Source organism: Delphinus delphis, chromosome 15 (assembly GCF_949987515.2).
Source record: "Delphinus delphis chromosome 15, mDelDel1.2, whole genome shotgun sequence".
NCBI lineage: Eukaryota > Metazoa > Chordata > Mammalia > Artiodactyla > Delphinidae > Delphinus > Delphinus delphis.
The window spans coordinates 24,985,932-25,266,884 of NC_082697.1; the positions used below are offsets into that span (position 1 = coordinate 24,985,932).

Here is a 280,953-nt window from a genome sequence, read left to right on the forward strand (position 1 = left end):
TCTGTACTCCCCTCCCTGACCGCATTTGCCATGTGCCTGTCAACCCGGAGGCCAAATGCAGGTCAGCAGGTGTCAGAGAGAAAACAAGAAAAAGAAAGAAAAGCGGCTCGCTCCACCATGGCCAGCCTCAAACGTGCTGGTGAGGCTGGAGGTGATGAGAACAATGAGGGCCTCTGACGGGGAGGCCCCGGCCCTTTGCTCTTCATTCACCTTATCTCCTGACTTCTAAGACGCCATCCAAGATGAGGCACAGCGTTATCTTGAGCCCCTAAGAAAGAAAAGAGCTGCCGACTAAAAATGGACATGCCACTGATTGTGTGATGCCCTCCAATTTCAGAGATGTTAAATATGAAAAAAAAAGTCTGAGAGAGGACTTCCCTGGCGGTCCAGTGGTTAAGACTCTGTGCTTCCATTGCAGGGGGCACGGGTTCGATCCCTGGTCGGGGAACTAAGATTCCTGAATGCTGCATGGTGCAGCCAAAAACATTAACTAACTAAAAAAAAAAGTCTGAGGATCAGTGGAATATGGGATTGTCTCATCTACCCACTTCATTGCCCTCCAAATGTATTTTTCTTCTTGTCTTTGAACCTAATAGAGTTTGGGAGGCAGTGCAGGGATTGCTGCTTGAAAACTCTCCTGCAGCCTAACAAGAATTTTTTTCTTTTCTCTTTTGGAAAGATCAGGAGGAGATGTAGGCAAGCTGCCCCAGTGATTCATCTTTCATTCTTAGTAACAGCTGACGTTTATTGAGGCCTCTCTATGTGCCAGCTACTGCCCTAAGCACTGTAATAACTCAGTTAATGTCCCAACAACCCTGTCAGGTAAACACTGTTATCATTATTATTACCATTCCCATTTTACAGATGAAAAAACAGAGCCCCTGTGCTCTAAGGGCTCCCCCCCCACTCACTTCCATGCTGGTCAGGGCAGGCATAGCCACTGTGTCTGGTTTTCTCCCCTCTCCTTGGAAAAGCACAGTCTCTCCGCAGAGGCTGGAGTGATGGAGAGAAGGGAAGAGGCACTGGGCGAGCCTTGGAGAGGAGAGGGGTCCCCAGAGTGTGAGCTCATGGAATAATGGGGGCTCGAGGGAAAGGAGGCTCGCCTATCAACCAGAGGCCTACCCACTTCCATTGACCTTGGACCTTCTGGCCCACCCCCACTGAACATATGGACCAGCTAATGGCTGAGGACTTGGCCAAGGCCACACAGCCACACAGCTGCTGGCTGGCACTAAGCCCTGTGAACACCCAGTTTCCCTACTCTGCCACGTCCATATCTTCTCTTTAGCTACCCACAAAGCAGAGGAGCTGTGCTCCTGCTGTAATGATGTCACTAATAGTAGTTAACGTTTATTGGCCGCTTACTCTGTTCCAGGCACAGGCATCAGGGATTGCAAACCCAGGTACCCACAATGGCAGGGCAAGTAAGGTCACCAAGTGAGGCAAGCCAGGCAGGGACGCTCGTGGCCTGGAGGGTCAAGGCTCTGGCTAAATGGGGGACAGCAACTGCTCAGCACCCTGATGGCCTGCCTGGTATTGCCAGATATTACTGGGTTTTTGTTAAAACCAGATATTTGAATTTTTATATAGCATTTCCCAATTAAAAATTTTTAAACTAATTCATAATTCAGGAAAAACATAATCTGGGTAAATTAAATCATACCTGTGGGCCAGTTTGCAAACTCTACTTGTCTTGTTTTCTCATTTAACCCTGACACCCATTCTGTCAAGGAGCCTTTGCCCCTTGTTCTATGGATGAGGCAAGCAAAGGTCTTCAGTGGGGTAAATCACTTACCCATCTGGCCAAGCCACATGGTTGGGGTCTGCCTGACTCCCAAGGCTTGCTCCCATGTTAGACGGCCTCCCGAATGGGTAAGAGGCCTGTGTTCAGACACAGCCAGAACTGGCACAGTGACAGACACAGCCAGAACTGGCACAGTGACAGTTTACTCCAGGGACAGTAAACCGTCAGTCAAACAATTCAGTATAGTGACAAGGGATCATTCAAGATGAATGTAACGTTGCAGACATAAAACTCCCCACCTCCTTCTGCCAGAACTCAACAATGGATGCCTCTGTGCCCCTTAATAAAATTAAGTCACAACAGAATCATTTCTCCTTATCATAATGGGATGTTCATGTTTGGAGATTTTTTTTTAAGCTATGAATGTACGTTTAGGGGAGGTGGTGTATGTGGAATAAATAGCTTTGAACTATTCGTGTCGCTTGTCAAACTTCTTAATGAGCATATTGTGCAGATAGATACATAGAAATAATTCTGACTCTCCCACTGGACTGTGAGCTCCAGGTGTCAGAGATGAGTGTTTTGCTTCCAACTGTCTCCCTAGCACCTGGCACAATATCTGACACATAGTATGTGCTCAGTAAATATCTGTGGATTGAATGAGTGAGGCTCAAAGGAAGGGAATTGACTTGCCCAAGGTCACACAGACTCGGATTCCAGTTTACATCCACCTGATTTAGAAGCCCATGCTATCACTCCTCTACCATCCTGCCTCTTGGAAAGATGTGTTCAGGTGGAGGATTGTGGGCCCAGGAGCTTCCACTCCTTTGGACTCCTCTGGAGTAAGGAGCTGGTGATGGAGGTGAGCACCTATTAATTAAGCCACTATCCACCATAATACGTTTTGGAAACCACACATTATAATCTTGACAGCCCTGAGCCTGGTTCTGGGGTATTTACAGAGGGTGGTGAGTATGAAGGGCAGGCCCTGGGTTTTACAGTGGGAGACTGTTCAATTCTGCTGTGTGACCTTGAGTTGCAAGTGCCCCTCTCTGAGCCTCCATCCTGCACCATGTGCATAAACAAGCTTCACTTATGAGAGTATCAGGTTGAAAGAAAATCATCAGTGGAAGTGGCTGCCCAGTAATTATGGATTTTTTGGAAGCTTACCAGCCTGAGAACTGTTGAGAACAGCCTTATCAGGATCTGTCGGGCTTGGGGCCAAGAGGCTCTATCTATCAGGCCTTTGCCGTTTTCAAGTGGGTATTAATAGATACAGAAGGCCCGTATCTCTTCCTGGATTTCACATTGGGAATTCTGCTCTTCACTCCTTTCTGCTGCAGCAGGACAGGAGGGATTGTGGGAAGGAGGGCACCTGCTTCTACCTGGGAGGTTGTGTACTTGAATACTTTGGGCAGGGCAGGGCTTTGAAAAACCCCTGGCTTTTGCCTCACGGAGCCTGAATAATAGCTCTCTCATCCGCTAGGTAAGCTCATGCCTTTTAGGTCTCAAGTTTCCTCAGTATAAAATGGGGCAGTAGTATCTGTCTTCCTTCTCCAGCAACCAGTACAGTGCTTGGTACATAACAGGTGCCCGAGAAATGTTTGTTGAATGACTATTGGGCATGAGAGGGCTTTACAGAGTGAATGTTACTGTTGTTGAGACCCTTTGGGAATGTGTGAAGGAAGGAAATTCCCTTTGGAGTGGGAATGTTGCTGGCTTCTCTCACCCTCTCGTCAGGATCTGGCTTGGCTATTTAGAATGAGACCTACCATTCTTATGGGAGCTTCTCTAACTAGGGAGAAAGGAGGGGAACAGGCCAGGCCCAGGGCTGGGAATCCATGTTGGCCAGATTCTATCACTGGCTGGCTTCACTTCTGAATGGGCCTCAGTTTTCCCTTCTGTACCATAAGTGAGAGGCTTATTTAGTCTCTCTGGTCCCCTCTAGTGCTGACATAGTCTGGGATTTGCGATGAGTAATTTCACAAACTGCTTAGGAAACTCCTGATGCGTTCCTAAGCCACCTCATAGTTTATGAAACACCTATACTTTTCATCCACATGGCAACCCTGGAAGGCGCCAGGGCAATAAGCACCCCCCCTTTTTTTTTTTTTAAATAAATTTATTTATTTCTTTTTGGCTGTGGGTCTTCGTTGCTGTGCGCAGGCTTTCTCTAGTTGCGGCCAGTGGGGGCTACTCTTTGTTGCCGTGCGCGGGCTTCTCATTGTGGTGGCTTCCCTCGTTGCGGAGCACAGGCTCTAGGTGTGCGGGCTTCAATAGTTGTGGCATGTGGGTTCAGTAGTTGTGGCTCGCGGGCTCTAGAGCACAGGATCAGTAGTTGTGGCACACAGGCTTCATTGCTCCGCAGCATGTGGGATCTTCCCAGACCAGGGCTCGAACCCGTGTCCCCTGCATTGGCAGGCAGATTCTTAACCACTGCGCCACCAGGGAAGCCCAATAAGCCCATTTTACAGATGAGGAAACTGAGGCTAAGAAGTGTCCACAGGGGCTGTAATTCGAGGCTGCCCCATACATTTTGGTTATACAGGAATACCAATTTGTTGTCAAATATGAACGTGCATAAAAATTACCTGGAATGAGGGTGGGGGGGGTGCATGTGAAAATGAGGATTCCTAGGCACTTAGATTCTAAGTTGGCAGGGCTGGGGTGGGCCCATAGTTAACAAGCACCCAGGTGATTCTGAAACCGGGGGCCTAAGGGCTACTCTTGGAGAACCAGGGCCTTCTCATTGCATTCCAGGTAGCCTCTAGCATCAGTCTCTATTTCTTTAATAACCCTTCTCAGCACCTGCTGTGGACCAGGCCAGTGCTGGGAAGAGGCCCTAATGCAGCTCCCAGTCTGATAGGGGAGGCAGAGAGAGAAATGCATTGTGCACTCAGTGCTAGAACAGAGGCTAGGCTGGGCAATGGAGGAAGTGAGCTAGCTCCAACTGCGGAGGGCTCCCTGGAAGAAGGGGTCTTTATGCCGGGCCTAGGGATCTCATTCTTGATTGCGTCTTAGCTACTTTTTTTTCTCTTTTGATGGGTCATCCCAACCAGATGGCAGGCAAGTTCATAGAAATCATCAAACCTTTCACATCTCTGCCCTCAGTGCTGGCACAAAGCCTGGCACAGAGGAGAGGACAATATTGGTCAAATCAGCTGAACTGAGCAATGAGAAATGGCTGATGGAGAGGTCCCAGGGCCTCTGGATTAAATGCATTTTCATGCTCAGCACACTCACCTTCTCCCTTTGTTAGATCTAACATGGAATTACTTTATTTATTTATTATTATTTAATTAATTTTTTTTTTTTATTTTTGGCTGCATTGGGTCTTCATTGCTGCGCGCGTGCTTTCTCTAGTTGCCCGATCAGGGGCTACTCTTCATTGCGGTGCGCGGGCTTCTCATGGTGGTGGCTTCTCCTGTTGTGGAGCACGGGCTCTAGGCGCGCAGGCTCAGTAGTTGTGGCTGGAGGGCTCAGTTGTTGTGGCTCGTGGGCTCTAGAGCACAGACTCAGTCGTTGTGGCCCACGGGCTTAGCTGCTCCACGGCATGTGGGATCTTCCTGGACCAGGGCTCGAACCCGTGTGCCCTGCATTGGCAGGCGGATTCTTAACACTGCGCCACCAGGGAAGCCCCCTGAAATTACTTTAATAGTGGAAATTCCACATCATATTGTAAACATTTGTTACCTCTCTATTTCCCTCCTCCCCTTTTCACTAAACTGTGAGTTCCTTAGGGCCAGGAGTCAAGAATGGGGCACAGAGCAGGCTCTCAAAACGTTTGTTGAATGAATGAGTGAATGAATCAGTTTAAGCAGAAGCTGTGCATAGGGTGTTGAAGAGATTCCAGCTACAGGAGGGCTTGTAGAAAAGCCCCAAGCTGCACTGAGTCAGACATCCCTCCCCATCTTCTGCTTGGACTCTGGGTGAGAGGGATAGGGTGGGTGCAGAATTTTAAAGTGAATGGCATTGGTGGGGCAAGTTGAGGAAGGGAGATGTGGCTGGGGTTTTGGAGGTGAGAACCCAGAAAAGAGGAGGGGCAGTTTCTAGAGATCTGACCTGAGTGTGTTGGGGCCACAGGTGGGGGGTTCTGGGGGTCACGTGGGGTCAGCTGACGGTGACATATGCAGAACGGACATTCTATCTCCACTTAGAGGCATCAGCAGGATGGGGTACGTCGGGGAACGGTTGGCTGCCCCCTTCTTCGGACAGGGGTCATCCCCTCTGGGGGCGGGGAGTGCGAACGCGCCTGGCACCGCCCCGACAAAGCCTGCGCGCGCCCCGTCCTGCGATTGGCCGGACCGCCTCGCGCCGCCGCCCCGTCCCGCCCTCCGCCGCAGGTCCGGCGCGCTGCAGCCAATAGGTGCCGTCGCCGTCGCCTGCGTCACAGTCCGGACAGCCAATGGTGGCAGCGCTCGGCGGCTCGTGGCTCTTTCGCGGCAAAAAGGATTTGGCGCGTAAAAGTGGCCGGGACTTTGCAGGCAGCGGCTGCCGGGGGCGGAGCGGGATCCGGAGCGGGATCGAGTCCTCGCCTCGGCCTGCCGCCATGGGCCCGCGCCGCCGCCGCCGACTGCCACCCGGGCCGCGCGGGCCGTGAGCGCCATGGCCGTGGCCGGGGCCCCCACGGGTGGCCCTTGCGCGCCGGCGCTGGAGGCCCTCCTCGGGGCCGGCGCGCTGCGGCTGCTCGACTCCTCGCAGATCGTCATCATCTCCACGGCGCAGGACGCCAGCGCCCCGCCGGCCCCTGCCGGCCCCGCCGCGCCCGCCGCCGGGCCCCGCGACCCCGACCTGCTGCTCTTCGCCACGCCGCAGGCGCCCCGGCCCACACCCAGCGCGCCGCGCCCCGCGCTCGGCCGCCCGCCGGTACGGACACCAGGGACACTGGGCCGACTGCGCTACCTGGACCCCCGCGCAGACCCTGGCGGGGCGCGGTGTTTGGCCCGGCGGCAGCTGGGACGGGGGAGGGTGGGCTGACGCGCCCGGGCTGGGCGGTGCCGAGCCTGGGTTGGTCCTCCGGGCCCCGCCCCGGGGTGCAGGGTGACCTCGGGCCAGTCCTTGTTTGCTGCTCTGTGCTCTGGGCCTCAGCTTCCTCGCCAGAGACGCTCAAGGGTCAGACTCAGTGATAATAATTGCCCCACGTGTATTCAGCTATCGCTGACTGCATGCCAGGTCTCTGGCAGACTTCAAGGCAGCTAAAACTCACATCCGTGCTGTGAGCTCGGTGTTGTCACTGTGCCCATCTGAACTGTGTCCAGAGAGGGGAAGTGACTTGCCCCCTGGTCACAAGGCTGCAAGTGAGATTTGAACTGAGGCCTGCTGGCTTCAGACCAGAATGTGTGGCTGGGTGGTGGGCATGGCTGCTTAGGGAGGTCAAGGGGGGCGTTCTGGCTCCAGACCGTGGAAGAGCCGCTGAGGAGACCCTCCTTCCTGCCTCGATGCTGGGACTGCCAGGTGCAGGCCTGGCCCTCCGGGCCTCTGGGGACAGGCCGCCTAGCTGGGAGGCCTTCTCTGCAGGGGCGGGGTGGCTGGGCCAGCTGCTGATCCCCTCCCTTTGCCTGTCCTTCCATCTGCCATCCTCCACCCTCCCAGACCCTGGTTGCCATGGAACCTCATTAATCAGGCAGGCAGACCCCTGGGCCCCAGTGGAAGTACTGGGTGGGTTGGGCCTCTGGGAGCTGGAGAGGAGGCCCCCGGTGCCAGGAGAGAGTAAATGCCCCAGGGAGATGCCTTGATAAAGTGCTCCCTGAGCAGCAAGAGGCTCAAGACAGTTCAGACTAGGGGGCCCAAAAGAAGCGGCTGAATTACAGGGGGAGAAGGGAGTGGAGCCCTGGAGCTTGGCCCTGTGGGCTCCAGGACAGGGTGTGGAGACCAGTTTGACTGGCACAACCTGTGGGTGAAGGTGAGGCATGGATGGGCAGGATGGGGTCTCCGCATAGGGCTTGGAGCAAGTTGTGGGAGGAGGCAGGGCCCAGGGCAAGGTGGTGGAAGCTGCCCAACTGCTCATGGCCTGGGTGGCAGCTGGTCCCTGAGGCATCCCGGCAAGGTTCCCCCAACCCCCTTGGCCCCTTGCCCAGTGTGGCCTTCCTTCCGGAATCACCGAGATGCTAATAATAACAATAGCAGGCACCATTGTTTTGAGACTGTATTGTGTATTAGGCGTTGTGCCAAACACTTTACCCAATTAACTCTTTTAACCCTTTCAACAACCTTCCCCTTTTACAGGTAGGGAAGCTGAGGCGTAGAGATGTTAGAACATTCCCTAGTAAGTCAGCTAGTGAGTGCTGGGACCAATCCAGATTTCCTGAGTGGTTAACTGCTGGGATGCCTTGCATACTGGAGATGCTAATAGAGGTTGAAGGAAGCCCAGGGTCCCTTCCTCCTAATGAGTGAGACGGATGGAAGTTGCACCAGGGGTGGGCCACCTGACTCGTCTCCTGTACCCCAGCAACCTGTCCCTGTGGGTACCAGCTTGGAGCCTGGACAAGTAGCCTCCAGTTTAGCTGATTGACAGGTACCTAGCAGGCCCAGGGCTGTGGGTCCTGCCCTTGGGGAACTGAGCTTCAGGCTCGGAGGGACAGCCAGGGACTGGGCTGAGGACGTATGCCCTCTCCTCCATCCCCAGTGGTGTCAGGGGCAGCCTCATTGGGCCTGAGCATTCCATTCATTCAACAGTTGTTAGTGAGCACCTATGAGGTTCTAGGCACAGGCAAGTAAGGAGCCTCTGCCCTCACAGTACTTAAGGGCCAGTAGGTGTTTTCTTCCGTGGGCAGGGGTGAGGGCTGGTGCAGTCTTGGAGCTGAAGTTCAGAAACATAGGCCCAGCTTTTGCCATCCAACACCCCCTAACATTGTACCTGTGGGTAGCCACTGGCCATCTGAGCTGTGGCCTCCACTGACCCCCTGCTCTAGCATTTGTTTGGGGCAGTCCTTGAAACAAGTGACAGGCTCAGCTTCTGCACGAGTGAGCATTCATTGAGTACCTCCTGCATACAAGTCTCTGCAATTCAGCCATTCCTCCTGGCCCTTCCTGTCCACCTCTACCCTGTTGTCATGGCTGCTAAAAAACAAACTAAATATAATACTCATTTACTATAGAAAAAGAGTTAAAAGGCTAGAAAGTTGAGGGGGACAAGATCCCAGCCCCATCCATTTTTCCTTTTTTCTCCTCCTGAGCCTGCTTTTGTTTTTAAGGCGGTTATGACAACTTTCTTTTTCTAAAGTTTTAGAAATTGACGTTTTTCCTTTATGTCCGTGTTCAGCAGCACATCATCCGCACTTTAGAGATAAGGCAACATGGCCCGTATGTTCCTCCCTCCCGTACAGAGGTCACCCCTGAAATGGATTCTGTAGTAATAGAAACTGAACCAGAGAAAATGGTTTCATGAGCTGTCAATATGTCTTTGGGAGGCTTCTGTATCAGCCTGCCTCAGTCCGTCTTGACAGCAGCGTGGTATTCCAGAGGCTGGATGAACCAGTTTTTGTGTCTCCTCCCATGGATAGGTGTTTGAGTCATCCAGATTTTTTCACCAATGTTTTGTTTGTCTTCACCCCTGCCTTTTGGGTCCCTGTGCCTGCATCTCTAGAGAGCAGCAGCAGAAATGGGCATCCATCTGCTTGAGCCCTTGTTTTAGAGTGTGGCATTGATCTGCCTTCAGGGTGGGCACCCCTATGGGGAGCAGGAAGGAGGCAAGGGGTGCGGTTGGCTGGAGCATACTAGGGTTCAGGCCCTAGGGGCAAGGCTGGAGAGGGGGTACATTCTGGTTCGGCTTTAGGGGGCCTGGCCTCCGGACTAGCCTCTGCCCAGCCCACTAAGGTTTAGATCCTGACTCCACCTCTCACTATGTGACCTCTCCGAGGTGCAGGCTCCTCAGGAAGTGGAAGTCCTCAGAGCACCTGCTGCAAGATGGTTGGAGGGTTTGATGATCGCACGCAGGAAAGCAGTTACCTAGTGGTGCTCGGTACACAGGAAGCACTCAGCGCGTGTTAGCTCTTCTAGCCGCGGATCCCTGAGGGAATCCATGAGTGTGTGCGTGAGAGGGAGTGTCAGCATGTGGGCTGGTTCATTCAGCAAACGTTTGTTGATGCCCAGACCCTGTGTACAGAGACTATTCAGACCCAGTGCCCGCCTCTGAGGGGCTCCCTGGCTTCTGGGTGAGACAAACGCATCTGCAGAAATTTGTAGCGAGAGACCATGTGGGGAAAGGTTGGGTTTGAGGCAGTTCTGAGGGAGAAGAGCCTCAGTTTCTCTTGTGGGATCGGAAAGGCTTAGGTTATGGGTAAGGTGCCTGCCCACAGAGCGGGAAGCGGTGGTGTGAATTAGGAGGGAGGGAGGCAAGGGCAAACCAGGGAGGGGACCAGCATGAGCTAAGGCTTGGAGACACAGGTTTGTGAAGAAAGATGTCTCAGCAGAAGTTCTTGTGGAGAATTGGTGGCAGATGAGGATACTAAGGTGGAGGGGGACAGATGGAGGCAGGGAGGCCAATGGGAAGACAGCTGGTCCAGGTGGGAGGCGCTGGTGGCTGTGGGGACAGGATTTCTTGGCAGCCGGTTGTGATGGGGGCAGCAGGTGGGGCTGAACCAGGTTCTAGCTCAGGAAACCCTGTGGGGAGGGGAGGGGAGGGTACATCAGGATGCAGTGGAGATGCCTGTGAGACCTCCAGGACAATCTCCATCCTCGAGTGGTGTAACTAAATCAGAGGGCATCTGGGCAGGACTCCTGGCTCTGCCACTTCCTGCCTGTATGACCGTGAGCTTCTCTGGGCTTCAGTTGTTTCATCTGTAAAATGGGGCCATTACTGTGCTGCCATATTCACAGACAGAGACCAGAGAGAGGCAGTGACTTACTCAGAGGACCTGTTTCCTAGTGGCTTGAAATGACAAACATTTATTATCACACAGTTTCTGGGGGTGAGGAATTCAGGGGTTACTCAGCTGGGTGCTTCTGGCTCAGGGCCTCTTCTGAGCTTGCTGCCAAAATGTTGGCCCGGCTGCAGTCGTTGGAAGGCATGACTAGGGTTGGAGGATTTGCTTCTGAGCTTACCTGTGTTGCTGTTGTGGGGGAGACTTCAGTTCCTTGCCACTTGGGCCTGTCCTTAGGGCTGCTTGAGTGCCTGCATGACATGGCAGCTGGCTCCCACCGAGAGTGAATGATCCAATAAAGAGAGCAAGGAGGAAGCTCCAGTGCCTGTATGATCCAGTCTCAGAAGTGACACACACCCACCATATTCTGTTCATTCGAAACAAGTTACCAGATCTGGCCCATATTTAAGGGGAGGTGAATTAGGCTCCATCTTTTGAAAGGAGGAGTATCAAAACATTTGCAAACTACCGCATGCCCCCAAGAAGGTGGTGGTGGAACTGGGGCTTGGACTTCTGCCTTCCAGTTGAGTGTTCTGTCCTATGGGGTAGGATTGTGTCCCCTGGGACCTCCCCCTCACTCACACATTTGGGCATCCTGGGAGAGAGACTGAGGCAGGGGGCGGCTTGGGAACACCAGGCCCTCAGCCAGGTCTCTTGTGGCCCCACTCTCCTGGTTACTGGGCATCCTCCCGTTGTTTTTGCCGTAGGTGAAGCGGAGGCTGGACTTGGAAACTGACCATCAGTACCTGGCCGAGAGCAGTGGGCCAGCTCGGGGCAGAGGCCGCCACCCAGGAAAAGGTACCCCCCGAGCTTGGGCTAGGGCAGACCTCCTGGTTGGACCCAGGTTGGGGGGTGTGGGCAGACAAACATGCTTGCAGACTAAGCTCTGATCTGTTAGGCCTGGGCCTGAGCCAGGCCTCTGGGAGCCCCAAGGGGCAGCTGGAGTGGCCGCCTGGCATGGCTTCCCCAAGCCCTGGGGTGTGGGGAGTTCCCCAGCCGGAAGAGGAATACTGTGGTTGGCAGGCTGCCACAGGGCCTCCCTGCTTGGCCTCACCAAGGGGAAGGAGCCATCTGCCCCCCAGCCCCATTCCCCAGAGCCTGGCTGGGGCTGGGGGGTGGGGGTGGTGCTGAGGGACCCTACCCTGCCTGGCCCCCAGGTGTGAAATCCCCAGGGGAGAAGTCACGCTATGAAACATCGCTGAATCTGACTACCAAGCGCTTCCTGGAGTTGCTGAGCCGCTCGGCCGATGGTGTCGTCGACCTGAACTGGGCAGCTGAGGTGCTGAAGGTGCAGAAGCGGCGCATCTATGACATCACCAACGTCCTTGAGGGCATCCAGCTCATCGCCAAGAAGTCCAAGAACCACATCCAGTGGCTGTAGGTACCAGCCAAACAGGAGGGTGGGTGGAGGCCCGGGGCCAGGCCAGCCCGGAGGAGCTGATAGCGATACCCACTGTGGCTGCCCGGATTACCATCTTACTGCTGGGCAAACCGAGGTTTAGAGAGGAAAGTTGGCTTCCCTGAGGTGATAGATGCAGGCAAGAACACAAATCTTACCTGTGTAGCTCAGTGTAACTTTACATATTTCTTCACCTGGGTGACCACCATCTCGATAAGAATAAGGAACATTTCCAGCACCCCAGAAAGTTCCCTTGTGCCCCTCCCAGACAGTCTACTCCTCATACCACCAGGTGACCACTGTTCTGGCTTCTGTTGCCATTGATGAGATTGTTTAACACAGCTGTTTTATTCTTGTTAATTCTTATTTTATTTTTCCCTTCTCACCTCTTTCCCCGGTCATCCTACTCCCCTCTCTGACACATTTGTGTTCTCAGTTTTCGGTAGATATTCCACTCTACATCATTTTTTTCTTTTCAATATGTCTTAGAAATGCTTCCATGTCTGCATCTAATGCATTCTTGTCCTTTAACACAACTGCATAGTATTCCACGGCATGTCTGTCCTCATTCACTTACCCAGCCCCCTATGAGGGACACATGGGTGTTCACAGACATTCAGGCCCGACGTTGAACCCGGCCAGTCTGCCTTGGAGCCCAGCTTCAGCCCTCTGCTGTTTCCCAGCTGAGGAACCAGGCCAAGAGGAGCAAGGGCTCGCCTGGGTCTTACAGAACAGAGGCAGCAGCAGACTGTTCTGCTGAGGGTCACGCCTCCTGGGAAGAGGGGCCGGGAGCTACTAACCCTCCCTTTGCCTCCCGGCAGAGGCAGCCATGCAGCAGTGGGGATCGGTGGGCGGCTTGAAGGATTGACCCAGGACCTCCAGCAACTGCAGGAAAGCGAGCGGCAGCTGGACCACCTGATCCATATGTGCACCACTCAGCTGCGTCTGCTTTCCGAGGATGCTGACAGCCAGCGATATCCTTGAACTGCCTGGAGGGTGACCGTGGCCCCATGCAAGTGGGAATAGAGAGGCTACCCTGGGCCCTGGATTCAGGAGAGGGTTCTGGCTTTGGATACCAGTCCTGGCCCAGCCTTTAGTCACTGTGTGACACTGGACAAGTTACTCTCTGAGTCTCAGCTTCATCTGTAAAAGGGGAAAATAATCCTATTCCAAAGTTGCACAGAATGAAACAAGAAAAGCTAGGATACCAATAACAAACATTTATTTAATACAATGATTCGGTACCTGGTTGTAGCTTCAAGGTTAGAGATATAAGTTTTTGTCTTTTATTTACAAAAATAGAAACTTTATTTTAAAATAAGCTTTTTTTTTTTTAAGTGAATACCCAAATTACGTTTATACATTTTGGAGATAACTACTAATTGACACCAAGGTCATGGGTCAGAGTAAATTCTCAGTACCAAGCCTGTATTTGTGTAATTTATAGGAAATTATTGCAGGCAGCCATTATTACCTTAAGATCTGATGGGTAGAGAGTGGTCTCGTACAGATGTGGGAACTGAGGCTCAGGGGCATGAGATAGGATTGAGTGCCAGCTATGTGCCAGGCCCTGGAGTGGGAGATGCAGAGGACAGGAGTGACTCAGTGGGTATGGGCTCTGCCTTATGAGCTGTCTGGGTGGGTGGCCCCCAAAGGCCAAAGGTCATGTGGTCCTTGACTCCACCAACCCTGGCCTACGTGACCTGCCAGGACCTTCGTAGCATTGCGGACCCTGCAGAACAGATGGTTATGGTGATCAAGGCCCCCCCCGAGACCCAGCTTCAAGCCGTGGACTCCTCAGAGGTGAGACCTGGGAGTCTAGACTGGAACAGGACAGGCTGGGCTGGGCTGGTAGTTAGCTGAGCCTCAGTTTACTCTGCCTGCTACCTTTACCCAGACCTTTCAGATCTCCCTTAAGAGCAAACAAGGCCCCATCGATGTTTTCCTGTGCCCTGAGGAGAGTGCGGGCGGGATCAGCCCCGGGAAGACCCCGTCCCAGGGTGCAGCTTCTGGGGAGGAGGACAGGGCAGCTGACCCTGCCACCACAGTGCCACCACCACCATCATCTCCCCCCTCATCCCCTGCCTCGGATCCCAGTCAGTCCCTGCTAAGCCTGGAGCAAGGTGGGTGAAGGGTGGGTGGGCAGGGCGGGGTGGGGCCCCCCTCTCCCGGGTGGGTGGGCAGGTGTGACAGCCCCTCTGCCCTCCCCGCCGGGGTGTCCCCGGCCTGTGATGCTCCCCCGTCTCCCCAGAACCTCTGCTTTCCCGGATGGGCAGCCTGCGGGCCCCCATGGAAGAGGACCGCCTGTCCCCACTGGTGGCGGCTGACTCGCTCCTGGAGCACGTGCGGGAGGACTTCGCCGGCCTCCTCCCCGAGGAGTTCATCAGCCTGTCCCCCCCGCACGAGGCCCTCGACTACCACTTCGGCCTTGAGGAGGGCGAGGGCATCAGAGACCTCTTCGACTGTGACTTTGGGGACCTCACTCCCCTGGATTTCTGACGGGGCTTAGGGGGACCAGGGCCTCCTGGGATGCCCACCCTGTCTCTGTAGCCCTGGAGCCCCCTGCCCCTGGCCGTCCTCCTAGTCCAATTGGAAACGTTTAATTTATACCCCTCTCCCCTACCTCCAGAAGCTTCTAGCTCTGGAGTCTGGCTACTGCCAGGAGGCTGAGCAAGCCAGGAAGGGAAGGATTCTGTTTGTGGTGTGTATGTGCATGCACCCAACACCCGACACGTGTGTACACGGGGTGAGTGGTGTGTGAGCATGTGTGTGTGCATGTACCGGGGAATGAAGGTGAACACATCTGTGTGTGCACTGAAAACACGCCCCAGTGTGTCCACGTGTGTGTGCATGAGCCCATGTGTGCGCATGGCGGGGGCTCTAACTGCACTTTTGGTCTCCTTGCTCCAGGGGCCCCGCGAGGCCCAGGGTGGCCACCTGCCCCCAGAATCCTGCGTGCTGACCAGGCCGGGTGGCGAGGCCTTGGCCTGCTCGTTTGCAGGACCGCGAGAGCACTTCTGTCGTCTTAAAGGTTTTTCTGATCGAAGCTTTAATGGAGCGTTATTTATTTATCAAGGCCTTTTTGGCAAGCTTGGGGCATCAGCAAAGGGTAGGAGGGATGCGGGGCTGATGCCGCAACTCCCTTACCCCTGAGCGAGGGCAGGGGTCCCTGAGCTGTTCTTTGCCCCACTCTGAAGGAGCTGAGGCCTGAATGGTTTATTTATTGGGAAAGTGAGGGAGGGAGACAGACTGACTGACTGACAGCCATGGGTGGATCGAGGGGGTGGTCTCTTCCCACGGGGTCACTGCAGGGCCCCAGCTGCCCCCAGGATGGATGTGAGATGGGAGAGGTGAGTGGGGGACCTTCACTGACAGGGTGGGCGGGAGGGGTGGGGTGAAGGGCCTCCCCCCCAGCCCAGACCACAGGGGCCCCTCCTGTGGCATTTGAAGTGCCCCTTCCACCCCACTTCTTGCTCTGCCCCACCCTCCAATCTGCACTTTGATTTGCCTTCCTAACAGCTCTGTTCCCTCTGCTTTGGTTTTAATAAATATTTTGACGATGTCTGGGCCCGGTTTGGGGACTATGTACTGGGAGCAAATGTGAGGGTGGGAGAGGTCAAGGTTGCTGGGAAAATGCCCATTCTCTACTTCCCTCTCCCTGTCCCTGCCTGGCTTCATTTTATTTGAGCCTCACCACCCCAAGAAAGGTAGGCTTCATCACTTTTACCCTAATTTAAAAACTGGTCCGATAAAGTAATAAATGAACTCCCTTCCTTTTTCCAGCCCCAGGGGAGCCACTCTGATCAGTTTGCTATGCTCCTTCCAGATGTTTCTGGACATTTGTAAACATGCAACAGATAATTACAACAGGCTGATTCCGTGTCAGGTTGTGGGGACACACGTTCCCTCCCCTCATGGAGCTCTCAGGACCTGCTGGAGGAGACTCAAACAAATGAGAGGATCAGGGAGGGCTTCCTGGAAAAGGTGGTGCTTGACCTAAAGCTGTAGGATAGAAGAAATTAACTGAGGAGGAAGAGGAAGAACACACCAAGCAGGAGAGGGCCACGTGGGCAAAGGGCCCTTAGGACCTGAGAGAAACCAGTGTGGCTGGAATCCTGAGGTGAGGGCCAAGGTGTAGAGACGTTCAGTCTTGGGCTTTATTCGGGGGACAAGGACCCTGGTGAGTCTGAGAGAGGAGTGACACACCCTGTTTTATATTTTAAAAGCTCCCTCTGGCAGCTGTGTGGAGGATGGGTTGAAGAGGGGGCCAGAACAGAAGAGCCAGGGGGAAGAGAAGCCCAAGTAGAGCTTCGGAGTGGAAGGGAGGGTGACTGGGAGACGGTCCACACGGACCTATTTAGGAAACCCTTAGGTGGGCTTTCCCTGAGCCAGTCCCTATTTTAAGCCTTTCACTGTCAGTCAGCCCCCAAAACAGCCGTACGATGTGTCTACCCTTACTCCCATTTTGCAGAAGATACAGACGCGCACAGGCGAAGCCACTTGCGGGTTTTGTCCACCAGGTGGCGCGCTTGTGCTCCTTCCGTTTGCTGTGTTGACCCTATAACGGTGCGGGACCTGCCCTCGGTGGGCAAGCGCAGCCCCTCCCGTTCTGTTCCTGGCTGTGTAGTACTCCACGCTGGCCGTCATTCGCTCAGCCCTTACCCGGTGCAAATGACCCCTTGGGTGGCTCCTTACTCCGTAGTGGCCGCTTCTCCCCGGGAGGTGGGGAGTCGCAGAGGTGAACGGTGTTGTTGGAATTCATTGCGCGGCTCTTGCCGCCCTAAAGGCTGGAGTTTGCTCCCCTTTTCCAGACGGGGAAGCTGAGCGCCTGGAGAGGGGCTGGCGTAGGGCCGAGCTCTCAGACTGGCCAGTGCAGGGGCCGGGCTGGGAGGGGGCCTCGGCGGCCCTCCGGGCGGGGGCGGGGGCGGAGCCTTGGGGGGCGGGGCCCTCAGCCTCCGCGCCGGCGCCGATCGTCGGGCGCCCCCCCTTCCTGTGCCCCGAAGTCCGCGGCGGTGGCGTCCAGAGCCCGCAGCCGCATAGAGCCGGAGCCAAACGGGTGGCGGCGCCATGGCGTGCGCGGGGCTGCTCACTGTGTGCCTGATCCGGCCGCCTGCGCCGGAGCCCCCGCGACCCCCCGCGCCCGCGCCGGCAGCCGGATCCGCAGGACACGCGCTCTTCCAAGACGTGAGTGGGAAGCGGGCCTGGGGCGCCGGCGCTGTGGCCCTGGGGGTGGTGTCTCTCGCGGTGTCTCTCCAGGTCTCTGTCGTATCTCTCCCTGTGTCTCCCTGGACTCTGTCTCTCACTGCCCCCGTCTCTGCGGCTCTCTCACTCTGCTTTTCCCTGTCTCTATGCCCGTCTCTCTTCCTCCAGGTCTGTTGGGGACCCTGCCGCTGCCTCTGGGTCTCTGCCTCCGCCTCTGGGTCTCTGCCTCTCTCACTATCTCTCTCTGACCCTGCTGTCTCTGTTTCCGTGTGTCTCCCTTATCTTTATCTCTCAGCCTTTGTGTCCCATTCTGTCTCTCATTCTTTCTCTCTTTATCTCTCCTTGTCTCTGGTTCAGTGTCACTGTCCCTCCTGCCCCCCAACCCGAAACAACCCCATGTATGTGTCTGGCTGCGGGGGGGGCGCTGTCAACCCTTGATCACAGGAGCAGTCACAGTGCCCCTCTATGGCAGCCCGGGTCCAGGCTGACCCAGGCAGGGGGGCCTGGAAGAGGAAGCAGTCCCCTGACTCCTGACCTGGTGCTGACCCAGAGTCCCTTAGATCCAACCCAAGGATCCCACAGTTGGTCGGGGCTGCCCACAGTCACTCTCTGTGGTCTGTACACCCTCTCCTGACTGGCAGGTGGCCCTGCAGCCCCTATGGACACCAGCGTGGAGCAGCCTGGCCCGACCTCGGTCACTGCCCTGAGCCCCTTCCCCACCTTTCACCCCAGCCCTCAGTCCGTCCTGTGCCTCTCATGCCCCCACTCCCAGAGGTCCCTGCCAGTGGGAAAGGCTGTACTCCTGCCCCCTCCCCACTGTCCCTAGTGACTCAGCACTTGGCCACAGTCCTCCCAGCTGGAAGGGACCTGACCCTCCCACTTCCCAGATGGAAAAACCAAGGCCTGGAGGGTTAGGGATATGTCTGAGATCACACATGGAGGCAGGGGCACACTAGGGTGTGGCCCTAGGTGTCCTCATTCTCGGCTTAGCACCCCTCCCCCACTCTCACCCCCGTGTGTCTCCAGGCTGCTGGGCTGCTGTGTGGACCCCGAGCCAGTGGCAGACCTTCTCTGAGTCAGGCTTCTGGCTAGGGATTACATTCATCCCTGCGCCTCACTGACCCAAGAAAACAGTCAGAGGGAAGAGGTATTCAGGACCTGGAGCTGATAGGGGCTCTATGTCCAGGCTTTGGCCTGCCCCTCCTTGCCAGGCCTGCTGATGTCCTATTTGCTGGGCTGCTTTGGGTGACCTGGGAGTCTCTGGTCCCTAGGGGAGACAGGGACCAAGTCTTGACTCTGCTCCGTTCTTGTTGCCTCTGTTGCCCTTCCTGTCTGCTTCTCCATGAATACAGTCTGTCCACCCTTGCACGTACACACACACACACACGCACGCACGCATGCACACAGGCCTGCCCAAGACCCTCATACTGAGTTGGCCTCATAGGAAGCCCCAGCCCTGGAAGGGTTAACCCTGGGCTGCTCCCCTGTGTGCTAGTGGGAAAACAGTCACCCACAAAGAAAGGACTAGCCACTACCTGCATGTCAGGGTCTTCAACAAGTTCACAGAGACACAGCCCGGAGTGGGCAGAGTCTGGGACAGACCATAGCCACACAGCAGAGTTGGGGTTCAGGTCTGGGATGGGTGCCCAGGATACTCAGGCCGCATCTTGGCCCATCTTCCCACCTTCCTCAAGCTGGGACCGTTCGAGGGCTGATGCATCAGACAGAACTTGGGACTGACTCTGGGTGTGGGAGGTGAAGGTGCAGAGAGCTGGCTTGGAGCACCCCCCACGAGGTCAGGCCCGCAGAAGTGAGCAAGCAGTGGGGCCCATTGTGTGCTCTTCCTGTGCTCACCTTGCTGGAAAAGCTCCTGCAGGGCCGAGCTGGGCAGGGAGCTGGGACCATGCTGGGCAGGAGGAAGGGAGACGCAGGGGGCAGGCCAGCCACCTGGGGCTCTGTTGAGTTGGGTGGGAGCCACTTGCCTCCCAGCTCACAGCTCCCATCCATGCCCTTTTGTTCTTTAGGTTTTCCGCAGAGCAGACAAGAATGGTGAGTGTGGTTTCCCCTGGGTCCCACAGTGGGGGCATGGGTGACGGACATCAGGGAGGCTCAGGGGAGGGTTGGGGGTTTGGGGGCACAGTCTAGAATGGAGAAAAATCTTGAGAGGACCCAAATCAGCAGAATGAACCCAGGTGTCCTTCTCGGAGGAAGTGTTGTTTTGAATCAAGTTTGGCAGGATGGAGAGTGGAGGAAATGTAACTTAGCCAGAGGCTGGAGGTGGGGGCTTATTTTCATGCAGTGCCCTGGCACACTGGGGGGTACTTCTCGTATATGACCTTATGTTGTCCTCACAACTGCAAGCTAGGTGAGAATTCTTCACCCCATTTCACAGACAAAGGAGCAGGGGCCCAGAGAGGTAAAGCAGGCTGCCTGAGGTGGTGGGCCTTGAGCCCAGGTCTAATGTGATGCTTGGCCCCAGGCTCCCTGTGTGAGGGGCTTGGAAGGGTGTGGTCATGGAGATGAGGCCCTGTGGGGGATTTTATCTTAGATTTTTAGAGTGCTCAGTAACTTTCCACATTACCAACCATCTGGACACAGGGAGGGCTTGGGCAGGATAAAGCTAGGCCCAGGGAATCAGCTCCTCCTGCCCTGGGTCCTGGGCAGTCTCAGACTCTGGTCTGGCAAAACCTTGAAAGCTAAAGCAGGAGCCATTAGGGGACCCTGCAGGCAGGTTGCTGCGCATAGATGACTCAGAGCAGCCCACGGTACCTTGATTGGCCAGTGGAGGGTCTGAGCTGAGACAGCCCGTCAGCCTTGACCTCACTTTCATCTGGGGGCTTCAGACCTGTTTATGTTTCAGCCTCCTTGAGAGAGGATTGTGTCCCCACCCCTTGCCCCTTCTCCCTGGGTCTCTTCAAATTGGTGGAGACCATTTGTTCCAACCGGTTCATCAGGGCACATGGTCTCATTTGGATCCTGGCATCTTGTCTGGGGAAGTTCAGACCCTCCCCCAGCTCCACTCTCCCCACCCCATCTGCTTAGAGACCTCGCAGGTGACGCTCTCGGCCTCTGCTACATGTGCCCTGCGGATGGGGAGGGCTTTCCCTCCTGAGCCAGCCTGCTGCTACTTACAGGGGCTCCACTCTTAGGAAGATCTTATCTGACTCCCTGTGGCTTCTCTGTGAAGGGCCTGGGTCCAGAGCACAGAGGTCCCCTCCACCCTGGAGCCACACTGGCCAGCATGTGGGGCAGAGACCCAGCCCCGAGTCCTCCAAGTGACATGATCTGACTGTGACCCAGGCTGTTGTTCATTTGTTTCTTCATTTGGCAAACATTGAGTCCGTACCCAGTGCCACATGTGTACTGCCCTGTCCCTTGGGTGCCTGCAAAGTGGGCCCTGTTGCCTTAAATGGGCACCTCTGGGGGCCCCAGCCCTTTTGTCCCCAATGGCCAGGCCTCCCATCAGCTCAGAATCCCATTCCACTTGGCTGGGTGTTTGTGAGATGCTGCAAAGCCTTCAGTGGGCCTGGATCTTGTGGCAGGGGTTCAGCCAGGGTCAGGGATACTGACTTGGCTCTCTGTCCACCCACCCTGCCCAGATGATGGTAAGCTCTCATTTGAAGAATTCCAGAATTACTTTGCCGATGGGGTTCTCAGCCCCGGGGAGCTGCGAGAGCTGTTCAGCAGTATTGATGGGCATCCCGCTGAGTGAGTACTCAAGGGGGATGTGTGCACCGCATGTAGATGTGAGGCCAGGCTGTCCCAACCCCACTGTGTCTCCTGCTGCTTTGGTTCCTTATGGAGGATGAGGGGGGCAGAGGGAGAGGGGTGCCAGGGCTCAGTGCCAACTTTACCCACCCACCTACCCCCTCCCTGGCTCCAGCCTTGCTCATCACACTGCTTCCAGCTGGGACCCCAAAATAGCCAGGCCTGAGTCACCACCTATGGTTCAGCCCACAGGTGTCCCCTCTTCCAACTCCTGCTTCCTGCAGGGACCAGAGGATGCCTGGGGACAGCTGGCCCCCGCCTGCTTCCACCCATGGATGCAGGTGCTTCCACATCTCTAGGCCTTAGTGCGAGTTTGCTTGCCTTCTCTCCTGCTTCCTCACACGGGTGCACACACATGCACAGCTATCCCTCCCTCTTACTCCCCTTCCCGCCATCTCCTTAGAATAAATCCTAGGCTCCCATGTCCTCCCATGTCCTCAGGCTTGGGCTGGACCCTTTTTCTGCAGTGCTACCACCTAACCACCACCAGATACTCCAGTCAGATTTCTTCTCCTTCAAGGCCTAACTTAGGCAGCCCCTCCTCCAGGAAGCCCTCCCTGACCTACCAAGTAATACTCCATGCCTTCTCTGCATTTCCGCAGACCTGGGACCTGGCTCCCCCTTCCCAGCTCTAACCACTCCTCTCTGGCCTGTGTTCATATCTGCCTCCCCGGCCTGAAACCCCTTTGGAGGCAGAGAGTGGGACTGAAATTTTGCCCTCAGGGAGTGTTTGGCGGGCTGATAGTACCCGTGTTCCCCCTCTCTGTCCACTGAGCAACTTAACCTGGGGTGGAGTCAGAAGTTGCCTCCTTGTCGGCCTGAGCTGGGCAGGAAGAGGAGAGGAACATTGGCTTCAAAGTCCCAGTTTACCAGGCCCAAGTCAGCGGGTCTGAAGGGCGCCTTCTCTTTTCCCTGTAGCAATTTGGAAACGGAGAAACTGTGTGGTGAGTAGGCCCATGGGAGCTCTTGTCTCCCGGGACCCCTGGGCAGGTGGGTGTGATGAGAGGCTGTTGCTGGTGTCCCATGGAACAGGATCGGCTGGGCTCAGGGTATGAGGCCTGGTTGGCTGCTGGGGAATTCCAGCTTGTAAATGGGGGCGTGGGGGTCCGGGAACCTTTGAGCACCTCCTCTGCCCTCAGACTACTTCTCTGAACACCTGGGCGTCTATCGGCCTGTGCTGGCTGCACTGGAGTCGCTGAACTGTGCAGTGCTCACTGCCATGGACACCACCAAGCTGGTGAGTAGAGGGGCTGATGGTAGGTGGCCCAAAATGAGGGCACGGGGTGTCTGCTGTGCTGTGGCAGCCTCCACCACTGGGCTCAGGGCTGTGGAGCTAGAGGCCTGGGTTCTAATCCAGGCTCCCACTTTCTGGCTGTGCATCTTTACCTCTCTGGGCCTCAGTTTCCTCATCTGTAAACTGGGCATTATAATAGAACCTACCTCCAGACATTTGTTGTGACAATTAAACGAGAATGAAGGCAGGGATTTTTGTCTGTCTTGTTCTCTACTCTATTCCCAGCACCGAGACCTCTGCCTGGCACGCAGTAGCCACGTCACACCTGGAGCTGCTGCTGCTACTGCTTTTATTATTGACCAGACCTAACTGTTGTGGGGTATGAAGGCCAGCTCCCAGCAGGGATGGGCTGTGGGGGAGGGCACGCTCACACACATCCAGACGCTCGTACTGGTGTGTGGAGCTTGGTTGGGGGGCAGCCTAAGGACATGCGTGAGTAGGCAGGCGTGTGTGCACCCATGTGTTGCTGTCTGTGTATGGACACGTGCGCACAAGCATAAACAGTGCTCATGGCCCGGGCTCCAGGCCCTTGGATGGTATTTTAAAAACACCAAAAGGCACCCCTCCCTCTGTGTTCTTTTTAAGAAATGTCTCCACCTAAGGGGGTGAGGAAGGAACAGTGAGCAGGCCTGGGATTGTGCCTGACCTCACTTTGAGGCTCTCAGCAAGTTGATGATCATCTGAGGACAGGGCTTCCCCTTCTGGTTGCTTTCACATGGGATTTAGTAGTTTTTCAAACAGTTATCCCTTGGGGCCTGGCATGGGATGGGAATCCAAATGGTATATGATGAGGGGTTGGTATGTTATGATGACTTCCATATCTGTGGCCTGGACACAGGTGGGGGCATCGCCTTCCTTGTTGCCATGGAAACAGGGCCCTGGGGGTGGGCCCCTAGACTGGCATTCTCTGAACTGGCACTGGTTAGTGGGGATTCAAACTGCAGGTCAAAGTAAGGGCCCCAGGGGTCCTGACCACCTCCTCCTGGCCCAGAAAGGGGTAGAGGGTGACCCATCACCACACGACTCTGCCAGCTCCAATCACTGAGCCTTTTATCTGGCACTCAATGCCTCTGATAGAGCTGCAGCTCAGCCTGCCAGGTGTCTGCCTCTGCACCCCACCCCCCAGTCCAACATGAGTCAGTTGAACACTTCATGCACCAGCCTGGAGCCACATTCCTGGTACATGGCCCGGGTCATCCAGTGGCATTGGAAGGAACGCAATGAGGCCACCATGGAGCCGCCTGTCCACACTGCTGTGCCACGCCCGGGTTTGGCCACCAGGCGAGGCTGCAGTGCCCCATAACCATGCCGCCGGCACTGGGCTTCCAGCTCCATCTCCAGGCGCTCAGTGAAGCCAGGGAAAAGCGTGGAGCCACCGGCCACCACCACGGTGTTGGCCAGCCGTGTCCGTAGTGTTGTGGGCATCCTCTGCAGTGCCCGGAAGGCCAGGGTGGGCAGTCCCGGCTCAGCCTGGCCTAGCAGACCCGGCTGGAAGATAGGTTCCGGGCAGCGGAAGCGCTCACTGCTGAGGCAGACAGAGCACCCATTGCCTAAGTAGAAACTGACAGGACGGTGGCGGGCAGGGTTACGGAGGTCACCCTCGAAGTCCAGCGACACATAGCAGCAGCGCTTCTTGAGCTGTGTGATGACCTTGCGGGGCAGGGCATGCAGTCGTTGATCGGGGCAGGCTGCCACCAGCAGGTCCCGCAGGTAACGCGACAGAGTACTGCCTGCCACGTCCAGCCGGAAGGTGGCCTCGTGCCACGAGTGACCCGCATAGATGGGTGTGGCGTGGCACACGCCAGCGCCCGCCTCCAAGGCCAGCCCGCTGAACGCGCCGACAGAGCAGAGCGCCAGCAACGCGGTGCTGGCTATGTGGCACGCGGGCACTGCCAGGGCCTCGAACAGCAGCTCGGCCACCCTCTCGCGGCCCGCGGGCGGAGCCGACGGCGAGTCGCTCACCAGCACCGGCCACTGCTCTGGGCACACCCGCAGGCCGCCCACCAGCAGGCGCTCCCACAGCCCCTCCAGCGCCTCCCAGTCCACCACCACGCCGTGCTTGATGGGGTGCGCCCGCGCCACGCCGCCCGCCAGCTCACAGCCGGGCAGCACGGGCCAGTCCCAGCTGGGCACCAGGCTGGAGCTCTTCAGTACCAGGCGCGGCTGCTCCTCGCCCGCGAAGCCCGCCTTGGTGAAGCCCGAGCCCTGGTCCACCACCACCGCGACGCGGCCCAGCGAGGGCAGCCGGCGGACCCGGCGGCTCCCGGACAGCGACGCCACCTTCGGGCCGGCCACGCCCTTCAGCCCAAAGCTCCGCCCCCGGCGTGAGAACCCCGCCTCAGCTGGACTTGATGGTGGCCCGCCTTTCAGCTCTTGGCTCTGCTTCGTGGGCCTACGGCCCCGCCTTTCTGCGCTAGAGAACTATCGCTCTCATTACTTGGGCTCCGCCCTCTGGTCCTGAAGTCCCACTCTTCTGGCCGGAGTGGAGGTCTCTTTTCAGCTCTTGGCTCCGCCCCTGGGCCTGAGGCCCGACCTTTGGTTCGTCAGTCTCCGCCCTAACTGGGCTCTGGCTCAGTCCCTCTTGGTCCTCCTCTGGCTCAAGGCCCCACCCCCTCTCTGAGGACTCGCCTGGGTGGTGCGGCTCCGCCCCCTAAGTAAGCGCTTGCTGAGGTGGACGATGAGAGGGCCGCTTTAAGAGATTGAGAAGCGTCCAGGAGCAGCTCTGAGAATGAAGGGGTCTTGCGGCAATGTTTTCCAGACATATATCCCCCTTGGGGACCCAGGAGTCCACTTCTCAACTGGGCTTGACCCAAGTATTGTAGCTCCTGGTCGTGGAGTTTGGAGGGGGTGGTCAGAGAAGGAAGGAAAAGAACTTGGACTCATTGTGACCTCAGTTCTCAGCACCTGCCGCGCTTTCGCAGCCTCTACCCTGATGAAAACATCTCAGACCCATCCTCTCTCCTGGGACAGGGTCAAGGGCAGTGATTTTGACATCCAGGGGTCTGGCCTCAGCCGCTCAGCCCAACCAATTTGATTCCTTCCCCAAACCACTTCGGATTATCTGATGTGCTCTGGCCAAATGTGCGGCCCCTTCCCTCTCAACGCTGAAGAGAAAGCTCTTAATCATGGCTCTCCAGCCACCCTGAAGATCTGTGTGCTTAGCCTTCAAGGGCCCAGGGATCCTACCTTCAGGGGCTTACAAACATGGACTTGAGTTTGAGACTCAGTTCTGAGGCTGACTCACTGTGCACTGAGCAAGTCCTAATCTCTCTCTGGGCTCAGTTACTTCCTCCGAAAGGCGGTCGTCCTCACACACAGGAAATAGTCCACCTCTTGTCTCTGCAGAGTCTCTTTATTCTCTTTAGGACCATTCTGGATGCAAGTTGAAGACCCATTCCGGTGAGCTTAAGCTAAAATACGGACTTTTATCACAAGGGTCTTGTATGTCTTATGGATACCAAGGCAAGGGTGAAATCAGGTTTTAGGAAAAAACTGGAATCAGGGCCTGACTGTCGGCCTGTGGGGGACCCAAGATGTGTACTGGCTCTGCGTTCTGGTTATATTCTTCTCAAGACTGGCTTCAGCCTGTGCACGTTCCTGTAGAAAACATAGTCTCCTACAGCTCCTAAATTACAGACCTAGGGAAGGGGCTGAGAGGACCAGCTTGGGCCAATTGCTTATGCCAGGAGGTGTGGCCACATTGAGGAACGTGGTTACCCTGATTGTAACCATGTGGATGGTAGGAAAGGGTCAGTTCTCACAAAGCAGCAGGGGAGATGCTATGGATAGTACAGCCTCCAGCCTGATGCAGGTGATGTGGTGGTGACACTGACAAAAGTGTATCTTCAGCAGAAGCTGTGCCTGTGGTTTTAGTGAACTGGGACCTTCACCCCTGATGCATCTGCCCCCAAAGGGGGCATTCTGATGTTGGTCTCCAGTGGAATGCAGGCTGCAGGTTTGGCAGGGCTGGAGGGGATAGGGTCCGGAGCTGGGTTTGGGACCCAGGAGAGAGAGAAGCAGCTGGGTCCCGCCCACAGAAAGCATGCAGGGCCTCTTGTGGGTGAATTAGGGAGGTGAACCTCGAATTGAAGACCACAAGTGGCAATATGGCCAGAGCAGGGGTGAGGGTGGAAGTCACTAAGAAGCCCTAGAGGCGAAGACCAAGGCTGGGGGTCTGGACCTGTACATCCCAGTAATAAGTTTGGGCGTTTCCCTGTGCACAGCGGAGAACCAGTGTGAGCTTGAGTGGGAGCGTGAACTGCCCTACAGACCAGTGGTTTGGAAGAAGCCTTTGGTTGCAGTGTGGGGAAGAGGATGGGACAGGGTAATTTGGGAGACAAGTCACTGAGGTGCCTTGAGGGTTACCAAGCAGAGTGGGTTAGGAGTGAGGGGTCAGAGGACCAGGGACCCCAGCCTCTCCTCCTGGGTGCTCTCACAGGCAGAACGTTGAGTCTAAGCCTCAAACTATGCTGACCGTGAGACCGTCACAGTTCTTCCCCAAGGTGGTGGCTTTTTGCCTGGGACCTTCCCTCAGCTTAAGAAGGACCTGTGAGTGCTGGAGGCTCTTGGAGCTGCCTGGCCTCTGCTGGAAGCAGGCCCCTCCTCCTAGCGTGGCCAAGCCTGGGTTTGCCAAAGCTCTCTTCCATTGGGCCTGCAGAGCCGTCAGGATCTGACCCGGGCCTGGAGCTGGAGGGGAGAGGAGCAGCCTCCCTCCACTGTGGCACGGTGACACCCCCCCCCCCCGCCCCGCCAGCCCGGAATAGGGGTTCTGACTCTTGGGTCACAAGAAAGGAGGAAGCAAAAACCGCCTTGGCTCCAGGCCATGGCTGTGGCTCTGCCTTCAATACGCCTGTTCTCCCCTGTCTCGCTCAGGGCCTCAGTTTCCCCCACCCCAACTCTACGCCCCGATGCCTCAGACAGGGAGGGCTACAGGCGCCAGGGTTGCTATGCGCTCTTTATTGGTATGGACTGGGGTCCAGAGGTCCGGGCCAGGCACTCAGTGCCGCGGGCGAGGGCAGCGGCGCCGCTTGCTCGGCTGCTCCTAGGCAGGGTAGGCGTAGCGGCCTGCCTTGCTCTCCGTCAGGAGACGGGCGACAAGCCGCCGCCAGCCCTGCGCGGCCTTGGCCCCGCCCCCCACGCCGGGCCCCCCCGCGGGCCCGCCCGCCACGCGGCGCTCCTCCTGCTGCAGCCGTGCGTCCAGCAGCCGCAGCAGCAGCTTGACTAGGATCGTCTTCGTTTCGCGCCCACGCGCGCTCTCGCGCCGCTCAGCGCCGTCGCCCGCACCTTGCAACGTGGGCGCCGCCGCCTGGGAGCCCAAGGGGGCGCCCGCCGCGTCCTCACCCGGCCGCCCGGGCCGCGCGCCGGGGCCCGCCGTCGCCTCGGCTAGCTGCTGCCGCTTATCCAGGCGGAAAAGCAGCACGATCTTGGTCTGGGGGTGGGGCAGGGGCGTGAGGGGAAAGAGCACCCCCCCACCTTCCTATCGGGGACCCTCACCCACCCGGGTTCTATCTCCCAGGACCCTGCCCCCTCTACGTTTCCGGGACTCCTGCCATCCTCCCAGCCCGGGCAGGGGGAGGTGGGGGAGGCAGGCACCCTGCCCCCCTCGCCCGGGATCCTGCCTCGCCCCTGGAAACCCTCACCCCCGCCCCTGCCAGGCTGACCTCCTGAGACCTCACTCCGGTCACGTTTATGAAATACGCTGCCTGCCCTCCCAGCCTCGATGCTGAGACCCTCACCCACCCCGGCCCCGGTCCAGGGCCTCTGCCCACTTGAGGAGGGGGAATGGAAAGGGGGCATAAGGGAACTCCCTGTGCCCATAGCCCCAGTGGCACCAGCTAGGGCTGATTCGCCATGCCAGGACCTCCACCCATCTGTCCACCGTTGGGAGAATCCCCTCCTGCTCCCCCTCCTAGGCTCTCAAGTCTCATCCACCTGGTTTCTGGAATACCTGCTCTCCCTTCCGGGTTATTAGGACCCCATCCACACCCACGAGGGTTCCTGGGATCCTCATCCTCAGAAGGGGTTCTCTAACCCCTTCCATGCCCCACAAGGCCTAGAGTCTCAGCATCCCCTCCTGTCCACCTGTCCAGGTCCCCTGAACTCCATCTGCCCCTTGCCCCCCTGGGACTCACACTCGGCTTCTTCCACTTGAGGTGGTTGAAGAACTGCTGTTTCCGCCAGGCCTTGTCCATGTCAGGTGGCCTCTTCTTGCGGGCCTGCTTGGGCACTTTGGTCCTCTTCTGGGACCTGTTGTTTCCCATGGCAGGGCTGGTCACCACTGGGGGGGCCCGGCCCATGCTGCCTCTGCCCTGCCCTGCCCTCTCTCTGGCTGGGGGTCCCTGCCCAGGCTCTGTCCCAGAGAGGCCACATTGTGACCTCATGGGTCAACCTTACCAGCTCCGGGCTCCGAGCTGCTCCTCCCAGAACACACGGGCCAAGCTCGGCTCCATTTACTCTGTCTGTGACTTCTGGCCTTGGTTTCTCAGCTGTAAAACTGGGCTAATGACCATAAGTGAGGCGATGCTTGTAAGGTGCTTAGTGGTGAGGAGAGGAATTTCTGTGACCTGGGTTTGAATTCTGACTCTGCCTCTAACTAGTTGTGTGACCTTGGCCAAGGTAATCAACTTCTGTAGGCTTCAGTCTTTTCATATGCAAAATGGGGTCAATTATGTTTCCTGTAAATTATTACGAGGATTAAATGAAACTCTGCTTAGAAACAGGGCCTGACGCAGAATGGGTGCTTGTGTCAGCCAGGTTCTTTGGTTGTAAACAACAGAAACTGATCAGTCATCTTAAGCACCAGCAAGGGAATTTATTGGAAGGATTTTGGGAAGCTCAAAGAACGGCCAGGAAGTCTAGAGATCAGACTTGGAGAAACCCTGGCCTGTCTGAGAATGAGAGGTCCCAGCCCCACCTCTGTCCCTGCCCATCTGACGGCTGAATTGAGGCAGGTTATGGGCAGAAGACGAAGCCCTTGATGTAGGGTGCCTCTGGAGCCCCTTGTGGAGGGGCCACCACAGCTCCCCAGGACTCCCACCCTGTACTGTGTGTGTAGGTGGAGTGGGCACGTTTCTTGTTAGAATTATGTTTGACAATGAAAACAATGGCAGTTCTTTATTGAGAACTTATGTGCCAGGTACTAGGCTGAGCCCTAGGTAGGCGATAACTCACTGGAGCCTCTCAACAGCTCAGCGAGATGGCTATTACCATCCCTGTTTTATAGGTGAGGAAACTGAGGCACAAGGAGATGAAGGTAGCTGGGGAGTCTCTGAGCGTTCCAGGTGGGCAGCACAGGGCCTGGCACATGGTGGTCCTCCCTGTCTCTGCCTGCCTTGGCAAGGGCTGGGGGGAAATGGCAGTGTAGACGGGGATCAGTGCTGGTGTGTGTGTGTGAGGCCAGCGACCTGCTGTCTTGTATCTGCAGCTCCTAGTAAGAGGTGCTCAGTAAATGTTTGTTGCATGGATGAGTGAATGAATGAATGGATGAATGAATGAATACTAAGCCTGTGAGTTTGGGGCCAGCTGGTGAGTATGGCACCATATCACACTGTCATTTTGCCTCGTGGGTCAAAATTGCCCTGCCCCACCCGACCCAGCCCAGTCTAGCTGTGCCTGCGGCCTCACTGGCTGAAGGTGGGAGCCCCACCAGGGAAAGGGCCTTGAGGGCCAGACAATGGCAGATGCTTCTCTGTGAGCTGGCCTCATACCTCCCAGTAAGACAGGCCAGGCCCAGACAAGGAGGGGGTCCAGGGTCTGCTCCCCACCGAGTCCCAGTGCCTTTCTGCTTATGCCAGGTCTGCATGTCCTCTGCTCTTTAGGCTGCCACTGTTGCTCTGGTGAGCAGGGGGTGGGGCGCAGGGGGCAGCTCCCCATTCAGAAGTACATGCTTGGAGCCAGGAGATGCTGACCACGCCCCCTCTGCCCCCAGGAGTATGAGCGGGCCTCCAAGGTGGACCAGTTTGTGACACGCTTCCTATTGCGGGAGACGGTGAGCCAGCTCCAAGCCCTGCAGAGCTCGCTGGAGGGGGCGTCAGATACCCTGGAGGCCCAGGCCCACGGCCCACGGTGTGTGAGGAGCTCTGCCCACCTGCGGGTCCGGTTCATGAATGCCCCTTATCTCCATGTGTCAAGGCCCTCAGCTTTTATCATGTTCCATGTTCTAGCATCCTGGAGCCCAAATTCTTGTTCTTAGGCAGGGAGGCCAAGAGGGGTGAGCAGGGGTGGCTGGCTTTGAGGCTGGGCCTCAGTGTCCCGGGAAGCCTGTCTTAGCCACCCAGGCCCGTGCTGGGGCCCCAGAGCTTGGCCCCGTGAGTCTGGGAGCAGTGGGCTGACCCTCCACTCCCCTCAGGTCAGATGAAGAGAGGGTGGAGGTGCAGAGCAGGCCCCGAGGCAGCCGGCGGGCAGGGCGCAGGGCCCTGCGGAGTGTCAGTCGGTCACCCACCTGGTCTCCTGGCTCCTCTGACACAGGTGGGTGTGCCTGCGGTGGGATGGGAGGGCACGGCATCCCCCAGGGCCCCAGTGTTTGCTCCTCCACTTTCCCTCAATTCATCCCAAGAAGCCCCCAGCCTGAGGGGGCCCGTGCCTGACCCCCAGGGCAGAGCTCAGAGGCTGAGATGCACTGGCGGCTCCAGATCAACCGTCTCCAGGAGCTCATCGACCAGCTGGAATGCAAGGTGAGTGGCCGTGTGGCCAGTGCCCCGTGCCTGTGGACCTTTTGGGAATCCACCCAAGCCAGGCACACGCCAGGGACCTGGCCCACGCTCTGCGTCCCTCACAGGCCCCCCGGCTGGAACCCCTGCACGAAGAGGAGTTTACCAAGGGGCCCAACTCGGTGAGTGTGTGAGAGGGGCAGGCAGCTGGGTGTGGGAGTTCGGGAGGAGATCATGAAGTGAGGAGGTTCACGGCCAGCTGCCCCCAGCCTCTGTCTTGTACATATGCCCCCTTCTCCAGGCTTGACCCAGCCCTTGTCCCCTGGGCCTGGCAGGCAGGTGCTGGGTTCTGGCCCTTTGCTCTGTGACCCTGCGGAACTCTGTCCTTCCATGGGCGTCAGTGTCCCTTGTCTACAGTTCTGAAAGCTGGGTCTGGAGCAGTGTGGGCAGAGGCTAACGCGGGCAGGAGGAAGGGGTGCCACACAGCAGGAGAGTGGGGCAGTGGCTGGATCGAGGCAGCAACCTTGGTGATGGGAAGAGGGGATGGAGTCAGGGAAGCTGGGGGCCAGGCTGGGGCAGGAGCCCGACCTCAGGGCTGGCTGGGTCTGGTGCAGGACAAGAAGGGTGGGGTCGTCCTGGAGGCCACAGCAGTCCCTCACCCCATGCCCTGCCCTACCGCACCCCAGCTGACCAGGCTGCCTCTCTTACCAGCACATCCTCGTGGCCCAAAGGCAGGTGCAGGTGGCAGAGGAAGCCCTGCAGGACTTCCACCATGCCCTGTGCTGCTACGTGGACTTCACAGGGGCCCAGAGCCATTGCCTGCAGTGAGTCCTCAGCCGGGTGGTGGGCCGGCCAAGGTCGGGGTGGGGGGTGAGCACGAGGAATGCTGGGACTGAGCGTCCCAGGCCAGGGCTCTCGTTAGACACCCCTGGCTAGGTGGGCAGAGGTGGTGGCAGCCCAGGCCTGGCCTGGCCGTCTCTTTGGCCCTGCAGTGTGTCTGCCCAGAAGATGCTGGACAGTGCCTCCTTCACCCTGTACGAGTTCTGGCAGGATGAGGCCTCCTGGAGAAGGTATGAGTGGTGGTCTAACAGCTAATGTTTATTGAGTATGTGCCCTGGAGTGAGTCAAGCCTGGGTTCAAATCATCCTCTCCTATTCACTGGCTGTGTGACCTCAGGAGAGTTACCCCTCTGAGTCCCAGTGGCCTCCTTTTCAAAATGGGAGTGATCATAGTTCCATCCTCTTATCACCTAAATGAGATGACATGTAAAGAACTGAACACAGTGCCAGGTACAAGGTAGGTGCACAATGAATACACACCTTTACCACTGTGCCACACCCTATGGCATAGGACCTATGCCACACGCCATGTGTGTTATTTCATGTAATCCTCCCAGTATCCCAGTGAAGTGGACACTATTGTCCCCATTTCACAGAGGAGAAAACTGAGGCTCAGAGCCACTACGAGGAAGGACTCAGATCTGAAACCAGGCAGCAGGACTGGGTGGGAGTGGGGAGCTTTTAACCATGTGGTCCTGATCCTTGGGGACCAGCTCCAGCCTTGGTCCACCTGCGGCCCTCCCCAGGCACCAGCAGTCCGCCTGCAGTAAGGCCTTCCAGCGCATCCTCATTGACCACCTGCAGGCTCCAGACACCCTCACCACTGTGTTCTTCCCAGGTGGGCTTCAGCTCCAACCCTCTCCACAGCCTTGGGAGCTGGGGGGAAGGGCAGTGGGCACCTGATGGCCTCTGACTCCCCACCTCTGACCCTCAGCATCCTGGTGGATTATGAATAATAACTGAGCCTGACCTGCATAAGCCAAGGACCCTGGAGCCCTGCCTGCCTCCTTCTGGAGCTTCTGGACTGGTCAGCTCAGCTCAAGACCAAGGATGCTGCCACCTCCTATACCTGGGGCCTGGCTCTCAGAGGCCTCCCCTCCCAGAGCCAGCTGGCGGAGAATCTCTCAGCCCGGGGATCAGAGACTGGGCTGCTTGCTGTGTATTTCTTTCTTTAACAGTGTATTTTATTGCTCATAGCTTTGGCCTCTGAGGCACTCTGGCATCTGTCTAGCTCAGGAGCCTGGATTCTGGTCCCCTCTGCCCCTGCCTTGCTGTGTGATCCAGGGCAGGTCCCTTCCCTCTCTGAGTGGGCCTTGGGCTGTCTGGCTACCTAGTGGGTGCCTGCTTTCTTCTTGCTATCTCGGGGCCAGGCTTCTGCTCTTCCCCAACCAGCAGCAGAACCAGGGCTGATGCTCAGGGACTGTCCATACCCCCGAACCTCGACCCCCGAGGCTGGGCTGGATCAGTCTGCAGTCTGCAAGGACCTGGGTGTCCCCATCACCCTCCTGGGCTGGCAGGCTCCTGACTCTTTCAGCACCTGCGGCTGCACCAGAGCCCTCTGCAGGATCCTGGGTTGGTTTGCATGTCATTTGCATATCATTTGCATGCTCATGCCCACCCATACTAAGGGCACTATGGGAAGCCCCAAGGTGACCTTGCTAAGTAGCAATAATTTGGCTCCAGAGTCACCTGCTGCCCCCAGATACCTCTGAACCCCAGCCCAGGACCCCAGCCCAGAGGCAATAAAGGCAGTAGTCACCTCTGGCATCGTGTCCTCTCTCTCCCTTGGCAAGAAGGCCAGGCCCCCATTCCTGCTGATAGTGGGAACTTAATCACGGCCAATCCAGGTTTCCTCAATTCAGGACCCTCTCACCCCACAAACCCTGGTTCTAGGGTCGTTCCTGGGAAAGGAGAATGGACATGGGCTCTGCCTTAATCCATCCCAAATCCTGGGGGTTCTAGCTTCACCCCCCCTTCGTTTGGCAACAGGGTGTGGCATGGAGCTGGGGACAGGCCACAGAGCCCTCTCAGGGTCCCAAATAGCATGGCCGATCCCTGTGAGAAGACCTGTCCCCAGACAGAACCTCCCCCGCCCTTCCGGGCTGGATTTGTCACCACCCCTACCACCTGACAGAGCCATAGGGCAGTTCCAGGAGAACAATGGCTGAGTCGGTGCTGCCAGCTACTGGTGGAGCCTCCTGTGAGCCATCCTGGCGGAAGGGACTTGGGGCATGGAGGGAGGTGACCAACACGGAGGGAGGCGAGAGGTGGCTACACAGGATGCGGGCTCTAAAGGGGAGGCACGTGGCACAAGAGCAGAGGCTGGCCTCTGACCTCGTCTGGAGGGTGTTGGGGTCAGGAGTTTTTAGGCAGAAGAAATGCACAGGTTCAGGCTCTGAGCGGGAGGAGAGCTTGCCTCAGAACTGAAGGAAGCCCAGAGGCGGGCTGAGGCCAAGGCGGGGAGGCAGCAGGGCCTCAAAGGCACTTGGTCTTGAGGAAGCTGTGGTAGGTTTTAAGGGGTGACTGGCCCGTGGGCTGAGTGACATTTCCCCAATGTGCTTGACTGCCCTGGTGGCGCCAGGTCGTGGCTGGGCCCTGAGGCTTGGCCAGGAAGGCAGCTCAGGGTAGATGTCCTAGTTTGGGAGGTTTCTCCCCAGTGACCCCTGTAGGAGTTCAGACTTGGCAGGGACAGACAGGGCTGCTCCCACTGGCCTAGCCACCCAGGCCAGAGAACCAGCACGGGGGTCCCTGGGGGCTCCTCGGCCAGCATTGCACCAGGCTGCACCCCACTTCCTAGACTCCCGGCAGTTCCTAGAAAGTGCTGCCGGCACCTGAGTTTCTCAGGTCTGGGCAGCTGGAGGAGGTGTCAGTATGTCTTTGCTAGAGAAGAAGGCCATCCAGGAGGAAATAATCCTGCTTTCTGTCCTGTGTTCTAATTCCTTCCGTTCTGTTTCCTTTATGAAAACAGTACCAACAGCAAACCCTCAAAACTAAAAAACTTCCCGTTGCCTTCTTTGAACAAAGATGCTGAAATTCTTAAGCTCAAGCTGACACATCTTTGTTTTTTTTGCGGTACGCGGGCCTCTCACTGTTGTGGCCTCTCCCGTTGCGGAGCACAGGCTCCGGACGCGCGGGCTCAGCGGCCATGGCTCACGGGCCCAGCCGCTCCACGGCATGTGGGATCTTCCCAGACCGGGGCACGAACCCATGTCCCCTGCATCGGCAGGTGGACTCTCAACCACTGCCGCCACCAGGGAAGCCCAAGCTGACACCTCTTAAGTGGGTGCCACCCTTTGCCTGTCTCATCTCACCCTGCAAGGGTGTTCTGAAAGTTAACAGTTTTTTGTTATTTGTTTTTTTTTAAGATGGGCTGCATCTTCCCTTCCTTGCTGAAAGCTTGGAGGTGCCAGGGAGGGTCCTGCATGTGGAGGGGAGAGTGTCAGTCCTACAGAGTTGGGGAAGGCCTCTTGGAGATGGTGATGTTAGGTTTGAGCTGTGAAAGAATAGTGTAGCAGTCTCCAGACAGATGTGAGGGGCAGACAAGCAGGGAGAATGTTGCAGACAAAGGGAGCAGAAGGAGGAACTGCAGAGTCTAAGGGATTGGAGGTGAGTGGGGAGGCCAGGCCAGAGGGAGTTCGAATGATGTCTTGCAGGTAATGGGGAGGCGGGGGGTTGCCAGACAGGGGAGTGCTGTGGGCAGGTGTGGAGCTGGACTGCAGACAGGAGCCTGGAGTTACAGCTACAGGGAGAACAAAGTTCTGAGCTGGGGCTATGGGGGTACTGAGGGCCCCAGGTCTTTAGGTGTGTCTACCTATCTCTCGCAAGCCCACATTCATTTCCATGCTGATATCCCCCCAGGCTCCCAGGTCTTGGCCACCATCATCTCTGGCCTGAAAGACTATGGCAGCCTCTTCACTGGGCTTCCCTTCTGTACTCCACCCCGCAACAGTCCATTCCCCATAAAGGAACAGAAAGAAGGGGTTTTCAAAACATCACATGGTGACCATACTCCTCTGGCTAAGACCCTTCAATGGCACCCCCCTACCTTTAGCACCAAGGTCAAGTTTGATTTCTTGACTTGGCATTCAAGGCCCTTAGCAATCAATACCCACTCACATTATGTGCAGCCTCATCCCCCTAAAACAATCCAGCTGAGCTGGGCTATTTGCAACCTCAGTCCCTAGGTTTGCAACACCCCTTTAGAACTTTGTTCCCTCGCATCCCCTACCCCATCCACTCTAGAATTGCCTCCTTAGGACTTCCCTGGTGGCACAGTGGTTAAGAATCTGCCTGCCAATGCTGGGGACATGGGTTCGAGCCCTGGTCAGGGAAGATCCCACGTGCCGCGGGGCAACTAAGCCCGTGTGCCGTAACTACTGAGCCTGCACTCTAGAACCTGCGAGCCACAACTACTGACCATGTGCCTAGAGCCCATGCTCCTCAACAAGAGAAGCCACCGCAATGAGAAGCCTGCGCACTGCAACTAAGAGTAGCCCCTGCTCGCCACAACTAGAGGAAGCCCGCATGCAGCAATGAAGATCCGACGCAGCCAAAAATAAATAAATCCAAAAAAAAAAAAAAAAACAAGAAAACAACCACTGGGCACCTGCTTTGTGGCAGGTGCCGGGGATGGCAAAATGTCCAGGGCTGGTGACAGCACCCAGGTCAAGGACAGGCAGAGTACTGAAGCTGGGAGATCCTGACTCCTTCTGCCAGCTGCCACCTCTACCCCTTCACCCATTCCCTGCACCTGCCTCCTCGCCTTCCTCCCACCTGTGCTGGTGACTCACCTGCATACATCAAAACCTGTCCTAGGGACTGGGTCAGTGCCAGGCCAGGTGCTGGAGAGACAGCAACAGTCTAGGTGGCTGCCACTGCCCTCCAGCTCTCAGAGAGAAATATGCACACCAAATCCCCTTAACACAGACCCTGATGGGTCGAAACAAAAGGCCTTCAAGAAGTTATTCTCAGGAATTCCCTGGCGGTCTGGTGGTTAGGACTCTGCGCTCCCACTGCAGGGGGCATGGGTTCGGTCCCTGGTCGGGGAGCTAAGGTCCCTCATACCACGCCGTGTGGCCAAAAAAAAAAAAAAGTTAAAACAAATACTACTTGAGGAAGGCATCAGGTTCCCAGCGGGATGCTGGGACAAAGGTGAGTCCTCAAGGACATCACATATTGGCAGAGAGAAAGAAAAGCAGGTTGTGACAGCAGCCTCTGTTTACAGGGGCTTCCTGGGTGCTAAGCCCTATGCTAAGGGTGACTCCCAGATGATCACATTTCACCTCAGAACAGCCCAGTGGTGTAGGCACCATTAGCATCCCCAATTTACACATGAAGAACCAGAAGCTCAGCAAGCAAGTGCTTGCTCTGAATCACACAACTGGATCTACTGCTGTCTGGTACCAAGAGCTACTTGCCGTCAAACGTGAACATCGCTGAGTAAAATTTCAGGCATCCTCTGGTAATGGAAACGCTGGAGGACGGTGGCAGCTTTAACAAAGGAGGGAGTGAGGCCAAGCCCTGGGGCTGCAGGATGGCAGACAGGGCAGCAAGAAGAGCCATGGAAGCACAGCACGAGGTGGAGGGTGGATCTGATGTGGGCTTTTCAGAGCTCAGCCCTTGGAAGGTAGGTGGTGCGGGTGCTGAGTACTCATCATTTCTGCAACTCCCTAGGAGGCACCCAGAGAAAGTCAGTTGAATTCATGGGGCAGATAGGCAGCCTCAGAAAAGGCTGGTGCAAAGGGGAAGGCAAAAGGTGCTGGGTGTGCACTCTGGATGGGAATCTGGCTTGTGGATGGAGGCAGCAGAGGTAGCAGGTCTGATTCTGTCCACAAGAGGGCGCCTGGCACCAGGCAATGAAGCCGCCCTGGAGAATGGGGGGTGGTTTGTTGCTGGTTCCCCGATGGTCTTGGGAGAGTGGATGTGGAGGACGGGATACATCCAACTCACTGCCTTGAAATTCCAGCAGCAGAAACAAGCACAGACGGGCAGGATGAGTTCAGATCGATGCATGTATCATTCTGAGACTGTATCATCTCAGGCCAATTATTTCCCTTTATACTGAGTCAGTAAGTTTTTTGACTGCCTTCTTGGTAAAATTTGAAAGGGCTCTTCCCTCGAAAACTGCCTTCCAAAAGGAACAACTCTTTTTTTTTTCATCTCCTTCTCATACAGTAATGCTTCACTCATTTTGATTCATCTAATCTGCCATTCAATAGTGCACTATTTCAATGATTGTAATTTCCAGAATTCTATCTTCAAATCTGCCTTAGTCTCTTACTTTTTGCTAATTTTTTCCCAGCACTTTTAGAGGTTTCATAGTTATTTTATATTCTGTGTCTGATAATAACAGTATTGAAGTCCCAGGGGTCTAAATCAAATTTTTTTTCCTGTTCGGGAAGCATTTTATTATTGCTCCAAGTTTAAGAATTTTCACTGACAGAAAAGCAACACTTAGAAAATCTGCATTGCTTTGCTCAGCTTCTGAACCTTGGTTTTTGAAGACGTATTTCTCTCCAGTACGGACAATCATTCCACCCATGATTAATGGCTCAATCTTAACTTCCAGTTTCAACACTTGGCCTTTACTTAGAAAGCTCTTCAGGGCCGTTTTTAATTCAGCAAGAGTGGCTTCATCTAAAGGAAGTACAGTGGTGACTGCAAGGTATTTCTCCACTCTGGACACTCATCATAGTAGAAAAGTCAGAACTATGGCTCCAGGGGTATTGTTCAAGCGACCATTTTCAGCAAGCAAATTGATCCAACCGGATGTGAGGGGAGAAAACCTTTTTTTTTTTTGGCTGTGCCGTGTATGGCTTTGGAGATCTGAGTTCCCCGACCAGGGATCGAACCCAGTTCCTTGGCAGTGAAAGCGTGGAGTTCTAACCACTGAACCGCCAGGGAAGTCCTGAGAAAACCTCTCTTTTGCTGTCATGTCATTTAGGCTTTTCACCTCAATGTAACACTTTACATAGGGATTCATAATGGAAGCAGCCATTTCAGGTTCCTTCAAGATTTGCGCTACTCTCAACAATTCTTTTGCTACTTGCTCCAGTTTATTCTGTTTAGATGCAGCAGAATAAAGAGCTGTGGCATAGCGACCTTTGATACCATATATCTGAACACAGGTTTGATGGTGGCCTCACAGGCTTGATGAATGGCCTGAGCACAGATCTGCTGAAGCATCGCACCTGCCGGGAGAGCCTGGGCACTGCTGGGGCAGCCTCTTCTCCTGGGCGGCTGTGGGTCAAACCTGAGTTGATGAGAGCTGAGTTAATTTTTTGTTCCTGCTGACTGTTGCTCATAGTGGCTCATTTGCTTGGACATGAACTTTAGCAACTATCTTGGACAATTTATACTTGGTTGATATGTAATAATATGATTATAATATTTTTCTCTGGAGGATTTGCATTTTTGCTTCTGCCAGATACCAGGAGATACGAGCCTGGAATCATCTTAATTTCTCAGTCCAGGGATTCTTTGACCTCTGGAGTAATGAGAATCTGAACCTCAGCTCCAGGAGACAGCAGACATAAAGTAGTCTCTGGTCAGGTTTTCTCTTTCTTCCAGCAGGGCCAGAGAGATGTTCTCTGCTCAGTTCCCTTTGCAGACAGGTCAATTTTCCCTGCTTGCCTTTTCACTGAGGCCAAAGCCAGTGCCCTGGCTTTATGGAGAGGTCCCCGTTTTGTTTCTCTATTTTGTACAGGCTCAAAGCTTAGTGCCACAGGTCCCCCTAGAGGCAGTTAATCCCTCCAGCTCTTGACTTCTTGGAATTTCTTTTGCCCCCAAACAGCAGTTTTCCTCTACTGTACCCAACCACCTTTGTGGTTTCGGCTTACTCTTTTTTTTGTCCCTTGGGGATTTCCTAAACTTTCTCATCTGTGACCTCAGCAAAAAAAGTCAATTCATTAGAATTTATCTGGCATCCAGGTGTTTTATGATAATGGCAAAATTTTCAGCCTATTTATATAGCAAATTTAACATGGTATTTTACTATATTATCCCAAGTCCCTGGGATCATTTTTCCAGGGCTAAGGCAGACTGTGGATTGTTGACTTGTCTACCAAATGTGCTTTTGTGCTAGACTGACAGTCACGAGGCTTGAGATCCTGTAATTGCTGAGTGGTGGACTGCAGCACTGGGCAGCTGTTGAGAAAAACTGGCAGTCGGCACCATCTGCACGAAACAGCTAAACCCACACCTTGCCTTCTAGGGCCAAGGCCAAGGTCATCCTCCTCCCTACCCTAAGATCTAGTAACCAACCCTTCCCTTTGCATTTTGGGGGCCTGTGAAGCAGATGGTGCCAACAAGCCTCTGGCGCAAGGCTGCTCAGAAGTAGTTCTAGGGCCAGAGATGGGCATTCGGGTGACAGGAGTGAGGCTGGGGCCAGGTCCTTGGGAAGTGAGGCCTCAGGTCACTGGTTAGGAAACTGGACTGATAACCCAAGACTTCATATGTACAGGTACACACAGGTGTGCCTGCAGCAACCTGTGTTACGTCACAGCCGGTCAGACCACCTCAGAGCCATGCAAGTACTACTTAGGTCCTGTCGGAGGAACAGCAAGCTGGGGGGCTTTCAGGGAAAGCAGTTTGAACACAGGTTTCAAGGATCCAAGAAATGTTCAGTTCTAGAAATCCCACTTTGGAAAATTATCCCAAAGAAATAAATCATGCTAAGGAAGATGTTCACTTCAGTATGTTAGGGAAAATTTGAAAGCAATCCAACTGCCCAACAGGAGGTGAACAGTTAAATTATGGCCTTGAGAGAATTCCCTGGCCGTCCAGTGGTTAGGACTCCGGGATTTCACTGCTGAGGGCCCGGGTTCAATCCCTGGTTGGGGAACTAAGATCCCACAAGCTGCATGGCACAGCAAAACAAACAACAGAAAATTATGGCCTTGATTAAATCACACAATCATTAAGCAAATAAATGAGAAGGCAACAGTGAGCTTATGATTTAGCCTCAGTATAAAAAGGAAATGAATGAATATTCCCAAGTCCAGGTATGTTAAAAACGTTTAAGGAAATAACATAAGAGTTATTAGAAAAAAGTACCTACAGATCCACTACTCTATTTTTCAAACTTTCTGTGGTTGTATTTTCCTCATTAAAAGATCACTTAATGGTGAAGAGCTAACAAGGATTTGGGAGTTATCTGTAGCTGTTGTTGGCACTTGACTTCCCAGAGGTCCAGAAGCTGGAACCGCCTTCTTAGCAGTACCTCCTGCGTTCATTCCGCTGGGTGCTCTCAAGCCATAGCAAGAACCAGTGGAGCCCCACCCCATCTCTGAAGATCGAGGAACAAGGCAGAGGGGACGCAGAAGCCTGCCGGCAGGACGTCTTACAGAACTACACGCACCATCTTCCCTCCTAGTCCCATTCCAGCTTGAGTCAGAAAAGGAATATAGCCTTTTTATTGACTACTTTAAGTAGAACAAACTAAATACATATTTAACAGTTTTGGTTCATTTATACAGTACATTAAATAAGTTATGCACAGAGTTAAGTAACAAAAGTTCCTATCAGAGTAGAATGACAAAGCACAGAAAAACCGAATCTACCGCACCCCGTGGGTGGTTTCACATTCATCATCCCCCTTAGAAAACCACGCTTGGAAGCTTAGTTTTTGATTTATTTACATTATTGGCTTTCTTTTATGGACGGAGCTTTTGTAGCCTCATCAGGAACTTCGAAAGCCTCTTAGCCAAACGGCACTTTCAGCCATTCGCCTAATGCTTATTGCTGCTTCTCTCTTGCCAACTCCAATGCCGGGACGGCGCTGTCCCTGCCAGCTGCCAGCTGCGCATGTCCTATTTGGTATAAGGATCAATGAGTGTACACTGGGCAGCTGTGGGTCTAACCAGATGGGGTAGCAGGGGAAGCTCCACCTCTGGGGCTGTGGAGGCAAAGGGTGGATGCAAGGTCCGCCCTCAGGCCTCAACCTTCTCCTGGCTCACGATGGAAAAGGTCGCCTGCACCATCATCTTTGGAATTGAGCATGTCAATGCACGTGGGCAAAGAGGCAGGTAGTCAACATTTTGGTTTCACAATAACTACAGAGTTGGAAGGGCCCTATTCAACAGCTCACCCTGTACAACACCCCACTCCACCCCAGGCAGGACTCCTTCCTGACAGCTGGCCAGCTGGCCCATGCTGGAACAGTCCAGGTCTCTCTAGCTTTTCTTACATTTGGTTCAAACCTGCCACCACCTAGTTCTTTGTAAATAGCTTAAAAAAAAAAAAAAAACTAAGAAACTTGGCTTGGTCTATTGACCTGGGAGCCTGGAAACCAGTGCTGAAGAAAGCCTCCAAGATGAGTTCTATTTTAAATGATTTACTCAATCCATAATCCCATCTACAATTTCCAAGACAAACAGCCACCTGGTCATCATTTATGCTTTCATCCCGAAGAACTCACGACCACACAATTCCAATTGTGTTGTTGAAACTTCAAGCCCACTTGCTATCTTCTGGAACTACCCATAACAAGGTCTACCCTTTGCAAGCAGGTGACAGCACTGGGGATCAATCTGACTTTGGGACAAGGCTGTACAAAGTAAAGTGTAGATTTGCTGTCTAGAAGCTGAAGATGCTCATGTTGACACCAAGAAGTGAGGAGCTCCTGGTGGACCAACTGGCCCAGATGTACAAAGGTCATCCACACTGCAGAGGGCCCACTGCAGCCGATGCCAGGCATGGACCCATGCTGGGGAGATGGGTCTTGTTTCCAGTCTTAGATCCACTGAGAGACATACCTGACTCGGCACTGTCTAAGAGAAGATGCACTTGCTGTGACCTCAGGGTCGCATGACTGTGCCTGAGCAGATCTGCTTGAGCCCCATCGCGGGGGCTGCAAGGATGCTCCCAAGTGGGGTGCTCACAGCTCAGGAGGAGGGCTGCCTATTCCTGAGCAGGTAGAACTAACCTGAGTCTGTTCTCACCACTGGATGGAGTCAGGCCTGGTGCAGGCAGTGTGGGCCCAAAGGATGATTGAAATTCTGGGGATCCAGCCCTCAAGCTTCCCTCAGAACATTTAAAGACAGCTCCCATGTTGGCCACTTCTGGTCTTCTCTGGCTCCTGCAACCTCTCCTCACCGGGGAGAGGACAATGATGTCCCATCACGTGTCACATCTGCTTTTGGTTTCCAGGATAATATTGAAGAGCCTATGACTACCCTGACAATACCTTCAGTACCACCACTATGTCTTTTTTTGTCCCCTCAAACTATAAAGGTTGATCCTCTAAGCAGTCTATTATTTTAAATCTAATTAAATGAAAGGGGGAAGCCTGAATCTGCACCCTCAACCTGGCAGCTGGAGTGGTTATCAGCAGACACAGGAAACCAAGTGGGGAACCTGGACTCACCCCTGCCCTCCAGTCCCCTCACCCCATCCCAAAATAGTGTCCCTTCTCCTCCTAACCAGAGAGCTGGAGAATTTCAGAAGAGCGGGAGGTGGAGAAAGGGACTGTTTACATTTAAATAGGAAGTCTTGGACAGATGCCCTAGCAACCTATGTGTGAAACTGACCAAAATTAATACAGCAAAAGGCCTGAGATCTGAACTGTAGTGTGGAACACTGCCTTTCAGCTTGGCCTCTGGGTAGCACATGAGCAAAGCCGTTTAGAATAGCATTACAAAACTTCTGAAAATTAAGCTGTCACTGGAACCACACTCCACAAAAGTCAGCTAGGACCTACCTGCACACGAATCCTACACCTTACCTGTAGAGCTTGACATCGAGCCCTGACGAACAGTATTCGGTTGGTTTTGGCTCTTTATTCCAACCCGAAAAAACCTGAGCTACCCTGGCTAGTCCTGTGGCCACTGAAGGCTTAAAGAACATGCCTAGGTGTTCATCCAACTTGCCAATGAAAAAGGGAGCTGAGGACAGACCCAGCGGACACCACGAGACACCCTCTTGCTGCAACAGGTTTACAGGCTCAGCAACCTCCTCTCAGGGGACATCCTATGTCTCAGGGAAATGTAGGCAACTCCTGTCTGGGGTTCTGATTTCATCTCTGTTAGTCAGGACACCCCAACTGCTACAGCTTAAGGAGTTCCACAATAAAGTAACTATTCTGTTATTCTTTCTCTGGGGATGTCTTACTTTATGTAGCAGAAATCCAGGTATTCTAAAGGTGCCTTGTTCTGAGTTTCTTTTAAGACAGAAAATCCTTGGGTAAGGTAAATTAGGGACTTAAAGTTCTTAAAGTAAGATACACCTATATGTAAGGACAACGTTACCTATGCTGATACCTTACTGAGAGCTTTCAATTCACTCTGGCCAATGCACAGAAATTGGCCATCTAAAGCTGAGCTTTCCAGGGCCAGCGGGACCTTGCCGCAAGAGGGCGCTGAAGGCTTGGAGGTGGAGTGGGGGAGGGTCAAAGTCCTTGGGCTCCCAATAAAACTTGAATGACAGGGAAGAACGTGTGTGGCAGTTCCTAACGTTTTAAGGGGACTATAGGTGATGTCATGTTCGGAGAGCTAGGTAAGCAGCTGGAAAACTCCCTGAAGACAGGAAGAAAAATTGGTCAGGCTCTCTCAAATGGTTGTCACAATTCACAGAACTTTTCTTAGCTCAAAGAGAGCAGGTACCAACAAAACAAGAGAAGGGAAACAGATTGTATGCCCAATAATAAATTGATATAGGACATAATGACAAGGTTTGAAGAATTCCTTCAGGTCCAAAAGGGTTGCTCAGAAGTGACCAGGCCTTGATTGGTGAGGCAAGTCGTAGCCACACCACATCGCATCCTGTGGGTCAACTACGGCTTCAGAGGTGCCAAATAGAGACCACGGGAAGAGAAGATCCACGCAGGGACCTGGACATGCGTGGTCTGAGATAAAAGGACACAGAACAAGACAACTGTGCAAAGAGCCAAGTGGTGACAAAACGTTCTGCATTTCCAATAGATGATCCATTCAATAATGTGATATTAGTTTGGCAAACATGCTCAGAGGGAACAGACTATCCACAATTGAGTCTCATTTTCCCTCAGACCAATCCATGCGCTGAAAACTATTTTCTGCATAAGCAAAATCAAATAAGAGAAAAAAAAAATGGGTCCCAAACTAAAATAGCCAGCCAGGTTAGAAAATCTTGTCCAAAATGATCTGTGATGCTTGGTGAAGTTTTATTTTTTATTATGGGTGCTTTTTACTGAAATGGTGACTTCTTTCCTGTGGTTTCTGAGAATCTTAAGTCTGAACAGCAGGGTCGAGGAGGGAGTCCTGAGTGCTGCTTTTGGCCTGCCCAAGTCCCCACGGGACCAATCAGTGGCACCTGCTGAGGGTGGGCTCAAGGAGCTGTTAGGGGCAAGGGGAACTCCCTTTGGGAGAGAGGCCTCCTCCCGGCTTGCTATCAGTCTCCAGGCCTCTGCCATGGGAGGACGATGGAGTAGGGGACAGCACATGGGGTGAGCTGCCTCCAGCCTGGCAGGGTTCATTCGACAGTCTGCTGCCTCACGAGGCAGGGAGGGGAGCTGGCGGGCTACACAGAAAAGTGGCCGGCCATCCCAGCTTCAGCTGGGAGAGGAACAAACCAGGAAGCCATGGAGGAGGCAGCTGCAGCCAGCTGCCTGTGTGCACATGACTTCCCCCAAGGACACAGACGGGGAACTGGGGCAAGTGTGTGGAGAGGCTGGGGAGCAGTGTTTGCCGGGGCTTGAAGTCTTCCTGCCTCCACTTCTCTTGATGATGACCCGACAGCTACTTGCACTGGTTCAAGCAGCCAACCTCCTGTGCAGAGTCTGTCGTGCTGTGAGGTCATCAGGGGGAAGCGAGTCTGGGGCTCAGAGTCCGCTGGTGTCGATGGCTGTCACAGAGGCAGGTGTTGAGGAGCGCGAGGTGGTTGCCGAGGTCTTGTCCAGGGCTGGACTTGGCACACTGCAGTCGGCGGACCGGGCTGAGGAGCCCCTCCCTCCAGGAAGCAGTGGCCGGCTCTGGCTGTGAGGACTCTGGCCGTGCAGGTTCTGGCCACAGAGGCGGTGGTGGCGCTCCCAATCCTTATGCTGGCAGAAAGAGCCGCAGTATCGTGCGATATTGCAGCCACTGCAGGTCTCACTGGCTTTGCGGCCACAGTTCCAGCAGTTCTGCAAGACACAGGCATCCGTTAGCTGCTAGGGTCCTGGGGGGCAGGCTTGTCATAACTTGTCACCTGCACTGTAAAACAGCAGGTGGGGCTGTATGGGGAGAGAGTGGACTTTGGAGCCACGCGCACCTGTGCTTGCCCTGCCTCTACTGTTATCTGTGTTCTGAGTTTCCTTCATCTGTACAACAGGAAAACTACCTATCCTGGGCTGATGGGACAGTGAGATGAGGGGTATGTGAAGACATTGTAGGGCAGCTGGAAGTCCTGCTAAAGGCATCAATTCATTGTTTTGACTCACATTTTAATCCTCAACGGCCAAACCAAATTCTGTCCCAGGGTTCCCCCATTATAGCTATCTATTCCAAGACCACACAGGTGCTTAGACAGTTTTCTTCCTTGCCCTTCCCAATGAAGAAATGACCTTTGTTGTGTTCACTGACAACACCTGATCTTTAAAAAAGTCACCTGCCAGAGGACCTGGGTGAGTGACCAGGAGGGTGGGAAGCTGTGCTACTCTCTCTGTGCTCATTCTCCTTTCAGTGATGCATCTCCATCAGAGGTGGGCTGAGGATCATGGGAATCTTTCTGGCTTGTCTGTAGGAGCCCCCTGCAATACCTTAGAACCTAAGGCCCTGAGGTCTACATCAGGGAGTTTTCCTACTATTCTTTGCACTTTCCTAGAGGAAAGCTCCCAGCACCTGCCCCTTGGTACTTTCCTCCCTGTAGGCTCCTGTGAGGACTTCACTAGTGACACATGAGTGTTCTGCACTTGAGGTCTCCATGACCCACTTATAAGAGAAAAGCCTTATGGCATTGGTCAGGTGAAGCTATCAGGAAAACAAGGCTTTCTTCTTAGGTGTCAGGAAGGACTTGATCAGTCAGCCAGCTGCCCTCTCCCCTGCAAGTTCTCCAGAATGGCAGAAGCCAATCACGAGGCCTGGCCTGACACTCAGAGAAGACAGATACTGTTCCCAATGAAATCAGAACACTTGCGCAAGTGCAAAACAACTGATAAGGGCCAAGAAGGACCTGAGGCCACCTTGCCCACCTCTTGCATTGTACAGGTGGGACACTGAGGGCCAGCAGGCAGGGACTTGTCTGAGGTTATAAAATGATCACGTGGTTATGCAAAGCCTGGAACCCAGACCGCCTGGCTCCACTATACCCAATGTACAAGTTTAGTTTCAAAAAGCCTTAGAAAGGGACTGCAGATTCCCTTCTAACACAACAGGCTTCTCAGGAAATACACTCTAAGGACTGCCCCAACCTTGCCAACACCAACACTGGAGGACCAAGACGGGACAGAAGTAATTCTGAGGATCATTAAAGATCCCCAAGCAAACTGCATTCCAGAGAATTTCATACTTTGGAGCCTAATAGGCTGACTCCAAACAATGCTTTGGTAGAACATTATTGCTTGTGGGGAAGAACTCAGTTGCCTTCATGGGGCTGCTGTGGAAACATTGGCCTCTACTCCCTCTGTCCAAGTCTGCAAGAACATCTCAAACTGGGGCACAGTATTAAACCAATGGTGCTTTCACCTTGGCCACCGTTACATTTAAAATATTTATTACATGATTGATGGGATACAATAAAACAAGATTAACAGCCTCCCACAGAGGTGGGATCATAGAAATGCAGGAACAATGTGGTTAGGGTCAGAGAAGCCAGGGTGAAAAGGACACTTTACATTCCCTGTCTCTGTGGCTTTTCCCTGATTTCACCAAAAGCCTTTTTGCCAAGAAACATGACAAAACATTATTGTGGTAGTCACCCTTCAAAACATTATTGTGGTAGTCACCCTTCAAATCAGCATTTGTCAAAGCTGGAGCAATGCATGTGGCCAAAAAGGGCTTTGTAATTAATGGGTAAGGTTATGAACCTTCTGAGTTACTGGCCAAGGAAGTCAGAGATGGGATTCCAGAATACTCAAAGTGGCCCAGGGAACACCTGTATCAGAATGACCCGGGGCTTGTCAAAATCCTTGGGACCCATCCCAGAGCTCCCTGACCTTATTTCAAACCTGGCCTAAAGGAGAAATGATTCCTATCTTATGGTCAACTGCTAGCCCATTATGTTCGCCAGGAAATCCAGGCTGGGGACAGAAGGGGACCTCTCACTTCATCCCTCTACCTGAGGCATTCCAGGGGAGATGCTTCAGTCTGGCCTCAAAGGAGGCAGCTGTTCTGCAAGAGCAAGAGCTGCCACAGCTTACACACCTATGTCGTAAACAACATAACAAAATCCCTTCTGTCTAAACAGCGCATTGCAGTTTAAAAACACTTCCACAGGGGCTTCCCTGGTGGCGCAGTGGTTGAGAATCCGCCTGCCAGTGCAGGGGACACAGGTTCGATCCCTGGACCAGGAAGATCCCACATGTCGCAGAGCAACTGGGCCCGTGCACCACAACTACTGAGCCTGTGCTCTGGAGCCCACGAGCCACAACTACTGAGCCCGCGTGCCGCAACTACTATAGCCTGCGTGCCTACAGCCTGTGCTCCGCAACGAGAGAAGCCACCGCAATGAGAAGCCCATGCACTGCAACAAAGAGTAGCCCCTGCTCGCCGCAACTAGAGAAAGCGCACGCAGCAACGAAGACCCAACACAGCCAAAAATAAATAAATAAAATAAATAAATTGATTAAAAAAAAAAACAAAACCACTTCCACAACCATGATCTAATTATATCTTCCTAAAAAGTGTAAGACCAGCAGGACAGGGGCTGCTACACACCCACTATACAGAGAAGGAGACTGACTCCTGAAGGGTATGCTGCCAGTGTGAGGGGAACTGGGTGGGACTAGCACTTAGGGCTCCTGGGCTCCTTCCGCTATACCAAACCACCTCTCACAGGATGGATGAAAAACTCCAGGGATACCTCTAGATGTCAAGTAGAACTTTCTGAATGAAATGGAAGGAAATCAGCTCTCCTGGTCCAACACAAAATTACTCAGAGCTTAGGTCCTGCTATCCTGCCCCTGTTTTGGAAGGAAGTTTGCTGGGATGGATGCTGGTGTGTGCCTCACCTGTAAGCCTCTTTGTGCACTGCTTAAAATTCTAGCTCCTTTAAAGCACAATGCTATAAATGGAGAGCTGGGATTCAAACCATGCAATCCAGATCCAGAACTCATACTCTTAGCCAAAATGTTACATTCTTTCTTCGGAGAAACACATAGTTAAAGATAAACATAGATATAAAAGTAGATAAATATGGACAAATATAGGTATTGATACGGATGGCTATAGATAAGGAATTAAATACACAACAGAAAAAAGTAGGAGGGGAGAAGGAAAAGGGGAGAGTTAAAGGAAATATTTTCTCACAATTCAGTTGCGAGTGCTACAATAAGGACTTTTTCCACATCCTCTGTGAATGGCAACATGATACTTAGGCATTTTCATCTTCACATTGCCATGCTTAACACTGTAACACTGAAAAAGATCATTTAAAGAGGATGAGAAAATAAAATTTCTGTCATTTAAAAAACAAACCGGGCTTCCCTGGTGGCGCAGTGGTTGAGAGTCCGCCTGCCGATGCAGGGGACATGGGTTCGTGCCCCGGTCCGGGAAGATCCCATATGCCGCGGAGCAGCTGCACCCGTGAGCCACGGCCGCTGAGCCTGCGCGTCAGGAGCCTGTGCTCCACAACGGGAGAGGCCACAACAGTGAGAGGCCCACGTACCGCAAAAAAAACAAAACAAAACAAAAAAAACCAACAAAAAAATCTCAGTTCTTTATAACTTCAAGAGAATATCCCAAAGACTAGATGGGCTCTATCTACTTACAGAAACAGGCTTGTTTCAGGACTTAAAGTTTGTCTTAAAGCTGAAAAGTGACTAAAATGAAAGTTACAGAAAAAGCTCATTACATTCGAAAGGACTGTTATGTTTTTGTCACATGCCTTTTCTTTTCAGTTTGCTGTCCTCATTATGGTACAAGAGTGTCCTGTATAGAAGCATCACCACATCCTGGGGCCGTAGGCAGTCAGGCAGGCCTGCCCGATCTGTCACTTCAATCCATGAAAGGACTATCCTTTCTGTAAACAGATCTGATGCTACAGGACCCTGCATCTCCTTTCTACTCTGGCTTCAGCGATGTGGGATTACGTCAAATTCCCTGAGCCCCAGTCTCCTCATTTGTAAAACTGGACTCCAACAACACCCACACCTCACAGGGTCACTGTGAGGACCACAAAGATCACATACACACTTCGCTCTGTACCTGGCACACAGCAGGCCCACTCAGGCAGTGGTGGTCCTCGTGGTCACGCAAGTCCGCAAACTGTCTTTAGGGTGAGTTTTCAAAACTTAAACCAATATAATGAGCCAATATACAAGAATATAATAATTGAGAAACAAACCTCTCTGGTACTGAATAAAAATCATAATCATCTAGCTCAAGAGCGGACTGTTGGCCCTTACTACCCAGCACTTGAGAGGGAAGCAGTGGGCTTGGTCACTCCAGCCGCCCCAGCCCCAGCCCGCAGCCCAATAGTGCTCTGACCTCCGTCGACTCTTCTTGCTCATTTATGACGAGAAAGGCGTCCTCTGCGGCCTGCCGTTTGACATCCGCTATTGTCTGCTCCATCCGAGCTCTCTCGGTAGCAATCACTTCAAAGGCTTTTTGCTCTGCCTCAGCAACGGCTTTCTGTACTTCTGACATGGCCTGAATTTTCACCTTATTCACAGCTTCTTCTAGAAGAAAGTGACAGTAAAATCAACTGGCCGAGAAATCTTTCCCCTCCCACTCCACATCATTTCTAAGAAGGGACAGAGGTGAAATCTGACGACTTTTCTAAAAATACACAGGGTTGAACTTATGACAGCATTCACTTTTATTCTTATCCTCACTTGTCCATTCATGCTAGGGGCTGGGGAGACCTCGGTGACTAGGATGTATCTATATTCTCACAACTGTGATCAAGTATAAAGGTGGCTGAGGTGCCAAGATACATGTCAGTATAAGAGACAACAGTTTCAAGGGGAAAAGTGGTCAGCTCTATAAGTGGCAGAGGAGGATCAGGAATATGTGTCTTGGTTGAGATGGTAGGTGGAAATGAATTTTTAGAAAGTCTTGCATTCCCCGCTAAGGAATTTGCCCTTTCTTCTAAAGCAAATGTGAAACCCTAAAGGGTTCTATGCACGGAGAAAAGACTGAAGACAGAGATACCAACTGAGAGGTTGGGGCAATAATCTGGCTGATAAAAAGAGACTCTGAATTTAGGCAGAAGCAAGTGGCACAGAAAAGACGATGAGATAGAATGAGCTGGTACATCTAAGGGTCTGGAGGTGGAGGTAAAGGCGAAGAATGGAACTGCTACGCAATGAAACAGACAGTAAGCAAAATGCTGATGTGAAGGCAAGTGAGAATGTTGAGGTGCATCCAGGTACAAATGACCAGGAGGCAGTTAGGTATGTGAGACTGAACTCAGTAGAGAAATGTTGCCTGAAGATACAGTTCTGGGCTGCTAGGTGCCCTGGGCCTCCAAAGCCCTGTCCAGTTGCCATCACCCCACTTGATTCCTGATCAGTTCCTCCCAGCACCACTGCCCTGCTTGGTTTCATAGGATGTACACTCCAAATGACATATGCTATGCATTTGAGCTTCAGTCCTAAGTCCCAGTGTGAATGACCTCCCTTCTGAGTCCACAAAACTGGACAACTCAGAAGCCTCAGGAAACTCCCTTACTGCTTGGCTCTTGCACATGGCCTAGGCTCAAAAGAGGTCTAGACACAGTGTTGCCATCCTAGAACTTTCCATCATATCGCTCCAGCCAAGAAAAGCAAGTTTTCACCCTAAAGGTCAAGGATGATGCTGAGCTGATCAGACACTGACTCCACTACTTTACTCTTGGTGTCCACGCAGGTCCACTGTGGCCCACCACAGCTACCTTTCATAGACCTCTTTTAATTTCCCAGGTAGCTGTTGAGTGTCTCTTATTGAGCCAACATAAAAATGCTCCTAAGTGTATTTTACCTTCTCAGTTTAAAGATGAATCAGTAAGAATCATAGTTTGGAAATCTACCTTGCTGAAGGTCATCTAAGGTCACAGATGGCACTGTCACAGAACAAGCACTCAAATTTAGCTGGCCCACGCCAAAGGTAGGCTCTTAACCATAGTTAACCAAAGGTTACCTCTCAAGTAGAAAATCACTAGTTATCCAAGAGATCTTGCGCATGGTAATTTTTCACTCTACCTTTACAATTACTAACTTCGTTTCCCACAATTCTACTTCTTGGTAGTATAATATACACATCCCCATTTCCAACTGCAGAGATTTTTCCGAGGCGCTATGTAGTTTTCCAAATTATTTTTAATGGTAAGATAATATTCTGTTGTGGTGCCACACTATAAAATTCATATAACCATTCATGGATATGTGGGCATTTCCTGGGCTGCCTCTCCCTTGCTCCAAGAATACACTAAAAACAGTGTCTTTTTACATACTGCTGCTTTTTTAACAATTTGCATGCCTAAATCTGGATCATTCCCTTTTATTATTATTTTTTAAATTTATTTTTATTTGTTTGGCCGTGCCGTGTGGCATGCAGGATCTTAGTTCCCCAACCCAGGATCAAACCCGTGCCCCCGCTGCAGCAGAAGCTTAATTTAACCACTGGACCACGAAGGAAGTCCCTGGATCATTCCCTTTTAAGATTCAAAAGCATGCCAGTGAAAAATGATTTCAAAATTTCCATGTGTTCATGGTTGGTAACACTTAATAATTTCATATATAAATCTCTGATGAATTATTTAGTGTCATTAACAGGGTCCTCTAAAATTTTGTCAGTAATTAGGTGTTAAAGACTTTGGGGGATAATTGGTCAGGGTTGCATTACCTTGTACTTTCCTGATTGTCAGTGAGAATAAACATTTTGCAATATGGTTAATTTGTTTTTCTCATGAGGTGTGTGTTCCTATTTTTTGTCCATCTGTTTATATTATGGTCTTGATATCAACTGGTATTAACTTTTTTGTAGAAATAAATTTTATCTTAGGAAGAAAACCAAAAACTGTATATTGGACTACAAAAATTTCACTGAGAAAGGGAGGCAAGAAGGAAAAGAAGGCTAGTATTGGATAAGGTAATATCAGGGATATGAGGTTAGTGTAATCCCCTGTCTTAACAAGCAGTTCCTACCCTCCCTTATTCTTGTAGAAAATGACACCTACCAAGAACAGTCGTGATGCAGCTAAAGACAGTGAAGATGAAAGGAAGAGCAGAATAAATCAAATGTGGGAGCGTGAGAACACAGTGACGGGAACAGGCAGAAACGAATTAAGCTATACACCCAGAAGCAGGGCATATAAATAGGGAAGGAAGAGTCGGTTACTTAACACCTCCCAGTAGAAGGGGGTGATAAGGACTTGGATGGATTGTAGGGAGTCATTCCAAATTCTTAATCAGCAAGTAACATGACAGGCAGTCCAGAAGGTGGGACAAGCTGAAGGGGGAGAGGCAGGAGCCTAGAGCTTTTGAAGAGGAAGTTGTGAGAAAACCACCTTTCCCCCAAATATGTGCTCTACACTCATATAAATTAGTGAGTACATGTGACCTATAAGCAGACAGACATACCAGTTTTTTTCCAAAACTCCACAGGTACATATCCTGTTCCTGGCCTACTGCTGAATTCCCGCTGAGAATCTACAGAAGAGAGAGAAACAATGTAGGGTCAGAAGCTGTCTATAATTGACATGTTTTACTGTTGTGAAAAACTTATCAGATCTCTCATTCACCATGTAGAAAGATTCAAACATATACATTCATTTACTGGAAAAAATGTTCTGACAAGGAATAAAATCAGATTATAAACAGTACACTTAATTTTTAGATGCTCAACATTGCTAATCATCAGAGAAATGCAAACCAAAACCAGAATATCACCTCAAACCTGTCAGAATGGCTGTCATCAAAAAGACTATAAATAACAAACATTGGTGAGGGTGTGGAGAAAAGGAAGCCCTCGTACACTGTTGGAGGGAATGTAAATTGGTGCAAACATTGTAGGAAACAGTATGGCAGTTCCTCGATAAACTAAAAACAGAGCTACCATATGATCCAGCTATTCTACACCTGGGTATATATCTGAAGAAAACGAATACTCTAAATTGAAAAGATACATGCACCCCAATGTTCATAGCAGCAGTATTTACAATAGCCAAGATATGGAAGTAAACTAAGTGTCCATCAACATACAAATGGATAAAGATGTGGTACATACACACACAGGAATACTACTCAACCATAAAAAAGGATGAAATTTTGCCATTTGCAACAATGTGGACGGACCTGGATGGTACTGTGCTTAGTGAAATAAGTCAGACAAAGAAAGACAAATGCTGTATGTTATCACTTATATGTGGAATCTAAAAAATAAAACAAACTAGTCAATATAACCAAAAAGAAACAGACTCACAGATATAAAGAACAAACTAATGGTTACCAGTAGGGATAGGGAAGGCGGGGAGGGGCAAAATAGGAGTAGGGGATTAAAAAGTACAAACTATTATGTATAAAATAAATAAACTACAAGGATGTATTATCCAACACAGGGAATACAGCCAATATTTTATAATAACTATAAATGGAGGGCTTCCCTGGTGGTGCAGTGGTTGAGAGTCCGCCTGCTGATGCAGGGGACACGGATTCATGCCCCGGTCCGGGAAGATCCCACATGCCGCGGAGCGGCTAGGCCCGTGAGCCATGGCCGCTGAGCCTGCGTGTCCGGAGCCTGTGCTCCGCAACGGGAGAGGCCACAACAGTGAGAGGCCCGTGTAATGCAAGAAAAAACAAACAAAAACACAAGTAGTTTTTGGAGTGGTTTTGGTCCACACTGAGTAGCTCACTTGTTTAGGATATTATGATTTCCTTCTACAATGCATGCAACAAATGTACTAAAAGAGAAATAAACAACGAAATAAAAATACTAAATATGTATAATACGCATAAAGAAAGACACTGAAAGATACTGTTTAAGTCAGACAGATTGACAGTGCCCTGAGAAACCGGAGAGGAGGAAACCCTAGGATCCATGAAGAGGTAAACCTGTAGTGACAATATAATTTATCATCCCAATTGTCCTCATTTTCGAGAGTAAGAGAGGTGCTGGTAATAGTTATGACAGGACGATAGTCATAGTCACCCTAGCTAAACCCTCAATGCAAAGCAATGTTTCTAAACAACACCAGCAAGACCTGTAGTCCTGGTTGGAGAAGAGTCGATTCAGGACCACGCTCACGCTGCACTCTACACCCTCTCACTTGCAGAGCTTTGATGCAAGGTTCGTGATTTGGGTGGTGAACTTCGGGTAAGTTTCTGTGAGCTGTGACAGGGAGTATTTGTGAAGGTTCAGATGGTGAGAGATACCTGAGAATTAGCTTGAGATTCCTTTTAAAAGAATTGTACTACAAGTATTTGACGTCCTGCTGTGCTGGATATTCCACACAATGTTGCTAATCTATGGTTGGCTCAAGAGGCACCTCTGTGGGTAGGGTGGGGGAGAGGAATCCCTTAGTTACCAATGTCTCTGCCTCAATTTTTTTGGTAGTCTTTTTGAGACTAATGGCTGTCTTCTGTGGAACATGCTAGGCTTGCCATAAGAGGAGTCATTCTCCCTGGGGAAAACTGGGAGCTTGAAGTGGGTGGGTGGGGAAAGAATCTGATCACAGATGGCCCCTCATTTAGCCATGCCTTTGGATAGGGTGCCTTTTCAGTTACTAGGTCAATGTGAGGGAACATTTTTGGGGGAATAGCTGTGGTGTCCTGGATGTATCCTGGATTGAGAGCTCAACAATTGTTCATATCTCTGCTGCTTCAGGGTGGGAAAAGGCAGGAAGGCACAATCCAGCTTGGTACAGTAAAACTTTTCATTTTTTTGTCCAGGCAGAGGTTAATAAATGGTAATTTTCTAGATAGGGAATGGGGAAAAGGGGATGGAAGCTGAGGTGAAGCTTTTTAGGGCTACTGTGAGGAATGAATGTGATGTACATGAGAGCCCCAAGCACATTCAGCCAGGCTGAATTTAACATCCAAACATTCTTTGATAATCACTCAGCACTTATATACAGTATAGAGTTGAAAACGGAATAAAATGACAAACATTCTCATTCTATGTGGGGAAGACAGTATTTCTTGAACATGCCAAATACTGAGTCCTTGACATATTTTTTATAATTACCAAGGTCTTTCTAATTCCACAATATAGTACCATCTTCCTTTTAAAGTAAAATATTAAAAGTCTCAAAATAAAAAATAACAACAACAAAAAAGATATATAAAAAGCCTCCCTTGGGCTTCCCTGGTGGCGCAGTGGTTGAGTCTGCCTGCCGATGCAGGGGACACAGGTTCGTGCCCCGGTCCGGGAAGATCCCACATGCTGCGGAGCAGCTGGGCCCGTGAGCCAGGGCCGCTGAGCCTGCGCGTCCGGAGCGCTCCGCAACGTGAGAGGCCTGCGTACCGCAAAAAAAAAAAAAAAAAAGCCTCCCTTGTCAACTGAAGTGATTCTCCCCTTACCATTGCTGAGAGAATCTGCGCTCCCAGGACTGTGCTGCCTGGAGACCAACTCACTCCCTGTTTTCCTCATCTCTGTGTTTTCATTGTATCGTCTTTTCCAGTAGTTGAGTTCTTCACGATCTGATTCCTGACAGCGCCTCAGGACTGCCATGGAGCGCCTTGTTTTCTCTACCATTTCCATAATGCAGTTCAGGGCCTGAGCCAGGCAAGAAGTCAGGCAGAGTCATGGGATGAGGACATTCATACAATCAACATTGAAAATCAAGGACAGGTAAACAAAATATGAAGAATAAAGGTTTAAGAAGCTTACAGATTTAGCAATATCAAGTTTATATTTGAAAACCTTTCTTATTATTTCTCTTTAAATATATACACACAATTTTTAAGATTTCAAAATAATACTTTTTGGATTCTTCATGGTTGAAGCAGCCAGTTTCATCACAATATGGTTCTTTAAAGAGTGTGGTGAAAACACATTATATCTCTGCCTAAAGCAGAAGATTTATATAAGAATGCAATCAGAGAATTACATTCAGAGACAACATCACTCAGGAAGGAAAAGCTACTCTATGTATATTTCAAGCAGGTATTACATCTTCTCTTCCTTTTTTAGTGAGAGGGAAAACTCTCTTTTCCAATGGGGCAGAGTTTACATTCTGTGCCAGTATACTAATTCTCATTTGTATTTGGAGAAGCTCCATTTATTTAACACTCCATTTATTATACCAGGCCCTGTGATAAGCACCTTGCATATCATTACAACCCCCCATGAATTCAAATAATATAGCATTATTTTTTTTTTAAGATATAAAATTTAAGGCTAAAAATGGTGAAAGAACCTGCCCATCACAGAGGTAGAAGTGGCAAAGCTGGGACCTAAAACTCATAAGCCTATGTTTCTAACCATTATACTACATGGCTTCACTTGGTTATGACCTCAAGTGGGAGTTACTCTTAGCTCTCTAGCTGGGGCAGTAGTAGATAAATCAGCTTTTATTGCAAAGACACTGTAGCTCTGGTTAGTTCACTTCAAGCATATACACTCTTACTCTCAGTAACATTAAGAATTAAAAGTAACAAGTAGTTAGGAAAACTATACACTGTAAGATTCTTACATGATCAAGATGTTTCCATTCATCCGCCCATTCCCTTTCTGTCAAACGGTGGTCTACCAACTCATCTTGATAGCCTCCATTTAGACCTATTAGAAATTAGATTAAATTTGAAGATAGAGGGAAGAATACAGTAAACAGAATTCTACCAAGTAAATACACATACATTCATACCAACTATGAGCACACTATTAAGGCCAATGACTCACAATGATCTAAAGCCACAAAATGACATAAAACCAACAAGAAATCACTACTCATAATGTATTAAAAAACGCCTACAAACCAATTACGAACGACAAATAGCCCAAAAGAAAAACAGGTAAGAGAAATAAATAAATAGGTATGCCCCTGACAAAAAAGTACAGATGATCCATAAACATATAAAAAGACATTCAAACGTATACGTAGTCACACAGGGTAAATAAAATCTTCACTAACGTGGTTCCACATCTATATATTGGAAAATATTAAATTGTCAATCATACTAAATGTTGGCAAGGTTGTGGCACAATGCAAGTGCGTAACCACCACAAACAGAGCTGGTGCTGTACAAGCACTTGGAAACAACTTAGTATTAACCAAAGTATAATTTTTTGCATGTTTTTTGATATACATTACTGAAATTTGCATGAATGCAATGACTGTGTGAATCAAGGATATACTGAATTATCCACTACTTTGAAAATCTTGTCACACATGGCAACACTGCTCATAGTATCTGAACTGTCAATGTAACACACCTGTTATCAGTCTGAATTTACAGCTGTTGTATTCATAGTGATTCTGTATTTGTGCAACCATCTGCTTATTTCATCATATCTTCCTGTGTAGTCATGCCTGAGCACTAATACATTGTAAAATACTTTCTTATGTATTATACTTTAGAATATTGATCCTAAAATTATGGGACTAAGGTAGGCTATAGTATCCATAAATTTTATTTTAGGAGAGTAAATTGGGGGAGTGTTACAGTTTATTTGTTTAAAAGTTGGGGGTGGGAAATGATTTGGTAAGAACTACTGTACTAGGACATACATTTTCAAAAGAGGACTGGGGAGAATTAAGGAATCTATAACCAGCCTGGAAAACAAATGATTGACTGTAAAATAAACCTTCAAGGTAGAGGATTAAACGTCTTTCAAGTAGAACACTTCAAGATGAAAAAACCTTTTTCTAAAATTGTTAGAAATACAAGGAAAATCTGACCAAAATGCAGTTCTAGCTAGTTTTTAGCATACTTCTCTCTTAGAAGGTAACGAATTCAACTGGCAAAAAATGTGGATGAATATAGAAGAAATCAATAGGAAGGTGAATTTTTAACATAAGAACCATACAGAACAGCTGCTAAGGGAGCCATCATAGCATACTGGGAATGTACCCAAGCTCTCAGCATCAGAGAACTGGGGTCAGAATCTTGTCTCTGCCACTTTCTAGCTATGTGATTCTGGCCATAGTTCTGTCATCATGTATAAAAAGGCATAAACTCCATGGAATCCTATGTGTGAGGATTAAAAGAGATAATGTACATATACCACAATCTAAGTACTTAAGACTCAGTAAATGTTGGCAGCTGAGAACACCACTGCTGTCGTGGCCCACACCATTCAGCTACTACTGCATGAAGCCAGGGCCCTACTGTGGTCCGAGCCTCTGAAAGATGCTAGTGAGTCTAAGTCAGAAGAGGGGACAGGCAAATGTTTTGCAACTTTCAACTCCACAGGGCAACCCACAAATGGAAATGCAGGGCCAATACTGGAAACTAGCAGCCCTTTGGTTCTCTGCTCGGACATATCTCAGCAGTTAAACTACAAAGAACCTTCTACAGTAAACTTATTTGAGTTTTTTGACAAGGAGCTTTGTTCAAAACTGATCTCGGGTGAGGTCTGCTAGGGGCCTTTTTGTTTTTCCTTAAATTTAATGGTTGCTGAGGATGCATATGCCAGGCAGTCCAAATGTGACAATTACCCAGCACAGGAGGTGGTGTTCTCTCCATTTTATTTTTTTTTATAAAATTTTTGGGTTTTTTTTGGCTGCATTGGGTCTTCATTTCTGTGTGCTGGCTTTCTCTAGTTGTGGTGAGCAGAGACTACTCTTTGTTGTGGCGCACACACTTCTCATCGCAGTGGCTTCTCTTGTTGTGGAGCATGGGCTCTAGGTGCACAGGCTTCAGTACTTGCGGTGCATGGGCTCAGTAGCTGTGGCATGCAGGCTCAGTAGTTGTGGCACATGGCTTAGTTGCTCCGCGGCATGTGGGATCTTCCCAGCCCAGGGATCGAACCCGTGTCCCCTGCATTGGCAGGTGGATTCTCAACCACTGTGCCACCAGGGAAGTCCTTCTCCATTTTAGATATGTGTAATCTGAGGCACAGAGAGCCTAAGCAACTTGCATAAGATCACACAGCTAGTTAGAATGCAGAGCCAAGATTTAAATTTAGGTATGCCTTACCTCTAACCTAAATGTCTCTGCACTTTCACCTCTTAAGACCACATGTTTTACATCTTTCTTACTTAATTTTAAAAACATTTTATTCTGAAATAAACTCAGACTTACAGAAATGTTGCAAGAATAAAGAATTCTCACACAACCTTCACCCAGGTTTCCTAAACGTGAATATTTTTACCTCTTTCGCTTTGTCATTCTCTATTTTTCTTCTGAACCATATCAGAATAAGTAATATCCCTTTATTCTTAAATGCTTCATTGTTTATTTCCAAAAATATGTTTAGCCTACTTCTATCATATAATGATAATAGCAACAAGGTATGAGTTGAGATCAATTTCAAATGAGAATACTATAACTCTAACATTCTTTTTTATGTATAATACTGTTTTAGCTTATCAGTGGAAAAAAGCAATGATGATAGTATTTTGCTTTATCACTGAGTAGGAAAGAAACCCATGGATTCAATCTGAATTTAAATCAGTACCATGCTGCTTATGCCACTTACTAAGATTGTGGTGTCTATCACGAACTTCTCGATGTTCTAGCATCTTGTTGGGTTCACGATATAGGTGGGAAGTTGCAATATCTTCTAAGGTATAGTGCTGAAGAGGTGGAGGAGTAGGATGGAACTGGCCCCCAGGATTCATGAGGGGCACAGTAAGGGCAGGACTGTGCCGGGGAGCAGGGCTAATGGTACACACTCTCTTGGCAGGAGGCTCAGGAGGAACTGTCTCTCTTTCAAAACTGCTCTCTTCCCGCCTGTAGAAGAATGGGAAGTACATGTCTGAGCCTGTCCACAAGTGTTCATGCAAACATTGCCCGAGCACCTACTTTGTGCTATGTATTGTGCTATGCACTTTCACAAACAGGAAGATGATAAGAAAAGGTTTGAGATGAGGCATGAACTGAAATGTCTTCAGGGGGCAGGCAGATAATGGAAATTACTGATTTATCCCAGCATGAAAAGAGAGGTCAAATCTATCCATAACCAAGCAGAAACATCTCAACCTCATGAAGCAAAGGAGAAAGTAAGATGACAGCATCTTCTTATGTGATAGGACTATGGAGGATTATGGGTTCAACTATATTTAGAAATGTTTCAAGGTCAAATTTGCTACTGTGGAAGTCAGTATTGGAAAGAAACAATTCTCTACACGGGAGAAAAAAGGCTCACATAATTAATATGCTTGTGAATTGGTAGGGTTTTTAGTCATTTGCTTCAATTGTAACAAATTTTCCACTGTTATTAAAATGTTGCTTCCTTCACAAACCATAGAAAATAGCAGTATACTCATACATAAATTTCGAGGATAAATTATATTGATATAATTTCAATCTTCAAAGTAAAGCTGATTCACTAACTGTTATACTTTTACAAGACTTCACGTATCAGAAAAAAATGTCTTGAACAGATTATATTTCTCATGGTTCTGGAGCAGTGGACCCACAGAATGCTCAAAAGTAGAATTTATCAGCGGGGGTATACAGAGTCACCTAAAGAGTTGAGAAGCATATTGCTGCCTGATGCTGGGACAAAGCAAAACTAAGAGTCCGTCCCTACATATCACCACAGTAAGCAAGTTCTTTTTCTTTCACAAGTAAAGGGAAAGCTCAGAGTGGTTCCAGAAAAGCAAGGACGACAAAGCTCTTCTCTGCTCACCTCTCTGGACTGGGCCTCTTTCCATTTCCATGCACCTCCATGAGCAGCTCAGAAGAGTCAGCAGGGGATGCAATACTTGTGTTGAGCAGAAGGTGTTCATGCTGAGCCAGGTACTGGGATGGTGTCTGCTTGGCGGCCCGAGCACAGTGCAGCAGTTCTCGCTGCAGCAGAGGCAGGTTCGCCTTGAAAAGAAGAGGCAGGGGCTGGAAAGCAGTTTTTCCCAGTGTTGGGCCCTATACACAGGGCTCAGCACCTCAAAAGGCTTTCACAAACAAGATGACACACAACAAAAGCCCTTCACTCTTTGTCATTCTAATTTTCATATGCCCCCCTCTGAATAAAGTGACATCCATTACACTGAACTTGAATTACTGTTAACTTGTCTCTTGTCCCCACAAGATGTAAATCCCCTTAAGGAAGAAACTGTGCTTTATTACCTTTGAGGCCTAGTACAGAGTCAAAGCTCAATAAAGCTTTGTTGAACATAATTATTTAAAAACTTAAACACTTTTGAAGACTTCAGTTAGTTAGCGAATTAGTAATGCCTACATGGGAGTAGGAGGAATTCAGTCTTTCCTTTATCATTTTAAGTCCAGGTTTCTCTCTTGTGAATCTAAGCCATTTCTGATAGCACTACTCAACCTTGCCTTCCTGTTCTCTATTACAGCTGCCACGGAATTCTGGAAACAGTGACTATTCTGGCTTAGTTGGAACATGGGGTTTTGAAAAAAGTAACAGGAGTGATGGAAATGAAGGCAACAAACCTTAGACTAGTCTAGGATCTGAGTATACATAGGTAACCCATGGGCAGAATCTAATATTTCTTATTGTGGTGCTCCATTGAACATGTTTCCTTATTTTGTAAAAGGATAATTATTTATGTACTGATTATTTTTCTTTCTCCTCAAACTTAAACCTCTAACAGGACAAATCATACAAAAAACCCTGTGCATCTTTAAACTTAACTGTTAAGTCCTTCATATTTAAAATATACTTTCCCCATATTTATTTTATTAAAAAAATTATTATATTTCCCCCCAAATTTAAAAACAACTCAGACTGAGCCCATAGTAAGTCTTTATCCCAAGGGAAAGAGATGAAAAAGTAAAAGGAGAGTTTAATACATGCAAGTAGTTATCCCTTTACCAACAGTTAATTTAGCAGGCACCATAATTAGTGACTGTTTTAAAGCAGAAATAAATTGACAAAAACCCAAATGCTAGCCAAAAGGCTGCCAGAACAACCTACCTCATGCTGTTTTCCAAAATAACAAAAGTTAAGAATAGAGAATTTGATGATATAAAACACTTTTAAGTCTGTTCTATAACCTCAATCTTGTAGCAACTGTAAAAACTTAATTGAAAAAAAAATCATGTCAGATCTTTACATTTGTGACATGTGCCCTCTGATGAATTTTTAAATATGCTAATCATTTCCTATTAACACAAATTTCCCAAATCTCTCTGATTCTGGAGTCTTGGGGGAAATAATTATCTACTGGCTCTGATACACAGAAAAGAGACCAAGATAGAACACACAGCTGTTTCAAGGCTGAAAAAGGCACCACAGACTGCTCTGAGAGGCCAAGGTGTCAATGCCATCAGAACAGAGCCCAACACAGGCTGTGCACTGAGACCTATGCATTTTCCTGCGTGTCTATAACGCTCTAATTTTAAAAGTTTTAAAAAACCAGAATCAGTACTTCAGCTAAGATGACCTACCTTTTTGATGCATTACATTTTCTTAGGAAATAAAGGTAAAGTAAAAGAAGGTAAAAGGGGCATATTTATTTTGTCAAGACAAAACTGAAGATATTACGTGAGTACTCATATAAAAGAGAGAAAGCAAATTTCTACAAATACTGTACTGACAAAAGTCAAAATACAGGGACTTCCCTGGTAGCACAGTGGTTAAGAATCCGCCTGCCAACACAGGGGACACGGGTTCAAGCCCTGGGCTGGGAAGATCCCACATGCCGCGGAGCAACTAAGTCCGTGTGCCACAACTACTGAGCCTGTGCTCTAGAGCCCACAAACTACAACTACTGAGCCCGCAAACTACAACTACTGAGCCCGCATGCCACAACTACTGAAGCCCGCGCACCTAGAGCCCGTGCCCCGCAACAAGAGAAGCCACAGCAATGAGAAGCCCCCGCACCACAACGAAGAGTAGCCCCCGCTCCCTGAAACCAGAGAAAGCCCACGAGTGGCAACAAAGACCCAACGCAGCCAAAAATAAATAAATTAATAAATTTTTTTAAAAAGTCAAAATACAAAAAAGTTGAGCTCAGTTTTTTTTGTATAGTCTACTACTAATAAAAAGAATAGAATTCATTTGATAGGGAGGGATTGAGGATAACATTTTTAGCTTATTTGGGGTTCAAAGTTAGTGCTCCATATTACCAAATCGATTACAAATGTTCACCTCCAGGGCTTTGCAAAACAATGTGGTGGGCTGGATACCGGTCCCAAGTTTCCAGACTATGCCTGGTCTAGAATACACTGTTATCTGACTCTAGTCATTCATTGCCTTTGACCTATTTTATAGGACTGCAAGTTACACATAACCGGTTGCAAAGCAAAAAACTTGTTGTCTATGAACATGCATAAAATTACATGCATAGAGGTTCTAGAGACTTCCCTTGCCCACTGCGGAAGAAGCCAATTTTACTTTTGTTTGCATATTCTTATCAATAATCCTGACCTATAATGTCTGTTCTTTGGCTTCTCCCCCGAACAGGTTATAACACCTTACAGATTCCCTCATTAATAATGAATTAAATAAAATCTATGATACAGGTTCACTTTTTAAAATCTGTATGAGTCATAATGTTACATGTTTTTAAAAATTGTTTAATGGGAAAAATAGTAACTTTACAGTGGGAAAGCATGGTGGACACCACCTTTACCAACTGATCAAAGTCCACATCACCAATTTATGAGACAAATTAACATCTATGTCTCCTGATAGCATGCAGTAATACCACCTACCTGCTATTTCTGCCTAAAATGCATAACCTCATTCTCATCATGAAGAAGTATCAGAAAAATCCAAATTGAAACATATGATATAAAATAACTATTCTGTACTCTTCAAAACTGTCCAAATCATAAAAGACTGAGAAGCTGTTCCAGATTAAAATGGACCGAAGAGATATGACAACGTAATCCAACATGTGATCTTGAATTAGATACAGGACCAAAAAAAAAGACATTTTGTTAAAAAGGACATTTGTGGGACATCTGGTGAAATATGAATAAGGTCTATAGATAATAGTGTTATAAATATCAATGTTAATTTCTTGATTTGATAATTATACTAAAGTATCAGTATTTAGATGTATCATGTCTGCAGCTTACCCTGAAACATTTCTGAGGAAAAAATAAATGGAAAGAAAAGAGAATAATAATGCAGATGCGATAAAATATCAACATTTGGAGAATCTGAATTTTATTGTACCATCTTGAAACTTTTTTGTGAGCATGAAATTATTTCAAAATAAAAAGTTTTTTTTTTAAAGGAGCATATTATATATAAATTTAACACTGGCTCACCTATCAGGTACGCATAATAATTTTAAACACTGTCCCCAAAAGTTATGTTCCAGGGGACATTAATTCCAGAGGATGTAATTAGAACTAGACTAACTGGGGGGAGGAAAGAAGTAAACACTGCCTTCCCACATGCTCCTGTCCTAAGGGTTAGTCCTAACTTACAAAGGCCTCTGTTTTGAGAGCCTCCTCCTGTAACACACACTCTTCCCCCCCCGGCCACAACCAAAAGACTGTGTCCAGTTACTTCCTTTGCTAAGAGCCCAACCTCCATGCCATGCGTACCTCCATCCCACTCTACTCCTGTTCCCTGCCTCCCCACCTGCTCCTTCTGTGTGTCACCAACAGTGTCTGCATACAGACCACGACTCAAGGCTTTTGCAACTCTCATCTCATCAAGCATAAAGCTTATTCGCAAACCACTCACACTTCTGTAGCAGCCCCAAATATAATAGATATAAAATGTGGCAAGCTGCCCTGATGTAGATCATAGAACAGGGATCAGTAACAGATCTTGAGGAAATGTTGAAGATAAATTACATTCCAGTAGTTATCTCGTAAAAATTACCTTGAGGAATGGAATAACAAAAGGACGAAGAGGAAAGTTTGTAGCCTCTTGGAGCTTGCAATGGAATTCTTCAATTGTTACTGTTGAGTTCTGAAAAGATAAATAGCACTGTTCAACTTCTAAAACTGGACAGTGATCTAACATAAATCTGATAGTGCTGAACCCTTTGAAATAATAAGGAAAAGAATAACTCCAAGAGCACTATTATGAACTCAAATCCCTCTCAAAGGTTAACCAAATTCTGTTTCCTTTATGAAAGAAATTCAGCCTCCTTGATTTTCTTCTCTACTACCCCAAATCTAACGAATTCCCTTCTATGCTCAGCAGCCTGGGCAGAATAGGGCATTGCCTTCCTCTCGTGAAGAGAGGCACTCAGGTTCCTTGTATTGCGGGGTTCATCACAAGTCACCTCAGGTACAGGTAACCAAGCTTACAGTGTTTCCAGCTGAACAGTTCCCAAATCAGTCCAGGATATCAACTTAATGACTCAGAGCCTCACGTCTTCAGAAGTTCATTTCTTCATTGGTTCTGCCTACCTCCTAACCATCAGTTCCCTAAATCTTCTAAATCGGAAGTGAACAACAAAAAAAGATGCCTTCCACCTTCCAGTGGTCTGTTTGCAAATCAGAGCACCTCCAAATGCGCAGACTTCCACTGGTTAGATTTTAGTATTCCCATGAAAGTTATCAGCACTTCCCCTGTATTTTTTCAGGTCTTTCTTTAAACTAAGATTCTCAGCTCTTTTGCTAAGAGGAATGTACCAATACAAATATTTTCTTCAAAGTTCACAAAATATTTTTATTTTTACTTCAATTCCCTAAAACACAGCAAAATAGTAAGTTCAAAACAAAACAAAATAAAACATCAATCTGAATTCTTGCTTGCCTGAAAGGACAATGATGACTTCTAGGATTTATTTTTATAAAATCATCAAGTGTTCAAAGATGTAACATGTACCACACAAATTATTCATCAGCAAAATATTGTTTCTTAACAAGAAGAAATGGAAAACATATAGGTCCTCAACACAAAACTGCATTAAAAATTGTAATACCATCATACATCAGAATGCTTAAGGTAGGAGGCAGATTTGTATGCATTGAAGAAAGGTGTCTATAATATACTAAGTGAAAAACCAGGAAACATGGCAGTATATTCCAACAATCTATTTTTGAAAATAACACACATACATTTATATAGTATTTTAAGTATCTGGAAGGACAATTACAACAGTAGTTATTTCTGGATGTGAAATTATGTTGGATTTTCCAAATGTATCATACAATATTGAGAAAAAACTAAAATATTTCCCTTTGGGAAAGAAGAGTGTATCAAATTGAACCATGTTAAACGAAAATGTTTGTACAGTTTACCACATTTCATACCAAAAATGTTCTTTTAAACCTTAGCTGAGTGCTTGTTTTAAGTAAATGACAGGTATACAATGCAACCAACTCTACGGGCAATCGGGAATAAAAATTAAGTGTAAGAGAATGCTATTCACTCCCTACTACAAATAATGCAATCAGGCCTCAAACAGTAAACACAAGCAGATTAAATCTATGGAAAGACTGAAGGAAATGACTAAGTTTTCTTATGGATGGACAAAGGAGGGAAAAGATTAACTTAAGTTAGAGAAACGGACTCAAGGCTATATATACTATAGATGCCAGGCAATCCTCTATCCGAGAGGCAAGATAGGCCATTGTTCTGTTATCCTTCCCTCTCATTCAGTTACTTAATAAATAAGAGCACAGTTGTTTCCTCATAGTCTAGTGGGAAAACTGAAAAGTAAGGCATTCATTACAGTATGATCACAGTACATGTGTGCAGGACACTACTGGCATGCAGACTTAGGGGGACAAGGAAGGCTTTACAGAAGGGCCAACTGAAGAAGTGAAAGTGCAGCCTTGAGAAAGATGCTTCTGAGGAAGACAGAATGTAAGAATGCAAAGTATGAGGGGAATCTAGTCCACTGGATCCTAAGGGCAACACTTATAGAGATCTTACAAGACAATGGGTATAGATAAGCCACCAGACTAAAATTTTTTTTATCTTTTAAGATTTTTTTTAATTTTATGATTTTTAATGTGAAATATAACATTCCTTTAAAATGTGCAGAATATATGTACATTTAACAAAAAATTACAAAGCAAAATCTCTTGTAACCACCATCCATGTCAAGAAATAAAACATCACTAGCACTCCATAAGCTCCTGTGCCCTCTACTAGTTAGATATTAAATATTCAGTTTATGTGCTTATTTAGGTTGATTTCTTTTTACACAGAACTGATACATTTCCTTTGCTCTTCCTTTCTTCTCACATTTTAGGCCTTCTCTCTGCCTGAAGTGCATCATTTAGAATCTCCTTTAGTAAGGATCTAAAAGGAACTGAAATCTGACTTTTTATCTAATGATGTTTACTTTGCTGTAATTTTTTAAAAGATATTTTTGTTGTGTATGGAATTCTAGGTAGGCAGTTGTTTAACTACATTCATGATTACTTTCTGCTATGTTCTGGATCCCACTGACATTGAGAAGTCAGCTGTTGTTCCTTTGAGAAGCTGAACACAATGTTTTACCATTGTTTTAATTAGTGAAACAAACAAAATAGGTACAACCAAGTCTCTCTCTAACAGATGTAAGAGGTAAATATGAATTTTATATGGCAAAATGTTTTATCCACTGTAATAAATTTCCATAATTCTGAAAATTATCTTTCAAAAATTTTCCAAAATTCTAAGAAAAATTACAAATTGGAAGTTTACTCTAAACATGCATACTATCTTATTATCCAGTTTTGTATGCAGAAGAGACTGAAGAATTCAGATTTGACTGAGATGCTGATGTTAAACCTGAAATTCTGTCTTCCCCACCTCTAGGTTGCCAGAACCCCCACTACAGCTACCTGCCAAGACAGGTCAAACGTGGAGACGTAGCGCCCTAGGTAGAATTATAAAGAAGATGATATTTGCGGTAACATCAATACAACTTCTGATTTATATGCATAAAGCATAAAAACATAAGCATTAAAAAGCAAGACAAGAATAATTGAATCACTTTGCTACACAGCAGAAGTTAACACAACATTATAAATCAACTACACTTCAACAAAATAAATTTAAAAAAAAGAAAATTAAAAAATAAAAAACAAGACAACAGAATTTGGAATTAGTCCAATCCAAATGAGGCATCTTCAAACCTCCATGATGCTGGTTAGTGGTCTCGATCCCACTTAACTATCTTGGGCTCTCTGAGAGTAACGTGTTTCATGTGACAGCTATACTGATCCACTCCGTTGGGAGTGAACGCAGTGTGGACCAGAAGGTAGAAAGACCAGTCCTTGCTGAAAGACAGGTCTGATTGCTCCATTTCCATCTTCTCCCCATTCTTCAGCAAATCAATCTGGGGTGGATGGAACCCAGACACATAGCAGTTCAGGTAATTTGGTTTTCCATTCTCTGCGGGGTGTCGTGAGTAAACCTGAACCTTCGGAGGACGATGGACAGTGTTCAGGCCAGACAGCGAGAGCAGCCCGAGCAGGACCAAGGTCACAAAGGGAGCCATCGCTGCAGGAGCAGCCCAGGTGGTGGCTCTTTTAAGATTTTGAAATAACGATAATCACAGGAAGTTGCAAAAAACAGCAGATAGGTTCCTCTGTATCCTGCACCAAGGTTCCCCCAATGTTTATATTTTATGTAATTATAGTGCAATATCAAAACTAGGAAACTACCATGGTAATACATGTGTATAGTTCTATGCCATTTTATGGCATGTGTACATTAACGTTATCACCACTGAAATCAAGACCAAGAAGTATAGAAACCCTATCTACCTTTATCCTCCCCGGTTTATAATAATAATTGTCTTAAATATTTCCTTTATATATACTGACAACCATAACAGACAAGGTTATAATTTTTGCTTCAACCATCAAACATAATTTAGACAACCCAAGAGAAGTAAAGTCCATTGTATTTACCTATATTTTTGCTTCAACCATCAAACATAATTTAGACAACCCAAGAGAAGTAAAGTCTATTGTATTTACCTATATTTTTACTCTTTCCATTTTTCCTTCACCTATCCTGATATTTTAAGATTCCTTCTTTTATCGTTCCTTTCTGTTTCAAGAAGCTCTTTTAGCTTTTTTTTTTTTTTCCTGGCCACACCCTGTGGCTTGTGGGATCTTAGTTTCCCAACCGGGGATTGAACCCGGGCCCTTGGCAGTGACAGCGTGGCACTGGACCGCCAGGGAATTCCCTAGCCATTATTTTAGTGTAGGACTGCTGAAGAAAAATTCTCTTAGCTTTACTTCATGTGAAAATATTTTGATCCTTCTACCCTTCATTCAAGAAGGATATGTTTTGATAGATACAAGATTCTGGGTTGACAATCTTTTCTCCCAGCACTTGACAAATATGCCACTTCCTTCTGGCATCCATGGTTACTGATGCTTTCTCTGTTGCTTTCAAGATTTTTTGGGGATGGGATGGGATGTCTTTTTGTTGTTGTTTTTTTTTGGCCACACCACAGGGCTTGTGGGATTCCAGTTCCCTGACCAGGAATTGAACCTGGGCCCTCAGCAGTGAGAACTCGGAGTCCTAACCACTAGACAACAAGGGAATTCCTGGGATGGGATGTCTTCTTTGAGGTCTGCTCAGCCTTTTTGAATCTGTAGGCTTGGATCTTTTGTTAAATTTGGGAACTTCTCAGGCATTATTTCAGCCCCACATTCTTTCTCTCCTCCTACTGTGACTCAGATCTTTTGTTATACTCTTTTAAATCCCTGAGGTTCTGTTCATGTTTTTTTACTTATTTTCTGTATGTTGTTTAGATTGGGTAGTGGACTTCCCAATAAATAGACTGGGTAGTTTTCTATTGTTCCAGCTTCAAGTTCACTGATTCTTTCCTCTGTTCTCTACAGTCTATTGTTGAGTCCATCATTGAGTTGTTTTTCTGGGTTTTTAAAATTTTTTATTTATTTATTTGGCTGCATTGGGTCTTTGTTGCTGCGCAGGCTTTCTCTAGTCATTGTGAGTGGGGGTCACTCTTTGTTGTGGCACGCGGGCTTCTCCTTGCGGTGGCTTCTCTTGTTGCAGAGCATAGGCTTCAGGCACGCAGGCTCAGCAGTTGTGGCATGCGGGCTCAGTGGTTGTGGCACACTGGCTCTAGAGCACAGGCTCAGTAGGTGTGGCTCACAGGCTTCGTTGCTCCGTGGCATGTGGGATCTTCCAGGACCAGGGCTCGAGCCCGTGTCCCCTGCATTCGCAGGCAGATTCTTATCCATTGTGCCACCAGGGAAGTCCCCATCACTGAGTTTTTAATTTTATTATTATAATTGTCAGTTCTCAACTTGCCATTTAGTTCTTCTTTATATCTTCTATTTCCTTGCTGAGGCTTTGTATTTCTTCATTTGTGTTGGTAACTGCTCACTGAAGCATTTTTATGATGGCTGCTTCAAAACTCGTCACATATTTCAAACATCTGGGTCATCTTAACTGATGTTTGTTGGTTACCTTTTCTCATTCCACTTGAGATGGTCAGTTCTTGGCATGACAAGCGATTTTCTGCTGTATCCTGGATGTTTTGGGTTCTATGTTGTAAGACTCCAGATCTTATCTACGTCTTCTATTTTCGAGGCATCCTCTGATAGTGTGCCATTGGGAAGAGAAGAATCTTTGATGCTCTCAGGTGGGGTATAATCCCAGGCTCCCCACTCACCCTCTGTTGATTTGTAGAAGGAAAGAGGGGTTCCCTACTGCTGGGCAGGGGTGGGAGCTCAGGCTCCCCAGTAGGCCTTGTAGGGGAGGGGGAAGGGTGTATATTATTGTGGGTTTTTTCCTGAGGTGTTTGACTGCCACAGAGTGATTTTTGTCCAAAAGTTTTGTATCTTGTTTGGTTGCTCCTTTCCTAGTCCTTTGGCTAGAAGGAGGTGGGGTTTTTTTTGTGGGTTTTGGTTTGTTTGCTTTTGGTCTGTGCTCATTAGTATTTCCATAATACTGGCTTCTCCAGACCACAGTCCAGGATATATGATGACAGCACAAAGCCAAGGGAACTCACTGCTGTGTACTTGAGTCTCAAGGTCACTAGCCAATCTGCCTTCTTCTCTCCATCTTTCAGAGTCTTCTTACTTTTGTTTTATACATAACGTCCATTGTTTTTTTGTTGTATTTGTCAGGAGGAATAGGAAGAAGTATACCTTTCTGTTATGCCTCTGAACCAGACTTGATATGACTACATCATATTCCATTAAACTGAGGTACTGTCATTTACTCAGGCTTTTATAGAACATTTAGGTGGTTCAATTTTTTTGACATTATAAATAATGTTACTGCACATTGTTTATTATTTTATCTTAAGATGAATGTCAAGGAGAGATACTGGTAGGTCAAAGGAACTGTCTAGTTTAAGGTATAAAACTACCTTCCAGAATGTGTATTCTCCAAATAAGTAGCCAGAGTACAAAACACTTACCTTTACCTTGCAGTGGAAACTGCCACGCTTGCTTCCTGGTACAGTTACAGACCACCAGCACCTTACCTCTTCTCTTACACACCAGAAATACCAAATGCACACAGGTGAACAAAACTCTTGCTACCTGTGTGGCCTTTTCTGACTTTGCTAACGAAGTCTCCTCCACATGGAATTACTGTTCCATTTACATATGCCTACCAAAATCTTAATGATTCCTTTCATAAATACAAGACCAAATAAGGGCTTCCCTGGTAGCACGGTGGTTAAGAATCCGCCTGCCAACACAGGGGACACGGGTTCGAGCCCTGGTCCAGGAAGATCCCACATGCTGCGGAGCAACTAAGCCCATGCACCATGACTACTGAGCCTGCACTCTAGAGCCCGCGAGCCACAACTACTAAAGCCCATATGCCACAAATACTGAAGCCTGAGCACCTATTGCCAGTGCTCCGAACAAGAGAAGCCATCACAATGAGAAGCCCTTGCACCAAAACGAAGAGTAGCCCCCACTAGCCACAACTAGAGAAAGCCCGTGCACAGCAACGAAGACCCAAAGCAGCCAAAATAAATAAATAAAAATAAATCTATAAAACAAAAAAGACCAAATAAGGCTTTCACGGATACAGAAATATAATAATCTAAAGGTGTTAATTCTCCTCCAAATTAGACAATGTTTTCAACATGATGGTAGAAAAAAAGAAAAAGAAAAAGGAAAAAGGAAAGAAAAGAAAAAAGAAAAAGAAAGGAAAGGAAAGAAAAGGAAAAATAACGGATCGGTAAGCTCAAATGCAATACAAATAAGGCAATCATTGTATCTATGAATAATGGCAGTTTTTTTTGCGGTATGCGGGCCTCTCACCTTTGTGGTCTCTCTCGTTTCGGAGCACAGGCTCCGGACACGCAGGCCCAGCGGCCATGGCTCACAGGCCCAGCCACTCCACAGCATGTGGGATCTTCCTGGACCGGGGCACGAACCCGCGTCCCCTGCATCAGCCGGCGGACCCTCAACCACTGCGCCACCAGGGAAGCCCATGGCAGTTTTATTTATGTTTCTCCAATCCTTATATATTTTAAAAAATATTTTATTTATTTATGTATTATTTATTTATTTTGGCTGTGCTGGGTCTTAGCTGGGGCACGTGGGATCTTCGTTGCAGCACGCAGGCTTCTTAGTTGGGCATGCGAGTTCTTAGTTGCAGCATGTGGACTCTTAGTTGCAGAATGTGAATTCTTAGTTGCTGCATGCACGCAGAATCTAGCTCCCTGACGAGGGATTGAACCTGGGCCCCCTGCATTGGAAGCATGGAGTCTTATCCACTGGACCACCAGGGAAGTCCCTCCAATCCTTATATCTTTTTTTTTTTTTTTTTTTTTTTTTGCAGTACGCGGGCCTCTCACTGTTGTGGCCTCTCCCGTTGCGGAGCACAGGCTCCAGACACGCAGGCCCAGCGGCCATGGCTCACGGGCCTAGCCGCTCCGCGGCATGTGGGTTCTTCCTGGACCGGGGCACGGACCCGTGTCCCCTGCAGCAGCAGGCAGACTCTCAACCACTGCGCCACCAGGGAAGCCCCAATCCTTATATCTTATTTGCTAGGCTATGATGTTCAGGATTACAGTGAAGAGAAAAGAGATCCTATCTGGTTCCTAATATCAGAGGGAAAGCTTTTGAAATTTCATCACTTAGCACAGGCTTGCTAAAGTGTGTTTTATACATACAACTGTCATCAGATTAAGGAAGTTCCTGCTATAATTGGTTTGCTGTTTGTTTTTTAACAATGAATGGATATCAAATTTAACAAACATTTCTCACCTTGTATTGTCTCCAAATATATTTATAGTTTCAATATCAATTGCTATAGACTATATGTTTTTCTAAGCCCTCAAAATTCCTATCTTGAAATCTCATTTCCAATGTGTTGATATTTGGAAGTGAGGCCTTTTGGAGGTGGCTAGGTCATGAGGACAGAGCCCTAGTGAATGGCATTAGTGCCCTTATAAAAAAGACACCAGGGAGCTCTCTTGCCCATTCTGCCCTGTGAGGAAACAGTGAGAAGATGGCCATCTATGAACCAGGAAGTGGGCTCTCATGAGACACCGAATCTGCTGACACCTTGATCTTGGACTTAGCAACCTTCAAAACTATGAGAGATGAATATTGGTTGTTTATAAACTACCTAGTCTATGGTATTCTATTCTAAGAGCCTAAAAGGACTAAGACGCTGATCTGAATGAAAATCTCAGTATGTGAGATTATAAATTGGTATAAAACTTGGGAAAACCATTTGACCTTATACACTAAATTTATATACATGTATACCCTATGAAATCACAATTCCATTGTTCAGTGCAGTGCTTACACACATGTACCATAAATAAAAATGTTCATTATTTGTAATGGCCCCTGTACAGAAAAGAGTTAATATAGCTGGTCTACAACTGCTAACCTTAGGAAAGCCTGCTTGCAAGGTAAAAAACTGTAACACATGCTACAACACGGATAAACCTTGACAACATTACACTAAGTGAAATGAGCCAGCTACAAAAAGACAAATACTATGTGATTTCACTAATAGGAGGTAACTGGAGTAGTCAAGTAGAATGGTGGCTGACAGAAGCTGGGGAAAGAAGGAAATGGGGAATTATTGTTTAATGGCACAGAGTTACAGTTTTGAAAGATGAAAAGTGTTCTGAAGGTAGACGGTGGTGATAGTTGCACAACAATGAATATACTTAATACCACTGAATTGTACACTTAAAAATGGTTACGATGGTAAATTTTGTGCTATATGTATTTTACCACCTCCTCATGATGACACAATTTCAAAAATTTGGGAAAAAAAAAAAAACATTAACCCAAGCACAGCCATTTAAAAGAGATGATTGGCTACATCTACATATTCCTTCATAGTTAGAAAAAAATTCACTTTCTCTGTGTGTGTGTGTGCGCGCACGCGTGCGTGTGCGCATGCACGCATGCAAATGAGCTGTCATTTTTTTCTTCTACTCTTGAAATTAAGCAGACTCTACTTAATTTGCTGCTGGAATTGGCATTAACATTCTGATGGCTACTTTGCTTCCAATTATGCTCAAACTCATTTTGACATTTAAGGCCAATTTTATTAGTCTAGAGCCAGAAATACTTTTCCATAATACTCTAAAATTTGACCAATAAAGGGACCCCACTCCCACCCCAAACAAACAAAAAGTTTCCCTAATGGATGTGGGTACTGTTTTAACAAACTCTGATTGATGCTAAACACCACTTTTCCTTCTATGAGTCTGGAGTTTCATAGGTGCTATGCCAAGAGTGCCTATGTGCCCAGACCCCAGGAAAAACCTTGGGCATTGAGGGTTTAATGGGGTTCCTTGGGCAGAAACATCACACATAAGTTGCTGTATTTTCACTGCTGGGGGAAAAGTGAACTCTGTGTGACTGTTCATAGAGGAGAAAAAGGAAGCCTATATATGGATTCCTCCGGATCCCAACTGTGTTTCTCACCTTTTTGATCCAGTTGTGTATCTTTTTTTTTTTCCCCTGCGGTACGTGGGCCTCTCACTGTTGTGGCCTCTCCCACTGCGGAGCACAGGCTCTGGACGCGCAGGCTCAGTGGCCATGGCTCACGGGCCCAGCCGCTCCGCAGCATGTGGGATCTTCCCGGATCGGGGCACGAACCCGTGTCCCCTGCATCGGCAGGCGGACTCCCAACCACTGCGCCACCAGGGAAGCCCCAGCTGTGTACCTTTATTATGCCTCTGTATTAAATCTTAGGGACTTCCCTGGTGGTCCAGTGGTAAAGAATCTGCCTTGCAATACAGGGGACGCAGGTTTGATCTCTCATCAGGAACTAAGATCCCACATGCTGCAGGATAACTAAGCCCGCGTGCCACAACTACTGAGCTCGTGCGCCTCATCTAGAGCCCGTGTGCCACAAACTACAGAGCTCACGTGCTCTGGAAGCTGCGCGCCACAACTAGAGAAGAGAAAACCTGCATGCCACAACTAAAGAGAAGCCTGTGCACCACAATGAAGAGCCTGCATGCTGTAACGAAAGATCCTGCATGCCTCAACAAAGATCCTGTGGGCTGCAACTAAGACCTGATGCAGCCCCCCCCCCCCAAAAAAACTTAGCTGTGAGCACAACTATATGCCAAGTCCGGACAATTCTAGCAAATCTCAAGACATGGGGGTGGTACTGGGGGACCCCTGATGCTGCCTCAAAATATAAACAACTCAAATGTCCATCAAAAAGTATAAACTGTGGTATATTCCTACAATGAAACATTATACAGCAATGACAATGAACCACCTACAGTTATACAAAACAACAGGGATAGAATCTCAAATGAGGAAAAAGTCATTTATTGCATTTTGCCTTGTATGAAAGTGGTTTCCTCTGTACAATACTGAATCATCTTTTAAAGCAGCAGTTCAGAAACATTTTAGTCTCATAAGCCCTCTAATTAATATGGGTTACATCTATTGATAATCATTATATCCGAAATTAAAACTGAGAATTTAAACAATATTTATTATTAACTCATTTCAAAATAACTGTACTTATCTCAAAAATGTAGTATACAGATTTGGTGCAGCATGGCGTTGGCTGTGGTATTGAAGTTAAGCAAGATTCCACAAGTGATGCAATTTGTTGCCAGAAGTATGTTTTTCTTCAAAAAGGCAATAACTTCAAGCACTTGTGGTGGATACAGATTTTTGCTGCAACTCTGCAAACGCAGGCGAGACACTACCCTGGGACCAGCTGGCCTGTGGCCCTTGGGTGATGAGAGGGGAGTGCATTGCTGGGACACATAGGACATCTCCTACAGAGGACCACTCCTCTAAGGCTGAGAAACATAACTAACCTATCACATACATAAAAATACAAATAGCAATTTAGACAAAATGAGGCGGGGACTTCCCTGGTGGTCCAGTGGCTAAGACTCTGCGCTCTGGATGCAGGGGGCCAGGGTTCGATCCCTGGTCACAGAACTAGATCCCACATGCTGCAACTGAGAGTTTGCATGCCACAACTAAAGACCCTGCATGCTGCAACTAAAAAAAAAGATCCTGCATGCTTGCTGCAAGTAAAAGATCCTGCACATGGCACTGCAGATCCCATGTGCTGCAACTAAGACCTGGTGCAGACAAATAAATAAACATTAAAAAAATGAGGTGACAGAAGAATGTTTCAGACAAAGGAACAAGATAAAACCCCAGAAGAAGAACCAGTGATGTGGAGATAGGCAATCTACCCAAGAAAGAGTTGAGTAATCATCATAAAGATGATCACAGGACTTGGGAGGAAAATATATGCAGAGAGCAATAAACTAGCAGTTTTTAACAAAGAATTAGAAAATATAAAGAGCAACCACACAGAAGAATATAATGACAGAAATGAAAAACACACTAGAAGGAATCAACAGTAGACTAAACGAGGCAGAATTATGGATCAGTGAGCTGAAACACAGAGTAGTGGAAATCACTGCCGTCAAAAAGAAAAAAGAATGAAAAGAAATGAAGACGGTGTAAGAGACCTCTGGAACAACATCAAGCGCACTAATGTTTGCATTATAGGGGACCCAGAAGGAGTAGAAAAAGAGAGAAAGGGCCTGAGAAAATGTGTGAAGAGATAATAGCTGAAAACTTCCCTAACCTGGAAAAGGAAATAGTCACCCAAGTCCAGGAGGTACAGAGTCCCATACAGCAGCAGTCTCCAACCTTTTTGGCACCATGGACTGGTTTCATGGAAGACAATTTTTCCACAGGGGGCAGGGTGGGGGATGGGATGGTTCAGGCATTAATGCGAGCGATGGGGAGTGGCAGATGAAGCTTAGCTCACTCTCCTGCCACTCACATCCTGCTGTGCGGTCCAGCTCCTAACAGGCCACGGACTGCTACTGGTCCATGGCCCAGGGGTTGGGGACCCCTGCCATACAAGACTAACCTGCAGAGAAACACACCAAAACACACTGTAATCGAAATGACAAAAATTAAAGATAAAGAGAGAATATTAAAAGCAATAAGGGAAAAGCAACAACACACAAAGGAACTCTTAATAAGGCTATCAGCTGATTTTTTTCAGCAGAAACTCTGCAGACCAGAAGGGAGTGGCACAATACACTTAAAGTGATGAAAGAGAAAAACCTACAACCAAGAATACTCTACCCAGCAAGGCTCTCATTCAGATTTGGTGGAGAAATCAAAAGCTTAACAGACAAGCAAAAGCTAAAAGAATTCAGCACCCTAAACCAGCTTTATGACAAATGCTAAGGGAACTTCCCTAGGCAGAAAAGAAAAGGCCACAATTAGAAACAAGAAAATTATGAAATGGAAAAGCTTACTGGTAAAGGCAAAAATACAAAAAAGGTAGGGAATCATCCATATACAAAGCTACTGGGGAGGTAGTTAAAAGACAAAAGAAGGGGCTTCCCTGGCGGCGCAGTGGTTGAGAGTCCACCTGCCGATGCAGGGGACACAGGTTCATGCCCCGGTCTGGGAAGATCCCACATGCCGCGGAGCGGCTGGGCCCGTGAGCCATGGCCGCTGGGCCTGTGTGTCCGGAGCCTGTGCTTTGCAGCGGGAGAGGCCACAACAGTGAGAGGCACGTGTACCAAAAAAAAAAAAAAGAAAAAAAGAAACACACAAAACTGACTTCCCTGGTGGCACATTAGTTAAGAATCTGCCTGCCAATGCACGGAACATGGGTTCAAGCCCTGGTCCGGAAGATCCCACATGCCGCAGAGCAACTAAACCCACGCGCCACAACTACTGAGCCTGTGCTCTAGAGCCTGCAAGCAACAACTACTGAGCCTGTGTGCCACAACTAATGAAGCCGCACGCCTAGAGCCTGTGCTCCGCAACAAGAGAAGCCACCACAATGAGGAGACCGCGCACTGTAACTAAGAGTAAGCCCTGCTCACCACAACTAGAGAAAGTCCACGCGCAGTAACAAAGACCCAACGCAGTCAAAAATAAATAAATAAAATAAATAAATTTTTAAAAACAAAAGAAACACACAGAACAATTAGATGTAAAATATAATATCAAAAACAATAATCTTGAGGGGAGCAGAGTACAAATGCAGGGTATCTAAAACCCATTTGAAAGTAAGAGATCAGCAACTTAAAACAAGCATGTGTATATATATATATATAGGCTGCTATACAAAAACCTGCTATACAAAAACATATATACAGGCTGCTATACAAAATCTATAATAAATATACATACAAAAAAGAAACAGGAATGCAAACACAACACTAAAGATAGTCATCAAATCACAGAAGAGGACAAAAGAAGGTGAAAAAAAGACCTACAAAAACAAATCCAAAACAATTAACAAAATGACAATAGGTACACGCATATCAATAATTACTCTAAATATAAATGGACTAAATGCTCCAACCACAAGACAGACTGCTGAATGGATACAAAAACAGGACCCATATATATGCTGCCTACAAGAGACTCACTTCAGATTTCGAGACAAATACAGACTGAAAGTGAGGAGATGGGAAGAGGTATTCCATGCAAATGGAAATCAAAAGAAAGTTGGAGTAGCAATACTCATATCAGACAAAAGAGACTTTAAAATAAAGAATGTGGGGACTTCCTTGGTGTTGCAGTGGAAGACTCCGCGCTCACAATGCAGGAGGCCTGGGTTCGATCCCTGGTCAGGGAACTAGATCCCACATGCATGCCACAATGAAGAGTTTGCATGCCATAACTAAGAAGCCACCAAGCCGCAACTAAGGAACATGCCTGCTGCAACTAAGACCCAGTGCAACCAAATAAATAAAATAAACAAATAAATATTTTTTAGAAAAAGAAAGAAAGAAAAAGGCTATGACTGGAAATTCCCTAGTGGTCCAGTAATTAGGACTCCGTGCTCTCACTGCCGAGGGCCTGGGTTCAATCCTTGGTCAAGGAACTAAGATCCCACAAGCTAAGGAGTGTGGCCAAAAAAACCCAAACAAACAAACATAATGATCAAAGGATCAATCCAAGAAGAAGATAGAACAATTAATTGTAAATACGTATGCACACAACATAGGAGCACCTCAATTATATGGCAAATGTTAACAGACATAAAAGGAGAAACTGATGGTAACACAATAATAGTGGGGAACTTTAATACCCCACTTACATCAATGGACAGATCATCCAGACAGAAACTCAGTAAGGAAACACAGGTCTTAAATGACACATTAGACCAGATGGACTTAATTGATATTTACAGGGCATTCCATCTGAAAGCAGCAGGATACAAATTTTTTGCACCTGTAAATGGAACATTCTCCAGGACAGATCACATGATGGGCAAGAAAGCAAGACTTGGTAAATTTAAGAAACCTGAAATCATATCAAGCCTCTTTTAAAACACAAACACATGGAGGCTAAACAACATGCTACTGAACAACCAATGGATCACTGAAGAAATCAAAGAGGAAATAAAAAAATACCTAGAGACAAATGAAAATGAAAACACAACAATCCAAAACCCATGGGACGCAGCAAAAGCAGTTCTAAGAGGGAAGTTTATAGTGATACTAGCTTACCTCAGGAAACATGAAAAATCTCAAATGAACAACCTAAACTTACACCTAAAGCAACTAGAGAAGAACAAACAAAACCCAAAGTTAGTAGAAGGAAAGAAATCATAAAGATCACAGCAGAAATAAATGAAGTAGAGACTAAAAGAAAAACAAAACAGAAAACATCAATGAAACTAAAAACTGGTTCTCTGAAAAGATAAACAAAATTGATAAACCTTTAGCCAGCCTCATCAAGAAAAAAAAGGGAGAGGGCCCAAATCAATAAAATCAGAAAAGGAGAAGTTACAACTGACACCACTGAAACACAAAGGATCTTAAGAGACTACTAGGAGCAGCTATATACCAATAAAATGGACAACCTAGAAGAAATGGACAAATTCTTAGAAATGTACAACCTGCCAAGACTGAACCAGGAAGAAACAGAAAATATGAACCAGCCAATTGCCAGTAATGAAATTAAATATGCAACCTGGGGTTTCCCCTGTGGCGCAGTGGTTAAAAATCTGCCTGCCAATGCAGGGGACATGGGCTCGATCCCTGGTCCGGTAAGATCCCACATGCCGCAGAGCAACCAAGCCAGTGAGCCACAACCACAGAGTGTGTGCTCTAGAGCCTATGAGCCACAACTACTGAAGCCCGCATGCTCTAGGGATCGTGCTCCGCAACAAGGGAAGCCACCGCAATGAAAAGCCTGTGCACTGCAACAAAGAGTAGCCCCCACTTGCCACAACTAGAGAAAGCCCGCACGCAGCAACAAAGACCCAACACAACCAAAAATAAATAAAATTTAAAAAAAAAGAAATTAAATAAGCAACTTAAAAACTCCCAACAAACAAAAGTCCAAGACCAGATGGCTTCACAGGTGAATTATACCAAACATTTAAAGAAGCATTAATACCTATCCTTCTGAAACTATTCCAAAAAATGGCAGAGGGAGGAACACTTCCAAACTCATTCTATGAGGTCACAATCACCCTGATAAAGATATTACAAAAAAAAAGAAAATTACAGGCCAATACCACTGATGAACACAGATGCAAAAATCCTCAACAAAATACCAGCAAACAGAATCCAACAATACATTAAAAGGATTATACACCATGGTCACCACAAATTAATCAATGTTATACACCCATTAACAAACTGAAGAATAAAAACCATATGATCATCTCAACAGATGCAGAAAAAGCTTCTGATAAAATTCAACACCCATTTATGATAAAAACTCTTCAGAAAGTGGGCACAGAGAGAACATACTTAGCATAATAAAGGTCACATATGACAAACCAACACCTAACAGCATACTCAAGGGTGAAAAGCTGAAAGCATTTCCTCTAAGATCAGGAACAAGAAAAGGATTTCCACTCTTGCCATTTTTATTCAACATAGTTTTGGAAGTCCCAGCCACAGCAATCAGAGAAGAAAAAAAAATAAAAGGAATCCAATCCGGAAAAGTAAAAGTAAAACTGTCACTGTTTGCAGACGACATGATGCTACATACAGAAAATCCTAAGGATGCTACCAGAAAAATACTAGAGCTCATCAATGAATTCAATAAAGTTGCAGGATACAAAATTAATATACAGAAATCTGTTGCATTTCTATACACTAACAACAAAATATCAGAAAGAGAAATTAAGCAAACAATCCCATTTAACACTACATCAAAAAGAATAAAATACCTAGGAATAAATGTACCTAAGGAGGGAAAATACCTGTACCCCAAAACTACAAGACACCGATGATAGAAACTGAAGATGACAAACTGATGCAAAGATATACCTTGTTTTTGGATTAGAAGAATGAATATTGTTAAAATGACCATACTACCCAAGGAAATCTACAGATTCAATGCAATCCCTATCAAATCACCAATGGCATTTTTCACAGAACTGGAACAAAAAAATTTTTAATTTGTGTGGAAACACTAAAGATCCCAAATAGCCAAAACAATCTTGAGAAAAAACACTGCTGGAGGAATCACACTCCCTAACTTGACTATACTACAAAGCTACAGTAATCAAAAAAGTATGGTACTGGCACAAAAACAGACACACAGATCAATGGAAAAGGACAGAAAGCCCAGAAATAAACCCATGCCCTTATGGTCAATTAATCTACAACAAAGGAGGCAAGAATATACAACGCAGAAAAAACAGTCTCTTCAATAAGTGGTGCTGGGAAAACTGGACAACTACATGTAAAAGAATGAAATTAGAACATTCTCTAACACCATATAGAAAAATAAACCCAAAATGGATTAAAGACCTAAATATAAGACTGGATACTGTAAAACTCCTAGAGGAAAACATAGGCAGAACACTCTTTGACATAAATCACAGCAATATATTTTTGGATCCATCTCCTAGAGTAAGGAAATAAAAAAATAAATAAACAAATGGGATCTAATTAATCTTAAAAGCTTTTGCTCAGCAAAGGAATCCATATACAAAATGAAAAGACAATCTACAGGCTGGGAGAAAATACTTGCAAACAATGCAACTGACAAGAGATTAATCTCCAAAATATACAAACAGCTCATATAGCTTAATATCAAAAAAACAAACAACCCAATTAAAAAAAAATAGGCAGAAGACCAAAACAGACATTTCTCCAAAGAAGATATACAGATGGCCAACAGGCACATGGAAAAATGCTCAACACTGCTAATTACTAGAGAAATGCAAATCAAAATTACAATGAGGTGCCATCTCATGCTGGTTAGAATGGCCATCATTAAGAAGTCTCCAAATAATAAATGCTGGAGAGGGTATGGAGAAAAGAAACCTTTTTCTTTTACATTCCCACTGTTGGTGGGAATAGAGTTGTCATATGCTCCTGAGCATATATCTGGACAAAGCTATATTTTGAAAAGATACGTGCACCCCTATGTTCACAGCAGCAGTATTTACAATAGCCAAGACATGGAAACAACCTAAATGTCTATCAACAGATAAATAGATAAAGAAGATGCAGCATATACACACAATGGAATATTACTAAGTCATAAAAAAGAATGAAATAATGCCATTTGCAACAACATGGATGGATCTAGAAAGAGATTATCATACTAAGTGAAGTAAGTCAGGCAGAGAAAGACAAATAGCATACAATATCACTGAAATTTTTTTCTTTTTTAGCTGTGTGGCGCAGCTTGCAGAATCTTAGTTCCCCAACCAGGGATTGAACCATGGCCCACAGCAGTGAAAGCACAGAGTCCTAACCACTGGACTGCCAGGGAATTCCAATTATCACTTAAATGTTGACTCTAAAAAAATGATATAAATGAATTTGTTTACAAAACAGAAATAGACTCACGGGCATAGAAAACAAACTATGTTTACCAAAAGGGAAAGTGGGGAAGGAATAAATTAGGAATTTGAGATTAACAGATACACACTACTATGTATAAAATAGATACATAACAAGGACCTGCTGTATAGCAGAGGGAACCATATTCAATACCTTGTAATAACCTATAATGGAAAAGAATCTGAAAAAGAATATAACTGAATCACTTTGCTGTACACCTGAAACTAACACAACGTTGTAAATTAACTATCCTTCAATTTTTAAAAATGGTTAAAAAATGTAGTAAGGAGAATGGCACTGTTTGTACAGTTTTGCAAATCTCTCTGCTATCTAGCTTAATAAAAGAGAGCCGGATTCTCCTAATTTGCTTCTGCATTTAACCTGTTTCAACATCCTATGTCATGCAGCCTCTAGAAAATTCCACAATACAGTCATGAGAGAATAAGAGTCAAAAGGCAAGTAACATTTTAGTATTATTATGAAAATGTTTTTGACCTCCTGGACTTCCAAAAAGGGTCTCGAGAAATCCTAGGGGTCCCTAATTACACTTTGAGAACTGCCTGGTAAAAGTTTAGTACTGTGATTCATCTTTATCACATACAGAGGGTAATATGCAGGAGCACAGTGTGCTTTTAGTTGAGGTAAATCTTGAGGAATTCAATTTACAAACATTAAGAACTGGAAGCTCGTCCCTTATATACACTAAGAGTCAAACCTCTCCCAGCTGTCAATGTAAGAAGATCACTACCTTATATCATGGATTTGCCACTCAGTATGGAAAAAAAATTTGTTCCTTGAAAATCCTAAAGAAATTGTATTTGCACGAGGAGCTGAAGAATGTAATCCATTTGATACTATTTATTTAGACCACAAAACTTGTAATTTCACAAATTATTATCTTGAAAATTAAACCATTTGTCTTTTTTCTCTGGTTTGGAAACAATGCACCAGGCACTGAATATATTAAGGAACACAACTTAGTTGAACCTCAGTGGGCCTCTTGAAACTCACTTTTAAGAGAAATTTAAAGTTGTTTATCGGAATTAAATTGATACCGTAAGAAACAATACGGTAGAGCTTCCCTGGTGGCGCAGTGGTTGAGAGTCCACCTGCCGATGTAGGGGACACGGGTTCGTGCCCTGGTCCGGGAGGATCCCACATGCCGCAGAGCGGCTGGGCCCCGTGAGCCATGGCCGCTGAGCCTGCACGTCCGGAACCTGTGCTCCACAACGGGAGAGGCCACAACAGTGAGAGGCCCGTGTACCACAAAAAAAAAAAAAAAAAGAAAAAAAAAAGAAAAGAAACAATACGGTAAAACGTTATAGATTTTGCTTTTGTTTCTTTGATAAACATTATCCACAACTGAAATCCATGATTCAACATTATTATACAAGTTAAACTAATCTAGACTGTAGAATCTGCCACACTGCTACAAGTTAGGGAATGAGGAGAAGTATGTACAACCTCTCTGCTGGCTTCAGTTCTGAGCCATATACTCAAGCAGCTGTCGACAGTGATGTACTTACCACCAGTGCTAGAACAAGAGTCCGCACCTTCTCCCCAATCTCAGGTGAGATGTCATTGCCAAACTGTTGCAGAGTGGTGAGGAAACGTTTCAACTTGCTGAGCTGCCGGGCACCACAAGTGGCTGGCAACTGTTGATTTGTTAGTGCAGATGATGTGGAAGAGGCAGGACCATTGCTGAATCTCTGTGGTGGTGATGGGGCACCATTCAGGGTGGGAGGAGAATGGTTGATGCCGTTGCTCACTAAAAGAAAGACTTGGTTTAAGTGCAAAACATAAGGATCTCTGCTAATTTCTTCTTTTTTTGCATTTGCCTTCATTTAAATTTTGTAAATCACATGTTAAAAGAGTACACAAGACATGTTTTCAGCCCTCAGCAATGTTGCTTTATAGTGAGACAGGTTGCCAGGTAAAAAATGGTAACAGAATAACATAAAGTGTTAGAAGAGTATGAGTGCTACAAGAGCAAAGAGAAGGGACATCTAGATTCTACAGGTGCCAAGGGGAGGGATGGGTAGTTTTTAAGACTTCTTGCAATAGGCTGCATGAGAGAAGTCTGGTAGAATATGTATTTCCAATGACTGGACACTCATGCCCATCTTTTATGTGACACCTCCTTCCCAACCTCAGGTTCCCAAAGAATTTAAGCAGTCAATTTAAATATAGCATTTGGAGGCTTCCTTGGTTGCACAGTGGTTAAGAATCCGCCTGCCAATGCGGGGGACATGGGTTTAAGCCCTGGTCTGGGAAGATCCCACATGCCACAGAGCAACTAAGCCTGTGCGCCACAGCTACTGAGCCTGTGCTCTAGAGCCCACGAGCCACAACTACTAAGCCTGCATGCCACAGCTACTGAAGCCCGTGCACCTAGAGCCCATGCTTCACAATGAGAAGCCACTGCAATGAGAAGCCCACGCACTGCAATTAAGAGTAGCCCCTGCCCGCCACAACTAGAGAAAGCCCACACGCAGCAACAAAAACCCAATGCGGCCAAAAATAAATTAAATAAATAAATTTATATTAAAAAATATATATATAGCATTTAAACAAGATAATCAGAAAGTAGAGAGTTGTGTTAATGTGAGAAATGTTTTTTTCTAGGCTATAGGTTTAATGACCTGTTCCTGCAATGAGATATATATCTCTTTGACCACTCAGAATATTCATGTCCATTAAAATCAGTTTTTCTCTGCCTTGACAGTGCCAAATTCTTGGTCATTCAATATAGCATTTTCTAGATACCACATGGGACACTTCCATTCTATATTTCGGCTCAAATTATAATACATGTGATAAATTACGGTTTTCCTATTTGCCTGTTCTTTTTCCTTTTTTTAATAAATTTATGTATTTATTTTTATTTTTGTCTGCCTTGGGTCTTTGTTGCTGCATGTGGGGCTTTCTCTAGCTGCGGCAAGCTGGGGCTACTCTTTGTTGTGGTGTGCAGGCTTCTCACTGAGGTGGCTTCTCTTGTTGCAGGGCACGGGCTCTAAGCGCACGGGCTCAGTAGTTGTGGCGCACGGGCTTAGTTGCTCTGTGGCATGTGGGATCTTCCAGGACCAGGGATCGAACCTGTGTCCCCTGCATTGGCAGGTGGATTGTTAACCACTACAGCACCAGGGAAGTCCCTGCCCATTGTTCTTAACAGTCATTTCTTGTAGTTTTAATTTGGAACACAACTCTAGAGCTATGTTCTTGGAGGCAAAGCTCCTTCTTCCCTGATGAATGAAATAAAATTACCTAGTGCCTAAGTGTCAACAGATTTTTCATTTAATCATATCCAGGCTTGAAAATTTAAGAAAGTAAAACTAAGTCTAAAAACATATCACCTGTATTAAGAAGCATTATTTGACAGACTCCACTGCTCCTACTAGATTTAATAACTTTGTTCTGTGCTGCCCATGTACATGCTTCCATTATTTTACTTACCAAATTATACTTATTTCTTTTTGTATTATACTGCCTTGAAAGACTGTCTACTTCTTGATTAAACACACATCTGTGTATATCATAATTAGCTAAGCTGTTATGAACTGTGTATGCTGTATGTGTATGGCTCAATGCATAAAAGGTTAACAGGCTGAGAAAAAGAGGGTGTCTCTACTGTGTCTCCCAGTGAAGGATGCTAGAGCTACTGGAAAGGAAGGCTCAACACTCAACCTCAGCAATACAGAAAGTCAGCTGCAATGGTGTACCATTTCTTTGTGTTCACAGAAAGGTCCATTGCCATTGGAGAGCTGCCCTCTTTTGAAGCAACCTGTAAAAATAATACATTGCTATGCTTTTCGCCACCCTGACACTTACACGGGCTGTTTTACAATTTCAGTGAAAGTATATGATCACATTTTCTGAAATAAAACATATTCATCCCTAAATAGTCAAATACGGGGGTCAAAAGGGTTGACTACACACACACACACACACACACACACACACACACACACACGCACACACACCCCAACTGTCTATATCTTGAAATCTGAATGACAGCCTGGGTTTAAATCTGTTTCACTTCAAGATAGTATCTTTATCTAAGGCTGTTTAACTTTGAGATAAAAAATACAATTTAAGAAAAAAGGGTATCAAACTTCATTTCATAAACTTTGGCTCAAATTGTTACAGCTGCCAGTTACTCAATTTCAAATGTTTTGGGGCAATAAATAATTAAACCTTCTTTTTTAAATTGAGGTTTTAGGACTAAATTTGCGGAGTTACAGGGTTTGGGGAAATTCAGCTTTAGTAGATACTACCAAAAATTTTTCTCATAAACAATGTACGATTGTTCAAGTTGCTCCACACATACTCACCAAAACTTGATATTCTTTTTTATTCTGAACATTCTTGTGGGTGTATGTAGTACTATATTGGGTTTTAGTTTGCATTTCCTTGGTGACTAGCAAGGCTGAACAACTTTTATTTATTGTCTAATATATTTGTTATGGACTAAATTGTATCCCCCTCCCAAACTCCTATGTTGAAGTTGTGACCCCCAGTACCTCAGAATGTGACTATATTTGGAGATAGGGCCCTTAAAGGTTAAATGAGGTCATCTGCCTAAGTCCTAATCCAATATGACTGTTGTACTTATAAGAAGAGGAGGGAGCACCAAGGATGCACATGCACAAGGAAAGGCTATGAGAGGACAGAGCAAGAAGGCAGCTATCTGCAAGACAAGGAAAGAGGCTTCCAAAGAAACCAAACCTGCTGACATCTTGATCTTGGACTTCTAACCTCCAGAACTGTGAAAAAATTAATTCCTGTTGTTTAAGCCACCTAGTCTTTGGTATTTTGTTACAGCAGCCCTAGTAAACTCATAAAATAATCAATTTTTTTTGTAAAAAGCCTTACCATGACAGTCCTGGAGTATAGTTCATTCATTTTATGAAACTTACTTTGAATCCTATTAATCAATATAATAATTTAAATTCATTATTTTAGAGCCAAAGAAATTAAAATAGATACTTACAAGCCAAAAAGTATGAAAACAAAATATTTAGACTACTAAATTTCCAAATACCTAAATCAGCTATGTACTATTCTCAGAGGGAAAAAGCAACTTAGAAAAGAAACAACCAAGACACATGTGTGTGTGTTAACAGCCATTTAAAAAATGTTAAGTAGTATATATAGAAGGCTTAATGACATTCATTTAGATCCAAATGTCACGGTGAACCACAAACCCAAGTAATTAAGAGGTCTCACATGCTGTAGGAGTGAATGACACTGGCCTAGGTCCTCCGGGATTTATTGGTGGGAGGGGTGGCATGGTGGGAGGTGAGGATCTTGACTGTATCTTCACTTCCACAGGCGATCCAGGCATTGCTGGCACCCTTTTGTCAGCACCAACTGTAGAGAATAAAAGGAATGGAAATCAGAATTTTCTGTAAAAGAAAAGTAGTCACAACAATCTGAAATACCAACATATTTACCTAGAGGACTGAGAAGTGAAGAAGATGCTTTCTTAGTATAATAGGTTGAATGGTGGCCCCCCAAAATATGTCTACCTCTTAATTCCTTGAACTGTGAATGTTTCCTTATTTGGAAAAAATGTCCTTGCAGATATAATTAAGTTAAGGATTTTGAGGGGAGGAGATCACCCTGGATTATCTGGGTAGTTCCTAAATCCAGTATGAATGACGTCCTTATAAGAAGAGGAGAAAAGACAGACACACACACAGAGGGAAGTTTACTACGTGAAGACAGACATAGTCCCACAGAGAGAACGCATGTGACAATGGAGGCAGAGATTGGAATGTTGCCATCTACAAGCCAAGGAATGCCAAGGATTATCAGCAAACACCTGAAGCTAGGAGACAGGTATAGAATAGATTCTTCCTCTGAGGCCAAGAAGGAATCAACCCTGCTGATACCTTGATTTTGGATTTCTGACCTCTTGAACTGTGAGAGAATAGTGTTGTTTTAAGCCACCCAGTGTATAGTACTTTTACAGCAATCCTAGGAATCTAAGACAAGGCAGCAAGGTCAAGGGATGATGTGACATTAGAGTTAACAGTGAGGATAGTGGCTGAGAAAGGAAGAAACCAGGTTATAAATTCAGCTTATCTCAACGGCATTCTTTCTTGACTTCTTACAAATTAACTGAAGTAGTAGTGGTAAAAAAAAGCTAATGTGGGACTGTCCAGACAAGTAAGCATCAACTGCATGCCATGGAAATAGAATCAGTCAGTTGTATATAAATTACTATGAATGATGAAATACATATTTATACATATCAACTATTCTAAGTAAGAAAAATGAAGTGGAGTCAACATCTCTGATACCAAGCATGTGATTTACGATGTATATTGTCCAAAAAAAAAGAAAAGTAGAGCTGACCCTAAGCTAAGTACAGGCTACTTCATCTACGAGGACAATTCATAATAAGCAGCTGTTTGATAACACTTGATGGCAACAAATCCCAGAAAGTCAGATTAGGTAGATTAAACTTGATGTTAGAATTAGGTCTGAGCTAATATGAAGAAGACTTGATAATGAAGAGTAATGTTCTAATATCTTCAAAAACTTATTTTTTCCCATTAAAGGGAACTTGTTACCTACTTCGTTAATAATAGGGCCATGGCTACCATAATCACCTTTAAATTGAGCTATGTTCCTCTCAGTAATTCCAAACTTTTCCTTTAAGTACCCTGTGTTTATTCTCCAATAACTGCTGAATTCAATGTAAAGTACAAGAAATGGAGACCAAAGGTTCAAATGAGAATGTTAAATCAAAGTTTTCCTTCACTGAGATCATAGTTATAAACACAATACATATAAAAGGATTCATGACACTGGCAACAAGGCGCATCTTGGCACATTCAAGGGCACTTTCTCAAGAGGAAAACATCCCCAAATATTACTTTTATGCCTTAGTTTGCAGTGGTCACATTTTGGGAAGAGATATAATGAATATATAAAGTCAATCAGGGTAGCAATGCCCCCAAGTTACAAATCCCCTGACAAAAATGTGTAGGTCTTTGAGAGCCATGTGAGCACACTCTGCCAGCCCTTCCCATCTCTGTCCAGGACATTTTCTTTGTAAAATGGACGGTCATCCTGTCTGATTAGTGAACTAATTAGGTATTGCGTTTGCCTTTTTCTTCTTGACAGTGTTTTCTCAATGCCCTTCAGAGAACAGTTGACACGTTTCCAGCTCTTCCATCTGGGGCCCAGCTTTCTGGAGGGCGGGGGGAGAAAAGAAGGAAGGAACTAACAGTTGTCTCGCCCTGTTATGTGTTGTGTATAGTGTGCAACAACCTAGGGGGAGCCTTTCTTCAGACCACCTGCCTTTACAGCAAGGGTGCCAAAGGCCGGAGGAGGGCTTATCAGTGAGATGTGTTTTAGCAGTCAGCACTTGGCAGAATGAAAAAGTCAAGAGCAGCCCAACTGCAGAACACTGAATTATATACCAACTGAAAGCTTAGAAACTGGGGAAAACCCAGACTCCAGAGTACGGTTTATATTAGGTTAAAACTACCTATCTCTTATTCACGTCACTACTCACAAACCTTCAACACTAGTATCATTCCTCACGTTTCAAGCAACAACCCTTGTCTAGTAGGAAAAGTATGGGTACAGAGACTGAGAGGTTTGGTGTGAATCGCCATTCTAATGACGATTTTATCACTGAATGATAAAATCTGTATGAATTTTATCTCATCACTTCACCTTTCCAGGCCTCATTTTGATGTATTAGAGATAATGCCTAGGCTAGTGATAGTTATAAAGAAGGTAATCAATAAAGAATAATGATGATCAGAAAACATGACGACTAGTGTCAAGTCCTGATTTTATCACTTAACTAGCCTTATGACTATGTGCAAGTTAACATTAACATTTGTTCCCCAAAGAAAATGTGTATACTATCAACAATCCATGTGACCTCAGAGATACTGTATGGAATGATCCAAGAATCAACAGTCGCAAAAGTACCAAGTACAATGTAAGATGATATTTTTGTTGGAAGCTGGGTGGCAAGAATGCACTTCATGATGTGAGAGCTCTATCCTGGTTTATAAACTGACAAATCCAGCAGTTGCTCAGATGGTAAATAAGGAGTACACTCCAAAGCAGGCATTTTAACCCTCTGCTTGGTGGCCAATACATTCCTTTATGCCATCACGTTTAAAGTGACTTCATTTCTGAATTTTTATAAAACTTAGGTTTTATAAAACATCTACCTGGATCCCTTGAAAGAACCAATGAAATTTTGAGCTCTTTTCAATTCCAGAGAAGCTTAAAGTTCAAAGAGAAGGAATTTTTTTTTCTTAAGTGTGACTTCAGCCCATAAACACCACTGCTTGAATCAAAGAGACAAAGTATTCAGTCCTAGAAAATTAACCCTTAGTTTTATCAGAAAGGTTCAACTTGATCCTAAACATAGATTCTAAGGTTCAAAGTAACTGATAATCTAGTCACTCTATAACTGTGCTCTGGTTATTTTAAATATTTGGATATATATGGAAATAGACCGACCACATGATTCAACACCTAACAATGTAAAGCCAAACAACCTGAGCTAAAGAAGAGGGACAAACAGGGAAAAATATGTCTGGATAATTATTTTACCCCTTCATTGTGCAAGATGCTATGGATGTCATAAAAATAGAAAACTGATGAAAGAGAGAACAAAATAATAAAGTTTTCTGTGTGACGGCAGTGTGATTTTTCTTTCCACACAGGAATTTGAAGAATCAAACATGAAGCAAAAGAGAAGAATTATTCTGTAGCTTTAAGAGAAAGTAATACTAAACACAAACAAACATCCTAGGTAAGTGCTACTTGAGAAGAATCTTGTATGATAAACTGCCCACAAATGAGGGCATTTACAAATCACTATGAACTGCTTTTCCACTACAGTTCTTTAAAAATTACTTTGAGGTTGACAAAGGAACAATAAATAGAAGAAGTATAAAAATGAGAGAAGAAAAATGCAATTATGTGAGGGGACGGGCTACCCACAAACAACTGTAAAGAAGGGGAACTCCCAGGGCTGCAAGTGCGAAGGATGTTTAGGTGAAAGAAGGTGAGCTTGATGTGAAGGATGCTCTATCACTTACACAATTGTGTGACTATGGTTTTCTTCATCTGTCTCTGAGGGTAATACTTACAACACAGGGTTATTGGGAAGGGAAATGTATGTAATATACGTAATAATGGCTGGTACAACGCAGTAGACACTCTTACATGTTTACTTGAATCAGATGAACAATCTACTAGAAGGAATCATTTTATTTGGCCATTGAGATGTTTATCTATGCTAAACTCTGGGTAGAAGAAGATATGGTCAAGTGCTCCTGATTATCATCTATGAGGAAAATAAGCTGAGTATAGACCTTTCAGATGCACAGTACAGAAATGCTGATCATTCCAAACAGGGTGTCCAAGAAAGCCATTACCATTTCTTTAAAACAAATCATATTCCTAACTAAGAAATAATCGTGATGGTTTAAAGAGAACTATTTTGGGGGGCAGAGGCTAACTAAGTAGATAACTCTCTTTTTTGTATGTATTATAAGTATACATTTATATGGTTCAAAAATCAATATATGAGATAAAAAGAAATACTCCCTGCTTCTATACCTACATACCCCACCTCATATGTAACCATTTTAATCTGTTTCTTGTGTATCCATCCATCCTTTCTCTGTACAAATGAGCAAACGCAAAAATAAATTCTTATCCCACCCCCATTTATACAAAGACAGCATAATTACATTAAACTAAGCATCCCTAAGAATGGCACCATGCCTTTTGCAATGCCTCAGGAAATGGGATCTTATTCCCCTGAATCTGGCCAGGCTCCCTGACTTGCTCTGGCCCATATAATGTGATGGAAGTGTAACAGTGCTGGTTCTACACCTGTCTCAGAATGCTAACCCTGCCATGAAAGCAAATCCAGACTAGTCTGCTGGAGGATGAGACCACATGGAGCAGAGATGAGTTATACCAGCTAAGGCCAGCTGATCCCAAACATGTAAGATCCTAACCTAATGAGTCTGATCTGTAGTTAACTGCTTGCAGACATATGAATCAATGAACAAAAGCAAGAGCAGGAGAACTTCCCGACTCATAGATTCATAACCCAAAAAACCCCCAAAATTATTGTTTTAGGCCACTAAGTTTTAGCATGGTTTCTTATAGCAACAGACAACTGATCCATACCACACACAAACTATACTACTCCTTGGTTTTTTGTTTCTTTTGTTTTATAATTTTACAGTATGTCCTGAAATTCTTAATTCCACAACCTTTTTTTCTTTTTAACAAATGCATGATGGAGGTAAGGGATAAATTGGGAAACTGGGATTGACATATACACAGTACGATATATAAAATAGAGAACTAATAAGAACTTACTGTACAGCACAGGGAACTCTACTCAGTACTCTGTAATGACCTATATGGGAACAGAATCTAAAAAAGAGTGGATATATGTATAACTGATTCACTTTGCTGTACAGCAGAAACTAACACAACATTGTAAATCAACTATACTCCAATAAAAACTAATAAAAAAAATGCATGATAGTCCATTGTGGGGATGTACCACAGTTTATTTGAACAATTCTCTACTGATGAATTGGATTATTTCCAATCATTTGTAGTTGAATTTTGAGGTGCTCTAGATGCCATGCTACTGACTGACCTGTGCCAGACTTTGGCAAAGAGATAAAGAAGACAGGGCCCTGAGTTACAGCAAAGACAGATACATTTAAATGTGTACAAAATACTAAGAAATTAAAGAAGTAGAAGCATGACTTACTCATGAAGGCCAGGGATGTCTCTACAGACCATTAAGTGGTTTACTGGGAAGGCTACATGGGCTTTCCAGGCAGCACATGACAAAAAGCATGAAGGGTATAGTTTGAATGGTGCCCCTAAAGTTGGGATCAGAACCAAGGGAAAAATCAGGAAAAAGATTTTCTTCACCACAATTTCTCTTTAACCACTGCCAAGAATAGGTAAATGTTCTAAATGTGTAACTGTCATATAAGAAGCATTTCCAAAAAAAAAAAAAGAAGCATTTCCAAAAATGACTATTTTAATCTGTTAAAGATAGTGGAAAGCACAGCAAAACTACTGTTGCACTTACAGGCTTATAAGTCTGGTTAAACTGATTATGGACATAGGACATGCTTAAGGATGAGCATTTCCCATCCTTGTAGCTCTGCCACAAACCTGACAATGCATCCAACTTTCTAACAACATCCAGCCTTCATATGCGGAGATGGCCAGGAATAATTGTTTACAATGGCACATAATTTATTATTCAACAAAAACTGAGGCATAAGGACTCAAGAAAAGATATTAACAGAAAATATTTCACAAGGGACCTTGAAGACATAGCCCAACTAAAACAAAAATAATGCTTTACCATATACTACAATAGGGATTGAAAAAACAAATTTTCCCATTCCACATTGATAAATACATTGGAATTTTTTTAATATACAGCAGGTTCTTATTAGTCAGCAATTTTATACACACCAGTGTGTACATGTCAATCCCAATCGCCCAGTTGATCACACCACCACCATAACCCCCTCGTGGCATTCTCCCTTTGGTGTCCATACGTTTATTCTCTACATCTGTGTCTCAATTTCTGTCCTGCAAACCAGTTCATCTGTACCATTTTTCTAGGTTCCACATATATGCGATTATATACAATATTTGTTTTTCTCTTTCTGACTTACTTCACTCTGTATGACAGTCTCCAGATCCATCCAGGTTTCAACAAATGACCCAATTTCGTTCCTTTTTATGGCTGAGTAATATTCCATTGTATACATGTACCACAACTTATTTATCCATTCATCTGTTGATGGGCATTTAGGTTGCTTCCATGACCTGGCTATTGTAAATAGTGCTGCAATGAACATTCGGGTGCATGCGTCTTTTTGAATTATGGTTTTCTCTGGGTATATGCCCAGTGCTGGGATTGCTGGATCATATGGTAATTCTATTTTTAGTTTTTTCAGGAACCTCCATACTGTTCTCCATAGTGGCTGTATCAATTTACATTCCCATCAACAGTACAAGAGGGTTCCCTTTTCTCCACACCCTCTCCAGCATTTGCTGTTTGTAGATTTTCTGATGATGCCCATTCTAACTGGTGTGAGGTAATACCTCACTGTAGTTTTGATTTACATTTCTCTACTAATTAGTGATGCTGAGCAGCTTTTCATGTGCTTCTTGGCCATCTGTATGTCTTCTTTGGAGAAATGCCTATTGAGGCTGAGGTCTTCTGCCCTTTTTGGATTGGGTTGTTTGTTTTTTTAATACTGAGCTGCAGGAGCTATTTATATAGTTTGGAGATTAATCCTTTGTCCATTCATTCGTTTGCAAATATTTTCTCCCATTCTGCGGGTTGTCGTTTCACCTTGTTTATGGTTTCCTTTGCTGTGCAAAAGCTTTGAAGTTTCATTAGGTCCCGTTTGTTTAATTTTGTTTTTATTTCCATTACTCTAGGAGGTGGATCAAAAAAGATCTTGCTGTGATTTATGTCAAAGAGTGTTCTTCCTATGTTTTCCTCTAAGACTTTTATAGTGTCCGGTCTTACATTTAGGTCTCTAATCCATTTTGAGTTTATTTTTGGGTATGGTGTTAGGGAGTGTTCTAATTTCACTCTTTTACAGGTAGCTGTCCAGTTATCCCAGCACCACTTATTGAAGAGACTGTCTTTTCTCCATTGTATATCCTTACCTCCTTTATTATAGATTAGTTGACCACAGGTGTGTGGGTTTATCTCTGGGCTTTCTATCTTGTTCCATTGATCTATGTTTCTGTGCCAGTACCATATTGTCTTGACTACTGTATCATTGTAGTATAGTCTGAAACCAGGGAGTCTGATTCCACCACCTGCGTTTTTTTCCCTCAAGACTGCTTTGGCTATTCAGGGACTTTTGTGTCTCCATACAAATTTTAAGATTTTTTGTTCTAGTCCCATAAAAAAAGCCATTGGTAGTTTGATAGGGATTACACTGAATCTGTAGATTGCTTTATGTAGTATAGTCATTTTCACAGTATTGATACTTCTAATCCAAGAACATGGTATATCTCTCCATCTGTTCGTATCATCTTTAATTTCTTTCATCAGTGTCTTATAGTTTTCTGCATACAGGTCTTCTGTCTCCCTAGGTAGGTTTATTCCTAGGTATTTTATTCTTTTTGTTGCAGTAGTAAATGGGAGTGTTTCCTTAATTTCTCTTTCAGATTTTTCATCATTAGTATATAGGAATGCAACAGATTTCTGTGAATTAATTTTCTATCCTGCAACTTCACCAAACTCATTGATTAGCTCTAGTAGTTTTCTGGTGGCATCTTTAGGATTCTCTATGTATAGTATCATGTCATCTGCAAACAGTGACAGTTTTACTTCTTCTTTTCCAATTTGTATTCCTTTTATTTCTTTTCCTTCTCTGATTGCTGTGGCTACAACTTGCAAAACTATTTTGAATAATAGTGGTGAGAGTGGACATTGTTGTCTTGTTCCTGATCTTAGAGGAAATGCTTTCAGTTTTTCACAATTGAGAATGATGTTTGCTGTGGGTTTCCTATATATGGCCTTTATTATGTTGAGGTAGGTTCCCTCTATGCCCACTTTCTGGAGAGTTTTTATCATAAATGGGTGTTGAATTTTGTCAAAAGCATTTTCTGCATCTATTGAGATGATCATATGGTTTTTATTCTTCAATTTGTTAATATGGTGTATCACATTGATTGATTTGCATATATTGAAGAATCCTGGTATACCTGGGATAAATCCCACTTGATCATGGTGTATGATCTTTTTAATGTGTTGTTGGATTCTGTTTGCTAGTATTTTGTTGAGAATTTTTGCATCTATATTTATCAGTGATATTGGTCTGTAATTTTCTTTTTTTGTAGTATCTTTGTCTGATTTTGGTATCAGGGTGATGGTGGCCTCAATGAGTTTGGGAGTGTTCCTTCCTCTGCAATTTTTTGGAGGAGTTTGAGAAGGATGGGTGTTAGCTCTTCTCTAAATGTTTGATACAATTCACATGTGAAGCCATCTGGTCCTGGACTTTTGTTTCTTGGAAGATTTTTAATCACAGTTTCAATTTCACTACTTGTGATTGGTCTGTTCATATTTTCTGTTTCTTCCTGGTTCAGTCTTGGAAGGTTATACCTTTCTAAGAATTTGTCCATTTCTTCCAGGTTGTCCATTTTATTGGCATAGAGTTGCTTGTAGTAGTCTCTTAGGATGCTTTGTATTCCTGCGGTGTCTGTTGTAACTGCTCCTTTTTCATTTCTAATTTTATTGATTAGAGTCCTCTCCCCCTTTTTCTTGATGAGTCAGGCTAATGGTTGGTCAATGTATCTTCTGAAAGAACCAGCTTTTAGTTTTATTGATCTTTGCTATTGTTTTCTTTGTTTCTATTTCATTTATTTCTGCTCTGATCTTTATGATTTCTTTACTTCTGCTAACTTTGGGTTTTGTTTGTTCTTCTTCCTCTAGTTCCTTTAGGTGTAAGGTTAGATTGTTTATTTGAGATTTTTCTTGTTTCTTGAGGTAGGCTTGTGTAGCTATAAACTTCCCTCTTAGAACTGCTTTTGCTGCATCCCATAGGTTTTGGATCATCGTGTTTTCATTGTCATTTGTCTCTAGGTATTTTTTGATTTCCTCTTTGATTTCTTCAGTGATCTCTTGGGTATTTAGAACAGATTGTTTAGCCTCTGTGTGTTTGTGTTTTTTACGTTTTTTTACCTGTACTTCATTTCTAATCTCATAGCATTGTGGTCAGAAAAGATGCTGGATATGATTTCAATTTTCTTAAATTTACTGAGGCTTGATTTGTGACCCAATATGTGATGTATCCTGGAGAACGTTCCGTGTGCACTTGAGAAGAAAGTGTAATCTGCTGTTTTTGGATGGAATGTCCTATAAATATCAATTAAATCTATCTGGTCTATTGTGTCATTTAAAGCTTCTGTTTTCTTATTTATTTTCATTTTGGATGATCTGTCCATTGGTGTAAGTGAAGTGTTAAAATCCCCATTACTGTGTTACTGTCGATTTCCTCTTTTATAGCTGTTAGCAGTTGCCTTATGTATTGAGGTGCTCCTATGTGGGTGCATATATATTTATAATTGTTATATCTTCTTCTTGGATTGGTCCCTTGATCATTATGTAGTGTCCTTCCTTGTCTCTTGTAACATTCTTTATTTTAAAGTCTATTTTATCTGATATGAGTATTGCTACTCCAGCTTTCTTTTGATTTCCATTTGCATGGAATATCTTTTTCCGTCCCTTCACTTTCAGTCTGTAAGTGTCCCTAGGTCTGAAAGTGGGTCTCTTGTAGACAGCATATATATGGGTCTTGTTTTTGTGTCCATTCAGCAAGCCTGTGTTTTTTATTTGGAGCATTTAATCCATTCATGTTTAAGGTAATTATCGATATGTATGTACCTATGAACATTTTCTTAATTGTTTTGCGTTTGTTTTTGTAGGTCCTTTTCTTCTCTTGTGTTTCCCACTTAGAGAAGTTCCTTTAGCATTTGTTGTAGAGCTGGTTTGGTGGTGCTGAATTCTCTTAGCTTATGCTTGTCTGTAAAGCTTTTGATTTCTCCATCGAATCTGAATGAGACCCTTGCCAGGTACAGTACTCTTGGTTGTAGGTTCTTCCCTTTCATCACTTTAAGTATATCATGCCACTCCCTTCTGGCTTGTAGAGTTTCTGCTGAGAAATCAGCTGTTACCCTTATGGGAGTTCCCTTGTATTTGTTATTTGTCGTTTTTCCCTTATTTGTCGTTTTTCAGTGATTTTTCTTTGTCTTTAATTTTTGCCAATTTGATTACTATGTGTCTCGGCGTGTTTCTCCTTGGGTTTATCCTGTATGGTACTCTCTGCGCTTCCTGGACTTGGGTGGCTATTTCCTTTCCCATGTTAGGGAAGTTTTCGACTATAATCTCTTCAAATATTTTCTCTGGTCCTTTCTCTCTCTCTTCTCCTTCTGGGACCCCTATAATGCGAATGTTGTTGCGTTTAATGTTGTCCCAGAGGTCTCTTAGGTTGTCTTCATTTCTTTTCATTCTGTTTTCTTTATTCTGTTCCACAGCAGTGAATTCCCCCATTCTGTCATCCAGGTCACTTATCTGTTCTTCTGCCTCAGTTATTCTGCTATTGATTCCTTCTAGTGTAGTTTTCATTTTAGTTATTGTATTGTTCATCTCTGTTTGTTTGTTCTTTATTTCTTCTAGGACTTTGTTAAACATTTCTTGCATCTTCTCTATCTTTGCCTCCATTCTTTTTCCGAGGTCCTGGATCATCTTCACTATCATTATTCTGAATTCTTTTTCTGGAACGTTGCCTATCTCCACTTCATTTAGTTGTTTTTCTGGGGTGTTATCTTGTTCCTTCATCTGGTACATAGCCCTCTGCCTTTTCATCTTGTCTATCTCTCTGTGAAAGTGGTTTTTGTTCCACAGGTTGTAGGATTGCAGTTCTTCTTGCTTCTGCTGTCTGCCCTCTGGTGGATGAGGCTATCTAAGAGGCTTGTGCAAGTTTCCTGATGGGAGGGAATGGTGGTGGGTAGAGCTGACTGTTGCTCTGGTGCGCAGAGCTCAGTAAAACTTTAATCCTCTTGACTGCTGATGGGTGGGGTTGGGTTACCTTCCTGTTGGTTGTTTGGCCTGAGGCAACTCAACACTGGGGCCTACCTGGGGTCTTTTTTTTTTTTAAATTTTATTGTTTATTTATTTATTTAATTTTTGGCTGTGTAGTGTCTTCGTTTCTGTGCGAGGGCTTTCTCTACTTGAGGCAAGCGGGGCCCACTCTTCATCGCGGTGCACAGGTCTCTCACTATCGCGACCTCTCTTGTTGCGGAGCACAGGCTGCAGACGCATAGGCTCAGTAGTTGTGGCCCACAGGCCCACCCGCTCCATGGCATGTGGGATCTTCCCAGACCAGGGCTCGAACCCGTGTCCCCTGCATTGGCAGGCAGACCCTCAACCACTGTGCCACCATGGAAGCCCTACCTGGGCTCTTTGGTGAGGTTAATGACAGACTCTGGGAGGGCTCACACCAAGGAGTACTTCCCAGAACTTCTGCTGCCAGTGTCCTTGTCCCCACGGTTAGCCACAGCCACCCCCTGCCTCTGCAGGAGACCCTCTAACACTAGCAGGTAGGTCTGGTTCAGTCTCCCCTAGGGTCACAGCTCCTTCCCCTGGGTCCCGATGTGCACACTACTTTGTGTGTGCCCTCCAAGAATGGAGTCTCTGTTTCCCCCAGTCCTGTCAAAGTCCTGCAATCAAATCCCACTAGCCTGCAAAGTCTGATTCTCTAGGAATTCCTCCTCCCGTTGCCGGACCCCCAGGTTGGGAAGCCTGACGTGGGGCTCAGAACCTTCACTCCAGTGGGTGGACTTCTGTGGTATAAGTGTTCTCCAGTCTGTGAGTCACCCACCCAGCAGTTATGGGATTTGATTTTACTGTGATTGCACCCCTTCTACCGTCTCACTGTGGCTTCTCCTTTGTCTTTGGATGTGGGGTATCTTTCTTGGTGAGTTCCAGTGTCTTCCTGTCGATGATTGTCCAGCAGCTAGTTGTGATTCTGGTGTTCTCGCGAGAGGGAGTGAGACCACATGCTTCTACTCCGCCATCTTGGTTCAGGCCGCTACACTGGAAAATTAATTTAATACATTCCTACAGCTCAGGGATCAGCAAACTTTTTCTGCAAAGGGCAAGATAGTAAATATTTTTGGCATTTTGGGCCATATGGTCTCTGTCACAACTATTTCACTCTGCTGTGGTGGTACAGTAGACAATACACAAAGAACTGGGCTGTGTTCCAATAAAACTTTATATGCAAAAATTGGCAGTGGGCCATAGTTAACCAACCTCTGCTATGGTTGATTAAAAAACTGCAAAAATTCAACCATCTAATTCTTAGTTTACTTTTTTTTCTATGCCTATAAAACTTCTTTTTTTTAACCCACATCCACTGAAGTGGTTCATCTGAATAATGTTTTTGTTTTCTTAAGACTGGTTATAAAGAGACTTCTACTTATTGACCTTGAAAGAAAATAACATATGGAAATTACTTTAAAACAGAAAAAAATTATTTAAAGACAGAACACTAACAACATAAGTCAGAGCTAAGGAGCTGCAAATAGGAGGCTAGTTACCTGATGTTCTTCCAAAAATCAGACAGACCTAAAAGGAGAACCTCAAAGATGACCAGCATACCTGTGAAGGATCACTGGCTTCATGATTATGCTTATCTCCTCCTTATTCATCTCTTTTCTGTATCTTCTACGGGTGCCATCTGACACCATACACAGAGATAACCCAGAATATATAAGTAACTCTAACAACTTGATAATAACAAACAACCCAATTTTAAGAATGCACAGAAAGATTTAAAGGGACAATTCCCAAAAGATATACAAATGACTGATAAGGACATAAAAAGATGCTCAACATGCTAGTCATCAAAGAAACACAAATTGTAACACATCAACAAAAAGGAACACAATACCAGGACTTCCCTGGTGGTCCAGTGGGTAAGAATCTGCGCTCCCAATGCAGGGGGCCCGGGATCTATCCCGGATCAGAACTAGATCCCACATGCATGCCGCAATTAAGAGTTCCCATGCCACAACTAAGAAGCCTGCATGCTGCACCTAAAAGATCCCACATGCTGCAACTAAGACCCAGGACCGTCAAAATAAATAAATCTTTAAAAAAAAAAAAAAAGAACACACTACCATCCAACAACATGGGTGAATACCAGAAGCATTAGGCTAAGTGAAAGATGCCAGGCACACAACAAAACTACATACTGTATTATCCTATTTACAAGAAACTTTAGATAAGACAAAATTAGTGACAAAAAGCAGAGCAGTCCCTGGTACTGATGGGAAGAAACTGACTACAAAGGGGCACATTAGGGGGCATGATAAATCTTTTTATGGTGATGGAAATATTCTATATCTTGATTATAATGGTGCTAACACAACTACATACATTAGCTAAAACTTCAACTGTATATATTACATGCGTGAATTTTATTATATATATATTATATCACAATAAAGCTGAAAAAATTAGCAAACCAAATCCATCAATGTATTTTTTTTAAAGAAATCACAATCAAGCTGAGTTTATTTAAGAATGTAAGGATAATATACTATTAGAAAATCCAATTATTCACCACATTAACAGATTTTTTAAAAACACCTTGAAAAGAATGAAATAATGCCATTTACAGCAACATGGATGGATCTGGAGATTGTCATACTAAGTGAAGTAAGCCAGACAAAGAAAGACAAATATCATATGATATTGTTTATATGTGGAATCTAAAAAAATGGTACAAATGATCTTATTTAGAAAACAGAAATACAGTCACAGATGTAGAAAACAAACGTAAGGTTATGGGGTCGGGGGAGGGATAAATTGGGAGACTGGGATTGATGTATACACACTACTATATATAAAACAGATAACTAATAAGAACCTACTGTATAGCACAGGGGACTCTACTTAATACTCTGTAATTACCTGTATGGGAAAAGAAGCTAAAAAAGAGTGGATATATATGTGTAACAGATTTACTTTGCTGTACAGCAGAAACTAACATAATATTGTAAATCAACTATACTCCAATAAAAATTAATTTTTAAAAATCCTCCCCCCCAAAACCCACCTTAAAATCACCTCTATAATTACAGAAAAGCATTCACTAAAACCCAATTCCACTCATGAGCATGAATAAAACTAGAAATAGAAGATCAATTCCTTAACTTGATACAGGGTCTCCTCTAAAAACCCATATACTTATTGGTGAAATATTGTAAGCAATGCCTTTCAACTCCAAAAGATAAAGATGTCTAGTATCTATGCTTCTATTCAATATTTACTCAAGGGTCAAGCCATAGCAGCAGGACAGTTAACCAACCATAATGGGTATAAGGATTGGAAAGAAAGAAATAAAATTATCCTTTTGTACACACAAGATGACTTTCTATATAGAACCAAGAGACTCTACCACCCAATATTAGAATTAACATGCAGGTTCAGCAGGGTTGCTAGATAAAAGTCCAATATTTTAAAAATTAATTACATTCCTATATACCAGCAAATAAACAGTAATTTCAAAAAGATACGAATATACAACAAAAAGTATAAACCACCTAGGAATAAACCTAACACAAGATATATAAAACCTTTATAAAGAACATAAGTAGACAGAAAGACATAAAAGGAGACAAATAGTTGGAAAGATCTATTGTGCTTATGGATGGGAAGACTTACTATTACTAATATTTTCTCTTCATTTTAATGTATAAATTCAATGCAATTCTTATTACATGCCAGCAAGACTTTTGGTGTAACCTGATGAGCAATTACTAAAATTTACATATAAGAGAAACATGTTAAATGTCCAGCAATAGAGAATAGACAACTGTGGCTAATTCAGAAATGAAACAGTCAATACTGTTAAAATAAGAGAACCAGAGCTCTATGTATCGAAAAGATAAATCTCAAAACAATGTAAAAATATTTGGTAAAAAGAGTATGTTGCCGGAAAAATATGGATAGTATGACATTTCCATAAAAACCATTTTAAAATTTATATATGATAAGGGATTGATTTACATACGATACATTTACATACATATATGTAGTAAAATATTTTTCAAAAGCAAGGGAATAATAAACATCAAATTCAGGATACTGACTAATGCAAAGGGAAGAAAAGGAATGGAATCAGGCAGAGTCACAAATTGTAGTTCTAACATTTCACTTCATTAAGAGATCTGAAGCAAATTATAAGACAAAACATTAAAATTTGACAAAGCTAAGGGTGGGTACATGAGTGTTTGTTATATTGTGCTTTTTTCTTACTTTGTAAACTTGAAATATTTCCTAAGAAAAGAAAGATCACTAGCTGCGATGGGGAAAATGGTGAGATCATAATGCAGGAAGAGACTACTTACAAGGTTATTATAGTGGGAGATGATTGTGGCCTGGGATAAGAGTAGCAATAGGAATGGAAAAATAGGGATAAATTTCAAAAATAATTAGAGTTACAATAAATAGGACTTGTTGATTGATTAGACAAATATCATATGATAGCACTTATATGTGGAATCTAAAATATGACACAAATGAACTTATTTACAAAACAGAAACAGACTCACAGACATAGAGAACAGACTTGTGGTTGCCAAGGGGGAAGGGATGAAGGGGAGGGATGGATTGGGAGTTTGGGATTAGCAGGTGCAAACTATTATATAGAGAACGGATAAACAACAAGGTCCTACTGTACAACACAGGGAACTATATTCAGTATCCTGTAATAAACCATAATGGAAAAGAATATGAAAAAATATATATGTGTAACTGAATCACTTTTCTGTACACCAGAAACTAACACACTGTATCTCAACTATACTTCAATAAAAAATAAATTTAAAAAAGGATAGTGACAGGACTTCCCTGGTAGTCCACTGGTTAAGAATCTGCCTTCCAATGCAGGGGACACGGGTTCAATCCCTGGTCGGGGAACTATTATCCCACACTCCGCGGGGCAACTTAGCCCACATGCCGCAACTACTGAGCCCGCACCCACATGCCACAACTAGAGAGAAGCCTGCGCGCCACAATGAAGAGCCAGCATGTCACTACTAAGACCTGAGGCAGCCAAATAAATAAATAAATATTTAAATGAAGAAAGAACAACTGAACTCAATACATATTTCTGAACTGAACTCAATACATATTTCTTTTAAAAAAAAAGGATAGTGACTATTTATACACTAAATATTTGTTCATACTTTGATAGTTTATTCAGATCCTCTTCTTCAAGCTACTAATCAGTTTCTTTGGATTAGTCATAAAGTCAAAGATTTATAACATGTTTACAAGCTCCTCACTCTCACTATTTCCCACATTCTGCAATTTGTCCATACTGTTTTCACAGAATATTCTGCTTTGCATTTCTCTGCTGATGTTTTCAGCTCCCAGTTCTGGAGAGCCAGGCTCAGTTACCCATGTCCACCTTCTATCTATCAAAGCCTTTTTAGGACAATACCATTCACAGGGAAAATATGAGTAAGACAACAAAGGAGGAAAGAAAAAAGAACATGGCAATAAAAGGTGTTATTTTCCTACACTGGAATATGAAAAAGAGTATAGCTGATTTTTATGGAACTGTTCTTTTTGGTATACTAGTTTGGCTGTCCTAACGAAGTATCATAGACTAGGTGGCTTAAATAACAGAGATTTATTTTCTCACAATTTTGGAAGCTAGAAGTCTGAGGTGTTGTCAGGGTTGGTTTCTTCTGGAGCCTTTCTTGTTGAATTGTAAGTAGCTTTCTTCTCCCTGTGTCTTCACATGGTCTTCCCCTCTGAAGATATCTGTGTCCGAATTCTCTTTGTATAAGAACATCAGTCATATTGGATTAGGGCCAACCCTAATGACCTCATTTGAACTTGATTACCTCCTTAAAGACCTTACCTCCAAATTCATTCACATTCTGAAGTACTGAGGGGTAGGACTTCAACATATACATTTTTAGGGGACATAATTCAGCCCTATAATAGTGAAGGTGGGAAGGGATGAAAAAAAATACTTAGGTTAAGGAGGTTGAGCAGCTTTTCCTGAACCGAATTTTAGTATTCTCTCATTCATTCATTTGAAAATAGTTGAATATCTACAAGGTATTCTACTGCTGAGGATAGAGCTCAAGGAATAATTTTGAGGTTTTTAGCCTGAGCAACTGGAAGGATGGCGTTGCTATTTACTAAGATGAGGGAAAATGTGAAAGAAAGATGGGGGGTGGGGGGTATAGTTTGAGATCAGAACTAAGTTTGAAATATATAGTAGATATTCAAATGGGGATGCTGCATAGGCAGCTGGATATAAAAGTCTGAAATGAGGCCTGTGGTAGGAAAGTTGTCAACTGATGATACATAGATGCTATTTAAAGCCTGAAATTGGATATATTAGAGGAAGTGAGTATAGAGTAGAGGTTCAAGGAGTGCCTCTCACTGTTGTGGCCTCTCCCGTTGTGGAGCACAGGCTCCAGACGCGCAGGCTCAGCGGCCATGGCGCACGGGCCCAGCCGCTCCACGGCATGTGGGATCTTCCCGGACCGGGGCACGAACCCGTGTCCCCTGCATCGGCAGGTGGACTCTCAACCACTGCGCCACCAGGGGAGCCCAAGGAGTGATCTTTAAGTACTCTAATTTGGGGGATCACACAAGATAAAAAGAAACTAAAAAAGGAGACTGAAAACCAGCAGCACTATGTCAAGTCATTACATTATGCGTTATACCTTAAACTTATACAGAGCTGTATGTTGACTATATTTCAATAAAAATGAAAGGAATGACTTCCCTGGTGGTGCAGTGGTTAAGAATCTGCCTGCCAATGCAGGGGACACAGGTTCAAGCCCTGGACCGGGAAGATCCCACATGCCACGGAGCAACTAAGCCCGTGCCCCACAACTACTGAGCATGCACTCTAGAGCCCATGAGCCACAACTACTGAGTCTGAGAGCCACAACTACTGAAGCCCACGCACCTAGAGCCCATGCTCCGCAACAAGAGAAGCCACTGCAATGAGAAGCCCACGCACCGCAATGAAGAATAGTCCCGCTCACCGCAACTAGACAAAGCCGCGTGCAGCAACGAAGACCCAACACAGCTAAAAATAAATAAATAAATAATTTTTTAAAAGAGAAAAAAAGAAAGAAAATGAGCAGCTAGGGAAATTGGAAACAACCAGAATCCAAGTAAAGAGTATAATCTTCCAAACTATAGGCACTGTGAATTTCAAAATTAAATACAATTATTCATATAGGAATACATTCTAGCTGTTTAGGTTGTTATAGAGATTAGACCTATGATTAAGAAAATACCTCTCAATAAACAAGTGGAACCTTATCAAACTTACAAGCTTTTCCACAGCAAAAGAAACCATAAACAAAACAAAAAGACAACCTACAGAATGGGAAAAATATTTGCAAACAATGTGACTGACAAGGGATTAATTTCCAAAATATACAAACAGCTCATACAACTTGACAACAAAAAAACAAACAACCCAACAGAAAAATGGGCAGAAGACCTAAAGAGACATTCTCCAAAGAAGAAATACAGATGGCCAATAGGCACATGAAAAGATGCTCAACATTGCTAATTATTAGAGAAATGCAAATCAAAACTACGATGAGGTATCACCTCACACCAGTCAGAATGGCCATCATTAAGAAGTCTACAAATAACAAATGCTGGAGAGGGTGTGGAGAAAAGGGAACCCTCGCACACTGTTGGTGGGAATGTAAGTTGGTGCAGTCACTGTGGAGAACAGTATGGAGGTTCCTCAGAAAACTAAAAATAGAATTACCAAATAACCCAGCAATCCCACTCCTGGGCATATATCCAGACAAAACTATAATTCAAAAATACATGCACCCCTATGCCCATAGCAGCACTATTCACAATAGCCAAGACATGGAAACAATCTAAATGTCCACTGACAAATGAATGGATAAAGAAGATGTGGTACATATATACAATGGAATACTACTCAGCCATAAAAAAGAACCAAATAATGCCATTTGCTGCAACATGGATGCAACTACAGATTATCATACTAAGTGAAGAAAGTCAGAAAGAGAAAGACAAATACCATATGATACCACTTACATGTGGAATCTGAAATATGACACAAATGAACCTATCTATGAAACAGAAACAGAATCAGGGACATAGAGAATAAGACTGGTGGTGCCAAGCGGGAAGGGGTTGGGAGAGGGTTGGATTGGGAATTTGAGATTAGCAGATGCAAACTTGTATAGAATGGATAAACAATAAGGTCCTACTGTATAGCACAGGAAACTACAGTCAGTATCCTGTGATAAACCATAATGGAAAAGAATAAGAAAAAGAATGTATATATATATATGTATAACTGAGTCACTTTGCTGTACAGCAGTAATTACCACAACACTGTAATTCAACTATACTTCAATAACAAAATAAATTTAAAAAAAGAAAATACATTGCAAAACCAAATATTTTAAAACTTTGGCTTTGTCAAAGCATCAACAAGCAAGAATATAATTACAAAGAAGGTTAGAACAAATATATTATTTGTGGCAAAGGATACAAAAGCATTTTAGAGACTGCACACAACTCTCGCTCCAGAACTTAATTGGGACAAGTCAAGCACAATGGCTAAAGGCTTTAGGACAGATAAAACAGTTAATATATAATCTTGCTTCCTCTCCCAATTTAAGACTATCTCTTAGTTGAAACAGAATATATAGTAAAGATGAAAAGGCTAGTTTGCAGCAAAAGATAAGAAGAAAAGGGCAGTCTGACAAATGGACCAAATTCCAAACCAGCTGGAGATTTAAGTCCTTGAAGAGTCGAAGGCAGACTATTGTAGAAGACAGAAGTGGGCATGAAACTAGATGATTTGACTTTGAATCTTGATTGTTCTGCCAATTTATCAGCTTTGGGACCTTGCACAAGTCACTTCAGAGTCCTGCTTTCCTCATCTGTAACATGGGAGGAAGGGAGGTGTTGAAAGGCCAATAAAGTAACAGCTAAGAAAGTGCTCTGTTACACTATTCAAGTATCAGATATTATTAGAAATCTATCAGGAATGTATTAACAATCATTATACCACTATATGTTGAAAGTAAGTAAAGGGTCTCTTCCAATGCTAATGATTTTAATATTTAAAGATATGTTGTAATTGCCTGCCAACTTCAAAACTGTGTTGATAACCTTAATGCAAGTTAAAAGCAGCAGCAACACAGCTGACTTGATAATGTAAATAGGGAAAAGTGAAAAATGGATTGTTGCTCCCCAGCTCCAACAAATGTTTATTTGGAATAATATAGTTATCTATTCTAACTGCACACCATCTGTTTCAAGTCTCCACCAAGTTAATATTTCTCACATGAACAGAATGACTTAAAATTACATTTGATTAGGCCTTCCCTGGTGGCGCAGTGGTTGAGAGTCTGCCTGTCAATGCAGGGGACACGGGTTGTGCCCTGGTTCGGGAAGATCCCACATGCCGCGGAGCGGCTGGGCCCATGAGCTATGGCCACTGAGCCTGCGCGTCCGGAGCCTGTGTTCCGCAACGGGAGAGGCCACAACAGTGAGAGGCCCGCATACCGCAAAAAAAAAAAAAAAAAAAAAAAAAAAAAAAATTACATTTGATTAGCATCTTGCCTTGAGGTGAATGTTACCCCTACTACAATCTAAATCTCAACCTCTTAACATTGTGTGTCAATTACTGCCCTGCCCAAACACATGCAGCCAAAGTCAGGTAACTCGGAGAACTGAGACTGTCAGAGAACAAGCCAACTCCAGTCTTCTCAGTCACATAAAATCCTTCTTACATGTTTTTTTCTGGAGACAGGAAGAAATAATGAATTTCTCACGCAGCTAATTAATGGCTTTTCCAAGATTCAAACCCAGGTGTCTCTGGTTCCACCTGCTGATGCATCTGTGCTACAATTTCTCTGGGACACAGAATATTCTAGAACAATATACCAGTAAATCCTGACAGGTCAACTCTAAAATATATCACAATATATTACTTATCCCATCTCCACTGTTCTACTTTAGCTCAAGCCACGTCATCTCTCACCTCTACTACTGCAACTGCCTCCTAACCTTTTTCCTTCTGCTTTTGTCCCTTCCAATCCATTCTCCATGTAACAGCAAAGTGCTGATTTTTTTAGATCTTGTCACAGATCTATTTAAACTCTTCTAATGGCTTCCCACTGTTCTTACAATAAAATACAAACTCTACCTTGGCTTAAACGCAATGATCTACCCAGAAGTTCTCAAAGCATGTTCTGGAAACCCTTGGAGGTTCTAGAGGGTCAAAGCCATTATCATTATCATTATCATCATCATCATCATCATCATTATCATCATCATCACAGGTTATCTACTTTTTTTTTTTTTGCCTTTTTTATTCTTACTCCTTTATGAGTACACAGTGGCTTTTTCCAGTAACTACTTGATGAACGATACTATAAGAGACTTGATGCAGAAGCAGACATGAGAATCCAGTTATCTTCCATTAAGCCGGTCATTAAAGAGGCTTGCAAAACTATTGAACAGAGCCACTCTTCTATTGCTTTGAAAGATATTTTTCATAAAAATCTTATTTATATTAACATGTAATGGGATTATTTTAAGGGTATATTTTAAACATCTATTCTAATTTCTGATGGGAGTGTGTATCTTCCATAAAAAAAAAAATGTTCTTTGGGGATCCTTAACAATTTTTAGAGTGGAAAGAGATCCTGAAACCAAAGAATTCGAGAACTGCTGAGCTACCCCATGCCTGTTTGTCCAATTTCATGTCCTGTCCTGCCCTTGCTATGCATTAGTTAAGGTGACCTTCTTTCTACTTCTCAAGTGTCCTGAGAACTTCCACTTCAGTGCCTTAACTCAGGCTATTCCTTTGGCCTAGAATGGTTTCCCCCAAGTTGTTGAATGGCTTACTCCTTATCATTCAGATGTCAGCACAGATGTCCTAAGAGGGAGCTTCCCTAAGTTACTATTTACTCTCCCTACCAGATCATCCCATGACCATTATTTTCTTCATTGCACTTATTACCATTGCACCAATCAAGCAAGTATTTAGTCTGCTTGATTGATTCCATCTTTGGGGAAATAAAGGCCTTTTCTATTTCTTTACCATATCTCAAGTGCCTAGAGTAGGCAACACCAAATCACAATAATCAAAATTGACACAGCCCCCAAGCTTGGCTGGACTTGAATTATCTGGTCCTCTCACACCTCCCCATTTCCAGCGAGTCAGCCACAACCTTGTGACTTCTACCTCTTCACACCCATCTTCAACCCTCTCTCTACCATCAAGAGCCACTGCCTTAGATTAGTCTCTCATTTCTCTAACTGGACTCTCTCTGGGATTCAACCTATTCTCCACTTTCCTACCAGGTACCCATTTCATTAAGAATCCCCATTCTCTGTTGTATTTTGTTCCTCAGATTGGCCTTCGTGGTTCTCAGTCACTAAACTCTGATACTCACCAGCATTCATTCTCATGAACAGTTCTATATCCCTATCCCAATTAGGAGGTTCTCCTATAAGTCATGGTCATTCTGTCTCCATTTCCTCAAACTCCTTCCTCCTTCTCTAGATACATTAAAATCTTCCCCAATGGGCTTCCCTGGTGGCGCAGTGGTTGAGAGTCCGCCTGCTGAAGCAGGGGACATGGGTTCGTGCCCCGGTCCGGGAAGATCCCACATGCTGCGGAGCGGCTGGGCCCGTGAGCCATGGCCGCTGAGCCTGCACGTCCAGAGCCTGTGCTCCACAACTGGAGAGGCCACAACAGTGAGAGGCCCGCGTACCGCCAAAAAAAAAAAAAAAAAAAAAAACTTCCCCAATGCTTTTGTTCCCATTTGTTGGTCCTGTTTTCATCATCTGTCACCATGCCTAGGACACTACCAAGCAAGAGGAGTGGTTTCATAATAACTGTTAGTTGATGAAGGGTGGGGGACATAAAAGGTAATTATGCTATTTAGTTTTGTTGTGTTAGTAGCACAAGTATAAGCAAGTTATGCTTACTCTAATTCTAGGCCAGAGACTGTCCTATTAATCTTGAAAATTCATACCAGTTTACTTGACACGAGGGAGATAAAGCAAGTATGAAGATAGAGCTATATAACATCAGTATCACTTTAAAAAAAATCACTCCTCAAAAATACAAGTACTATTAATGTAACATCACATATAGTGAAGACAGTGTAATGTTATATTAAGTCATGAAAACATTAATTGTGTTAACTATAAAGAAGCTGAATGTCTATGTTTTTAATTTGCTGGGAAATATCACAGACTAATGCAGACAACAAATCTTTCATTCATATAACTCTCTTCTCCATAGGCCTTTCCATCCCAAAGATGCTATGTTTCTCCAGATTCATCCTCCCCAAAATATACACAGCTGTTACTCTTTCAGAATGAAAAATATTAAATTTTAAAAGCTGTCAACTTTTGCTACTTTAATTATATTTTATTAAGTAATAATACTTGTCCAATGCAAAGACATATGTGCCCAGTCCCATCTTTCAAATAGTAAGGTAACCACCAAGTTAACTGTAACTTTAAAAGTTTTTTTCTAAATCACATTACCATGCTCAGTTAACTTGGATGTACAAATATTTTTCTTTTCTGTACATATTTATTCTACAAACTTTAAAAAGCACTTTCCAATGCTAGGGCTCCACTTGGTTCCATGTCTCTTAATTTTTGAAAAATTGATTCATGTTCCCCCTGTCTAAAGACATCAGTTTCTGCCGTGGGGTAGACAACCACAAAAACTGCAGACCTAGGAGTACCAGGGATCAAAGATCAAGCTCTCTTCCAAGATGAGAAGCCCCTGGACAACCTCCCTGACTGGCTGACACCAAGCTTGGAACTTTGAGCGCTTTATAAACAAGGAAACAGACTTTTCAGGAGGAACTATTCTATCAAAGAGCTAGAAAAGTAGCAGAGCCTCAGTTTGAATCCTGATCTGTATGAATCCAGAGACCTTGTTTTTTCTATCACTATCATATTCCTACATCAGCAAATATAGCACCTGCCATTGCTGGATAACTAAGAAGTAGTTCTTGGCAATGGTCACTAACTGGTAATAGTTCTGTCTTCTGGAGTCTTACCCACTGTTAAATATTTGAAGAAAACTATCTCATCGTGACTAATCAAAACTAGTGCTCGTGCAAACCCACTAAACCTTATATTCCTGCTGCACACAGAGAAGCCAAGAAAGAATGGAGCTCTATGTGTTTGATTCAATCTGGTTTCTAACAGTTCACTCATTAAACCCTCTTTCTGAGTAAACAAGGACTTTAAAACAATAACAAAAAAAAACTAGCTGAGAGTTTGATGATTTCTTTTAACTACTTTCTGGAAGCTGTCTGTGGGCAAGACAATGGCATTACAGACATTTTTTGAGTTTATGAGCAGATGTGCTCCTGAGTCATGTCAAAATATGCACTAAATTTTAATTATTAGAGAAAGCCTCTGGTGAATCCATGTGTAAGGCAATGATTCCTTCTAAACATTATACAACTTAGCACAAATTCACATGTTTTCTAAGTGTAGATTTTTGCATAGGATTTCATAATATACAGCTGTACTGCCCAATGTGGTGGCCATTAGCCACATGTAGCTAATGAGCGCTAGAAATGTGGCTGATCTAGACTAAGATGGGCTGTAAATAAAACAATGCTTTGCAAGATTTAGTACTAAAAAAGCGATTGTAGGGAATTCCCTGGCGGTCCAGTGGTTAGACTCCATGCTTTCACCGCCGAGGGCCTCTGTTCAATCCCTGGTTGGGGGACTAAGATCCCACAAGCCATGTGGTGTGGCAAAAATAAATAAATTAAAAATTAAAAGTAAATGTAAAATATCTCAAGAGTTTTTATAATGACTGTATGTTAAAATGATCTTTTAGACATAGTATATTAACTTAAATATATCATTAAAAGTAATTTCATGTTTCTTTTTTTTTAATAAAGCCACAAGAAAATTTTACATACATGCCCCCTATTATAGGCCTAGGTGGCTTGCATTATATTTCATTTGGACAGCTCTGATGTAGAAATATGACACAGTAATAGAAAAAACACGGTGTCTGGCTTCAGACAGATCTGTATTCAAACTGAGGCTCTGCTACTTTTCTAACTCTTTAATAATAGTAATAGTTCCTCCTGAAAAGTTTGTTTCCTTGTTTATAAACTGCAGTCAATACTGTCCAACAGCTAGGGTTGCTGTTGACAAGCAAATGAAATAAAAACAGAAAAATCGAGGAGGAACCAAGATGGCGGAGTAGAAGGACATGTGCTCACTCCCTCTTGCAAGAACATCAGAATCACAACTAGCTGCTGGACAATCATCGACAGGAAGACACTAGAACTCACCAAAAAAGATACCCCACATCCAAAGACAAAGGAGAAGCCACAGTGAGACGGCAGAAGGGGTGCAATCACAGTAAAATCAAATCCCATAACTGCTGGGTGGGTGACTCACAGACTGGAGAACACTTATACCACAGAGGTCCACCCACTGGAGTGAAGGTTCTGAGCCCCACGTCAGGCTTCCCAACCTGGGGGTCCGGCAACGGGAGGAGGAATTCCTAGAGAATCAGACTTTGCAGGCTAGTGGGATTTGATTGCAGGACTTTGACAGGACTGGGGGAAACAGAGACTCCATTCTTGGAGGGCACACACAAAGTAGTGTGCACATCGGGACCCAGGGGAAGGAGCACTGACCCTAGGGGAGACTGAACCAGACCTACCTGCTAGTGTTGGAGGGTCTCCTGCAGAGGCAGGGTGTGGCTCTGTTTCACCCTGGGGACAAGGACAATGGCAGCAAAAGTCCTGGGAAGTACTCCTTGGCGTGAGTCCCCCCCTCCCCGAGTCTGTCATTTGCCCCACCAAAGAGCCCAGGTAGGCTCCAGTGTTGGGTTGCCTCGGGCCAAACAACCAACATGGAGGGAACCCAGCCGCACCCATCAACAGCCAAGTGGATTAAAGTTTTACTGAGCTCTGCCCACCAGAGCAACACCCAGCTCTACCCACCACCATTCTCTCCCATCAGGAAACTTGCACAAGCCTCTTAGATAGCCTCATCCATCAGAGGGCAGACAGCAGAAGCAAGAAGAACTACAATCCTGCAGCCTGTGGAACAAAAACCACATTCACAGAAAGATAAACTAGATGAAAAGGCAGAGGGCTATATACCAGATGAAGGAACAAGATTACACCCCAGAAAAACAACTAAATGAAGTGGAGATAGGCAATATTGCAGAAAAAGAATTCCAGAAAAAGAAGAATGATAGTGAAGATGATCCAGGACCTCGGAAAAAGAATGGAGGCAAAGATCGAGAAGATGCAAGAAATGTTTAACAAAGACCTAGAAGAAATAAAGAACAAACAAACAGAGATGAATAATACAATAATTGAAATGAAAACTAAACTAGAAGGAATCAATAGCAGAATAACTGAGGCAGAAGAACAGATAAGTGACCTGGAAGACAGAATGGTGGAATTCACTGCTGTGGAACAGAATAAAGAAAACAGAATGAAAAGAAATGAAGACAGCCTAAGAGACCTCTGGGACAACATTAAACGCAACAACATTCGCGTTATAGGGGTCCCAGAAGGAGAAGAGAGAGAGAAAGGACCAGAGAAAATATTTGAAGAGATTATAGTCGAAAACTTCCCTAACATGGGAAAGGAAATAGCCACCCAAGTCCAGGAAGCGCAGAGAGTACCATACAGGATAAACCCAAGGAGAAACACACCAAGAAACATAGTAATCAAATTGACAAAAATTAAAGACAAAGAAAAATTACTGAAAGCAGCAAGGGAAAAACAACAAATAACGTACAAGGAAACTCCCATAAGGGTAACAGCTGATTTCTCAGCAGAAACTCTACAAGCCAGAAGAGAGTGGCAAGATATACTTAAAGTGATGAAAGGGAAGAACCTACAACCAAGAGTACTGTACCTGGCAAGGATCTCATTCAGATTCGATGGAGAAATCAAAAGCTTTACAGACAAGCATAAGCTAAGAGAACTCAGCACCACCAAACCAACTCTACAACGAATGCTAAAGGAACTTCTCTAAGTGGGAAAAACAAGAAAAGAAAAGGACCTACAAAAAAAACCCCAAAACAATTAAGAAAATGGTCACAGGAACATACATATTGACAATTACCTCAAACGTGAATAGATTAAATGCTCAAAAGACACAGGCTTGCTGAATGGATACAAAAACAAGACCCATACATATTCTCTCTACAAGAGACCCACCTGAGACCTAGGGACACATACAGACTGAGAGTGAAGGGATGGAAAAAGGTATTCCATGCAAATGGAAATCAAAAGAAAGCTGGAGTAGCAATACTCATATTAATAAAGCACACTTTAAAATAAAGAATGTTACAAGAGACAAGGAAGGACACTACATAATGATCAAGGGATCAATCCAAGAAGAAGATATAACAATTATAAATATATATGCACCCACACAGGAGCACCTCAATACATAAGGCAACTGCTAACAGCTATAAAAGAGGAAATTGACAGTAACACAATAATAGTGGGGGACTTTAACAACCTCACTTACACCAATGGACAGATCATCCAAAATGAAAATAAGTAAGGAAACAGAAGCTTTAAATAACACAATAGAACAGACAGATTTAATTGATATTTATAGGACATTCCATCCAAAACCAGCAGATTACACTTTCTTCTCAAGTGTGCACAGAACATTCTCCAGGACAGATCACATCTTGGGTCACAAATATAGCCTCAGTAAATTTAAGAAAATTGAAATCATATCCAGCATCTTTTCTGACCACAATGCTATGAGATTAGAAATGAATTACAGGTAAAAAAATGTAAAAAACACAAACACACAGAGGCTAAACGATACGTTACTAAATACCCAAGAGATCATTGAATAAATCAAAGAGGAAATCAAAAAATACCTAGAGACAAATGACAATGAAAACACGACGATCCAAAACCTATGGGATGCAGCAAAAGTAGTTCTAAGAGGGAAGTTTATAGCTACACAAGCCTACCTCAAGAAACAAGAAAAATCTCAAATAAACAATCTAACCTTACACCTAAAGGAACTAGAGGAAGAAGAACAAACAAAACCCAAAGTTAGCAGAAGTAAAGAAATCATAAAGATCAGAGCAGAAATAAATGAAATAGAAACAAAGAAAACAATAGCAAAGATCAATAAAACTAAAAGCTGGTTCTTTGAGAAGAAAAACAAAATTGATAAACCATTAGCCTGACTCATCAAGAAAAAGAGGGAGAGGACTGAAATCAATAAAATTAGAAATGAAAAAGGAGCAGTTACAACAGACACTGCAGAAATACAAAGCATCCTAAGAGACTACTACAAGCAACTCTATGCCAATAAAATGGACAACCTGGAAGAAACGGACAAATTCTTAGAAAGGTATAACCTTTCAAGACTGAACCAGGGGGGCTTCCCTGGTGGCACAGTGGTTGAGAGTCAGGCTGCGAATGCAGGGGACACAGGTTCGAGCCCTGGTCTGGGAGGATCCCACGTGCCGCAGAGCAACTAGGCCTGTGAGCCACAATTACGGAGCCTGCGCGTCTGGAGCCTGTGCTCCGCAACGAGAGGCCGCGATAGTGGGAAGCCTGCGCACCACGATGAGGAGTGGCCCCTGCTTGCCACAACTAGAGAACGCCCTCGCACAGAAACGAAGACCCAACACAGCCATAAATAAATAAAAATAAATAAATAAAAATTTAAAAAAAGACTGAACCAGGAAGAAACAGAAAATATGAACAGACCAATCACAAGTAATGAAATTGAAACTGTGATTAAAAATCTTCCAACAAACAAAAGTCCAGGACCAGATGGCTTCACAGGTGAATTGTATCAAACATTTAGAGAAGAGCTAACACTCATCCTTCTCAAACTCTTCCTACAAATTGCAGAGGAAGGAACACTCCCAAACTCATTCTATGAGGCCACCATCACCCTGATACTAAAACCAGACAAAGATACTACAAAAAAATGAAAATTACAGACCAATATCACTGATGAATATAGACGCAAATATCCTCAACAAAATACTAGCAAACAGAATCCAACAACACATTAAAAGGATCATACACCACGATCAAGTGGGATTTATCCCAGGGATGCAAGGATTCTTCAATATACACAAATCAATCAATGTGATACACCATATTAACAAATTGAAGAATAAAAACCAAATGATCAAAAAAAAAAAAAAAACCAAATGATCATCTCAATAGATGCAGAAGAAGCTTTTGACAAAATTCAACACCATTTAAGATAAAAACTCTCCAGAAAGTGGGCATGGAGGGAACTTACCTCAATATAATAAAGGCCATATATGACAAACCCACAGCAAACATCATTCTCAATGGTAAAAAACTGAAAGCATTTCCTCTAAGATCAGGAACAAGACAACAATGTCCACTCTCACCACTATTATTCAAAATAGTTTTGCAAGTTGTAGCCACAGCAATCAGAGAAGGAAAATAAATAAAAGGAATACAAATTGGAAAAGAAGAAGTAAAACTGTCACTGTTTGCAGAAGACATGATACTATACATAGAGAATCCTAAAAATGCCACCAGAAAACTACTAGAGCTAATCAATGAATTTGGTGAAGTTGCAGGATACAAAATTAATGCACAGAAATCTCTTGCATTCCTATACACTAATGATGAAAAATCTGAAAGAGAAATTATGGATACACTCCCATTTACCATTGCAACAAAAAGAATAAAATACCTAGGAATTAACCTACCTAGGGAGACAAAAGACCTGTATGCAGAAAACTATAAGACACTTATGAAAGAAATTAAAGATGATATCAACACATGGAGAGATATATCATGCTCTTGGATTGGAAGAATCAATATTGTGAAAATGACTATACTACTCAAAGCAATCTACAGATTCAATGCAATCCCTATCAAATTACCAATGAAAATTTTTTATGGAACTAGAACAAATCATCTTAAAATTTCTATGGAGATATGAAAGACCCCAAATAGCCAAAGCAGTCTTGAGGGAAAAAAACGGAGCTGGAGGAGTCAGACTCCCTGACTTCAGACTATACTACAAAGCTACAGTAATCAGGACAATATGGTACTGGCACAAAAAAAGAAACAGATCAATGGAACAAGATAAAAGCCCAGAGATAAATCCAGGCATCTATGGTCAACTAATCTATGACAAAGGAGGTAAGGATATACAATGGAGAAAAGACAGTCTCTTCAATAAGTGGTGCTGGGAAAACTGGACAACTACATGTAAAAGAATGGAATTAGAACACTCCCTAACACCATACACAAAAATAAACTCAAAATGGATTAGAGACCTAAATGTAAGACCCGGACACTATAAAACTCTTAGAGGAAAACACAGGAAGAACACTCTTTGACATAAATCACAGCAAGATCCTTTTGATCCACCTCCTAGAGTAATGGAAATGAAAACAAAAATAAACAAATGGGACCTAATGAAACTTCAAAGCTTTTGCACAGCAAAGGAAACCATAAACAAGACGAAAAGACAACCCTCAGAATGGGAGAAAAAATTTGCAAACGAATCAACGGCCAAAGGATTAATCTCCAAAATATATAAACAGCTCATGCAGCTCAATATTAAAGAAACAAACAACCCGATCCAATAATGGGCAGAAGACCTAAATAGACATTTCTCCAAAGAAAACATACAGATGGCCAAGAGGCACATGAAAAGCTGCTCAACATCACTAATTAGTAGAGAAATGCAAATCAAAACTACAGTGAGGTATCACCTCACACCAGTTAGAATGGGCATCATCAGAAAATCTACAAACAACAAATGCTGGAGAGGGTGTGGAGAAAAGGGAACCCTCTTGCACTGTTGGTGGGAATGTAAATTGATACAGCCACTATGGAGAACAGTATGGAGGTTCCTAAAAAAAGTAAAAATAGAATTACCATATGACCTAGCAATCCCACTACTGGGCATATACCCCGAGAAAACCATAATTCAAAAAGACACATGCACCCCAATGTTCACTGCAGCACTATTTACAATAGCCAGGTCATGGAAGCAACCTAAATGCCCATCGACAGATGAATGGATAAAGAAGTTGTGGTACATGTATACAATGGTATATTCCTCAGCCATAACAAGGAACGAAATTGAGTCATTTGTTGAGATGTGGATGGATCTAGAGACTGTCATACAGACTGAAGTAAGTCAGAAAGAGAAAAGCAAATATCGTATATTAACGCATGTATGTGGAACCTAGAAAAATGGTACAGATGAACTGGTTTGCAGGGCAGAAGTTGAGACACAGATGTAGAGAACAAACATATGGGCACCAAGCGGGGATAACCATCGTGGGGTGGGGATGGTGGTGTGCTGAATTGGGCGACTAGGATTGACATGTATACACTGATGTGTATAAAACTGATGACTAATAACCTGCAGTATAAAAAAACAAACAAACAAAAACAACTATTGATAAACTTTCTTTGGGTTATTTGTATTGAAATATGTTAATATAAATGTTTCAGACATTACATGAAATTTCTAAAAATCTTATATGTTCTGGTGTAATGTTATAAGTCATAATTCTAGTTATCACTTTAAAATGTATATCTCAGAAGTAACTAAAAACAAAAAGAAAAAAAAAGAAAAATCTAGCATAAACCCCATGCCACAGAGACAAATTTATTTCAAGAGAAATCTGGACAACAATGACCTCACAGTGTTTCGGCTGACCAGTTAAGGGTAGGACAGTGTTGGGAATTCCCTGGTTTGATCCCTGGTGTGGGGACTAGGATCTCACATGCCATGCAGTGGTGCAGCCACACACAAAAAAAACAATGGTAGGATGGTTTTGGTTTATTGTTCCCTTTCAGAAGGTAAGTTCAAAATAAAGAGAATTCATGTAAGTGATCATTTTCCGGGCTTACATCTTTGAAAACTGTAATAAGATGCATATGTAAACAAGATGCTTCATTATGATGCATTTGGCAGAAGTGGTATCAGACTAATAGCCTCACAACAGATAAAGACTAAATGAGGTGTTTCTTCAGCCTCCTTGTGCTCTTTGTGCCTGGGCATTCGATTCTAACCCTGGCTCTATATTAGATTCATTCATTTGTGCATCTCTCACAGCCCCAAACTGTCCTCTGTTCTTCTTCGCTATCTTTAAGTTTTCAGCTCTAATTAAAGCCATACATTTAGTATTTACACTCTTGAAGTTTTTATCAACCACAAACTTGCTTCTTATTTGTTTTTTTGTGTGTGTTTTTTTTTCCGCGGTACGCGGGCCTCTCACTGTTGTGGCCTCTCCCATTGCGGAGCACAGGCTCCAGACGCGCAGGCTCAGTGGCCATGGCTCACGGGCCCAGCCGCTCCGCGGCATATGGGATCTTCCCAGACCGGGGCACGAACCCGTGTCCCCTGCATCGGCAGGTGGACTCTCCACCATTGCATCACCAGGGAAGCCCTCTTATTTGTTTTTATTAGAAATAGGCCTTCAGTTTAATCAAACACTTTTTTATGAGGGGAAGGGACCTATTTATAGAAATGGGGTTTTTTTTCCTCCTTTAAGTGCCTTAATGTTGAACCATACCTGCATTATGGAATCACTTGCTTGATTAGGGTGTACTGTATTACTCTTAAATACAGTTTTATTCTTTATAATAAACCAAGGAATAAAGAAAAAGATAATGCACTATAAGTCCTTCAAAGAGGCCAGAAATAAAGGAGCAAGAAAGAAATATGAACTGAATGGCAATGGTAATTTTTAAAAATATATGTATATTTGTTTATTCACAACTAAATTTCCATTGAAATTACTGACAATACTTCAAAATGTTCATTTTCTCTTCTATAACTTCATCATTTTAATTAACATAGGCAAAGCTAAAACACAGACCAAAAATGCATATTTTACATTAAAATACCAACAAGAGTTGTGTCTATATGTCTACACTGAATTATAAGTTTCAATCTTCCCTTTCAATGGGAAGACTGAATCATTCACTCTAAATTCCTAACTTCATCACTATCAAAATTTCTAATGTAATTTAAACTATGTGAATGAAACAATGTTTGGAACAAATAGTCCAGATGTGAGCATCTGCCTCTCATTTGCCTTGGGACAGAAATGTTGACTTAAGATTAATGGCTTTAAATGCCAAAACAGCCAAGACATAACAAGTTAAAATGAAATACATGTAAAATAATTCAACTTTTGGTCTTGGAAACATGTAAGATGTTTTCTATACAGGTCCACTTAAGAGAATGTAATTAAAACTAATTTCAATCAACAAAGGCAAGGAGTATTAATTACAGTTTACTAGTGAAGTTTAGATTTAGGTACAGACAATTCTAGGAGAGTCTACTATATACTTTTAGGAAGCTAGCAATCAAGTACATAGCTTCCAAACTAAGATAATCCTGAATTTCTGTGTCCTAATTATGAACCTTCTAAGGAAAAGAAAAATTAAGAGTCAAAATACATACCTGTGGGGACAGGACTCTTTCCTGATTCAGAGCTGCTTTTCTATTTTTCCCTCTCTATGTGAGTCCCTATGTCAAAGTACTTTTGATTTTAGAAACTCTTGACCATGAAGGATCTTAAGATTTTATCTATTTTGAATTCATGCCCAATGTAAGAATCTGCTATAAGATATGAATGACTTTCATGAATCCAGTCTCTTCTTAAAACCTTCAGAGAAAGATATAATGAGTAGGTTCCATTACTTGGCAAAGAACCAACATCATTAGGAACCTTAGTTTACTCATCTTTAAAATAAGGGATAAAAATAATAATAATTAATTGCAATATTGATAGGATTACATGAGCATATACTGGCAGCCCTGTTGTACAATGTCAAGTGCCATCCCATTAATCAGTAGCTACCTTTTTAGGGAAGTGGGGCAAATAATCCAATAGAGACTGATATGCAAAGAAGGACAAAAGAATTAAATCTATATTTCAATAATTAACCATGAAGAGTAATCATGCTTTTCTTCTACTGTTAAGCTTTTCTTCTAAAGTTAACTTTCAATTTGCCACAGCCAAGGTTTTAATATCAATTTCTCCACATTTCCTCAGCCAGTCCCCCATCACTCTGACAAAAGCATAATAAAATGGGATAGTGAATTTTGGGAGAAAATACTGATGCATTTCCAGTTCAAACTGTAAGGCTATCTGGACTATCTGTATGCTTGTTACCTTCCATTAGTTCCAGTATCTGATTATTAATGTACTGGGAAGAAAAAGTACAGAAATAAACATATTTCAAAGTACCAACATTCAGTTAGTGGGGTTAAAAAATGATTTCTCTGCCAGAAAAACGTTATACCGTTTGACTGTGTGACCTCACTCCTGGGAATTTGTTCTTAAGAAAATAACTCAAGGGAAAAAGAAATTTATGCCACAGAGGAATGGTTAATTAAATGGTGGAACTGCATGTCAATGTGAACTGTGAAGGCATTAAAAATTATAATTATGAAGATCATTCAACACTTGGGAAACGCATACAATACAAAACTGTTGGGAGGGGAGAGCCTCCTACAAAAATTATATATGCAGTATGATTACAATTATTTATAAAAAAATTGATACACATGGTCACAGTATGTAAAGGAACATAAAAATGAAACAGAAGATATGGTGGAGCTAGCAGGTAAATGCCAATTTCCTTGAATTCTTTTGGAACATTGCTTATAAAATATTTTCATTTGCTCTCTCACTAGATCTTCTTTTCTACAGAAGAATTATAAGACACCCACTGGGCTGCCAAGCATTCCTAACATGTTAAGTCTTCCTTTACACACAAGCAGTATGATCTAGTTACAGTGACCTCATTTTTGAAACCAAAATTTTGACAAATAGGGTCAGGGAACAATGGGACAGATTATTTGAAATAGCATGACAGAAAAACCAAGATTGGAAAGTCAGAAGCCCTAGATCCCAGTCCTTCTACACCTGAGCAGCATAGATGGGTAAAAATATGTTCTTAGGGACTTCCCTGGCGATCCAGTGGTTAAGACTCCATGTTTCCACTGCAGGGGGCGGGGATTCGATCCCTGGTCAGGGAACTAAGATTCTGCATGCCGAGGGTTGCGGCTACAGAAAAAAAAAAAAAAGTTCTTAATTTAGACTGACTGCCCTAGGTTATAATTCCAGTAATTTGGTTGTATGACCAAAAGCATGTCAGTTAACCTGTCAAAACCACATTGTGAGTTTACAGGATATCATTTTTTGGTATACAGTAAATGCTTAAACAAATAAACACACATAAAACAGTGGTTCACTGTCTATGTAAAATAGGCAATTAAGTCTGCCCCTCTTTCCAACCTGTTCTGTCATCAGGAAATGAAGTTAATAATCCTGTGCTAAACTACAAACCATTTTACAAAACATACCAACATCATCATCATCAATATCATCCACTATTGTTACTAACGCTACTACTCCTACCAAGAAGCCAGCTGAAGAAGCTGGCTACAGTTTACCTAATGGGCTGGGGAGAAATCTTCTAATGCAAAAACAACACTTAAACCCCAGTGATGCCGACCTCCCCCACCAAAAAAAAACAATGACAAAGACTAGAGTATACAATCAAGAAGAGAAAATAGAGAGCGAGTCCATAACTAAATGCATGGTACAGTTGGGATAAGAGGGGGTACAGGAAAGTGTTTACAGCATTTTGAGACAGTTGTCCTCTGGGGGTGGAAATGAATGCATGCTACAGTAGAACTCCCTGCAGAAAGAATACATCTGATGAAATGGTTTCAAAATGCATTGCTGATAGAGACTTGGTCACCACCTAAATCCCAACAAGGTAACTTAGGGCTTAAATATATCCAACCAATATCACTCTATGACTTATTATTTAAATTCAACAAATAATTCATTCTCAACTGTATATAATTTTATCCTTTTTAGAAACAAGGTGGGACTTCCACGGTGGTCCAGGGTCCAATGAAGGGGATGTGGGTTCAATCCCTGGTCAGGGAAATAAGATCCCACATGCCGCGGGGATCTGAGCCCGCAAGCTCTGGAGAAGCATGCCACAACTAGAGAAGCCTGCACGCCGCAACAAAGAAGAACCTGTGCGCCGCAATGAAGACCCAGCACAGCTGAAAATAAAAAAAGGAAACAAGGTGATTTTTTAAAATTTACTATGATTTACTAAATATAAAATACGAAGACATCATACTCAACTCAAAAAGAAAGAAGAAACACCCTAAAACCTCCTAAAACCAAATATTACATTCAAAATATTGGTTCATAAAAATAGTTACCTCTCCCCAAATAAGGTTTACAAAATTAGCTAAAGAACTTAAACTAGAAAAGCCATATAGGCAGTCTGTCCAAAGAAAATGAGACCCAGACAAGACTGTGGGACTTGGGCTCCAGCCCTGGGAAAAGCCCAATACCATGTGGCTACAACAACTTTACCGTAGTAACTAAACTGAAACAACTGATTTCTCAAATTAGTACAATAGTGTTCTTGTATAAAGGACTGGTAAATGGCAACACAATTTAATGGAAATATTGATATGTGATGAAAACAATACACATTCTGAGTATACTTCTCTATTGAAATAATGACAACACAGAAAAGGCCTTGATATAATGTAAAGGAAAAGAGCAGGATATATATTCATGGAAGTAATATATAAAAAGTATACCCAGGGCTTCCCTGGTAGCGCAGTGGTTGAGAGTCCGCCTGCCAATGCAGGGGACACGGGTTCGTGCCCCGGTCCAGGAATATCCCACATACTGCGGAGCGGCTAGGCCCGTGAGCCATGGCCGCTGAGCCTGCGCATCCGGAGCCTGTGCTCCGCAACGGGAGAGGCCCCAACAGTGAGAGGCCCGCGTACCGCAAACCAACAAACAAACAAACAAACAAAAAGTATACACAGGGGCTTCCCTGGTGGCGAAGTGGTTAAGAATCCGCCTGTCAATGCAGGGGACATGGGTTCGAGCCCTGGTCCGGGAAGATCCCACATGCCACAGAGCAAATAAGCCCGTGAGCCACAACTACTGAAGTCCACGTGCTACAACTACTGAAGCCCGTGCGTCTAGAGCCCGTTCTCCTCAACAACAGAAGCCACTGCAATGAGAAGCCTGAGCACCTCAATGAAGAGTAGCCCCTGCTCGCCGCAACTAGAGAAAGCTCACGCCCGGCAACGAAGACCCAACACAGCCCCAACACAGCCAAAAATAAATAAATTAAAGTTTTTAAAAAGTATACACAATTGTAGGCAAAAACTGGAAGAAAATGTGGAAAAAACCGAAGTTGTTTTTAGTAAAAGGTAGTGCTGCCATTCGTAAAGCAAGAAGTTACCATGATGATTCATCTTACCAATCATCGCTAAAAGGCTAGCATGACCCAAGCACTGGACTAAGTGCTTGGAATACAAAAATAAAGCTGTCTAGTGGTGGGGCAGGAATAAAGACACAGACGTGGAGAATGGACTTGAGGACACGGGGAGGGGGAAGGGTAAGCTGGGACGAAGTGAGTGAGCAGCACTGACATATATACACTACCAAATGTAAAATGGATAGCTAGTGGGAAGGTGCTGCATAGCATAGGGAGATCAGCTCGGTGCTTTGTGACAACCTAGAGGGGTGCGATAGGGAGGATGGGAGGGAGGTTCAAGAGGGAGGGGTTACGGGGATATATGTACACATATAGCTGATTCACTTTGTTATACAGCAGAAATAACATATTGTAAAGCAATTACACTCCAATAAAGATATTAAAAAAAATAAATAAAGCTGCAATTCTAACCCTCAAGGAGTCCATGGTGTAGCTGGGTGATGAGAGTTAAAGGAGGGAACCTCAAGTAGAGACGCCATGGGGACACACACAAAACTGAAGATTTAGCTGAATCTTATAAAAACAATCAAATCATATTGTACTATCAGCTTAAGATCCTGTTTTGGCTCACAGTTACCACTGACAATCAGCTAAAAATGAAGACTCCTGTCCACCAAATGAAGAGTATATCCACATACACTAATGCTTCTGCAACCAAATCCAGGGATGTCCACACAGATCACAAATTATAAGTGTCTCCTCTAGAGACTTCATTCAGCCTACCTGCCTAACATACATCGTAGTTCAATGGCTTGAAAATTTAAAGGCTAACTTTTCCTTCTGTGTTTGAGAACAGGGAACAGATGGCCCACACAGCATAAACTCTCCCAAGAACTAATTTTTACCAATCACATGTGGTTAAAACCCAGATTTATACCTACAGATTAGTAAGCAAAAGAAACCCTCATAGTGACTTGACAATTACTCAGTGTGACAGCTGTTTGTACCACTACCAAATGTGAGTTTTAAAACATAGGCTAACACCTCTGGTTCCTCTGGATTAAAACAAAACAAAAACCAAAATTAAAAAAACAAAGAACCTGAGATACAATACCAATCATAGTATAAAACAAGTCTTTGTAAAAAAGAATTTAGAAGGTGAATAATACTAAGAAACTACATAATGGACAAAGAAAACCATAGACAGATACCCACTCATTCCAATGTTCATGCTGTATACCTTGGCTTCAGGACATATTTTCATTAAAAAATAAAAGCAGGGCTTCCCTGGTGGCGCAGTGGTTAAGAATCCACCTGTCAATGCAAGGGACATGGGTTCAAGCCCCGGTTCCTGGTCCAGGAAGATCCCACATGCTGCGGAGCAACTAAGCCCTGCGCCACAACTACTGAGCCTGTGCTCTAGAGCCCACGAACCACAACTACTGAGCACGTGTGCCACAACTACTGAGCCCGTGTGCCACAACTACTGAAGCCCACGCACCTAGAGCCCATGCTCCCAACAAGAGGGGCCGCCGCAACGAGAAGCCTGCGCACCACAACAAAGAGTAGCCCCCGCTCACCGCAACCAGAGAAAAGCCCGCATGCAGCAATGAAGACCCAACGCAGCCAAAAATAAGAAAATAAAATAAAATAAATAACTTTATTAATGAATAAATAAACCCCCAAAACTGCAATGTTATGTGTACGCTGGAGATAAGTTCTACCCAAATGGCAAAAAATATCACTTCCTTGGGTGATATTTTTGATGCTTCTATCAGCTGCTGCATAATAAAGAACATCAACAAAACTTTTGTTGTGTTCACATCACAAGGCCCCAAATGCATAATTTGTTTATTTTTTCAGAAGAGGCCAGTCTCTGCCTCTTGTACAGTAAGCCCCTTGAAAGTTGGGGCCCGTGACTGTCTCAATAACTGCTATATTCCCAGTGCCAAGTCCAGTACACACCTGCTTCTTATTTAATTTTTTAAAATTTGTTTAAGTCAACTCTTAGGCATTTCTTAGTGGGTTATACAGAATGATCGAATTTTCCTAATAATGCGACTATTAAGTTAAAAAACAATCTGGATGGGAAATTAGAACCAGAACTTTTCAACTCTGATTTAAATCCAAATAAAACTACCAAATGTAAGGTAGATAGCTAGTGGGAAGCCCCCGCATAGCACAGGGAGATCAGCTCAGTGCTTTGTGACCACCTAGAGGGGTGGGATAAGGAGAGGGAAGAGATATGGGAACATATGTATATGTATAGCTGATTCACTTTGTTATAAAGCAGAAACTAACACACCATTGTAAAGCAATTATACTCCAATAAAGATGTTAAAAAAACTAAAAACAATAAATAAATCCAAATAAAAACAAAGTAAATGTTAGCTTTGCTTGTTAATGGGAGATAACCCAAAGCACTCTTCTATTTTAAAATAATTTGTTCCATGTCTTTATATTTTAAACACAGAAGAGATTATACTGTGCAATAGCATTCATTACTCTGCAACTTTTTGTTGCAACTACATAAAAAGTATATTCTCAATTTTGTAAAAGTTTTAGAAATTCAAGAATATCTCTGCATTAAAAAAAACAAAAAGAAAAAAAAAAAAAAAAAAAAAAAAAACAAAAAGACAAAAGGGACCGTCACTAAGAAGTTATTTACATGATATGTTAAGGATACAGAATAGTCAAAACCACCTCAAAAAAGAACGAGGTTAAAGGACAAACTACTCAAAGGCAAGTGGTTGTTAGTAAAGGTGCCAAACCAATTCAGTGGGGAAAGAAAAACCGTTTTAAGAAATATCACTGGAACTTGATACCTGAGTAGAAAAAAACCAATCTCAATCCTATGTCAGTCCATCAAAAACCATGAGCTCAAAACGGATCATGGACTAACACCCAGGATCACAAAGTTCCTAGAAAATGAACGGGAGAATAACTTCATATCTTTATGGTAAGCAAAGAATCCTTGGGCAGGTCACAAAAAAAGTAGAAAAAAATTTTAAATTGATAAATTAGACTTTATGAAATCAAGGTTTTCTGTTCATCAAAAGACACCATTAAGATAATAGACGGGCCACACATAAGAAAAATTATTCAATGCTCATGTATCTAACAAGGGACTCACATCTAGAATGAACGTAGAATACTGACAAATCAACAATAAAAACACAAATAACCTACCTTTTGACAATGAGATTTGAACACATATTGTGCAAAAGGAATAGATTAACATATCTTCACAAAGGGAGACACTGCAATGTCCAATACAAACATGTGCCCAACATCATTAATCATCAAGGAAAGGCACATTAAAATCACAATGAGCGGCCTTCCCTGGGGGGCGCAGTGGTTAAGAATCCGCCTGCCAATGCAGGGGACACAGGTCCGAGCCCTGGTCCAGGAAGATCCCACATGCCGCAGAGCAACTAAGACCATGAGCCACAACTACTAAGCCTGTGCTCTAGAGCCCATGAGCCACAACTACTGAGCCCATGTACCACAACTACTGAAACCTGCGCGCCTAGAGCCAGTGCTCTGCAACAAGAGAAGCCACCGCAATGAGAAGCCTGGACACTGCAATGAAACAGCCCCTACTTGCCGCAACTAGAGAAAGCCCGCGGACAGCAACGGAGACCAAACACAGCCAAAAATAAATAAATAATTTTTTTAAAAATCACAGTGAGGTACCAACACAAACTCACTAAAATCGTTAAAATAAAAAAGGTTAAATGTTAAGGATATGGAGCACACGAAACTCATAAATTGCTGGTAGGAGTGTAAATGGTACAACTACTTTGGACTACTGGGGAACTATTTAGCAGTTTCCTATGAAGTTAAACATACATCTACTCAATGACTGAAAAATTCCACCCCAAGAGGAATTAAAACATATATTCACAAAAATTACATGCATGCTTATAGCAGCCAAAGACTGGAAACAACCCAAATCTCCATCAACAGGTGACTGTATAAACTTGAGGTACATCCAAACAATGGAACACTGCAACATTAAAAACGAATGATCCATTGACTCATGCAATTATTGATACATGTATGAAACTCAAAACCAGAAAAACCAAACACAGAAGAATACACACTGTATGACTCCATTTACATGAAATGGTAATACAGAAGGAGAAATGAGATATTGGTTACAGGAAATAAGTAGTAATTTTCCGGTAAATTAAAATGTTGTAAACTTTAAGACTACGTTTACACAAGAGTAGACAGCTATTAAAAACTCAATGGAGGGGCTTCCCTGGTGGCACAGTCGTTAAGAATCCGCCTGCTGATGCAGGGGACACGGGTTCAAGCCCTGGTCAGGGAAGATCCCACATGCCGCGGAGCAACAAAGCCCGTGGGCCACAACTACTGAGCCTGCGCTCTAGAGCCCACGTGCCACAACTACTGAAGCCCACACGCTTTGAGCCCGCGTTCTGCAACAAGACAAGCCACAGCAATGAGAAGCCCACGCACCGCAATTAAGAGTAGCCCCCTGGGCTTCCCTGGTGGCGCAGTGGTTGAGAGTCCGCCTGCCGATGCAGGGGACACGGGTTCGTGCCCCGGTCTGGGAAGATCCCACATGCCGCGGAGCAACTAAGCCCGTGAGCCAAAACTACTGAGCCTGAGTGCTGCAACTACTGAAGCCCACGCATCTAGAGCTCGTGCTCTGCAACAAGAGAAGCCACTGCAATGAGAAGCCCGCGCACCGCGATGAAGAGCAGCCTCCGCTCACCACAACTAGAGAAAGTGCGCATGCAGCAATGAAGACCCAACGCAGCCAAAAATAATAAATAAAATAAATAAAATTTTTTTAAAAAAGGGACTTCCCTGGTCGCCCAGTGGTTAAGGATCCACCTGCCAATGCAGGGGACATGGGTTTGACCCCTGGTCCAGGAAGATCTCACATGCCGCGGAGCAACTAAGCCCGTGCGGCACAACTACTGAGCCTGCGCTCTAGAGCCCATGAACCACAGCTACTGAGCATGCAAGCCTAGAGGCCATGCTCCACAACAAGAGAAACCACCGCAGTGAGAAACCCGTGCACCGCAAAGAAGAGTAGTCCCTGCTCGCTGCAACTAGAGAAAGCCCACATGCAGCAAAGAAGACCCAACGCAGCCAAAAATAATTAATTTTTTAAAAATCTCAATGGACTGAACACAGTATCTGCACGTTTTATTTTACATTAATTATATTTTTTAAAAGAATCAGCAAGAAAGGATTCCACTCCCTATTCCACTGCCCCCTCTAAGGACAGTTTCTGCATGCAGATGTTATGATATCCTCTTGGCATGTGGAAATCACCCACGGTATCTCTGTACATCAAGTCTCTGTACAACAGCGATAAAAGGGTTGTCTTTCAGATCTTCTGCTCAGTCAGTTTATGCCATCCTTGAGATTTCCTGCAGTATTTCACCCTGAAGAGTGAGCTTGATAATCAGACCAGCACTCTTGCATTCTGACTGACCAACATTCACTTCTAATCAATAACAGATGTGGGAATGGTGCCAAGGTGGGCCTTATGCCAAAGTAACAATTTTTCTCCTATTCAAGAGCAAATACCCTTCTTTAAGCTTCAAGTCATCCAAACAGAGCGAATGACATCTGTAAATACACTACAGTGCCATGTGTTTGGCCCCTCTGGATGACAGCTGTAGGCAATACAAGCAGAGAGTTGCTGTGCCAGCCTTTTGGGATGCTACAGAGAACAGCAACTCGACAACCTTGCAATATGGAGAGAGTGCTGAAAGCTCGAAGGGAAGGAAGTGCAAATGGGTGCGCAGAAGTCCATTTAATAAAATCCCACTGATTATGGTTCTTTTTACAAATAAATAAGAGTTGTTTGGGCTTCCCTGGTGGTGCAGTGGTTAAGAATGCGCCTGCCAAGGCAGGGGACACGGGTTCGAGCCCTGGTCCGGGAAGATCTCACATGCCGCAGAGCAACTAAGCCTGAGCGCCACAACTACTGAGTCTGCGCTCTAGAGCCCGTGAGCCACAACTACAGAGACTGCATGCCACAACTACTGAAACTCGTGCGCTTACAGCCCATGCTCCGCAACAAGAGAAGCCACTGCAATGAGAAGCACGTGCAACGCAATGAGGAGCAGCCCCCACTCGCTGCAACTAGAGAAAAGCACGTACACAGCAACGAAGACCCAATGCAGCCAAAAACAAACAAACAAATAAATAAGAGTTGTTTATCTTGTTTCCATATTCAACTTAGGCCCCAGTTCTCTATTCTTAGACCTGACTTCTCAATTCTTTACCACTTTTCTGGGACCTATTCTTATTTATTTATTTATTTAAAATTTTATTTATTTCTCTTTATTTCTTTGGCTACGTCTGGTCTCAGTTGCAGCACGTGGGATCTTTGTTGGGGCATGCAGGATCTTCCGCTGTGGCGCTCGGGCTCTTCGTTGCTGCACATGTGCTCCAGGGCATGTGGGCTCTGTAGTTTGTGGCATGCAGGCTCTCTAGCTGACGCATGTGAGCTCAGTAGTTGTGGAGTGTGGGCTTAGCTGCCCCACGGCATGTGGGATCTTAGTTCCCCAATCAGGGGTCAAACCCACATCCCCTGCATTGGAAGGGGGATTCTTTACCACTGGACTACCAGGGAAGTCCCTGTGATCTATTTTCTTTTTTCTTTTTTTTTTTTGCAGTATGCAGGCCCCTCACCGCTGTGGCCTCTCCCATCGCAGAGCACAGGCTCTGGACACGCAGGCCCAGCGGCCATGGCTCATGGGCCCAGCCGCTCCGCGGCATATGGGATCCTCCCAGGCATATGGGATCCTCCCAGACCGGGGCACGAACCAATGTCCCCTGCATCGGCAGGCAGACTCCCAACCACTGCGTCACCAGGGAAGCCCCTGGGATCTATTTTTAAAGAACTAATACTTCCAAGGAAACTAATACTCTAAGTAAATTCAATCACATAAATTGCCTTGAAAACATAACAAAATTTTAGAGATGTGGAAAATTTTGAATTAGATGTACAAACACCTAAATAGTCAGCTATAAAGTAAAAAAGTGGGGCGGGGGAGAGGCCATTTACTTTTGGTCTTATGTTGCTGTTTCTGCAACTGCTTGTATTATTCTTATATTAACTTGTGAAATTTTCATGTTATTTGTATCATGCAGCCATCTACTTTAGCAATGACTAAAAAGTGACCAATTGATAACAAAGGAAAACCAACTTAAAAGCCTTTCTTCAGATGCCCATGAACACTAAACACTTTTCTAAATCCATACTGGTAAGGAATCAGGTTTACAATTTCCCCAATATTTGAGTTCAGCAAGACTTTCTTGCCAGGAAGGATAATACAAGTCAGGAAGCAACTACAATAACAATATCTCCCATTACCCTCTCTTTTCATTTATTCATTTGTAAATGATAACATGTGCAAATAATGGTGCTAAACACCTCTATAAATATTTTATTTACACAACACCAAAACGATAGGAAATACCATCATGATTACCACTTTTCTCAACCAGAAACTAAGGCTGTAAGGAAGTTACATTATGCCCAATGCCATATAGTTAAGAAGTAACCACTCAGGAGTTCCCTGGTAGCCTAGTGGTTAGGATTCCGGGCTTTCACTCCCATGGCCTGGGTTCAATCCTTGGGCAGGGAACTAAGGTCCTGTAAGCCACGTGGCGAGGTCCCCCGCCCCCCGCCCATCACAAAAAAGAATAAGTGACAGCTCTGCTGGACTCCAGAGCCCATAACTATAGCAAAAAAGAAATCTAAATTGAATGATGCTGAAAGAATGAATTATAAAAAGACTCAATGAGGTTTGCACACTGCGACAAAGAATTTAATAAAAGAAATGAACATTGATGATAGCACAAAGACTTCATTTTCTTCTACAGTTCTTGCTTTCTTCACAAATATATGAAGGTAATTGTAGAGAATCTACAGCAGAAGTGGATCCTGGGGAAGTTAGAAGACTGAAAAGTAAAAGCTACTATGTAGGAACCCACTTATGTTCTCAACTGACAATCAAGAGACTTCTGATGAAGCAGGCTCACTCTGTCAAAAGAATGGACTTTTCATGATTTTGAAACTGTTGGCTCCACAGCAAGATCATCTTTTTCCTCCCAATACAGCTCCTCAAAGTTAACAATCCAATAAGTTCTTTCCTTCACTATTTTCCAAAAATTCAGGTACCTCTAGAAAAATGGACAACTACATTGTAAGGCACAAATATAAAGGGTCAACAGCCATCACTGCTCATTGAAATGACTGTTTTCAATGATACCCTAAAAACATAACCAGGTATTCTACTGTGTTTTCCAAGAGAGGATGAAGAACAGAACAGATCAAAACCAACTAGAACATAAAATCTCTTCGGCAAACATTTCAGTGACGCAATCAGCATCTACTCAATTCATCTGTTAAGACAGCTCAATCTTATTTTGGCATTAAACTAAATTTGGTACAGGGAAGATGGAATAAACATGGCAATAAATGAACTGGGACAACTACCAACTATGGAATCTCATGGACAGCTTCCACCCAATACAGAATATAAGTCCTAGAGCAATATTCTTATAAGTTTTATATATTCTTATATATCCAAACTGTAAGTTTGGTTTTCCACTTTTTTTTTTAATTTTGCGGTACACGGGCCTCTCACTGTTGTGGCCTCTCCTGCTGTGGAGCACAGGCTCCGGACGTGCAGGCTCAGTGGCCATGGCTCACGGGCCCAGCCGCTCCGCGGCATGTGGGATCTTCCCGGACCGAGGCACGCACCCGTGTCCCCTGCATCGGCAGGCGGACTCTCAACCACTGCGCCACCAGGGAAGCCCCTGGTTTTCCACTTTGCTTTCACTAGTTCATCTGTGTAGATAATTCATTTTTTATAGCTGCATATTTTCCTGAAAAAAGTCCTCCAATTTATCTTAATTGTGTACTCAGTTTATCTGCAATTCACTAATCAAACTCTTCTAAAATAAGGGCATTCACTTCATTTTTCTTTAATATATGTATATTTAGAAATAAATAAAAGATCATTGTAGTAAGTGAAACAAAATATGCATGCAGTAAAATTATTCTCATGTTGCTTTCTCCTTCTAATCACTGACCTCCTTCTTCTCCTACCACAGTGACAAGTAATTCCTGATAGCAGCCTAGTTTGCAATCTTCTGCACTAATATAAACAAACACACACATACACATATATATAATACATAAATCTTTGAGTTTATAGAGTTGAGATTTTATAAACAAAATTGAAATCACCCAAAGCACATTATTCTAATTGCTTTTGTCATTTAATAGTATAATGTGAACATTCTTCCAGTTCAAAACACCTAGCTTTAACTCACTGTTTCATTTTTTTTTAAGTAGTTATATGTTTAATAGCAGACCATTCCCCAATGATTCAAGTTGCTTCCAGCTTTTAGTCACTGCAAAAATCATCTTTATACATACATCTCTTTGGGATTTTCATTTTTCTGAATCGTTTTGTCATATATTTGTCCATCATTCTATTGCTTTCCTCCCCCAATTATTAATTTGTAGCAGTTCTTTGTATAATAAAGATATTTACATTGTGTCTATCATATGCATTTCATATGCAATTCATTGCCAAACTATAAGTTTGGAATGGTTTAAGTCACATTTTTCCTCCAAACTCGGTGATTCTTCACCAAGTGTAAACAGGTATATGAATATGCTGTGGCAGAAGGCTACAGCTGCAGCTTGCAGATGTCCGGCTGTTAGCTCTGCGATCAGCAACCATGCTGTCTGCCTTGCTGGCTCCCTCCTGGCCAGTGCCTTAGCAGTCAGCACTATGGCTGTGCCCAGAGGACTGAGAGAGGTTCTTCCTCTTAGACAGTACCCTCTGTAATTAAGCAAAGAAAAAAGACCATATCTGGGAACTGACAGGCATCATAGAGGAATTTCTCTTCAAGAGTCTACATTCTTGGGCTTCCCTGGTGGCGCAGTGGTTAAGAGTCCGCCTGCCGATGCAGGGGACACGGGTTCGTGCCCCGGTCTGGGAAGATCCCACATGCCGCGGAGCGGCTGGGCCCATGAGCCATGGCTGCTGAGCCTGCGCGTCCAGAGCCTGTGCTCCGCAACGGGAGAGGCCACAACAGTGAGAGGCCCGCATACCGCAAAAAAAAAAAAAAAAGAGTCTACATTCTTGCTTCTTAATGACCACGCCTGGAAAACAAAAACGCTGATATGATGATGATGTCTCAGTTTTCTCCTCCATAAAAATAAAAATACTACCACTTATTTTTTATTTCCTACACCTGGGGGGCTGTTATAGGGATAAAAAGCTTTGAAAATTAAAAGGACAATGCAAATATAAGTCTGTATTATAGTGGGGCTGAATCCAACCAACATAAATGGAAAATAGATGGGCATTTTGGCAGGGCAGATAACCATGCCTGCCATTAGAGCAAACTTCTAAGTTCCAATATCTACTTCTTATACATTAAGAGGAGAGATATCTCTGATAGAAATTAAACAGGCATAAAACCTATAAAACAGGCTGCCCCCTCTCCCTAAACTGCTCTGCCTTCCCTGTCTCAGGTACTTTGGAAACTCCTACTTTAACGTCCAACTCAAACCTCACCTCTTCATTAGCCCTCACAGACACTCCTCAACTGCACCTTGACAGAATTAAACTCTCTCGTATCTGCACTCTCATGGCCCCTTATAAACACCGTCCCTTATAAGATGTCATTTGTCATACCGTACCACCCGTAATTTTTTTCTGTGCCTGTCTCTCTCCACTAGCCCATCCCTTGAGCTCTTCATTGTCATAACCACAGCACCTACCTAGCACATCTGATACACACTATAGACTGTAACTCTTTGCTAATTTCCGTTTACTAAAATGCAATATAGGGGAGTTCCCTGGTGGCCTAGTGGTTAGGATTCTGGGCTTTTACTGCCGTGGCCCGGGTTCAAACCCTGGTTGGGGAACTGAGATCTCATAAGCCACACACAGCAGCAAAACAAAAAGGCAGTACAGAAAGGTTCCTATACCTTTTCTACTAAGGCAGAACTTCCCAAGCTGTGTGGTGACAAGAAACACTGGAGAGGTATGAATGATTATGAGTGTAATGAGATATTGATTTACTCAGCCTGGGATGGCCAATCAGAATTTATCAATTTCTCTGTGTGCTATGATGTGAAAAGGTTAGAAAGCACTATATAAACCTGTATAAAAGATTTCACTTTTAAAAATATTAAACTAATAGACCAGTAGGGTTAAACACTTCACAAATGGTAACATCAATTGAGGCATCAAGAAAAAATACAATGACTAGAATAATTGCTTCACATACTGTTCACTAGAAAATAAATGTTTCAGCACATTGGCATCAGGTAAAGGATTATATCCTGAAAGAGAAAAATAACACAGCCACCTCGGATAGCAGTCAGTCTGTGTAAACACCATATGGTGTGCTAATTTAATCAAAAAGAACCCTAGAATTTACTTTTTCATCCTGCAGATAAAAATGAAAATAAAGTTGCTAGAAATATTTTAGAAATTATTTTATCACCCCTAAATATCTAACAAAATACATACAGTACCCAAGCTTATTCACCCTTTTAAACCTCCCTTTGAAAGCACAAAACCCTTTATAGGCAACATTAAAAACAACTGATCAGCTCAGTCTTTTCATTTGTATTTTAAAACCAATCATTAGGGGACTTCCCTGGTGGCGCAGTGGTTAAGAATCTGCCTGTCAATGCAGGGGACACGAGTTGGATCCCTGGTCTGGGAAGATCCCACATGCCATGGAGCAACTAAGCCCGTGTGCCACACTACTGAGCCTGTGCTCTAGAGCCCACGAGCCACAACTACTGAAGCTCGCGCACCTAGAGCCCATGCTCCACAACAAGAGTAGCCACCACAATGAGAAGCCCACACACCGCAACGAAGAGTAGCCCCTGCTCACCGCAACTAGAGAAAGCCCGTGCGCAGCAATGAAGACCCAACTCAGCCATAAATAAATAAATTTATTTTTTTAAAAAATGTTAGCATGAAAACCAATCATTACTTTGCATCATCCTCCCACTCCCTGCCAAGTTCAAATTCTCTGGCCCTCTCTACTCCACCGACAACAAGCAATATTCAGACCTTCACCATCTCTTGCCTAGACTACAGTAAATATCAAAATGGTCTTCTTGACTCTAAGACTGCGCTCTTGAAATTCACCTTTTGCCCAGAAGCCTCCATCATCAAAAATGCCAAACAACTCACACTTTCCTGCTTTAAAAAAAAAAATTTTTTTTAAGAACCTTAATCCTATTTTCTACAGCATAGGGTATGTTGTATAATCTAGACATTGACTACCTCTCCAGTCTTATTATACTCCACTTTTGACCTCATAGTTTACTGGGACTCTTCTCTTCACTTTTTCCAGGCTAACTTTTATTCATGCATGAAGAACTGATCTGAGTATCATCTCTTCGTGGCACACCTTTCCTGATTCACTATGCCAGGATAAAAGGCTCTCCTCCTATGTATGGGTTCTCTAATCAGATGATGAGAACAAGGTAAAAACCCAGGGGTTTTCCTTTTTTTTTTTAGCTAAAAGTTTAGTGCAGGGCTAAGTGGCAACAACTAACTTGGTTCCACTTAGGATCCTTCTCCAAATTCCTTGGCTCTTGATCCTCCTTCTTTTTAATGTCTTTCATTGTATGCCACCTCAAGTCCCATTTGGATACAGATGAATGTCAAAGCAAAAGGACCTTGCAAATTGTTTTTAGAGGAAGAGTGTATTTTTGTTATTAAATTACTCTCCTACTATTTATGAATGTTCCACATGCACCAAGACCCATAGTTCTGAAAGCCTTACTCCAAATACTTTAGCCTCTCATTTGGTGATTCCTTGGTTATGCTCAAATAATGAACACAATATCACAGGTAGAGTCAAGACTATACCCTGTAAAGAACTATCAACCTCAGTCTTCATAATAAGTACTCAAAAGGTGAGAGGCACAATGTGCGACATAAAAGTGCTGAACCTTCTATATTCATTACATTCTTGCATTCTCAAAATCATCACCTTTTCAGTAAGGACCCTCCTTAACTATCCTTTTATATACCTGCCTCAACTTAACCTGGATCTTCTTAAAGTCTTTCCCTTTTTCCTCAGCACTTCTCATTTTTGTAACATATATATCAAACATTTTAAATATATTAAACACATTTATTTTAGACTACATATATATTACTTATTAAACATCTTTACTATCTGTTTCTCCCAGTAGAATTTAATCTCCCTGAGGGAAGGGTCTTTGTTTTATTCAAAGATGTAACTTCAGTGCCTAGAAGAGAGCTTGGGCACACAATGGGCACTTAATAAATATTTAAGTGAATGGATGAATAACAATGAGGACAAATGTGACTATTTGAAAGTACTCCTTTTCCTCCTGCAACATACAATCCATCAACAAATTTGGAAAACTCAACCTACCTCCAAATCATAACAAAATCATCTCCTCTCTATCTCTGATGCCATGAACATAATCCAAACTTATTTTTTACTTCTGGTTTTGTTGCTTTCAGTCACCAGCCATATAACTCCTTCTCTCGACTATAGGAATAGTGATCATTATAAAATATAAACCAGGGCTTCCCTGGTGGATCAGCGGTTAAGAATCCACCTGCCAATGCAGGGGACACGGGTTCAAGCCCTGGTCTGGGAAGATCTCACATGCCGCGGAGCAACTAAGCCCTTGTGCCACAACTACTGAGCCTGTGCTCTAGAGCCACAACTTCTGAGCCCACGTGCCATAATTACTGAAGCCCACGTGCTTAGAGCCTGTGCTCCGCAACAAGAGAAGACACCACAAGTAGGAGCCTGCACACCGCAACGAAGAGTAGCCCCCACTCACCGCAACTAGAGAAAGCCTGTGCGCAGCAACGAAGACCCAACGCAGCCATAAACAAACAAACAAACAAATAAATAAATAAAATATAAATCAGATCACATTATGACCCCATCGATAACGCTTTCACTCTTAAGAATGAAATCCAAATTCCTCACCCTGGCTTACAAAGCTCTACAGGAGCTGTCTCCTACTCTTTAACTTCCTCTTTATCCTCTTCTCATCATCTATGACATCAATAACTATGCCTGCCATTTTTCTATTCTTTGAACATATCAAGAGTATTCCCACCATAAGACCTTCTTTGCAAGGCTCTTCTCTGTCTGAAATATTCTTCCATCTGATATCTAGTAGGCTACTTGTTTACTGTAATTCAGACAATGGCTCAGTTTACTTCTTCAGACAGCCCTAAACTGACCATTCATTACCATACCCTCTTTTTTTTGGTTTGTTATCAATTTCCCAGTACTCCATTTCTTTTATCCCAACTTAACAACATTTCTTAAAATATAATCACAACTTGCAAGAACTCCCTTGATACCCACCACCCAGATTCACTAATTTTTATCATTATCTATCTACCTACCCAACCACTCACTCAACCTACCTACCCACCTACTTTTTTGTCTAAACCATTTGAGAGTAAGCTAAAGACACCATATCCCCTTTCCCTTAAATATTTCAGTGTGTAATTGCTAAGAGCTAGGATATTCACTTCTATAACCACAGTACAATTGCCAAAACAATTAACATTAACACAATACCACTATATAAACTATAGACCTTATTCTAAAACTTATACAGAATAGCAAAACTGAGGGGTCTTCTAGGACCAAGACGAACTGGAGAGGTTAGTCACTTTATTACATAATGGAATACTACCCAGCCATAAAAACAAACTACTGACACATGCAACAACATGGATGAATCTCAAATGTATTATGCTAAGTGAAAGAAGTCAGACAGAAAGGCTACATACTGTATGATTCCATTTATATGACACTATGGAAAAGGCAAAACTATAGGGAGAGAAAACGGATAACTGTTTGCCAGGGGCTGGGATGAGGGGGGTAGGGTAAGGTGGATTGACTATAAAGGAGCACAAGGTAACTTTAGAGGGGTAATGAAAATGTTCTATACCTTGACTGTGGTGGTGGCTACATGACTGTTTGTCAGAATTCATAAAACTGTACAACGAAAAGGGTGAATTTTACTGTACATAAATTATACCTCAATTAATCTAATATTTAAAAGGTGGTTAAGGAGATAAAAGAAAATGATGAGAGAATAGTACCCAGGTTCTTTTTAAAAGCATATCTGTAAAAAAATTAAATAAAATTTCTAGAAGGGAAATGCCCAGTGCATATTTTGAAGAGCATATCAGACAGAATTTTAAAATGAAGGATGGACTTCCCAGTAGTTAAGACTCCACGCTTCCACTGCAGGGGCACGGGTTCAATCCCCGGTCAGGGAAGTTCTGCATGCCACGTGGTGTGGCTCAAAAAAAAAAAAAAGGAGTACTAGGAGATAGAGCTAAGGAAATCACCTAGAATGCAGTACAAAGACATAAAGTAAAAAACAGAAAAGAGGGGCTTCCTTGGTGACGCAGTGGTTAAGAATCCGCCTACCAATGCAGGGGACACAGGCTCGATCCCTGGCCCGGGAAGATCCCACATGCCAAGGAGCAACTAAGCCCGTGTGCCACAACTACTGAGCCTGCACTCTACAGCTCGCATGCCACAACTTCTGAAGCCCACGCGCCTAGAGCCCGTGCTCCGCAAGCCACTGCAATGAGAAGCCCACACACCACAACAAAGAGTAGCCCCCGCTCACCACAACCAGAGAAAGCCCAGGCACAGCAACAAAGACCCAACGCAGCCAAAAATTAAAAAAACACAAACAGAAAAGAAAGGATAGGAAACATGCAGAATAGTGTAAGAGGGTCCTACACATATCTAGGACAAATCTAGAAAGAGATAAAAGAGCAAATGAGACTGGTGAAAGGAGACACTATTCAAAGAGATCATAGACAAGAATTTTCCAGAACTGAAGACCTGTATCCTCAGATTAAAGGAGTACACTAAGTCCTGAGCACCAAATAAATCCACAACTTACCTCACCATAGTATAACTGCAGAATACCAAAGCCCAAGAAGAAAATCTTAAAAGCAAACAGAGAGAAAAAAAATAGAACCAACAAAGGAACAGAAACCAACTTGACTGGAAGCAGACTTCACATCTCCAGAAAAACAGAAATCACCATTCCCAAGTGCTGATGGAAAATAACTATTAGCCTTTACCATTTAAAACTCAGTTAACCATCATTCAAGTAAAGGTGAAAGAAAAATATTTTCAGACCAACGAAAGAATTTACCACTAATAGACTGTTTCTCTAAGAACTATTAACAGAGGTACTTTGGCAGGAAGGAAAATTAACCTAGAAGGAAAAATTATAATAATGATGAAATATGAGCAGATAATTTGATAAATATGTTGGCAAACCTAAATTAATATTAGCTATAAGAATAATAACAGTAATTTTCTTTTGATTAGGGGTGAGTATAAAACACAAAGTGGAAATAAAATCCTAGACAGTTGTAGTATACTAAGAAGAGAAGTTATTGAATTTGAAGTGTTCTAAGATCTCTGTTTAAAAAGAAGAAAAGGGTTTGTGAATTATGTTTTAGACTTTAAGTATACATATTAAAATTTTAAGAATAACCATCAAAATAATGGAAATGTAACATCCAAACAGAAGTACAGAACACATTTTTCAGTCTCCAAGGAAAAGAGGAAAGAACAGAACTAAAAGGAAAATAAAAAACCCTAAAATTATACTAATAAGTCCAAATATGATAGTAACCCATTGAATATAAACAGATCAAAGTTACCAAGTAAAAGAATATTTTTAGATTGAGTTCGAACAAAACTCTGCGTATTTGATATTCACTAGACTCACGTTAAAACCATAACAATACTGGGACTTCGCTGGTGGTCCAGTGGTTAAGACTCCATGCTAACAATGCAGGGGGCCCAGGTTCGACCCCTGGTCAGGGACCTAGATCCTGCATGCCGCAACTAAAATGATCCCACAAGGCTGCAACTTAAGATCCCACACGCCACAACGAAGATCCTGCGTGCTGCAACCAAGACCCAGCGCAGCCAAATAAATAAATATTTAAATATTGAAAAAAGAATTTTAAAAACCATAAAAATACTGAATGGTTAAGAAAAAACGATGAAAAGGGCAAATGAGTTAGCAATATTCATAATAGAGAAAATAGGCTTTAATTCAAAAAGCACTATTGAGGACCAAAAAGTCCTTATCTAAATGATAAAGGATGGTTCATTAGGAAAATATAATAATCCTGGACAAAGTATGTACCCAACAACACAGGTTCAGAGACAAAATCTGACAGAATTACAAAGAGAAATGGAAAACACACAATCATAGTGGGAAGTTTTAACACATCTTTCCTAAAAAGTAATAAAATTGGAAAATTACTATAGCTAGAGCATACTTGAGCAACACAATCAACAAGTTTAACATATGTGGAAATGTTCATTAGGCAGTGAGATGAGATGATTCTGGAGTTCAAAAGACAAATATGATTTAAAGATATAAATTTGGGAGTCAACAGCATATAGATAGATATGAGTAAAGCCACCGGAAGATGAGATTGCAGAATGCAGTTAAAGGATATTAAGCAATCACCCTCAAAAGAGCAGAAAATATGGAGTGTGGAATATCCTCTAACGTCTATCCTCACACTCGCCCACTATTTTCATTTATCCAATTAAGTATATATATTGTCTTTGCAAAATGTAAGAAAACAGAATAAAATGGTACATTAAAAAGAAACAAAATGGTACATTAAAAGGACCTTCAGAAATGTGTACTTAAGTAATTAAAACTGACTTCCCAAACCAAAATTCCCAAGACAAATCACAGCTTCTCCTGCCCCTCTTCCAGACATACTTTTTTAAAATTTTTGACTGCGTTGGGTCTTCGTTGCTGTGCGAGGGCTTTCTCTAGTTGTGGTGAGTGGGGCTACTGTTGTGATGTGCGGGCTTCTCATTTCAGTGGCTTCCCTTATTGCAGAGCACGGGCTCTAGGTGCGGGGGCTTCAGGAGTTGTGGCTCACGGGCTCTGGAGTGCAGGCTCAGTAGTTGTGGCGCATGGGCTTGGTTGCTCCGCAGCATGTGGGATCTTCCCGGACCAGGGATCGAAGCCATGTCCCCGGCATTGGCAGGAGGATTCTCAACCACTGTGCCACCACGGAAGCCCCTAGACATACTTTCAAAAAATTAAGTTTTAGAGATTGTTCCCTTGGCTGGAAAGACAGGGAAACACTTTAATTCTATTCAGTTTGCAAAATAAACAGATCAATTGCACCAAGTCTGCCATCCTCTTCCTACTTTAGACATTACTGAAGAGCAGGGCCAGGACAGGAGTAAAGAAAGTGAGGTGCCAGTTCCCAAAATTTAAGTGCAGGGCCAACCCTAGGAGTGAGTGCCTCAAATTTTTCACCTAGGTATCTCAGCTGCCTCGCCCCAGTCCGAGCCCTGTAAAGAATCTCTACCATAAATGTGATTTGGGCAATAAAAGCACACATGGCCGTTTGCCATGATGCTTCTCTACTTGGGGCAACCAAAGAACACTGCTTTTGAAATCACAGCTCTCATTCAAAAACAAAGCTACTGTCAGCTTTATCATGGTACTGGTGTTGGGAATGGCATAGCACAACTTATATCATTAAAAGGGATGAAGAGAAAATTTGTCGCACACTAGATTGCAAATTCCTTTTCCTATGATAGAGTAAAAGAAGAATCATATTTCTCTTCAGACAGGCCACTGAAGGAAAACCCTGTTCTTCATGAATGCCAAGAAGAAAAACTAAGAATACATGCGCGCACTTCAAGACAATAATATCTGCAGCAATATCATGCTTACAATCAGTCCTAACTTTTACTAGCACCACAATTTGTAGTCAGAAGACTTAGTTTCAAATCTCAACTCTCCTTTCCTGAGGTCTCTAATCTTCCATTTCTCCACTGCTTAAATGAGGGACAAACTTAAAAGCTCTCCAAAGACTCTTCAAAAATGACAAATCCTAAACCGTTCTAAATGTAATCACACAGCTTTACCTGTAGGCTTGCCTCCAAAGGAGCTGTCAGGTAAAATGTTGGCTGCCAGGGGCTCTAGGAACTTTTAAAACTCCAAATTCCAAAAGAGAAAGGAAAAGGAAGAAAGGCAAAAGGACATTTCTCCAACAGAAATGGCCTTACGTTCTGGAATTATTTATGACATAAGCACCACAAAGCTAAATTTGAAATACTGAAATTGTTACTTTATATATCAGAATTATTAAATAACTTAATTTGAAATATTGTGAATTCAAGATTTTACTTTAAGACTGGGTTGGCACAGCTAGATACTCAACAGTCAATATCTTAGTCAATTACCTCCCCCTTGATTTTTCTGAGCTATTTACTTGTAAAGGCTACCAGAACCAGATTCTGTTTACTGATAGGGGTAGTGACTTTGTCAAGGTAACAGTTTTGATTTAGTGTTTTATATCTGGTAACCTGTTTGAGATTTAATCTTGATTTAGTCCAATAACCAAAATAGAACACTTAATTTGTTTACTGATGAAGGAAGAAAAGTCTAGGACACCAACCTCCCCCACTGTGGTATTTACTGGAGTACATAAACTGGAACAACCATTTGTGCAAACACAGAGGGGCAAACAACAAAATAATGCAAAACCAGAGGACTTAACTAATTCTAAATGCATGCAGTTTTCCCACAAAACATATAATCACTTAAAACTAGGCCCCTTTACTAACATAATGCCTGCCCTGATTAAATTTAATAAACCAAACAGCAGATGACCAGAACGTTTGTGTCCCCCCCCCACCCCCACCCTAGGGGCCTACTGGGCCATGGTTTGCTTGAATGTTATGGGTGTGGTAGGAAATATTTAAAGCAATGACTAAAATTTTCCATAAAAGCCCATCCAAAGTCTAAAAGCTTTACTACTCAAAAAGAGATTTATCTCTAGACATTTAAAAAATGTACTATTCCATTTATGACACTCTGGTTTTTTACACTTAATATTTAGGTAGGAGGTGGTAAAGGCGGAGAAAGAGGGTATAATTAGTTTTGCTTGTAAAACGTTCATCACAGTTGCAGTACCAACTGGGGGTCTAATAGATTTCAGGGTATCACACTTTGAGTAACAGAGGTGGGGGCTGTGGTGGAAATCAATAAATGGCTACTACTTCTTTGCACAGACCCATATGGAAGTAATCAAGCGCAAGGGTGGCAGCTGGGGCCAGTAACAGTCACCTGCAGTTGAGGGACACGGAGGTTTCAGATGGGTTTTTAATGCTAATTTCCTACAGAAACAATGAGCTAGAAAGAGCAGAGTAACAGACGAGGCCAGATGAAGAGAGACCAGCCAGAACAATGGCTGCACCTGGTGTGGGAGCAGAGGGACAGAGCCGGCACGCGCCGGCCGGCAGCAGAGGGCACATCTGTCACCCTTCAAAGCGGCCCATCCCCCAGCTCTTCCAGCAGGGTAAGTAACACAAGGTCCCTAAACATTAACAGCTTGCCACACAGCAACAGGTTTGAGTTTTTAAGGCTGCTGCATTCTCTACACGCACCCTTCTCCCATGACTAAGAATTAGTTAAGGAAGCAGGGTTGGTTCCCTGTCAGTTTGAAGAGGGGCTTATTGAAAATGCAAGAGTCACATTTTAACTAAATCTTTAGTTACTGTGACTTTGATGTTAGGGGGACTGAAAAAATCACATGGAAAGATAAATCTTACTGAGTATTTATGCAGCGAGTATCATGCTTGTTACTTTCTAACTTAATTCTTAGAACCCACAATAACTGCTATTTTTACTCCCATTTTACAGGTGAGAAAATTGGGGATTAGTAGTGAAGGTTAAATTAGCTCATAATTACACAGCCTAATGCCAAAGCCTACACATAATCTTTTCACTGCCTTTCCTCCACCTGTCCTAACTACCATAACCACATGAAAATACATATTCTATTTACTTCAGAACTCCAGCCATGAGAAGCAACTGCAGATATATATATATATATATATACACACACATATATATATATATTCTATGCAGAACTGCAGTCCACCTTGCCAGGCATCCCTAACAAGCTGCTCAGTATTGAATGACAACAGGATTTCTACTAGCTTTTGCTTTAAACAAAGCACAAAGAGTTGCTTTTGCAGGTTTTGGCATGCTTTAGAAAAGTAAATCCATATGCATTTTACGTTTCCCAGCATAAATATGACGCCACATAGGTCTTAAAAGTTAAACACTGTTCGGAAACCCCATCAACCAGTGAGAATATAAAAACCAGTTATAGTGGGTTGTTTTTCTGCAAGACACAGCCACCACTAATTCCTGTATTTATTGACTTGAACTTGGAGGGAAAATTAAACAACCCACACAGGCCATCTTAGTAGAAACCTTTTAAATTAGAGTTCCTGGTATAAATCATAAGTTTAAAAAAGGAGTAGGGGAGTATTATGTATCTAAATAATTCTCTCAGAAGCAAACAATTACTCTTGGATTTGAAAAGGCAGCAACAACAGCTAGGCATAATTGAAAACATAGTAGAAATTAACACCGTGTAGCTATGCATCTGACAAAGTCTGATTTAAGGGACTGGGATCTAATGGAAAGTGAACTTTTCCATCTACCCACTGTGCTTCTTCCAAAAAACAAGGTGTCTAAATCCTTCCTGTCCTAAAGTCTTCTCTTCTTGAAGGTTCTCTTGAGTGGCAGTAATTCCCAGGACTTATCCAATTCATGCATTCGTGTACATTTTACCTCCTGTAGAAGACTTTTTATCCCTTACCATCTTATCACACATAACGGGCAATGAAAAATTGTAAAATCAACGTCCTGGAAACTCAGGATACAATTTCAGTCCAAGCTCAGCTACCAACTAAGGTTAATAAACTCTGGGCCAGGCAGACTTTTTACCACTCTACTACCCTTCCCTCAACTTTGCTTATCTATAAAACAATGCAATTGACTAGATTATCCTTAAGATCCTTTTCAATCCTAACATTTTCAATAGGTTATCACTGGGGGCTTACAAGCACTCTTTCTTTATGTTCCAAAGATGCAATTTAAATGTCATTATCTTCATCTCTAGCCTACTGACATTACTGTATTATATACCTTCAATCCAACATGGCCCCTTGCTATGAAAAACCCATGGTTGGGTCACGCCTGGAAGCCAATTTAGGAGGTTTCCTCTTTTCATAGTAGGAAAGCTTTTTTTTTTTTGGCCGTGCCACTTGGCATTTGGGATCTTAGTTCCCAAACCAGGGATCAAACCCATGCCCCCTGCACTGAAAGCACAGAGTCTTAACCACTGCACCGCCAGGGAAGTCCCCACAGTAGGAAAGCTTCTTGAAGGCTTTAATGGTCTTCAGAAAGTACTACGATTATCTCCAGTATTCAAGTCAAAAATATTGATTATTGCCTTAGTAATAAGCAACTATTCTCCTGAACTGTGTGGTCCTAGTAGGACTTCTAATAAACCACCTTTATTTGCAGTCAGGGTAACTCCACATATTAAAATGCATATTATTTATCATTCCTTATGCTTCTTGAAACTCTAGCAAAGTATTCCTAGTAAGGACATGCAGCAGTATGCAAATCCCTTCACAGTATACCTGACACTTCAGCATTAAGTCTTCTTCTCCCCACTCAACCCAGGAGCATGTCTCCTAGAGTACAATGAAAAGTGCTTGCTCATTGAAAGAGTATCATGTAAATTCAATATAAATCCTATATCCTCTCAAATATTCAGACAAGTCTCCAAAGATTCTGAACACTGCACCTATCAAAAAAGAAACTCGAAATTGTTACTAAATCATTTAGTCAATTGGGTATAAGAAAATACTCATTTAAAAAGTCTCCCCCCAGGCTTCCCTGGTGGCGCAGTGGTTGAGAGTCCGCCTGCCGATGCAGGGGACATGGGTTCATGCCCCGGTCTGGGAAGAACCCACATGCCGCGGAGCGGCTAGGCCCGTGAGCCATGGCCACTGGGCCTGCGTGTCCGGAGCCTGTGCTCCGCAACGGGAGAGGCCACAACAGTGAGAGGCCCACGTACCACCAAAAAAAAAAAAAAAAAAAGTCTCCCCCCATCTCAAGAAACCTGACTGCAAAACTGAAGGAAGAAAATTAATAGTATTGTACTGTCCTCTTAAAATAATTACCCAACTGACATTAAGTGAAGACTGAAGAATTTTAAGGAGTAAAAGTACTTTTTAAAGTTCCTATTTGAATTGTAAAGGAAAAAAATACAATTTAAACAAAGTTCTGTTCTGTTATAATAAGACAGGCTCATTTGCATTACAATACTTAGAACTGTTTCTAAATCATTTATAATCATAGTGAGACTTAATAAAGAGAGCATATAACATTTATAACAGATATAAATGATCTAGGAGGTACGTACAGTGAGAGGAAAGTATCCTGAAAACTATATAGATAAGACCCATTCTTAGCCTAAGAGTTTGAGGTTAAAAATGCAGGTTTAGGAGCCAATCACAGCAAAATAATGAACATCTAGAAAGTTCTGAAACTAACTTGTATGCCTTCTATGTGACAGACGAACTTCGCCAATAATGACATAAGCTTGCTTGAGATTAGAGAACTAGCAAATAATGGCTGTATAGTATGTATAATTCCCAAACCCGTGCTCTTCCCATAGCTGTCTGGATTTGGAATTCTGGAAAACATGAATGCAACATACAGAAATAGCAGAAGTCTAAATTATGCATCACAAACTAACAAGGACTATAGAACACAGTAGCTATGTGCACATGAATCTACTGCATCACACAACTACTCCAAACTCACAAGTCAGGTTTGTTGATGTTATTTATTTTGCATGTAGGAAGTAAACAGAAGAGAAGAGGATAGCAGTAAAATGTAATAAAGAAAAAAAAGAGCTAAATACATTAAAATTATCTTTTAGGTGTAATATCTTTTAGCTGTAATTTGCCCGAATACATTGAAATTAAATGTGACAAAAAGAAAGAGTATTTTATGAGCCATCTTTTTAAACACTACTTGTATTATGCATACTAAAGGAGAAAATATTTCCCTCAAAACATCACAGAAAGACTTACTGTAGAAGATCTTAAAGAAATATTTGGGGGACTACTTTCCTAGCCATAGAATTCATATGTTACATCTGATTAAATTTTCCATTCAAAAAAGCATGGCATTCAAATATAAAGGTGGCAAATGAAAAATGATACAGAAATATGAACAAAATGAAGCATCAAAATAACAATGAGTAGCTAAAGACTGAACTCTCATCAAATATCAAAAAAACATTCTTATCATCATAATCTGAAATAAAAAGCTTTGAAAGCCAGAGGCTTGCCCACTTTAGCCCCCAAAACGAAATTAAAATGTACTTACCCCAAATGCCCAGATTATAACAATCCAGATTCTTAAAATATACCAAATTTATTTGAAACAGATATATAAGAGCTCCTCTTTTTCTCCTCCTAATCTTCAAAGCCCAATCTGAGACCAGCCTTCTTCCTTCTTTCATTAGCTGGACATGTGTCAGCTCTCTCACATCTGCGATTTCTCACTGACTAGAGCTGCCTGTCCCATTCCAGGGAAACACAGATGGATCCCAGATGGGAAGGTCCTGCCAAACAGACCAGCTCTTCACCTTGCCAGAATCCCCAGATACAGTCAGTCTCTCTGTCTCTCTCCTTTTCTCCCTCCCTCCTGCTTCCTTTCCCTCCACTACCCTTCCAACCCTCTCTGTTACCAGGGCTCTTTGCCAGCTGATGTCACTAAGTACACACCTCCTAGTGGCTCCTGGCCAATCTGACATTAACTTGTTAAATACGTGTAATTTGTTTATGGCTGACAATAACAGCAAGAATATTGTGCAAAACCTATCTGTGCAAGTCCCTAGTGGAATAACATGTACAGACACACACTGACACACGGACTCATATTTTTGGGAACATTCAAATGTTTAACAATTACTATTTAAAGTCCTACATATTCTCTGCTATTGTTTAATAGCTTCTGCTCTTTGAGCCAGTTTTAAAATCCTGCATATGAAAAATTCCTTCTTAAAATGAATTATTAAAAATGAACATGTAACTGGATGAAAAATATAAAGTTGCAAATTAATTTGGGGAGTATTAACAGAAATATATGTAAATGATTCACACAAGCTGCCTCTCAGATCCAGACTTGGTAGCACTGCAAAACTGGCACGTGATTAAAATTTAAGACAATGCAGGCAACATGGTTCTGATGCTGTAAAGATTATAAATGAAAGATGGAGACACAATCCAAAAAATTGTTTTAAAACAAGGCAAATATGAATGTGAGAAATAACATAATGTTTAATATTAAAGGAGCTGCTAATTCAAGTTTCAACAATGAAGAGCCAAAATATATATTTAGAACTATAACAATGAGAACCCAGAGAGAAGGACTAAACTGTTCAAGGTCAGAGTTTAACCACTTATCCCTCCAAATACTTAGCAGATAATAGCTGCTCAGTCAATTTCTGCTAAATGAAAACTGATCATTGAAAACTGACACTGTAGTATAGTTATACACTGTAGTATAGTTATACAAGATATTACCACTGAGGTAAGTTAGGTGAAAATTCCACTGGACCGCCTTTACATTTTTTTTTTTTTTTTGCAACTCCCTGAAAATCTACATTTTAACATAAAAAGTTAAAGGGCAGGGGGAGTGTTTGGCTGCTTCCTGGTCACATTATATTGATACATATCTGCATTAAAATCTCTATGAACACAAATTAGGAATGAAAGATCCTCCATGCACATAATCAAATAGGTGTGGCTATAATTCTCTAAGCCTTAATCTTCTATCATACTTGGGATATCTGGAATCTGTAAACAATTTTTCTGTCATGGCAATTTTTGGCAAATAAGAAGAAAGACTATTTCTGCCAAGGGCAACTTACTGACTAGGTTTCGGTTCTTTAGTTCATCCTAGTGGTAGTGCTAATAGTAGCAAGAGCAGCAGGCTTAGTGCTTACCATGCGTGCTAAGTGTCAGAGACTGTTCTAATTGTCTGAATCTTCACAAAGACCCTATATTATAGAGCCTTTAAGTATCATCATTATCTCAGTGGTATAGCTAAGGAAAGTAAGGCACAAAGAGTTATATAACTTGGTTACGTAAAGTGCCAGCACCAGGTACTCTGGGTTCACAGCCAGAGCACTATATTCTATTGTCTAGTAGAAAAATGAATCAAAAGATGCTACTGGCTGTCCTGGATCACTGGCTCTGGGAGAAGCCAGTCATCATGCCATAAAGACTTAAGCAGCCCCAAGATGTCCATATGGTGAAGGACTGAAATCTCTTGGCAATGCCAGCATCAACTTGTTCACATAACATCCAGCTAAACTACCTCGGAATTCTGACCTATACAAACTACAGGAGAGAATAAAATTTTATTATTATTTTAAAAAGGAAAAACAGATGGTTCTTTCACTTCTAGTACCCAGACTATGGGTCCTAAATACTTTTTCCCACTAAAAGGAAGCAGGGCTCTTTAGAAAAACAGCTGACTCCAGGTATAGGGCAGGAAATGTACAAAACTTGTCATATCAGAAATCAATTAAGCTATCTAAGTCTTTTGGAGTTGCGTCCAAAGGACTTAGGGGCCAACTTGAAGAGGACTGCACTAACTACAATGGGATAATTTAAGCATCAGTAAAAAATAATAACTGCAATGGACTGAAACACAGCATAATGTTTAAATTCATGACTTCATAATGGTACTTATAAAAAACTAACTGTTCACCTTTTAAAGGACACTAGGGAACCAATTCATTTTTCTGAAATTAGTGTATTAAGCATTTTACCTGCTTTCTTATGAGCTGTACCTCTAGGTAAACAAATACTTGGTGAAAACTGATCCCTATTGAAATAATCCAACTGAAATGAAAAACTTATATATACAAGCATACCTCATTTTATTGCACTTTGCAGATACTTTTTTTTTTTTTTACAAATTAAATGATTGTGGCAATCCTGCACTATCAGGCGATGATTAGAATTTTTTAGCAATAAACTATTTTTAAATTTTTTAGCAATAAACTATTTTTAAATAAACTATTTTTAAATTTTAAATTTAGCAATAAACTATTTTTTAGACATAATGCTACTGCACACTTAATAGACTACTGCATAGTGTAAATTTAACATTTATATGCAGTGAGAAACCAAAAAATTTGTGTGACTCGCTCTATTGCGATATTCACTTTATTGCAGTGGTCTGGAACCGAACCTGCAATTGTCTATGAGGTATGCTTGTACTTCATTTTGCAAATCCCTAATGAAAAAAATTAATCTAGGTAATGAATCAATTGCCACCAGTATGAGATGAGATATATATGGATATTAATGTGCCTCCCAATGGAAGTATACCACCACCTGCAAAGTATTCATGACAAAAAAAGTAAATCTGAATGCGATTAAGCCTCTAGATCTAACAACCGATTTATCGGACATTGAGGGGACACAGGAACATGTTAATGACAGCATGAGAGTGCAATTAGCAAAGTCCAGAATGAGAAGAAATCTATAGTGCAAACAACCCAGATTTATAGGAAAAAAGGTGAGACAGAGGAAGGGAGTTGGAGGAGAACCTATAAATTAAAAGAGAAATAAAAGACTTAAATGCATATGTGGACTTTATTTGGATTTTGATTTGAACAAACCAACTGTAAAAAATAACCTATGAGGGCTTCACTCGTGGTACAGTGGTTAAGAATCTGCCTGCCAATGCAAGGGACATGGGTTCGAGCCCTGGCCCGGGAAGATCCCACATGCCGCAGAGCAACTAAGCCCATGCGCCACAACTACTGAGCCTGCATGCCACAACTACTGAGCCCACGTGCCACAACTACTGAAGCCTGCGTGCCTAGAGCCCGTGCTCCGCAACAAGAGAAGCCACAACAATGAGAAGCCTGCACACCACAACGAAGAGTAGCCACCACTCGCTGCAACTAGAGAAAGCCTGCGCACAGCACCAAAGACCCAACACAGCCATAAATAAATAAATAAATAAATAAATTTATTTTTTAAAACCTATGAAATAACTGGGAAATCTTTAAGACTCACTAGATATTTAATTATATTAAGAAATTATTTTAAACTTTTTAAAGTGTAATATTTATAATTATATTTTTAAGAAAAGTCCTTATCTGTTAAGAGATACATAGAAATTGTTATTGATAAGTTTATATGCTGTCTAGGATTTCCTTCAAGAGAAGTTGAGTTGGTGATTATTGTAGCATGGTGTTTACGTACATGAGGGTCCATTTTTTAGGTCTGTTTTACGTTTTCCATGATACAAAGTGAAAAAAAAAAAAGACAGCGATTTCTTTAAACACTGTGCCAAATTATGGGTGAAGTTGGCAGACTGATTGGGACAGTTTTTTAAAGTATCTCAGACAAAACAAATTAAAGTCTGACACGAGGTTTAATGTGGTACCAACATATTCATTTATCTCACTGACTACATCATGAGTTGATACACCATCAATTTTTAAAAATAAAGGATGACAGTGCAATCTATCAGGAATAGTGAACACAGATGCTCAGCTGGTTGCTTTACAACAAAATTTATAAAGGGGTTGATTTTTAAATTTTATTTTATTTTAATGTCCTCCTATATAGGAAAATTAGAATATGCCCCTGGGTGTTAGATTAGAATTGGAGGTATCAATATGAACCCATAGTTATTATATTTCTTTTATTATACTATATTATATATTTTTATAGTAAAAACATATAGACATAGAAATACACACACAAACAAATTCATACGTATTCTTCCTGGCTGTTTGCTGAGAGGGTCTAGAAGCAATGACCACATCTTATATCCAGATCCTGATTTCTAAACCACATTTTCTACTAAAACCAGGGCTCCTTGGAGAAATGGATAGGGCAGGGAAAATACAAGATATGCAGGCAACACCTTGTACAAGAAAATAAAAGACTACTCAGAAATGATGGGGACAGGTCTTCCCTGGTGGCGCAGTGGTTGAGAGTCCGCCTGCCGATGCAGGGGACACGGGTTCATGCCCCGGTCCGGGAGGATCCCACATGCCGCGGAGCGGCTGGGCTCGTGAGCCATGGCCACTGAGCCTGCGCGTCCGGAGCCTGTGCTCCGCAACGGGAGAGGCCACAACAGTGAGAGGCCCGCGTACCGCAAAAGAAAAAAAAAAAAAAAAGAAATGATGGGGACATGTCGAAGAGATATTGATGGCAGTTAGAAGGAGCTACCATGGTCAACTGTGAGACAATTTGAGCATCAAAATAAATGGGAATAATGGATTAAAGCATAGTATGTGGGGACTTCCCTAGTGGCACAATGGTTAAGAATCCGCCTGCCAATGCAGGCAACACGGGTTCGATTCCTGGTCCGGGAAGATCCCACATGCCGCGGAGCAACTAAGCCCGTGCGCCACAACTACTGAGCCTGCGCTCTAGAGCCCGCGAGCCACAACTATTGAGCCCGAGTGCCACAACTACTGAAGCCCAGGCACCTAGAGCCTGTGCTCTGCAATGAGAAGCCACACGATGAGAAGCCCGCTCACTGCAACTAGAGAAAGCCTGTGCACAGCAACGAAGACCCAATGCAGCCAAAAATAAATAAATAATTTTTTTTAAAAAAAAGCATAATATGTGAAATAAAAATTGAATTTAAAAGATCAATCAATCAAGAAGAAAGCTATTCCTTCTAGTAGATGCCAACTTATAAATACAGAAAGAATGATGGAAGTAGAAAATCTCCATGGTAGACTAGTGAACAGAAAGTTGATGAAAAACAGGATATATACACATTGTCTCAAGTTATATCCTACAAGTTACTTATTGATCACAAAGAGGAAATAGTAATTTACAATGCAGCTACCTGGCAGACACTCTCTTTAACAAAATGAACAAGATTAATATTTAACATCAATCACCAATATTAGGACAGACAACATACACCTCCCTAAATGAAGTATTTATTTACTCCTAGAGCATTCCCCAGCTCCAAATTCATAATCCAAATCTAATCATAAGGAAACATCAGACCACTAAGGGACATTCTGTACTCTTCAAAACTGCCAAGGTCAAGAAAGACTGAAAAGATGGAAAGAGAGAAAGAAAGAGAGGGGGAGGGAGGGAAGGTGAGAAAAGGGAGAAAGTTTAAAAAAAAGTGGGGAGGGGGAGGCAGCAGCCTTGAGGAACTGTTTCAGAATAAGAAAAGATTAACAAGACATGACAAGTATAGTGTGTGATCCTGGATTGGACTGGATTGGATTGGGGTACAGGAGCTTAAAGGGCATTACTGAGATAATTGATAACATTTGAATATAGTCTGTGAACTGCATCAATATTAAATTTCCTGATTTTGATAATGTGGCTATGTAAGAAAATGAATGTTTTTCAGAAATATACATTTAAGTATTCAAGGGCAAAAGGGGCATTCTTCCACTTACTCTCAGAGTGGTTTAAAAAAATTATATGCACATAATACACAATGATAAAACAATGGGGCAAAATGTAAACAATTGGTGAACAAGTGTTCCTTTTATGATTCTTGCAACTTACTTTAAGTTTTCTATTATATCAAATAAGCACTTATCAAAAAGAAAAAAAGTCCCTATTCACAACAAAAAAGTTTGAAAACTCTGTTGTGGGTATTAGGTGAACATGTATAGCAGTCCGTGGACTTATAATGAAGATGCTCATGACAGTTTCTCTTTTGGTTTCTTACTCTGATGATCACAACTACTGCCATGGTGGTGCTGAACATTAAGTTATTTTATTTATTTTTTTAAAAGATTATTTATTTTTTTTAATTTCTATTTTTGGCTGCATTGAGTCTTAGTTGCGGCACGCGGGATCTTTCATTGCGGTGCACGGGCTTCTCTCTACTTGTGGCATGTGGGTTTTTCTCTCTTCTCTAGTTGTGGCGTGCAGGCTCCAGGGCACGTGGGCTCTGCAGTTGTGGTGCTCGGGTTCCAGAGCGCGTGTGGTCTCTGTAGTTTGCGGCACGCGGGCTTTCTAGTTGAGGTACTCAAGCTTAGTTCCCCTTGGTATGTGGGATCTCAGTTCCCTGACCAGGGTTCAAACTCATATCCTCCGCATTGTAAGGAGGATTCTTTACCATTGGACCACCAGGGAAGTCCCGACATTAAGTTATTTTAAATTGTTATTTTTAGTCATGTAATAATGTTTATTTCATACCTACAATGGGCCACTGCTAAAAGACAAAGCATAAGAAACCTAACTACAAAGTAAATATATAATATAAAGTTGAGAAGCATATAAATGATTCTACAAATATACTTGAGATCCAGACCTCTGAGCTGGATTCATCAGATCAAATCTCTCATCCAGCACATAAAGATGACTCTAGACCTTCAAATGATAATGTCAAAAAAATAACAAAATTAGTAAGCATTGATGCTTACAGTCAACTTGCTTTTCATCATGGACAGTCTTTTTTTTTTTTACCACACCGTGAGGTTTTGGGGATTTTTAGTTCCCTGCCCAGGGATCAGCAGTGAAAGCGCAGTGTCCTAACCACTGGACAGCCAAGGAATTCCCCATCGTGGATAGTCTTTACTTGCATATTTGGAATCTTCTTGAACTTCTCATTTAAAAACAAAAACAGGGACTTCCCTGGTAGCACAGTGGTTAAGAATCCACCTGCCAACTCAGGGGACACAGGTTCAAGCCCTGGTCTGGGAAGACCGTACATGCTGCGGAGCAACTAAGCCCATGCGCCACAACTACTGAGCCTGCACTCTAGAGCCTGCAAGCCACAACTACTGAGCCCACGCACCTAGAGCCCGTGCTCCACAACAAGAGAAGCCACCGCAATGAGAAGCTTGGGCACCGCAATGAAGAGTAGCCCCCGCTCACCACAACTAGAGAAAGCCCGTGCGCAGAAACGAAGACCCAATGCAGCCAAAAATAAAAATAAATTAATTTTAAAAATAAAAAAAACAATATTATATTTCATTTCAAGCATCAGGTTATACTTTTTAAATTTAACACATTATAAAATATCGGTCTACAATTTACCCAAAAACCGAAACTATTTTATTTCATTTCATTTTATTTTATTTTTTGGCTGCGTGGCATGTGGGATCTTAGTTCCCCGACCAGGGATCGGACCCATGCCCCCTGCAGTGGAAGGGTGGACTCTTAACCACGGGACTGCCAGGAAAGTCCCCAAATATTTTTATTTTTAAATTAACATAAAGAATAATGTTTTACTTAAACAGAAATGTAAAATTAAAAGTACAGGGTTTCCCTGGTGGCGCAGTGGTTAAGAATCTGCCTGCCAATGCAGGTGACACGGGTTCATGCCCTGGTCCGGGAAGATACCACATGCCGTGGAGCAACTAAGCCCGTGCGCCACAACTACTGAGCCTGCACTCAAGAGCCCGCAAGCCACAACTACTGAGCCCGTGTGCCACAACTACTGAAGCCCAGTGCCCTAGAGCCCATGCTCTGCAACAAAAGAAGCAACCACAATGAGAAGCCTGCTCACCGCAACGAAGAGTAGCCCCCGCTAGCTGCAACTAGAGAAAGCCCACGCACAGCAACAAAGACCCAATGCAGCCAAAAATAAAAAATAAAAAAAATAAATTTATAAAACAAAAAAAGTACAAGTGTACTTGTTAAATTGGGGAAAGTAAAAACATATACTATTAAATAATAAGAAAATATAACAATCTTAAAGATTATATTTTGAATGAAAAAATATTTTAACACCAGTCTTTTTAAAAATCACCTCTTTAACATCTACCATACAAAAATGAAATCATCTAAAAAAAAAAAAACCTGCATTGGAAGGCAGATTCTTTACCACTGGACCACCAGGGAAGTTCCGACAACAAATGTTTAAGGTTTGAAATATACAGCTGATCAGATTATGAAGTGTCCTCCTTTTTAGGTCATTTACAGCAAACATTTTAAAAGGTACTAATTTTCTCTTACAATACTATAGAAAAAGCCTGGAGTAACTGTTCCAATTCAGCTACTAAGTATATTATCTAAATCATTAACCCTCTCCATCTGTCAAATCAGAGGATGGGACTAGGTGTATGAGGTCCCTTATATCTTTGTTTCTTATTTAAACTTCTTTTTGTTTCTATTTCTTTTTTTTTTTTTTTTTTGCGGTATGCGGGCCTCTCACTGTTGTGGCCTCTCCCATCAGGCTCCAGACGCGCAGGCTCAGTGGCCATGGCTCACGGGCCCAGCCGCTATGGCTCACGGTCCCAGCCGCTCCGCGGCATGTGGGATCTTCCCAGACCGGGGCACGAACCCGTGTCCCCTGCATTGGCAGGCGGACTCTCAACCACTGCGCCACCAGGGAAGCCCTCTATTTCTTATTTAAACTGATCTTCCATGTAGTCTAGTAACATCATTAAGTTAAATCACCTGAAAATGAGAGGTTTGGAAGCTCTCCAGAAACAAGATAGTCTAACTTTCCAGTTTACAGTGACTACGTATAGATAGATTCCTGTTTTACTAGTTATTATAGACCATAATTTGCTGATTATTTGCTTTACATAGTTACCATTACAAAGCTTGGAAGAATTCTGTGTCAACTTAAAAAAAAACAGGGAAGCATTCAAATTCACAAGTGATCTTGAAAACAAAACAAACAATTCTCTTGATGTTTGAGTCATCAGCCCTCATGCTACACAAGTCAGACTGCAGCAGCTGTGTATCATCATTTAAAATCAAGAATTCAATTTAATTGTGATAGCAGATTTTTTAAAGTTCATGGATCAGAGGAACAGAAAATAAATGACACAGGAATTTTCATTTGCTAGAATAAACCAACATATAACCCTATATTTTAAGGCATGAGGGATGATACCCAGGTATTCTACTCAAATCAGACTACCAACCGATTTCCTTCACTAAGAACACTTCAAATAAACTCTTCACTACATACCTAGAAAAGGATTCGTCCTTGAAGACTTATCTCAAGGGCTTTCCCTCTAGGAAAAATGATTCTCACAGCAAGCAGAGTTGAAAATGGATGCCTCATAGTGCTGTCTATGTAGCTTGACAGTACCTAATACCACACTAGTACTTAAGATTTTCACTGATTTGTTGACTCGAGTCTCTATTACTATTCTCTGAGGGCAAGGGGTATGTCTTGATCAACATAATGTTTATTTGTTAGATGAACTGAAATATGCTATTTGCTTCAAAAATAATTTAACAGGATTGAAGCACAGAGTATTAACTTTAAAAAGAAGGTAATCTGGGCTTCCCTGGTGGCGCAGTGGTTGAGAGTCCACCTGCCGATGCAGGGGACACGGGTTTGTGCCCTGGTCTGGGAAGATCCCACATGCCGCGGAGCGGCTAGGCCCGTGAGCCATGGCCACTGAACCTGTGCGTCCGGAGCCTCTGCTCCGCAACGGGAGAGGCCACAAAAGTGAGAGGCCGGCGTACCGCAAAAAAAAAAAAAAAAGAATGTAATCCAACCCTTTTGGGAGTTCCCTGGCGGTCCAGCAATTAGGACTGGGTGCTTTCACCACCTTGGGCCCCGGTTCAATCCCGGCAACTAAGATGCTGTTAGCCGTGTGGTGCGGCCAAAAAAAAAAAAAAAAAAAAATCCAATCCCTTCATTTAACTAAAATAGGACAAAGGGAGGATAAAGTCTGAAAAGTTGGATTAAATTCCTATTAAATATAATGTAGTCAAATCAAATTATGTTCTCTTCAAGAATTTTTATGGGAAAGCTACTGTGTTTTGAAATGGTAAGAACTTTTTATAATTTCAAGACTACTTTGCTAATAACTATTAAAAATTACTAGCTTAGACCTGGTTTTCCCAAACATTTTGACCATTTTTGCTATCCTTGCCCTGTCCTAAATAAGGTATCATTCATCCTAGGGGTATATACCTATTTGCAAGAAGGTGGAACATTACACTTGTCAAATTATTAGGTCCGCACCTCTATCTTGCAGCAGGCTTACATGAATAACAAAACTGAATGTCCAAATTCTTGTCAGGTTTTAAGTCAGGTATTTATTGAATTCCATTTTACAAATTTAAAAACAAAGGTGGTGGCTTTGATGTGCCTAAGATCGTAATATGAACCCTAACTAACAAAGCTAGTGCTCTATCTCCTGCTGGCACCAAGCTCTCAGAACACCTGAATTAAATAAGCTGAAAGCAACCATCTAAGTAAATGTCATCTGCAGAGATGTGCTATACTTGGGCCACTCCTTTGGAATGGGGGGAAAAAGCCAACATTTAAAAGTAAGAGTTTTATTGAGGTATAGTATACATACCATAAAATTCACCTGTTTTAAACATACAATTCAATGATTTGTAGTAAATTTATACAGTTGTACAACCATCACCACAATCCCATTTTAGAACATTTCCTGTCCCTTTACAGGAAATCCCATTTAACACCCACAGTACCAGGCAACCACTAATCTGCTCCTCCTGTCCCTATAAATTAACCATTCCTGGACATTTCACATAAATGGAAATCATGATATGGTCTTTTGTATCTGACTGTTGTAACTCAAGTACAATGCTTCTGAGGTTTATCCATGTATCAATATTCATTCCTTTTTACTGCTATTGATGGATGTACCACATTCTGTTTATTTACCAGCTGATGGACATTTGGATTGTTTCCAATTTTTGGTTGAGTAATGCTGCTGGGAACAAGTACAAGTTTAAAACAGTTGTTTTAAACAATTCTGCCCAGTTTTTTTTTTAATTATTTATTTACTTATTTGGCTGTGTTGGGTCTACATTGCTGCACGCGGACCTTCTCTAGTTGCGGCGAGTAGGGGCTACTCTTCATTGCGGTGCACGGGCTTCTCATTGCAGTGGCTTCTCTTTGTTGCAGAGCACAGGCTCTAGGTGCTCGGGATTCAGTAGTTGTGGCACACAGGCTCAGTAGTTGTGGCACGTGGGCTCCAGAGCACAGGCTCAGTGGTTGTGGCACACGGGCTTAGTTGCTCCATGGCATGTGGGATCTTCCCAGACCAGGGCTTGAACCCATGCCACCTGCACTGGCAGGTGGATTCTTAACCACTGCGCCACCAGGGAAGTCCCTCTGCCCAGTTTTAACTGCAAAAATTTGGAGGGAAGGGATTTGCCAAGCTCCTTACTCCATCATTCAGAAGTTCTACCCTAAACAAGTTTCTTTTTTTTAAATGGTAATTTCTCTTGATTATTTTGAGAAGATTATGCTCTTAAAGAAGTTTGCCTGATTTTGATGTCATGTTTAGAAAGACTTAAAAAAAATACATCCATATATTCTTCATGTATTCAAATTTAAGGTTGAAAAGCCTAAAATATGAGTTTTATTAAGATAAGTATACCTATTGCTGAAGCCTGTCTATTATTACCTACAGGAAATTAAAGTCCAAAGACCATACAAGTATTTAAAGAGATCTAAACTCCCAGTTCTCAAGGTAAAAGCGAGCATACAGGTAAAGATTAAAACTCACAATGGTAAGAAAAAAAAAGAAACAAAAAAAACACACCTCACGACAGGGGTGAGAGTGGGGTTGGGATTCCCTGGCGGTGCAGTGGTTAGGGCTCTGCACGTCCACTGCAGGGTGCGGCATGGGTTCGATCCCTGGTTGGGGAACTGAGATCCCATGTGCAGTGCAGCGGGGCCAAAAGAAAAAACCTCATGGGGCTTCCCTGGCGGCGCAGTGGTTGAGACTCCGCCTGCCGATGCAGGGGACATGGGTTCATGCCCCGGTCCGGGAAGATCCCACATGCCACGGAGTGGCTGGGCCCGTGAGCCATGGCCGCTGAGCCTGCGCGTCCGGAGCCTGTGCTCCGCAATGGGAGAGGCCACGACAGACAGAGGCCCGCGTACCGCAAAAAAAAAAAAAAAACTCACAATAAGTCTAGCACTTATACAACAAGCAGAATAATCCAGAGATGTTACATTCCTTATAAATTTCCCACTTTATATATTGGGATTATTTCTTCTTTTTACCCTTCAGGAAAGTGTTTCTGGTTTTATATCAGAAGTTAGTGAGAGGGGACTCCCCTGGTGGCACAGTGGTTAAGAATCTGCCTGCCAATGCAGGGAACACGGGTTCAAGCCCTGGTCCAGGAAGATCCCACATGCCGTGGAGCAACTAAGCCCGTGCGCCACAACTACTGAAGCACACGCGCCTAGAGCCTGTGCTCCGCAACAAGAGAAGCCACCGCAATGAGAAGCTTGCGCACCGCAATGAAGAGTAGCCCCCACTCGCCGTGACTAGAGAAAGCCCATCTGCAGCAACGAAGATCAAACACAGCCAAAAATAAATTAATTAATTTAAAAAAAGTTAGTGGGAAAATATTCACTTCAAAGAAATTTTTTACAACTAGTTTTGTTGGAATTCCTTCACTCAAATGTGGGAGTGACCATACAGCTTTTTACATACACCTAAATTAAATTTCTGCCAAGTAGTCTTTTATATTTCCTGTCTTTTGACAGCTGAGGGAACATGACACATAAGAAAAATTGAATCATTCAGTATTTCAGGCACACAATCAACACCTCAGTTGGAGACACAAAATATTACGGTTAATAATAGTTTCTACTTTTATAAAGTAACTATAGAATATAGAGATAAATATATAATTCATACATCCTGCTGGAAAACCCTACACATTCTTCAGTTCATGCCATTTATTCTTCCACATTTTCATATAAAATTTGACTTTTATCACACTCCCTGAAAACTCACTTAATAAGGTCTGGGATTTCACACGTTTAACAAATTCTGGCTCTGAGACAAAACTAAACAGAGAGACAATGTAAGCCTTATTTTCCTTTACTATTACAAGTGGTAAACTTTTTTTTTCATTAATTAATTTATTTATTTCGGGCTGTGTTGGGTGTTTGTGGCTGCATGTGGGCTTTTCTCTAGGGGTGGCGAGCAGGGGCTACTCTTCCTTGCGGTGCACGGGCTTCTCATCGTGTGGCTTCTCGTTGCAGAGCACAGGCTCTAGGTGCCTGGGCTTTAGTAGTTGTGGCACTCGGGCTCAGTAGTTGTGGCTCGCGGGCTCTAGAGCGCAGGCCCAGTAGTTGTGGCGCACAGGTTTTGTTGCTCCACGGCATGTGGAATCTTCCAGGACCAGGGCTTGAACCCATGTCCCCTGCATTGGCAGGCGGATTCTTAACCACTGTGCCACCAGAGAAGCCCACAAGTGGTAAACTTTTAATTGCAAAGAAAATACACTGAAACAGGTAGTGGTGAGCTAAAGTAGTTTTTCAGAGTAAACAAACAGAAATTCAAAATTCATATCAACCGAAAATTCCTTTTCCTTTAGTTTTTAGGGTATGGCTGCTAAGGCCAGGTTTTATAACCTTCACTATTTCTCGTAATTTTTTAAGTATAAAAACCGTCAAAATAGAAATGCTTGTTGTATTATGAAACCACAGCAAATATTCAGCACAAAGGAAAGAAAAAGTGTGTAAGTCACTAACAGACAAAATATGTTAGCCGCCCCATTAAAGTTTTATGTACGAGTAAATACCTCTTCCCTCAGATAAACAATTTAAGAGACAGAAAATTTGGTCTTATTATTTCCCAATTATTATTAAGTGTCTACCACATGGTAGGCTTACACAGAAGACACAGACCTTTGTAGGACGTTTAACAAAACATCCTCCTACAGTAACGCTTTCATTATTTAAATTGGCACATGGCAGACTATGTTAACAGATTTATTTATTGACTAAGTCTAATCATATTTCCTCAGTTGGCATCAATTTGATATCTACTATTTACGTTTGCTTCAACACTAGGTATTTGTTCAAAAGTCTTGCATATTTAATTTCTACCATAGGATTTTGGGTTTAAATGAAATTTAGGATTTTTAATGGTAGATTACAAAAAGATAAAGAAATAACCCTAATGAGAGCTAAAAATCATTTGGTTTGTGAGTCCCCTTTATAAGCCAAAGAATTTGTTTTTACTGCAAGGAAATGGAACATTATGTAATTAAGTGTTCCACAGCAATGAATTAAGATCCAAAGTGACTTAACAGTATTTTTCGAAAATTAATCATGTCATCACCTTTTCTGGCACGTGGCTTTTTGCTTTATAGTTTTCATTTCATTCAAAACATAACTCAAGATATCAGTCTTTGTAACAAACACTGCTTCCCAAAGCTTAAATGCCTATAATTTCACAAAGATTCTGAATTACAAATATTTAAGCTGAACAAAAAAAATATAGAAATTGTGGATAACTTCATTGGGAGAAAGCAAACCATAAACTGAAATCTGCATGAGAGCAGAGACCACATGTCTACTTTGCTTCCTATTCTATTCATTTACTCATTCATTCACTCATTCATTCATTCAACAAATATTCACTGAACATCTACCATGTGCCTGACAATGTTCTAGGCAATGGAAACACATCGATAAACAAAAGAGACAAAAATCCCTGTTCCCTCTGGAACTTACATTCTAGGAAGAGAAAACAGACAATAAATAAAATAAGTAAAACATATAGTATGTTAGAAGGTGATAAGCTGGCAATGGGGAATGGGGAAGGGGATGCAGTTTTAAATAGGGTTGCCTGATTAGCCTCATTGAGAAGGGAAGAAATGAACCATAGGTGAACAAAAAGCAGTCTAGGTAAAGGTCCTGACATAAGATGGGGATTAGAGTATTCAAGGAACTGCAAGGGACTTCCCTTGTGGTCCAGTGGTTTAGACTCCGTGCTCCCAATGCAGGGGGCCCAGGTTCGACCCCTGGTCAGAGAACTAGATCCCCCATGCCACAACTAAGAGCCCACATGCTGCAACTAAAGATTCTGCATGCCATAACTAAAGATCTAGCAGGCTGCAACAAAGATCCCACATGCTTCAACTAAGACCCAGCGCAGCCAAATAAATAAATTAATTTTTTTTTTTTTTTTGCGGTACGCAGGCCTCTCACTGCTGTGGCCTCTCCCGTTGCGGAGCACAGGCTCCGGGCGCGCAGGCTCAGCGGCCATGGCTCACAGGCCCAGCTGCTCCGCGGCATGTGGGATCTTCCCGGACCAGGGTATGAACCCGTGTCCCCTGCATCGGCAAGCGAACCCTCAACCACTGCGCTACCAGGGAAGCCCTAAATAAATATTTTTTAAAAAATAAAAATAGATTTAAATAAATTTAAAAATAAAAAAAGACTCCTGGGCCTCACACCCAGTTTTTAAAAAACAAAAGGAACTGCAAGAAGATCTGTGTGGCTGGAGCTGGGAAAGTAGTAGGATATGAGTTCAGAGGTCAAGGGGGAGTAGTAAGGTAGGGGTGTAGATCACAGAAAGCTTGAAAGCCTTTTTAAAATCTCTGGTTTTATTTTGAGTAAAATGGGAGTCATTAACAGGGTTCTAAGCAGAGAATTTACAAGACCTGACTAAATTGGATCACTCTGGCTGCTATGTTCAAAACAGATGGAGGGGCAAGAATGGAAGCAGGGAAAACAACTAGCATGTAACTCCAATAAGCCAGGTCAGAGGTACTGGTGGTTTGGACCAGAATGGGAGGAGTGAAGTTAAGATGTTATTTAGATTCTGTATATATTCTCAAGGTAAAGTAAACATTATCTCCTAACTGATTCAATGTTAAAAAAAAAAAGTCAAGGAAAATTCCAAGGTTCTTGAGTAAAGGAAAGGCTAGGGAACAATATGAAAAAATAGACAAGTTGGACTTCATAAAAATTTAAGATTCTGTACATCATAAGACACTATCCACAGAGTAAAAAGGCAACTCACAGCATGGGAGAATGCAAATATGTGATACGGGATTAATATCCAGAATATATATATAGAACTCCTAACACTCAACAACAAAACAAACCACCCAATCCAAAAAAGGGCAAAGGACTTGAACTGACGTTTCTCCAAAGAGGATATACAAAATTCTCGTGCACTATTGGTAGGAATGTAAAATGGTACTGTGGAGAACTGTAAAGGTTCCTCAGAAAATTAAAGAGAATTACCATATGATCCAGCAATTAATTCTACTTTGGGGTTATATACCCAAGAGGATTAAAAGCAGAGTCTTGAAGAGATATGTGTATCCCATGTTCATAGCAGCATTATTCACAATAGCTAAAAAACATGGAAGCAACCCAAGTGTCCACTGACAGATGAATGGATAAACAAAATGTGGTATACACATGCAATGGAATACTATTCAGCCTTAAAAAGGAAGAAAATTATGCAATATGCTATATGGAAGAATCTTAAGGACATTATGCTAAACGAAATAAGCCACTCACAAAAGGACAAATACTATATGCTTCCATTTATATGAGGAACTTAGAGTAGTTAAAATCATAGAGACAGAAAGTATAATTGTGGTTGCCAGGAGCTAGGGAGCAGACAGAATTGGGGGTTATTGTTTAAAAGGTATAGAGTTTCGGTTTACAAGATGAAAAGAGTTATGTGGATGGATGGTGGTGAACGCAGCACAACAATATGAATGTATGTAATACCACTGAACTTAAAATTGGTTAAGATGGTAAATTTTATGTTAAATGTATTTTAATACACACACACAAAAAGCCAGGAATAACTCCAAAGTTTTTGGTTAAAGGCCAGGGAAGATTGAAGGAAGACATGGTTTGAGAAGGAAGATCAGAAGTTCAGATTTAGACATTTTTTAGTTTGAGATATCTGTTAGGTATCCAAGTGAAGATGTCATGTAGGCAAGTGGACAAACCAATCAAGAGTTCTGGGAAGGGATCTGGGCTGGAGATATAAATCTGGGAGTTGTCAGCATAGTATTTAAAGCCATGAGTTCATGAAGGGAATAAGTATAGATAAAGACAAGAGATTCAAGGTCTGAACACTGGGCACTGGGTAGCCCACAAAGAGATCAGGAAAAAAAGAAAGAACCACCAAAGGAAACTGAGAAGAAACAGCCTCCCGGTGAGATAGGAGGAAAACAACAGAGTGCGGTGGTACTCCAGAAACCAAATGAACAGTGTTTCAAGAAGAGTGATCAATTGGGTTAATTCCTCTAGTAAGATGAGAACTAAGAATTGACTACTGGATATCCTCACCTCCTAGGAAAGTCAGACATGTATTCATCACAATAAATATGTTTTCAAGGAATATACAATGCAAAATATTATATTTAATCATTATTTCAAATTCTCTTTTACTTCTGAAAATATACTGTTGAAAATGCATCAAACTAGATATGTACTAATGGAAGACGAACTCTGTCAAATTCATAATTCTTTTACAAAAAAAATTTGGTTCTAAACTTTCAGATTCTCACAATTAAAACTGGGAATTATCAGTGCTTTGACATTTGGTTACCTTAATACCAGCTGTCTTTTACTTGGTAACAGTGGAAACCTCCCAGTGCTGAACAAAGAAAAAGACCATGGTCCAAGGAACCAGTACCTCATCTGAAACTCACTTCCCTTTCTGAGCCTCCATTTTTTTCATCTATAAAATGAACCTTCATATGTTCTTCCCTCTAAGAGTGCCCTACTCCTCTGATCAAATTCCAAAACACCTTCAGGTTCAGCCCCTGTTACCTTCTCCTTAGAGACGTCCTAGGTTCTCTAGTCCTTTCCCAGGTTCTCCCTCTTCTCTGAACTCCAGTAATCACTTACTTTTTTTTTTTTTTATCACTTACTTTTATTATACACAGACTATTCATTTGGTCCTACATCACATACTGCCTTAAGTGTTCTCTTACCTATTTTATGTGTTTACCTTAAGCACCCACACTGCACCAAAAAATCTTAAGAATATACTTGTTTTCCCATACAATATCTAATACAACAATGTATCCATAGAAATTAATGATTTAATGGGGCAAATTAAGAATTAGTAAGAAAAACTTCTTCTGTTAGTTCCTACAAAGACTGAAAGTATTGCTTTCTGTAAGATAGTCATGCTATAGATTGTTAGTTTATTTATTTATTTAGTGTTGGCCACACCTCACGGCATGTGGGATCTTAGCTCCCCAACCAGGGATCAAACCCACACCCCCTGCAGTGGAAGCGTGGAGTCTTAACCACTGGACCACCAGGGAAGTCCCATAGATAGTTTATTTTTTAAAGACATATAGGAGGGCTTCCCTGGTGGTGCAGTGGTTGAGAGTCCGCCTGCCGATGCAGGGGACACGGGTTCGTGCCCCGGTCCGGGAAGATCCCACATGCCGCGGAGCAGCTAGGCCCGTGAGTCATGGCCACTGAGCCTGCGCTCCGCAACGGGAGAGGCCACAACAGTGAGAGGCCCGCGTACCGCAAAAAAAAAAAACAAAAAAAAATATAGGATTAAAGACAAAACTCAAATGCATATATGTCTACAATTAGTTTTTTACATAGGATAATTGAGAGACTAATCATAAGTTTAAAAAATAAAGTCAAAGGGCAGCTTAAACTGAGGGTACAAAGAGTTCATATAACTCACAAAAATCTACAGAATATTAGGTAGCCAGGAAAAAATAAATCTAGTTCTTGACAGGTTTTAAGATCACTTCTAGCAGACATACCAATGAGTACTGGTTCTGACTGACCACTGATTTAGTTAATTAACTGATCATACTATGCTCTGTGAAGAGCAAGACAATGTACTGGGCTAGATGCTGTAAATCATATGGGCCCCTAGCCCACCTGCCTAAACTCTCCCAAGGAGCTTGTTAATATGCATGTTCCCAGGCCCATACCAAATCCAATGAATCAGAATGGGAAGGAAGAGGTCAGGAATCCAAACTTTAACAAGTTCTCAAGATGATTCTTCTGTACACTAAATTTGAGAAAATCATGGCACTGAGAGATGCAAAGATAATTAAGTCCAAGTCCCTGCCTTCAATATGACAATATAGTAGGGAATAAACATATACACAGCACCAGATATAATAATCTGAGATATAATGTAAAAATTATCAAAAATGACAGGAAAAGTCTCTTCCCACTAAACAAAGAACAAGAAATGCTTCATGGAGAATATAGATGGGTTCTAAGTTCAGATGAGTAGGGAGAAATGCACCTATAACCGAGGGAAATGGAAAGAACTAATAAGACAAGCTGAAAAAAAGGGGTTTCATGCAGTGAATATATCGAAGTGGTTGGGCATAAACCTAGACTGGAACGTATAGGCCATACTGTCTACCACGGTCAAGCCACTGCTTGAGCAATGGGCAGGAGCAGGAACTCATCTTCAGCCTTAGGAAGGCCTAGACCTAAGGTAACTGAGCCCTGCTTCTCTTCTTTCCTTGCTCAGCTATCAGTGAAGTCCTTTTCATGTACCTGCAGTATAATATAAGAATGTTGACGACCAGTCAGTCTCCAGCCAACGGAGATGGAGCAGGTGTTTGGATTTCCATTCACATTCCACACCAAAATCATGAGCCTAACTTTGCCCTAAACGGTTTCTAATCCCTTGACCTCTCAACAACCACGTCTCTGCCACCTTTAGTATCCTCAGTGCTGGACCTCATTCCTGACTTCAACCCATCACCTAAATCCAAAATATTTGCCACTAAAGAGCTACCTAATCAAAGTTCTTTGTGGTACCATGGGGAAGGCTAGATGTCAACCGGTGACCAGTTCCAGAACCCAGATCTCCTGGCTGCCAACAAATTACTCTTTCCAGTGTCCCACAGTGCATCTTAAGCTCTAGCTCACAGCAGTGTTCAAATTGCTTTATTCACTTATTAGAGCCAAAGGCATTAAGCTAATACCTCCTACTTGCACAACTCTAGGGGTTTCTTTTTACATTATATTCTATGTGAATAGCACCCCCTAGAGCACAACTCTAGGATACAATGTGAATGGTGATCAGGAGTTACTGGTCAGCCTTATACCAGTTAGGTGTTTCAACAGGTATTCTGCATATCAAGATTTTGTTTATTAACACAGGAAACACTACGGAAAGGTCTAACGGCTTAGAATGACTACTGTGGATATTTAACATGACAAAAGTAACCTGTATCATCTTCTGGTTTTGAAGTCCCTTATTTTAAAATTAAAATGTTCAATAGCCCAAGAAATCTTTTTCTGATAAGCATAATCTTACCACAGAACTTCTTAATGGAACCTGCAAAGTCTTAAGCTGTTTTTCAAATAGCATGTGTTATAGGGGCTGTTTCTCCATGCACACTAATCAGTTATCATTTTTAACCTGTATCTATATACACATATATGTTATCCTTGAAGAAGTACGGAACAGTCTACTTCAGCTGAAACAATGTGATTTTTTTAAATGTTTACGAAGTGGCACAAAGAGAAAAATGGTTTAGTTATCCAAACTTCCATTCTGATGCATGAATGACCCTGTTTGATGATCAAAATTAAAAAAGAAAAAAGTTATTTCTTTTAAAGCTACCTTTAATCAGATAAAAATATTTCTACTATTTCCATTATACCATATAAAATTCAATTTATTTCCCCCTGAAACTTTAACCACATACCGCCCCCCCCAAAAAAATCAATAAACTTTACAAAGTATTTTTGTTGCATTGCTCTTAAATTAACCATATAATCAACTAATTATTTTAGCACCTATGATACATCTGTGCAAGGCATTTTGAGGAATACAAAGCTGCTCAAAAGAGTGCCAGTCCTTAAGTTTAGTAAGAAGTCAACTCAACAGGGATGTAAAAAAGACTCCACGCTCCCAATGCAGGGGGCCTGGGTTCAATCCCTGGTCAGGGAACTAGATCCCGCATGCCGCAATGAAGATCCTGCATGTGACAACGAAGATCCCATGTGCTGCAACTAAGACCTGGTGCAGCCAAATAAATAAATAAGAAAAAAAAAAAAAAAGAACAGAGGGAAATGAATAACTAAATCAGACTTAACTGACCCTGAAACATGAGGAAGGATTCAGAGGACCTGAAAAGCAATGAGGGTACCCCAAGATGGGAAAACAACATCAACAACAGTACAGAAAGAGAACAAGCAAGCAAGAAGTCATTCACTCAGTGCTCACATTAGTGCCAGGCTAAATATTTACTGACTACCCACATTGTGTTCCAGGCACACAGCTAGGATTACTATGCTCTTTTAATCCTCGAACATACCATGAGGACCTTGTGTTAATTCTCTTCCTACAGACAATCACATAGTACATAAGGACCCTGCACAAGATTACATGGATATTAAGTGGCAATGCAGGGATTCAAACCAAATCTCTCAGTCTCAGCTCTGATGCTCACTCCCCCCATCTATCATTTTAGGTGGGAAATGGACTGGAATAAGTCAGACTGGTGAACACAGATGTCAATTATTAGCAGTATGGGAAAGATCCCAGTGTGGAGGGATAAAGTAAGTTAGGACTTTATGTAAGTGATACCTATGGCCTTGAACAGAATGAAACCAGTGTTTTCTGAGGATAAGTTTTCACAGCCACAAGCAAGATAGGTGTTGAGAGAAGAATGTCTGGTATTAGGGCAACTTGCCACTAAGTGATTTTTTTTTTAAGATTATTTATTTATTTTATATTTTATTTTTGCTGCGTTAGGTGTTTGTTGCTGCGCGCGGGGTTCCTCTAGTTGTGGCGAGCGAGGGCTACTCTTCATTGTGGTGCGCAGTGGCTTCTCTTGCTGTGGAGCACGGGCTCTAGGCGCACAGGCTTCAGTAGTTGTGGCACACAGCCTCAGTAGTTGTGGCCCGTGGGCTCTAGAGCGCAGGATCAGTATTTGTGGCGCATGAGCTGAGTTGCTTCACGGCATGTGGGATCTTCCCGGACCAAAGCTCGAACCCGTGTCCCCTGCATTGGCAGGCAGATTCTTAACCACTGCGCCACTAGGGAAGTCCAAGTGATTTAAAAAGAGTAAAAGATATACGATAATGGCTAGAATGAAAAAGATAACAAGAGAGAACAGGACAGACTCTGAGATAGTGACAACATAGAAAATGTTGGTAATAAGTAAAGAAGTAAAATAAGTGATACTTGGAAAAATGTAAAACTGTCTTTAGTTGCAGATGGTGTAGACAATCCAATGAAATCTACAATTAAGATAAGTGAATTTATTTAGCAAAGTTGTAGGATGCAAGATCAATATACAAAAATCAATTATTTCTGCATAGTAGCAATAAGCAATCAAAAGTTGAAATTAAAAAAAAAATTACAATGTTCTCAAAAATTGTGAAAAAAGAGATAAATTTGACAAGACCTATACTTCAAAACTTCAAAATATTGCTAAGAAAAACTAACGAAGACCTAAATTAAGAGAGATATACTGTGTTCACATATGGGAAGATTCAATATAGTTAAGATGTCAATTCTCCCCCCACACCCAAAAACAATTCAATGTAGTCCCAAGCAAAATCCCAGCTTGCTTTTTTTTGTAGAAACTGACACACTGGTTCTAAAATTTATTTGGAGGGGACTTCCCTGGCAGTCCAGTGGTTAAGACTCCACCTTCCAATGCAGGGGACATGGGTTCAATCCCTGGTTGGGGAACTAGGATCCCACATACTGCACAGTGCAGCCAAAAACAAAAAACCTAAAATTTATCTGGAAATGCAAAGGACCTAGAATAGCCATAACAACTTTGAAAAAGAAAAGTACAGTTGGAAGACTAACACTACCGGATTTTAAGTTATGGTAAATCAAATCATGTGGAAGAGGCATAAAGAGAAGCATATCAATAGAATACTGAGTCCAGAAATAGACCCACACAAATATGGACAACTGATTTTTGACAAAAATATACGGGCAATCCAGTGGAGAAAGAATAGTCTTTTAACAAACTGCTGCTGGAACAACGACATATTCATTGCAAAAAAAACTGAACTTTGAATGTACACCTCACACCACATGACAAATGACCTAAAAATGGATAATAGACCTAAATGTAAAAACAAAAACTACACAACTGCTAGGAGAAAGCATAAAAGGAAATCTTTGCAACCTTGGGTTAGGCCAATATTTCTTAGATATGACAATAAAAGCACAGCACAGCCCATAAAAGAAATAAATTAATAAATTGTACTTCAAAAAAATTCTTAAGCTTCTACTCTTCAAAAAACACCACTAATAGAATAAAAAGACAAGCCACATACTGGGAGAAAATATCTGCAAACCATATATCCGATAAAGGACTTACACCCAGAAATATAAAGAACTCTGAAAACTCAATAATAAAAAAATAAACAACTCAATTTGCTTAATTGGGTAAAAGATTTAAACAGACATTTCCCCACAGAAGAAACGTGGATGGCAAATACTCTTGAAAATATTTTGGAAAAATAGTTTGGCAATTTCTTATAGTTATACATCTATCATCAGATTCAGCCATACCACTCCTATATATTTACAAAGGTAGCCTTATTTATAATAGCAAAAAACTGGAAACAACTCAAACATCTATTAAGAGGTGAATAAATAAACAAATGTGATATAGCCATGCAAGGGAATACTACAACAATAAAAAGGAATAAACTACTGATACATACAACAATATCTTAAAATCGTTATGCTGAATGAAAGAAGCCTGACAAACGAAGAAAGAAAGGGAGGGAGGGAGGGAGGGTATATACTCAGTATGATTTCATTTATATAAAATATAAATATATATTTAAAATCCTAGAAAATGCAAACTAATCTACAAGCAGATTTGCTAAAAGCAAATTTGCTACAAGCAGACTTGCTTGGACGGAGGTACTAAAGGGGCACAAGAAAACTTTCGGGAGTGATTGACATGTTCTCTATCTTGACTGTGGTGATGGTTTCACAGGTATATCCATGTCAAAACTCACCAAACTGTACACTTTAAATATGTATAGTTGGGGGACTTCCCTGGTGGCGCAATAGTTAAGACTGTGTTCCCAATGCAGGGCGCCAGGGTTTAATCCCTGGTCAGGGAACTAGATCCCACATGCATGCCACAACTAAGAGTTCGCATGCCACAACAAAAGAGCCCACCTGCTGCAACTAAGACCTGGTGCAGGGTCTTCCCTGGTGGCACAGTGGTTAAGAATCCACCTGCCAATGCAGGGGACAAGGGTTTCAGCCCTGGTCCAGGAAGATCCCACACACCGTAGAGCAACTAAACCTGGGCACCACAACTACTGAGCCTGCACTTTAAAGCCCATGAGCCACAACTACTGGAGCCCGCGCGCCTAGAGACCATGCTCTGCAACAAGAAAAGCCACCACGATGAGAAGCACGTGCACCGCAACAAAGAGTAGCCCCGCTTGCTGCAACAAGAGAAGGCCCACGTGCAGCAAGGAAGACCCAACACAGCCAAAAATAAATAAATAAAATAAATTTATTAAAAAAAAAAAAAGACCCAGAGCAACAAAATAAATAAAAATTTTTAATGTCAAAAAATTGCAATAAGGAGGGCAGAGAGCAGAAGCAAGAAGAACTACAATCCTGCAGCCTGTGGAACAAAAATCACATTCACAGAAAGAGACAAGATGAAAAGGTAGAGGGCTATGTACCAGATGAAGGAACAAGATAAAACCCCAGAAAAACAACTAAATGAAGCGGAGATAGGCAACCTTCAAGAAAAAGAATTCAGAATAATGATAGTGAAGATGATCCAGGACCTCGAAAAAGAATGGAGGCAAAGATCAAGAGGATGCAAGAAACGTTTAACAAAGACCTAGAAGAATTAAAGAACAAACAAACAGAGATGAACAATACAATAACTGAAATGAAAACTACACTAGAAGGAATCAATAGCAGAATAACTGAGGCAGAAGAACAGATAAGTGACCTGGAAGACAGAATGGTGGAATTCACTGCTCTGGAACAGACTAAAGAAAACAGAATGAAAAGAAATGAAGACAGCCTAAGAGACCTCTGGGACAACATTAAACGCAACAACATTCACATTATAGGGGTCCCAGAAGGAGAAGAGAGAGAGAAAGGACCAGGGAAAATATTTGAAAAGATTATAGTCGAAAACTTCCCTAACATGGGAAAGGAAATAGCCACCCAAGTCCAGGAAGCACAGAGAGTAAGTACCACGCAGGATAAACCCAAGGAGAAACACACCGAGACACAAAGTAATCAAATTGACAAAAATTAAAGACAAAGAAAAATTACTGAAAGCAGCAAGGGAAAAAAAACAAATAACATACAAGGAAACTCCCATAAGGGTAACAGTTGATTTCTCAGCAGAAACTCTACAAGCCAGAAGGGAGTGCCATGATATACTTAAAAGTGATGAAAGGGAAGAACCTACAACCAAGAGTACTCTACCCAGCAAGGATCTCATTCAGATTCAATGGAGAAATCAAAAGCTCTACAGACAAGCAAAAGCTAAGAGGATTCAGCACCACCAAACCAGCTCTACAACAAATGCTAAAGGAACTTCCCTAAGTGGGAAACACAAGAGAAGAAAAGGACCTACAAAAACAAACCCAAAACAATTAAGAAAACTGTAATAGGAACATACATATCGATAATTACCTTAAACGTGAATAGATTAAATGCTCCAAACAAAAGACACAGGCTCCCTGAATGGATACAAAAACAAGACCCATATATATGCTGTCTACAAGAGACCCACTTCAGACCTAGGGACACTTACAGACTGAAAGTGAGGGGATGGAAAAAGATATTCCATGCAAATGGAAATCAAAAGAAAGCTGGAGTAGCAATACTCATATCAGATAAAATAGACTTTAAAATAAAGAATGTTACAAGAGACAAGGAAGGACACTACATATTTATCAAGGGATCAATCGAAGAAGAAGATATAGCAATTATAAATATATATGCACCCAACATAGGAGCACCTCAATACATAAGGCAACTGCCAACAGCTATAAAAGAGGAAATCGACAGTAACACAATAATAGTGGGGGACTTTAACACCTCACTTACACCAATGGACAGATCATCCAAAATGAAAATAAATAAAGAACAGAAGCTGTAAATGATACAACAGACCAGACAGATTTAATTGATATTTATAGGACATTCCATCCAAAAACAGAAGATTACACTTTCTTCTCAAGTGTGCACGGAACATTCTCCAGGATAGATCACATCTTGGGTCACAAATATAGCCCCAGTAAATTTAAGAAAATTGAAATCATATCCAGCATCTTTTCTCACCACAACACTCTGAGATTAGAAATGAATTACAGGGAAAAAAACATAAAAAACACAAACACACGGAGTCTAAACAAAACGATACTAAATACCCAAGAGATCACTGAAGAAATCAAAGAGGAAATCAAAAAATACCTAGAGACAAATGACAATGAAAACACGACGATCCAAAACCTATGGGATGCAGCAAAAGCAGTTCTAAGAGGGAAGTTTATAACTATACAAGCCTACCTCAAGAAACAAGAAAAATCTCAAATAAACAATCTAACCTTACACCTAAAGGAACTAGAGGAAGAAGAACAAACAAAACCCAAAGTTAGCAGAAGTAAAGAAATCATAAAGATCAGAGCAGAAATAAATGAAATAGAAACAAAGAAAACAATAGCAAAGATCAATAAAACTAAAAGTTGGTTCTTTGAGAAGAAAAAAATTGATAAACCATTAGCCTGACTCATCAAGAAAAAGAGGGAGAGGACTGAAATCAATAAAATTAGAAATGAAAAAGAAGCAGTTACAGCAGATACCGCAGAAATACAAAGCATCCTAAGAGACTACTACAAGCAACTCTATGCCAATAAAATGGACAACCTGGAAGAAATGGACAAATTCTTAGAAAGATATAACCTTCCAAGACTGAACCAGAGAGAAACAGAAAATACGAACAGACTAATCACAAGTAATGAAATTGAAACTGTGATTAAAAATCTTCCAACAAACAAAAGTCCAGCACCAGATGGCTTCACATGTGCATTGTATCAAACATTTAGAGAAGAGCTAACACCCATCCTTCTCAAACTCTTCCAAAAAACTGCAATGGAAGGAACACTCCCAAACTCATTCTATGAGGCCACCATCACCCTGATACCAAAACCAGACAAAGATAATACTACAAAAAAAGAAAATTACAGACCAATAGCACTGATGAATATAAATGCAAAAGTCCTCAACAAAATACTAGCAAACAGAATCCAACAACACATTAAAAGGATCATATACCATGATCAAGTGGGATTATCCCAAGGATGCAAGGATTCTTCAATATACGCAAATCAATCAATGTGATACACCATATTAACAAATTGAAGAACAAAAACCATATGATCATCTCAATAGATGCAGAAAAAGCTTTTGACAAAATTCAACACCGATTTATGATAAAAACTCTCCACTGGCTTCCCTGGTGGCGCAGTAGTTGAGAGTACGCCTACCGATGCAGGGGATGCATGTTCGTGTCCGGTCCGGGAAGATCCCACAGGCCGCGGAGCGGCTGGGCCCGTGAGCCGTGGCCGCTAAGCCTGCGCGTCCGGAGCCTGTGCTCCACAACGGAGAGGTCACAGCAGTGAGAGGGCTGTGTACCACAAAAAAAAAAAAAAAAACTCTCCAGAAAGTGGGTAAAGAGGGAATCTACCTCAACATAATAAAGGCCATATATGACAAACCCACAGCAAACATCATTCTCAATGGTAAAAAACTGAAAGCATTTTCTCTAAGATCAGGAACAAGATAAGGATGTCACTCTCACCGCTGTTATTCAACATAGTTTTGGAAGTCCTAGCATCGGCAATCAGAGAAGAAAAAGAAACAAAAGGAATACAAATTGTAAAAGAAGAAGTAAAACTGTCACTGTTTGCAGATGACATGATAGTATACATAGAGAATCCTAAAAATGCCACCAGAAAACAACTACAGCTAATCAATGAATTTGGTAAAGTTGCAGGATACAAAATTAATGCACAGAAATCTCTTGCACTCCTATACACTAATGATGAAAAATCTGAAACAGAAATTAAGGAAACACTCCCATTTACCATTGCAACAAAAAGAATAAAATACCTAGGAATAAACCTACCTAGGGAGATAAAAGACCTGTATGCAGAAAACTATAAGACACTTATGAAAGAAATTAAAGATGATACCAACAGATGGAGAGATATACCGTGTTCTTGGATTCGAAGAATCAATATTGTGAAAATGACTCTACTACCCAATGCAATCTACAGATTTAATGCAATCCCTATCAAATTACCAATGGCATTTTTTAGGGAACCTAACAAAAAATCTTAAAATTTGTATGGAGACACAGAAGACCCCAAATAGGCAAAGCAGTCTTGAGGGAAAAAAACGGAGAGGGAGGAATCAGACTCCCTGACTCCAGACTATACTATAAAGCTACAGTAATCAAGACAATGTGGTACTGGCACAAAAGCAGAAACATAGATCAACGGAACAAGATAGAAAGTCCAGAGATAAGCCCCCACACCTATGGTCAACTAATCTATGACAAAGGAGGCAAGGCTATACAATGGAGAAAAGACAGTCTCTTCAATAAGTGGTGCTGGGAAAACTGGACAACTACATGTAAAAGAATGAAATTAGAACACTCCCTAACACCATACCCAAAAATAAACTCAAAATGGATTAGAGACCTAAATGTAAGACCAGACACTATAAAAGTCTTAGAGGAAAACATAGGAAGAACACTCCTTGACATAAACCACAGCAAGATCTTTTTTGATCCACCTCCTAGAGTAATGGAAATGAAAACAAAATTAAACAAATGGGACCTAATGAAACTTCACAGCTTTTGCAAAGCAAAGGAAACCATAAACAAGACGAAAAGACAACCCTCAGAATCGGAGAAAATATTTGCAAATGAATCAACAGACAAAGGATTAATCTCCAAAATATATAAACAGCTCATGCAGGTCAATATTAAAAAAACAAAAAACCCGATCCAAAAATGGGCAGAAGACCTAAATAGACATTTCTCCAAGGAAGACATACAGATGGCCAAGAAGCACATGAAAAGCTGCTCAACATCACTAATTAGTAGAGAAATGCAAATCAAAACTACAGTGAGGTATCACCTCACACCAGTTAGAATGGGCATCATCAGAAAATCAAACAACAAATCAAACTACAAACAACAAATGCTGGAGAGGGTGTGGAGAAAAGGGAACCCTCTTGCACTGTTGGTGGGAATGTAAATTGATACAGCCACTATGGAGAACAGTATGGAGGTTCCTTAAAAAACTAAAAATAGAACTATCATTCGACCCAGCAATCCCACTACTGGGCATATACCCCGAGAAAACCATAATTCAAAAAGACACATGCACCCGAATGTTCATTGCAGCACTATTTACAATAGCCAGGTCATGGAAGCAACCTAAATGCCCATCGACAGATGAATGGATAAAGAAGTTGTGGTACATATATAAATGAATATTTACTCAGCGATAAAAAGGAACGAAATTGGGCCATTTGTTGAGACGTGGATGGATCTGGAGACTGTCATACAGAGTGAAGTAAGTCAGAAAGAGGAAAACAAATTTCGTATATTAACGCATGTATGTGGAACCTAGAAAAATGGTACAGATGAACTGGTTTGCAGGGCAGAAGTTGAGACACAGATGTAGAGAATAAACATATGGACACCAAGGAGGGAAAGCTGCAGGGGGGGGGATGAATTGGGCGATTGGGATTGACATGTATACACTGATGTGTGTAAAATTGATGACTAATTAAGAACGTGCTGTATTAAAAAATACATAAAATAAAATTTAAAAATTAAATAATACTAAGCTTTCTTTGGGTTATTTGTATGGAAATATGTTAATATAAATGTTTCAGACATTACATGAAATTCCTAAAAATCTTATATGTTCTGGTATAATGTTATAAGTCATAATTCTATTTATTACTTTAAAAGGTATATCTTAGAAATAACTAAATTTTCTTGTCAATTGCATTATTATGAACTTTCATCAAATCTTTACCGTGGTCATTTTTAAGTCTTTTGTCATTTATAGACAGTTCTGGGTGTACTCTGATGCTTTTGCAAAAATGTTCCTATAGAAGGGTTTCATCTTCAAGGAATTCATGGAAAAGACTCTGACAAGCACAGGTTTCTGGTAACTGATTATACTGCTGAACTGAATGAATAAGCATTTTCAGAACTCTAATGGAAAACTGATGAATTCATGAAAGTGCTAACAAAAGATCAAGATGAAAAAAATTAATTACATGGGACTGAGTGAACTGATGAGGATGATTATAATTTTTGTGACTTTCTGTTTGAATAAAAAAAGGAGTAAAAAAATTGCAATAAAACTTTAAAAAATAATAAAAAATAAAAATAAATATGTATAGTTGACTGTGTGTCCATTATACCTTAATTTCTTAAAAAGTAAAAGAACAAAACAAGGTATATGTAAGGAAAAAAGTGATAAAAGTTTAAGAAGAAAGAGTCAGGCAGAAGCACTGTTTGTTCAGGAGTGAGTGAGTAGATGATTCCAAGCAGTTAGAAAAAGCTGGATATGAGAAGACAGTGAAACAAGCCAAACATCATCTGTAGGCAGTGAGAAACATGGATCTGAAACACAAAGAGGAATCATTCCTTGAGAAACAACAGAAGACAAAGCACAAGGCACAATAAGGTGCTGGGTTACCTCAATACCTCATTAATCTATAACACACTATTTATGGTGCATTCCCCTTGGCCTGTCAGCTTTTCAAAATGCAAAAGTCAGACTGCTCTCCTGGCTTATTTCACTGATAAATACAACTGAAACAAGAGACCCAGACAAAGCCCACATCCTCTCATAGGTCCTGTCCAGATAATCAAACTTGGCTCAGCTTGCTTTGAATGGTATTTCTGAAAAGAATCTAACACACCTTGTATAATTCATCTTAATAAGCATTCAAGGAGACACAGAGTTTAGCAAAAAATATCTGAAATTGACTTATATTTCTAAACTGCTTAAAGCAAGGAGGAAAAGCTCACCTAAAATATATCTCGTGTTAGAAATGTAACAAAAATGTCATGATCTAAATAGCCCAGTGAAAAGAACTAATAGACTGCTTACATTGCTATCTGGATCAGGGCTCCAGTCCACACCTCCATGCTCCACCCTTCTGTAGTAAATTCAAATGCCACCTTCTCAATAAAACCCTCCTAAGTCCTCTCCACTGCACTCCCTTGATAGAATTAATTATACTTTTCTGCCCTCAACTATACTTGAACAACAGCACTTAGTTTCTTAAGCTATCAGAGGTTAAGTACTGTCCTACTCAGCAGCGTTCTATACACAGCAGGTGCTAAAACAGGGGAAAGAGAAGTCTGATGGCATAAGGCCAAAGGTGACAAGACCTAAAGAGGCCTGGAGACCAAACCCAAGGCTCACCAGAGTTCTTTCTGGTTTCCCTTAATTAAGTGTGGTAATTGCAGCTTACTGGGGCTGAGGGGATAGATAAATGGAAGTTTACTATATTATTCTGTCTACTTTGTGTATGTTCAAAATTCTGCACAATAAATTGTTAAAAATAATAATAAAGGGTAGGTGAAGATATGATCAAACCCCCTTTTTGCTCTTACTTTTCTACCTTTGAACTTTTCTTTCCTTTTCCCTTTAAACTTGATCTTTGCCAGCTTCCCCCCTCTGTTGTCAACAGGTCCACTGGGTCATTAGCCATTTAACAAATGGTGGTTTGGAGGATAAAAGACAGACACTTTGCACAGGCAGTGGAATTCCAAATGCTAGACTCTTGGCTCCACGATGTCTGATTCAGAAGAACTGCTGGGAGCTATTAGTTTAGCTTGCCCACCCAGGCATATGAAGACTCCTAGAGTTCCTTGTACACCACTCGCATATGCCTCTCATTTATGCCTACACAGTTTTGTGATTGTGTGCTTTCACTTAGCACAGGAACAGAACAGACCCAGTGTGACCACAGAAATTATTAGAAAGGTCCAAAGATGAGGAATCCAGAATGAAACAGTTCCAATGTGGAACTGCAACAGACTGAAATTTTTTCCTAGTGGGGCAATAATCCAACAAAAATGCATTTTTCAAAATCCCCAGACACAAGATCAGGAGGTTATACAATAAAAGTATGTGCAGTATGTGAGATACATTTTGGCCTAAATTAGAGCATTTGTCACTTTGTACGCATATCTTGCGCTTTCCCACCTCTGAGCTTTTGCTAACATTCTCCCCTATACTAGGAACTATGGCCTAGGTCATACGTGACTCTCTATTTTCATTAAAAAATTTTTTTTTAATATGATTGCTTTCTTCTTTCTTGATACAAAGATACTGGGAGTAATCTTATGCCTAGTTTTCTTCTTTTACTTTTTCTTAACTCACAAAGAGAACAAAGTAAACAGGAGAAATGGGAAGATGCCCTACAGTAATAAAACTAGAGTTGAAAGAGGAATGGAAGGTTACTAAAAAGTACATGAATGTGAGAGAAACGTCATAATGTGAAAATAACTAGGCCGAAGGCAGTGCAAACTCCAGTGGGAAAAAGAAAAGATTAAAACACTTCCGCCCACCAGCCAACTGGTGGCACCATGAGCCCAAGTATGGATATACCTTGGTATTGGATGGAACAGACTTAAGTTAGTTCTTGGGCAAATTCCCCAAGAGTGGACATGTTAAGGAAGACTGAACATAGTTATACACACAAACCTGGCAAAAAGGTGTAAGAGTTGCTTAAGAAGCTACTTATAAGTCATAAGGTCCTAATTCTACACACAAGAATTGGGAGCACAAATATAACTTACACTTCAGTCAAAGGTTGACAATAAAGTCCTCATCTGGGAGCCTTTGATTCAAAGCAGAGGGAAAAGCAGCCAGCCGAACAAATCAAGCCAATCAAAAAAGTCTGGATTCCACTCATAATCTGCTCTTTGAAAGCTATCCTTCAAGGCCTGATTCAGATGACATTTTCCACATTCAACCTCTACTGATCATCTCTTTTATTCCATTCATATGTCTTCATCTTAACCTGTCTCAGTTACTTAAGTGCACAGGCCGTACACCTCTCAAAAGGTATCAAGCTTCTTAAGATATGAAAAACTTGTCTTCCGAAGAACTCCTAGCTCTCTGCCTTTCATGAAAAATATAAATATATTTTGTTTGGTTTTTAAAATCTGGATAAATCACAATATCCCAAACTCAGAAGAATAAAATTGAAATGACCAGAAAACACACACTAATAAAACATGTACAAATTACATGAGGTATATATAATAATTGTATCTAGAAGATAAAAGAGAACAATTTTAGTAAGGCTCCTGGATTTAGCAAACTTTACCAAATATACATACAAGCTAGCTCAACATGATCCCACAGGTCTTGTAATACAGCTGAGGACTTGAACAAAAAAGCAGCTTCCTGTCAACTGATCCTATAAAATTAGGAAACACTGGAATGATCACACACTCAGATAATGACAAGTGTGGAGATCTGCTTTATTCAATTGTGGAGATGTGCATCATTCAAAAGCACACCTGCACTCACCTGAGTATGTAGCTTTGTGGCCCAACTCTTACCCTAAATATTGCAATGCAAGCTAGATGAGTAAGATGGGAGAACTTTCTAAGCCCTCCAACCACAAAGAAGCAGACTGAGCTAAATTCTTCTCAAAACTGTATTCAGAGAACAGTCCTCCTTCACATGGAAATATAGCTTTAAGATGTATACTTCCTTTAGTACACTAAATTTGAAATTTTTATTTGACCTTATAGAAAAAAGGCAGGAGTATCCACAATAATCTATCAATATCCTGTAAGAAGCTAATTTATAACTCTGAATTTGGTTTGTTGACAATTTAAAACTTTTAGCTTTGCCATAAAGTAAATTTATTCATCAAATAGATGTTTTGGTTTCATTAAAAGCTATCTTTGGGAGTTCCATGGTGGCCTAGTGGTTAGGATTCGGCGCCATCACTGCCATGTCCTGGGTTCAATCCCTGGTCAGGGAACTGAGATCCTGCAAGCTGTGTGGCACAGCCAAAATATATGTATACATATATATATATAAAGTTATCCTTGGGGCAATGACTAGAAATTCTCCAAAGAATATATACGAATGGACAATAAACACGAGGGACTTCCCTGGTGATGCAGTGGTTAAGACTCCGTGCTCCCAACAATGCAGGGAGCCCAGGTTCGATCCCTGGTCAGGGAACTAGATCGCACATGCATGCCGCAACTAAGAGGTCGCATGCCACAACTAAGAGGTTGCAAGACGCAACTAAGAAGCCCTCGAGCTGCAACTAGCCTGCGTGATGCAACTAAGGAGACCGCCTGCCGCAACTAAGACCCAGTGCAACCAAATAAATAAATAGTTTAAAAAATAAGTAAATAAATAAACACGTGAAAGGATGTTCAACATCATTAGTCATTAGGGAAATACAAATCAAACCACAATGTGACACCACTTCCAACCCACTAGATGGCTATAATAAAAAAAAAAGATAATAACAAGTATTGGGGAGGATGTGGAGAAACTGGAATCCAAATCTACTGCTAATGGGAATGTAAGATAGTTAGCCACTGTTCCAAAGTGATCTGGCAGTTCCTCAAAAAGTTAAACATAATTACCATATAACGCAGCAATTTCACTCCTAGGTATATACCCAAGAGAACAGAAAATGTATGTCCATATAAAAACTTATACACAATGTTTATAGCAGCATTATTCTTAACAGCCAGAAAGTTGAAACAAGCCAAATATCCACCAACTGATAAATATTTAAGTAAAAATGTGGCATACCAGATACTTGTTATTCTCGGTAGTTGTGTTCCATAAAGCTGCTGCAATCACTGAATGAGCAAATATTAAACCATTGCTACTAGGGGAAATAAATACAGGGTTAGGTTCCTTCAAGCCTCTGGTCATATTTCCATCAATGGATCAATATATAGCCTTGCTTTACGTTTCAGTTTAAAGACATCTTATTCAATATATACTGCTGACTCATTAACACTGAACTCATTGCCAAGAGCAATATTAATTCATGCCTGAACAAAGCTTATTTAACATATATTCTCCTTAAGGCACATCACAGTCTTCTTATCTTAGGAACACTAGACAGCGCTTCAGTGCTATACTTGGGGGCCATTTTAAACAGTAAAATCACCAACAAAAAGCAGAAAGCAGAAAAATATGAAAATGTGGCACTATACAGACCACGAAAAGAACCTGTCTGCAGTATGACAGCTGAAGCAAGAAGGCAGAGAGTTACCTTGTACAACTTCAGATGGGAATGTGAGTGCTGGGCAACGCAAAATTTTCACTACTCTGCTCATGTCCACAAAAGATCACCTCGTATTGTTTTGGGGATACATAAATTTTAGCAAGTAGGCAGCTTCACACATACAGAAATCTGTGAATAATGAGGACTGACTCTGTATCATACAGTGAATATTATTCAGTCATAAAAAGGAATGAAGCGCTGATATATACTACAACATGGATAAACCTCAAAAACATCGTGCTAAGTGAAAGAAGTCACAAAAGGCTTATTACAAAGTCACAAAATATTGTATTTTTCCCAATTTTAAATACTGACAAGTAATTCAGAAAAGAGTTACAATGAAAGCCAAATAAAGAATATTTCTAATACTTTATATGAAATGTCCAGACAGGTAAATCCAGTGACAGAAAATAGATTAGGGGATGGGAAAGGGGAAAATGCAGAGTGATTGTTAATGGGTATGGGGTTTCTTCTGAGGATGATGAAAATGTCCTGGTATACAGTGGCACTGGTTGCACAACTCTGTATGTATACTAAAATTCATTAAATTGTACACTTTAAAAGAGTATAGTATGTGAATTATATCTCTGAATTATACCTATTATAAAGCTGTTTACAAAAAAAAACCCATTATTTTCTACATTAGTTTCTGACTTATACACAGCAATCATACTTATGACTTTCTTTTCAAATTAATACAAAAAAAATTGTGCCTTATACTATCACCTGGGTGTAACTTAACCAGTTCACTTCTAGCAAAGCAAGCATAAAGTCAGCCCTCCTCTAAGTGCACAATTCTCTCCTATTAAGACAGAGCCTTATTTTTTTAAGTGTGTAATGGAACATTTAGATAAGAAAAAGAAAAAAAACACTTAAAATGAATTTGCAACAACATTTTTTAATTTGAAAATGAGAACATTTGCAAGTTTGTAGCATAACCATCTAAACAAGTTCCAGAAGAAACAACAACAACAACAAAGGGAGAGAAATATTATCAATCACTCAAAAACCCAGTCTGAAAACCCTTTAGATTCCAAAGCCGAACCCATGTAGATGGTTATGTAATCAACAGAGTGAGGAACCCACCTCTCTGTTCAAATCCTGATTCTGAATTCCAGCAAGCTTTCAAGGATCCAAAAGTCACAGTATTATGAAAAAGGGAACAAAAGAAGGAACTTTTAAAAAGTCATCTAAAGGTCACCTAGCCTACCTAGGTTCCACATCCTTCTTTCCTACCCAACCAAGAATTCAGCCCACATAACTCATGGCAGGACAGTTTTGATTTTCTTAATAAAAGATCTTACTTGAGGTTTATTAGGAAACATTCCAATTTTCATTAAATGCCAACCATGTGCCAGGCACAGAATTACACATAATTCTCTGAATCAAAAAAGTTAAAAATACCTGTACAGGGGCTTCCCTAGTGTCACAGTGGTTGAGAATCTGCCTGCCAATGCAGGAGACTCGGGTTCAAGTCCTGGTCCGGGAAGATCCCACATACCGCGGAGCAACTAAGCCCGTGTGCCACAAACACTGAGCCTGAGCTCTAGAGCCCGTGTGCCACAACTACTGAAGACCACGCACCTAGAGCCCCTGCTCTGCAATAAGAGAAGCCACTGCAATGAGAAGTCCATGCACTGCAACGAAGAGTAGCCCCAGCTCGCCACAACTAGAGAAAGCCCACACGCAGCAACAGACCCAACACAGACAAATAAATAAATAAATAAATAAATAAATAAATAAAGTTGGGCTTCCCTAGTGATGCAGTGGTTAAGAATCCGCCTGCCAATGCAGGGGACACGGGTTTCAGCCCTGGTCTGAGAAGATCCCACATGCCATGGAGCAACTAAGCCCAAGCACCACAACTGCTGAGCCTGCACTCTAGAGCCCGCGAACCACAACTACTGAGGCCCATGTGCCTAGAGCCTGTGTTTCCGCAATAAGAGAAGCCACCGCAGTGAGAAGCCCACACACCGCAACGAAGAGTAGCCCCCGCTCGCTGCAACTGGAGAAGGCCCATGCGCAGTAGTGAAGACCCAATGCAGCCAAATAAATAAATAAGTAAATAAATTTATTTAAAAAAACCTTAAATTATCTTTCTCAGTGCCAACCCAAAAAATATATAAGCAGTCAAATGTACACTTTTGTTTACTTTTGCTGATGCTGTTGTACTGACCAAAGGCAACACCTGTGCACAGGTAAAACCTGTGCTTAAATGTACGTGACTGGAGAGAGCCGTAGCTGAGGAAAAGCAATCAATTAGCTCTTCTCCAAAGTCTCACCAGCTGTGTTTCCCTGATGACACAGAATCTGTCTACCTGCTCCCACAGATGGCACAGCCGCAGTTAAAGTAAAACACCTGGTTCTATACATCTATTCCATGCAGCTGGTTAGAACAATCCTAGCTGCAGATCAGGCAAGCCCAGATCAGCATTTTCATCTAATTGCCCAAATTAAGACTGTCATTCAACTATAGGATGTTAAAATATGCCTTTCATCTCCAAAACACAAATACAGCAATGTTAAAGAAGTTACAATAATAATGCCAAAGAACTGTTAAGAAGTGTGACAGGGGCTTCCCTGGTGGCGCAGTGGTTGATAATCTGCCTGCTAATGCAGGGGACACAGGTTCGAGCCCTGGTCTGGGAGGATCCCACGTGCCGCGGAGCAACTAGGCCCGTGAGCCACAACTACTGAGCCTGCACATCTGGAGCCTGTGCTCCGCAACAGGAGAGGCTGCGACAGTGAGAGGCCCGAGCACCGCGATTAAGAGTGGTCCCCGCTTGCCACAACTAGAGAAAGCCCTCACACCAAAACTAAGACCCAACACAGCAAAAATTAATTAATAAACTCCTACCCCAACATCTTCTAAAAAAAAAAAGTGTGACAAAGCTAGATTACAAATTTGGTTATCAATAACCACTTCCCAAACTACTTAATTTAGAACATTTAGGGACTTCCCTGGTGGCGCAGTGGTGAAGAATCTGCCTGCCAATGCAGGGGACATGGGTTCAAGCCCTGGTCCGGGAAGATCCCACTTGCCGCAGAGCAATTAAGCCCATGCTCCACAACTACTGAGCTTGAGCTCTAGAGCCCACGCGCTACCACTACTGAGCCCGTGAGCCACAACTACTGAAGTCTGCACGCCTAGAGCCCGTGCTCCGCAACAAGAGAAGCCACGGCAATGACAAGCCCACACACTGCAACAAAGAATAGCCCCTGGTCACCACAACTAGGGAAAGCCTGCGTGCAGCAACAAAGACCCAACACAGCCAAAATTTTATTTATTTATTTATTTATTTATAATTTTTAAGAAAGAACATTTATAGGAAGATAATCCTAGTAAAATGAGTTCATCATCTCCCAGCAGTCATCAGTGCTTTATATTAAGAATGGTAGTGTCAATAATAGTAAATGTACTGAATGATGGATAATGCCAAATAAACAGCATGTGAAAAATGAGAATTTCTTCCTAGTTTTATGCTTAAGAAACTTTACAATTTAGAGATTTTTTTTTTCCCCCCACAGGACCTTAAATTAACTTAACCTCTACTTAAATCCCCAAAGGAATTTTCTCCCCATTAAGGAAGATTCACTGATATTGGTAAACTAAAAACAGTGATTATTTCCTGAACAAATAAATAAAAACACTCATGAGGTGATAAATGATTTTATGTCACAGTCCTGAGTTTGTTTGAATGTTCCAAGTTATACTTTTTAGAATATTTTGATAACTTATGGACAAAATGGTATGAAATAGTGAAAATTAGGGATGTCCCAGGAATAGAGCGAACTACAGATATGAGAGCTTGGTTACGCAAAGACAACATAGCATTACCTGGTATATAAAATAAAAGGCAATCAAAGTAAAGATGTATTCCTTGAGCAAAAAGTAAAGTCAAACATCAGTCCCTCCTCCTCCCTACCTTAGTCAATTAATAACTAATCTCTCTCCTAGTACTTTCTCAGAAATTATCATTTATCACTTTTACCACAAAGTGTCCTATATCAAAATAATTTTTCCTCCCTGTAACGCTTTCTCCATTTAGATTTAGACGATCTTTGTCAGGTTTAGACACTCGGAAGCAGTGTTTCTGAAAGTAGTCTTTAGACCACCTAAAAGAGAATTACTTAGGAGGCTTGGTGAAAACGCAGACGCCTGACCCGACCCCAAACTCCAGAATTTAAGTTTCTGGGAGGTGAAGTCCCAGAAGCTGCATTTAACAAGCCTCCCAGATGTTCTGGATGCACACCGAAGTGTACACGGCATATAGTCATTTTTCCCTTCTTAATCATTATCTTAATAAGCCTATGTTTACCAGTTATTTGGTATTAATTCACCTTCATTACTCTGGAATTCTGAGATACATACAAATTCATTTCCTGTTTGGTTTGTCCTGTTTCCAGGAAAAGCCTACTTCATTATCTCCCCAATATGTCTACCTAGTCTACTGACTGGCCCAGAGAAGGTCTTATGCAAATATTAACAAAATGGGAATTTAGTGAGTACATCATTAAAAGTTAGATATTAAAAGCAAAATGCTGCAGCAACATGGATGGACCTAGAGATTATCACACTAAGTGAAGTAAGTCAGACAGAGAAAGACAAATATATGATACCACTTATATGCGGAATCTAAAATATGATACAAATGAGCTTATTTACAAAACAGAAACAGACTCACAGACATAGAAGACAAACTTATGGTTACCAAAGGGGAAAGGGGGTGGGAGTAGGATAAATTAGGAGTTTGGGATAGGCAGATACAAACTACTATACATAAAATAGATAAAAAAACAAGGTCCTACTGTTAGCACAGGGAACTATATTCAATATCTTGTAATAAACTATAATGGAAGAGAATATGAAAAAGAATATATATATAACCGAATCACTTTACTGTACACAAGAAACTAACACTGTAAATCACCTATGCTTCAATTTTTTTAAAAACCAATAAATAAATAAATAAAAGCAAAATGCATAATCTGTCTTATGTAATAGTTTACACTGGTGGAAATTATCACCAAAATACCTTATGGTATTAATGAGCTGAAAACTGGCAAGACTTCTATGACCTAGGCCTGGAGTTTGATCCACCTGAAGCTTTTCTTCTCTATGTCATCAATAGCGGAAAGGACCTATTTTCACTTCCAGCACAGTTCTGTCTAGTTACAGGTTCATCAATTCCTTTTTCTTTTTTTTTCTTTTTTGTCCATTAATTCCTTTTTCTACCATCAGACACATGGAGAGACATCATCTCCTACAACTATAGGTAACAGGTGCGTCTGCAAAAGCCAATTGCTCCAAAATGGACGACCTTGCACTTTCTGAGAACAGGTAAAGGATTTGAATGATTCCTGGCAACCTCATGAAGCAGTTGATCATATATCTGCCTTTTTTAAAGAGCATTTGGAAAGTTCTCTGAAATGAAATGTGTGATCCCTTTAAAGGCATCTCACTACTAACACTGAACAAATCAATATTGAATGTTGCAGTCGTTCATTAAACCTGTTCCAAGGTACTTAAAATAACAGAAGAGATAAATGTCTTTGCTCTTATTTAAAGCAAAGATCTGACAGAATGGTTTTGAGGACTTCTCATCTGACTGGAAATTACAAAGCCTCTGCAAAATATTATGATTCCATTTATAAAAAACATTATATATTTGCGTATTACAGATGTCTGTAAAGGTATTCCAAAAAGTCTGGAAATACACACAAACTTTCAGTGATGAGGTGAAATGGAATTTTTACTTTTTACTGTAGTTTGCTATAAATTTTTTATGAGAATGTCTTATATTACTTTTGTAAAATATCTTTCAAAAATTATAGTGTTGAAGCAGAATACTATACAATAAACTATCATAGATTCAGCATAGCAGAGAAATGGAATATGGTAGCTAACAGAGTTAGCCTGTATGGTTCTGTGGAGTTAGGACTTGGGTTCAGGTCTTGTTTCTACTATCTAACCAGAGAGACATGCCCTGAGTGTCAATTCATTATCCATGCAGCCTCTGCTTCCTCAGCTGTAAAATGGGAGATAGCAATAGTACAATTCATAGCCTATTGTGAGCACTGAATAAAATAATCTATGTGAAATCCCCATGTAAACCATTATTTTTCAAATTAGGTACATATTACAAATATGCTATAAAATATAATGTGAAACACTGTGGTTAAAGCTTTCTTTCTTCAGATAATTCACAATGTACTTAATAGTCATATAGAGCTTCTAAGGTCACTATGGCAATGATCATTTTACACAAGAATAACAGACAATAGAAACTATGGTAGACTAGATTAAATCTATACAAAGTCTACTAAATTTCAGTCACAGATCTTTCAAAGAAGTACCCAAGAAACTTCTCAATAAATTCCTAATATTTGGGGACATCCCTGGTGGCGCAGTGGTTAAGAATCCGCCTGCCAATGCAGGGGACACGGATTCGAGTCCTGGTCCGGGAAGATCCCACATGCCGCAGAGCAACTAAGCCCGTGCGCCACAACTACTGAGCCTGCACTCTAGAGCTCGCGAGCCACAACTACTGAGCCTGCGTGCTAGAGCCGTGAACCACAACTACTGAAGTCCACCTGTCTAGAGCCGGTGCTCCGCAACAAGAGAAGCCACCTCAATGAGAAGCCCGCGCACAGCAATGAAGAGTAGCCCCCACTCGCCGCAACTAGAGAAAGCCCGCGAGCAGTAGCGAAGACCCAGCATAGCCAAAACATAAATACATGAATTTAAAAAAAAACTTTTTTAAATTCCTAATATTATACTTCCTTATCAAATAGCTCTCACAAAAACAGAAGGCTGCATAATCTAAATTCCAAATAATGAGCTTTATAAGTATTCATATGATAAAGAGAATTTATATGTTCCCTCTACATCACTCCAAAGGCCATGTTAGGTCCAACCTCTATTTTCATTCACCAAGTTATTTATTTTTTACTTTTTTGGCCATGCCATGCGACTTGCAGGATCTTAGTTTACCAACCAGGGATTGAACCTGGGCCCTGGCAGTGAAAGCGCAGAGTCCTAACCACTGGACTGCCAGGGAATTCACCCACTATTTTATTTATTTATTTATTTATTTATTTAAATTTATTTGGCTGCATAGGGTCTTAGTTGCAGCATGCGGCCTTCTCTCTAGTTGTGGCGTTCAGGCTCCACAGCGCGCAGGCTCAGTAGTTGCTGCGTGCGGGCTCAGTAGTTACGGTGTGCAGGCTCAGTAGTCCCACAGCATGTGGGATCTTAGTTCCCCAACCAGGGATCGAACCTGCATGCCCTGCATTGGAAGGCGGATTCTTAACCATTAGACCACCAGGGATGTCCCACTCACCATGTTATTTATATATCCTACTGTCTACTCAACATCTCTAGTTGGATATTTAATAGATATCTCATATACAAAATGTCCCATATCAAATTCTTGGTTCTCCATCCCAACCCAAACCTACCTGGTGACTTCTACCCTCTCCCCAGTCTTTCTCAAATCAGTAAATTAGCAACTTAAGTCAATAATCTTGGAGTCATCCTTGACACACAAACTTCCCCCTGCCAAAAGCCAATCCACTGGGGCAAATCCTATCCGCTGCACCTTCAAAACATCCTGAATCCAACTATTCCTCCTTACCTCCACCATTAATATTTGATCCAAACCACCAACCTCCCTCTTTGGCCCACACCAATAATTTCTTTTTTTTTCTTACTTTTATTTATAATAGTTTCTGAATTCACATTCCTGCTTCCACCCTTGCCCCACCAGTGTTTTCTCCAAGAGCAGAGTAACCTCTTTAAAAAGTAAAGGAGATAGGGACTTCCCCCCAATGCAGGGGGCCCGGGTTCGATCCCTGGTCAGGGAACTAGATCCCACATGCATGCCACAATAAAGATCCCAGGTGCCACAACTAAGACCTGGCGCAGCCAAATAAAAAAACAAAACGAAAGGTAAAGGAGATAATGTCACTCCCTCTGCTCAAAACCCTCCAATGGTCTCCCACATCATTTAGAAAATCCAAAATCCTTTCCTTGACTCTTAAAATCCCACATGCTCTGGCCCTGTTTACCTTCTGAGATTCTACCATTATTGCCCTTACTCACAATGTCTTCAGTTTTACTAGCCTCCTTGCTGTTTTATGAATGTATCAAGCATGTTCCCACCTCAGGGCTTTGACGCTTGCTATTCCCTTTGCCTGGACTGTTCCTCTCCCAGATATCCACATGGCTAGCTTATCTTCTTCAGGTCTTTGCTCAAATATCACTTGATCAGAGAAGTCTTTCTTAACTACTGCGTCTAACAGCACTCCCTACCACCCTCCTCTCTCTGTCCAACATATCTGCTTAACACTTTATCACCACCTGAATATATTAAACATGTGTGTATAAAATATATTTTTCATCACATTAAATTTCAAACTCTATGAGAGGAGACTTCCTTTTGTTCACTACTGTATCCCTGATACCTATACAAAGTAGAGGGACTCAGCAAAATGTTAAGACTGGTGAGGATGTAAAAATAAATGAAATTCACACAGATTGCTGATACAAGTATAAATAGTACAACATCTCTGGAAAATCTTTTGGCAGTATACACACTCAATGACCTTCTAATTACACTCCTAGGTATATACCCAACAAAAAGTATGTATACCCAAAGACACAGAAGAATGTTCTTTGAAGCATTATTCCTAACAGCCAAAAACTGGAAACAAGCTTTTGTTCAACTGGGCAACTGGGCTCGTGAGCCACAACTACTGAGCCTGTGCGTCTGGAGCCTGTGCTCCGCGACAAGAGAGGCCGCGACAGTGAGAGGCCCGCGCACCGCGATGAAAAGGGGCCCCCGCTCGCCGCAACTAGAGAGAAAGCCCTGGCACAGAAACGAAGACCCAACACAGCCATAAATAAATAAATAAATAAAAGTTGTTGGAAAGAAAAAACAGACTTGGTTCAAGACAGGCATCATCTTCTTTATGAAGCCTTTTTTGAAATACATACATACATACATGCACATGCATTAGGTCAGATGCCTATCCTTGATGGTTCTTTTTTTTTTTTCTTGATGGTTCTTATCATGCTATTATTACTGCTTACCATTCGGTACTCAAACATCAATCTGCTCCTCCCTCCACCACTGAACGACTTTTAAATTTCTCCAGTGCCTTAGAATTCTCTTTATATTCCCCAGAATCCAGTACTAAGGGCTCAATAAATATTTGTAAAAGTAAATGAGTATTTGAAATCAAAAGTATCTTAGAAAATCAATGACTTTTAGTCACTGTAATGATAATTCATTAATAGTCCACCTTCTAGTATAATTAGCTGTTTGTCTTCTTTCCAGTAGAATACAAATATTAGGTCCCTCAAAAAAATGATTCATTGAACTCAATTACCAAAGTAAAGAGAACAAAGAGACCCAAGTGGAAATGGCAAGTAAACTAAAACAATACACCAAAAAAAGGAACATTCATGTAAAAATAATCAGGAACTGATTTTAGGATTTCAAATTACTATTTAAAAACTATGGTTTTAATGGAAACTCTCCTTATTTACCAAATCACTCCTCAGAATCCAACAGCCACAAAATTAGCATGTACTATTTAGAGACCTATAGAAAGCTCACAGCAAGCCAAGTGTTGATGTCCACAGCTACAGCTATGTGCTCAGTGGCTGTGAGGCATGTTTGGCATCCCATCTCCTTCCCAAGAAATTCACTGCCTCCATCGATTGAACCAGAATCTTTGCTTCACTACTTCCCAGTACAACTCTCCCCAACAGCATCAATTACAAGGGGAAAAGATGGACAATCATTGTCCAAACTTAATTAAAATCCAGTTGTCAAAGCTTTCATTACAAGAGCAATCAACAAAGTTTTAGGACAAAGAAGGAAAGACAAGCTGGAAGATATCTGAGGACTGGGACTGAATCTAAACCACCTTGGCAGCCCCACAGCAGTTAGCACCATCCCTGTACCTAACAGCATCACAATACAGTTGTTAAATGAACAGCTTCACTGAGACTAGGAAGGGGATTTTTACTTTATCTGTATTGTTTAAGTTTCTAAAATATATTCATGCATTACAAAATCACTCATGTAATAACAAATAGTGTCCAGAACATGCTTTTACAGTCCCTCAATTGATTCTCATCTTGTCAGGTGATTACCTGTCAGGTAGACAGAGACGGTATGGCTATCCCCATTTCACAGATGATAAGACACTCAAAATCCAAATATGAATTGTCCAAAGCTGCACTGCTTCTGAGCTGAAGGTAGAAGGAAACACTGGGAAGCACCCATGTCTTCACTTGCTACACTTCTAACTAAAGAGAAACAGAATGTCCCCTCACAGATCCAACTCTCAAAAACCCACACCCCTGCATTCTAGCTGTGTGACAGTGAGCAAACCACCTGACTTCTGAACCTTATATGAAATAAGAGGATGAGAATACTACTACCTACCTCACTTGATTGCTGTAAAAATTAGATAATGTGTGAAAATTGTTCTGAAATATAGTTGGTTGATATTATTTCTGTTAATGATATATAAATAAGAAATGACCAGGACTTCCCTGGTGGTGCAGTGGTTAAGAATCTGCCTGCCAATGCAGGGGACACAGGTTCGAGCCCTGGTCCAGGAAGATCCCACATGCTGCGGAGCAACTAAGCCCACAACTAAGCCCCACAACTACTGAGCCTGCGCTCTAGAGCCCACCAGCCACAACTACTGATCCCGTGCACCTAGAGCCCATGCTCCACAACAAGAGAAGCTACTGCAATGAGATGTCCGCGCACCACAACAAAGAGTAGCCCCTGCTCACGCCAACTAGAGAAAGCCCACCCGCAGCAACGAAGACCAAATGCAGCCAAAAATAAAATTAATTTAAAAAAAAATGAACATGCTGACTCTAATAGAAGACAAACTGTGTGAGACTCTACATTATAAAACAGAGAATATGTGTTTCATAAGTAGCAACTAGACAACCAAAATTGATTTCACCCAGATATACTGTTTCCTTAACACCTAATTCTAAAACAAAACAAAATGAAACATCCAACAAGCAAATGGAACTCTCATACATTACTGTTTAGAAATGCAAAATGGTAGGGTGCAGCCATTCTGAAAAACACTCTGAGGGTTTCTTATAAACTTAAACATGAAATTACCATAGAACCCAGCAATCCCACTCCTCTTTACCCAAGAGAAATAAAGACATATGTCCACAAAAGACCTGTGCATAAATATTTAGAGTTTCATTCAAAATCATCAAAACAGGAAAGGAAACAACCCAAATGTCCACTAACTGGTAGACAGATTTTTAAAAAATCATGGTAAAGAGCTTCCCTGGTGGTGCAGTGGTTAGGAATCCACCTGCCAATGCAGGGGACATGGGTGCGAGCCCTGGTCCAGGAAGATCCCGTATGCCGTGGAGCAACTAAGCCCATGAGTCACAACTACCGAGCCTGCGCTCTAGAGCCCATGTGCCACAACTACTGAAGCCCGCGTGCCTACAGCCCGTGCTCCGCAACAAGAGAAGCTACTACAATAAGAAGCCCGTGCACCGCAACGAAGACCCAACGCAGCCAAAATAAAATAAATTTAATTAATTAATTTTTTAAAAATATCATGGTACATCCACAAAGTGAAATGCTACTCAGCAATAAAAGGTTACTACAGATACAACATGAACAATTCTCAAAACAATTAGAGTAAGTGAAAGATATCAGATACAAAGGCTATATATTGTATGGTGTCATTTACATGACATGGAACAGAGAGAGAGAGAGAGAGAGAGAGAGAGAGAGAGAGAGAGAGAGAAACCACTAGAGGGACAAAAACCAGTATACTAGTCACCAGGGGCTGCTAAATGAGGGGAAAGGAGCACGAGGGATCTTTTGGGAAAGAGAAAGAAAAAAGAAACTACTCCATTTACACATCTGGGGAAAAAAAGGAATACTTAATTATCACAATATTTATGCTCAATTTGGTTCAGTATTCGCTTAAGAAATTTTATCTAAACCACCTAACAACTGCTAGGTTAAACCTCTCTGTGGAGGTCTTACAGGGATGCCATGCTTTCAAAGAAACCATTCTTTTTTTTCAGTCAGTATTGGGAGAAGCTCATTGGTAACATCAAAAGACGGGGTACTTCTCTTTTCTAAGGAATCAGTATTATTTTGACAGTGCTCACTCTGGTAGTCACCATTATTTGACTTTCATTCATCATCCCCTACTTCATTCCTCCTGTTCTCCCTGTTCCAAAACCCCCAAAAGGGAAACCTATAGTTCTCACCTACAAATAAATGAGAAATAAGCAACACTCAAATTCCTTCTCTGGAGTTTGAAAGGCAAACCACTCAGTAGCAAATCACTCTGCCTTTTTCACAAGAAAAAAAAAAAAAGGAAAATTTTCACTATGTGCCAAAACCAGCAAACCAACAGCTGCAAATTACTACAACCATATAAAATTTAAAAACTATTCACCCAGGGTAAGGAAGACACTCCATGGCTGAGAGTCAATCAAATGCGCTTCCAAAAGGTGAACAGAAATACTGAGATTTATTGGGAATTCCCTGGCAGTCCAGTGGTTAGGACTCAGCGCTTTCACTGCCGTGGCCCAGGTTCAATCTCTTGTCAAAGAACTAAAGTACCGCAAGGCACCGAATGGCCTAAAAAAAAAAGTATACATCAAATTTCTGTAGGTTGAATTACATCTTAAATCATTGAGGAGCTACCCCAAAGTAACTTCTATACACAATACATTGACCATATACCCTCAGACTAAAAACAAACAAAAAAACCTGTAATCAAAGAGGTTTACAAACTGAACTTCACGGTAACATGGGTTAGCAATCTTGGAGCTATATATTTATATTTATATTCTAGGTTTGGGCAAATAAGTAAAATATATTGTGGATTATGTGAGTCAGGCTTACAATCCCTAGGTAAGAGAAAGGACTTAAAAATATGGAAAGGATAAAGGCTAAACGAAGTTTGTGGTATTGGAGGTATTAGTCTGAACACACAGTTCTGAAACCAAGTACCCTTATCAAGATTATGATTAATCTATCCAAAACTTTATTCCCTTTCTTGTCCCCTCTGACCTCAATCCTGTGCTAACTGAACACTAATCAACCATAGTCAGATGAGTAAAACTGCTATTGTTGATAAAAGCATTAACGAACTAAAACTGCTGTTATAAACATTATCATTAACATACAAACTCAGGTTGTTCCTCCAGCACAAGTTGAGCTAACAGACCCCCGAGCCATGGATCACTTTGCCTGGAGAATCGTAAACCAGAGACGTTCTGACTCCCAAAACTACAATTAAGAAATGTCACAGGGCTTCCCTGGTGGCGCAGTGGTTAGAGTCCACCTGCCAATGCAGGGGACGCGGGTTCGTGCCCCGGTCCGGGAAGATCCCACATGCCATGGAGAAGCTGGGCCCGTGAGCCATGGCCACTGAGCCTGCGCGTCCGGAGCCTGTGCTCCGCAACAGGAGAGGCCACAACAGTGAGAAGCCCGCGTACCGCAAAAAAATAAAAATAAAAAAGAAATGTCACAGAAATGTCACAAAACGAACATTAGTCCCAGCCTCTTTGTTCTTCCCCTTTAAAAGAAAAAACCCTAACTCAAAGACCAGGTGGGTTTGGATCCGACTCCCTTGCTTGGCGCCCTGTAATAAATCCTTACTTTGCTGCAAACTACCACTGTCAGAGTTTGGCTTTCTGCACCATGGACACAGGAGCCCTTTGCTCAGTTTCAGTTTTTATTACATGTAGATAAAAATAGAAATTTAGATATATGCATGTGCATATATGTATGTGTACATATATACATAGATTTTTTAGCTCTGCCCATTAAAAGGATCTGGAAGCAATAACATCCCATAGCAATGAGCACATACAACAACCACATCTCGATTTCTAAATAATTTTCTCCACTAACAGGAATTAGGAGAGAAATATCTTGGAGAAATGGCTGATTCCAATGCTCAGGTAGGAAGATAAGCCTGGAATATCTCTTTTGCGCCAAAAAGTAAGGAAGTAGTCCAAGAATGTTGGGAACTTGTCAAAAGCTAGCTTGAAGGGGTTCCCACTGCCAAATCTGGGACAATGTGAAAAACACAATAAATAATGATGGTAACAGATTATAACCTGCTACATAAAATAAGAATCCACATTGAGTTGGCAAAAAGGTTCATTCGGTTTTTTCCGTAAGATGGGTCTAGTAGCACTTAGCTGTCTTTAACTTCATTCCAAACAATTTGTTAGACTGTATGTGACAGCTGTCATATCAGTATGTATTTAAAAAAAACTTATCAAAGTTGGTGAATTTTTGTGTAGCCATTTTAATATTGAAGGTGGAAGAAAAAAGCAACATTTTTGGCATATTATGCTGTATTATTTCAAGAAAGGTAAAAATGCAACCGAAATGCAAAAAATGATTTGTGCAATGTATGGCGAAGGTGCTGCGACTGATCGAATGCGTCAAAAGTGGTTTGCAAAGTTTTGTACTGGAGATTTCTCGCTGGAGGATGCTCCACGGTCGGGTAGGCCAGATGAAGTTGATAGCGATCAAATCGAGACATTAATTGAAAACAATCAATGTTATATGACGCGGGAGACAGCTGACATACCCAAATATCCATATCAAGCACTGAAAATCATTTCCACCAGCGTGGTTATGTTCATCACTTTGATGTGTGGGTTCCAGATAAGTTAAATGAAAAAAACCTTGACCTTATTTCTGCATGCGATTCTCTACTGAAACGTAATGAAAACGTTCCGTTTTTAAAACAAAATTGTGACAGGCAATGAAAAGTGGATAGAGTACAATAATGTGGAACGGAAGAGACCGTGGGGCAAGCAAAATGAACCACCACCAACCACACCAAAGGCCAGTCTTCATCCAAAGAAGGTGATGTTGTGTATATAGTGGGATTGGAAGGGAGTTCTCCGTTATGAGCTCCTTCTCAAAAACCAAATGATTAATTCCAACAAGTACTGCTCCCAATTAGAAAAACTGAAAGCGTAACTCAACAACAAGCGTCCAGAATGAGTCAACAGAAAACACATAATCTTCCATCGAGATAATGCAAGACTGCATGTTTCTTTGATGGCCAGGCAAAAACTGTTACAGCTTGGCTGGGAAGTTCTGATTCATTCGCTGTATTCACCAGACATTGCACCATCAGATTTCCATTTCTTTTGATCTTTACAAAATTCTCTTAATGGGGGCTTCCCTGGTGGCGCAGTGGTTGAGAGTCCGCCTGCCGATGCAGGGGACACGGGTTCGTGCCCCGGTCCGGGAAGATCCCACATGCCGCAGAGCGTCTGGGCCCGTGAGCCACGGCCGCTAAGCCTGCGCGTCCGGAGCCTGTGCTCCGCAAGGGGAGAGGCCACAACAGTGAGAGGCCCGCGTGCCACAAAATAAATAAATAAATAAAGTTCTTAGTGAAAATGCAAAATGTATCTTTTATTTTTACTTAAAAACCGAAGGCAATTTTTGGCCAACCCAATACATACAAATAAGGGTTAGAAAATGCTCTGCAGTAGAATATTAACTAAAAAGCAAAGAATAACTCATAGAAAATCACAGCACAACTATCAGAGTAATAACTGACTCAGGCAAACATCATCAATAAATGCTACCGCCAATGGATAAAAGTTTGATAAGGGACTTCCCTGGCGGCGCAGTGGTTAAGAGGTTAAGAATTCTCCTGCCAATGCAGCGGACACGGGTTCGAGCCTTGGTCCGGGAAGATCCCACATGCCGCGGAGCAACTAAGCTCGTGAGCCATAACTCCTGAGCCTGCATGCCACAACTACTGAAGCCTGTGCGCCTAGAGCCCATTCTCCACAACAAGAGAAGCCACTGCAGTGAGAAGCCCAGACACTGCAACAAAGAGTAGACCCCGCTCGCCACAACAAAGACCCAACACAGCCAAAAATAAAATATAAATACATAAATAGAATTTTTTAAAAAGAACATTATTGGAACAAATGGCAAAATTTGAATAAAGTCCGTATATTAGATAATAATATTGTATCAAATCTGTATTTCCTGATTTTGGTAAGTATATTGCTGTGGTTACGTAAGAGAATGTCCTAGTTTATTGGAAATATACATTACCTTATTTATGGTAAAGAAGTATCACAAAAAAAAAAAAAAGAAGTATCACATTTGTAACTTACTCTAAAATACAGTTCCAAAAAATAATATGCATGTATAAAAAGAATATAGAAAATATAGTAAAATGCTGACATTTGGGGAATCAAGGTGAATGGCATACAGGAATTTTAATAACATTCTTGCAACTTTTTCCTAAGTTTGAAATTATGTCAAAATACAAAGTTTGGAAAAAAAAAGAAAAAGGAGTAAAAAAAAAAAAAGTGGTTTTTGAAATAATGTGATCACCACCCTTGAATATGTTTGTGTTTTTCTAACACAGTATGGTGTAATATATTTAAGAAGAGATGACAGGATAGTTTAAACCACTGAGGCAGACCAACCCATCAAGGGAAAATTAAGGAGGAGCTTATGAAAACTATAGCTCCTGAGTTCCCAGCAGCTCCAGGCAGCTATTGGATGAATGCCAGGGGAGCTAAGACCATCATCACCTCGTCCCCTACCTCTCCTTCACCACTCAGAACTTGCCTCTCCTAAGCCACCTCTACCTTTAATCTCGGCCATAAAGAGAACTTGCTTCTGCCTGCCTCCTCCCTGTGAAGCTGACTCCACGTCTCAAGAGGGAAACAAAATGAATCACACTTTCTCAATATTAAGGACAAAAAAATCCTGCCATATTTTTGGTGGATAAAAGTCCACTAGTGGACTTCCCTGGTGGCACAGTGGTTAAGAATCCGCCTGCCAATGCAGGGGACACGGGTTCGATCCCTGGTCCAGGAAGATCCCACATGCCGCGGAGCAACTAAGCCCATGCGCCACAACTGACCTTGCACTCTGGAGCCTGTGAGCCACAACTACTGAGCCCACGTGCTGCAACTACTGAAGCTCACATGCCTAGAGCCCATGCTCTGCAACAGGAGAAGCCACTGCAGTGAGAAGCCCACACACTGCAACCAAGAGTAGCCCCCGCTCGCCGCAACTAGAGAAAGCCTGCGCGCAGCAACAAAGACCCAAGGCAGCCAAAAAAGAAAAAAAATCACTAGTATTTTAGCTTTTACGGGGGGTTGGGGAGGGGGAGAGGTTGGATAGTGGTAAGCAGACAGTAAACTAGCTAAAAACTATATGTGAATTAGAGGAATTGGTGATTTTGATTAGTGTAGCTCTAGGGATATAAGGTAAAAATGAATAAATCTGTGCTATTTCAATGTCTGTTCTCATGTGGCTTTGAAAAATTAAAAGCAGGCAGGACCTCTGCATGAAGATGGCTAAGTTAACAAAGGAATAAGGGAAACATCTGTAGGAGAGGAAAAGGTCAAAGTAGTGTGTCAAGGGAGCTGTGCTATGCCTGGTATTAACATTTCACTTGAGTTGGTCGAGAGGTCAGATTACATATTTGTTGCCATCAGCTAATTTAATTGAAAGGTCTAGCCAACTCCAAAGCTATCAATTCAGACAGAAGGTTACCTAGCTCTGAGTTACTCTGAATTTTACTTTGATTTCTGCATTTAATTACAGCAATACAAAATAGAGGGGTAGAATCACATTTTAAAGAGCCACATTCCAAAGTAAAGGTTCACTGCATAGTCCATATACTATATTTGATGATCCATATTTGACAGCTCCTCACAGGGCCACGTAAAATTAGCATGGACATTTCTTGGGCTTTTGATGTTCATTGCCATCATCTGCTTCACTGCTAAAATCAGGAAACATATGGAATGAATTGGTAAAACATGCTGAGAGTTTCTGCTGCCTTTTTGTTTTTTGTTTTTAATTCATCACTAAGGCCAATTCAGGATACCTCTAAACAAGACCAAGATCTAATACAGCAATCTTTAAATCATATCCATCCACAGAATATTTTAGATGTTAGGGAAAGAAAGTTGTTGAAGAAAACTGATGGGAAATCAAGTATATTCAGGGAGCACTGGTATCCTCGGGAACACATGTCTAAAAACCTCTAGCTTACCTGGTAAAAACAAGGAGCCACGTGATAGAAAGTAAAAAATAGTGGGTTTTGGACTCAGATCTCAATGAATTCAATATCAGGACTGAACTAAGTGGGCATAGTGTTATCTGCTGCTGATTAACTGTGTGACCTAGGGGAATTTATTTAACTTCTCTGAGCCTTATTTCTTCGTTTGTAAAACAGAGATACTAACTCCCTCTCAAGGATGTTCTAAGAATTACATGAGATAACATACATGAAAAGTGCCCAGCAGAAAATCTAGCAAAAACTTTTTTTTAAAGAATTAAACTGGACTTAAAGTCAGATTCAGTTGACATATCTGCTACAGACTCATTTTACAAGTTTAATTTATGATACCCCAGCTCCTATAATTTCAGATAGCCTCAAGGCCTTTGAGGGGCCAGAGAGAGAAACCAGAGACAGAAGCAAAAGCTACTTAACCAGCCATAATAAAACCCAGAGACAGGCTGTACTAGCTCATATTGCACATGGGGCCAGTCAATACAGTGCTAGTAGGCCCTAATCCTACTCAAGCAGAAACTATAACTAGGGCAGAGATTCTCTCTCAGCCTTCAAACTTACAGCGATTTTAAGTAAATCTTTACAATTGAGTGATCATTTTCTATAATGAGGTTCAAAACAATACTCTAAAACTAAGGATTGGGCTTCCCTGGTAGCGCAGTGGTTAAGAATCCGCCTGCCAATGCAGGGGACACAGGTTTGAGCCCTGGTCTGGGAAGATCCCACATGCCGCGGAGCAACTAAGCCCCTGTGCCGCAACTACTGAGCCCGCGCTCTAGAGCCTGTGAGCCACAACTACTGAGCCTGCGTGCCACAACTACTGAAGTCCACACACCTAGAGCCCGTGCTCCACAACGAAGAGTAGCCTCCACTCGCCACAACCAGAGAAAGCCTGCGTGCACAGCAACGAAGACCCAACGCAGCCAAAAAAAAAAAAAATTTTTAATTAATAAAATAATTTAAAAAAACCTAAGGATTGAAGCTAAAACTGGCAGGTGAGAAATCTTACTTCCCCACCTCTTTCCTCCTGCTTTCCTTACCCCGGAGGAAGTATGAACTTAGTGAATTAATTCATCTTTATCCTAGTGCTACATTCAGTATACTATCATATAAACCACCCTTCCTGGGACTTCCTTGGTGGTCCAGTGGTTAAGAATCTGCCATCCAATGCAGGGGACATGGGTTCAATCCCTGGTTAGGGAACTAATATCCCACATGCAGCGGGGCAACTAAGCCCACGCGCCGCAACTACTGAGCCCATGCACTCTAGAGCCTGCGCACCACAACTAGAGAGAAGCCTGCACGCAGCAACGAAAGATCCTGTGCGCTGCAACTAAGACCTGACGCAGCCAAATAAATAAATAAAAATCCATCCTAAAAACTAATAAATGTCCCTTAAAGGAAAACCCTAATAATTAAAAACAAATAAATAAATAAACCACTCTTCCTGTCTAAAAGCTTTCAGCAGCTACCTTAATGTTAATAACTCTGGCTCTGCAGTCACAAAAGATCTAGATTTTAATCTGGGCTTGGTCATTTATTAGCTCTATGACATCTGAGTCAATTTCCTAATCTATATAATTTGTAAAATAAGGATATATAATCTAACTAAAAGAGCAAAGGATTAAAAGGCAAAAGGTGAGTATAAGTTTGGCATGGTATCTGTCCCAAAATAAACATTCAATATTAGTTATTATTACTATTATTATTAGGCAGGAGTTATCCTCATTTACAGATTAAACAAACAAACAACTGAGTCTCAGAGGTTGAATAACTTCCCAGTAGAACGGGGCCTCAAACTCAAAGTCTGCCTCCAAATTCTGCTTTTTCCATTATGCCAAACAACCTACCTCATGTACATCCCTACCTTTTTAAACAGGCTACTAACTCCAATTTAACTAGTCTTGATTGTGTGGTCACAGATTATGGGTGTTTTTAATCTTATTCCATTTTTTTTCATATCCAATAGTTTGGGAGGAAAATGACTGAATACATCAATGTGGCACAGCAGGTAATGACCACAGGAAAGGATGAGACCCTCTCATTGGGGGTAGTATCCTTACCTAGGGTAGCCTCTCTCCTCTCCAAGTGCATTTGTTGCTTTAAATCTGCTATGAGTTGGGCTCGGTTAAGTACCCTGAGACTAGTGACAGTACCTCTAAGCCTGAGGAACAAAGTAAAGACACACTTTCCAAACCTAGAAGGAGCAATCATGCACGTAGAGAGAACCACCTTTAGAACAGCAATCTTCAATCAAGGGACACAGCTAGTCAGAGACAACATCCATAGGAAGGGAGCAGGGTAATTCAATTCCATAACCTCAGGTGGGAAGGAAACTAGTTGATGTAGTCTAAGTAAGTCAGCTTCCCAGGGTGGGAAAGGACGGAGAGTAGACCTAGAGGAACAAATAGAAGGCATCTAATTCAACCTCAGAGAAGTCTTTCTGGTGCACTTTCTCATCTCTTCTTTCATTCTAATGGGTAAGTGCCAGATAAAGAGAGAGTTACTGAACATGACAGTTCTCACCCCTTTTGAATAGTGATGCTTATCTACCGTAAAATATTTGTGAGCTTTTCATTAATGAGTATGGTCACTTATCATTCCACTTGTAACTGTTCAGAATTCTTTGTAGGTTCAAGGATTTACATACCTTTCTCCACATTTATGGACTTCGCACTTACCTTGCTAGGCAAAATAAAACCACAAAAATGTAGATACTATTATAACCCTCAAGGAGCTTATATTTAGGGGTTTACATTCTTAGATAACTTAAGAAGGCAGAATGAGTGCCACCAGAGACGAAAGAGCTGTTGTGCTTTGAAAATGAAAAGTTCTAGAACAGGCTTCCTTGCCGTCACAACCGCTAGGAACAACTCCAGCCCGAAATCACTTATCTATTAACAAGGTATACAAGCTTCAGTCAGGTTCCCTGCAGGTCCAGATCTGGAGAACTACTCACCAAGCCCTCAAGAGCCTCCCAGTTTCCACTCTATACCCTCAGCCAATAAGGTTCAAGCCTCATCCTTCTGGAAAAATCCCTTCTCCTTCTTAGGCCTGGTTCAAATGTCACCTCCTTACCTGAACCTTACTTGGACCCTTGAAGAACACTTAGTTGTGCCTACTCTACATTCCCAAAAGCCTTTGAAAACTTAAAGCACTTTATCATTACCCATGTACTTGTGCAGGACCCCTACTAAATTGTGAGATTCCAAGTCGTCTTTGTATCCTCAGCCACTAACAGCACCCAAACTAGTGTGTCAAGCCCAGTGTAAGTACTTTACATATATTAAGATATACATTATACCAATATGTACATATTATCAATCTTCACAATAAAACTGCAAATGAGATGATAGGAACTCTCATCATTTCGATTTTACAGATGAGGAAAATAAAGTGCACAGAAAGGATAGGCAGTGCTGAAGGTCTCAAAGCTAGTAAGGATTGGACCCCAAGATTTCAACCTAGGCACAACTCCAGAACTGAATTTCAACAGACATCATGGGTTGAGGGGAAGGTCTGACTACAAGATCAACGGTCTCCACCATAGGGGGCATTGTTACCATTCACACACCTGGGTGTAGAAAGACAATACTGTAACTTCTACTTATATATGTTTTAGCTCATCCTTTTGTAAAATGTCTATTTTTGCACATTATAAAATATACATAATACAGCCTACACTGTAATTTAAAACAAACATTCACATAAATGTGTGTGCATACTCAACCATATTTACTGATATAAAGAACACTAAAAACATCTGAGGCCCTACTCTAGACTATTTCCCCAAGGGACTCTGAGCTCCTGCATTCTCTCTACCTAGTTTCAGTTAAAAACATCAGCCAATCAAGACTATAGGTAAGCTTCCAGAGGCAAGAGTCTGCTCTTACTCATCTATGGAAGCCCTACATCAGCACAGGGCCTGGTGCTTAGCAGATGGTCAATGCTGAATCTAACTGTATCATGAGAACGTCATTTTTAAAAATGCTCTCAACATTTTAATGCAACTTACTATTACTTCCAAATTAAAAGAAAAAGCATACTGAGTACATTGCTTAGGAATATAATAAAGAATTCTCTTAGGAACACTATAAATAAACGAATAAACAAACCTTAGTTACATAACAGAACCAAAAAATTGGACTTTAGGGTTTATTTTAAACTGAAAACTGCATAAAAGAGATTTGGGCATAAAAAATTTAACTTCAGATAAAAGGTCCTTTCAGTATACAGAGATAGTGTACCTTTGTCAGACCTAAGGGTCACCTCTGTCTGCCTCTCTTTAGTTATAAGCTCCAAGAGGAATGGATCAAACCATTAAAAACAGCAACTGCAAACTTGACCATGAAGAAGCATTAGCTGGGTGCACCTACTTTGCATTTCTTCAATCCAATATTTAAGGGCCATCAAACAAAGAAGAGAGGCTGTGTAAAGCCTCCCCTTTATGTGTGGAAGCTCCTGTTCCTCAGTTTCATCCTCTGCAAAATGGGCATACGCAAATACTTAACTCTTAATTACATTACCAGAGTTAAATGAGAGAAAACATGCAAAATGGTTTTATCTGTTTCCTCATTTAAGGTCTCTCTCCCCTCCCCCCAACTAAACTCAAAGCTTGAGTTTGGTCTATCTAGTTTGATGCTATATTCCCAGGGCCAAAATGGTACTTTTTACTTAATAGATGATTTAATAAATATTAAATGAATAGAATGCAAAATGCCTGCTGCTCAAAAAATATTGGCTATTATGACTATTGTAACAAAAAACAATTAAAATTTTAATGTTATTATTAAGAGACCCACCCCTCTTCCAAGGATCTCACAATTCTAGGCGGAAGAGTAGATAAATGCTGAAAAGGAGAAATGTGGGTAAGAAAAACAACTGGATCATAAAGCAGGACTAATCTAAGACAAAATTAAAATCTCGAACACACACACAACCAGAGCCCAATTTCGAGTTTTTTCGAGTGAGGTTCACCCTGGTTAAGGTTTATCAGCGACTACAATAATGACAGTTTTCACGCTTGTGTATGTGCCAGAGTCCGTGTCAAGCCTCCTAACGGGCCTCACAAAACCCAGAACCAGGGTGGGGAGGGGTTGGAGATGCTCTTCACACCCTCATTTTGCAGAAGAGGTAACTGAGGCTCGGAGAGACCCAAGGTCACAGCCTGTAAGTAGAAGAGCCGGACTGTGAACCAAGGCAGTCAGACCCCTGAGCCTGCACTCAAAAGGCCCCTCAAAGGGGCCATCCTCGCCTCCTCCACCATCCGCCACACATCCGTCGAAATTGGGCGTGTGGAATATTTCTCCAGGGCCGGACTTAGTGGCCCCGGCACAGGGAGAACAAAACAATTCTTGTCCGCGGGCAAGTTAGATGGACACCGGCCCGGCCGGGGCTCCGAGGCCGCGGTCCCGACAGACTCGCGCACGCCATGAGCTCCGAGCCCTCGAGCGCTGCAGGAAGAGCTCTGGCGGCCGCAGGAGCCCGGGAAGGCCCGGCCCGCCGCGTGACCTTGGATCCGCCGCCTTTCTTGGGGCCTCAGTTTACCACCCTGGCCTCGTGCCGGGTGCCTCTCGGGAGCTCGCGCCTGTGGAGCCGCAGGCCTTTACACGCCCCCCTCAGCCGCCCGCCTTCCCGCCCCGCTTACGCTGGAAGGCGGCCGCTCCGGGGACGCCCACCATCGCCAAGCGCCGCCGCCCCGCACCTCTTCCTCCACCCGCGGCCCGGGTCCCTCGCGGGCGCCGCTGCGGGAACCTGTAGCAGCCAAGCTCGCCGACCCCAACGCCGCCGCTGCTGCCGCCGTCACCACCGCCGCCGTTAGGCCGCGCGCCGCCCCGCCCCCAGTTGGCCCCGCCCCTCCCGCTGGGCACGCCCCCGCCGCGCGCTCTCGCCCTCCAGACAAACGCACGCGGAAGCCCGGCCCCAAGATCGGTTCCTACTAAACCCCGCCCCCTGACCTGCCCCGCCCCTTCCGCGCGAACCTACTACCCTATCCCGGCGCATCCTGCTTCTCAGTCCTGCTCCTCTGCGTCACGCGCACCCATCACGTGCACGGCCCACTCTTCATACACAGGGATTCCAACTGTGGCCAGGGCAGCTGCCTGGGCCCAGAGGTCCTAGGGGGCGGGGCCTAGCGGGCAGGGCACAATGCTCTACCGGAGTCGTCCAGGTTAAGATCTGGTCGCCTTTGCGCGTGTCTTTGGGCAAGTCACTTCCACTTTCTGGCCTACAGTTTTCCAAATGTCTAAAATGTCATGCTCATAATATTAATAGCTGTTAAGCTATTAATATTATTGAGCTAATTTTATACACTCCATCCAGTTAATCCTCACAATGAGGGTGAGAAATATTATTCTCCCTTTTCTACACATGCGGAAAGGGCTTTCCCACCAACCACATTGCCCACTGGTTACTGTTAGCAAATAGCGGAGATGGGATTGGAAGCTAGGAACTTCTGACTTCAGACCCAGTACTTTGAGCTACTCTGAACTATCCTGCCTCCCAAAGTCTCAAAAACAGGCATGAAAATTAAAACAAGAACTTAAAATTTCTAAACTCTTCTATATACAAAGATACCATAAAGTTTTTTTAATAAGATTGACACTAGCTGTAGGGTTTTTTAAATATATTAATTAATTAATTTTGGCTGCGTTGGGTTTTCGTTGCTGCACGGGGGCTTTCTCTAGTTGTATTGAGCGGGGTCTACTCTTCATTGCGGTGCGCGGGCTTCTAGTTGTGGTGGCTTCTCTTGTTGCGGAGCATGGGCTCTAGGTGCGTGGGCTTCAATAGTTGTGGCATGCGAGCTCAGTAGTTGTAGCTTGTGGGCTCTAGAGCACAGGCTCAGTAGTTGTGGCTCAGGGGCTTAGTTGCTCCGCGGCATGTGGGATCTTCCCGGACCAGGAACCAGGGCTTGAACCCATGTCCCCTGCATTGGCAGGCAGATTCTTAACCACTGCGCCACCAGTGAAGTCCCAAAGTTTTTTTTTGTTTTTGTTTTTGTTTTTGTTTTTGCGGTACGCGGGCCTCTCACTGTTGTGGCTTCTCCCGTTGCGGAGCACAGGCTCCGGACGCGCAGGCTCAGCGGCCATGGCTCACGGGCCTAGCCGCTCAGCGGCATGTGGGATCTTCCCGGACCTGGGCACGAACCCGTGTCCCCTGCATCGGCAGGCGGACTCTCAACCACTGCGCCACCGGGGAAGCCCCCAAAGTTTTTTTTTTAAACTTTATTTGTCTTTTCTAAGCAAAAGACTGGGATAAAATAGTTGCAACATATTTAACAAAAAATCAGTATTCAAAATAAATGAAGAACTCTGTAAAACCAGTAAGAAAAATAAGATAATTTAATAGAAAAACAGACAAAGAGAATGAATAGACAATACACAGAAAATCTGAATAGCTAATAAACATTTTTAAAAGATGCTCAGGGGCTTCCCTGCTGGCGCAGTGGTTGAGAATCCACCTGCCAATTCAGGGGACACGGGTTCGATCACTGGTCCGGGAAGATCCCACATGCCGCAACTAAGCCCGTGCGCCACAACTACTGAGCCTGCGTGCCGCAACTACTGAAGCCCTCGCGTCTAGAGCCTGTGCTCCACAACAAGAGAAGCCACCGCAATGAGAAGCCCGCGCACCGCAACGAAGAGTAACCCCGGCTCACTGCAAGTAGAGAAAGCCTGGGCGAAGCAACGAAGACCCAACGCAGCCAAAAAAAACCCTTATGTTTAAGTACTTCCTTAATTAGGCCATGGCCTACAGGATCTTAGTTCCCTGACCAGGGATCAAACCCGTGCCCCCTGCAGGGGAAGGATGGAGTCTTATCCAATGGAGTCTTATCCACTGGACTGACAGGGAAGTCCCCTTTTCTTTGGGGGTGGTGGGGGGGATTTCTTTAAAGCCTAATATATGAACATCTAAATTAACTAATTTTATTAATTAAAAAAAAAAACTTATATTCACACAAAAACCTGTACATGGCTGTTTATAGCAACTTTATTCAAAATTACCAAAAACTGGGGCTTCCCTGATGGCTCAGTGGTTGAGAGTCCGCCTGCCGATATGCAGGGGACACGGCTTCGTGCCCCGGTCCAGGAGGATCCCACATATCGCAATGCCGCTGGGCCCGTGGGCCATGGCCGCTGAGCCTGCACTTCCGGAGCCTGTGCTCCGCGGCAGGAAGGTCCCCAGTGGTGAGAGGCCCGCGTACCGCAAAAAAAAAAAAAAAAAAAAAAATTACCAAAAACTGGAAATAATCTAAATGTCCCTCATCTAGTGAATGGATAAACAAACTGTGGTACATTCATCATACAAACATTATTCAGCAATAAAAGGGGACACATTTCTGACAGGCATAACAAAGCAAATGATTTTCAAAGAAGCCAGACCCAAAAGGCTACATATTCTATTATCTTCTTTATAGAATATTTTTTTAATGCAAATTACAGGAACAGAAAACAGATCAGTGGTTGCCAGATCTTATGGTGAGGTAAAGGATGAATTTAAAAGAGCAAGGGGAAATTCTAGAGTTGATGAAACTTTTACATCTTCATTGTCATGATAGTTACATGATTGTATGCATTTGTCAAAACTCACAGAACTGTACATTTAAAAAAATGAAAGTTATTTTATGTAATTTTTAAAAGTGAATTTAAGTGAAAAAATTGAAGCATAAGGTACATATATAGCAAAATGCACAAATCTCAAGCATATAGCTTGATGACTTGTTTCAGGCTTAACACCCTGTAACTACCACTCATATCAAGATAAAGCCAATTTTCTACCACCCTAGAAGGCTCTGTAGTGTCCCTTTTCAATTAATACTCCACCCAGAGGTCACCACTATTCTGACTTCTATCACTATAGCTATATAATTGTTTTTTGTTTAACAACTTTATTGAGGTATGATTCATATACCATACATTCACCCCTTTAAAGTGTACAGTTCAAAACGTATGGACGCCAAGGAGGGAAAGTGGCGGGGGGGGGGGGGGGGGGATGGGATGAATTGGGCGATTGGGATTGACGTATATATACTAATATGTATAAAATAGATAACTAATAAGAACCTGCTGTATAAAATAATAAATTAAATAAAATTCAAATATTCAAAATAAAGTGTACAGTTCAGTAGTTTTAGTATATTCACAGAGTTGTGCAACCATCACCAGAACCTGACTTTAGAACATTTTCATAATCCCAAAGAAAACCCCCCATACTTAATAGCAGTCACTCCCCATCCTGCACTCTCCAGCGCTCATGATTACTCTTTTAAAAATCAACTTTCTGGGAATTCCCTGGTTAGGACTCTGTGCTTCCATTGCAGGGGGCACAGGTTTAATCCCTGGTCGGGAAACTAAGATCCCGCATGCCACACAGCACAGCCAAAAAAAAAAAAAAAAAAAAAAATCAACTTTCTGAGTCGTACTATATGTACAATGAACCACATCAATTTCTTTTATCACCCCTCTATGATTCCTCCTGTTCCTTTGCAATCCATCTTTCCATCTGCACCTGGGTCCAGGGAACTGTTGGTCTGCTTTCTGTCATCATGCATTAGTTTACATTTTCTAGAATTGCATGTCAATGGACTCATGCAGTATGTACTCTCCTGCCTGGCTTCTTTCACTCAGCATTATGATTTCAAGATTCATCTATGTTGCATCTATTAGTAGTTTGCCTTCCTTTTTATTGCCAGGCATTCCATTGTTTGAGATATACTACATTCTACTGTTTTCGAAAACAAAACTTTCTTACTGAAGACCTGGGCAGGTCTGGCTTCAAACATATAGATTTCTTAAGTTTGTTGGGTTTTCAGATATAGAGATAGTAAATCAGTCTCCAAAAGTTCACCACCTTTTCTATTTCTTTATCATTCTTGCTTAGTTCATGGTGGAGTGTGTATGTGTGTTGAGGTGGGGAAGAGAGGCTCTCTCGGAAAAGATCAGAGCCACCAAGCATCAGCATCCTTCAGTTACCTAAGGCCTACAGGGTCAAGGACACTAACATTTAAGAGGCAGAGACAGGGCCAGGTGACTTAGACACTGAATTTGAGCTCAGTTTGCAGCAGCTCCATTTTCCAGCCAAGAGAACTGAGGCTCAGAGAGGTTAAGAGACTTACCATAATGTTTGCCTGAGTCAGAAACTTAGTTTCAAGTGACTGAATTGAATTCTGATGTTCTTATCACAACTTTCTAAAGGATTCATAGACGCAGTAGACCTAAGGCAATTGCTGGGGGCCCTGGCTGTTTCTTGTCCAAACCAAGCGGATTGTTTTTCTTTAACTAGTGACAAGGAGGATGAAGATGGGTGGCAGGGAGAAGTGCTCGATGCCTGCCATCTGCCCTGGCCATGCCCTTGCTCTAATGTAGGATAAACACAAGGCCTGGCCAGATGACAGTCAGTGAGGGGAAGCAATTTAAAGGTATATGATCCTTGTTGGGTAAACAGGAGCCTGAAATGGTCATGGCACTTTAGAAAGCCTGTCTGTGCACCAGAGAAATATTTGGCACGGCTGGGACTTTTCTAATAAGCAAGGCTTTTTCTCCATAGGAGGCTGAAGAGCCCAAGAGCTCCCAGAAGGAGAGATGAACAAGTCGAGTTATATTATTTAAAATTCATTACTGTTTATGATTGAGAGGATTGTGAGGAAACTCATGGTGAGGAATTTGTATACTACATAACAAGACCAGGAAGAAAAGGAAAACCACTCAGTTCCTTTTTTTTTTTCTTTAAATTTATTTACTGATAGACCTAGAGTCTGTCATACAGAGTGAAGTAAGTCAGAAAGAGAGAGACAAATACCGTATGCTAACACATATATATGGAATTTAAGAAAAAAAAATGTCATAAAGACCTAGGAGTAAGACAGGAATAAAGACACAGACCTACTAGAGAATGGACTTGAGGATATGGGGAGGGGGAAGGGTGAGCTGTGACAAAGCGCGAGAGAGGCATGGACATATATACACTACCAAACGTGAGGTAGATAGCTAGTGGGAAGCAGCCGCATAGCACAGGGAGATCAGCTTGGTGCTTTGTGACCGCCTGGAGAGGTGGGATAGGGAGGGTGGGAGGGAGGGAGACGCAAGAGGGAAGAGATATGGGAACATATGTATATGTATAACTGATTCACTTTGTTATAAAGCAGAAACTAACACACCATTGTAAAGCAATTATACCCCAATAGAGATGTAAAAAAAATTATTTATTAATTTATATTTTTGGCTGCGCACGGGCTTTCTCTAGTTATAGTGAGCGGGGGTTACTCTTCGTTTCGGTGCACGGGCTTCTCATTGCGGTGTCTTCTCTTGTTGTGGAACGCGGGCTCTAGGCACACGGGCTTCAGCAGTTGTGGCACACAGGCCCAGTAGTTGTGGCTCACGGGCTCTAGAGCGCAGGCTCAGTAGTTGTCGCGCACAGGCTTAGTTGCTCTGCGGCATGTGGGATCTTTCCAGACCAGGGCTCGAACCTGTGTCCCCTGCATTGGCAGGCGGATTCTTAACCACTGTGCCACCGGGGAGGTCCCACCACTCAGTTCTTAACACTGAGAAATAAATTGTTCTCACCATTTCACTGCATATCCTTCTCAACTTTTTTCTATTCATGGGTATATTTACATAATTGAGACCATACTGTTAATACATTTCTGTATCCAGCCTTTTTTCACTATTATTTTTTCTATCAGTATTTTTTCATGTCACTAAAAATTATTCATAAACATCACCTTAATGGTGTCATTATACTTTTGGTAGAATCTAATGTGAATTGTCATTAGGGCTGCTTCTTTCTTTTTACTTTTTCTATTACAAATTATGCCTTATTGAACACCACTGTGCATTAGTCTTTCCTCTTTTCTGATTCTTTTTTGTTTGTTTGTTTGTTTGCAGTACGCGAGCCTCTCACTGTTGTGGCTTCTCCCGTTGCGGCGCACAGGCTCTGGACGCGCAGGCTCAGCGGCCATGGCTCACAGGCCCAGCCACTCCACGGCATGTGGGATCTTCCCGGACCGGGGCACGAACCCGTGTCCCCTGCATCGGCAGGCAGACTCTCAACCACTGCACCACCAGGGAAGCCCGTCTGATTCTTAAAGTAGGTTTTTCAGAGTGGATTTATTGGATCAAATAATAGCAACATTTTCAGTTTTACCAAATCATTTTTTCTACCAGTAGTGGTTGAGCATGCTCATCTCCTAACGATGGGTATTACAATTATTTTACATTTCCAAATTTGTAGATGAAAATACGGTAGATTGCTAATGGCCAATATCCCTCCCTGATGGGTAAGTAAATTTATGAGACTCAGAAGTGCCCAACAGGAGAAGTGAATGCCACCCCAAAGCAGCACACTTCATGCCCTGCAGGCAATGAGACGGAGGCTTGCTGCTCTCAACTCCCGCAACCAACCACCGTCCCATTGACTTCACTAGTGAATACCCCTGAGTCCACGCCTTCCTCCTCATACTCACTTCCCTGTCCAAGGTGAGGTTCTCATCACCTCTTTATTTATTTTGGTCTCTTCTTAGACATTTTATTATGAAATATGTCATAAGTGCAAAAATGCACAGTGCATATTGCTACGTTCTCCTAATTAGCTTCCCTGCCTCTAAGTTCTCCCTTCACTAGCTGTCCTTTGAGTCGGAAGATCTGACCACAGGTTACCTCTTATTTAGTTTCCCTGCCCACTCTCCAGCATCCTTCATATCCTCACTGGTTCCTCACTGCCTTACAGAAACTATTCAAACTCATCATGGTATTCAACACTGTGCACATTCTAAACTTGCCTGTCATGCCTTCCCCTCCAGCCACACAGAAATACTTTATAAGATCTGCCTTGAGTGCTTCCTATGTACCAGGTACTAGTGCAAAGCTCAAAGCATAACTACCAGGGACTTCCCTGGTGGTGCAGTGAATAAGACTCCATGCTCCCAATGCAGGGGACCCTGGTTCCATCCCAGTTCAGGGAACTAGATCCCACATGCATGCCACAACTAAGAGTTCTCATGCCCCAACTAAGGAGCCCACATGCTGCAACTAAGGAGCCTGCCTGCCGCAACTAAGACCCAGTACAACCAAATAAATAAATAAATATTATTTTAAAAAGCATCGCTAACAGTCCTGCTAGGTTGAATGCTATCACATTATCCCTTTTAACAGATGAGAACACTGAGGTTCAACAGGGTTGAGTGATTTGTTCCTGTACACAGCCTGGGAGTCACTGATTCCAGAACCCCTGTTTTTATCTCAGGTCGCCACACTTGGTCTTCTCCAGACAACACTCTGTCCTCCAGGCTTTTGGGCAAATTGATCCCCGGGACTTCTTTAGGCCTAGAGATGAATAAGCCTCAAAGTCCTGTCTAACTGTTGTCATGTTTCTCTACTTCCATTTCTCCAGGTACCCTGGTCCCTCCAGACAATACAGGTCTGTGTACTGAATACAGACCCCATAAGATCCCCTGGAGCACAGTTTTAAAACCTCCATACAGGCTGTGAGTTCTTTAGGGACAGAGATCTTTTCTTGTTTATGGCTGGTCTTTGGTCCCAGGAGAGTGTGTGATAAGAAAATGCCTCTCAGGAGAGTTCAGCCAGGCCCAGACAGAACTATCCTCCTTTTCGGCATGTGCTGGTCTACTTGCTCACTTAGTAGTGTGACAAACATTTGATAGCATAGATGGTGGACTAGGATACAGATTGTGCCACTGCCTACCTAAAACCCTCATGAATTCTAGTGGTGGAAGTCTAAGTGGTACAACCACTCAGGAAAATAGTACCTGCTAAAGCTAAGCGTATGCCTGTTCAATGACCCAGCATTTCCACACCTAGGTAGATGCTGGAGAGGAATGCTTACGTGCATGCATGAAAAGCCATGTACACAGTTGTTTATAGGAGCATTATTACAAAAGCCCAAACCAGTAAGTTCTCAAGTGTCTGTCAACAGAAGGATAAGTTGTGATATGTTCACACAATGGAATACTACATAGCAAGGACAATGAATAAAATATTGCTATAAAGACAACACAGATGAATCTCACTTAATGTTAAGTGAAAGGGACTTCCCTTGTGGCGCAGTGGTTAAGAATCCACCTGACAATGCAGGAGGCACGGGTTCGAGCCCTGGTCCGCGAAGATCCTACATGCCACAGAGCGACTAAGCCTGAGTGCCACAACTACTGAGCCTGTGCTCTAGAGCCCGCAAGCCACAACTACTGAGCCTGCGTGCCACAACTACTGAAACCCACATGCCTAGAGCCCGTGCTCTGCAATGAGGAGCCCGCGCACCGCAATGAAGAGTAGTCCCCACTCGCAGCAACTAGAGGAAGCCCGAGCACAACGAAGACCCAACTCAGCCAAAAAAAAAAAAAAAAATGTGGAGTGAAAGAAGCCAGACACAAAAGAGTATATACTGTGTGATTCCATTTATACATAAAATCCCAAGAATAAGTAAAACTTATCTATGCTGTTAGAAGTCAGGAGAGTGGTGACCTGTGGGGTGGGGGAAGGGCAGTGACTGGGCTGGCACTCCAGGTGGGCTTCTGGGGGTGGTGATATTCTGATTCTCAATCTGGGTGCTCACAGTCACGTGGGTGTGCTCAGCTTGAGAAAATTCACCTTTATGATTTATTTGTGCTCTATATGTTCTTCCTCAATTAAAAATTAAAAACAAAAATTAAAAACAAACACTTCTCTGGTGGTCCAGTGGTTAAGACTGCGCTTCCACTGCAGGGGGCATGAGTTCAATCCTTGGTCTAGTCAGGGAACTAAGATCCCACATGCCGCATGCAGTGTGGCCAAAAAAAAAAAAAAAAAAAAATTAAAACAAACATCTCCAAGACTCATCGATGTGCTTAAAATAAAATTCAAACTTCCAACCAGACCTGTAAAGTCCTATATCATGTGGCCCCCTCCCTCTCACTGCTTCTCTTCTCTTTCAGCTGGTTGGGGGTGGGGTGAGTGACCTGAGTTGGGAGGGCTGGCCTGCTGCTTGGAGACCCTGGGAAGGGATGTCCAGCCTGAGGCAAGGGAACGCAAATAAAATGTTTCAAGTATGCCCTAGAGGGCTCTGATTTGCTTTTTTTCCCCCTTTAAACAATTGGCCACTAGCCATACTAAAAGTGAAGAGAAATCTAGAGATTTAGAGCCTCCTCTGAGAATGTGTAAAAGATTTGTCTATTGAAAGCTGCCCACTCACAGAGCAGAGGATCTCAGACATCCTGCCTAGGCACCGGAATCCCCTGGGGCACTCAGAATTTAGTATCCTGTCCCAGGAGGTAGGGAGAGATAAATTGGGAGTTTGGGATTAACAGATACACACTACCACATATAAAATAGATAAACAAAAAGGATTTGCTGTATAGCACTGGGAACTATATTCAATACCTTGTAATAAAATGCAATGGAAAAGAATTGGAAAAAAGGATATAGATATATACATATATATGTATAACCAAATCACTTCGCTGTACACCTGAAACTAACACAATATTGTAAATCAACTATTCTTATTTTTTTGGCCGCTCTGCATGGCTTGCAGGATCTCAGTTCCCCGACCAGGGATTGAACCTGGGCCATGGCAGTGAAAGCCTGGAATCCTAAACACTAGACCACCAGGCAAACCCCCTCAACTTTTTTTTTGGTTGTGTTGGATCTTCGCTGCTGCACACGGGCTTTCTCTCATTGCGGCGAGCAGGGGCTACTCTTCGTTGTGGTGTGTGGGCTTCTCATTGTGGTGGCCTCTCTTGTTGCGGAGCATGGGCTCTAGGCGCGCGGGCTTCAGTAATTGTGGCTCGCGGGCTTTAGAGCGCAGGCTCAGTAGTTGTGACGCTTGGGCTTAGCTGCTCCGAGGCATGTGGGATTTTTCCAGACCAGGACTCTAACCTGTGTCCCCTGCATTGGCAGGCGGATTCTTAACCATTGCACCACAAGGGAAGTCCCTCCCTCAACTATTGTTCAGGAAAAAAAAAACAAACAAACTTGATCTCTTACAGCTCCCTGTCAATTCTGATTGTAGGTTGGGGAGTGGTGCAAGAGACACACTTTTAGACTTACTGATTTGGGGCAAGTCATTCCCTCTGAGCCTCATTTTCCCATCTGCAAAGTCAGAGCTAACAGTATCTACCTTAAGGGCTATGGCTCTTAGATGAGGTAACCATATTATAGGTGCTTAGCATGGTTCCTAGCACAGAGCCTTTGCTCCCTTCTTTCCTTCACTGAACACCTACTATGTGCCAAGCACTGTCCTGAGCACTGGGGATACAGCAGTGAAGAAGACAGACAAAATTCCTGCCCCATGAAGCTGCCATTCTTATGAGGGGATGCTGACAATGGCTGGACAGTGAGCAAGTAAATAAATAATTACCATGATAGGTACTCTAAGAAGAAGAAAAGAAGTCAAAGGCGGGGTGGGGGGAGGTGTGTGGTAGTGTGAGTGCTGTTATATAGAAGGTAACAAAGAAAGTGTTCTTCAAATAGAGTATTTATATTCATTTATATTCCTGAGACCTGAGAAGGTAAGAGAGCTGCCAGAAGCTCCTGGTGGAGGGTAGCAGGAGCAAAGGCCCTGAGGGAGGAGTGTGCATGGCACAGAAGAGACATTAGTGTACGGCTGGGCAAGCGGACTAGGGCCAGACAAATGGGCCCCCAGTAGGCCACAGTAAGGAATTAGACTTTGTTTTGAGTGAATTTCAGAGCCACTAGACGGTTTTATACAGACAAATGATTTGATCTTCATGCCTCTGGGGTGATGGGTATACTGGGGAAAGCAAAGGTAGAAGCCGCCACAGAGAGACAGCGGTGGCTCAGACCAGGGTGCTGCCAAGCGGTGGGGATGGTGAGAAGGGGTTGGATTCAAGGTATATTTTGAAGGTAGAGCCAACAGGATTTGCTGACAGCTCCTTTGTAGGGCACAGGAAAGAAAAGGGTCAAGGTTGATTTAAGCTTTGGGGGTTGGAGAGCTGGAAGAATGGGGCAGCCATCCCCTAAGATGGAGACAGCTGTGGGATGAACAGACACATCCTGGAGACAAAAGTGAGTTCTGGTTTAGGGATGTTAATTTGGGGATGCCAATAGACAGTTACATGGAGATATACATTTCTTACTATGGTTGTTAGTTAAACTCCAGGGGTGACATGGGACCACAGCGGATATACCTAGTTTGAAATAGTCTGAAAGTGACCTATTTATGCCATTCAGTCTCTGATACAGCTGAGCCTTGGCATTGAGAAGTTGCTAATCTTCCCCTCCCCCCGCACTCCGGGCCTCCCATCTGTCGCACCTTCCCCAGGTGTCAGCTGTGCTGGAAACTGCACATCCGAGGCTCAGATGTGTTGTGTGACCTTAAACTGCCTCTGGGAGATGGTGAGGACAGAAACTCCCTGTGCCTCCCCTCCCTCATTCACATCCGGGCCCATGAACGCTCCTGCTGGTGGCTGGGACAGAGCTGGGTGCAGCTGTTTGCTTTACCACACAGACAATTTGTGCCCACCCTCTCGCTGCTCCAGGGCACAGCACCACACCTGTTCTCCACCCTCTAGCCCAGGTGCAGAGAACAAAAGAACACCCATTCACTAAGGTCATTACCTTGATGGGGAGGGGAGAAGGGCTGCAGAAGGGAGAGCCCTACCCGGGAAAGGGAGAAAAGCTCAGGCGAATTAGAGGGTTTGAATCAGCACAGTCTAATACAACTTCCATCACTAACGGGGATGTTTGATATCTGTGCTGCTCAGGACAACAGCCACCAGAACATGTGGCTAGTGAGACTGAGGAACTAAAGTTCCAATTTAATTTAATTATAATTAATTTTAAATAGCCACGCACGACTAGTGGCTACCTTATGGGACAGCACAGGTTTAACAGTTGGCTCTGGAGGACATGAGGATGCTACTCTATTTAAGTAATAAGAAGCTGTCATCTGTTGAGCACATACTGTGTGCCAGGTACACAGCATGCGTGCCCTTATTCACTCCCCGAAACCACTCAGTAGGAAAGAGGTTATTGTACCCATTTTACAGATGTGGAAACTACGGATCTGAGTGGCCAAAGTCCCAGAATGAGGAAGTGCTGAAGGCTAAAAGGGAACACCCAAAGTCACCTTTCAAAACCCCTCGCAAACGAAATAAACCCGAGAACCCTGCTGGCCTTGCAGCCGTCTAGCCTCTGCAAATGAATGGGGTGTGCAAATTGCTAAAGGAATGCAAATCAGCCTACGATTTGGGGCACAAAAGCTCAGACTCTCTGGTCACATCCTGATTCTTTCTGGGCTGCGGGTGGGGGTGTGGGGAGGATGAGTGACAAGGAGGGACCTGGGAGGAGGGAGTGTTGGGTGGGGGTGGGGTGGGCCAGCTGGTGTCGGGACACAGGACATCAGCTGGCTGGCGGGCCGGCATGCTCAGACAATGGGCAGGGGGCCTGGTCAGAACCCTCCTCCCCGCTCCCCACCAGCTGCCAGTGGGCACATTTTCTGTCTCAGAAGAGGCCTGTGGGGAGCAGGAGAGCCTGGGAGGCCGGTGGAGGATGCTGGGGAGGTCTATCTCCAGTGACCTAGGGTGGGTGGAGGCGGGGTGGAGGACAGGGAAGGTTAGGAGCTTCTATGGGGGTCTCCTGGGTGCCAGACTTTATGCTGTGGGATTAGCATACGTCCTTCCATTTGCTCCTCCCAAAGTCCCCTTGGTAGTAATAATAATGATTATTATTAACAATAGCAACCCACTGGCTCACGCTGAGCCCTCCTGGCTGGAGTTGAAGGCATTATCTCAGTTAATCCTCAAGTCTGCCTTGGGAACCAAGGACTTTCATTATTGCCCTTTTCCAAAGGAGGAGAGGGAGGCTCAGAGTGGTTAAGTGACTTGCCCAACCTCACAGATTTAACCAAAAGACGTCCCTTCTTCACTTCCATCTCTCACCCTTACTTTCTACTTAAAACTTTATTTTGGAGTTCTGCATATTATAGCCCTTGACCGCCTGCTGTTTTGTACTGTTTATGAAGTGTTTACATCTTTTAACTGTTGAAAAGGCCAAAGACTGTTGCTGTGACACCTGAGACATATTAAGTTTATAAATTCTAGCATCCCTAAGGTTTTTGGAAACACATCCGTGCTTATTGTTAACATATTGTTTACAGCTGCTACAACAGCAGGCAAGCTATGTTTTACTATCTATCCACTTATACAAGAAATTTGCCCACCCCTATCCTACTCTTAACCCTGGAGATGACTCCAGAGGGAGGCTGGGTACCCGAACTCCAGTCTCCTGAGGGTCTTTATCCCTCTGGCACCCCCTTGACCCACACTTCTGCCAGCAGGAGTGTGATATGGTGTTCATACATTCATTTCACAAGTAAGTCTGGAGCACCTACTGTGTGCCAGGCACTTGTCCTGGCATGAGGTACAAAGCAGATGTGGTCCTTATCTGCAGACATCAATCACCCAGCTCGTCTCTAAATACAAATAGTACGGAGTGCTGTGGACAGGGTGCATGAAAGTTGAAGAGCATTTGACAGGTGAGCCAAGTTAATCTGGCCTTCAGGGGGAGCTTCCTGGAGGAGGTGACAGTAACACCTGAGGCTGAAAATTAGTATTGATAGATTCCAGATGTTAGGATATCCCCTTTTAAGCTCATCCCTGTCTCCCCTTCATTTCAATTCCTTTCCCTCTCCTAGGACCCTGGATCTTGACTCAGTTGAGACCCCTGTCATAGGGAGAAAGACACAGTTAGAGAAAGGAGAAGGACTCCTCTTTCCATTGTGAGTTGAAGCATTGAGTGAGAGGCAACATGCTGGAAGAGGTAGATGGATAAATGGGCAGTCACTCTTTTAAAAATTATTATATGATAACTTGGTGTAATAATTGAAACAATTTATTAATTCTGCAGTTGATTCATGTATAAATATTCAACAAATATTTATTGAGCAACTACTGTGTGTCAGGCACTGTTCTAGGCCCTGGGGATGCTACAGTGAACTAGACAGATAAAAATCCCCACCTTCGTGGATCTTCTTACATTCTATTACAGGGGGCAGTAAGTAATGTATTTGAATTGTTAAGTCGTGATCACCGCCATGGAGAAAAACAAAACAGGAGCAGGTGGCGGACAGACAATTTGAAATAAGGAGGTGAAGGAAGGCTCCCCCTGAGCAGGTGACAGTTTGAGCAAAGGGCTGAGCAGTCTGTATTGGTATCTGGGGGAAATATTCATTACTGGAACACTAAGCATGAAATTTGAATCAGTGGCATTCTCAAGTCATGAAATTCTAAGTAATAGAAGTCTGGGGCCATGGAATGCTAATCAGTACTTCTCTGGTGCCATAAAATTCTAATCAATAGAATTCTCTGGTCGTGAAATTCTAACTAATAGAACTCTGAAGCCATGAAATTCTAATCAGTTGGGAAACTTTCCTGCAAAAGCAGCTGGGGAGGGGGAGTGGCAAAAATCTTAGTGATTAATGGGAGTTAACCAGGTGAAGGGAGGAAGAATGCCCAGGAGAGCGGGACACGTAGCATGTACAAGTGTCCTGTGGCAGGAAAGTGGAGAGGTTGGGATCTGGAATCTGCCCCTCACCCAGCCATTCAACTGGTAAGCCAATCTATTGCAAAAGGATCCATTTCTCCACCTTTGAGTCATAACACCAGTTTCATCAGCAGAGAGGCTGGTTAAAAATTACAAGCCTAGAAGTACACCTGGGCTGAGCCAGGCCCCAATTGCAGGTCTACCTCCAGTCAATCCTGTAGCCTGTAGCCTTCTCCCTACTGCATTGAATGAGAGGACTCTGGAGTGACTGTATCTGGCTTCGGTCCTGCCTCTTCCCCTTGTGAGTATTAGCCACAATACGGTATCAAGACTCCTTCTTCTCTGCACCCCCCACATTTATTATTCATTGCTCCATCCAATATTATTATTAATAATAGCAGTAGCCACTGACTGGGCCAGGCATGAAACCAAGTGACCTATAATCACTGTTACTCAAAGTGTGGGTAGTGTTAGTCTCTAAACTGTTAGTTACAGCAAAATAAGTAAGAAATGAAGAATGTCTAGAAACTTTATTTTTTTCTTGCGGTACGCGGGCCTCTCTCACTGTTGTGGCCTCTCCCATTGCAGAGCACAGGCTCCGGACGCGCAGGCTCAGCGGCCATGGCTCACGGGCCCAGCCGCTCCGTGGCATGTGGGATCTTCCTGGACTGGGGCACGAACCCGTGTCCCCTGCATTGGCAGGCGGACTCCCAACCACTGCGCCACCAGGGAAGACCGGGAGGCCGGTTCTTAACCACTGTGCTACCAGGGAAGTCCCAGAATGTCTAGAAAATTACACGGCAATTCGACATTGCTATGACATCCAAACGTGTTTATTTTTCGAATAATTCATTTTCATTGTATTTTACCTAATGTCAGTTGATGGATGGATTGGAAACAGTAAACTGGTCCCTTATCACAGACAGGAGAAGCTCTGCTGTGCCCACATTATCCCTTTAAAACTCACACTTGTGCAGCTGGTACTTTTTTTTTTTTTTCTTGGCTGTGCCATACAGCTTGCGGGGATCTTAGCTCCCCGACCAGGGGTCGAACCCGTGCCCCCTGCAGTGGAAGCTCGGAGCCCTAACCACTGGGCTACCAAGGAATTCCCAGCTGGTACTTTTATTATTTCCATTTTATAGTTGAAGAACTGTGGCTCAGAGAAGTGGTGTGCACACACTGCCTAAAGCCACACAGCAAGTGGTGGGGAGGGGATTCCAGGAAAGCCAAACTCTTGGGAATACCTCCCTGCTCCCTCACTGGCTCCACCTCTCTGCCCCCACTGCTGTCTGGGTTCAACAGCTTCACCATAACCTGTTCACTTCAACCTGCTGGGTACCCACCTCTTTCACTCCCTGAATCCTGAGTGATGGCAGCACAAAGACCTGCCCTGGTGACATTCCCGCTGCTCTACCCTTCGCTGGCTTCCCTCCCCAACAATTAGATCAGCGCTAGACAATAGAAGTCTCTGGGATGATGGGATGGTCTAGATATGCACAGTAGCCACATGTGGCTATGGAGCACTTGAAATGTGGCTAATGTGACAGAGGAACTGAATTGTTAATTTTATTTCATTATGCATAACTACATGTAGCTAATTGTTACTGTGTTGGAGAGTGCAGATCTAGAGAGAAGAAATCCAAACCTCACACAGAGTTCAAGGCCTTCAGTGTGGGGTCAGGAACTTGCTGACTGACCTCTGGTGTAACAGTCACAGAGTGAGGGCTTTGGAGTCTGACAGATCCCGATGGAAGTCTATGTCCATTAGCTATGTGGTTATGTGGCATTGGGCATTTATTTAACCTCTCTATGCCTCTAAGTCCTCATCTGTGAAATGGGACGAAGAAGAGTTGCTACCTCTAGGCTTAATTAGATTCCACTTACAGTCCTTAGCATACTGCTTCCCTCTACAGCAAACTACCAAACTGTGTGGCTCCATGCTTCTTTGGTCCTGTTCTCCTCTCTGTCTTTTCTTCCCCTCTGCATTTGGGCAAAATGAGGCTCTGAGAGGGTTTAACTTTCCCAAGGAAGCGTCAGGCAGCATAAGGTTTAGGTCACCAGTTCTCCTTCCTCTAGACTTCACCACCTGGCAGCTATGTGACCTTCGGCAAGTTCCCTACCTCTCTGAGCTTAGTTTTCACTTTTTCAAAGCAGAAACAGATCAGTCTTACCTCACAGCATTCTTGAGAGAATTAAATGATTAAATAAGACAATGTGTGCTTAGCACACTGATAACCTCTGAAGGTCAGCTATTATTGTTGTTCTCTCCTTATTTTAATTAGTTAAACTATAATAATAATTATTCATAATTATTCCAGCCCAGGGCTCTTTCCCCTGCTTTTAAAGAATAGTTCGTGGCCTAAAGCCTGGTTCTAAGACATAAACTGGCCTTCATTCCTCTCTGGAGTGTGAGCTGATTACAGAAGGAGGAGGTGATAAAGAGGCAGGGGACAGGAGCAGAAGCTGGGAGCCTGGAGGTGGGGATGTCCCAGGGCCACCTCTTGGTGTGTGTGCATGGTGGGGGGTGGGGGCAGACTTGGCTCTTTCTGGGCCACCCTCGGGCTCCTGGTCCTGAGCAAGAGCCTACCTGGCTTGGGGCTGGCTGGGCCTGGGAGGAGGCTTTGGGGGTCAAGAAGACCAAGATGAAGGTCACACAGCTGCAGAAGCATCTGTAACCTGGAAACGTGCCACCGAGGCTCAGAGCTGGCCTAGAAATCATGGCCCTGTGGGTCCCCCACATGCCCGAGCACCTTCGGCAGGTCCAACCTCCAAGTTGAAGCCCCTCCCTGCATTCTCCCAGGGCTGGGAGGAAGGAAGGGCCACAAGAGGGGACAGCAGGAAAGACGGTCTGAGGAGCCCCTCCATTCCCTGGGAGACAGAGGGTGCCAAGAATGTGCAGTGGCTTAGAGTCCTGATGTTCTGGGTTCTGGGTTCTGGGTTCTAGCCTGATGGCTAGAGTCCTTGATGTTCTGGGTTTGAATCCTGAGTCTTCCACTTAGATGGGGCAGTTGAGACTTTACAGCCATATAGACCAGACACTATTATGAGCTATGTGACTTCAGGCAAATCCCCTGACTTACCTGAGACTCCTTTTCCGAATCAGTGAGCAGGAAGTATACCAACTCATGGGGGTTGTGAGGATTCGGAGTTTAGTGTGGTGCCTGGCACATGGCTAGTGCTCATTAAATATTAGTTACTGGGGCTTCCCTGGTGGCGCAGTGGTTGGGAGTCCGCCTGCTGATGCAGGGGACACGGATTCATGCCCCGGTCTGGGAAGATCCCACATGCCGCGGAGCGGCTGGGCCCGTGAGCCATGGCCGCTGAGCCTGTGCGTCTGGAGCCTGTGCTCCACAACGGAAGAGGCCACAACAGTGAGAGGCCCGCATACCGCAAAAATATATATATATATATTAGTTACTGTTATCATGGAGGTACTCAGACTTTCTGATCTACAGGGCCCTATTTCACTGAACTCTTGGGATCAGAATAAAGTCACATGCAAGGCAGGGAACTGCAGGGGCTGAGAGTTTCAGCTCTGGGGTCAGATCCCAGCTCTGCCATGTGTGACTATCAGCAAGTCCCTGGACCCTCTGCGCCTCCACTTCCTTTTCTGTGCAGGGGCTGAGAGTTTCAGCTCTGGGGTCAGATCCCAGCTCTGCCATGTGTGACTATCAGCAAGTCCCTGGACCCTCTGCGCCTCCACTTCCTTTTCTGTACAATGGGGAGGACTTTAAAGTTTGAAAGTGCCTGGCCCTCAGTAGAGGGCTACTGAGTCTCCATTTCCTTCACACAGATTCTGTTCCCTGACTTTTTCAGGGTGACATACTGACTTTCTGACCAAATTCCTTTCTTTGCACGAGCATCTGCACAACTGTTACTTCCTTAATTCTGGAAATGGGGTTACTACTCCACCATTTTCCTGGATGACAGAATTGGATCCCAGAGAGGTGAAGTGATTTGTTCAATGCCGCACTGACCTGCCCTCCTTCCTTTAAATTTGGAATTTTTTTTTTTTTTTTTTGGCTGCTCTGTGGGGCTTGCAGGATCTTAGTTCCCTGACCAGGGATTGAACCTGGTCCCTGGCAGTGAGAGCACAGAGTCCTAACCACTGGACCGCCAGGGAATTCCTGGAAATGTTTTCTTTCTCTCTTCCTTCCTCTCTCCTTCCCTCCCTCCCTCCCGTCCTTCCTCCCTCCCTTTCTTTCCCTCTCTCCCTTTCTTTCTTCCTTTCTCCCTTCCTTTCTCTCTCTCTTTCTCTTTCTTTCTTTCTTTCTTTATTTTCATACAGAATAGCATACAAGATTATTTGCATTAAAAAAAAAAAAAAAGCCCAGGGACTTCCTTGGCGTCCAATGGTTAAGAATCTGTGCTTCCACTGCAGGGGTTGCAGGTTCCATCCCTGGTCAGGGAACTAGGATCCTGCACGCCATGCGGGGCGGCCAAAAAAAAAAGAAAATCCCACTTCACACACCATTAGGATGGCTGTTATCAAAAGACAGAGAATAACAAGGGCTGGTGAGGACGTAGAATTGAAACCTTTGTGCACTCACTGCTGGTGGGAATGGAAAATGATGCAGCTGTTATGGAAAATGGCATGGTAATTTCTTGAAAAGTTAAACATAAAATTACCAACGATACAGCAATTTCACTTCTGGGTATATACTCAAAGGAACTAAAAGCATGATCTCAAACAGATATTTGTACACCCACATTCATAGCAGCATTGTTCAGTATAGTGAAAAGGTGGAAGCAAGCTAAGTGTCCACTGATGGATGAATGGATAAACAAAATGTGATCTATACATACAACAGAATATTATGCAGCCTTAAAAAGGAAGGAAATTCTGGCACATGCTACAACATGGATGAATCTTGAAGACATTATGCTGAATGAAATAAAACCAGTCACAAAAAGACAAATATGGTATATCACTTATATAAGGTACACAAAATAGTCAAATTCACAGAGGCAGAAAGTAGAATCGTGGTTGCCAGGGACTGGGGGGAGGGGACAATCAATGGGGAGTTATTATTTAATAGGTGGGGTTTCAGTTTGGAAAGATGAAAAAGTTCTGGAGATAGATGGTGGCAATGTTGCATAACAATGTGGATGAACTTAAAGCCATAGATCTGCACACTTGAAAATGGTTAAATTGGTAAATTTCATATTATGTATATTATACTAGAATTTTGTTAAAAAGAATAAGCTTGTGGAAAAAAAAAAGGGACTTTCCTGACAGTCCAGTGGTTAAGACTCTGTGCTTCCACTGCAGGGGACACGGGCTCAATCCCCGGTCAGGGAACTAAGATCACGTATGCTGTGCCATGCAGCCAAAAAAAAAAAAAAAAAAAGAATAAGCTTCTGGCCAATAGACAAAAAAAATTTTTTAAGCAATTTTAGGAAAAATCACCGGATTACCTATTTCCCCAACTAATCAAATACTACCATTTTAATCATGTTTCTTTAAATCTTTGTTTTCCTTTTTGACAGAAGTGATAAAATATTATAGTTTACATTTAAACCCTCTGTTTACTCCTCTATCCCACTACCCTTCTTGCCTCCTCAAAGGGAAGTTTGGTTTTCATAAACGCCTTGAATTTTGGGTTTCCATAAACACCGGGCATGTTTTTATATTTGTACTTGTTTTTATATGAGTCTGTCCTAAAATCATACACAATATTATTTATGGGGGTTTTTGGTTCTTTTGGCCATGCCACGGGCTTGTAGGATCTTAGTTCCCTGATCAGGAATCGAACCCAGGCCCTCAGCAGTGAAAGCTCAGAATTCTAACCAGGGAAGCGCCAGGGAATTCCCTATTTGTGGGGTTTTGAAATGTACATAATCCATCATATTTTTCCCCGCATCTTCCTGCAATTTGAATTTTCACTTAGCCTTATGTTTTCAAGATCCATCCATTTCTAGTTCATTCCCTTTACCTGCTGTAAAGTTTTCTGTCTTATGGAGACCACATTTTATTTGTCTATTGTCAACTCATCCAGAAAGACCACCAGGAAAAACTGTTGATTAAGCGAAGCTGAGTTTATGAAATCTGCTCTAGCGAGGGGGAATATTATCTTCAGGAAATCTTAGGGGGGTGATCAGGGAAGAATATTTATAGGGCTGGGGGGTTGTCTGGGCTTAAGTATGAATCTTGTTTTTTGGCCCGGAGGCATGCGGGATCTCATTTCTCCAACCAGGGATCAAACCTGCGCCCCCTGCAGTGGAAGCACGGAGTCTTAACGACTAGACCGCCAGGGAAGTCCCCTCAAGTGTGAATCTTTTAAGGTGGAAACCAAATTGAAATTGGGCAAAGTTTGTGGCAAACAGTTTAGAGTTGGTGGACACCTAAGAGGCTCTGGAAACTTTGAGAAGAGAGCTGTCGTCTGATAAGAGAGGTATTTGCCAAGATGAGCAAACTGTTTGCCCAAACAAATTGGTTTGCAAGAATTTCCTGAGGCAAATAGCAGTTATTTACCAGTTTACATTCTTATCTTTCCAGGCAAGAATTTCCTGGAACAAGTCATATTGACATACGGGAGTCTCAGTTCTCAGACTCAGTAGTTGAGTAACAGTGAGGAAGATGGTCTAGGTTCTTATATTTATCCAGTCCCCTACTGATGGGCATTTAGGTTATTGACAATGTTCAGCTATTACACACAGTGCTGCAATGACATCTTAAGCATACGGGTGAGAGTTTCTCTGGAGTGCGCACCTAGAGGAGGAATTGCTAGGTAGCGAGATATGAGCGTTTGCAATTTTCCTAGAGTCTGTATTCTTTCTAGCCCACCTCCCTGACTCCAAAAGAGGAAAATCTCCCTCCAAGGCCACCAGAGCAGAAGACAGGAACTGCCAGGGCTTTGCCCACACTGGCTGCCTGCCCACCTGCCCGCCCTCCCTTGTTCTGGCAGATTAACAGTGACCTGTGACCCTGACAGACTGGCCGCACTCCCGGCCAATTTCAGCCTGTCGAAAAGGAGTCCCCAGGGGCAGTCAGGGCTCAGGGATATGTTGGCCAGATGGGCCTGGGGTGTCTTGGGTTGGTTTATCCCAGGAGGCAGAGCAGGTGGGTAGCCCTCAGCACCCCACCCCCATTTCCCCCATCATGCATCACTGGGTTGGAGCTGGAGCCAGATGGTGGGGATGGGGCAGCCTTGCAGCTTCTGGCCTGACAAAGGATCCTCTATACTACACCCCCGCCCTGACCAGCTTGGCGAGTCTAGTTCCTGGCTGCCCAGTCACTCTCAGCCTTGGCCTGCCTGGCCCGGGGTAGCCTTTCTGCCGAAACTGTCCCTTCCCCCATGCTATTTGTTGAGGAAGTTTCCCAAGCAATGTTCCTGGAGAGCCTTGAACTTGGAAACCCACTTAGCATCCACCTGAGGGTGGGCAGATATGACCGAGACAGGTATTGCTCTGTGGTTATAACAGGTCACAGATTCAAATGCACTAATAAGATCAAGTGCAATGGACCCTGTAGGCATTGTGGCAAACTGGTGCCTGGCACTCAGGGAACCCTCAACCGATGGTCCCTCTGATTACTACAGACGGGGAAACCGAAGCCTATAGGGGAGGGTGCTTGCTGAAGAGTCTCATGGTTAGGAGAATAGGCTTGGGAGTCTACCTGAATTAATCCCAGATCTGTTACTGAGAGTGGGTCCTTGGGCAGATCACCTAAGCTCTCATTCCTCATCTGAAATGGGGCTAATTAAATCTTTATCATAGAGAACAGCCCTGAGGGAGAGGGAAGATAGTACAAGCAAAGCATCTGGTACAGAGTTAGCCTTCAATACATTTGAGCTAAATCTCATTATTGTCCTGGAATCTAGAAAGAGGTTGCAGGTGCTGCTAGAGACGAGAAAACCTCAGGGTGGGGGCAGGAGGACCCTAGGGCATCTGAAGGTGATTGATTCATGCCCAGAGTCCTCCCCAAAGACTCCCCCAATTACAACTGTGTATCCTTTTTTTTTTTTTTTTTGTGATACGCGGGCCTCTCACTGTTGTGGCCTCTCCCGTTGCAGAGCACAGGCTCCAGACACGCAGGCTCAGCAGCCATGGCTCACGGGCCCAGCCGCTCCGCGGCATATGGGATCTTCCCGGACTGGGGCACAAACCCGTGTCCCCTGCATTGGCAGGGGGACTCTCAACCACTGCGCCACCAGGGAAGCCCAACTGTGTATCCTTTTCCTGGGCCACGACTCAGTTTTCTTATCTGTAAAATGGGTTAGATGACAGCAGCTACCTCCTAGAATGCTGTGAGGATTAAGTAAGCTATTGCCTGGAGAGTTTATGAGCTATACTCAATAAGTATTAATTATTTGGGGGAGGTAAGGAGTCACCCCTGACTCCTCATCCAGGCTGGGCTTCAGAGGGTCCCCAAGTCAGATCTGTCTTGGAGCATAGCTGAGGGGAGGAAAGGAGTAAGTGTGCTCTGGGTGGTCAAGAGCCCTGGGTTTCCTCCTGGGTGCTGCCTCTATTTTGCTGGGTGACTCTAGGCCTCTGGGGAATGGATGTTTTGGCCTCTGCTGTTTCTCATGAATCTGTGGTTCCAGGATACTCTCTGATGTGGGTAAGAGCAGGATGGGGGGAAGGTGGTGGGGAGGGAGGTGAGCAGAGCTGAGCCACAGGGCTGCAGCCAGGCCAGCCCTCCTGCGGGGCTGCCTTCTGGAATCCATCTCCCCACACAGGGTCTGGGCATGTTTCAACTGGCTCCTTGATGCCAATGAAGTCTATTAATATCAAAGTAATGAGGTAATTACTGTGATTTGGAAAAATTACTAGTGAACGCTTTTGAGGGAATTTCAGACCAGAGAGGAGGGTGAATGAAACATCTGTGAGGAAAGGAAGGAAGGGTTATTCTGGATACAGCATGAGGGTGGGTGAGCTCTGAGCCCAGGTGGCCCCCCTCCACAGCTTGGGACTCTTCCTGGAGTGAATGATTCAGAGGAGCAAGGGGAAAGCTCTGTGTGTGTCTGTGTTGGGGAGGGGGGTGGGAGAGGAACTGGGGGGTGGGATTTTCAGGCCCTCATATTACCCTAGCAGATTCCTGGGTGAAGAACAAACCCTGGAACCAGAGGTCAATCCCCTTTTCATACCCCAACCTGTAGCCTCTGACCCTCATTGAATGATCTCTACCCCAAGTCACCCCATTTCTGAGGCCACCTGCTGGGAGAAGGGTTAGGTGGGGGACTCCTGAACCAGAGAGACTGAGAAGAGCTCAGGAGCAAAGGTTGTCAAAGGGTGATGATGGTGCTTGGACCACAGCATCATCATCACCTGGGAACTTGCTAATAATGCAAATTAGGCTATTGCTGACCCACCTTATCAACCCTGGATTTATTAATGGCTGAATGGGGCCCAGCAATCAGTGTGTTTTTAAAAAATATTTGTTTATTTATTTGGCTGCGTTGGGTCTTAGTTGTGGCACGTGGGATCTCTGTTGCGGTGCTCGGGCTTCTCTCTAACTGTGGCGAGCAGGCTCAGTAGTTGTGGCGCACGAGCTTAGTTGCCCCGCTGCACGTGAGATCTTAGTTCCCCGGCCAGAGATCGAACCCGCATCCCCTGAATTGGAAGGCAGATTCTTAACCACTGGACTACCAGGGAAGTCCCAGCAATCTGTGTTTTAACAAACCCCTATTAGAGGCCTGAAATGATAGGCAGAGCCAGACCTAGGAATGGAGGGTGGAGACTGCTGTGAGAGGCTTTGAGGAGGTTGAATCCATAGGAGTCGATGCCAGAGTGGATGTGGAAGACAGCATGGTAGTAGGAGTCATAGTAATAATAACAGCAGCAGCAGCAGCAACAGTAACTGAACATGTATTGTGCACATACTCTGTCTGACACTGTGTTTCTAAGTATCATCTTCATTTAACCCTCACAAAACCCCTAATAGGTAGGTACTATTATAATCCCAACTCTTTGGAAAGGAAACTGAAGAACAGAGAGGCCGTATGAATGCCCAAGGTCACATGGTGGGTAGGTGGTGGAACCAGTCTTCAGGTGCTGGGTTTTTGCTTCCTCTCTGATACCGGCCTGCTTTGGTAAATCTGAGGAGGTGGTTGGTGACCAAAGTGAGCAGTAAGGATTGCTCAGGGGAGGAGTAATTTTAAGGCAGTCTAACACTGTGTTTTGTTTTTGTTTTTTCTTCTGGGCAGGATCTTAGTTCCCGGAGCAGGGATCGAACCTGGACCCCCAGCAGTGAAAATGCCGAGTCCTAACCACTGGACTGCCAGGGAATTCTAGACACTATTCTGTTTTTAAATATACTGAGCACTTACGGTGTACATTTGCTGTACATTGTCACATTTAAACGTCACTTTGATCCTCTAGGTACTGTAACTATCCCCCATTTTACAGATGATGCAATCGAGGCTCAAAGAGACAGGGTCACCTGCCCAAGGTCATAAACTGAGTGGTGCAACACAAATTTAATGCAAGGCAGCAGGAATTTGGAACTCTTGCTCTTAATCCAGATGGACTTGGTAGGGACCCACTCTAACACAGGGGTGCCTTCCTGGCTTCTGCCAATCTGGGATGTCCACCTTTGTGTCCTCAAGCACCTAGGATAGATACAGGCACAGAGTATGCACAGAGTGAATGTCCATTAAGTGACATTAATAACATTTGTCTAAATAAAACAATCTACAGAAACCAGAAGAAGGAATTAAAATTTATGGAGTCTCTCCCACGTGCCGGGCACCTTATACAGGGCACATTTAATTCTCTCAGAGGGTCCTTCCTTTTGTTTTATTATCTGCGTTTTATAGATGAGGAAAGTAGACTCAAAGAGGAAGCATGATGTTAATGGAAGAGCCAGGGTTGAAGCCCAGTCTGCCTGACCTCCAAACTGGTTCTCTTTCCACTGGTGGGATCTGTGACTGGAGGTTAGGAGTGTGCAGGTAGGGTGGGTTCAATAAATGGCGACTGGTATAATATGGTAACAATATTTATTATTATTATCATCATCTGTAAAGTGGATGTGTAATCCTGACATGAGGAAGGGAAGGAAGTGCTTCAGAAGTGGCAATCTCAAGGATGCCCTATTCTCACCCCATTCTATTTGGTTGGCCAAAAGATTCCTTCGGTTTTTAAGTAAAAATAAAAGACACGTTTTTCAGTTTCATCAAGAACTTTATTGAACAACGTATTCACCCTTTTGTTCCACTACCTTCTGCCATTTTTCAGGCAACTTCATAATTCCATATTCACAAAACTTTTTATCTTTTTGAGCAAAGAACTGTTCCAGATGTCTTTTACAGTCTTCCAAGGAATTGAAAATTTTTCCATTAAGAGAATTTTGTAAAGACTGAGATAAATGGAAATCCGAAAGTGCAATGTCCGGTGAATACGGCGGATGAATCAGAACTTCCCAGCCAAGCTGTAACAGTTTTTGCCTGGTCATCAAATAAACATGTGGGTCTTGTGTTATCCTGATGGAAGGTTATGCATTTTTTGCTGACTAATTCCGGATGCTTTTCGTCGAGTTATGCTTTCAGTTGGTCTAATTGGGAGGAGTACTTGTTGGAATTAATCATTTGGTTTTCGAGACGGAGTTCATAATAGAGTCCTCCCCTTCCAATCCCACCATATACACACCGTCACCTTCTTTGGATGAAGACCGGCCTTTGGTGTGGTTGGTGGCGGTTCATTTCGCTTGCCCCATGATCTCTTTCGTTCCACATTATTGAACAGTATCCACTTTTCTTTGCCTGTCACAATTTGTTTTAAAACCGGAAAGTTTTCATTACGTTTCAGTAAAGAATCTCATGCAGAAATATGGTCAAGAAGGTTTTTTTCTGCTTAATTTATGTGGAACCCAAACATCAAAGCGATTAACATAACTAAGCTGGTGTAAATGATTTTCAACGCTTGATTTGAATATTTTGAGTATGTCTGCTATTTCCCTCATGGTAAAACGTTCGTTGATTGTTCTCAATTCATGTCTCGATTTTTTTTTTTTTTTTTTGCGGTACGCGGGTCTCTCACTCTTGTGGCCTCTCCCATTGCGGAGCACAGGCTCCGGACGCGTAGGCTCAGCGGCCATGGCCGCTGAGCCGCTCTGCGGCATGTGGGATCCTCCCGGACCGGGGCACAAACCCGTGTCCCCTGCATCGGCCTGCGGACTCTCAACCACTGCGCCACCAGGGAAGCCCCATGTCTCAATTTGATTGCTATCAACTTCAACAGGTGTATCCGACCGTGGAGCATCATCCAGCGAGGAATCTCTAGCACGAAACTTCGCAAACCGCTTTTGACACTTTGATCAGTCACAGCACCTTCTCCATACACTGCACAAATCTTTTCTTGCGTTTCACTTGTGTTTTTACCTTTCTTGAAATAATAAAGCATAATATGTCGAAAATGTTGCTTTTCTTCTTCCATCTCCAGTATTAAAATGGCTACACAAAAATTCACCAAATTTTTATGTTTTTTCTTTTTAATGTACGCTGATATGACAGCTCTCACAATACAATCTAACACAATTGTTTCCAATGAAGTTAAAGACAGCTAAGTGCTACTAGAGCCATCTTATGGAAAAAACGAATGAACCTTTTAGGCAGCCCAGTGGGTTCCAATCTTTCTTCTACCAGAGCTGGATGGCCAACCTGCCCAGGACACTACAGCCCTGGCTTTCTGCTGCCCTCTGCTGGCATCTGTCAGATGTGGCACGAGGATGTGAAATCCATATGGCCCCAGCATCAGCTCGCTGACAGGTTCTTTGTGAGTGACCAATACTGGGTTGGGGAGACAGGGCTAGTGAGGCTCTCTAGGGCCTCCCTCGTGAAATACTCTCCTTGCTTCCAATTCACCCCCCACTGCACATTGTCCATATCCTATCTGGTGGCCAGAAGGTTCCTTTAAAAACATATTAGTCAACAGTTTAGTGGATTAGATAACTCTGAACAACTTTTTTTTTTCTGAACACCTCTTTTGCTCAAAAAAATCTAAAAGTGCTAGGTAAAATATAAAAATACACTACTGAGCTGCTAAGAATGAAAGGGATATAGCAAAACCTATTTCTTTTCTTTTTGGCTGCGTTGGGTCTTCATTGCTGTGCACGGCTTTCTCTAATTGCGGCCAGCGGGGAATACTCATACTTGCGGTGTGCAGGCTTCTCACTGTGGTGGCTTCTCTTGTTGTGGATCACGGGCTCTAGGCATACGGGCTTCAGTAGTTGTGGCTTGTGGGCTCTAGAGTGCAGGCTCAGTAGTTGTGGCACACGGGCTTAGTTGCTCTGCGGCATGTGGGATCTTCCCGGGCCAGGACTCGAACCCGTGTCCCCTGCACTGGCAGGCAGATTCTCAACCACTGCGCCACCAGGGAAGTCCATAGCAAAACCTATTTTGATACACGAGTATTTCTGCAACATCTGAGTCATACAGCTTATGAAAATAAAGGAGATTATCAATTCATGAAGTCTTCCTACATGTAAATCTCAAACATGATTGGACAAGAGTAATTGTATCATCCACTTTAGACCTTTTCTATCATATTGGAGGACATGAGTCAAGTATGACAGTGGAATCTTTGGTTCTGAAAATTGTAAATCTTTAATTGTAATAAAACTGGAATTATATAAATACTCAGTTTTACTGAAATACAAGTTATGTATCACAAAGTTCACTTGTATACAATTCAATGGTTTTTAGTATATTTACAGAGTTGTGTGACCATCACCATAATCTAATTGGATTTTCATTTTACATTTTCATTACATTTATCACCCCCAAAAGAAACCCTTTACCCTTTGATAGACACTCTTCATCTTCCCACCCTGCCTCCCACTCTGGACAACCACCCATCTATTTTCAGTCTCTAAAAATTTGTCTATTGATATAGCTTTGCTTATTCCTTTCATATAAATGGAATCATTCAATATGTGGTCTTTTGTGACTGGCTTCTTTCACTTAGCACAATGTTTCTGAGGTTCTTTCATGTTGTAGCCTGTATCAGTACCTCATTCTTCTTTTTTATTGCTTAATAACAATCTATTGTATGAATATATCACATTTTGAGTATCCATTGCATCAGTTGATGGATATTTGGGTTATTTCCATCTTTTGGTAACAATAATAATAATAAAATACTATGAACATTATGTACGAGTTTTTGCATGGGCAAATGTTTTCATTTCTCTCAGGCATATACCTAAGAGTAGACCTGCTGGATCTTATGATAACTCTATGTTTTATAACACTTGAGGAATTGCCTAACTATAAAACTGGAATTGTTTATTTTTTCAAACAAACTTTTAATTTTTTTAAATATAAGTTTTGCATTTTTCTGTCTGGTGATCTGAGGGTGCAGTTCCTTAGACCATAAGAGTAGACCTTAACACATATTTATTGGATAAATTGACTGTTTTGTTTGATGTTGACATAAGCTAGAGGTTATTTTTATCTCTCTTTTTCTTTTATTATTGAAGACACACAAAGACTCTTTTTAGAGTTTTACTTCAACCATGTCTTGTAAAATATTCTTCAATTTTTCTTTAAATGAGTGCTGTAGTGGTATGTTGATTGAACTGATATATATGAAGATGATGTATCAAAAGATTACTATCGGGCTTCCCTGGTGGCACAGTGGTTGAGAGTCCGCCTGCCGATGCAGGGGACATGGGTTCGTGCCACGGTCTGGGAAGATCCCACATGCCGTGGAGCGGTTGGGCCCGTGAGCCATGGCCTGTGCTCTGCAACAGGAGAGGCCACAAGAGTGAGAGGCCCGCATACCGCAAAAAAAAAAAAAAAAAAAAAAAAAAGATTACTATCAATTTTGATGAAATAAACTTTTAATTTTAAAAGTTTTAGATTTACCAAAAAATTGTGAAGATAGTACAGAGAGTTCCTATACATCCCACACCAAGTTTCCCTTATTATTAATGTCTTATATTATTATGGTACATGTGTCACAATTAATGAACCCATGTAGATATATTATTATTACCTAAAATTCATACTTTAATCAGATTTCCTCAGTTTTTCCTAATGTTCTTTTTCTGTTCCAGTATCCCATCCAGGATGCCACATTTCCTTTAGTTGTCATGTCTCCTTAGGCTCCTCTTAGCTGTGAAAGTTTCTCAGACTTTCTGTATTTTTGGTGACCTTGACAGCTTTGAGAACTGGTCAGCTATTTTGTAGAACGTCTCTCTATAGAGATTTGTCTGATGTTTTTCTCACGATTAGACTTGGGTTCCTGGTTTTCGGAAGGAAGCCCAAAAGACAGATTATCTACGAAGGGAAGTATTTGACTGACAGCAGACTTCTCAATAGCTTCAGTGGAGGCCAGGAGACAGAGATAGAATATCTGCAAACTGCTGAGGAAAAAACCTGCCAACCTAGAATTTCTACTCAATGAGACTCTTTTTCAAAAAAAGCATAAAATAAAAACATTTTCAGATAAAGCAAAACAAAGAGTTTACCATTAGCATACCCTCTCTCGCTAAGGGAAATTCTCAAGGATGTAATTCAGAGAATAGGAAAATAATCCCAGAAGAACATTCTAAGATGCAAGAGAGTGAAGAGCAAAGAAGACAGTGAACACATAGGTACCTCTGAATCGACATTGACTTTATAAAGCAACCATGATATCTAATTTGTGAGATTAAGGAAAAATGAGCACGAAAATACTAGACGAACACAGCAAATAATTTGGGAGAGAGTAACTGAAGATCATAGATTGGAGTTAGTATGATTAGAGAATACAACTTCCAAATAGTAGAAGGAGAAATGTTTTAAAAATAGTAAAACTAAACAATAGACTGTTTAGTATTCATACATATGCCAATATATTAATACTGTAATGAAATATAAGGCCATGATTATAGCAAAATTCACATATTGGTAATCTCTGGATGTGGGAAGAGGGAATGTGATAAGGGGTGGGGCAGTCAGAGGGACTCAGATGAATTGATCATGTTCTTTTTCTTTTTTGGCCGTGCCCAGGCCATGGCAGTGAAAGTGCCGAGTCCAAACCACTGGACCGCCAGGGAATTCCCCATCATGTTCTATTCTTTAAACTGGGTGTTAAGTATATGATTATTTATTTTCTTATTCTTTACACATTAGCTAGATGCCTTAATTATTTTAAATATTTTAAATACTTAATAAAAATTAAAGGTAACTCCATAAAACAAACCATGTTATTTCTCCACTGAAACCCTCTAGTGCCCTCCAGCTTGGAATAAAATCTGGCTGTCTCTCCTGGCCTCACGTGGTCTGCATTATCTGGCTCTTGTGACCTCTCTGCACTTTCTCTCTTGGTCATTAAACTACAGCCACCCAAAGAAGCCAAGGTCTTTCATACCTCAGGGCCTTTGCACAGGCTGTTTCGTCTCAGCATTATTGGCTCCTCATTAACTTTTAGGTCTTAGCTTGAATACACCTCTTCCCCTGACTACTTTCCAATAGGTCCTTCTTGTTATTCTCCATCGTTATCCCCTGCTAGTTTTTTCAGGCAGACAACAGATTTGGCAATTATTTGATTTGTTTTCTTGCTTAATAAAGACTCCTCCACTAGACTGTAGATTCCATTAGGGCAGGGACTGTATACATCTTGTTCATGGTCTATCCCCAGCACCTAGCACAGTAACTGGCTGAGACTTACTAATTTTTTTTTCCCCCGTTCGTGCCGCACGGCTTGCAGGATCTTAGTTCCCTGACTAGGGATTGAACCCTAGCCATCAGTAGTGAAAGCATGGAGTCCTAACCACTGGACCACCAGGGAATTCCCAAGAGGCTTAATAAATATTTTTGAATGAATAAATAAATGAACTAATGTCAGACAGATTGAGAGAGGAGGCCCAGGAATAGTCTGTTTGATCAGAAAAGATGTGATTTTTCACGCCTACCCCAGCCTCACTAAACAAAATTTGTTGAATAAATGAAAGAAGGAAAGAATTCCAGCTGTGGGTGGCATCATTTTAAGTGGAAACCAGAACACTTTTCTGCTATTCAGTATTCATTCATCAAACATTACTGGACTTTTACCGTTTACCAGGTCTTGTGCTGGGGCTTTGATGGTGTGTAATACCGTGCCTGCCCTAATAGATGGAGATTATTGAGCCCTGCCTGAAGGTATGAAGTGCTGAGCTCAGTCCCTCTCCCAGCCTTCAGCCTGGAAGGCCATCCCTCTACTTACCTTTCACGGACACAAGCTCCTATTATTCTCCCTCAGGAAGTATGCATTCATTCATTCATCCATTTAATAGATATTTATTGAGCATCTACTTTGTGCTGGGCAGTATGCTAGGTGCTGGGGTTACAGCAATAAACCAGGTGGACAGAGTTCCTGCCCTCAGTGGGTGCCCAGTCTATTGGGGAGACAGGTGATAATCAACTAAACAAACATATGAAGCATGAAGTACAAATTGTGATGAGTCCTGTGAAGGAAATGAACAGGATGGTTATGGGAGAATTATTAGACGTTCTCTCAGCTTTCATTTTAACAGGCATTTTAAAAAGGCAGTCTTGAGTCTCCAGCACAGAGACAGCAAGATTACAAAGTGTGAGGGTGTCCTCTCTCCCTGACTTGGCTTGGGTGGTGGAGAGAGCCCTCTTAACTGGAATGGGTTACCTTGTGGGAATGTGAGGTCCCTATTACTGGAGGCACCTAAGCACGGGCTAGAGTGGGAGCTCTTGGGGATGTTATAAAGGAGCTTCTTGCTTGGGGTGAAGTGGGGGAATTGGACTTGGTGACATGTGATGGGTTGCCCCTCCTAAACACCAAAATTTTTCGTTGCTAATGTTCTTTTATTCTAAATTCCACAAGCCTACAATTTGAAATCTCTAAACATTCTGAGAGTCTGATTTTTTTTTTTTTTTTTTTGGCTGTGCCGTGTGGCTTGTGGGATCTTAGTTCCCTGACCAGGGACTGGACCATGGAATGAACCTGGGCCCCGTCAGTGGAAGTATGGAGTCCTAACCACTGGAACACCAGGGAATTCCCCTGAGAGTCTGATTTTAACAAGGATCTTAAGGTAGTCCAGAAGAGGCCAAAGCTTTGGAATCAGAAATAACCTGGTTCATATTCAGGCTCTGCCATTTATTAGCTGTATGACCTTGGAGAAATTGCTTTCCCTCTCTCATCCCTGGTTTCCTCCCCTGAGGAATGGAGATGATAATGCCTGCCTCACAAGGTTGCAAGGAAGATTAAAAGATGGTATATAAGCGTAGCACCTGGTTTGGTTTCCATCCCACAAGACGCCACAGAGTCTTAGATTTTGTTATTTATTTATTTATGGCTGCGTTGGGTCTTTGTTTCTGTGCGCGGGCTTTCTCTAGTTGCGGTGAGCAAGGGCTACTCTTCATTGTGGTGCATGGGCTTCTCATTGCGGTGGCTTCTTTTGTTGCGGAGCGTGGGCTCTAGGTGCACGAGCTCAGTAGTTGTGGCACACGGGCTTAGTTGCTCCGCGGCATGTGAGATCTTCCTGGACCAGGGCTCGAACCCGTGTCCCCTGCATTGGCAGGCGGATTCTTAACCACTGCGCCACCAGGGAAGTCCCTATTTTTAATTTTTTTAATAATCTTTTTTTCCTGACCGCGCCATGTGGCTTGCAGGGTCCTAGTTCCCCCACCAGGGATCGAATCTGTGCCCCCTGCAGTGGAAACACAGAGTCTTAACCATTGAACTGCCAGGGAATTCCCAAGTCTTATATTTTGGAAACCTCCTCACTAAGATCCAAATTTCTCCTTGGGTGCAGTATGGTGACACAGTGAGCTCTGGTGCCAGACTGCTTGGGCTTAGTACCAAATGTCTCTGAACCTCAGTTTCCTCATCTGCCTAATCGGGATAATAACAGGACCTACTTCCTAGGATTATCTTGAAAGTTAAATGAGATGATCCACCGAAAGCAGTTATGTTAAGCAGTTGGTCCTGTAAACTCTCATTATTACTTTCATCATTGGGTCTTGGAGGTTAGGAGTGTTGAAAACTCTGCTACCTGCCTTGGATCCCGAGCACGGAGATCTCCCTATCTCAGATGAGGGCCTGAGACCGCTGGTCCAAGGGCCTGAGCCTGCAGTGCCTTCAGTGGGAAATGGAGACTGGTGAGCTGATCGGCTCCTCTCTTCTGCCTTTTCCCTTCCCCCTCTCCTATCCTTTGAGAGTGAACTGGTTTCCTCTGGGAGCTCTGCCCTGGGGTTTGGTGGGAAGCCAGGCCTGTGTGTATGTGTCTGGAACGCCAATTTCTGAGCCACAGCAGAGAGGCATCAGCTGACCACAGAGGAGGGATAATGCATTCCTCCAGCTACAGAGTTCCTGGGGGTGGAGTGACAGGGGCACAGCTGATTGGCATTGCCCATACTGTGTGATCATGGACACACACACACACTCTGTCTCTCTCACAGATATGCACATAAAATACACATACACATCTCTATATACACACGTACACATATACGCATGTACATGCATACACCACTGTTTTCTCTGACTCTACATCCTTCTTCCTTCTCTGCTAGCCTCCTCTTATTCTGCACACATCATCCCTCTTCTTCCTCCTTTCCCATTATAACCACAGAAAACAGTCTCCCAGGGCAGGAACTCTGTTTCAGGGCTTTTTCTCACCAAGTTTGTCTGGGGCTTATTAAGTCTTTTTAAAGCAGGGCAGTACGTGGGGGGACTTTTAAGGATCTGGTTTCAGGCTTTGGTTCTGGGAAAGGAGTCTCATCTCCCCTCTGGTCTCTTGCTTCCCTCCTGATCCCCGCCGCCCACCCCGCTACCTTCAGAATGAAGCTTCCAAAAGCCAAGTAAAATGCAGTTCTCATTTATCATTGTTTACTGTCAATTTTCTCAGGTTGCCCTACAATCTTCAAGCACACTCATACTTGAAAAATATCAATGCATATATATAATTCTGTATTTCCTTCTTTCTTCTTTCTTTCCTTCCTTCCTTTCTCACCTTGTCTCTTTCTTCTATATATTTATCGAGTGTCATGTATATGTCAGACGGTTGCTTGGTTTGTTTCACTTGTGTCTACCCTGTTTTGATACTTATCACTCTAAATTAAAGCTATTTGATTGATGCTTGTTTTCCAAGATAATTACAACTCATATTTTTATTTATTTTTATTTTTTTAAAAAGGTTTTTGTTTATTTAGAAGACACAGACTAACATTATTAGATGGTAAAGTTCACAAATGGGTTCATTTCATTCCTTAGTTGTTTTTGGTTGCATTGGGTCTTCGTTGCTGTGCGCGGGCTTTCTCTAGTTGCGGTGAGCAGGGCGTACTCTTCGTCGTCGTGTGCGGATTTCTCATTGCAGTGGCTTCTCTTATTGTGGAGCATGGGCTCTAGGCGCAAGGGCTTCAGTAGTTGCAGCATGTGGGCCCTAAAGCACATGGGCTTCATAAGTTGCAGCACGTGAGCTCAGTAGTTGTGGCTCTCAGGCTCCAGAGCGCAGGCTCGGTAGTTGTGACGCACGGGCTTAGTTGCTCTGCGGCATGTGGGATCTTCCTGGACCAGGGATCGAACCCGTGTCCCCTGCATTGGCAGGCAGATTCTTAACCACTGCACCACCAGGGAAGTCCCACAACTCTTATTTTTAAATGCTAATTATGTAGTACAGGAATTGTGTTAAGCAGTTTACCAATATTATTTTATTTATTCCTCATAATAATCCCATGGATAGTAATTTTAATATCCCCATTTTATAGATTATGAAATGGAAGCTGGGGCTTCCCTGGTGGCGCAGTGGTTGAGAACCACCTGCCAATGCAGGGGACACGGGTTCGATCCCTGGTCCGGGAAGATCCCACATGCTGCGGAGCAACTAAGCCCGTGCTCCACAACTACTGAGCCTGTGCTCTAGAGCCTGTGAGTCACAACCACTGAGCCCGCGTGCTGCAACTACTGAAGCCCACGCACCTGGAGCCCGTGCTCCTCAATGAGAAGCCTTCGCAATGAGAAGCCCGTGCACTGCAATGAAGAGTAGCCCCAGCTCGCTGCAACTAGAGAAAGCCCGTGCACAGCAGCGAAGACCCAACACAGCCAAAAATAAATAAATAAATTTATATAAAAAAAGAAATGGATGTTTATAGGTTAAAAACGTCACCCAGGACCACAGAGATAGAAAATGGCACAGTGTTATATGTCAATTATATCTCGACAAAGATGGGGAAAAAAAGGCACAGTAGGAATTTGAACACAGAAAATCAGAATCCAAAGTTCCTGTTCTTAACCACAATGAGATCCTGCCTCCCAGTGGGCTGTATGTCCTGTGAGGTGAGACACTATCTTGTTTACAACTACTTGTTTATGTACTTACCACTGTGTCTGGCATATAGTGGATATTCAATAAATATTGTTGAATGAATGAATGAACTGTGAACTCATCCTTTGCTGCTATGTAGGCTGCAGAAATGAGAAGGAGGGATATGGGCTTAGAAGCCAGAGAGACCCAGGTTTGCATAGAGATCTGTTCTTACTAGTGCTGTGCCTCAATTCCCTCATCTATAAAATGGGGATAATATAAAGACTGTGCAGGATTCATGTGAGGTTTAAATGACAATGTATATTAATCAGCCAGCTCATGTGCCAATGTATAGCAAACTGAACAAATGACATCTATTTTTTATATGTACATGTGCATATAATACAACCGCATTATGTATGTGGCCTCAGTGGGGTTTTTTTATTTAAAAAAATGTATTTATTTTATTTATTTATCTTTGGCTGTGTTGGGTCTTCAATGCTGGGCACAAGCTTTCTCTAGTTGCGCCAAAGGGGGATGCTCTTCGTTGTGGTGCGCCGGCTTCTCAATGCGGTGGCTTCTCTTGTTGTGGAGCACGGGCTCTAGGCGCGTGGGCTTCAGTACTTGTGGTGCCCGGGCTCAGTAGTTGTGGCTCGTGGGCTCTAGAGCACAGGCTCAGTAGTTGTGGTGCATGGTCTTAGTTGCTCTGCGGCATGTGGGATCTTCCTGGAGCAGGGCTTGAATCTGTGTCCCCTGCATTGGCAAGCTGGTAGGCGGGTTCTTAACCACCGTGCCACCGGGGAAGTCCCCTCGGTGGGTTTTCAGTGATATAGAGCCATTCCCCTCTTGTTGGATACTTGGCTTGGCCTCTAGTTATTTGCAAACAGAGGTTTGCTGTGGACTATTTGTATACGTACCTATTTTCTTGTGAGTTTTTTTTTTTTTTTCCCTTGATGGTATCTTATGTGGAGGATTCTACCTGAAGATGCAGGGAATCTACAGACTGATGTGGCCCTATTTATTGCCTAACACATCCCAGGTAGGAGTGGAAGATGGAGACAAGAGGCAGAGATGAGGGCTGCTTGAGATGCGCAAAGTGATGGGATTTTTCTGGTAATGATCACACCTCACTTGTGTGTTTGGCAGCTGTCTAGCAGAGTGGGTCAGTGCCCAGGCACCAGTGTCAAACAAGCCTAGGTTTGAATCCCAGCTCTGCCCTTCTCACAGATGTGTGACCCGGGCCAATTAGATCTTCTAAATTGTAATTTTCCCTTCTGTATAATGGGAGTGTTCTTAACGGTAGCTACTCCACGAAGCTACTGTAAAGTTGAGAAAACACATGAAAATGCTTAGATCTAAGCCTGGCCAATAGTAAGCATTCAATAAAAGTGATTATATTGATTGCATAAGATTCACAGAGTACAGTATATTTCCCCATTGATTTAATCCTGACACAGTCCCTGTGAGGTAGGGGTTATTAGGACCTCCATCTAACAGATGAGGAAATTGAGGCCTAGAGAACTGAAGTGCCGGGACCAGGGTCGATGTGGAGCTCACACAGTGTCTGAGCAGGGTTCGTAAACCAGGTCTCCAGAGGCCCAGACCCAGAGCCCCACCGTCTAGCTTTCTTCTCTCACACCAGGAGTTGTGGGTTCTTCTCTGGCCAGTGTGGTACTTCAGGCTTTTCCGTATTCGACTGTGAACAGAACAGGGGCTTAATCTCTTAAACTCTCTTCCAACTTCGAAGTGGGGACAGTGTTCACCCCTTACCCAAGCCCTAAACAGCCAGCAACGCGTTCATCCCAGAGGGCGGAGCCTGGCAGCGTTAGACACCAGGCCCCACACTAAGCCACGCCCACAGACCAAAGCTCCAGCCCCACAGTGGGAAACCAGCTCCCTCAAATCTCCTCCACTAGCAACCTGCCTGCGAAGTCCCTCGCAGCTCGTGTCTACCTCTTAAACTCAAGCCCTGTCCCTGGAGTCCAGCGCTCCGCCATGTGCAGCCCACCCCAACGCCCAAAGCCTCGCACCAGGATCCACGGTTCTGTCTCTTTTTCTTGTGCTCCCAAGTGGGCGAGCTACGGCGCCGGCCCTCCACGGCCATGCCGGGTGCAGTCTCCTCCACAGGGTCTTAGGGTCCAGCCGCTGACACGAAGTTCCGCCCCCTAATGGCCCTCTCCATCCCACTTCATCCGCTGGTTGCTTTAACTCGTGGCACCGCCCGGACACCCTTATGACCCCACCCCCATGTAGTCCCACAGCATATCCTTCGGCTCTTGGACCCCACCCCTGCCCCCTCTAGCTTGACTGTGGCCACGCCACTAACCGTTAGCCACACCCACATATAGCCCCGCCCCTCTAGGCTCCACCCCCGGAGGCCAGTGGTAGGGTGGCGGCTGGCCCAGCCGGGCCCCGCCCGCCCTCCGCCCTAGGCGCTGGGTTGGAGCGGGCCGGGCACTGCGGGGCAGGGCGAGCGCGGCGGCCCGAGGGCTCAGAGGCGAAGATGGCGTCAGGCAGGCGTGACCCGCGCACCGGGCTGCTGGAACTGCGCGCCGGGGCGGGCTCGGGGGCTGGAGGCGACCGGTGGCAGCGGGTGCTGCTCAGTCTAGAGGAGGACGCGCTGACCGTGAGCCCCGCCGATGGCGAGCCCGGCCCGGAGCCCGGTGCCCAGCGGGAGCCGGAGCCCGCGCAGCTGAACGGCGCCGCCGAACCGGGCGCCAAGTCCCCGCCGCTGCCGGAGGCGCTGCTGCTCCAGCGGCGCCGCGTGACGGTGCGCAAGGCCGACGCCGGCGGGCTGGGTATCAGCATTAAAGGTGGGCGCGGGGCCACCGAGCGCACGGGTCGTGGTGTCTGTGGGACCGCCGAGGGCGCAGAGGTCGCGGGGGCTGGCAGCGTATTGAGGACATGGAGTTGGATGGCTTCTGTCTGGGGGGTAAGGGCGTCTGAGAGGACAGAGGGAACCGAGGGCACCAGGAGCACCAAGGTCGGAGAGGGCTTTGAGGTCTCAGTCAGAAGGCACAGGTGTGGAGGGCGTTGGGGACTCACCAAGGACACGTGTGAGTGGGGAGTTCTGTGTGGAGGCAAAGAGATCTGAGACTGGTTGCCTAGTCTAGGGTTGCATGGCGATCAAGAACAACAGGGACCCCAGGAGAGCAAAGGATGGAGAAAGGAGACTGAGGCCTGGGGTGCTACTAGGGCAGGGAGGGGGAAGTCTTCAAGACACAACCGAGGTGGGAGGGAGGAGTAAGGCCTGGAGTAGGAAGCATGGCTGGTGGGGAGATTGGAGACTAGCTGGAGGCGCCAGCTGGGCTGGGCTCACAGACAGGGGGCCAGAAAGGACCTAGAAATCTGAGGACCTAGAAAGGCTGTGGACCTAGGTGAAGAGCCCTAACAGCTGGGTTTGAGTTTCCTGATCTGACCATTTCCACCTTCCACAGGATTGAGGTGGGCTCTCAGCCCCCAGTACTGACAGCTTTCTTTAGGGGGCAACCCAGACTGAAGTCCAGAATCAGCTGTGTGAACTTAGACAAGTCATTTCCCATCTCCGGACCTCAGTTTCCTCAACTATATAATGAGGGTAATGGTAGAATTGGGATGTTTCTATGAAAACAGGAGTCCAAAGTACTCACCCTGCCAGCACATAGTAGGTGCCTGGAGAATTATGGCTGTTAGATGAGAGGAAGAATAGAGGTCACGAGAGACTCCCAAAGTAGCTAACCTCGTGCTAAAAAAACTGCACACCCCAGCTGTTGGGTTCACCATTCCTTCCTGAAGGGGTGGGGATGGTGGTGACTTGGCTACCACTGTGTGCCAAGTGCTGTGCCCAGTACTCTAGGCTCATGATCCACTTCATCCTGGCAACAAGTACTAAAAGGTAGGAAGCATAATCCTCATTTAGTAGGTGAAGAAACTGAGACTCAGAAAAGTAAAATGGTTTTCCCAGGGTCACACAGTCAGTGAGCGACAGAGCTGGGATTTGAACCTCAGTTATGAGGCCCCTAGAGAGTGTCCAGAGGAGTCGGTTCTTCCCCATGGAAGGGCAAACTTCCATGCAGCCAACCAAAGGGATCTAAAAGGGGAAAATGGGAAAGCCAGGGAGTGGGCACCAGTTTTGCCTTCAAACTCCGGCATGGGATAGGGCAACAGATCAATCCAGAAATTGTACACTCAATGTGTTAAAACAGGAAGGAACTTAGAGTTCACACAGAGTTCCATTTTGCAGATGGACAAACTGAGTCTTGGAGAGGAGGGGGACTTTCCAAGGTCACATAAAGTTACCTCCTAGCGTCATACTTCCAGGTGGGAGTAGGGGTACTTTTTGGAGGTGTCAGGGGAATACCAGCTCCATTCAGTTCTTCATGTATGGAGACTGGGCTCCTGTTGCGACGTTGACCTTTCCTTTAGGGTCCAGCCCAGCCCAGGCATCCAAGAATAATCATGGATTCAAACTGAACTGAAGTCCCTAATTTCAGGCAGAAGAGGGCAGATAGATATAAATAGAAACTCCTTCCTTTCCTAGGTCTCACGCTCTGTGTGGTGCAATGAACAAACTGTTGGGCCTGTATGGGGGTCTGGAGAGGCATTCCAGTCCTACTTCTGCCACCAGTTTGTTGGGTGACATTGGAATTATGACCTGGGCCACTTGTTCCTCATCTTTGAGGATGGAGCACTAGTATGATATCTGAGGGCCTGACTTGTAGTCTACCATAGAGTTAAGAGTGTTGGTTCTGGAGCCAGGAGACCTAGGTTCAAATACTGGCTTTGCCGCTAACCAGCTGGGTGACCTTGGGCAAGGGGCTTCTCTCTACACTTCAATTTTCCCAGTAGGAATCTGAGCATGCCTGTGTGACTGGGGTGTTGTGGAGATGCAACGAGACAAGATTGAAAGCATTTAGCATGGTGTTATTACTGTTTCTGATTTTAAAAGGACATTCAAGAATTTAGAAATAAAGCAATGTGGTAAAATGTATTAGGTTTTTTTTTTTGGCTGCGTTGGGTCTTTGTTGCTGTGCGCGGGCTTCCTCTAGTTGTGGTGAGCAGGGGCTACTCCTTGTTGTGGTGCGTGGGCTTCTCATTGCCGTGGCTTCTCTTGTTGCGGAGCATGGGCTCTAGGCGTTCAGGCTTCAGTAGTTGTGGCGCGTGGGCTCAGTAGTTGTGGCTTGCAGGCTCAGTAGTTGTGACACGCGGGCTTAGTTACTCTGCGGCATGTGGGATCTTCCCGGACCAGGGCTCAAACTCATGTCCCCTGCATTGGCAGGCAGATTCTTAACCACTGCACCACCAGGGAAGTCCCCAGATAGGCTTTTGAAATCTCTAGACTCTAAGGCCTTGGTTTCTAGCCTGGATCCTAGGTTGTAAAGCTTTCTGATTGCTAAAGAGATCCTTCGTGGCCATAGCAATAGCTGACTTCTATCTTTATTCTTTTTTTTTTTTTTTTTTTTTTTGCGGTATGCGGGCCTCTCACTGTTGTGGCCTCTCCCATTGCGGAGCACAGGCTCCGGACACGCAGGCTCAGCGGCCATGGCTCACGGGCCCAGCCGCTCCGTGGCATGTGGGATCTTCCCGGATGGGGCACGAACCCGTGTCCCCTGCCTCGGCAGGTGGACTGTCAACCACTGCACCACCAGGGAAGCCCTCTGTCTTTATTCTTGATTAGAGGCTATCAGTGGGTTCCCCCATTATGGGAAAATTGCTTAAAATCCAAAATAAAATAAGAAAAAAGTTTCTGAAGGACCTTGTAGGTTACTCAAACACTGGTGAACACCCAAAGCATTTAACCAAAAGATACATTATAACATTATAAATCTAGAAAATGACTTGCAAGTGTTATTAGTGTCCTAACTTCTAAGGCTCTTTTCTGAGATTCTCTTTACTCTCCACTCCCCATTTCCCAGCACTGGTTTGGACACGGTGAGAGACCTTCAGAAATAATTTTGCCTCGATGTGACTCGCAAGTGTTGGAGTGTCTGCCTCAGTTTCTTCCTCTTTCCGTGCTTGTGCAGGGGGCCGAGAGAACAAGATGCCTATTCTCATTTCCAAGATCTTCAAGGGCCTGGCAGCCGACCAGACGGAGGCCCTCTTTGTAGGGGATGCCATCCTGTCTGTGAATGGGGAAGACCTTTCCTCTGCCACCCATGATGAGGCGGTGCAAGTCCTAAAGAAGACAGGCAAAGAAGTGGTGCTTGAGGGTAAGCATTGGGGACCCCAGGGGTGTTCAGTTCTTCCCTACCTTCCCCAGGCCTCATGCAGTGTGGGCTGGGAGGTGGGCAGGTTGAAAACAGAAACAGAACTTGGGGATCCGCCTTGAGACAGCAAGGGCGGTGGCCCAGAGCCAGGCTGACCTGGCTTTCATTTCCTCTCTCCCACTCCCTAGCTCTGTGGCCTTGGACGAGTCACCTCATTCCCCTGAGCCTTACTTTCCTCATCTGTAGGGCAGGGATGTAACTTCTGCCTTACTGGGTTGTGGAAGGAGGACAAAAGGTCCATGGCAGGCAGGATCTGCCACCCAGTGAGTGACTCAGGGGAAGAGAAGGGCGGGGACTGGCAAAGGGGCGGCTAAGATTCTTTCCTGAGGAGCCAGGGGAGCTCTCAACTCTGAGTTCTCCTAAAACCCTGAGACCCATCTTGCTTTGGGAGGGGACTTGGCCTTTATGTTGCAGGACATCAAATACTTCCAGCTAGGCTCAGAGAGGAGTATTATTTTTGGGCGGGGGGGACTTGGTGGCTCCCCTCCACTATCCCGTCACTGTGGGTCTTAGCTGAGACCTTGGCTTTCTCCGGGACTCAGTTTCCCATAGGTTGTTACAGTCTCTTGCTGGGGTGGTCCCAACTTCTGCCTTTTGCCAGCTCTGTCAGGAGGTTTCTGCTCTGCTCAGCCCTTTCATCAAACTCCACTCTGTGGGATAGGGAGGGTAGGAGGGAGATGCAAGAGGGAGGGGATATGGGGATATATGTATACATATAGCTGATTCACTGTTATACAGCAGAAAGTAACACAACATTGTAAAGCAATTATGCTCCAATAAAGATGTTAAAAAAACCCAAAAACCAAACCCCCAAAAAAACTCCACTCTCTCAGTTCCGGAAGCCATGGGGGCCTGAAGAATGTGTCTTTGGCTCCTGGCCCAGAACAGGCACACGGAGGTGGCGGGGGCTGATGGAGAATGCCATGGCCAGTGAAGCTGCAGAGCTGAGCCCCAGGCTCAGATCCTGATAGGTTGCCTTTGTGTCCCCAAAGAGGTCTCCAAGAGGCCACAGAGACAAACAGGCTCTGGATCCCTGGGTGATCTTTGGCATTCTTGACCTAAATTCTCTATTGTTTTGTTTTATTTTATATTTTATTATCTATTTAAATGTACTGTGTGTCTATTTAAATGCTACTGTTGCATTTTAAAAATATATACTGAAAGCTGACTCTGCAGTATTGGTCCCTAAAAGCTTAAGTATATCAATCATATTTTAACAGCAAAATTAAATAACAAGATCACACGTTAATGATATGGATATAGGAGACTTTCCCTCCCATATGCCTCATCACTCTGATATTTATAGCCAGTAATGCAGTTTAAACAGTTGAAATTCATCAAAGTGTCATATTTTGGTTGACTTGAAAAGCTCTTTTAATCTCTGCTGTTTGAAAGTTTAGTCCATGGATGGTAAAATTTCTACTGTAGACACATTTCTGATCCACGCCAAGGTCCCCTTCACCTCCTCATCTTTAGGTAAAGAATGTCTCTATCTGCCTTCTCAGTGTGGATCATTCTGAGAGGGTAGCATCTCTGAGTGTTAGACGTTTGAAGAGTCTCCTGGTTTCGGGGCTAATACCCAAGCCTTCTACCTCATTTACTCCATTCCTTCCTCACTAAAGCCAAGAAGCATTTCCAGAGACCTACTATGTACCTGATTTGCAGAGCATTGGGTCAGAAGCTAAAGCAGACCCGGCCCTTCCTGAAGGAGCCCACCAGTGAGTGGGGGAGACAAAATATGAACACTGTCTTCTCCACACAAACTATTTAAAAATCAGCGTCTAAAATCCTGTCTGCTCTGTAATTAATCTGGCCTTAGGCAAGACCCTCGTCTTCTCTGGGGCTCAGTTTTCATATCTGTTGGGGTTAAGCTAGATCAGAGATGACCAACAGCTTTCGAGTGTTAGCTTCCTTGGTGGCTGCTGAGAGTTCCATATTTGGAAAGATTGGGAGGTCTTATCTGGGCTCAGCAGAAAGGAGCTGGAATTGATTAGCAATGTCTGCTGCACATAGAGTAGGGAAGAGAAATACCATGTGTAACATCCCAGGACTGAGGGTTTCCAGCACTTATGTTCTCTAAGACTTTTCATAGGGCAAGAGCTTTCCTTGGCAAACGCTGCCCCAGGCTGCTGGATGGAGCCTGGCCTGCCTCTTGCCCAGCATAGGATTTGGCACAAGGTAGGCACTCTATAAATGTTAGTGACTCCCCTCCTGTCCCATAGCATTTATATAGAATTGGTATTATTTCCTCCTTAAATGTTTGGTAGCATTCTCCAGGGAAGCTACCTTTATAGAAAGGTTTTTTTTGTTTGTTTGTTTGTTTTGCCACACTGCGCAGCATGTGGGATCTTAGTTCCCCTACCAGGGATCGAACCCTGGACCCCTGCAGTGAAAGTGCGGAGTCCTAACCACTGGACCGCCAGGGAATTCCCGATTTTAATGTCTTTAATAAGGCAATTTAGATGATCTGTTTTTTTTCTTTTCTTGGTAGTTTATGTCTTGCAAGGAATTTGTCCATTTCATCTAAATTGTCAAATTTCTCAGCATAAAGTTGTTTATAATCTTCTGGTATTTTTCCTCCCTTTTGGATGACAGCCCTCTCCTGCTTTCTCTTTCTCTCCTCCTCCCTTTGTACTGCTCTACTCAGTGGTTTCAAGGGGACTCTCAGTCTCGTGGGGCAGATAGCTGAGCAAACCTACCAGATCACCATCCTGTCACAGGTGCTGAGATGGGGTCTGCGCAGGGATTGGAGGAGGCCGGTGGTCAGGAAAGACTTCCTGGAGGAGGGGATGCTGGCACTTTATGAACAATAAGCAGATGTGGGTATGGGGTGGCGAAAGGGCATTCTGGGAAGGGGAGCTGTGTGAGCAAAACCACGAAGGGGTGAAATGACTTGACTTACCTGCGGAGTTTCCTGGGAAGTAATTCAGCTTTATCTGAGCCTAGGTGTGAGTGGAGAAAGAGAGGGCTATTCAGACTGACAGATTCTGCAGGGCCTTGAGTGCCAGACTAAAGGAATTTGGAGGGAAACAGAGCGGTTAAAGGGTTTTCAGCAGAGGCTCACATGGTCAGCTCTGGGCTTTACAGCATCAACCTGGTTTGGAGGGAGGCAACAGTAGATGCAGAATGGCAACAAAGAGGCTGGGGCCACGAGCAGGAGGGAGATGGTGGTGGTTTGACCTAAGCAGGTTTGAATAAAAAGAGGAGTCTCGAGGTTGTAGCCTTCATGTTAGTTTTTTCCCAGCTTTTTCTTAGTTGAAGTCTCTGTCTGAGCTGCTCTCCAGCAGGCTTGTAGAAGGAGGTAATTCCACCCAGTGCGGGCGAGCACTGGCGTCAAGACTCTTTGAATCGCACAGGTGATCTGAAAAGCCTGGAAGACATGAGGGATCTAGGATGCTGGGTTGTGACTGGTCCTCGAGATTTGGGGGAGTTTGTGGAGACTGGGCAGCTGCCCCAGTCTGGAGCCAGAGCTCCTGGAAGCCTCTCTGGGCTTAGGATCCTCCCAAGCACCCAATCACTGGTCACATTGTTCAGAACTTCCTTGCCCTCATCCCACTTCTAAGACCACCTCCAAGGGCCCATGGCCTGTCCTTTGGATGTGAACTTGGCAGGGCAGCTGGGCATCTTTCCTGAGGTCTGGGGCTTGTTGGGTACAGAGCTTCCTGAGAACATCCTAGAAGAAAAGATGTCACTAGCAAACTGCAGTTGCCAGCCAGAACCCTACTTCCCTGGCCTAAGTCAGGGGCTCAGCTGGGTATCAGCAACCCCAGCCTGCCTTCTAGACCTTTTCCTCTCTGAGGGCAGGAGTTTGCACAAGTGTCTTGAGCCTATTCTCAGCTATAGCGATGTATTTGTGACCAGAGTCTGGACCCAAGCTGACAGCCAACACGCCTCTGTCTGCTGCTTAGAGAGGCCCATTGTGTGCAAGGATCTGGAAGCAGGGCCAGCCTGGGCCCTTGGAGACCAGGCCTGGGGGAAAAGGGAGGGACAGCCAAATGCCTCCCCTCCCTCCACCTGCAGTGAGGCTGACAAGACACAGGTAACAGGGAGCCTGTGATGCATTAAAAAATAATACTAAAGGACAAAAATGAATAAAGCCAATTTTAGTACTTTGTACAAAGTAGAGAAGGTTCACCCCACACAAAGATCAGGCTTTTAAAAGATACAGGCATGGGACTTCCCTGGTGGTGCAGTGGTTAAGAATCTGCATGCCAGTGCAGGGGACACAGGTTCGAGCCCTGGTCTGGGAAGATCCCACATGCCACGGAGCAACTAAGCCCGTGAGCCACAACTACTGAGCCCGCACGCCTGGAGCCGGTGCTCCACAACAGGAGAAGCCACCGCAATGAGAAGCCCACGCACAGCAACGCAACTAGAGAAAGCCCACGCACAGCAACGAAGACCCAATGCAGCCAAAAATAAATAAATTTATTAAAAAAAAAAGATACAGGCTTAGAGTAGCATGTACATAAAAGACACAGAGAATAGTAGGAATTGCTATAATCCCTGTTTTACAGACAAAGTCACCAAGATTTGTTGAGAATAAATAACTTTCTTCAAGACATACAACTAATAAATTGGCTGACTCAGAATTCAAAACTAGGTCTGTCTGATTGCAGAGGCCACTATTGACTCTGCCTTGGATAATACCTACCTCTCATAGTTGTTTGCAACATAAAAAAATAATGCATGTAACATGCTGGGACCAGTGTGCATAAGTAGGCACTCATTATTTTATTTGCTATTTATAAGGATGAGACAATGCATTTGAGGTTTATGGCACAATTCCACGCAGTAAGCGTTTGATAAATGTCAACCTTTGTCGTCATCACATCAGCAGCAGCATTTTTGTTTTCTCCAGTAAACCTGAAGGTCTCTGCAGGCAGGAGTCATGTGTAGTTTGCCTCAGAGCCCCAAGCCTGGCACCAAGCCCAGCACACATTAGATGTTGGTGAGTTTGGGGGGAATGATCACCTAGGGGACATCCCTGACCGTTTCTACTTTGCCTTTAACCTCCTCAATTGCAGTTCTCTTTCCTAAATGTTTAAGATGGGGCTTAAGGCTCAAGCTGGGCTTGACTGATCCCTGAGAGTTTCCACTGTGAGTCCTCAGAACTCCAAGGCCAGGCCCCTGCCAGCTCATCGCCTGGGAGATGGACACTGCCAAGTGTCCTGCCTGAGATTTGGCTCAATACATCACCCCTGTCAAAAGTGGGATGTTATTAATGGATGCAGCTAATTTGAGGCCACTCCATGCAGCTTAGCCGAGTGATGCTGTGCCTGAGAGGTGCCTGAGGGACCTGTGTTCTGGGAACAGAGGCATGAATGGAGCCCCCGTCCAGTCCTCCCATGGCTGCAAAGACCTGTTGTTCTAATCATTGTTCTCAAGAAAACATTAATTTGGCTGCACACCCATACGGCTTGGGGCCATGTGATTCCCCACAGACAAAACTTGGCTTAATTCAGTCCTGGCCTGTTCCCTGGATCTTTGATTAAAATGCTTGTGGAGCTCTGGAGGCAGGTTTTGGCCTTGATTAGCTATGTGAGCTTGGCTGCTGGTGGTGGTGGTGGAAATTATAATGATAAGAATGTTAATGATAGTGATGGTATGTCTGCTGTTTAATGAGCACCTACAGTGTGCTGGATACTGTGCTAGGTGCCTTCCATATGCTTTCTCGTTGCATCCTCAAAACCACCCTTATGATTCAAGTTACCTTATTCATTCCATTCTACAGATGAGAACACTGAAACTCAGAGAGGTGAAGCTTTTGCCCAAGGTCACACAGGGGCAGAGATGGAATTTGAGGTCAGATCTGTCAGATGTCAAAACCCATATTCTTAAATTTTTTTTAAAAAAGTAATTATTAATTCATTTTTTGGCTGCGTTGGGTCTTCCTTGTTGCATGCGGGCTTTCTCTAGTTGCGACGAGTGGGGGCTGCTCTTCATTGCAGTGCACGGGTTTCTCATTGCGGTGGTTTCTCTTGTTGTGGAGCATGGGCTCCAGGCACGCAGGCTTCAGTAGTTGTGGCGCAGGGGCTTAGTTGGTCCGCGGCATGTGGGATCTTCCCCGACCAGGGTTCGAACCCGTGTCCCCTGCTCTTGGCAGGCAGATTCTTTTTTTTTTTTTTTTTTTTTTTTGCGGTACGCGGGCCTCTCACTGTTGTGGCCTCTCCCGTTGTGGAGCACAGGCTCCGGACGCACAGGCTCAGCGGCCATGGCTCATGGGCCCAGCTGCTCTGTGGCATGTGGGATCCTCCCGGACTGGGGCACGAACCCGCATCCCCTGAATCAGCAGGCGGACTCTCAACCACTGCGCCACCAGGGAAGCCCTTTTATTTGTTTTTAACAAAAGTTTATTCTTAAATGTACAGTATGTTCCAAGACAACACTTCATTCTAGCTATAGGTGGCAACAGATGTTATGGCAGAGAATCCAGATGTTTAAACAGGAATGGAATTAATGATCATCATTGCCTCAGACACAAGGAGCAGATTACTTTTTGCCAGATTTCCTTTTTTTGCAGATTTATTTATTACTTTTTTATTTATTTAATTTTATTTTTGGCTGCATGGGTCTTAGGTGCGGCATGCGGGATCTTCGTTGAGGCATGTGGGATCTTTTGTTGTGGCACGCAGGCTTCTCTCTAGTTGTGGTGCGCAGGCTCCAGGGCGTGTGGGCTCTGTAGTTTGCAGCTCTCTGTGCAAGCTCAGTAGTTGTGATGCACGGGCTTAGTTGCCCTGCGGCATGTGGGATCTTAGTTCCCTGACCAGGGATTGAACCCGTGTCCTCTGCATTGTAAGGCGGAGTCTTTATCACTGACCACCAGGCAAGTCCCTACCAGATTTCTTAATTCCACCCGTGGTCAGGGGCCTTTCCCCGGGGCTTCGCTTTTAGCTCCTCAAGTTTTTTCTGCTCCTTCTTCTGTTTCTGCTTGAATTGCCTTCAGGGACTTCTTGCCACCTTTGTGGCCCAACATGGCACCTGCCGCCCCTTCCCCAGACCCTGATGGTATATTTTTGAAAAACAGAGTTTAAAAAAAATGTGAAAAGTAATATATCCTTAATTAAAAAAAAAACAAACAGGAGAGTGTAAAGCAATTATCTTCTCATACCCATGGCTAATATTTTCACACACTTCCAGAGAAAGGTTTCCATATTTGTTTTTATCATTGAGCAAGTTGAGGACCTCTTTCCAACTCAGCACATGTAGCTCTGTTTCATTCTCTTTATTATTATTATTATTATTATTTTTTTTGCGGTACGTGGGCCTCTCACTGTTGTGGCCTCTCCCGTTGCGGAGCACAGGCTCCGGACGCGCAGGCCCAGCGGCCATGGCTCACGGGCCCAGCCGCTCCGCGGCACGTGGGATCCTCCCGGACCGGGGCACGAACCCACGTCCCCTGCATCGGCAGGCGGACTCCCAACCACTGCGCCACCAGGGAAGCCCTATTATTATTATTTTTAAAAATAAATTTATTTATTTATTTTTGGCTGTGTTTGGGTCTTTGTTGCTGCGTGTGGACTTTCTCTAGTTGCGGCTAGTGGGGGCTACTCTTCGTTGCAGTACGCGGGCTTCTCATTGTGGTGGCTTCTCTTGTTGCGGAGCACGGGGTCTAGGTGCTTGGGCTTCAGTAATTGCAGCACGCAGGCTCAGTAGTTGTGGCTCGTGGGCTCTAGAGTGCAGGCTCAGTAGTTGTGGTGCAGAGACTTAGTTGCTCTGTGGCATATGGGATCTTCCCGGACCAGGGCTCGAACCCGTGTCCCATGCATTGGCAGGCGGATTCTTACTTAACCACTGTGCCACCAGGCAAGTCTTCATTCTCTTAAATGGTTGCATAATATCCCATTATTGGGATTCAGACATTCGTCTCACAAATATTTATTGAGCCCTTGCTCTATGCCAAGACTCGATGTAAGGCACTGGGGATGTAGCTGTGAACAGGACTGAGTGGTCTGCCAGGAACTCAACTTTTAAAAATAAAAATAATTTATTTGGCTATATTGGGTCTTAGTTGCAGCACGCAGGATCTTCGCTGGCATGCAGGATCTTTTGTTGCAGCTCACGGGCTTCTCTCTAGTTGTGAGATGGCGTGTGGGCCTAGTTTCCCCATGGCATGTGGGACCTTAGTTCCCCCAGCAGGGATCGAACCCGCGTGCCCTGCATGGAAGGCGGATTTTCAACCACTGGACCAGGGAAGTCCCGAGCTCACTTCTTGTATTTAGCAACCCCTATTCATGGGATTCAAGTTGCTCCTAGCCTCTTGTGCCATAGACAATGATGCCATGACCCCTCTATGCACCTGTGAACGTTTATCTGAAGGGGATTCCTGCAAAGGGTATTGCATGTTCAAAGTGTTCATGTGCCTTTAGGATCTTGATAGATGGTGCCCCCTATACTGTACAAGGGTGTGGAAGGTCAGATTTTATGCCCCAGAGTGTGGCAATCCAGGCAGCTCTGCCGCAAGGCCTGCCAGTGGCTGGGAACTATGTATAGTCCAGCCTTGCTGGACCAGCAGGACCTCAAAGATCATCCAGAGCCCGTTGGAATGCCAAGTCCTCTCCTCAGCATCCTGGGTGGGCAGGTGGGAAACTTGGACTTGAATCCTCACAATGCCTTACTCAGAAAGCTGGCATATCAGTGCCAATTATATAGGCAAGCAAACTGAGGCTCAGAGAGACTGTGGGACTTGCCAAGGCCGGAGAGTAAGCGTCAGGGCCTGGATTGAAGTCTTTGTCTGTCTGTCTGTCATGACATCCTGTGCTCATCCCCTTATACTGTCATACTAAGAACAGTAGCAGAAATAATAACCACACTGCTATTTATTGAAGACCTATTCTCTGCCAGGCAGGACAAAGTGCTTTACAAGCATTGAATCTCAGTATGTTAGGAGATAGATATATTTTACTCCCATTATAAAGATGAAGATGTAGAGGCTCACAGAAGTCAAGTCACTTGTCCAGGGTCACAGAGCAAGGAAGTTAAACCCAAGCCTGCCTCACTCTAGAGCCCAATTCAATGTTGTCTCCATCCTGAGAAGCCCCAGGCTTGTCAATATTCATTTATTTAACACATTTCTTATTTACTGATTACCAGGTATATGTCAGGTACTATTCTTGATGCTGGGGATATCCTAAAAAGCAAGGAAACATGTCCCTGCCTTTATGGAACTGACATTTTGGTTAGAGGAGAGAGGCTGTAGACTAGTAAGCAAATGGATAGATCATGTAATTTCAGGCAGGGGCAAGTAAATGAGCACCCACTGAACAGACAAGGAACAGCTTGAGCTTAGGGGACAGGCTTTAGCCAAGACTCAAAGCCAAAACGTTCAGTCATAAACATTTATTGAGCACTGGGATAAGTACTGGGGATACTGTGTTGAGCCAGAACAGATGTATCCCCTTCTCTCTGCAACACATATGTTCCCTCCCAATTGTCCTGGGCCAGGCAAATGGTCCTGCCTTGCCTCTGTTCCTTGCATTTCTAGTGGAATCTATTCCTGGCTCCTTGGGGTCAGGGCTGGCTTCTCTCCTTGGCAGAGCTGGCAGTCGGGGCCTCTGGAAGGGGCAGGGTGTCCTGTGTCTGTTTCAACTTTCCTGAGGAGGAAGGGCGCACGTATCTGCTTTACCAGGCTCCTGGGCTAGAGGTTTGGCTGGGGAGGGTGTGGACACCAGTTGGGTCTATCCTTGGGGGTCTCAAGAATGCTGGCCACAGGGTCATGGTCCTGCCCTCAGCTCTCTAGGACACTGCCTTTGGGCAGCCCCGCCCTGCCTGGCTGGGTGACTCAGGCAGAAATCAGAGCAGGGAGGAGGCCTCAGAGCTGGGCTATTTATGGCCACACTCTGGGGGCCCCAGCACCCCACCCCCACTCTGGGACAGGCTGATTGGTTGGTGAAATGCAAGCCGTGTTTCAGACACCAGCTGGTATGCTGTCCATCTATAGCATGTTCCTGTGGGAGAGGAGAAGGAGGACCCACTTCTGGGATGGCCTGGGTGAGCAGGGCCTCTGGTAGTTTCTCTCGCTTCAAAGGTGACAAATATTCATTTGCTGAGCACGTAGCATCGGAGATCCCTGCTGGATTCTGGGGGGTACAGAGACGAGTCAGTCAGGGTCCCTGCCTTCACAGTGCTCCCAGCCTGGAGGAGAACACGGACTCCCACATGGACACATAGGGAAGTGGGGTCTAGGGGACTGCAGAGGTGGTGGGCGTGGAGGTTCCAGAGCGGGTATCTGGGAAGGTTTCCTAGAGAGGCGATGTCTGAGCTGAGCCAGGACCTTCTGGGCTGTGGCACCTTCTCCCGCCTGCTGAACGAACCTGTCCTGCCCTGGCGTTCATTTCTCCATTCACAGAGCACTGACTCTGGGTTTGAATCAAGCCTGGTTTCTGTCTTCTAGGAGCTCCCAGTTTGGTGCGAGAGACAGCCCCAACACACAAAATCACAGCAGAGTTCTAAGTGTGGGCGGAACCTGTGTCATATGTTTTATATCATCTTATTTAATTATAACGTCTCTCTGAGGTAGACATCATTATGCAGATTGAGGGCCAGAGAGGTGAATTACCTCGTCCATGATCACATAGCTAGACAGAGCTGGAATTCAAATCCTAGAGTGCCTGTCTCCAAACCGTGTACTAAGGGCATTCTGTGCAGGGAGAACTGCATTTTTAGAGGCATTTGGAAGCTCCTACAGCTTCTGAGAGCTCTGAGGAGGTTAGTATAATTGGATTAGAGAGCGAGATTGGGGATGTGGCAGGAGGTAAAGTCAGCAAGGTAGGCAGGGCTCAGGTCCTGGAGAGCCTTGCAGTTGGGTGAAGAGTGCAGGGAGCCAGAGCATGGCTTTGAGTAGGGGAGGGACGTAGTTAATTATAGTAGGGAGATATATCAGTTGCAGCCTGAGTCGGAGTGGGGGGAATGGGTGGGTGCTGTATTAGTTAGGATGCTTTTGTCTGCAAGTAACAGGAACCCAATTCAAAGAGGTTTAAACATTGAAGAAAATACGTTTTCTTCCAGAATACATAAAGTCAGCATGGCTCCAGGGTGGATTAATTTAAGGATTCACCATCCTCAGTGTGTGGACCCCAATCCTGGGGTCAAAGTGACTATCATCGGTTTAGGACCAACTCCCCCCTCCCCGCAACTTCTAAAGGCTAAAGAGGAAGGGAAGGGAGTATATTTTCCCTCACAGCTCATTGGACAGGATTGTATCATCTGCCCCATTCTAAGCTAATCACAAGCAAGAGGGATGGAATGATCATGATTTGCTTTGACCAGTCAAGATTTTCCCCCTGGGCTGGGGAGAAGCCCAGCCTTTTGGGCTCTGGGTTCTGTTAGCAAGGAGAAAAAAAAGTAGGGGAATGGTTTGGCTGTCAGGTAGGCTGTGATGTGTCCCACCTCTGTCACCCCTTGAGACATAATCCTGGGGTAAGTCATTGCTGTAATGGTGAGGATGAGTCATTTTTAGTCTTAGTTCCCAATCTTCAGACCTAGACTTTGTTCTCTCAAAAAAATCTGCTCTTGTTTTCAATATAACTTCTCTTCCAACCCCAATAGGGCTTGTAACTCCCTCTCACTTTCACCCCTGTTTGCCCTGGATCCTATCTGAGCCTCAGGGCCAGTCTCCTGCAATAGAAATAGCTTCTTATGTGGTTCTTCCAGGGAGCTGGGCCAAGAACTGCTTCCCCACCCCTTCCTGGTCTGTCCGCTCACAGGCAGAGCATACTGACTGGGCCTTGACTGCAGACATCAGATGACTAGCAAGCCAGATGGCCATGGGAGTAGAGGTGGCTGAGAGGAGAGGAAGAGAGGCTGCCCAAGGGCTAGCAGGCATAGGTACTATTCAGTAGGGCAGCAGAGGGGACAGCCTGGCTGGGAGAAGAGAGACCAGTGCTCGGGCAAGACTTTTAACCACTTTGATGTACACACTGTCCTTCTAGCAGCTCATTTTAGAAATAGGAGACTGCTGCTCATCAGAATTGGGAACAGTCCAGATGCTGGGACAGATGTGGCAGACACTACTGGTTGTCTGTCTTCCAACCATTTCCCCTTCTTCCATGTTACCAGAGCCTGATTTAATTGGGTGGGAATATGCTCAGCCCTAGAGGCTGAATTGTGATTGGTCTAAATTAATCATGACTATTCACTCTTACTAATGATTTGCTAGAAGTTGGCATGCAGCCCAGTCAGGCCAATGAGATATAAGGTTTCATGGAAATATTTACCTCTCTGATAAGAGGGAGATGTGAGGAGACAGCCCTTTTTCTGCCTGCCTCCTCCCTTCTTGCTTTGGGTTTTGTCATGTAAGGAATGATTAGCTTGAGCCTGTTGCAACCATCCTGTGGTCATGAGGGGAAGGCCAGAGAATGGCAGAGATCCAATGGCAGAGAGGCCTATCCAGGATCCAATGTCATTGAGCCACTGAACCAATCCTGAAATTGCCTTCCTCTAGACTTCTTGTTACATGAAATCATAAATATCTTTATTGCTTAAGGCACTGTTATCATATATTCTATTATTTGCAGCCAAACTCAACTAATTGATAGAATAAGAATGCCAAAATGTTTTATTATCAGTTAGCTTTAATTGATTGGTTATGGCTGCCATGGAACACTATGATTGATTTGTGATGGCTTCCTTGAGCAAGGGATAAACAAGTGGTAGCTCAAGTGTCACATGTTTACCATCCCAGTCCTACCTAGAGCCAGTCCAACACCTGGCACATATTAGGTGCTCAAGAAAACTGACTTGTCTCTGAAACTCTTCTCCCACCAAGCTCTTCTCAGATCAACCCTGTCATCATGTTGCCTTTCACTTCTAGCTGCCCTTTGTTACTGACATCTTCCTTTTGTCAAAAGGCATTGAATCCAGGCCCCAGTCAAGACTCTTTTGGTTGCAAATATCATAACTCCTGTTGGAATGGCAGTCTGACTTTCTAAATGAGGAGTATCAGAAACCAGAACATTAGCAGATGCCTGGCAGGGCTTTCCCTCTGTCTCTCAACATGCATCTCCACTGATTTTCTCTCCCTACAAATTAGCTCTCTCCTCTTCTCTGTCCTCACTGCAGAAGGTGGTTGCCCCTATAGCTTTCAAGTGTGTTCAAGACATTAGTGTAGGATCTCTCAACAGTCTCAATTTGGGTAGCCTAGTGTGGGTAAGGGGTTGACCCCTGGTCCAGCTAACATAGCCAGGAGAGCAGGATCACATATCAGAACATGACTTTATGGGTCAGTTGGGCAGAGGAACTGAATAAAAAGTTCAGTTCCTCTGAATTTTGTACAAGCCACATTTCAAGTACTCAATAGCTACATGCGGCTAGTGGCTACTGTGCTGGACAGTGTATACAGAGAACGTTTTCATAATCATAGAAATCATTGTCTCTGTTGGACAATGCTATTCTAGAAGGAGTCCACTATACTCACTCAGTGATGACTGGTCAGAGCTAAGAGGGCCTCTAGACATCATATTGGTTAGGGTACAAGTTGTGCTGCTGTAACCAGATCCCCATAAAATACTATGGCTTAAATATAATAGAGGCTCCTTGCTTTCTTATGTAACAGTTCAAGTCTGACATGGCAGTCCAGCGTCTCAGCATCCATTTATTTCTGTTTGTTAGTCAGCCTTTTAGAGTGTGGCTCATGTTCTCCTGGTCAAGATGGTGCCCCACCAGCCTGTGTTCTAGCCAGCTCAACCTGTCAAGGGAAAAGACAGGGAAAGGAAGGTCGTGCCCCTTTCTTTTTTCTTTTAAATTTATTTATTTATTTATTTATTTATGGCTGCACTGGGTCTTTGCTGCTTCGCGCAGGCTTTCTCTAGTTGTGGCGAGCGGGGGCTACTCTTCGTTGGGGTGCATGGGCTTCTCATTGCGGTGGCTTCTCTTGTTGCAGCTCTAGGCACGTGGGCTTCAGTAGTTGCAGCACATGGGCTCAGTAGTTGTGGCACACGGGCTTAGTTGCTCCGCGGCATGTGGGATCTTCCTGGACCAGGGCGTGCCCCTTTCTTTAATGGGCAGAACTTGGTAGCTGCACACATCTCTTCTGCTGTCATCCTATTGGCCAGACTTGGTCAAATGGGCACTTATAGCTGCAAGGGAACCTAGAAAATGAAGTCTTAAGATGGAAGTTTATCACTATCTTGGAGGAAAATTAGCAGCCTCACCATAGGACTATCTCATGCAGCCCCTCCTTTTTGCAGATGAGAAGACTGAAGAGATAAAGGCAAACAATGGGACAGTGACAGAGCAGTCACATCTTCTGACTCCCGGTGTCCTCTCACTGCCTTGCTGCAGCTGTTGCCCATTCCCTTTAAGCAGCCATCCTGAAGCTCTAAACACTTAAACTTATGTGGTTAGAACTTAGTTATGTGGCCACACCTAGCTGCAAAGGAGGCTGGGAAATGTAGTCTTTCTTCCAAGTGGCCATGTGTCTATAAACCAAGGGAAAAGTGAGAGAATGGATGGTGGCATGCATCCAGAATTTTCTACCATGCTTCCCTGTCCGAGACTTTAGCCTAGAGGAGGATAGTGATAGTGGACATAAATTAAACTTTTAATGAATTAGTGACAATTGTGATGTGTGCTACGTGGGAGCCCATGTCAAAGTGGTAACTGCTGACCTCTCCCCTAACCAGTCAAGTACATGAAAGAGGTCTCACCATATTTCAAGAACTCTGCCAGTGGGACCTCGGTTGGCTGGGACTCGCCTCCTGCCTCACCCCTTCAGCGGCAGCCTTCCTCCCCTGGCCTCCCACCCCGGGACCTCCATGATGCCAAACATATGTCCTTGAAGATGGCATATGTCTCGAGGAGGTGCACCCCCACTGACCCGGAGACCAGGTAAGCCTGGCGTAGGGGGCAACTCAGACAGACATGCCCTCGTGTTAGGTAGTGGGGCCAAAGGAAAGATTCCCTTGTGTTGCAAAGTGCCAAGCACGATGCACAGACGTAGTAGGTGCTTAAGAAATGTTTGTTGAATGGATGCAAGGGTGAAGTTATGGGGATGATAGTGTGCTTTGCTTCTCTCTTCTCCCTCTGGGCAGTTCACATCTGAGGAGGAACTTGGTCTGCCAAGGAGCCCTGGATTCCAGTCTTGGTTCTCCTTGAACTAGTCCCTTTTCCTCACTAACCTTTAGATTCCCCTTTGTGAAACAAGGATATCGGACTCAGTGATCCCCTCAAGTCTCTTCCAACTCTGCTGAGGTTCTGAGATGTCTGGTAACGTTTGTGTCAGGGCCGTGGAAGGTTACCATCCCTCACATCTGCGCAGCCTTTAACACCGATGATAAGATTGATACCAGCCAACATTACTGAGTGTTTATCACGCACGACTTAACTGTCACAGCAACTCTACAGGCAAAGTCCTATTATTTCACCCCCATTTTGTAGATGAGGACAGAGAAAGTAACCTGCCCAAGATCACACAACCTGGAAGGAATGGAGCTTGCCTCGTTTCCAGGTAGCCCTCTCTGCTTCAGAAGCTTCAGGTGCTTGAGTGATGATGGTGGTGAATGCAGTCTATGTTGATTAAACGCGGTGTGCAGTATTGGGGTGGTGTGTATATGGCTTGGGCATGAAAGGCTTGTGCTGTGGGTCCTAGTTACAGCTGAGCTTCAATGCCAGGCCAATGCCCAGCATTGCCCTGAAGGGCTGATTAATGTTCAGCATCCGTATCTCCTGGCCCTGCTTGTTGCCCCAGCCCCAGCCTGCCCCCATGAGGCAAGAACAAGTGAATCACAGGTCACTTACAGGTGCTCCACTAAAGGGGCCTTGTGTGTTGGGTGAAGGTGAGGTGGTGTCAGTCCCTCCTGAGACTCATAGAACTTTAGGTTAATTGTGGATCCCAGCCTGATCCCAGACATCACCTGAAGCATGTGTGTACCTATATTTCTGTGTGTGTCTACATGTAGATGGCATTTAAATACAAGCGTTTGTGGGTATATGTGAGCATTTGCACAGGCAGGGGTGTAGATTTGTGCATATGTGTTAATATTTGTATGTGTATACTCATGTATGTACATGTGCCTGATTTGTGTACATATGTGTAACTTGAATATAACTGGGTTGCCATATCAGCACAATATCCCAGTCAAAGGAACACAATCTGGTAACCAAAATGTAATGAAAAATATTTCAAACTTTTACTTAGTGTTAGGATTACATTGGGCTGCAAGTATCAGAAACCCCAGCACGAAATGGCTTAATAAGTGAAGAGTTAATTTTTCCACATGTTTAAAAAGAAGTCCAGCGGTCAGCTGTTTAGGCTGCTGTTGCTGCTCAAGAATGCCCTCAAGGCATCAGGCTTCCAGCTTCCTTTTTTTATTTTTATTTTTTTAATTTTTTTTTCGGCCGCACGACATGGCTTGTGGGATTCTAATTCCCTGACCAGGGATTGAACCCGTGCCCTTGGCAGTGACAGTGCGGAGTCCTAACCACTGGACTGCCAGGGAATTCCCCTTCTGCCATCTTTATTGTGGATTTTCTTCTTCCTGGAAGCAGGATGGTGGCTGCATCTCCACGCATGTGTCCATATTCCAGACAGGAAGAAGGCAAAGGACAAAGGAACTTTTCTCCTGGTATTTTGTTCTATTGCTGCATAACAAGCCATCCAAAAATTTAGTGGCTTAGAAGATAACAGTTTATTATTTTTCACAATTCTGTAATCTGGGCTGGATCAGCCGGCCAGTTCTGTTCTATGTGGTATCTGCTGGGCATGGAAGTCCAAGATGGCTGTTTCACCCACGTGCCAGCTGGGGTGGTTGGAACAGCTGGAGGCTGGCTAAGCATTCCGCTTTCAGTATGACCTTTCTGTATGGCTAGCTTGTTCTTCTCAAGGTGGGTGGCCTCGGGCTAGTTGGATTTCATGATGGCTTGGGAATGCCGGAATGGCACTTCTGCCACATTTTATTTGTCAAACCAAGTCACAAGGCCAAGTAGAGGAGAAAGAAGCTTCACCTCTTGATGAGAGAGGTGCACTGTGTGTATAGGGAGGGATGAATTTGGTGGAGGTCACCTTTGGAAACTAACTACCACAGCTGGGAAGGCTTTACCTTTCATTTGGGAAGGGACACCCTCCCCAGAGCCTTCTCTCTCTCATCGGTCAGAACTGGGTCGATGGCCAGGGCTAGCTGCAAGGGAGCTCTGTAGTGGAGGAAGGCAGAGGCGGAGGGCATTGGAATGGATGTGTGTGAGCCGTTCTCCAGTTTCTGACCCACTTCACTGTTTACAGAAAAGCCAAAGGGGAGTGAATCTTTAATGCCCCACAGAACATTTGAAAGTCCTCTCCCTGTCACTAACTCCTCTTGTACCTCCCTGAAACCTTTCCCCCACACTTACCTGTGTGGCTTTTTCTCTCCCTGCCCTTTTCCCTTCTCCATTCCCCAGCTTTTTTTTTTCCACACCACGGATCTTCGTTCCCCAACCAGGGATCGAACTCGTGCCCCCTGCATTGGAAGCATGGAGTCCTAAGCATCAGACTGCTAGGGAAGTTCCCTGCCCCCCACCTCTTTTTATGTAGACCATCTCAGGCTACCAAGCCTCTTCAGTTGCTGTGTCCACACCCCTACCCCGTCAGTGCGTTACTTTGGTTCTGTACCACAAAGGAGAACCTGGGAGATGGCCCAGCAAGACAGTCCTTCTCCTTAGAAACCAGGACGACAGGGCAAAATCATGAATCCTCGCACAGTGATAATTTTGGCCCCCGTCACACATGTTTGAGTGTGTGTGTTTGTGTGTATATGCCTATGTGTGTGTGTGTGAGATAGTCTCTTATCCTGAGATAAGATAGATAAGCCCCATGAGGCTCCAACAACTGTGGCTGGAGCCCTGCAGCGAGTGTCGCTCCTGATTCTGTCATGGACATCCCCTGTGGTTTCTTCTGGTTTTGTGGTAGATGGGGTTTCCTGGGCCAGATTTCAGGGTTGGGTACCTGCAGCCCAGTGGACGGGCCCTCCCCTCCACCTCATTTGTGCCTGCAGGTATCTGGAGATCTGTTCAGCAGATGGCCGGGACACCCTCTTCCTGAGGGCTAAGGATGAGGCTAGCGCCAGGTCGTGGGCAGCTGCCATCCAAGCCCAGGTCAACGCTCTGATGCCCTGGGTCAAGGACGAGCTGCAGGCGCTGCTGTCAGCCACCAGCACAGCCGGGAGCCAGGACATCAAGCAGATCGGCTGGCTGACTGAGCAGGTGCCTGCAGGGCCCGGGACCTATCCTCCCCACTCTTCCCTTGTCCTGGAGCTGACCCAAATCCCATTGCCCCTCACTGCCTCACCCCTCTCTGGCCCTCTGACCTCTCCCCTCTCCGTCCCTCCTCACTGCTGCCTTGTCCCCTGCAGCTGCCCAGTGGGGGCACAGCACCCACCTTGGCCCTGCTGACCGAAAAGGAGCTGCTCCTCTACTGCTGTCTCCCCCAGACCCGTGAGGCCCTGAGCCGGCCGGCCCGTACTGCCCCGCTCATCACCACCAGGTATCTGCGGACAGGCAGGACTGTGTGTCCCACCCAGAGCTTGGGGAGTGATGCTCTAGATGGACCTCAGAAGCTGGGGATTCCAGCCCTATCCTGCCCTGAGTTATTCCCCAGGTGGCCTGAAGCGAGTCTCTGCCTTGTCTGGGCCCTGGTTTCCTCGTCTGTAAAATGGGGGCTTGGAACAGAAGGATATGAGGTCCCACCAGTCACTCATTCATTGATGCCTACTCTGCCCAACCTTGTGCTGTGTGGTTCAGGAGACAGAGAGCCCCCAGAGGCTCCGCCCTCAGGGAGTCCCCAGCCTGGCAGGGGAGACTGACCCGGGAACAGACTTTAGGATGCAGAGTTGTAGGAACCACTTAACTCTACCTGGCCTGGTGGGGGAAGTCTTCGGGCAGAAGGTGACATTTGAGCTGGACTTTGACAGATGAGTAGAAGTTTGCTATTTAAGAAAGGCTGGAAAAGCATCTCACACAGAGGGAACAACACAGTCAACGGTACAGAGGCATGAAGGGCTCTCGCACGTTCATGGAGCTGTGAGTGTGCTATAACCAGTTTGTAGACTCTCTGCAGGAAATGGAGAGGCAGGGAGTTGGCAGGGCCTGATCTTGCAGAGCCTCTATTGGCTGGTTAAGGAATGTTAGCCTTATCTTAAGAGCTGGGGCAGAGTTGAAGAGTTTGAGCCTGGGAGTGAGGTGGCTCTTTGGGTTGTGTTTTTTTTTTTTTTTCTGCGGTACGCGGGCCTCTCACCCTTGTGGTCTCTCCCGTTGCGGGGCACAGGCTCTGGACGCGCAGGCCCAGCGGCCATGGCTCATGGGCCCAGCCGCTCCGCGGCGCGTGGGATCCTCCCAGACTGGGGCATGAACCCGTGTCCCCTGCATCGGCAGGCGGACTCCCAACCCCTGCGCCACCAGGGAAGCCCTGGGTTGTGTTTTAAAAGAATCCATGTTGCTGCCACCTGGAAAATATGCTGGGGGTGGGGGTGGATGGGAACAGTCATGCAGGAGAGCTGGTGGAGGTAGGTGGAGGCAGCAGATGGAGAAGGAAGGCCGCATTTGCATTGGAAAACACATGGGTGGTAAAATTAACCAGGCTTAGTACTCACCAGATGGGGAGGGTGAGGGAGGTGTCCGGATGAATGGATGAATGGGAGGTTTGGAGCTTGTGTCTGGGGGAGCAGTGGGACTGGGGGTGGGAGTGCAAAGGGAGGAGGTCAGAGCAAGACGCTGAGTTGAGTCCAGAGTGTGCAAGGGACAGGTAGGGAGCTTGGGTAGGAAACTTGGAGACTTGTGGGTCTGTAGTTTAGGGCTGCAAAGTAGGGGACTGGGTATCAGAAGCAGCTCCAAGGGGGAATGAAGCTACGAGAGAAAGTATGTGGAGTGAGGAGCAAAGAGGGCTAAGGAACAGAACTCTGGGGTCTGCTGCCCAGAGAGGGGCATTGAACTGCCCAAGGTTACACAGCAAGTGAGAGTCAAGCTGCGGGGTCTCGGCCCTTGTTGTCCATGTCTCCTCACTCTGGGCTGGGCTCTGGCGTACGTGTCAGGAGCCTGCTGCCTACCAGGGATACGCAGGTCATGAATTGCCTGCCTAATTAAGTGATTCATTAATTCAGGTCACAAATGTTTACTGAGCACCTACTATATGTCAGGCATTGTTTTAGTTGCTGGGAATATAGTGGCGAACAATTAGACAAAAATTTGTACCCTAGATGATATTCTGGAGAAAAAGACAAAAGCCAACCAAAACAGTGAAAAGTAATTATAACTTCTGGTACCATAAAGAAAAGTAAGGCTAGTGGGTGATAGGGAGGGGTGCCACTTTAGACAGAGAGGTCAGGGAAGCCTTCTCAGAGGAGATGGCACTTGAGCAAAGGTCTGAAGGAAGTGAGCAATGCAGATAATCAGGGAAGCGTGTGCTCGGCCGAGGGAACCGCAGAGATGCTGAGGCAGGAGTGTGCTTGGCGTGTCTGAAGACATCAGAACGGTTGGAGCCGAGGGGGCAAGGGGAAGGGTGGCAGGAGATGGTCTCCTGTGAGTCAATCAGTGGCTGTCTGGAAGTCCTGTCCCCACATTAGGTGGCAAAGGAGTCGCAGGGTCCCTTCCCAGGTAACCACCCTCGTGGCCCAGAACTACCTCCCTGCTGCCTGAGGCCTCATGCTTAGCCCTCTGCCCCCTGCCCCCAGGCTGGTGCACTCAGGCCCCTCCAAGGGCTCCTTGTCCTACGATGCAGAGCTCTCTTTTGCCCTGCGCACGGGTACGCGCCACGGTGTGGACACTCACCTGTTCAGCGTGGAGTCACCGCAGGAGCTGGCTGCCTGGACCCGCCAGCTGGTGGATGGCTGTCACCGGGCTGCTGAGGGTGTGCAGGAGGTGTCGACAGGTGGGCTGGGTGGATCTGGGAGTGCCTTTCTGGTAACAAACCTCTTATCCCCAGGGGCCTTCAAGTTTCCTTCTTTAGGGTGCTTCAGGAGGGGGAGAGAGAGTGGGATTTGGGGTCTCTGAGGGCCCTCTGTTTTGGATGTGCAGGTGCCCTGGTAGGTAGTGAGACTTTTCCCAGGGGTTTTCTCGTGCCGGCTTTGTGACTCTGCTGGTGAGGATATGAGAGATGGCACTTGGAGTAGGGTTGCCAGAAAAAATACAGGACACTCACTTAGATTTGAATTTCAGGTAAAACAACAAATAATGTTTTGGTATAAGTATGTCCAAATGATCCATCGCTTATCTGAAATTCACATTTAACTGGGCAAGTCTACAGACCTCTAAGGTCTCCAAAGGCCATGCTTGGTGGGTCTGCTGATGCCTTTATAGGGAGTGGGCCTCCTGTCCAAAGCAGAGTTGAAGCTCCCCCTTTCCACCTTGGCTGCTGGCAGTGGGACTGGAAGTGGGGTATAGGTTTTCTGCCTGCTCATCCTTCTGTATTTCAGAGTGTGGGTGACTCTATACAGGGTGGGTGTACAAATGGCATTGACAGTGAGCCTCCCACCTCCAGTGGCATTCAAGTTCTGCTTTTGGAGCTGCCAGTGGGGATTGGAGGTAGGGCTTGCGGTCTCTGAGGTGTCGCTGTGCCCATGCCCACACCCTCCCCACAGCCTGCACATGGAACGGCCGTCCCTGCAGCCTCTCTGTGCATATTGACAAAGGCTTCACACTGTGGGCGGCTGAGCCAGGTGCGGCCCAAGTTGTGCTGCTCCGACAACCCTTTGAGAAGCTGCAGATGTCCTCCGACGATGGTGCCAGTCTCCTTTTCCTGGACTTCGGGGGCGCTGAAGGAGAGATTGTGAGTGGAGGGGCTGGGGGGTGATGCTGTCCGGGGGCCCAGGCTGGATGGGGCTCCTGACCCTTCTCTCCGTCCACCCTGCAGCAGCTGGACCTGCATTCATGCCCCAAAACAATGGTCTTCATCATCCACTCCTTCCTCTCGGCCAAAGTCACCCGTCTGGGGCTCTTAGCCTAGAGGTCGTCAGATGCATTAGCCCTGAAGAGGGGGTGTCCACCACATGGCCTGACCTGGCCCTCCGCTGATTGCCTGCTTACCGCTGGGCTGAGGGAAGGGAGAGGAAAGGAACAAGGAGGCAGAGACCCAGCCCCTGAGAGGCTGGGACCCAGACTCAGGACACAGTGGATCCTGCCAGTGATGTGGTAGCCTCCCTGCTGCTCCCCCCACCCACACCAGTGCCTTTTGTGGAGAGATATTTTGTGTATGCAGAAGCCATTCCGAGCCCGGGACCTGCCCCTCTGGGGATCTTGACCCTAGCTGACAACTGCCAGGCCTCCCAGGGGCCCCTAAACTGTCCCCAGAGGCCCCATCTGAAGCTGGAGTTCCCTGGGGTCTGTGTCAAGAGAAAGAGGAGGAGCCTTTCTGTTCATTTCTCCCATCAGCTCTACCACCTTGAGGCATCTGGTTTTTCTCTTCATCCTCTCTCTCTCATCCTTAGTCTCGGATAAATAAACAGCCTGTGAGTACATAGGCAGCCTGGCCCAGTGTCTGTGGTTTGTACCTTGGCCTGTGGGTGCTGTAGTGGCCCCTGTAGTTGCAAGAGGGACCAGACCCAGGACTGGAGCCCCTTTCCCTAGAGAAGAGCAGACCTTTAACCACAGGGCCAAAAAAGAATCTATTGGTTATCTACTATTGCATAACAAATTACCCCCAAATTTCACAGCTTAAAACAGTGAACATTTATTCTCTTTCAAGTTCTGTGGATTAGGAATTTGAGAGGGGCTAAGCTGGGTTGTTCTTGCCTCAGGGTCTTTCATGAGGATATAGTCAAGGTGTCTGCTGCACTCATCTGAAGGCTTGACTGGGGCTAGAGGATCTGTTTCCAATATTTTTCACTTATGGATGTTGGCAGGAAGCCCTAGTTCCTCACCACATGGGCCTAATTATGGGGCTGCTTGAGTGTGCTCATGACAAGAAGGTTGGCTTCACCCAGAGTGAGTGACACAGAAGAGAGAACCAAGAGGGGTCCACAATGCCTCTTATCACCCACTCTTGGATGTCACATACTGTCACTTTTGCTTTATTCTATTCATTAGAAGTGAGTCACTAATCCCAGCCCACGCTCAAGGGGAGGGGAATTAGGCTCCACCTCTTGAAGAATTTGTGGACCTATTTTATTTATTTATTTATTTAAACATCTTTTGTGTGTGGACCTATTTTAAAACCATCATAGAGAGCCTCTCGCTCCTTTCCTGCAGAAGGGAGGACGCTTGGAGTGTGCTTCGTGGAATGTTTCTTTGGAATCTGTACCATGCAGCTGGCTGCATATGAGCCCCAGTTGCTTGCGTTGTCCAGAAAAATTACCGTGATGACAGTAACGATAGCTTACATTTAGAGAGTGCTTGCTATGTGCTAGGCACTGTACATACATTTCCTCATTGGATCCTCACCACGTATCTATGTTGATAGGCACGGCAGTCTCCATTACACAGGTAAGAAAACGGGGGCTCAGAACAGGAGAGTGACTTGCCCGAAGTCACACAGCTATGAAATGTCTGAGCTTGATTCAAACTAGGTTTTTCTGACTGCAGAGCCCTTGTTCACCTTAGAGACTTTCTGGCCCTGCACCATCCACTAGAAATATAATGCAAGCCACATTTGTAATTACCAATTTTCTAGTAGCCATATTTTTAAAAGTAAGAAAAAACAGATGAAAATAATTTTAATAATAAATTTTATTTAACCCAGTAGATCCAAAATGTTACCACTTCAACACATATTATAAAAATTCATTAATGAAATGTTTTACATTCTTTTTCTCATACTGTCTTTGAAATCTGGTGTGTATTTTATACCTACAGCACATCTCTATTCAGATACCAAATTTTCATTGGAAACCTTTGATTGGTATTCAGATTTCATAAAGTTTCCAGTTGAAAAAATTAGATTCACATAATCAGGTATTTCCAAATGTACTAAAGTTTTCCAATAACTGAATTATCAGTTTTTAAATTAAAATTCATTAAAATGGAATTAAATTCAGTTCCTCATTCACACCGCTTGCATATCACATGCTCAGTAGCCACATGTGGTTAGTAGCTACTGCATTAGACTAAGCAGTTCTAATCAAGGTCCCACACGAAACTGAGGCCCACATAGATTCACGTAACAAGCCAGAGCCAGAGCTTGTTCTAGGAACCTGGGGAAATGCAGGTAAGCAGAGATATTCCACTTTGCCCACCTCAATCTGCTCACCCATTCGTCAATCCACTGTTCATTTTTTTTTTTTTTTTTGCAGTACGCGGGCCTCTCACTATTGTGGCCTCTCCCATTGCGGAGCACAGGCTCCGGACGTGCAGGGTCAGTGGCCATGACTCACGGGCCCAGCTGCTCCGCGGCATGTGGGATCTTCCCGGACCGGGGCACGAACCCGTGTCCCCTGCATCAGCAGGCGGACTCTCAACCACTGCGCCACCAGGGAAGCACCCACTGTTCATTTGAGAAATACATAGTGCACACCTACTTTGTGCTAATCCTTGGGTCCAGGAGCTGATTTGCTGGGAGCAAGGCTGACAGGCCCCCTTGCACAGGGGAAAGAAATTCAGCAGAAGCTCTCACAATCAAATGTGTGATTGGGTAGACTCATGGAAATACCAGAGAGGACAGCGGGGACCTGACCTGCTCTGGGGGTGAGGGCAGGTTTCTCTCAGGAGGAGACCTGAAGCTGATGTCCTTCTGAAGGAGCAGGCTGAAAATCAGCTGCTGTTGCAATAATGCTGTGGACCAAAACAACTCTGGACTCTGTGGCCACAGCAACAAGCATTTATTTTCATGCTTCTGGGGCTGCATGTTGACTGCAGTTTGACCATTAGAAGCTGGGCCTGGCTGGGTGGCTTTGGTCCAGGCTGTGGGTTGGGCTCAGGCCTACTCTGTGATTTTCCTTCTGGAGCCCAGGATGAAGGGGCATCAGCTCCCAGGGCATGTTCTCATGGCAAGTCACTGGAATTCAAAGACAAGCAAAGTGCACAAGCACATGTACATCCTCTGCATTGTGTCCGCTCTCATTCCGTTGGCCAAAACAAGTCATTTGGCTGAGGCTGAATCAGTGGGGAAGGAGGAGGGGAAGAAGAAGTTGCTCAGTAACTGTTAGAACTATCAGCAACCAGGAGGAGTTAGGTAGGAGGGGGAATGGCATCCCAGATGACAGATTCCCAAGGTGGGATGGAACATGAGCCTTCCAAGCTCCTGGAGATCTGGGCGGGGGTGGGGGGTGTTGTTTTTATCACCTTCATTGCCCAAGACACAACACTGTCTGAGACTCCACAATATGGCAGCTGAAAGGACCCTTGTTGTTGGAATGTAGTGGGTGTTGGGTTGGGAGGTTGGAAATGGTCCCTGGCCCTCACATGGGCTGATGTGTGTGGGAAAGGATAGTAGGGATGTTGGGAATGGCTGGTGTGTGTGTGTGTGTGTGTGTGTGTGTGTGTGTGTATGTATAGGTGGGGGCAACATAACACGCACCAGAGAACATCCCTCATGCCCATCCCATGGGCAATCAGAACTGGCAAGGGGTAGCTCTGACATCTGACTTGCTGCCTCCTGCTCTGGCCACAAAAGGGGAAGGTGACACCTCCTTCTGGGGCCACTAGGGGAAGATCCAGATTTGAAAGAGCACAGTTCTAAGAGGCCAAGAGACCTGGGTTGAAATCCTGGCTCCTCCCTGACTCCCACATTGGAAGCTCTAAAAGTGGCTTCCTTCCAGCTCTAGAATCCCTCTCTCCTGTGATTCTAGGAGGACAATACCGAGGCTAAAGAGGGAAGGGCCATGTTGAAATGATAAGTAGGACCTGGGATAGAGAATTGATGTGTCGGGAAGGACAGGGTCCATTCTTGGGGTCACTGTGGAGAGTGAATGGGTGTTGTCTGACCTTGGTAGCGTGGGTGGGAGGCTTCCCTCCTCAACGTAACTCCTATTGGGATGGAGGTTCGGCCACCATGGTGGGGCTCTGTGTGGCACAGGTGGCACCCCACCCCCGGCCGAGTTAGGACAGAACATCTTCCCCTTGTAGTAAAAACTTTTCACAGGAAACCTGAATATTTCTCCAACTGGAGTCTTTAGATCTCAGAGTTTCCAGGAACTTGTCTCTAGAGTCTAAAAGTTTTCCAGGAATTCTGAAATTTTGTATTTTTGGTGCTGATTATTGCCTGAAAAGATCAGAGCACATTCTAGATTACCCGGAGAACCACAGTAAAAAACAAGAGCCATAATACAATTCTTGGGCTGTTTGCCTTTGTATGTTTGACTCAATTGGCACCCAGCAGTCATGTAAAGAGATGCTGTGGAATTTATTGTGGTATGTCTCAAACTCCTGAAATCTGGGTCTGTTTTTTCCTCACTGCCCCAAGCCATCGCACTGGCCCAGGACTCCACAATCTCTGGACAACTGCCACAGCCTCCTCAATACTCTACTGATTTGTCTTCCCACCCTCCTACCCTCAGTGCAGTATATTTTCTGCATAGCAGCCACTTTATATGCAAAGAAAGTGGAAGTCAGCAGGGGGGACTGACTTGGCCATGGCTATCATGGTAAGCATCGGAGCCTTAATGTGAACCAGCCAGTCTGACTTTGAATTAGTCAGTCAGTGTTAAGAATAGGACTTTGGGATCAGACTGACCTGTGGGTGGATCCCAGTTCTGCCATACCCTAGTTATGTGAGCTTCAGCGCTCAACTACCTTTTTGTATTTTCAGTTTTCTCACCTGTAACTTGGGCCAATAATAACCTCATAGAGTTCTAATGAGGTGTCGAAGAGGCCAGTTGTAGCAGGGGTTGTCAGGCCGCCCAGAGCCTTGGTAATTCAGAATGCTGGAGTCAGTGACTGCATTTTATTGATAGAGGTTTTTCTCCCAAACCACAGCCTTCCCTGCATAGGCAGAGTAGAAGCACTGAGGAATTCACACATGTAGGAATATACTTCCACCATGGCTGGTAGTATATAACTACCCCAGCTTCCTCTCCGTTTGGGTGAAATAATTCTGAGGTCTGTGTCTTATACTGTTTCCTAGAGCTCCCCAACAGAATGAAGACCCAGATGCCCACCTGGCTTGATAACACCCTCCTTATTGGCTGTCTCCCCTGTCTCATTCCCTGAGTTACCTTATCAGCGTCTCCTGTGATCACCTGCCTGCACTCAAGTCCTTTTTTCAAGGTCTGCTCTGGGGAACCCAAAAAAGCAGTCATTTGTTCATTCAACAAGTATTTATTAAGGCTTCCTATGAACCAGACTCTGTGCTACGTCCTGGGGATATTGCCGTGAACATGACAGAATGTGTTGCTCCTCTCAGGGAGCTGAATGTCTAGGAAAGAGGCAATGGCAAGTAAACAAAAAATGCTATCATTTTGGATAGTGACAAATACTGAGAAGAAAATGATGTGATAGTGATGGGAGCCTTTTACATGGGGTGGTCAGAGAGGGCCTCTCTGGAGAGCTGAAGGATGAGAAGGCACCAGCCTTGAAACAATTTGGGGGAACATTCCAGAGAGAATGTTCAAAGTACAAAGGCTCTGAGATAAACATGTGCTTGGGGTATTGAAGGAGCAAAATAAAATTGTGTAGTTGAAATATAGTTAATTAGAGAGAACATGCTAGGAGAAGTAAATAGTAAGAAATAAATAAGTAGGTTGGAGAAGTAAAAAGTAAGCAGTAGCCAGATCATGCAGGTCCTAGGACACAGTAGGAAATCTGGATTTTATTGCAAAGGCAATGGCAAGCCACTGGGAGTTTTCAGCAGAGGAATGATGTGATCTGAGTTGTCTTGTTTTTTTGTTTGTTTGTTTTGTGTTGCTTTCTTCCTGCTGCACTGCACAGCTTTCAGGATCTTAGTTCCCCAACCAAGGATGGACATTGAATCCAGGCCCACCTCAGTGAAACTGCGGAGTCCTAACCACTGGACCACCAGGGAATTCCCATGA

At 44.0% G+C, this 280,953-nt stretch overlaps 6 protein-coding genes and 2 pseudogenes across 14 annotated transcripts; 3 read left to right on the forward strand and 5 right to left on the reverse strand.

The window, feature by feature from the left end:
- The first annotated feature begins 6,226 nt into the window (after window positions 1–6,226).
- E2F1 (E2F transcription factor 1) lies at window positions 6,227–15,560 on the forward strand. 2 transcript variants are annotated; one of them, XM_060032754.1, is made up of 7 exons: window positions 6,227–6,610; window positions 11,313–11,403; window positions 11,763–11,982; window positions 12,826–12,978; window positions 13,693–13,807; window positions 13,902–14,127; window positions 14,256–15,560. In XM_060032754.1, exons 1-7 carry the CDS (start codon window positions 6,350–6,352, stop codon window positions 14,501–14,503), a joined length of 1,314 nt encoding a protein of 437 aa, XP_059888737.1. In that variant the 5' UTR covers window positions 6,227–6,349; the 3' UTR covers window positions 14,504–15,560. The 2 variants fall into 2 exon arrangements, with proteins under 2 accessions (XP_059888737.1, XP_059888736.1); XM_060032753.1 differs by lacking the exon at window positions 13,902–14,127 and having other exon boundaries at window positions 6,247–6,610.
- A 1,422-nt stretch (window positions 15,561–16,982) lies between these two features.
- NECAB3 (N-terminal EF-hand calcium binding protein 3) lies at window positions 16,983–33,519 on the forward strand. Of its 4 annotated transcripts, none has more exons than XM_060032756.1 (13): window positions 16,983–17,188; window positions 19,231–19,255; window positions 20,806–20,914; window positions 21,893–21,918; window positions 22,114–22,211; window positions 30,196–30,332; window positions 30,616–30,734; window positions 30,823–30,940; window positions 31,045–31,098; window positions 31,628–31,740; window positions 31,909–31,986; window positions 32,502–32,593; window positions 32,690–33,519. In XM_060032756.1, exons 1-13 carry the CDS (start codon window positions 17,072–17,074, stop codon window positions 32,705–32,707), a joined length of 1,104 nt encoding a protein of 367 aa, XP_059888739.1. In that variant the 5' UTR covers window positions 16,983–17,071; the 3' UTR covers window positions 32,708–33,519. The 4 variants fall into 4 exon arrangements, with proteins under 4 accessions (XP_059888739.1, XP_059888740.1, XP_059888741.1 ...); XM_060032757.1 differs by having other exon boundaries at window positions 30,861–30,940; XM_060032758.1 differs by lacking the exon at window positions 31,909–31,986.
- Window positions 23,406–26,000, reverse strand: ACTL10 (actin like 10). The gene is made up of 2 exons (XM_060032750.1): window positions 25,907–26,000; window positions 23,406–24,610 (listed from the first exon to the last, which is right to left on the reverse strand). Exons 1-2 carry the CDS (start codon window positions 25,998–26,000, stop codon window positions 23,406–23,408), a joined length of 1,299 nt encoding a protein of 432 aa, XP_059888733.1.
- On the reverse strand, window positions 27,310–28,528 carry C15H20orf144 (chromosome 15 C20orf144 homolog). Its single transcript, XM_060032755.1, has 2 exons — window positions 28,400–28,528; window positions 27,310–27,696 (listed from the first exon to the last, which is right to left on the reverse strand). The coding sequence occupies exons 1-2, from the start codon at window positions 28,526–28,528 to the stop codon at window positions 27,310–27,312; spliced, it is 516 nt and encodes a 171-aa protein (XP_059888738.1).
- A 4,689-nt stretch (window positions 33,520–38,208) lies between the features above and the next one.
- LOC132437613 (ATP synthase subunit O, mitochondrial pseudogene) lies at window positions 38,209–39,059 on the reverse strand (annotated as a pseudogene).
- Window positions 39,060–41,169: 2,110 nt separating this feature from the next.
- On the reverse strand, window positions 41,170–210,970 carry CBFA2T2 (CBFA2/RUNX1 partner transcriptional co-repressor 2). Of its 5 annotated transcripts, none has more exons than XM_060031049.1 (11): window positions 210,823–210,970; window positions 89,272–89,415; window positions 85,572–85,813; window positions 65,700–65,789; window positions 61,581–61,762; window positions 60,426–60,679; window positions 57,478–57,563; window positions 56,363–56,558; window positions 53,426–53,494; window positions 50,352–50,539; window positions 41,170–45,850 (listed from the first exon to the last, which is right to left on the reverse strand). In XM_060031049.1, exons 1-11 carry the CDS (start codon window positions 210,854–210,856, stop codon window positions 45,551–45,553), a joined length of 1,785 nt encoding a protein of 594 aa, XP_059887032.1. In that variant the 5' UTR covers window positions 210,857–210,970; the 3' UTR covers window positions 41,170–45,550. The 5 variants fall into 5 exon arrangements, with proteins under 5 accessions (XP_059887032.1, XP_059887031.1, XP_059887033.1 ...); XM_060031048.1 differs by having other exon boundaries at window positions 50,352–50,542; XM_060031050.1 differs by lacking the exon at window positions 210,823–210,970 and adding an exon at window positions 110,043–110,051 and having other exon boundaries at window positions 50,352–50,542.
- Window positions 68,546–69,350, reverse strand: LOC132437716 (beta-2-microglobulin pseudogene; annotated as a pseudogene).
- A 38,307-nt stretch (window positions 210,971–249,277) lies between the features above and the next one.
- SNTA1 (syntrophin alpha 1) lies at window positions 249,278–275,506 on the forward strand. The gene is made up of 8 exons (XM_060031056.1): window positions 249,278–249,661; window positions 252,851–253,036; window positions 267,715–267,919; window positions 271,057–271,264; window positions 271,414–271,544; window positions 273,727–273,923; window positions 274,633–274,820; window positions 274,905–275,506. Exons 1-8 carry the CDS (start codon window positions 249,352–249,354, stop codon window positions 274,995–274,997), a joined length of 1,518 nt encoding a protein of 505 aa, XP_059887039.1. The 5' UTR covers window positions 249,278–249,351; the 3' UTR covers window positions 274,998–275,506.
- The last annotated feature ends 5,447 nt before the right edge of the window (window positions 275,507–280,953 follow it).

What these genes read in the sequence shown, in the direction of transcription:
- E2F1 (XM_060032754.1), top strand. Translation starts at nt 6,350, where the DNA reads ATGGCCGTGGCCGGGGCCCCCACGGGTGGCCCTTGCGCGCCGGCGCTG. An exon ending in AAGAACCACATCCAGTGGCT is followed by an intron (nt 11,983 to 12,825) that starts GTAGGTACCAGC and finishes GCCTCCCGGCAG; the next exon opens with AGGCAGCCATGCAGCAGTGG. An exon ending in AAGCCGTGGACTCCTCAGAG is followed by an intron (nt 13,808 to 13,901) that starts GTGAGACCTGGG and finishes ACCTTTACCCAG; the next exon opens with ACCTTTCAGATCTCCCTTAA.
- NECAB3 (XM_060032756.1), top strand. Translation starts at nt 17,072, where the DNA reads ATGGCGTGCGCGGGGCTGCTCACTGTGTGCCTGATCCGGCCGCCTGCG. An exon ending in GACACGCGCTCTTCCAAGAC is followed by an intron (nt 17,189 to 19,230) that starts GTGAGTGGGAAG and finishes TTTGTTCTTTAG; the next exon opens with GTTTTCCGCAGAGCAGACAA. An exon ending in CCATGGACACCACCAAGCTG is followed by an intron (nt 22,212 to 30,195) that starts GTGAGTAGAGGG and finishes CTCTGCCCCCAG; the next exon opens with GAGTATGAGCGGGCCTCCAA.
- ACTL10 (XM_060032750.1), bottom strand. Translation starts at nt 26,000, where the DNA reads ATGGTTACAATCAGGGTAACCACGTTCCTCAATGTGGCCACACCTCCT. An exon ending in CCTCTCAGCCCCTTCCCTAG is followed by an intron (nt 24,611 to 25,906) that starts GTCTGTAATTTA and finishes CATCAAGTCCAG; the next exon opens with CTGAGGCGGGGTTCTCACGC.
- C15H20orf144 (XM_060032755.1), bottom strand. Translation starts at nt 28,528, where the DNA reads ATGGGAAACAACAGGTCCCAGAAGAGGACCAAAGTGCCCAAGCAGGCC. An exon ending in TCAAGTGGAAGAAGCCGAGT is followed by an intron (nt 27,697 to 28,399) that starts GTGAGTCCCAGG and finishes CCCCACCCCCAG; the next exon opens with ACCAAGATCGTGCTGCTTTT.
- CBFA2T2 (XM_060031048.1), bottom strand. Translation starts at nt 210,856, where the DNA reads ATGGTGGGCGTCCCCGGAGCGGCCGCCTTCCAGC. An exon ending in CGGAGCGGCCGCCTTCCAGC is followed by an intron (nt 89,416 to 210,822) that starts GTAAGCGGGGCG and finishes TATTCTCTACAG; the next exon opens with TTGGTGCTGACAAAAGGGTG. An exon ending in GTCATTCACTCCTACAGCAT is followed by an intron (nt 85,814 to 89,271) that starts GTGAGACCTCTT and finishes TCTTTCTTTTAG; the next exon opens with TGAGCAACGGCATCAACCAT.
- SNTA1 (XM_060031056.1), top strand. Translation starts at nt 249,352, where the DNA reads ATGGCGTCAGGCAGGCGTGACCCGCGCACCGGGCTGCTGGAACTGCGC. An exon ending in TGTGCAGGAGGTGTCGACAG is followed by an intron (nt 273,924 to 274,632) that starts GTGGGCTGGGTG and finishes CCCTCCCCACAG; the next exon opens with CCTGCACATGGAACGGCCGT. An exon ending in GGGGCGCTGAAGGAGAGATT is followed by an intron (nt 274,821 to 274,904) that starts GTGAGTGGAGGG and finishes TCCACCCTGCAG; the next exon opens with CAGCTGGACCTGCATTCATG.